We start from the raw sequence: 243,793 nt of genomic DNA on the forward strand, positions 1-243,793 counted from the left end.
ACTGTTGTCACGCTGCGCCTTGGTCCTCCTCTCTTCATTGTTACGACGATCGTGACAAAAATTCCTTTCAATTAAACCGAGAGGATCTTTGTCAGGCCATGGTTACATGTAATTGCGCTCCTCTGAACTTAAATTAACTCAAGCACATTCCAACTCGAAAGTAGCCCTTGCGGCGAACATTTCTAAGGCCCCCGTTAAAAAGCTCCTCACTTTAAGCAAATGAGTCAGGTTTACAACAACAACAAAAAACGGTTACTCATATGGCCTCGAAAAACATGGCCAATGTGGCCAAGTGACGATTTATGTATTCTGTAATTGGCTTCAAATTGTTTCATCATGAAGGTGAATGTTGCCTTCCCACTGTGACTAAAGCCTCTCCGAAATGCATAACGATGTAGTTTAATGCAAAGTTAGCACCCTACAATCTCATGTTCCATTCTAACTGCATTACACCTAGATGTAACCAATTCTGAGGATGTTTTTTCCGATCCACCTATTAGTATAAATCCATTTAAGTTTGTCGGGCTACTATAGTGAGATTTCAGTCTCAACATCATTACATTGGGTGGATTATGAGAGCAGAGAATAGGAGAGGAGAGTGAGACAGTATCATGGCATACAGATCAATGGAAGCGTTTAACGACCACCAAGACAATTACAGAGACAGAATATTTGACGATGACAACAACATCAACAACACCATAATTTGTATCCAGGCAAACTGTCTGACCATGCAAACATAGACCTCAAATACCTCAAAGAGATGCTGGAATAAATGGATTGGAAACATCTGAATGTGAGACATACTTCCTAAGTGTGAGAACTCTGTCCGAAAGAATACACTTTTGAAAGCTTTTGAGAGTTGAGCACCTATTTAAATGAGTGTTTTTCGTTATTATGGTCTAAATTAATTCATTACGAGTTGGGGTAATGAGTATGTTTAGGAATCATTGTCGCAGGCACTCCGGGAGTGAGAGTAAAAGTCCGGGTTGGTTTGATGATGTGAGAAAATCACTTACACAGAAATGGGAGCGAAATGAAACACTGCACTCTAAAAGGAGACAAACAAACATTCTCTAACTTCAGAAGTAGGGGAGGACTACTTTCTTATACGGATATCATGTTTATGTGAGTGCAGAATAACAGCCAAAGGACTATAAAACATTCTGGTCAGTGTCTTGGTCTTCCATCTACTCAAACATCCAGAAAATGTCATAATTCAAAAATCGCAGACAGGGCAAGAACAAGAGTAGGAGTATGTCAGTCCTGGCTTGTTTCAAGCAACAAGGAACTGTTTTGATTAACCCGGCAAGAACAAAGCTAGAAGGTAAAATTTCACGTGGGGAAAAAACTGACTAGTTCAGGTCACGTGACAGCCTTTGCACAGTATTACTTCACTTCTTGTGGTCGGCAATATTTGCGTAGGGGTAATTGAGGAGCGTCCAGCAGAGGGTCTATTACTTTTCTACTTGAAGCAGCCACCCTGAAATAAACAACTGAATAACCCATATACTTCATGCCACGCCTTCTCAAAGACAGTCTCTTGTAATGGCCGGTATATACCCACCCAATATTCCAACAAAGAAAGATGCTTTCAATATCCTTATTTTTTTAAATTGTAGGGGAAACTATTTCACTCATATTCATAGAAATCCGTAAATACTGGGCAGTTACTTTATGAACTAAACAATAATAATACAAATAAAAAAACAAGCACTTGACATGGTTTCAATTCAACAATAAGCAAGGTAAGACACTGATGAATAAAAAAAAAGAAGCAAAGTTGCATATGAGTTGGACATCTTAAGTTCAACAGTGTATGCAGTGTGATGGACTGACTGGTTTAAATGTGTATGATGTGACAATGTATGTGTGTGTGATCCATTTAATGGAAGGTGATGCTCATCTTTCACAACAGATTCCCATTTATACGCCATGTGATGCTGGTGCTTTTTGGCTATTGTCTTGGTGATCGTTTTTACGCTTTGGCTGTGTTTTAAAGAAGTTGTGTTTCGCTTAATAACGCATACACCATGTGTGAAGAATCGGCCCAATATTCCTTATACACCGAGGATAATGTATCAAGAAATTATGTTTAGGCAAAATATTCCTATTAGGAAACAAACTCTTGAAGAGCCTATGATGCTCAGCAATTAAGTATTTCAGATAGATAGTCATACCCTCGGTTAATACTGGAGAAAACACAATATTCACCATCTGTAGTCGTGACAGTGTCATTTGCCAGTATTTATTATCATTCTGAACCAGATCCCCAAATATCAATGGCATATTGCGGAGAAGACAGCAAGATTGGATAACATTTAGGCCAAAAGCATTGCTTTCATCATCCGATTTGACAGCAGGTGGATGATTCCTTCTCTCTTCTCTACCTTTATTTAGTCAGTTAAGTCAGTTAAGAACAAATTCTTATTTTCAATGACGGCCTAGGAACAGTGGGTTAACTGATATGTTCAGGGGCAGAATGACAGATTTTTACCTTGTCAGCTTGCAACCTTTCAGTTACTAATCTAATGCGCTAACCACTAGGCTACCTGCCGCCCAAATGTTGTGCATAATATCAACAAGTTGTCAGCTGTGTGTGAAGTTGTCAGCTGTGTTGAAGTATTTTTGTATTTTTTCCCCACAAATATTTAACCAGGCCAGTTGAGAACAATTTCTCATTTACAACTGCGGCCTGGCCAAGATAAGGCAAAGCAGTGCGACAAAAACAACAAAGAGTTACACATACACAAACGTGCAGTCAATAACACAATAGAAAAATCAATGTACAGTGTGTGCAAATGTAGAAGAGTAGAGAGGTAGGCAATAAATAGGCCATAGAGGCGAAATAATTACAATTTAGCATTAACAGATGATGTGCAAGTAGAGATCCTGTGTGGAATCACCTGCTTTCAGTAGACTTTGTTTACATTATTTTGACAGTTACCTGTATGTTGTAATGACAAAAACTATATATAAAAAATGCCCCTTTAGTGAAAATCACTCTCAAGAGTTTGGAAGTATAACCTGGCATTTCAAGGCCCTCATACTCCGTTTTTGTGCTTCTACCGGGCTTCTACCCAAGATTGTGCTCCGTTACCTTGTAAACAATGACTACAGATGTTAGTAAAACAAAATTAACAAGGCATAGCAGTTTTGGCTAAAAACGATTTATTTTAGTTTTGCTTTGTGTAACATCTGCATTGGTTAAAGTGGAACACTTCAAAGATCCTGTTCTACACAGTGCACAAATTTCCCCAGCCAGAACCAACAGCTCCCTCGGATTACGGCCATATAAAACCGACCCAGCTGCAACTTAGAGGCCAATGAAGTCCTGCTACTCCCACTCCCTCTCTCTCCATCTCTCATTCCCCTTCCATCATCCCAATCAGTGATGTTCTCCCCTCCCTCTCGCCACTCATCCATCTCTCCCCCTCTTCCACCCACTGCTTTCTCTCTCTCTCTCTCTCCTACTCTCTCTCCTAACTCTAGCCTTTCTTTTCTCTTACATTCTTTCTTTTTTCTCATCATCTCTCCATTTCCAATCTCCCACATCCTCTTGGACTCTTTGTGGTCCCAGTCTCAGCGTAACCTATGACTCACCATCCCACATGGAAACAGTTTCACTTCGGATGTGCAGGGGCTTTTTTATGATTAACAAAAAATTCAACAAAACCTTCCACTCAGGCAGATCTGGGGAAAACACAAAACGGTGCTTTCAGAGGCTTGCTCCTCTTACAATGGGGTCCGAAATTATTGACAGCATTGATAAAAGGTGAGCAATAATGAATGTATAAAATAAATCATTCAAATACTGAGCTATATTGTATGCAACAAAAGGGGGAAATTATAGTATTTTATACTAATAAAATTGCTCAGAGAAAGAGATTTGGTTTAACAAGTTACAACAATTACATTGCTCACTTAACCCAGAAGCCAGCTGCACCAATGTGTAGGAGGAAACACTGTACCGGCTGGAGACCGAAGTTTGAACAAGGAATAGCTAGAGCGCGATGGGACAAGGAAATCCCGGCCGGCCTAACCCTCCCCTAACCCGGACGACTCTGGGCCAATTGTGCATCGCCTCATGGGACTACCGGTCACGGCCAGCTGTGACACAGCCTGGGATCGAACCCAGGTCTGTAGTGATGCCTTAAGCACTGCAATGCTTAGACAGCTGCGCCACTCGGGAGGCCCGGGGGTATGATCTTTGACCCTCATCCAGGATTATCCGTAATCATGGTAGCATCCACATTAGTGTAGAAACATATTCTATTCTGTTTTATTTACCCCAAATGAACAGCTATAGTCATTATTTACAGCACAATCTTGGGTAGAATCCCGGTAAAAGCAGAAAAGTGAGTATGAGGGACTTGCTAAAGGCTTGAAAATACCAGGTTTTACTCCCAAACATGAAAGTGTTTAGAAACAGAACGTTTTCCTTAATAGAAGCCTCTCTAATGCAAATTCTAATAAGTGTGTTGTACCGCAGGGTAGCCAGCCGGCTTGGATCATTATTGTTTTTTGTGTTTACTAATGACCTTCCACTGACCTTGAATAAAGCCTGTGTGTCCATGTACGCTGATAACTCAACAGTATACACGTCGGCTGCAACAGTAAAATAAATGACTGACACCCTTAACGTAGAGCAGCAGCACATATTGCACTTAAATGTACACGGAGGGCAAATGTCAATGACATGCATGTCAATCTCTCTTTGCTCCAAGTTGAGGAGGGATTGACTGCCTCGCTATTGGTCTTTGTGCAAGGTGCGGATGTGTTGAAGCTACCGAACTGTCTGTTCAAGCAGCTGGCACACAGTTTGGACACTCATCGGTAACATACAAGACATGCAACCAGAGGTCTCTTCACAGTTCCCAGGTCCAGAACAGAAGCTAGGTAACACACAGTATTAAATAGAGCCATGACTAAATGGAGCCCTCTGCTACCCCAGGTAACTCAAGCTAGCAATGAAAATAGATTAAATAAACAGATAAAAGAACACCTTATGGCACAACAGTGACTGTGAAGAGACACAGACATTTTTATGGTTTTGTATTGTACACTGAACAAAAACATAAACGCAACATGTAAAGTGTTGGTCCCATGTTTCATGAGCTGAAATAAAATAACCCAGAAATGTTTCAGATGCACAAAAAAGTTTATTTCTCTCAAATATGGTGCACAAATTTGTTTACATCCCTGTTAGTGAGCATTTCTCAGTTGCCAAGATAATCCATCCACCCGACAAGTGTGGCATATCAAGAAGCTGATTAAACAGCATGATCATTACACAAATGCACCTTGTGCTGGGGACAATAAAAGACCATTCTAAAATGTGCAGTTTGTCACACAACGCAATGCCACAAATGTCACATGTTTTGAGGGAGCTGTTGCCAGAGAATTTAATGTTAATTTCTCTAACATAAGCCGCCTCCAATGTAATTTTGAAGAATCTGGCGATACGTCCAACCAGACTCACAACCGCAGACCACGTGAATGGGGTCATGTGGGCGAGCGGTTTGCTGATGTCAACGTTGTGAACAGTGCCCCATGGTGGTGGCGGGGTTATGGTATGGGCAGGCATAAGCTACGGACAACAATTTGAATGCACAGAGATTCCGTGATAAGATCCTGAGGCACATTATTGTGCCAGTCATCCACCGCCATCACCTAATGTTTCAGCATAATGCACGGCCCCATGTCATAAGGATCTGTACACAATTCCCGGAAGCTGAAAATGTCCCAGTTCTTCCATGGCCTGCATACTCACCAGACATGTCACCCATTGAACATGTTTGGGATGCTCTGGATCAACGTGTACGACAGTATGTTCCAGTTCCTGCCAATATCCAGCAACTTCAAACAGCCATTGAAGAGGAGTGGGACAACATTCCACAGGCCACAATCAACAGCCTGATTAACTCTATACAAAGGAGATATGTCGCGCTGCATGAGGCAAATGGTGGTCATACCATATTCCGACTGGTTTTCTGATCCACGCCCCTACTTTTCTTTAAGGTATCTGTGACCAACAGATGCATATCTGTATTTCCAGTCATGTGAACTCCATAGATTAGGGCCTAATGAATTTATTTCAATTGACTGATTTCATTTTATGAATTGTAACTCAGTAAAATCTTTGAAATTGTTGCATGTTGCGTATATCTTTGTTCAGTATGTTTTGTATTGTATTATGTATGCGATATATGGTTGTCTTAAAATGAATGCACTAGCCGTGGGTCGCTCAGGATGGGAGCATCTGCTAAATGGCAAAATTGTAATATAAATGTAGTGCTATGTATATTTATGTATATTATGTATTTTATTTGTTATGTTGTTTCCTGTTTGGACCCCAGGAAGAGTAGCCGCTACCTCAGCAGCAGCTTATTGAGGATCTGAATAAATACTAAATCTTAATTTATTTATCCAATTATTCCAAAAATAAATTCTCAACCATGTGGATCGAAATGAAATGTTTATCTTAAGGACATTATCAACATAATAAATAATTTATGCATTGACTGATATCCACATTCTATGGTAGTTGATCTAAGAAAATGTAGCCTATTTCTGAAAAAGTTGTCATTTTCATTCGCTATAGAAATACATGTAAAAACTTAAATATTGAGGATATGGCTTTTCCAAGCGCCGACATCCCCTCTAAAAAGTTTTGCATTCATTAACACACATGTAAAGAACAGAGGCGCAGTTTGGTCAAACTAACAGAAAGCATCTTCCATAATAACGGACAAATCCACTGACACCAATATGTTCTTCATATTTTGTAGTAGAGCTGGGTGAAGACATTCACATTGTTCTGGCTGACGCTGTGTATTTACAGGCAGTGAACATGCAATAGTGTCAGAAAATCATTCTGACTACTGTAAAACTTCAATTATACACAGAGCCGCCTGTCCCTTTTAATAGCCGAGCAATGGCACACATTTCAGCAAATAAATGACAGTTTTAAATAACCGTTGGGTCTAAATTAGTTGTTTATGAGGTTACCATGAATTACCATGAATTGTTTGAGGTTTAATGTTTGATTCGTTACATTAAATAATTCAGCAATTCAGACCCAAATCCCTGACATTCGAAGGAGGACGAGGCAGCATTATAGAGACCGGTGTGCAGGATACCTGACAAGACTACTTTGGCTGAGCCTCTACCCTCTGGCCTATTGGCGAATGTGCAATCACTGCAGAACAAACTGGATGAGCTCCATTAGAGTCTATCCTATCAACAAGATCTTAAGAACTGTAATATTCAATGATTCTCCGAGTTGTGGCTGAACGTATATATAGCTGTTTTTTTTTCTTCTATACATCGGCAAGACAGAACGGCAGCCTGAAGGGGGTGTTGTGTGTCTCTTTGTTAACAACAGCTGGTGCGCAATCTCTAATATCAAGAATGTCTCAAGGTTCTGCTGGCCTGAGTTAGAATACCTCATGATAAGCTGTAGACCGTACTATTTACCAATAGAGTTTTCATCTATATTTTTCGTAGCTGTCTACTGACACCACAAACAGATGCTGGCACTAAGACCGCACTCAACCAGCTGTATAGCGTCGTAAGCAAACAAAAAAACTCTCCCCCAGAGGCGGCGCTCCTAGTGGCCTGTGATTTTAGTGCAGGAAAACTGAAATCATAATTTCTACCAACATGTCACCTGTGCAACTAGAGAAGAAAAAACTCTAGATCATCTTTACTCCACACAGAGAGATGCATACAAAGCTCTCCCTCGTCCTCCATTTGGCAAATCTAACCATAACTCTATCATCCTGATTCCTGCTTACAAGCAAAAACTCAAACAGTAAGTACCAGTGACGCACTCAATACGGAAGTGTTCCGATGAAGTTGATGCTAAGCTACAGGATTGTTTCCCTAGAACAGACTGGAATAGGTTACGGGATTCATCCGATGGCATTGAGGAGTTTACCACATCAGTCACCGGCTTCATTAATAAGTGCATCGATGACGTCCTCCCCACAGTGACCGTACGTACATATCCCAACCAGAAGCCAGAGATTACAAGAAACATCCGCAATGAGCTAAAGGCTAGAGCTGCCACTTTCAAGGAGTGGGACACTAATCCGGACACTTATAATAAATCCTTCTGCGCCCTTCGACGAACCATCAAACAAGCAACAGCTGTGCCGAAAGACTGTGTGATCATGCTCTCCATAGCCGATGTGAGTAACACCTTTAAACATGTTAACATGCACAAGGCTGCAGGGCAATTACCAGGAGGCGTACTCAGAGCATGCACTGATCAGCTGGCAAGTGTCTTCACTGACATTTTAAACCTCTCCCTGACCCAGCTTGTCATACCTATAGTGCCTTCAGAATGTATTCACATCCCTTGAATTTTTCCAAATGTTGTTGTGTTACTGCCTGAATTTTAAATGGAATAAATTGAGATTGTGTCACTGGCCTACACACAATATCCCACAATGCCAAAGTGGAATTCTGTTTTTACAAATATTTACAAATTAATAAACAATTAAAAGCTGAAATGTCGAGTCAATATGTATTCATCCCCTTTGCTATGGCAAGCCTACAAATGTGCTTAACATGTCACATAATAAGTTGCACGGACTCATTCTGTGTTCAATAATAGTGTGTAACATGATTTTTGAATAACTGCCTCATCTCTGTACCACACACATACCATTATCTGTAACGTCCCTCAATCGAGCAGTAAATTTCGAACAGATTCAACGACAAATACCAGGAAGGTTTTCCAATGCCTCGCAAAGAAGGGCACCTATTGGTAGATGGGTAAAAATAACAAAAGCAGACATTGAATATCCCTTTGAGCATGGTTGTTAAGGCGGTGTAAGGGAGGCGAAGTCAGGTGCAGGAGAGCAGAGTAGAGTAAACAGGCGCAATTTTATTCCGTTCAACAATAGGCACAAAAAATGACATAAGTTCCCAAAAACAGGGAACATAAACTATAAAAGTATAGCGCGTCAACATACACCGTTAACAATGAACAATTACACACAGACTTGATGGGGAACAGAGGACTAAATACGTGTAGATTGATTGGGGAATGAAAACCAGGTGTGTATGGAACAAGACAAAACAAATGGACATATGACAAATGGAGCGGCAATGGCTAGAAAGTCGGTGACGTCGATCGCCGAACGCCGCCCGGACAAGGAGAGGAGCCGACTTCGGCGGAAGTCGTGACAATGGTGAAAATATTAATTCAACTTTGGATGGTGTATAATACAACCCAGTACCTACAAAGATACAGGTGTCCTTCCTAACTTATTTGCCCGGAGAGGGAAGAAACCGCTCAGGGATTTCACCATGAAGACGTTAAAAGATACATACGTTAATGGCTGTGATATGAGAAAACTGAGGATGGATCAACAACGTAGTTATTCCATAATACCAACCTAAATGATACAAACCTAAGTTACAGTTTTGACTAAAATCGGCTTGAAAATGTCTGTCTAGCAATGATCAACAACCAACTTGCCAGAGCTCAATTTTTTTTAAAGAATAATGTGTAAATATTGTACAATCCAGGTGTTCCAAACTCTTAGAGATTTACCCAGAAAGACTCACAACTTTAATCGCTGCCAAAGGCGATTCTAACATGAACTGACTCAGGAGTGTGAATACTTATGTAAATGGTATATTCCTGTATTTAATTTTCAATACATTTGCAAAAACTTTTTCATTATGGGGGTAGTGTGTGTAGATGGGTGAGAAAAAATATATATTTAATACATTTTGCATTTAAGCTGTAACATAAACAAATTTGGAATAAGTCAAGGATATATGAATACTTTCTGAAGGCACTGTGCATGTTTCAAGCAGACCACTATGGTGTCTGTGACCAAGAACTCCAAGGTAACCTGTCTAAATGACTATCACCCTGTAGCACTCATGTAATGTATGTAGCCATGAAATGCTTTGAAAAGCTGGTTAGATCAACACCATCATCTCAGACACCCTGCACCCACTCCAATTTGCCCCAATAGATCCACAGATGACTCAACCTCTATTGCACTCCAAATATCCCTTTCCCACTTGGACAAAAGGAACACCTATGTGAGAATGCTGTTCACTGACTACGGCTCAGCATTCAACACCATGGTACCCTCCAAGCTCATCACTAAGCTAAGGACCCTAGGACTGAACACCTCCCTCAACAACTGGATCCTGGACTTCCTGATGGTAGGCAACAACACATCTGTCACGCTGACCCTCAATATGGTGGCCTCTCAGGGGTGCGTGCTTAGTTCCCTCCTGTACACCCATAACTGCGTGGCCACGCACGACTCCAACAACATCATTAAGTTGGCCTGTGGTGGTAGGTGGTAGGCCTGATAACCGTCGATGATGAGACAGCCTATAGGGAGGAGGTCAAAGACATGGCAGTGTGGTGCCAGGACAACATTTCCCTTAGTGTCAGCAAGACAAAGGAGCTGATCGTGGACTAAAATAAACAGAGGGGCAAGCACGCCCCGATTCACATCGACGAGGCTGTAGTGGAGCGGGTTGAGAGCTTCAAGTTCCTCAGTGTCCACATTACTAAGGACCTATCATGGTAGGGCAACTGCTTGGCATCCGATCGTAAGGCACTACAAAGGGAAGTACGTACGGCCCAGTACGTCCCTGGGGCCAAGCTCCCTACCATCCAGGACCTCTATACTAGGCGGTACCAGAGGAAGGCCCTAAAAATTGTCAAAGACTCCAGCCACCCAAGTCATAGACTGTTCTCTCTTTTACTGCATAGAAAGCGGTACCGGAGTGCCAAGTCTGTGACAAAAAAGGCTCCTGAACAGGTTCTACCCCCAAGCCATAAGACTTCTGAACAGTTAATCAAATGTCCTCTCTGACTATTTGCATTTACCATTTCATTTCCACTAACTCTCATACACCAGCTCTCACACACACATAGACACACACTGCTGCTACTCTGTTTATTATCTATCCTGATTGTCTAGTCACTTTTACCCCTACCAATATTACCTCAATTACCTAATTCCCCTGTACGTTGACTCGGTACCAGTACTGCTTGTATATAGTCTCATTGTTATTTTAACAGCTGAGAACTGCTAGCTAACTGGCAAGCATAAAAACAAACAACAACTTCGAGAGTACAGACCCATACATGGAGCACTGCCAATCCAACACGACTGGTCTGCCGAAGTAACCGTCCGAGGGGCTACAAAATACTTCTTCTGTCGTGACGTCCCCCCTAAGGCCCCTCTGCTAGCCTGCCCTCCCCGGCCCGCTAACTGTCTGATTCGCCGTGTCTCCAGCTCGCCTAGCCTCCCACTGGTCCCTATGATCACTCGGCTACGCATGCCTCTCCCTAATGTCAATATGTCTTGTCCATTGCTGTTTTGGTTAGTGATTATTGTCTTATTTCACTGTAGAGCCTCCAGCCCTGCTCACTATGCCTTAGCTAGCCAATTTGTTTCACCACCTACACATGCGGTGACCTCGCCTGTTCTAAATTATGTCTCTAGAGACATAACCTCTCTCATCGTCACTCAATGCCTAGGTTTACCTCCACTGTATTCACATCCTACCATACCCTTGTCTGTACATTATGCCTTGAATCTATTCTTCCGCGCCCAGAAACCTGTTCCTTTTACTGTCTCTTCCGAACGCACTAGACGACCAGTTCCTCTGGTGATGTAGAGGTTAATCCAGGCCCTGCAGCGCCTGCAGTGCCTAGCTCCACTCCCATTCCTCAGGCACTCTCATTTCTTGATTTCTGTAACCGTAAAAGCCTTGGTTTCCTAGCTGTGTCTGAATCCTGGCTTAGGAAGGCCACCAAAAATCCTGACATTTTCATCCCTAACTATAATATTTTCCGACAAGATAGAACTGCCAAAGGGGGCGGAGTTCCAATCTACTGCAGAGACAGCCTGCAGAGTTCTGTCATACTATTCAGGTCTGTGTCCAAACAATTTGAGCTTCTACTTCTAAAAATCCACCTTTCCAGAAACAAGTCTCTCACCGTGGCCGCTTGTTATAGACCACCTTCTGCCCCCAGCTGTGCCCTGGACACCATATGTGAATTGATTGCCCCCCATCTATCCTCAGAGTTCGTATTGTTAGGTGACCTGAACTGGGACATGGTTAACACCCCGGCCGTCCTACAATCTAAGCTAGATTCCCTCAATCTCACACAAGTGATCAAGGAACCTACCAGGTACAACCCTAAATCCGTAACCATGGGCACCCTCTTAAATATCATTCTGACCAACCTGCCCTCTAAATAAACCTCTGCTGTCTTCAACCAGGATCTCAGCGATCACTGCCTCATTGCCTGCGTGCGTAATGGGTCCACGGTCAAACGACCACCTCTCATCACTGTCAAACTCTCACTAAAACACTTCAGCAAGCAGTCCTTTCTAATCAACCTGTCCGGGTATGCTGGAAGGATATTGACCTCATCCCGTCAGTAGAGGATGCCTGGTTATTCTTTAAATGTGCTTTCCTCACCATTTTAAACAAGCATGCCCAATTCAAAAAATTTAGAACCAGTAACAGATATAGCCCTTGGTTCACCCCAGACCTGACTGCCCTTGACCAGCACAACAACATCCTGTGGCGTACTGCATTAGCATCGAATAGCCCCCACGATATGCAACTTTTCAGGGAAGTTAGGAACCAATATACACAGGCAGTTAGGAAAGCAAAGGTTAGCTTTTCAAACAGAAATGTGCATCCTGTAGCACAAACTCCCCAAAATTCTGGGACACTGTAAAGTCTTGGAGAATAAGAGCACCTCCTCCCAGCTGCCCACTGCACTGAGGCTAGGAAACACTGTCACCACCGATAAATCCACGATAGTTGAGAATTTCAATAAGCATTTTTCTATGGCTGGCCATGCTTTCCATCTGGCTACCCCTACCCCGGTCAACAGCCCTGCATCCCCCACAGCAACTTGCCCAAACCTCCCCCATTTCTCCTTCACCCAAATCCAGATAGCTGATGTTCTGAAAGAGTTGAAAAATCTGGACCCCTACACAGGATGCCTGGTTGCTCTTTAAAAGTGCTTTCCTCACAATTTTAAATAAGTATGCCCCATTCCAAAAAAATTGAACTAAGAACAGATATAGCCCTTGGTTCACCCCAGACTTGACTGCCCTTGACCAGCACAAAAACATCCTGTGGCCTTCTGCATTAGCATCGAATTGCCCCTGCAATATGCAACTTTTCAGGGAAGTTAGGAACCAATATACTCAGTCAGCTAAGGCTAGCTTTGTCAAACAGAAATTTGCATCCTGTAGCACTAATTCCAAAAAGTTTTGGGACACTGTAAAGTGTCCCATAATAATAAGAGTCCATAATAAGAGAACCTCATCCCAGCTGCCTACTGCACTGAAGATAGGAAACACTGTCACCACCGATAAATCTACGATAATCGATCATTTCAATAAGCATTTTTCTATGGCTGGCCATGATTTCCACCTGGCTATCCCTACCCCGGCCAACATCTCAGCACACCCTGCAGCAACTTGCCCAAGCCCCCCCATGCTTCTCATTCACCCAAATCCAGAAGACAGCTGATGTTCTGAAAGAGCTGCAAAATCTGGATCCCTACAAATCAGCTGGGCTAGACAATCTGGACCCTCTCTTTCTAAAATTATCCGCCGAAATTGTTGCAACCCCTATTACTAGCCTGTTCAACCTCTCTTTCGTATCGTCTAAGATCCCCAAAGATTGGAAAGCTGCCGCGGTCATTTCCATCTTCAAAGGGGAGACACTCTAGACCCAAACTGTTACAGACCTAAATCTATCCTACCCTGCCTTTCTAAGGTCTTCGATAGCCAAGTTAACAAACACATCACCGACCATTACGAATCCCACCGTACCTTCTCCACTATGCAATCTGGTTTCCGAGCTGGTCATGGGTGCACCTCAGCCACGCTCAAGGTCCTAAACGATATCATAACCGCCATCAATAAAAGACAATACTGTGCAGCCGTATTCATCGACCTGGCCAAGGCCTTCGAATCTGTCAATCACCACATTCTTATCGGCAAACTCAACAGCCTTGGTTTCTCTAATGACTGCCTCGTCTAGTTCACCAACTACTTCTCAGACAGAGTTCAGTGTGTGAAATCGGAGGGCCTGTTCTCCAGACCTCTGGCAGTCTCTATGGGGGTGCCACAGGGTTCAATTCTTGGGCCGACTCTTTTCTCTGTATACCTCAATGATGTCGCTCTTTCTGCTGGTGATTCTCTGATCCACCTCTAAGCAGACGACACCATTCTGTATACTTCTGGCCCTTCTTTGGACACTGTGTTAACTAACCTCCAGACGATCTTCAATGCCATACAACTCTCCTTCCGTGGCCTCCAACTGCTCTTAAATGCAAGTAAAATGAAATGCATGCTCTTCAACTGATCGCTGCCCGCACTTGCACACCCGTCTAGCATCACTACTCTGGATAGTTCTGACTTAGAATATGTGGACAATTATAAATACCTAGGTGTCTGGTTAGACTGTAAACTGTCTTTCCAGACTCACATTAAGCATCTCCAATCCAAAATGAAATCTAGAATCGGCTTCCTATTTCGCAACAAAGCATCCTTCACTCATGCCACCAAACATACCCTCGTAAAACTGGCTATCCTACCGATCCTTGACTTTGGCGTTGTCATTTATAAAAAAGCCTCCGAAACTCTACTCAGCAAATTGAGTAGTCTATCACAGTGCCATCCGTTTTGTCACTAAAGCCCCATATACTACCCACCACTGCGACCTGTATGCTCTCATTTGCTGGCCCCTGCTTCATATTCGTCGCCAAACCCACTGGTTCCAGGTCATCTATACGTTTTTGCTAGGTAAAGCCCCACCTTATCTCAGCTCACTGGTCACAATAGCAGCACCCACCCGTACCACGCACTCCAGCAGGTATATTTCACTGGTCACCCCCAAAGCCTATTCCTCCATTGGCCGCCTTTCCGTCCAGTTCTCTGCTACCAATGACTGGAACGAATTACAAATATCACTGAGCTGGAGACTCATATCTCCCTCACTAACTTTAAGCATCAGCTGTCAGAGAAGCTCACAGATCACTGCACCTGTACATAACCCATCTGTAAATAGCCCATCCAACTACCTCATCCCCATATTAGATTATTTTTATTTTTTGCTCCTTTGCACCCCTATATCTCTACTTGCACATTCATCTTCTGCACATCTATCACTCCAGTGTTCAATTGTTAAATTGTAATTACTTCGCCACTACGGCCTATTTATTGCATTACCTCCCTTATCTTACCTCATTTGCACACACTGTATATAGATGTTTTCCTATTGTACGTTTGTTTATTCCATGTGTAACTCTGTGTTGTTGTTTGTGTCACACTGCTTTGCTTGATCTTGGCCAGGTCGCAGTTGTAAATGAGAACTTGTTCTCAACTTCACCTAAATAAAGGTGAAATAAAAAATAAAATAGAAATTGGCTTATCGCCCCCTAGTGGCAAAAGTAAGAACAGCCAAAAATGCACAGTTCAAAGAGGAGAATAATTATTCTGTCAAGGAAAATATTTGTATATATTTTTTAAAACAAAGTAATTGTGACAGTGTGTAACTAGCTAGGTTTCCATCAAATTGGCTACAGACTTTCATGCAAATATTCTAGAATCTGCTTAAAGAAAATATGCTAATTTCCCACCAGTGGTACGTTTCCACTAAACGTCTAACGGAGACGCTGGGAGTCAGAAGGTGGTGGTGGTGAATTTAATACTACAAGAACCATGGCATGAACCAAAACACGAGTAGCATCTGGACATGAAACCAATACTGCCTGGGGAATGGAACTAAGGGACTGACAGATATAGGGGAGGTAATCAGCGAAGTGAGTCCAGGTGTGCCTCATAATGAGGCGCAGGTGTGCGTAACGATGGTGCCAGGTGTGCGTAATGATAATTGCCAGGACCAGTGGTTAGTAATCCGGAGATGTTAAACACCGGAGAGGGGGAGTGAAGTAGACGTGACAAAACAGACTTGTTGGGATAAAAATCAGCGCGTGATGACGTAGTTTATTTTTTCACCTTTATTTAACCAATGCACACAAAATGTACTTTTTCACCTACGTTTTCATGTACCAAATAAAAATCAAATGTTCAATGTGTTTCCATCGCATTTTCAACTCTACCGATAGTTTTGTCACAAAAACTGTTGGGTTCAATAGCAACTGTGCCTACTATTGTCTTGGCACCTGTTCCTTTGACATGGTGGGATCTTTTTGTCTCTGTAAAATGAATTATGCCGGAAATGGTGGTAGAAAAATCTTTAAATGCAAATGTTAATATAATAACCATCATAACGAAGTAAATTTGGAGTCACACGATGATATGGTGTGTGGTCCTCCCATTATGACTCGGGAAACCATGCAGTCTATTAGGCTACAGATTAAATTAAGTTATGATGATAACAATGAGCTTGCTGCTTTCAAATAAATACCAAGGGTCTTATTCTGGTGAAATGATGATCGATGCTTGACTGCCGTTTGATAAATAAAAATATTCTCACTCTTATCCATAATCTCAGCATGTACTGTATCTGCGGGTTGTTGGCTAGAGTCATTGTTATCATCATAACTTATTTAATCTGTAGCCTAATAGACTGCATGGTTTCCCGAGTCATAATGGGAGGACCACACACCATATCATCAGTGCTTTTACGCGCGATTTGTGGAGGTGGAGAAGCGTACCCAAGTTGTTGGGTTGTTATTTTTATAGTGAATGAAAATATGCTAGCCAGATACATTCTGAAAATAGTATACATTTCCTTCGCTACATTTTCTGATTAAAAATGCCTATAATATTCCTATCATACCCATATGTTAAGAACTTGATTGATATCCTCGAAAACCTTCTACGGTAGAAACATTCTGAGACAGTTTAATGTGTTTTTTATTTATTTCAGATGGCTGTCTATCCTGTCCGTTTATAATCTAATGCTAAATTGCAGGTTTTGCAGAATATATTGTTGACTGCAAAGAGCATACCAGCGAGGAATTAGCACACTCATTTTTCAAGCGATATTCATATTCTGAATTGTTTTTCTTTTTTGGTTGTATTTGTATTTATTAGGGATTACCATAGGCAGCAGCTACTCTTCCTGGGTTCCAAACACATTAAGGCACTTAGATCACACACAAAACAAAAGATGAAACAGTACATCATATAACATTACACCACTACATATCTACAATGCAAAATGTATAATACCACCTTACAACAATATTACAATGTGCGTGTGCTAGCGTTTGTGTGCTTATGCGTTTGTACTAGCTGTGTGCTAGTAGTTTTACACAGACAGCATGGTGCATTCAGCTTGTCAACACTTCTTAAAAAAACAAGTATTGATGAACTCAATCTTTCGTCTACTTTGAGCCAGGAGAGATGGACATGCAAATTATTAATGTTAGCTCTCTGTGTACATTTAAGGGCCAGCTATGCTTCCCTGTTTCCAAGCCAATTGTATCTTTCTTAAGTCCCTCTTTATGGCACCTGAACACAGGAGTGATCAGTAGTCCCGGGGTGCGACAAAACTAGGGCCTGTCGGCCCTGCCTTGTTTATAGTTATTATGGACAGACTTCTCCTCATCTTAGCTACTGTTGTATCAACATGTTTTGACCATAACAGTTTACAATCCAAGGTTACTCCAAGCAGTTTAGTCACCTCAACTTGCTCAATTTCCTCATTAGTTATTACAATATTTAGTTGAGGTTTAGGGTTTAGTGAATGATTTGTCCCAAATACAGTTATTTTAGTGTTTGAAATATTTAGGATTCATAATCTCTCCCCTTTAACTGTCCTAATTGCCCCATTTTTATAGCCTCAGATCAGCTATTGAGTCTGTAGGAGAGGATCAGCTTGGGCAAAGGGAGGTGTAGAATCACTGATATACAAATAATATTCCCTGCCAAATAGTAGGCTTTGTGCAATAAAGAGTTGTATGCTACGCCTCCCCTGGTTTAATCAATCCCCCCACCAAACACTAATGCACAACCAGACATTGAACATTTGATTGGAGACAGCTTGTGGCAATTAAAGAGCATTTGTTATGATTTTCTGCCTGCAGCAAACCCAGTAGATAATGCTGGAAATACCGGTCAAAAAAATGATAAAACATGTAAGAAAAAAAGCACCTGTCCCTAACCCATGGTGAATCAGAATGTTGACAAGATCAGAATAAAGGATGTTAGCGCCATGTGTAAACGGTGCTATATAATATTTCAAAATCACGACAGCTGTGATGGAAACAGGAAGTTTTGGTAAAATGTTATGAACGCTGACAAACAATTTGTTTGTTTGACATGGTGGGTTCTTTTTGTGTCAATAAAATGTGTTAAAATGCGAGAAATGGCGGCGGTAACGAGTCACGCAATGACATGGTATGTGGTCCTCCCACAAGGACTCGGCAAACCATGCGTTTCAAATTAGGCTACAGATGCAATAAATTATGATGAACTTCACAGGGTGGTGAATACACGGTATGAGCTTGATGTTCCTTTCCGATAAATGTTGAGGGTCTTATTCTGGCGATATGATCAATGCTTGACTGCCGTTTTGACAAATGAAAACGTTTTCTTATCCATAATCTCATCATGTAACTAGTTTACATGCAGAGCTACCCGCACTGTACTTACTGGATCTGCGAGCTGTTGGCTAGAGATCACGTGCCAAGACCAGAGTAGGCACATTTGCTATTAAAGGCTACAGTTTTTTGTGAAAAAATATCAGTGGAGTTGAACATGTGATGGAAACACATTGAACATTCCATTTTTATTCAGGACATGAAAATGTCAGCGAAAAATACATTTTGTACACACTGCGTCATCTGCAACATGTCAGTTTGGTGGAAACGCCACTATTGGGCAAATTCGCATATTTTCTTTATGCATATTTTTTTTATATTCAGGAACCCAGCCAAAAATGAACCTTAGCAACATCATCATGTGTCATATCTCATTCAGTTATCTTTTCTGACATCTCATGTCAACCTCATATTATGACATGAGATGTCCAGCGTCTACAGAGGTGAGTACATGGTCACTGCTACATTTGTGCACAGAAAAATAAATCAGACTCCTGAGTCTGCACAATAGCCACGGGAAGTAGGGGTGCTGAGGATGCTGCAGCACCCCCTGATAAATTACAATTACCCCCGGATAAACTACCCAAAAACATATTCCCGCAGCCATGGTCCGTAGGTCTGTGAACTCTTGACCTCTGCGTCCTCACTTCTCTCCCCCAGCAGCTTCACATCTGCATTCTTTTCAGGTTTCAAGTATGTGTTATGGTGCAGTAAACCTGGGTTGGCCCATCCACAATCATCACATATCACAAAGGAGTATCTGACAGGGTTATGATTTCGGAGACGCCCCCAGAATACACTGGGAATAGTGAGTTGAATGGAGGTTAGTATGTGTGGAGGTTAGTGTGTTTTGAGCTTTCTGGTATAAAATGGCTGCCATGGCATCCCCCAGCTGGGTGCTAAGTATTGGTAAGGGATAAGGCGAGTCCCCCCCCCATACAATGTAAAGCCTTTTGAGCACCTGGAAAATGTGTTAAGTATAAATCCAACCCAGTCACATTACAACAAGTCAGTCTAGACTCCTGTTGCTCTATGTCAATCTTTCAGCTGTTACTGTAAACACACCTGAGGTCAATGTAAATAGACTAGGCCATAGATTACATTCACAGGGCATCGGGAATGGTGTGCGCCTGTGTACACAGATCTCCAAATTCATTACTGTATATTTACAGTGTTGAAAGCAACAGCTGTGCCCATTGTAAGCAGCCCAAAAAACAAGTTGGATCTTCAATCGAAAAGAGACTCGGCTTGATTTTGTCCCCACACAGCTGTTAGTCTAACATTGATTCCAAAGTTATAAAAAGGTACAGGTTGCACCTGTTGATATTGAGTTTCAGAAATAATTAATGTTACAAGCCCCACACTATTTTAACTGTTGTGAGTCAAGGTGATAATGCAGAGCTCCATTGCAAATACTTTTCAGCGAGTGTAATGACCATAGGCATAACATTGTCATAGGACTGGGCTTCCCCATGACCACAACTGCTAAACCTCTATATTAGCCTACTAACAAACTAAACAAAAAGGAAGAACATGGATAACAGCAACTCAGAAAATAAGGATCTTTGAATTCAAAGCCAAAAAATGCATGTCCACAAAGAGGTATTATTTGCATTAATTCCATGTGTGAAGAATTAGTAGATTACTGTTGTTGATTATTTTCATTTGATGGTGTCCAAAGGCTTTATGTGTGAAGAGCAACAGTAATTACTTTGTCCATCTCCCCTATTTACATTACAAGCATTAGCAAAATGTTTAGTTCACACATTCATGGTAGTCAACTTTATCTCAAACTGCTCAGAAACTACCCTCACTTTGTCTACCTTCTCTATGTCATCAAGTTCAAATACAGTGATGCGTCCTTGCTCAATATAACTTTACAGCTGGCCCCCATGTGGATGACGAGCGCTGTTGATATGCATATCAGACAAGACAGGGAGTGACGGATTCACTGAATAGTGATAGCTCGGGTCCAGTTACCACCAGCCTGACTGACACCGACACACCATAAACAGGACCATAGAGGTATACTACAACACAGGCTCAATGAGTTAGCCAGCGAACTATGATAAACAACCAGAAAAAGCTATAGATTTTCTGGTTCATTAAGATAGCTAAACTTAGATATGTATTATTGATTGAGACTGGGACGAAGGTTCACCTTCCAGCAGGACAATGACCCTAAGCATACTGCTTAAGCAACGCTCGAGTGGTTCAAGGGGAAACATTTAAATGTCTTGGAATGGCCTAGTCAAAGCCCAGACCTCAATCCAACAGAGAATCTGTTGTATGACTTAAAGATTGCTGTATACCAGCAGAACCCATCCAACTTGAAGGAGCTGAAGCAGTTTTGCCTTGAAGAATGGGAAAAAAATCCCAGTGGCTACATGTGCCAAACTTCTAGAGACATACATAGCCTGCCAGAGAATCTGAGTGTGTGAAACTGTGTTAAAACACACCTTTTTAGCTTCGCTTTTCCTTAGGATTCTGTTTTGTCATTCAGTTATTCTTTTGTTTTTATCCTCTTATGTTTGTTGTGTAGTAAATATTTATTTTATTTGTTGTTATTTTCTTCTGTGAAGCACATTGCATTGCAATGTGGGGAGGGAGGGACGTCTAGGCCACCCTTCTCGTGGAATGTTGCTCTCACAGACAACTTACACTAGAAAGTCACAACTTTTCTTGTTTGCAGGGACTGCCCCCCAAAAACCACCAAGTTCAGAATTAGAAACAAACCATAGCATTTATTCACAAGTCAAAACACAAACCGTAATTGAAAAGCAGTCTATAGATGGAAGGGTGTTGTTGGAGAGAAGGGCCTACATTTTCTAAATAACCTGATGAGTCATCTCTTACCTGAAGAGGTTCACGCCACTCTTTTGAGAAACCATATAAATGCATGTAGCGATAAGGTGCATCCTCAAATACTATACCGAACAAAAATATCAAATGCAACATGCAAACAATTTCAAAGATTATACTGAGATACAGTTCATATAAAGTCAATTGAACTAAATTCATTAGGTCCTAATCTATGGATTTCACGACTGAGCAGGGGCGCAACTATGGGTGGGCCTCGGAGGGAATATAGGTCCACCTACTGGGGAGCCAGGCCCAGCCGTTCAAAATGAGTTTTACCCCACAAAAGACATGACCACAATCATGCACAAGGGGGGTCAGTTTGAGGTCCTGCGTGTGTGTGTGTCCATCTAAGCTTGGGAAAAGGGGCGTTCTGGTGTCCTCCTCATGGCAGACAAACAGGGCTGAAGGAAATGTATCAATTCTCAAGGAACGCCACGTAGTCAGTGAGTCTGGCCAGCTGCTGCTCGTTTGGAACCAGCGATACAGGGGGAGGATCTGTTGAAAGAGAGAGAGTGAGTAAGAGGGATTCCTCACAGAGCCAAGTCTTCTACCATGTAGCATCCTCCATCCGTGTGTGTGTGTGTGTGTGTGTGTGTGTGTGTCTCAGAGTTTCCGTTATGAAAATGTGGTGCAGGACATTTGACCAGCAGCATTTCCATTCACCAGACATTTTAGACATTTACCGGAACCATAGGCCTATGCATTGGGTGCGTAACCTAATTAAAGGCATCCACCAACGGTGATCGGGAATGACAGAAATCACATTCAGATTATAGTGAATTCATCTCAACGGAACGTGCAAGTCGAGGATGCAATGACGTGTCTCTTACTTACCGCGCACTTTGTAGATGACAGAATAACTGTTGACATTTACTTTTCCTCAGCCAACAAGACGAGTAACGAAAATCCACTAGCCTAGGCGGTGCGTGAGTTCGGGGAAGCTAATTTTCACCATAAAAATGCGACCGTTTTTTGCAGACTTATGTAAATTAGCCTACTATTCGGAATCTGATGAGTAGAGTGTATAGTCATAATTTAGGCTAATAATATAACTCCAATCACTGTTCGCAAAAAAGATTGTCCAATGCATGGCTGAGCGCATATAGCAGAGAGGCCTAGGCTATAATCAGATGTTTTTTCTTTCTTTGCGCGGGAAAAACTAAGCTTTTTATTTAGACGTATCATTCAATTCTACTACACTTTATAATACTGCAGACATTGGCAGAATCTTTTTTAATTACAGGGTAGCCCACTCTGCTGACACTGACAAACAGATCAATAGAAAACGATGTTGTCCATATAATAGGTAAGACAAATAGAACATGACACTCATCTAAGCTGGAGGAGGAAATTATTGCCCAAAAACAAACTTAAGTGGCACTGACCCGACAATATGTGCAGTGAGCACTCACCAGGGATATGGTCAATGCTCTCCGCTGGTGCCAAACAACATGAACATGACAGAAATGGGCAACAGGTTTCAATGGCATATGGAAGTCTTTATAAAAATAGGCTAATTGCCTCCACTGATATGGTCGGATTTTGCCTAGGCTACTTTGAAGCAAGGTAAAACATGCCTCATAATATGTAGTAAGACTTTCAGGTTTCAAACAATTAAGAAGCTATGCATACGGCCTCTAGCTCATTGCAAAGTGGTGTGACACACCTGCCTTCATTTGCCTATGCATTTAAAAAGCAAATGGGAAGCGTGCTTCAATTTCCAGTTGAGAAATAAAAATAATATGGCGTGGGACAAAAAATATTTATATATTTTAACACAAGATTGCATCTAGCATTGTTGCGCAATGATTGGGCAAATGAAAGCGCTGTCTGGCAGATTTTCTGCTCAAAGGCTCTGTATGCTGATTCAATGTAAGAAAAATTGAGGTGCGAGAGGATTAATCGAGGGGCTGACGGATCAAGTCAGATGAACATATGTGCCACAGATTCTCAGCATGATGCTCTGCTGATTAGAGAAAGGGGGCTGTTACAAGGTCCCGCAAAAATGTTTCCATAAAGAAATGCGTCTCAAACAAGACTGATCAACAAGCCACCCACTGGGCGTGTCGAGAGTTAGGATTGGAGGGAAAAGGGCGGATGTGGTGATGAGAGTTGAGGGGAGGGGGAAGAGGAGGAAAGGGAGTGAACAACGAGCGAGCACAAGAGAGAACTATGGTTACGAAGTGGATGAAAGAGAGCACAAGTGGGGGGGAAGAAATAAAGCATGATGTGTGAGAAATAAAGGGATATCGGATGTTGCTCATTCCTGAACCTGTATTTTAACAGTTACACAGTGACAGAATGTCTCAGGAGGTAGGCCAGGCAAAGGAAACAGAACAGTCATATGGGGATGAAAATGTGCAAAGAAAAACCTATGAGAGGCCACAAATACACGAGAGGGAGAGAGGAGGGGAAAGTAAGGGCGGTGAGGAGGAGTAGAGTCAGTGTCTAAGCCAGCTATGAATGACCTCATAATTCACAGCTCTGGACCGGGTTCTCTCTCACACACACAACACACACACACGGCATATGGTTAAATGGAGCGTATGGGGGAGTGACAGTCTGGTTGGAAAATGCTATCAGCACCAGAAGAGGGCGTGATTGGGCAAAGTCGGGGGAAAAAGGCTCAGGCATGACAAATAGCATACTGACGGGAGAAAAGAGAAGGGCAACAGCGCCACCTACCTGGCTTCTGGGGCATTACCATCCTGGTGGCAGGGTCTGCCTGCCAACCCTGGCTCACCACCCCTGTGGGAGGGAGAAAGTGATAAGAGAGGGTAGGGTTGGGCGGAGAAAAGGAGGGCAAAATAAGCGAAGAGAGGAAAAGGGAAAAGTTAGACACACACTTTTTTCAGGTCTAAACTTGAAAAGTCACATGAGGAGATTAAGGATATGGTATACGACGGTGTTATTGATCCAGTAGCCAGATGGTAGTGAGTATAGATTAGGTTCTGCACCGCTTCTGCTTACCCTTCACGGCTTCCTCCACAGAGTAGCCCACAAAGGCGGCAAAGTCTTCTGCCATGATGGAGGTGTACGCCTGGGCCACCAGGCCATACGCCCTCCGACGAGTGGTCTCTGTGGGAATAAAGATGGGTACACACGTGAGATGTACGCATTTGAGAGGGACCTTTTGTCATTCAAACATACGAAAAAAATCTAATAACACCTCATGTAAACTGCACAACGTGGAGTCCAGCCCCATGGTCAAAAAGTAATATTATTGTACTACTCATGTAGCAGTGCTTATAACAATTTGTCTATACTTGGACTGAGAAATAGCAAGTCAAATAGGCCTACAGTGGAAGGCGGATGTAAGGAAAAGGAGAGCACAAAACAAGGTCAGAGTATGATTTGGTCCCGAGTCAAGAGTGGGTCAACTGCTCCTTATGACGACATTGCAAAACAATTTAGCCTCACAGCTGACGGCAAACCAGACTTTGGCTTACACCTGTGATGGATTTGTATGTTTATTGATGCCCCGACAGCTTCAATGAACAAGCCCAAAGTTATCGCCTTCGCACTTTATAGCCTAGCAACAGTCTGTGTGTACTAACAACCCCCCATCCGCTACAACAGTGTTACCGGTGGTAACATAACAACTGGGACGAGTGGAGACAGCTGCGAGGACGGGCGCAGTGACTGTCCGGGGTTTTTCCCCATTTCTTCTCCCAAAAGAGCCCCCTGTTATCAATGTTACTTAATTTTCTGAACAAATTTGGTATTAACTACCGGAATTTGCCCAGAAATTCAACCGATATCCTTCCAACCACATTATGTAGCCTACTGTATATGGCACAATTAAGAGCCAGAGCATTATCAACTGGTGTGCCCATGTAATATAAATCAAACTTATTATCTGAAAACGTATCTGGTCCTGCCTTTTTAAGTAGACCTACAAAATGCCCAACCCACATGAGGATGTCTTTCTCAGCCATCTACAGTGCATTCGGAAAGTATTCAGACCCCTTAACTTTTTCCACATTTTGTTACGTTACAGATTTCCCCCTCATCAATCTACACACACACACAAATACCCCATAATGACAAAACAAAAACAAGTTCAGAAATGTTTGGAAATGTATAAAAAAATTCTAAACTGAAATATCACATAAGTATTCAGACCCTTTACTTAGTACTTTGTTGAAGCACCTTTGGCAGCAATTACAGTATCACGTCTTCTTAGGTATGGCGCTACAAGCTTGGCACACCTGTATTTGTGGAGTTTCTCCCATTCTTCTTTGCATATTCTCTCAAGTTCTGTCAGGTTGGATGGGGAGCATAGCTGCACCACTATCGGGTTCAAGTCCAGGCTCTGGCAGGGACACTCAGACTTGTCCTGAAGCCACTACTGCGTTATCTTGGCTGTGTGCTGAGGGTCGTTGTCCATAGGGTCGTTGTCCTATTGGAAGGTGAACCTTCGCCCCAGTCTGAGGTTCTGAGCACTCTGGAGCAGGTTTTCATCAAGGATCTTTCGGTACTGTGTTCTGTTCATCTTTCCCTCTACCCTGACTATTCTCCCAGTCCCTGAAAAACATACCCACTACCATGCTGCACCGTAGGGATGGTGTCAGGTTTCCTCCAGACGTGACGCTTGGCATTCAAGCCAAATAGTTCAATCTTGGTTTCATCAGACCAGAGAATCTTGTTACTTTAGGTGCCTTTTGGCAAACTCCAAGCGGGCTGTCATGTGCCTTTTTCTGAGGAGTGGCTTCCGTCTGGCCACTCTACCATAAAGGCCTGATTGGTAGAGTGCTGCAGAGATGGTTGTCCTTCTGGAAGGTTCTCCCATCTCCACAGAGGAACTCTAAAGCATTGTCAGAGTGACCATCGGGTTCTTGGTCACCTCCATGACCAAGGCCCTTCTCCCCCGATTGCTCACTTTGGCCGGGCAGCCAGTCTTGTCGGTTCCAAACTTCTTCCATTTTAGAATGGATGTAGGCCAATGTGTTTATGGGGACCTTCAATGCTGCAGAAATGTTTTGGTACCCTTCCCCAGATCTGTGCCTCGACACAATCCTGTCTTGGAGCTCTACGGATAATTCCTTCGACCTCACGGCTTGGTTTTTGCTCTGGCATGCACTGTCAACTGTAGGACCTTATATAGAGAGATGTGTGCCTTTCCAAATCATGTCCAATCAATTTAATTTACCATAGGTGGACTCCAATCAAGTTGTATAAACATCTCAAGGATGCTGAATGGAAACAGGATGCACCGGAGCTCAATTTCGAGTCTCATAGCAAAGGGTCTGAATACTTATGTAAATAAGGTATGTTTTTATTTTAAATAATTTTGCAAAAAATTCTAAACCTGTTTTCCCTTTGTCATTATGGGATATTGAGTGTAGATGAAATACATTTTAAAAACTATTTCAATCTATTTTTGAATAAGGCTGTAATGTAACAAAATGTAGAAAAAACTCAAGGGGTCTGAATACTTTCCAAATGCACTGCATTTCCTGTGCTTGAGGGGTATAAAATCAATGTCACTTAAATCTCGCTGGATTGATTGCGTTCATTTTATTCTTGCTTGTGCCGGTCGTTTTTCCCTGTTAATGTTACGACCACGGAAACGTTCGTAATGTTAAACACACCCCGGTAATGGCTGAAATGGCCTCAAAGGAATAGATTGTCTTTCTGTTGAATCTATAAGAACGCTTAAGCTTTGTCAGGGATTTAACGCATACACATACCACAAGAAATAGAAGATCACTTTTTATGGGTGTTAATTTTTTTAATAGAGTTGAAATGTTTAGAAATGAGATGCGCTGAAATGAAAGCTACTTTGGAAAATGAGCACTCGGATTATAGTGAAATGTCTGATCTCACAAACAATGTACATTTTTTTTTTTAGATAGGTGTAGCCTCTGCAGAGTCATCAACAACCAGATTTTTTCAGTTTTCATGGGAAATGAAAAGAGCCTGTGACAAAAACTTCCGCTTTTGGACGTTAACGAGGCGACACTCCATCTTAAATCCTCCACATTTACGGGATTGGTTGAACAGTGCAGAAGTTAACTTTTGCCGACAGTTTTTTCCTTCTCGTCAAGACCAGTAGGTAGGGGATCTAGTTACAGGCATTTCTTTTAAGCCTGCTATGTTATCGTTAAGATACAGTGCCTTCAGAAAATATTCACACCCATAGACTTTTTCCACATTTTGTTGCGTTACAGCCTGGTTTTAAAATGGATTAAATGTAGATTTGTGGGCATCGGCCTACACACAATACCCCATAATGTCAAAGTGGAATTAAGTTTAGAAATTTGTACTAATTAATAAAAAATTTAAAGCTGAATTGTCTTGAGTCAATAAGTATTCAACGCCTTGGTTATGGCAAGCCTAAATACGTTCAGAAGTAAAAACCTGCTTAACAACAAGTCACATAATAAGTTGCATGGACTAATAATAGTGTTTAACATTTTCTTATGACTACCTCATCTCTGTACCTCACACATACAGATAATTGTATGGTCCCTCAGTCAAACACAGATTCAACCACAAAGACCAGGGAGGTTTTCCAATGCCTTGCAAAGGGCACCCATTGACGTGAATATCCCTTTGAGTATGGTGAAGTTATTTGACTTTGGATGGTGTATCAATACACCCAGTCCCTACAAAGGCGTCCTTCCTAAGTTAGTGGCCGGAGAGGAAGGAAATCGCTCAGAGATTTCACAATGAGGCCAATGGTGACTTTAAAACAGTTACAGAGTTTAATGGCTGAGATAGGAGAAAATTGAGGATGGATCAACCTTGTAGTTACTCCACAATACTAACCTAATTGAACAGAGTGAAAAGAAGGAAGCCTGTACAGAATAAAAATATTCTAAAACATGCATCCTGTTTGCAACAAGGCACTAAAAGTAATACCACAAAAAAATGTGGCAAAGCAATTAACTTTTTGTCTTGAATACAAAAAGTGGAATGTTTTGGGGTAAATTCAATACAACACATTACTGAGTACCACTCTCCATATTTTCAAGCACAGTGGTGGCTGCATCATGTCATGGGTATGCTTGTAATCATTAAGGACTGGAGTTTTTCAAGATAAAAATATAAACCAAATGGATCTAAGCACAGGCAAAATCCTAGCTGAGTTAGTTGACTTAAATCTATTTAAAAATCTATGGCAAGACCTGAAAATGGTTGTCTAGCAATGATAAAACAATTTGCCAGAGCTTGAAAAATGTGAAAATAATCAAATGTGCAAATGTTGCACAAGCCAGGTGTCGACAACTCTTAAGAGACATACCCTGAAAGACAGACAGCTGTAATCGCTGCCAAAGGTGCTTCTACAAAGTTGTGACTCAGGGTTGTGAATGAGATTGTGTATTTCTGCATTAAAAAAGATAAATTAGCAAAAAAAATATGTTGCTAATGTTTTCACTTATGGGTATTGTGTGTAGATGGGTGAAAAATATATATATTTATTCAAATTAGGCACATCATTTTCTGTATTTGAACAAAATATTTTTAGATTTTCTGATACCATTAGTATGCATACAAGTGCATTCTAAGAAAAAAGTGAATTTTGACAATAAATGTAAGAATGGAATTCCCACCAAAATCCCTGAACTAATTATTTGTCTGCCCCAGTAAAATGTTTGTGCTCTAATTCAGTTGATATATAAAGTTTGGAGTGTCTTCATCCATTGTCTAACTGTTGCATTTATTAGAATTGTTCTTAAAACCTTTTAACAATGTTGATGACCGTTGCTAGCACCACTGATAAAATATTACAACTCATTCTAAAGGAATTTCGAGACTACAAGAACAGATGGCAGAAGCCATTGAACCAGCTGACTGGCAGGGTACTATCCAAAGATGACTAGTCATGTGGGCCGGCCCCTCCAAATGCCTCCTCTTCAGAAAGGAGTTGGTAGTTGCTGAGCGAGGGGGATGGTACTTAATGGAGGAGAAACAGGACCCCCACCTGACCTTCACTGACACTCTATTCCAGGGCCTCTGTCATTTCTCAACATCTTAACTTTTAAAAATAGCCCCCCCCCCCCCCCCCCAATCTTCACCAGCAAAGGCTTGCCACTGAGGACTTAGCAAGGGCTTTTATTTTTATATGCTGGCACATGCCAAGTGAGAGTAACAACATATTGGGACAACGCCCAAATTATAGTTATCTTGCAAAACCATTATGTTTTGAACTTCAAACTGATTTGCCTGGTATGCATGTGTGTTTCTCTGTACCTTGAATAAAGGAGGAATGAAAAGCAATCTTGAAATAATCGGAATCTGATAAAAACAAAGAAATAACTGCTTGTTTATTTCAGGTTGCGACGAAAACAGATCTGTCGAAATATTCTGTTGCCAGTTGAGGGCACGCAATCAATTCAAGCATTTATCCGTTTGATACAACCACAGGCATTCTAGATGCAGATGAGAAATCACAAATCAAAACTTTATTCCCATCTCAATCTCTACACCTGATAAAGTCTTCAAGTGTAAACAACCAGAGTGTATTCAACCTAAAGTACATAAATAGATCTGAATAAATCTGATATGGAAATACAAAAGTATAAAAAAAAAACTATAGTTTACAAAATGGCAAAGTTTAAGAGTACAAAAACCTAAATATTGCACTCAAACTGGGGTAAGCCATTGTGTATTCAAGTCAATCCACTACTTACGAAAACATTCTGACTCAACCAACTTCTTCCTTCCTTCCTTCCTTCCTTCCTTCCTTCCTTCCTTCCTCCTAAATTATCTTAATATCTCTGAAACTAAAGTCCCTGCCATGAACATTCAGGTTTAAGAACCTTCAAAAGTAGTAAATAGTTAATTTGTTCAGTTCGTATATTTTCAAGTTTCATCACTCCTCCTCCTCTTCGTCCCCTTCCGCATCCTCAAACTCGTCATCGTCAACCATTCCAAAGTCCATCTTGGCCAGGACGACCTCCACATGCTCCGTGGACAGTGTGAAGTGGTCCATCTTCTCGAAGCCTGGCTCGGGCCTCTCCTCGCCCAGGGAGCTCTTGGCGGTGTCCTTAGTCTGTATAATCAGGCCCTTGGAGGCCAGCAGGAACTCGGCAGCACCGCTCTGCTCCAGGGCCTGAACCGCCGTGTCAGTCAGCTCTGAGCCTGCCTGCAGTCGCTCGCCATAGCGCTGGGCCAGCGCCCGCAATGCTGTCACCTTCTCGTCCTGCTCCTTGCCGATCTGTTCCAGCAGCATGCCCTTACGCTCCTCCAGTACAGCGTAGAGCAGGTCGAAGCGCTCACCTAAGCTTTGCTTGGCGCGCTGTGCATTGTCCTGCACCGCCCGGCAGGCGTCCTCCATCTGATTGAGTAGGGCCTGAAGGCGCCCATTGCCCGCCACCAGGGCGTCGATGGCGTTGCTAAGCTCGCCCTTCTGCACCTGGTAGACACTGGCCAGCGGCGACACCTCACAGTCCTTGTGCTGGCCAAACACCTTGCACATGGAGCAGGTGGGCATCTGGCAGGTAACGCAGTAGATGTTGATCTTTTCCTCTTCGTGCTCCTGGCACATGGGTTCCTTAGAGTCCTTGGGCTTCAATGGAGTCTCTGTGCTGTCTCCGCTGCCACTACCCCCGCCGCCCTCCTGCTGTTGCTTGTAGATGTCGATGATGTTCTCCACCAGCAGGTTGCGTTGAAGGCCGTGCACGCCGTGGCGGTCCAGGACCACCTCGAAGCGGCAGGTGGGGCAGCGGAAGACACCGCCCGAGAAGCGGTAGGGATTGCGTGAGTCGTAGAGGTCGCTGGCACAGCCACGGCACAGGTTGTGCTGGCAGGGCAGGATGACCACGGGCTTAGTAAACATCTCCAGGCAGATGGGGCAGCTCAGCTGCTTCTCCAGGCTCTCCATGGGGCTTGGTGGACGCACCACCGAGCCTGTCCTCTGGACGTCCATGCTGAAATAGGCTTCTCCTTAATGTTGGCCTAGAAAAGATGAGTCTCTTTTTGGACACAGCCTTCTCAAACTTCACAGTGGGTCTTGGACGACTGCTTCTTCTCCTATAGGCTTTAACAAGCCAGTAACTATGGAGGCTGGGGGCTGAACCTTTCTCTTTGGTAGCTGCTTCAGTGTCCGCTGAAGTGCTGACATCTGTTCTGACTGGGGAATAGCAGCCCTGTCCTTTATACCAGCCTGCGACACCCGATATCTCCCACCAACCAGGGAACACATTCCTCCCTGCTTGTTTGCCAGACTCTTTTCTGAGAAAATGGCCCCCACCCACTGGCTGCTGCATGTGTCATATGTTACACAAGGAGCGAGATCCCCTCCCGCAGTGACAGAAATCTGACCGGGCCAGGAGTACATTCAGCAGTGATAAAGCCCCCCATGTGACTGTCCCAGAGCAGTCGCACCTGAGGGAGGTTTCCTTAAGGGTAAACAGCATTCCTTGTCACGTCAACACACCCCTGACTTTGTTTACGACAAGCTGGTTTTCCAGGAATATTACGACAAAGCCAACATAGGCTTCATAAAGCTGACCACCTTTCTCGCTGGCGTAGCCTACTTATAGACTCTGGTCATATCAGAGCACTTCAGTAGATTAAATAAATCTCTTAGCGAGCATTCACAACACCACCCTCTGTGGCAGACCCCCTAACCCACTGTTTGATGTTTCATGCTCATGACACGCATTGCACCATCATCCTATAAATATGCAAAAAAATATCTATATTATTTCTCACGACATACTTTTTTTGCCCCTTCTACATATGCCCACTGAATGGTGTTTTGAATCCAACATCTTACGCGATAAACTGCCCCAACAAAACAAGCAGAATAAAATACCTCCCGGTGACATTAATTTTGATTTATTGCCGTTATATTACACAAGCGGTCAGCTATAGGTTAAACCCCAGATCGTGGAAATGAAGATGGTCTTGAGTAACTCTAAATGTGTAGCACATTCTGTGACGTTGAAAACTTATCAAAATAAAGAACAGTGAGCACCAGGCATGAGCTATTCTTAACCTTGCCGCATGAGTGACTTCATGTATGGGTCTACCAGGGTCCAAAAGTTAGAGGTGGTTACACGTGGGGAGTGTGAGCAGTGAAGGTCATAAGTGTTTCCATATGACACTCCTATCTGCAGAGGCAGGAGCTTACTGATGGATATTTTAGTGTCATTTAAGAAGACGCCGTCTCATCTGTCCATTTCATAACCTTGTGACAATACCTTTGTAATAAACTCATCTAGATTGACTACTGTCATTTCGAGAATCAAGAAAAATTATATTTTTTGAACAATTGTGGTAGGCTAAATGGTGTGATGCTGCGTATGGTTTAAAGGGCTAGATTAAACAAGGTGAACTGTATCATATCATGCTGTGCATCAATGGGACAATTTGTTCTTGTTCTTATAGAGCCTATTCATTTTCAATGAGGTATTACAAAAACTTAACTTCTTTCAGCTAGGGGGCAGAATTTTTATGTTTGGAAAAAATAACGTTCCCAAGGTAAACGGACTATTTCTCAGGTCCAGATGCTAGAATATGCATATAATTGACAGATTAGGATAGAAAACACTTCAAAGTTTCCAAAACTGTCAAAATATTGTCTGTGAGTATAACAAAACCTGAGGAAATCCAACCCGGAAGTGCCTTTTATTTGGAAAAATCCCTGTTCCGTTGCCTGCCCCGCCTCAATTTAAAGGGGTATCAACCAGATTCCTTTTCCAATGGCTTCCTCAGGATGTGACCAGGCTTTAGACATAGTTTCAAGCTTTTATTTTGAAAAATGAGCGAGATTTTTCAAAACGCGTCAGGTGTCCTTTGATTAGTTCCTGCGCGCGAGAGATGTAGCTCGACATTTTCTTTCTCTGTAGTATTGAATAGGTTACCGTCCAGTTTAAATATTATCGATTATGTATGTTAAAATCAACCTGAGGATTGATTATAAAAAACGTTTGACATGTTTCTATGAACATTACGGATACTTTTTGGAATTTGTCTGCCTTTCAGGACCGGAACGAGACTGTGGTTTTCTGAACATAAAACTAATCTTTATCGAACAAAAATAACATTTATTGTGTAACTGGGAGTCTCGTGAGTGCAAACATCCGAAGACTATCAAAGGTAAGCGATTAATTTTATTGCTTTTCTGACTTCCGTGACCAAGCTAATTTGAGGCTAGCTGTTCTTACTGTTTTGTCTAGTGATTGACAAACGCTTGGATTGCTTTCGCTGTAAAGCATATTTTCTAAATCTGATATGATAGGTGGATTAACAACAAGCTAAGATGTCTTTTGGTATATTTCACTTGTGATTTCATGATAAATATTTTTTGTATTTTTTTGTGAATTTGGCGCTCTGCAATTCAGCTGTTGTTTACGAAAATGATCCCGCTAAAGAGATCCGTGCGGCAAGAAGTTAAAGATGGAATCCGCAGTATTGGGAAACAGCTCCACTGTCCGCTTGACAAAGAAGAGCTGGGGAGCATTACGCATCGTAAATATACATATGCTGCTGTTCTTTCACGTGTGCAATATTGGGAGAAAAAACTGTTGTTTGCGGTAACTTTTTTGTTATTCTTATAGAGCAAATGGACATGGCAGTTTCACCATTCAGGATTCCAACTTTAAGCTCCCTTATGTTTGCCCCCTATTACCACTTCACAGCTGGGAGACAATGTAGGCCTATGTAGGATGCAAGTGGCACCCTCTTATTTATTTAACTAGGCAAGTGAGTTAAGAACAAATTCTTATTTACAATGACGGCCTGCCTTGTTCAGGTGCAGAATGACAGATTTTTACCTCGTCAGCTCAGGGATTTGATCCGGTGAACATTTCGGTTACTGGCCCAACTCTCTAACCACTAGGCTACCTGCCACCCCTTTTGATCATCAAGAACCCTCAATAGGCAGCAGACTACAATGTAAGATTGTAAAAGGTCCGATCTTTACGAGTCGCACACACATACATACAGTTGAAGTCGGAAGTTTACATACCACTCCACTAATTTCCTGTTAACAAACTATAGTTTTGGCAAGTCGGTTAGGACATCTACTTTGTGCATGACACAAGGAACTTTTCCAACAACTGTATACAGTTTATTTGCGAAAAGTGCAAATCAATCCCAGAACAACAGCAAAGGACCTTGTGAAGATGCTGGAGGAAACAAGTACAAAAGTATCTATATCCACAGTAAAACGAGTCCTATATCGACATAACCTGAAAGGCCGCTCAGCAAGGAAGAAGCCACTGCTCAGAAACCGCCATCGAAAAGCCAGACTACAGTTTGCAACTGCACATGGGGACAAAGATTGTACATTTTGGAGAAAAGTCCTCTGGTCTGAAGACAAAATAGAACTGTTTGGCCATAATGACCATCGTTATGTTTGGAGGAAAAAGGGGGAGGCTTGCAAGCCAAAGAACACCATCCCAACCGTGAAGCACGGGGATGGCAGCATCATGTTGAGGGGATGTTTTGCTGCAGGAGGGACTGGTGCACTTCACAAAATAGATGGCATCGTGAGGGAGGAAAATTATGTGGATATATTGAAGCAACATCAGTCAGGAAGTTAAAGCTTGGTCGCAAATGGGTCTTACAAATGGACAATGACCCCAGCATACTTGCAAAATGGCTTAAGGACAACAAAGTCAAGGTATTGGAGTGGCATCATTCCTATAGAAAATTTGTGGGCAGACCTGAAAAAGCGTGGGTGAGGAAGGAGGCCTACAAACCTGACTCAGTTACACCAGCTCTGTCAGGAGGAATGGGCCAGAATTCACCCAACTTATTGTGGGAAGCTTGTGGAAGGCTACCCAAAACGTTTGACCCAAGTTAAACAATTTAAAGGCAACGCTACCAAATACTAATTGAGTGTATGTAAACTTCTGACACACTGGGAATGTGATGAAATAAAACATTCTCTACTATTATTCTGACATTTCACATTATTAAAATAAAGTGGTGATCCTAACTGACCTAAAACAGGGAATTTTTACTAGGATTAAATGTCAGGAATTGTGAAAAACTGAGTTTAAATGTATTTGGATAAACTTCCGACTTCAACTGTAAACATTGCAAAATGTGCTATATAACAAGTGTGGGGCCACTAGTTTCATAATTTAAGTAAGAATACAAATTCTTACATCAACTACCCAACACATTTAATCCTGCTACAAATTGTCCAAAGCTAATTCTAACATGAAAAACATGGAGCTGCTGATTGTGTGAACATCTAACAAATCTATCCTTATCCAATGTATTTCTTCTTGTCTAGCCTCGGGTTTAGGCTATGAATATAGTAAATTGGTGAGAGACAAAGCCTAAGCAAGAGTTCAGTCTGTCTCAACAGGTCAATACAGTGAGCCTCAAACAAATCTGCAGTCAATCACTCACTGTGTAACATTACTCTGGACTGTATTCAATAACACCCAGTAAAAGTCTATAGAATATGTTTTTCTCACCAGAAGACATACAAAAACAAAACAGCATGCATATTCTAAGATCCCCTGCAGGACTAATGTTATATTTGAAAACCTGGACCACAGATGTGTGTAGGATGTTTTTTAAGTGCAAGCCATCATTCAGGTCAGGTGTGTGCAATTGGTAACAGAAAAGTGCACGGCCGTGACAGTACCTCGCAGGGCCTCCATGACTGGCAGGATGTTCTCAGACCACTGGTGAGCTGCGATGGCCGAGTAGATCCCGGGGAAGTCTCGCTGCCATATACGCTGACCCACGGCCCACACGGCCGTCAGTTCTAGGTTTGCCTGCACACATGTTTCAACCCAATTCACTGACATTACTATACATTGGAGCCTAGACTATAATGAATGACATGCAGGCTAGGAATCTTGTTGCTAGTGACACATTGGATACACTCATTCTCATGTGTTGAATTAATTCAGCGTGCAGGGCAGGTCCCACTTGTCTACCATCATTTTTAACGTGTGAAATTATATGATGAGTACCTTTTCAATAGTTACCGGGTTCCCAGTAGAGCTTTAACATTTTTGTCTAACAACTAGGGATGTTAACGGATAACCGTTTAAATCGGTTAGCCGCTGAAAATACATTTGATTGGTCATGCTCATCAGTCTATAGGTTAAATTGCATAATTTAGTAATTAAATTAGCACATGTGTATATTCATTAGTTGTCATGTAGATTATCCCACCGGCACAGCATAGAGCCCAGTTTTAGGAGTGGAATGGCCTATTACGGGTAGGCAACCCTGTTCCTGGAGTGCCGCAGGATTTTTTAGTTCCAACACTAGGCACCACACCTGACCAACTGAATGAATTGATCAGTACAGCGATTGCCTAAATTCAACACACCTGGTCTTCCTGCAGCACTCTAGGACCAGGGCTGCCTGGCCTATCACCTGTCAGACAGTGTAGCTCTTTAAAAATCTGTAGTGAAGCATGTGCTTTTATAAGCCCAGCCATTGCACAACAAATAACAATTCTAAATGCAATTGCATGTTAACTGTTTTGATGGCCACGATTAAGAGCTACTATTTTAAATTCTCAAACTCAACTCGTAATTTAAAGAGTCCCTCCCATTCGAGTGCATAGGCTAGTCAACAATAGGCAGGCTCTCATCGCGTCACCCACCACTTTTCAATGTGAGCTTGAGGCAGTATAATTGTTTGAAATCTGAAAGTTTTGCTTTGATTAAAATAATGAGGCACGTCTTACCTTGCTTCAAAACTTGGGAGGTAATTATTTAATAAAGACTTAATATCATTAACCAGCATTTTTCTCCTGTTCTATTGGTTTTCATATCAACTTTCCTTCGTTGTCCAGAAGCCAAAGCCACAATCCTAGTCATATTAGCAACCCATCCTAGTTGTTGCTATTAGATTACCCTCTTTCTATGTTTGAGATTCACCTCTGTCACATACGGAACCACTCGCATTTGGTGCCCTGTTTAGGAACGGTGTTTTCACATTAATTGCATTTTGGAAAATGTTTGAAAATGGGGTTTTATTAACTGTTTCATTACAGAAGTTGCATGTTCAATAATAGGCGTTTAGCCTTTTAACTAAGACAATAGGCTTGCTATAGCATCCTTCACTCATGCTGTCAAACATACCGTTGTAAAACTGACCATCCTACCGATCCTCGACTTCGGCGATGTCATTTACAAAATAGCCTCCAATACCCTACTCAATAAATTGGATGCAGTCTATCACAGTGCCATCCGTTTTGTCACCAAAGCCCCATATACTACCCACCGCTGCGACCTGTACGCTCTCGTTGGCTGGCCCTCGCTTCATACTTGTCGCCAAACCCCACTGGCTCCAGGTCATCTACAAGATCCTGCTAGGTAGTCCCCCCTTATCTCAGCTCGCTGGTCACCATAGCAGCACCCACCTGTAGCACGCGCTCCAGCAGGTATATCTCTCTGGTCACCCCCAAAACCAATTCTTCCTTTGGCTGCCTCTCCTTCCAGTTCTCTGCTGCCAATGACTGGAATGAACTACAAAAATCTCTGAAACTGGAAACACTTATCTCCCTCACTAGCTTTAAGCACCAGCTGTCAGAGCAGCTCACAGATTACTGCACCTGTACATAGCCCATCTATAATTTAGCCCAAACAACTACCTCTCCCCCTACTGTATTTATTTAGCTCCTTTGCCCCACATTATTTATATCTTTATTTTGCACATTCTTCCACTGCAAATCTACCATTCCAGTGTTTTACTTGCTATATTTTATTTACTTCGCCACCATGGCCTTTTTTTTGCCTTTACCTCCCTTACCTCATTTGCTCACATTGTATACAGTGATCCCTCGCCACTTCGCGGTTCACTTATCGCGGATTCGCTATTTCGCGGATTTTCATAATGCATTTTTTTTTTTTTTTTGGTGCATTGTGCTCTGCATTCTGATTCGCTAAAAACTCACTCCCGCTTCTTGTATCAAAACATGCTACGAATTGTGCTATCATTTTGTCGTCTCGTGCAGTTATGTGTACGTACATAAAACAGCTTGGCAAATTTACATTAAGTTGGCCAAATTATCTTGTAATTTCGAACATCTCCTAAACCCATAATGTCGACGAAACGGCCTACACGTGAGTCACTGTATTTGTATACATGTAATAGTTGCTAATTGTAAAAAAAAAAAAAAATTCTATTTCGCGGATTTCACTTATCGCGGGTCATTTTCGGAACGTAACCCCCGCGATAAACGAGGGATTACTGTATACTTATTTTTTTCTACTGTATTATTGACTGTATGTTTTACTCCATGTGTAACTCTGTGTTGTATGTGTCAAACTGCTTTGCTTTATCTTGGCCAGGTCACAGTTGTAAATGAGAACTTGTTCTCAACTTGCCTACCTGGTTAAATAAAGGTGAAATAAAATAAATTAAATTGTTGCATGTTTCCATTAAGCTCTTAAAATGTCTTGTGTGCATGCATTATATTTTGTTGGTCAGACATTTGACTGTTTGGAGAGAGAAAATCTATTTGTTGTCCGGTTAATGAGGGTCGGTCAGTCGGCAGCAAAATTGACCCGAAATGTGCATACCTACTAACAAAAAGACACTTTTGACACTAAGACATTTACAGCTATCTAGTATCTAGTATGAGAAATCTATCTAGTATCTAGTATGAGAAATTCTAACCCTTCTCACCGATTTAATGGCTTGAGGAATTCGCTTCCACAAGTACCTTGCATTATTCCTGTAAAAAGAGAAAAAGTCACCTGACAATTAATTACAATCATGTCTCAGTGGGCAGAAAATCTTATCTTTAGAAGGGCTTTTGGAAAGGCATAGCCTGACTTGCATGTCATTGTGCAGTAGATAGAGCACCAACAGCTGGGCATACACTTGAGGGGTAGCAATCCCACCTGGAGCCTGGCAATAAAAAGAGCATGAATTAGTCAATGCCTATAGTCAGACCATTCAAGCCAATTACTCATGAAGTTCCAAATTTGGTAGCACCCTCATGACTTAGGATAGCCCAAAAATGGAGTAAAGGAGCATACGTTAATTCATACAGTCCAAGGACCTTACATGTTCTGTTTAAAGGCGAATTGGCTCGAAGTCAAAACAGCCAAATACTCCATCTAATCCTGAATCGATTCTCAATTGCGGTACGGTTCTAGAATCAAATCCCTCTACTTTTCATATCAAATCAAATGTCACAAATGCAAAATACACACTTACTGTATATTGTTAAAACAGTTGCAGCCGACAATATATTTCAGTGACAACATGTTTGGGGCATCAGTCTTCCATTTACACACAGGTGTTAGGAGACGCAGATGGCTAATTAGCACAAGTAGTCAACTGTCTTCAGTCTGTTTTCCGTAAACACGCACTGTAACATGGAGATATGGCCAAGTTGGAAACATGGAGATATGGCATTACCATGCAGTGGTAAAAAAGATCATAAAAGTTCACATGGGAGGAACCATACAGAGGCCACATTATCACTATTGTGTAGTTAGAGATGAGAAGACACCGGCTGAACGACTGGAAATGTGTCTCAGGTAAGAATGACACTGGGACAATTCATCATTTCTACATTTGGGTATTGCGCCCTAACAGAATGGCTTGCAAAATGAATATGCGCAGAACTGTTCTGTGCATCATTTTGCATGCCATCATGCAGGACCAGCTACTGATTTTAAATCAGTAATCTATATGGGAACAACCAGTTAAGTGTATTGATGATGCTAAAGATGGGAGACAGAACAGGAACAAACTAGATTAATTGTTATAATGCGCCATTGTGTGAGTCAGGCTGCTGGTAGGTCTGCCCACCTATGAAACCAGTAGGTCGATAGGAGAATAACTTTTCTGTTCTAATTATAAGCTTTGGTCGAACAGGGCGAAAATGATCTTCTCCATGCAAACTCCCAAGTGACGCTCCCGAGTTGCGAAGCGGTCTAAGGCAGTGCTTGGGGCGTCACTACAGACCCTGGTTCGATCCCGGGCTGTATCACAATCGGCCGTGATCGAGAGTACCATATTGCGGCGCACAATTGGCCCAGCGTCATCCGGGTTAGGCCGCCATTGTAAAATAAGAATTTGTTCTAAACTGACTTGCCTAGTTAAAGGTAATATATATATATATATATATATATATATATATATATATATATATATATATATATATATATATATATATTCTGCAGCCTTGCGAAGCACATGTATCAAATAAGGAAAATGCGGGCTAGATATATGGCAAAACGCATTTGTATCCGGTGGACATCTGGCATTAATGTTCCAGTGTCAAGCTAAGAATGTAGCCTTTAAAGCCACTAGTCTGAATTAGGTATGTACCAAAGAGTAGCATACATTTAGAAGCTTAGTTTAAAACCTTGTCTGTGCATACCATCAAAGAGTAGGCCACCAACACAAAACGTACGGTTAAACAACGGACCAAATGCAAGCACTAGCCAACTGACGTACGGGTAACAAGGTACTTTACGCACAACTCATTCAATGAACTGCGTTAGTCAGTTTCATGTCATGAGCTAGCTAGTTAGATGTGTTGTTTGCCAACTAACGCTAGTGTGTCTGTGTGTGAACTTAACAGCCAACTACACCAAACGTAAACAACGGAGCAAAAGCACTAACGTTAGCTATACGTTTAGCAACATCATAACTAGCTAAGTTAGCAAACTACGGTCGTGTAGCTAGCTACTTTCACTCACAGCTCCTGCAGCGTTAGCTTTGTTCAACTTAACCGTAACGTTATGATCTAGCTAGCTAGACATGTTGTGTTCGCTGACGTTACCTAGTTAGTGTGTGTGGATGGGTAACTTAGCTAGCTACAACACAAACCAAAGCGATTATCTTCGAACACCGACATTTAAATTATACAAGTTTGAAGAAATACATAACTACCTCAAGCTCCTGTGTTTCGCACTGCTCTAAAAGTTTATCATAATTTTCACCCATTATCACTGCGGCAGGCATTTTGTTGCTGCCCAGATCAGTCATTCGACCAGATACTGGGTTTCCAATTGCACTTGTAGTTACCACAGCCACAAAGTCCAATTGGCTTGGTATTTAAAACATTTATACAAACATTTTCTTCTTGGTATTCATTTAAGGTTAGGGGCACGGTTTGCAGTGTGATTATGGTTAAAATCACATTTTAAGATGAAAAATTGTAGAAATAGGCGGGGTTTGTGACAGTGTGGCTGTGGTAACTAGTGAAGACCCAGATACCGGGTATTTCTTCTTTCAATTTGTATTGGTTGATCGCAACCAAGTGAAAGCTGCATACACCGCAACCTACTGTATTGGAGTGCTAGGCCCCTATTAATCTATTTCTCTTATCTAGCCGTGTTTCCTCCTACTGTTCTAGAAAATAAAAATATATATAAAAAAAGCATACCTTACGATTATTTGAGAACATAGCCCACTAGACAAATCATTACAAACAGTAGCCAGCCAAGTAGAACAGTTACACATGTCAGAAATAGAGATACAATTTATCCCTTACCCTTGATGATCTTCATATGGTTGCACTCAGCAGACATTCATTTACTCAATAAATGTTCCTTTAATACGATAAAGTCTCTTTATATCCAAAAACCTCCGTTTTGTTCACGCGTTTTCTTCAGTAATCCACAGGCTCAAACGCAGTCAAAACAGGAAGACAAAAAAATCCAAATTGTATCCGTAAAGTTCATAGAAACATGTCAAACGATGTTTATATTGTTTTTAGCCTAAATAATCTATAATATTTCAACCGGACAATAACACCGTCAATTTAAAAGGTAAACAAGAAAGGCACTCTCTCGGTCTCGCGCATGAAAAAGCTCTGTGACACTTTAGGGTCCACTCATTCCGACTGCTCTTACTTCTTGATTTTTCAGAATACAAGCCCGAAACAATTTCTAAAGACTGTTGACATCTAGTGGAAGGCATAGAAACTGCAATTTGAGTCCTACGTCAATGGATACTGTAATGGCATTGAATAGAAAACTACAAAACCAACAACAAAAAAATACTTCCTGAAGGGATTTTTCTCAGGTTTTCGCCTGCCAAATCAGTTCTGTTATACTCACAGACACTATTTTAACAGTTTTGAAAACTTTAGAGTGTTTTCTATCCAAATCTACCAGTTATATGCATATCATATCTTCTGGGCCCGAGAAGCAGGCAGTTTAATTTGGGCATGCATTTCATCCAAAATTCCGAATGCTGCCCCCTACCCTAGTGAAGTTAACGGATGATCACCGCACGTGTATTTTCCACCGTAAAGCATGGAGAAAGAGGTGCTTTGCTGATGAATTCAAGGCACACTTAACCAGCTTGGTGACCACAGCATTCTGCAGCGAGACGCCATCCTATCTGGTTTGAGCTTAGTAGGACTATCATTTGTTTTTCAACAGGACAATGACCCAACACACCTCCAGGCTGTGAAAGGGCTATTTTACCAAGAAAAAGAGAGTGATGGAGTGCTGCATCAGATGACCTGGCATCCACAATCCCCCGACCTCAACCCAATTGAGATGGTTTGGGATGAGTTGGACAGCATAGTGAAGGAAAAGCAGCCAATAAGTGCTCAGCATATGTGGGGCTGGTTGAGAGAATGGCAAGAGTGTGCAAAGCTGTCATCAAGACAAAGAGTGGCTATTTGAAGAATCTCAAACATTGTAACGAGTGTGCTGAGAGTCGGGAAGCAAGTTTAGGGAGTGGGTATTTTAATAAATAAACGCAACTAAATACAAAACCAGAAACACAAACATGACACTGGAACAGAAACAATGACGCCTGGGGAAGGAGCCAAAGGGAATGACATATATAGGGGAAATAATCAGGGAGGTGATGGAGTCCAGGTGAGTGATGCGCGAAACGATGGTGACAGGTTTGCACCATAACGAGCACCCTGGTGACCTAGAGGCCGGAGAGCACACGTGACAAATATAAAATATATTTTGATTTGTTTAACACTTTTTTAGTTAGTAAATGATTCCATATGTGTTATTTCATAGTTTTGATGTCTTCACTATTGTTCTACAACGTAGATAATAGTAAAATAAAGAAAAACCCATGAATGAGTGTGTTCTAAAACTTGACCGGCAGTGTATGTTTACATACACTTGAAGTCGGAAGTTTACATACACCTTAGCCAAATACATTTAAACTCAGTTTTTTTTGTACAATTTCTGACAATCCTAGTAAAAATTCCCTGTCTTAGGTCAGTTCGGATCACCACTTTATTTTAAGAATGTGAAATGTCAGAATAATAGTAGAGAGAATTATTTCTTTCATCGCATTCCCAGTGGGTCAGAAGTTTACATACACTCAATTAGTATTTGGTAGCATTGCCTTTAAATTGTTTAACTTGGGTCAAACGTTTCGGATAGCCGTCCACAAGCTTCCCACAATGTTTGGTGAATTTTGGCCCGTTCCTCCTGACAGAGCTGGTGTAACTGAGTCAGGTAACTTCCTGACTGATGTCTTGAGATGTTGCTTCAATATATCTACATAAATTTTCCTCCCTCATAATGCCATCTATTTTGTGAAGTGCACCAGTCCCTCCTGCAGCAAAGCAACCCCACAACATGATGCTGCCACCCCTGTGCTTCACGGTTGGGATGATATTATTCGGCTTGCAAACCTCCCCCTTTTTCCTCCAAACATAATGATGGTCATTATGGCCAAACAGTTCTATTTTTGTTTCGTCAGACCAGAGGACATTTCTCCAAAAAGTACAATCTGTGTCCCCATGTGCAGTTGCAAACCGTAGTCTGGCTTTTTTATGGCGGTTTTGGAGCAGTGGCTTCTTCCTTGCTGAGCGGCCTTTCAGGTTATGTCGATATAGGACTCGTTTTACTGTGGATATAGATACTTTTGTACCTATTTCCTCCAGTATCTTCACAAGGTCCTTTGCTGTTGTTCTGGGATTGATTTGCACTTTTCGCACCAAAGTATGTTCATCTCTAGGAGACAGAACGCGTCTCCTTCCTGAGCTGCATGGTCCCATGGTGTTTATACTTGCGTACTATTGTTTGTACAGATGAACGTGGTACCTTCAGTCGTTTGGAAGTTGCTCCAAAGGATGAATCAGACTTGTGGAGGTCTACAATTCAACCATGAAGGACTGATTTGACGTAGTCCAATGTTACTGTTACCCATCTACCAATCACTGCCCTTCTTGATGAGGATTTAGAAAAGCCCCATTGTGTTTGTAGGAGAATCTGCGCTTGAAATGCAATACTTGACTGAGGGACCTTCAGAAAGTATTCATACCCCTTGACTTATTCCACATTTTGAAGAGTTACAGCCTGAATTCAAAATGGATTTAAAAAAAAAAGGTTAATACTCACCCATCTACACACAATACCCCATAATGACAAAGTGAAAACATGTTTCCAGAGAAAAAAATCAAATTAATTGAAAATGAACCCAAGTCAATACTTGTAGTAGCACCTCAAGCTCTGTCAAGTTGATTGTTGACCATTGCTAGATAGTCATTTTCAAGTTTTGCCATTGATTTTCAAGCCAAATTAAGTAAAAACTATAAATAGGTCACCCATGAACATTCAATGTTGTCTTGGTAAGCACCTCCAGTGTAGATTTGAACTTGTGTTTTAAGTTATTGTCCTGCTGAAAAGTGAATTCATTCCCCAGTGTCTATTGGAAAGCAGACTGAACCAGGTTTTCCTCTGGGCTTTTGCCTGTGTTTGTGATACCTTCAGGCGTTTGGAAAAAATGCTCCCAAGGATGAACCAGACTTGTGGAGGTCTACAATTTTCTTTGAGCTCTTGGCTGATTTCTTTTGATTTTCCCATGATGTCAAGCAAAGAGGCACTGAGTTTGAAGGTAGGCCTTGAAATACATCCACAGGTACACCTCCAATTGACTCAAATGATGTCAATTAGCCTATCAGAAGCTTCTAAAGCCATGACATCATTTACTGGAGTTGTCCAAGCTGTTTTAAAGGCACAGTCAACTTAGTGTATGTAAACTTCTGACCCACTGGAATTGTGATACAGTGAATTATAATTGAAATAATCTGTCTGTAAACAATTGTTAGAAAAATTACTTGTGTCATGCACAAGGTAGAGGTCCTAATTGACTTGCCAAAACTATAGTTAACAAGAAATTTGTGGAGTGGTTGAAAAAACACGTTTTAATGACTCCAACCTTAGTGTATGTAAACTTCCGACTTCAGCTGTATGTATGTGTGTGCGACGCGTAAAGATCGGGCCTTTAAAAAAAAATGTTTTTGTCTAAAATGACATACCCAAATCTAACTGCCTGTAGCTCAGGACCTGAAGCAAGGATATGCATATTCTTGATACCATTTGAAAGGTAACACTTTGAAGTTTGTGGAAATGTGAAATTAATGTTCGAGAATATAACACATTAGATTTGGTAAAAGATAATGATAAAATAATTTATATGTTTAAAGATAATGATTAAATAATTCCAATCTGAAACCATATAATTGTATGAAATTTATTAGAATCATAAAACTATAACCTGATGATGTGTGTAGTTTTAGTCAGAATTAGAACAAGGACCTTTTGTTCCTTTTTAGTATGTAAGCAGGGTGCAAGTGTGAAACAAATGATAAGAGGAGCTATCGACAGACAAGCTGGACTACTGTGTTCCTTACAGGACATTCTGTCTCCACCCGTGGAGGGGAGAAACTGTTAGGCTTGCAGAAAATTATGAAACATGTTGCAGATTAAACAATGTATATGTGTAGTGGAAAAACACAGACTGTCTGAGTAAGGCGTAACTTAAGATTTGAACTTTTTATGTGTGTTAAAAAGACTGGGTTTGCATTTTTGATGTTAGAACGTTCTCATGAATAAACACTTTGATTTTTGTAAATTGGGACTCTTGTCTGTTTCATTCAACCAGAATATTACAAACTCTGGGTTGCAGACTGAGTAGATTAATTGACGTTTATGAACATTGATAACAAAATTCTCATAACATGTCAGATTCTCTGGTGGGTGTGGAGTCAGGCACAGGAGAGTAAGAATTTCAAGAAGGGTGTTTTATTACAAGTCCATCAACAGAACAGGCACAGGACCACAACAGCAGCCACTAAGAAACAGGAACGCAGTCCAGTCGAACACGGAGGAACACACTCCTCTGACTAAACTAACGTGCGGGAAAACAGTCCCGTGAAAACACCTGTTTAACAGAACAAACAAAACGCAACCCAAACCAACGACAGATACACAAACAATCCCGCACAAAACCTAGCGGGTAGGGCTAGATTAAATACCCCACTGATTAGCCTAAACTAGACACAGGTGAACACAAGACAGACAAAACCAAACGAAAAAGAAAAGGGATCGGTGGCAGCTAGTAGACCGGTACCGCCGAGCGCCGCCCGAACAGAGAGAGGAGCCACCTTCGGTGGAAATCGTGACATAACAGATAAGAAAGAAAAAACATGCATCTTTGAAATGCATGAGAAAGGTCACAATGTATTATTTTAGGTTAGGCGCAATCCCAATTTTGGCTGTGTATGTGCAAAGTTTTAGACTGATCAAATGAACCATTGCATTTCTGTTCAAAATGTTGTGTCAAGTCTGCCCAAATGTGCCTAATTGGTTTATTGATACATTTTCAAGTTAATAACTGTGCATTCTCCTCAAACAATAGCATGGTATTATTTCACTGTAATACCTACTGTAAATTGAACAGTGCAGTTAGATTAACAAGAATTTAAACTTTCTGCCCATATCAGCTACAGTATGTCCTGGGAAATTTTCTTTTTACTTACAACCTCATGCTAATCACATTAGCCTATGTTATCTCAAGTGTCCCGCGGGGGGGCACCAATCCTGTAGAGGTTTTAAGGAAATTAGGCATATGTTGCGGTCCAGTGCCTCACAGGAGAAGCATTTTCATGTTATAATTTTTAAAAAATCCATCTGGAACATGCAAACTTTTATGTCCCTTAATAACAAACTGTCCATCTGTAAATACAAATACAATTGTTAAGTTATGAGACAAGACAGGAACCTTACCGCTAGCCATGATTGAGATACTGGATGGGCTGGACATGCTGAGAGATGAGTTTAGATTGGTCTGCCATGTAGCCTGCTTCTGTCTATAACATGAGCTGCTCAGTATGTGTAGGTAATCCTTTCTAATGTGTTTTTTTTTTAAATATCATGAAGAACTGCAAATGTGTTGCTGTTTTGAAATCAGTGGAATGCCCGGTGGATGCAGAGAATGATAGCTAAGGAGATTCTGGCGTTGTATTAAACAGCTCTCTGGATTAGCTACATCTTCAAACAAATGGCAACCATGGCATCCGTGACAGAGAGGGAGAAGCGTTCATCTATGTATCAAGATTTGAGAGTCTCTAGAAAGCTACATTTTCATATATTATACATTTCTAATTTTGTCAGTCGTTTTCATTGCAAGTTAAAGCATACTGTTAGCAAGCTAGCTAATGTTAGCTGGCTGGCTCGCTAGCTAACGTTGATATGTGTAGTAATATTATTCGTATCTCAGAGCCATTTGCATTGCTAGTTATAGCCTAATGTTAGCTAGCTAGCTAGCAAATATTGAACCTATAATGAACAAAACTATAAATGAAACATGAAAAGTGTCCCATGTTTCATGAGATGAAATAAAAGATCTCATAAATGTTCCATACGCACAAATGTGTTTACATCCCTGTTAGTGAGCATTTCTCCTTTGCCAAAATAATCCATCCACCTGACAGGTGTGGCATATCAACAAGCTGAAATTGCATGATCATTACACAAGTGCACCTTGTGTTGGAGACAATAAAAGGCCATTCTAAAATGTTCAGTTTTGTCACACAAGTTTTTAGGAAGCGTACAATTGGCATGCTGACTGCAGGAATGTCCACGAGAGCTGTTACTAGGGAATTTAATGTTAATTTCTCTGACATATGCCACCTCAAACATCGTTTTAGAGAATTTGGAAGTACGTCCAACCGGCCTCACAACCGCAAACCACATGTATGGCATCGTGTGGGCGAGCGGTTTGCTGTTGTCAACTTGGTTAAAACTTCTTATGGCTGCAGGGGCAGTATTGAGTAGCTTGGATGAAAGGTGCCCAGAGTAAACGGCCTGCTCCTCAGTCCCAGTTGCTAATATATGCATAGTATTAGTATGGATAGAAAACACTCTGAAGTTTCTAAATCTGTTTGAATTATGTCTGTGAGTACCAACTCATATGGCAGGCAAAAACCTGAGAAGAAATCCAAACAGGAAGTGGGAAATCTGAGGTTGGTCGATTTTCAACTCATCGCCTATCGAATACACAGTGGGATATTGATCAGTTTGCACTTCCTACGGCTTCCAATAGATGTAAACAGTCTGTAGAACCTTGTCTGATGCCTCTACTGTGAAGTGGGGCCGAAGGAGACTGGAATGAGTCAGGTCTACCATGAGCTGACCATGCTCTGAGCATGCACGTTCACATGAGAGGGAGCTCTGTTCCATCGCACATCTGAAGTCAATGGAATTCTCCGGCTGGAACGTTATTGAAGATTTATGTTAAAAACATCCTAAAGATTGATTCAATACATCGTTTGACATGTTTCTACTGACTGTTACGGAACTTTTTGACATTTCGTCTGCTTTTAGTGAACGCGCTTCCTGACTTTGGATTTGTTTACCAAAAATAGCTATTTGGACATAAATGATGGACATTACCGAACAAAACAAACGTTTCTTGTGGGAGTCCTGGGAGTGCATTCCGACGAAGATCAGCAAAGGTAAGGGAAGATTTAGAATGCTATTTATGAGTTTTGTTGACTGCACAATTTGGCGGGTAACTGTATGGCTTCCTTTTGTGGCTGAACGCTGTTCTCAGATTATTGAATATTGTGCTTTTGCCGTAAAACTTTTTGAAATCTGACACAGCGGTTGCATTAAGAACAAGTGTATCTTTAATTATATGTAAAACATGTATCTTTCATCAAAGTCTATGATGAGTATTTATGTTATTTCACGTGGCTCTGCAATTTCTCAGGATATTTTGGAGGCATTTCTGAACATGGCGCCAATGTAAACTGAGGTTTTTGGATATAAATATGAACTTTATCGAACAAAACATATATGTATTGTGTAACATGAAGTCCTATGAGTGTCATCTGATGAAGATCATCAAAGATTAGTGATTAATTTTATCTCTTTCTACTTTATGTGACTCCTGTCTTTGGCTGGAAAAATGGCTGTTTTTCTGTGATTTTGCGGTGACCTAACATAATTGTTTGTGGTGCTTTCGCTGTAAAGCCTATTTGAAATCAGACACTTTGGTGGGATTAACAACAAGATTACCTTTAAAATGGTATAAGATACATGTATGTTTGAGGAATTTTAATTATGAGATTTCTGTTGTTTGAATTTGGCACCCTGCACTTTCACTGGCTGTTGTCATATCGATCCCGTTTACGGGATTGCAGCCATAAGAAGTTTTAACAGAGTGCCCCATGGTGGAGGTGGGGTTATGGCATGGGCAGGCATGAGCTAGTCCCAACGAACACAACTGCATTTTATCAATGAAAATTGAATGCACAGAGATAGTGGCGACACGGTGGGAAGGTAGTGGCACGATGACCAGGCTGAGGAGTAGAAAAGGAAGGGTCTTAGAGTGGGACCTATCCAGGATATGCTGCAATGTCTCCATTTGCTTACTCTGGACGTCCAGCGCAGACATATATTCCTCAATAAGCTGACAGTTTCCACACGAAGACAGTGTCCACATTGGACATTTGGCTGGCACTGTCCAAAATAGGTGCAGCTCCTTCATGGGATGAAATGTTCACCGTAGTCTCTGAAGGTAGTAGCCGCCAATTTGGAGAAAGTCAGTTTCCCCGTATGGCGGAAAGAGGTAGACGCCATTTGGGAAAAAGTCAGTTAAAATCCACACATATAAAATAGGTTAGTGAGGAATCAGCTAAAAGTCAATCAATCCACACATTTTGATAACTACTTATATTGAATCACACAGTTCGTAGGATCAACACAGTTATAAGCAGCAAGCCAGAACCCAACCACAGATTAGAAAGCAGCCAGCACTAGGACCCACAATAAACAACAAAGGAACAGAACTCACCAGCATAACAACAGCAAGGAGAAAGCGGTGACTTACTCAATGCGATTAAATGCTTGGGCCCCATTTACAACAGAAACGCAATGGTGTTACCAGTATGATAGCGGGAGGCAAGTACTACACTGGTCCGCGGTAGTGTCCAAAAGAGTAAATCCAAGTAGGCTAAACCAATTGGAGTTCAAGATTGGCAGTAGTCCAAAAACATCCAAGGCACAATGTCAAGTGGAAGAATTAAAGCACCAGTAGGCATGTGTCTGCTCAGATAAAGCCCCCGTGCAGGCCCCAGTGCAGAGCAGGAGTCCAGTATATCCACGTTGGCTTCATAAGTTTCAGGAGACCTGTTTTGTATGTCTCCTTAAAAAAATTACTGTATGTATGCAATAGTGCAATACTGACCGACCCTGCAATTACGTCTGTGACCCTGTGCATGTGACTAATAAACTATACAAGGAGTGGTTCATTTACATTTTGGGTGCTGAGACAGTTTTGCCTTCCTAGCATTCTTTAGCTTGACAATTTTCTCATCAATAGTTTTTTCAGTAAGCTTCAAGTTTCTTTTTGTGTCTCTTTTTTCATCCACATTTTCAGATTCAATAATAAAAAATGTCTCATTCACATTTTCAGATTCATTTTCAGATTCAATAATAACTTCACATGAACCTCTCCTCGTGGGACGAGATTTTCCGCTGTTCGCGGTACTGTGGAGGCACGAGCTGAGGAAAAAGGTATGAGCTGGCCGAAGACGAGAGCGAGGACGACCCATCACCTGTGAGGACCGGAAGTATGCAGTTGAGAAACCTGTATCTACGGGTCCGGAGTGGGCGCAGGAACCCGACCCCCCCCCCCGGTGAACAACTGGAGGAGCCCATACTTCCCCTCATCAATTTCGTGGGACCAGCCGAGACAACCACTGGGGGCCAACTGAGGGGACAGTTCGGGACTGTCCAGTGGGAGGATCTGAACTTGAAACCCGCCGCAGCCCAAGTGATAGCGGTGGATGGACAGCTACTTCCATGGGTGAGTGACTGGCAATACCCCTATTTCCAAATCAAGAATTACCTTTTGTATCAGGTGTCACGCCAACAGGGGGAACTTCGAGAGGTACTGTTGCTGCCCCGATGGTACGTGGGAAGCATTCTTCAACTGGCCCACCTGATGGGGACGCACCTGGGAATGGAGAAGACCCAGGAACGGATCGCCGCTCGGTTCCACTGGCCTGGGATGAGGAGGGCCGTGGAAGACTATTGTTGCAGCTGCACGGATGTCAAATCACGGCCCCAAAAGCACACTTCCGAAACCCGCTAGTCCCCCTTACGATCATCGGGGTACCCTTTGAACGCATCGCCATGGACATCGTGGGACTCCTGGTAAAAATGGCACGAGGACACCGATACATCCTGGTAATAGTAGATTATGCCACCTGGTATCCCGAGGCAATTCCTCTACGGGCGGCGGTATCCAAGGGAATCGCCCGAGAGCTGTTCCACCTCTTTAGCCGGTTGGGCATCCCCGAACGATACCCTGACATAACGAGGTACTGAGTTCATGTCCCGCCTAATGAAATATTTGTGTGCTCTCCTGCAGATCAAGCAGATCCAGACCTCCGTCTTTCACCTGCAGACGGATGGGTTGGTCGAGCTGTTCAATAAAACGCTTAAACAAATGTTACGGAAGGTCATCGAGCAGTACGGGAAGAACTGGGACCAGCTACTACCCCACCTAATGTTCTCGATCCGAGAAGTACCCCAGTCTTTCACTGGGTTTTCCCCTTTCGAACTCCTCTACGGGAGGAGGCCACGCAGCCTACTGGACCTTGTCAAGGAGGTGTGGGAAGCCCAGCCGACCCCCTTACTTTCTGCGGTGGGGATTCAGACCAACATCTTGTCTCCGACCTGGTCTTCTCTGGGCTGGTTTCCCCGATTGTAGACCTGGGCTTGGGGGCGCTGGGCCTTCTCCATGTGTTTCCTTACTACTGGCTATATGGGTGTCATCCGCTCCCTCATCGTCTCCACGTGTTCTACCACCCTGTGTAAGTTCCTGGCAACATGGCATGGGCCGGACAAGGTGATAGAGAAGCTGGGACCCAGAACATCAAGCCCCAGGAGAGGAAGGTCCATGTGGTACGTGACTGGCCCGTTCCACGGACCAAGACACAGGTCAAGTCCTTCCTGAGACTGGCAGGATGCTACAGCCGGTTTATGCCCAACGTTGCAGGTATAGCCTCACCCCTTACCGGTCTAACCAGGGCTCACCTCCCGAAAACAGTGAAATGGACGGGCGAGACCGAAGCGGCGATCAGACGCATGAAGGAAGCGCTGTGCTCCCATCCGATTCTCGTAATGCTTGATTTCCAGGTATTGATGTTGGTCCAGATGGACGCATGTGACACGGGACTAGGGGCCGATCTGTCCCAGGTACACAATGGGGAGGAGCACCCCATCATGTACATAAGCCGAAAGCTGATACCCAGAGAAAAAAAGTACTCCGTTGTCGAGAAAGAGTGGGCACTAGACACTCAAGTATTACCTGTTGGGTACCCACTTCACCCTGGTCATAGACCATGCTCCCCTGGTCTGGATGGCCAGGGGAAGGTTCACAAATGATCGGGTCACCAGGTGGTTCTTGTCCCTTCAACACTTTCTCTTTTTCTGTTGTACACTGGTCAGGGGCAAAGCATGGGAACGCGGATGCCCTATCGAGACAGCCCCCTTCCCAACAGAGCTAAAGGTTAGCCACCAGGGGGGGACTCTTCGAGGCCTGGTGACCGAGTCTACATCACGTGGCAAGGGCTCCCTCTGCTGGACAAGCCAGGTCTCGACAGGCTCTCCAGCCAGAACTAATTGGGGCTGATTGTGGTTGGTAAGTAATCAAGGGGCTGATTGCTCACCAGCAGGACGAGTCCCATACAGCTGCCAGAAGGGCAGCACACAGGGTTGGAGACTGGGGGAAGAGAGGTTATTCCTGTATAGTCGTGCTCATTACCAGAGATAATGGAGGGAGCTCGGTTTTGTTCCCGACAGGATACAGCAAGACTCCGGAGCCCAGAAGACAGTATACCGGAGGAGGTATATTGCCAAATTTCAAATATACCCGTTTTTATTTTAATAAGGCTGTATCGTAACAAAGTGGAGGGGTCTGAATACTTTCCGAATGCACTGTATACCGCAAAAATGTGTTCGAATTCTTTTTTTCTCCGTCAACCAGATGAGGTTCGTCCATGGACGAAGAGGATGGTCCATCTCATTTTTGGGGGGGTAAAATATATTAAAATGGATGTAGAATTTTGATCTGTTGAAGTCCACAAAACTGTTGTTATTAACAAGCTTTTACAACACAGCAGAAGGCCCTTCTACTTTTTGATTAAAGTATACAGCAATGGAGGCTGCTGAGGGGAGGACGGCTCATAATAATAGCTGTAATAGAGTCAATGGAATGGTATTGAGCAAATGGTTTCCATGTGGTTGATACCATTCCATTGACTCTATTACAGCAATTACTATGAGCCGTCCTCCCCTCATCTGCCTCTGGTATACAGTGAATAATCTATTCCTTTAAATAAATAAATACTGCAATGTATTACTGAAGCAATTCAAAGCGATAATCCAACACTACACCACCACTGAAATGCTGCCAGTGAAGCATTTAGCATCCTAATTAGAAATTACACTAATAAATGTCATTCTTTTTCACACTCCATGCACCATCTGTTGTACCCCTGTAGAATCTCACCCCACTGTTCTTACAGAGCACTTGACCCCTTCCAAAACAAGACAAAACCACCTTGGCCTTTACACTGACGTGCCAGGTTGCAACGTGTTCGATCTTATCCTGTAAACCCTGCCCTGACATCTAGTGCAGCTCCGGGGTGCCACTTTCTTAATTACATTAGTTAGACATTACAGCGAGGCAGGCTACTTTACAGGCTGCACTGAATGTATGATTTCCTATAGGTTCTGAGGGTTGCTGTTTTCCAAGATTGTCACGCCCTGGCCTTAGTATTCTTTGTTTTCTTTATGTTTTTTAGTTAGGTCAGGGTGTGACATGGGGAATGTATGTGTTTTTGTAGTGTCTAGGGGTGTTGTATGTGTATGGGGCAGTGTCTAGTGTAGTTGTCTAGTTATGTCTATGGCTGCCTAGATTGGTTCTCAATTAGAGGCAGCTGTGGTTCATTGTCTCTGATTGAGAGCCATATTTAAGGCAGTCATAGGCATTGGGGTTTTGTGGGTAATTGTCTATGTTGAACGGTTGTTGCTTGTCATTGCACTTACGTCATTTAGCTTCACGGTTGTTTTGTTTAGTTTGTATTCAGTGTTCGTTTTGTGTTTTTCCTTTCTCTAAATAAAAGAGAATGTATTTTGCACACGCTGCGCCTTGGTCCTCTCTCTCACCCATAGACGATCGTGACAAAGATGGTGTTAGTGAGGTTCAGGTATTGATTTATTCCTACACCCTTCCCAAATATACCACCAAATCTATAGGTAACATTTATACCAGTTAATGGACAGACATTAATCTCTGAAGGCAAAATCATTGCTTTGAATGGGAAGATGGGGGCTGGTTGAGATAGATTTGTAAATTTTAGTGATAATAAACCGTACCAATGAATAATCTCGATTAATATGCATTGCCCATTCTTTCAGATCTGCATACGCTATCCCTGAGGCTGCAATTAAAATCAGATAAAATATACATTAAACCTTTGTTTGGTTGGTGCTGATGCTCTTTCATCAGAATAATAGCCTAAAATACTCCCTGTGTTTGGAATCCAAAATTTCTATTCATGTGAAATTGGAGTTAACTTTGCAGCAACACCACCGTAATCAAGTCGGTGAAAAAAAACACATAGAAGGGAGTACAAAACCCTAAAAAATCGAAGGGAAAGATGACCTAAAATATTGACTCTGCATTACAGATGCCACTGAAGTTCAGTTGATTGATGAAGTCTAAATTTACGGACGCTGTCAATGTTTGAAGCCCTCCCTCCTCTAAATGTGATTAATGGGAAACCTCAGCGCTGCTTTCTGAGGCCGAACACATTTCAGAAGTGGTTTATGGGCATCCAGTAACTGGCAGATGCAGAGGACTAAGATGAAGAGGAGGAGTGGAAGAGGAGGAAGAGATGGAGGAGAGAAAGAGGTTAAAGAGAGGAAGAGGAGGAGCAGAGGAAGAGAGGGAAAAGAAGAGAGGAGGAGGACAAGGAAGATGGGGTGGAATATTGCAGATTAATGTTAACAGTTAAAGTTAGGAATAATACACATCTAATGCAATTTTCATACTATTGTGTCAACCCAAACCATACCGTACTGGCTCTGATATTTTCTTGAAATAAAGATAGATACCACATAATGTTGAATGCCCCCACTGTTTTATTGAGTGCAATGTTTTTATCCGGAAGCCTCTCAGCCTGACAAAGGCGTTTGCAGAACACATTCATCTCGAACCAGGTCTTACATCTACCATTCCAGTGTTTAATTGCTATATTGTAATTTCTTCATCACCATGGCCTATTTATTGCCTTATCTCCCTTATCTTACCTCATTTGCACTCACTGTATATAGACTTTTTGTTTTCTTTTGTTCTACTGTATTATTGACTGTATGTTTTGTTCATTCCATGTGTAACTCTGTGTTGTTGTATGTGTCGAATTGCTATGCTTTATCTTGGCCAGGTCGCAGTTGCAAATGAGAACTTGTTCTCAACTAGCCTACCTGGTTAAATAAAGGTGAAATAAAAAAAATACTCCACACATAAGAACCCACTACCCAGAACAGTGCCAGTCACTGGACGGTGGGCAATGTGGCTGAGAGTCAACAGTATGCAACAATACACACTTGCTCTCCGGACCTCTTAATGCTATTTGAGAGCCACATTGATCTGATATCATGAGGTCATTCAGCACCCAGTCCTTTGAAAGTAATGAATTGCCTGTATGAATTACCGTTCATTTAATAATGCAGACTCTATGGTACACACATGATCTACCTCAAATCACAATGTCTAAGAATAATGCAACAGGAAGGAAGGAGTCTTTTGGCTCATGTTTGAAGTAATGAGGACAGAGGGATGCATTCATGTCTCTCTCACTGTTCCTTAACCACAATGCATTTTCCTAACAGATTTTTATCTCTAGGTTCAGTAATTCTGTTGCATACATAATAAACATCATACCACAAAAAAAAAAGATTTTGACAACAGAATCAAATACTGGTGACCACTCAATACATTTGTAACCCAACTTTGCCTAGTTGAGCGTGCCAAACAGTTGCTGATACTTACATCTTAATTTGTATCCTTTCAGCAAATGCTGCCAAATTAGTTGTGAATCAGCAGCCAGCTGATAACTAATGTATCATGCTCATTTCCTTTCATGAATAGAGATGGAGAATAATGTGTTGTTGATGATAGTCATGTGTACAGGATATGAAGTCGCTACTTATTGAGCTACAGAAGACATTGAAGTTCCCAATTGTATGAACTTTGTATCATGTTATAGAGCATAATTTTCTGTGTGCAAAACCGCACTGAACTAACTAACTTATTACTTGCAAAATTGTTATCATGATGTTGTACGCTTTCTATAAAGATGTATGTGAAGGGCGAAATTTTGAATAAAAAGTGCAACAATGTGTTGCATGCAGCTACAGTGTACGCTAAGAAAGTGTGGCCCTAGGGAGACATTCATTTAAATGCAACCTATATTTTTGACTATATATATTATCATTACAGGTGTGGGAGAGGAAGAGCGGGATATGTATATGTTCCCTGAGTGTATTGAGACAAGGAGTCTCGCGGTCTTGAGACCACTGCAGCACAGAAATGCGCTCTTTGTCTCATCACAGTCTCAATCCACAGGGTCTGGTCTTGGTCTCGTCATGGCCTTGATACACTGGGTCTTGGTCTCAAGAGGTTGGCTCTAGATCTGGGTTTTAAGGGTTCTGGCCTGGGTTGCAAGTTCTGGTCTTGACCACAATGTCTGTCTTACCACATCTCACTAGCTACCAACCTAAATGTCACATTATAAGAAAAGGTAGTGGAGCATTAACTCTCAAAGTTCGATACATCACATGAATCACTGGAGCATACTTTTCCTTTCGAAGCCAACTAACTGTTCTCATGAAAACTATCAGATCGGCTTATCACTTCTCTTGGATCTACTTCCCTTGGAGTAATAATGGTTAATAGAATTTTAACATTGGTTTGAGCCATTTATCAAAATGTGTAGGTTTTTGTTGATTACTTATTATTTGGGAAGGCGGACAAAATGTGAGTAAGGACCATTTGATGAGTCATTGCCAGATGAGTCTAGTCAAAAGGGCTGTTACCTCTAAAATCAAATTTCTTTCAATATCACTTTACGTTTCCAGGACAAGTATTTTATGTTGAAAGGAACGTATCTATTTTGAAAAGTTTACGTGGCTCAAGTCCCATCAGTGGATTAGACTAAGTCGGGCGTAAGCAAAATTAGTGAATCCGTAGTGCAGTTGTTCTGGCAATGGATTGAATTCAGGCTTAAAACCTCTACAGGATCGGTATCCCCCCGCGGGACGATTGAACTAACTTGCGCAAATGTGATTAGCATGAGGTTGTAAGTAACAAGAACATTTGCCAGGACATAGACATATCTGATATGGGCAGAAAGCTTCAATTCTTGTTAATCTAACTGCACTGTCCAATTTACAGTAGCTATTACAGTGAAAGAATACCATGCTATTGTTTGATGAGAGTGCACAGTTATGAACTTGAAAATGTATTAATAAACCAATTAGGCACATTTGGGGAGACTTGATACACCATTTTAAACAGAAATACAATGGTTGATTGGATCAGTCTAAAACTTTGCACATACACAATCTAAATTTCACCGAACTTGGTATAATACATTGTGCCTTTCTCTTGCATTTCAAAAAAATGCATGTAAAAAAATGCAGTGCTTTGAAAGGTTGGTAATGGCTCACATCAACACCATTATCCCAGAAACCCCATACCCAATCGAATTTGCATACCTCCCAAACAGATCCACAGATGATGCAATCTCTATTGCACTCCACACTGCCCTTTCCCACCTGGACAAAAGGAACACTTATGTGAGAATGCTATTCATTGACTACAGCTCAGCGTTCAACACCATAGTACCCTCAAAGCTCATCACTAAGCTAAGGATCCTGGGACTAAACACCTCCCTCTGCAACTGGATCCTAGACTTCCTGACGGGCCAACCCCAGGTGGTGAGGGTAGGTAGCAACACATCTGCCACGCTGATCCTCATCACTGGAGCTCCCCAGGGGTGCGTGCTCAGTCTCCTCCTGTACTCCCTGTTCACCCACGGCTGCATGGCCAGGCACAACTCCAACACCATCATTAAGTTTGCCGACGACACAACAGTGGTAGGCCTGATCACCGACAACGACGAGACAGCCTATAGGGAGGAGGTCAGAGACCTGGCCGGGTGGTGCCAGAATAACAACCGTAATCAAGTCGGTGGAAAAAAACACATAGAAGGGAGTACAAAACCCTACAAAGTCTAGGTGAAAGATGACCTAAAATATTGACTCTGCATTACAGATGCCACTGAAGTTCAGTTGATTGATGAAGTCTAAATTTACGGACGCTGTCAATGTTTGAAGCCCTCCCTCCTCGAAATGTGATTAATGGGAAACCTCAGCGCTGCTTTCTGAGGCAGAACACATTTCAGAAGTGGTATATGGGCATCCAGTAACTGGCAGATGCAGAGGACTAAGATGAAGAAGAGGTGTGGAAGAGGAGGAAGAGATGGAGGAGAGAAAGAGGTTAAAGAGAGGAAGAGGAGGAGCAGAGGAAGAGAGGGAAAAGAAGAGAGGAGGAGGACAAGGAAGATGGGGTGGAATATTGCAGATTAATGTTAACAGTTAAAGTTAGGAATAATACACATCTAATGCAATTTTCATACTATTGTGTCAACCCAAACCATACCGTACTGGCTCTGATATTTTCTTGAAATAAAGATAGATACCACATAATGTTGAATGCCCCCACTGTTTTATTGAGTGCAATGTTTTTATCCGGAAGCCTCTCAGCCTGACAAAGGCGTTTGCAGAACACATTCATCTCGATCCAGGTCTTACATCTACCATTCCAGTGTTTAATTGCTATATTGTAATTTCTTCATCACCATGGCCTATTTATTGCCTTATCTCCCTTATCTTACCTCATTTGCACTCACTGTATATAGACTTTTTGTTTTCTTTTGTTCTACTGTATTATTGACTGTATGTTTTGTTCATTCCATGTGTAACTCTGTGTTGTTGTATGTGTCGAATTGCTATGCTTTATCATGGCCAGGTCGCAGTTGCAAATGAGAACTTGTTCTCAACTAGCCTACCTGGTTAAATAAAGGTGAAATAAAAAAAATACTCCACACATAAGAACCCACTACCCAGAACAGTGCCAGTCACTGGACGGTGGGCAATGTGGCTGAGAGTCAACAGTATGCAACAATACACACTTGCTCTCCGGACCTCTTAATGCTATTTGAGAGCCACATTGATCTGATATCATGAGGTCATTCAGCACCCAGTCCTTTGAAAGTAATGAATTGCCTGTATGAATTACCGTTCATTTAATAATGCAGACTCTATGGTACACACATGATCTACCTCAAATCACAATGTCTAAGAATAATGCAACAGGAAGGAAGGAGTCTTTTGGCTCATGTTTGAAGTAATGAGGACAGAGGGATGCATTCATGTCTCTCTCACTGTTCCTTAACCACAATGCATTTTCCTAACAGATTTTTATCTCTAGGTTCAGTAATTCTGTTGCATACATAATAAACATCATACCACAAAAAAAAAAGATTTTGACAACAGAATCAAATACTGGTGACCACTCAATACATTTGTAACCCAACTTTGCCTAGTTGAGCGTGCCAAACAGTTGCTGATACTTACATCTTAATTTGTATCCTTTCAGCAAATGCTGCCAAATTAGTTGTGAATCAGCAGCCAGCTGATAACTAATGTATCATGCTCATTTCCTTTCATGAATAGAGATGGAGAATAATGTGTTGTTGATGATAGTCATGTGTACAGGATATGAAGTCGCTACTTATTGAGCTACAGAAGACATTGAAGTTCCCAATTGTATGAACTTTGTATCATGTTATAGAGCATAATTTTCTGTGTGCAAAACCGCACTGAACTAACTAACTTATTACTTGCAAAATTGTTATCATGATGTTGTACGCTTTCTATAAAGATGTATGTGAAGGGCGAAATTTTGAATAAAAAGTGCAACAATGTGTTGCATGCAGCTACAGTGTACGCTAAGAAAGTGTGGCACTAGGGAGACATTCATTTAAATGCAACCTATATTTTTGACTATACATATTATCATTACAGGTGTGGGAGAGGAGGAGCGGGATATGTATATGTTCCCTGAGTGTATTGAGACAAGGAGTCTCGCGGTCTTGAGACCACTGCAGCACAGAAATGCGCTCTTTGTCTCATCACAGTCTCAATCCACAGGGTCTGGTCTTGGTCTCGTCATGGCCTTGATACACTGGGTCTTGGTCTCAAGAGGTTGGCTCTAGATCTGGGTTTTAAGGGTTCTGGCCTGGGTTGCAAGTTCTGGTCTTGACCACAATGTCTGTCTTACCACATCTCACTAGCTACCAACCTAAATGTCACATTATAAGAAAAGGTAGTGGAGCATTAACTCTCAAAGTTCGATACATCACATGAATCACTGGAGCATACTTTTCCTTTCGAAGCCAACTAACTGTTCTCATGAAAACTATCAGATCGGCTTATCACTTCTCTTGGATCTACTTCCCTTGGAGTAATAATGGTTAATAGAATTTTAACATTGGTTTGAGCCATTTATCAAAATGTGTAGGTTTTTGTTGATTACTTATTATTTGGGAAGGCGGACAAAATGTGAGTAAGGACCATTTGATGAGTCATTGCCAGATGAGTCTAGTCAAAAGGGCTGTTACCTCTAAAATCAAATTTCTTTCAATATCACTTTACGTTTCCAGGACAAGTATTTTATGTTGAAAGGAACGTATCTATTTTGAAAAGTTTACGTGGCTCAAGTCCCATCAGTGGATTAGACTAAGTCGGGCGTAAGCAAAATTAGTGAATCCGTAGTGCAGTTGTTCTGGCAATGGATTGAATTCAGGCTTAAAACCTCTACAGGATCGGTATCCCCCCCGCGGGACGATTGAACTAACTTGCGCAAATGTGATTAGCATGAGGTTGTAAGTAACAAGAACATTTGCCAGGACATAGACATATCTGATATGGGCAGAAAGCTTCAATTCTTGTTAATCTAACTGCACTGTCCAATTTACAGTAGCTATTACAGTGAAAGAATACCATGCTATTGTTTGATGAGAGTGCACAGTTATGAACTTGAAAATGTATTAATAAACCAATTAGGCACATTTGGGGAGACTTGATACACCATTTTAAACAGAAATACAATGGTTGATTGGATCAGTCTAAAACTTTGCACATACACAATCTAAATTTCACCGAACTTGGTATAATACATTGTGCCTTTCTCTTGCATTTCAAAAAAATGCATGTAAAAAAATGCAGTGCTTTGAAAGGTTGGTAATGGCTCACATCAACACCATTATCCCAGAAACCCCAGACCCAATCGAATTTGCATACCTCCCAAACAGATCCACAGATGATGCAATCTCTATTGCACTCCACACTGCCCTTTCCCACCTGGACAAAAGGAACACTTATGTGAGAATGCTATTCATTGACTACAGCTCAGCGTTCAACACCATAGTACCCTCAAAGCTCATCACTAAGCTAAGGATCCTGGGACTAAACACCTCCCTCTGCAACTGGATCCTAGACTTCCTGACGGGCCAACCCCAGGTGGTGAGGGTAGGTAGCAACACATCTGCCACGCTGATCCTCATCACTGGAGCTCCCCAGGGGTGCGTGCTCAGTCTCCTCCTGTACTCCCTGTTCACCCACGGCTGCATGGCCAGGCACAACTCCAACACCATCATTAAGTTTGCCGACGACACAACAGTGGTAGGCCTGATCACCGACAACGACGAGACAGCCTATAGGGAGGAGGTCAGAGACCTGGCCGGGTGGTGCCAGAATAACAACCGTAATCAAGTCGGTGGAAAAAAACACATAGAAGGGAGTACAAAACCCTACAAAGTCTAGGTGAAAGATGACCTAAAATATTGACTCTGCATTACAGATGCCACTGAAGTTCAGTTGATTGATGAAGTCTAAATTTACGGACGCTGTCAATGTTTGAAGCCCTCCCTCCTCGAAATGTGATTAATGGGAAACCTCAGCGCTGCTTTCTGAGGCAGAACACATTTCAGAAGTGGTATATGGGCATCCAGTAACTGGCAGATGCAGAGGACTAAGATGAAGAAGAGGTGTGGAAGAGGAGGAAGAGATGGAGGAGAGAAAGAGGTTAAAGAGAGGAAGAGGAGGAGCAGAGGAAGAGAGGGAAAAGAAGAGAGGAGGAGGACAAGGAAGATGGGGTGGAATATTGCAGATTAATGTTAACAGTTAAAGTTAGGAATAATACACATCTAATGCAATTTTCATACTATTGTGTCAACCCAAACCATACCGTACTGGCTCTGATATTTTCTTGAAATAAAGATAGATACCACATAATGTTGAATGCCCCCACTGTTTTATTGAGTGCAATGTTTTTATCCGGAAGCCTCTCAGCCTGACAAAGGCGTTTGCAGAACACATTCATCTCGATCCAGGTCTTACATCTACCATTCCAGTGTTTAATTGCTATATTGTAATTTCTTCATCACCATGGCCTATTTATTGCCTTATCTCCCTTATCTTACCTCATTTGCACTCACTGTATATAGACTTTTTGTTTTCTTTTGTTCTACTGTATTATTGACTGTATGTTTTGTTCATTCCATGTGTAACTCTGTGTTGTTGTATGTGTCGAATTGCTATGCTTTATCTTGGCCAGGTCGCAGTTGCAAATGAGAACTTGTTCTCAACTAGCCTACCTGGTTAAATAAAGGTAAAATAAAAAAATAAATAAAAAATACTCCACACATAAGAACCCACTACCCAGAACAATGCCAGTCACTAGACGGTAGGCAATGTCGCTGAGAGTCAACAGTATGCAACAATACACACTTGCTCTCCGGACCTCTTAATGCTATTTGAGAGCCACATTGATCTGATATCATGAGGTCATTCAGCACCCAGTCCTTTGAAAGTAATGAATTGCCTGTATGAATTACCGTTCGTTTAATAATGCAGACTCTATGGTACACACATGATCTACCTCAAATCACAATGTCTAAGAATAATGCAACAGGAAGGAAGGAGTCTTTTGGCTCATGTTTGAAGTAATGAGGACAGAGGGATGCATTCATGTCTCTCTCACTGTTCCTTAACCACAATGCATTTTCCTAACAGATTTTTATCTCTAGGTTCAGTAATTCTGTTGCATACATAATAAACATCATACCACAAAAAAAAGATTTTGACAACAGATTCAAATACTGGTGACCACTCAATACATTTGTAACCCAACTTTGCCTAGTTGAGCGTGCCAAACAGTTGCTGATACTTACATCTTAATTTGTATCCTTTCAGCAAATGCTGCCAAATTAGTTGTGAATCAGCAGCCAGCTGATAACTAATGTATCATGCTCATTTCCTTTCATGAATAGAGATGGAGAATAATGTGTTGTTGATGATAGTCATGTGTACAGGATATGAAGTCGCTACTTATTGAGCTACAGAAGACATTGAAGTTCCCAATTGTATGAACTTTGTATCATGTTATAGAGCATAATTTTCTGTGTGCAAAACCGCACTGAACTAACTAACTTATTACTTGCAAAATTGTTATCATGATGTTGTACGCTTTCTATAAAGATGTATGTGAAGGGCGAAATTTTGAATAAAAAGTGCAACAATGTGTTGCATGCAGCTACAGTGTACGCTAAGAAAGTGTGGCACTAGGGAGACATTCATTTAAATGCAACCTATATTTTTGACTATACATATTATCATTACAGGTGTGGGAGAGGAGGAGCGGGATATGTATATGTTCCCTGAGTGTATTGAGACAAGGAGTCTCGCGGTCTTGAGACCACTGCAGCACAGAAATGCGCTCTTTGTCTCATCACAGTCTCAATCCACAGGGTCTGGTCTTGGTCTCGTCATGGCCTTGATACACTGGGTCTTGGTCTCAAGAGGTTGGCTCTAGATCTGGGTTTTAAGGGTTCTGGCCTGGGTTGCAAGTTCTGGTCTTGACCACAATGTCTGTTTTACCACATCTCACTAGCTACCAACCTAAATGTCACATTATAAGAAAAGGTAGTGGAGCATTAACTCTCAAAGTTCGATACATCACATGAATCACTGGAGCATACTTTTCCTTTCGAAGCCAACTAACTGTTCTCATGAAAACTATCAGATCGGCTTATCACTTCTCTTGGATCTACTTCCCTTGGAGTAATAATGGTTAATAGAATTTTAACATTGGTTTGAGCCATTTATCAAAATGTGTAGGTTTTTGTTGATTACTTATTATTTGGGAAGGCGGACAAAATGTGAGTAAGGACCATTTGATGAGTCATTGCCAGATGAGTCTAGTCAAAAGGGCTGTTACCTCTAAAATCAAATTTCTTTCAATATCACTTTACGTTTCCAGGACAAGTATTTTATGTTGAAAGGAACGTATCTATTTTGAAAAGTTTACGTGGCTCAAGTCCCATCAGTGGATTAGACTAAGTCGGGCGTAAGCAAAATTAGTGAATCCGTAGTGCAGTTGTTCTGGCAATGGATTGAATTCAGGCTTAAAACCTCTACAGGATCGGTATCCCCCCGCGGGACGATTGAACTAACTTGCGCAAATGTGATTAGCATGAGGTTGTAAGTAACAAGAACATTTGCCAGGACATAGACATATCTGATATGGGCAGAAAGCTTCAATTCTTGTTAATCTAACTGCACTGTCCAATTTACAGTAGCTATTACACTGAAAGAATACCATGCTATTGTTTGATGAGAGTGCACAGTTATGAACTTGAAAATGTATTAATAAACCAATTAGGCACATTTGGGGAGACTTGATACAACATTTTAAACATAAATACAATGGTTAATTGGATCAGTCTAAAACTTTGCACATACACAATCTAAATTTCACCTAACTTGGTATAATACATTGTGCCTTTCTCTTGCATTTCAAAAAAATGCATGTAAAAAAATGCAGTGCTTTGAAAGGTTGGTAATCGCTCACATCAACACCATTATCCCAGAAACCCTAGACCCACTCGAATTTGCATACCACCCAAACAGATCCACAGATGATGCAATCTCTATTGCACTCCACACTGCCCTTTCCCACCTGGACAAAAGGAACACTTATGTGAGAATGCTATTCATTGACTACAGCTCAGCGTTCAACACCATAGTACCCTCAAAGCTCATCACTAAGCTAAGGATCCTGGGACTAAACACCTCCCTCTGCAACTGGATCCTAGACTTCCTGACGGGCCAACCCCAGGTGGTGAGGGTAGGTAGCAACACATCTGCCACGCTGATCCTCATCACTGGAGCTCCCCAGGGGTGTGTGCTCAGTCTCCTCCTGTACTCCCTGTTCACCCACGACTGCATGGCCAGGCACGACTCCAACACCATCATTAAGTTTGCCGACGACACAACAGTGGTAGGCCTGATCACCGACAACGACGAGACAGCCTATAGGGAGGAGGTCAGAGACCTGGCCGGGTGGTGCCAGAATAACAACCTATCCCTCAACGTAACCAGGACTAAGGTCATGATAGTGGACTACAGGAAAAGGAGGACCGAGTATGCCCCCATTCTCATCGACGGGGCTGTATCGGAGCAGGTTGAGAGCTTCAAGTTCCTTGGTGTCCACATCAACAACAAACTAGAATGGTCCATACACACCAAGACAGTCGTGAAGAGGGCACAACAAATCCTATTCCACCTCAGGAAACTAAAAAGATTTGGCATGGGTCCTGAGATCCTCAAAAGGTTCTACAGCTGCAACATCGAGAGCATCCTGACTGGTTGCATCACTGCCTGATACGGCAATTGCTCGGCCTCTGACCACAAGGCACTACAGAGGGTAGTGCGTACGGCCCAGTGCATCACTGGGCCAAGCTGCCTACCATCCAGGACCTCTACACCAGGCGGTGTCAGAGGAAGGCCCTAAAAATTGTCAAAGACCCCAGCCACCCCAGTCATAGACTGTTCTCTCTACTACCGCATGGCAAGCGGTACCGGAGAGCCAAGTCTAGGACAAAAAGGCTTCTCAACAGTTTTTACCCCCAAGCCATAAGACTCCTGAACAGGTAATCAAATGGCTACGCGGACTTTTTGCATTGTGTGCCCCCCCAACCCCTCTTTTTACGCTGCTGCTACTCTCTGTTTATCATATATTCATAGTCACTTTAACTATACATTCATGTACATACTACCTCAATTGGGCCGACCAACCAGTGCTCCCGCACATTGGCAAACCGGGCTATCTGCATTGTGTCCCACCACCCACCACCCGCCAACCCCTCTTTTACACTACTGCTACTCTCTGTTCATTATATATGCATAGTCACTTTAACCATATCTGTCACGTCCTGACCATAGTTCTTGTGTCACGTTCCTGACCTGTTTTCCTTTTTCTTGTATTTATTTAGTTGGTCATATGTCACGTTCCTGACCTGTTTTCCTTTTTCTTGTATTTATTTAGTTGGTCAGGGCGTGAGTTGGGTGGGTTTGTCTATGTTTGATTTTCTATGTTGGGATGTTTGTGTTCGGCCTGGTATGATTCTCAATCAGAGACAGCTGTCAATCGTTGTCCCTGATTGAGAATCATACTTAGGCAGCCTGGGTTTCACGTACCACTCCGCGTATTGGTCCGATCCTTCTCGCCTCTCCTCGTCCGAGGAGGAGGAATATGAAAGCCGTAACAGAAACACCCACCACCAAAGGACCAAGCGGAGTGGAGAAGGGCGGCAACAGCAGCGGAAAAAACCCCAGGACTCCTGGACTTGGGAAGAGATTCTGGACGGCAAAGGACCCTGGGCTCAGCCAGGGGAATATCGCCGTCCCAAGGCGGAGTTGGAGGCAGCGAAGGCAGAGAGGCGCTGGTATGAGGAGGCAGCGCGGCGACGCGGTTGGGAGCCCGAGAGTCAGACCCAAAAATTTCTTGGGGGGGGGGGGGGGCACACGCGGAGTGTGGCAAAGCCGGGTAGGATACCTGAGCCAACTCCCCGTGCTTACCGTGGAGTGAGAGGGCGTCGTACTGGTCAGACACCGTGTTATGCGGTAAAGCGCACGGTGTCCCCAGTACGCGTGCTTAGCCCAGTGCGGGCTATTCCACCTCGCCGCACTGGTAGGGCTAGGTTGGGCATCGAGCCGGGTGCCATGAAGCCGGCCCAACATATCTGGCCTCCAGTACGCCTCCTCGGGCCGGCGTACATGGCACCAGCCTTACAGATGGTGTCCCCGGTTCGCCAGCATAGCCCAGTGCGGGCTATTCCACCTCGCCGCACTGGCAGGGCTACGGGGACCATTCAACCTGGTAGGGTTGGGGAGGCTCGGTGCTCAAGAGCGCGTGTCCTCCTTCACGGTCCGGTATACCCGGTGCCACCTCCACGTACCAGTCCTCCGGTGGCAGCCCCCCGCACCAGGCTGTCTCTCCGGGTTCTCTCTCCAGCTGCTCCCACCTGTCCAGCGCTGTCAGAGCCTTCCTCCTCTCCAGCGCAGCCTGAGTCTGAACTGCCTGCCTTCCCAGCGCTGTCTGAACTGCCTGCCTTCCCAGCGCTGTCTGAACTGCCTGCCTTCCCAGCGCTGTCTGAACTGCCTGCCTTCCCAGCGCTGTCTGAACTGCCTGCCTTCCCAGCGCTGTCTGAACTGTCTGCCTGCCCAGCGCTGTCTGAACTGTCTGCCTGCCCAGCGCTGTCTGAACTGTCTGCCTGCCCAGCGCTGTCTGAACTGTCTGCCTGCCCAGCGCTGTCCGTCTGTCCCGAGCAGTCAGAGCTGCCCGTCTGTCCCGAGCAGTCAGAGCTGCCCGTCTGTCCTGAGCCTTCAGAGCCGTCTGCCAGACAGGAGCCGCTAGAGCCGTCCGCCAGACAGGAGCCGCTAGAGCCTTCCGCCAGACAGGATCCGCCAGAGCCGTCCAGCCAGGACCAGCCAGAGCCGTCCAGCCAGGACCAGCCAGAGCCGTCCAGCCAGGATCCGCCAGAGCCGTCCAGCCAGGATCCGCCAGAGCCGTCCAGCCAGGACCAGCCAGAGCCGTCCAGCCAGGACCAGCCAGAGCCGTCCAGCCAGGACCAGCCAGAGCCGTCCAGCCAGGACCAGCCAGAGCCGTCCAGCCAGGACCAGCCAGAGCCGTCCAGCCAGGACCCGCCAGAGCCGTCCAGCCAGGACCAGCCAGAGCCGTCCAGCCAGGACCAGCCAGAGCCGTCCAGCCAGGATCCGCCAGAGCCGTCCAGCCAGGATCCGCCAGAGCCGTCCAGCCAGGATCCGCCCGAGCCGTCCAGCCAGGATCCGCCAGAGCCGTCCAGCCAGGATCCGCCAGAGCCAGCCAGCCAGGATCCGCCAGAGCCAGCCAGCCAGGATTCGCCCCTCAGTCCGGTGCTGCCCCTCAGTCCGGAGCTGCCCCTCAGTCCGGAGCTGCCCCTCAGTCCGGTGCTGCCCTTTGGTATAGTGGGATTGACATGGAGGGTGGCCATTGGGAGGAGGCCACGGAAGCGGGGTTTGACTATGGTGGGGTGGGGACCACGACCAGCGCCAGAGCCGCCACCGTGGACAGACGCCCACCCAGACCCTCCCCTAGAGTTTATGCTGGTGCGCCCGGAGACCGAAGACCCCAGCCACCCCAGTCATAGACTGTTCTCTCTACTACCGCATGGCAAGCGGTACCGGAGAGCCATGTCTAGGACAAAAAGGCTTCTCAACAGTTTTTACCCCCAAGCCATAAGACTCCTGAACAGGTAATCAAATGGCTACGCGGATTTTTTGCATTGTGTGCCCCCCCCAACCCCTCTTTTTACGCTGCTGCTACTCTCTGTTTATCATATATTCATAGTCACTTTAACTATACATTCATGTACATACTACCTCAATTGGGCCGACCAACCAGTGCTCCCGCACATTGGCAAACCGGGCTATCTGCATTGTGTCCCACCACCCACCACCCGCCAACCCCTCTTTTACACTACTGCTACTCTCTGTTCATCATATATGCATAGTCACTTTAACCATATCTGTCACGTCCTGACCATAGTTCTTGTGTCACGTTCCTGACCTGTTTTCCTTTTTCTTGTATTTATTTAGTTGGTCATATGTCACGTTCCTGACCTGTTTTCCTTTTTCTTGTATTTATTTAGTTGGTCAGGGCGTGAGTTGGGTGGGTTTGTCTATGTTTGATTTTCTATGTTGGGATGTTTGTGTTCGGCCTGGTATGATTCTCAATCAGAGACAGCTGTCAATCGTTGTCCCTGATTGAGAATCATACTTAGGCAGCCTGGGTTTCACGTGTGTTTTGTGGGTGTTTGTCTTCCGTGTAGTCGTTGTGCCACACGGGACTGTTTGTCGGTTTGATTTTCTATTTGTTATCTTGCTTCATATAGTGTTCAGTTCGATGCTAATAAATTATGGACACTAACCACTCCGCGTATTGGTCCGATCCTTCTCGCCTCTCCTCGTCCGAGGAGGAGGAATATGAAAGCCGTAACATCTTGTGTGTTTTGCTTGTTTAGTGTTGGTCAGGACGTGAGCTGGGTGGGCATTCTCTGTTGTGTGTCTAGTTTGTCTGTTTCTGTGTTCAGCCTAATATGGTTCTCAATCAGAGGCAGCTGTCAATCGTTGTCCCTGATTGAGAATCATATATAGGTGGCTTGTTTTGTGTTGGGGATTGTGGGTGGTTGTCTTCTGTCTTTGTGTTCTGCACCAGATAGGACTGTATCGGTTTTCACATTTGTTATTTTGTATAGTGTTCACGTTATTGTCTCTTCTTTATTAAATCATGTTGAACACTAGCCGCGCTGCATTTTGGTCCTCTCCTTCATCCCAGGAAGAAAGCCGTTACAATATCTACATGTACATACTACCTCAATCAGCCTGACTAACCAGTGTCTGTATGTAGCCTCGCTACTGTATATAGCCTGTCTTTTTACTGTTGTTTTATTTCTTTACCTACCTCTTGTTCATCTAATACCTTTTTTGCACTATTGGTTAGAGCTTGTAAGTAATCATTTCACTGTAAGGTTGTATTCGGCGCACCTGACATATAAACTTTGATTTGATTTTATATATTTTTCTTTGTATTATTTTTTACCAGATCTAATGTGTTATATTCTACTACATTAATTTCACATTTCCACAAACTTCAAAGTGTTTACTTTGAAATTGTAACGGTTTTCCTCCTCCTCTTCGTCCGAAGGGGAGGAGTAGGGATTTGACCAAAACGCAGCGTTGTGATACGACATGAATATTTATTTAAACAAGACGAAAACTAAACAAACTTGAGAATTTACAAAATAACAAAACCGATGTAGACAGACCTGAACATGGAACTTACATAAATACACGAAGAACTCACGAACAGGAACAGACTACATCAAACGAACAAACCGAAACAGTCCCGTGTGGTACACAGACACGGAAGACAATCACCCACCAACAAACAGTGTGAACAGCCAACCTATATATGGTTCTCAATCAGAGGAAACGTCAAACACCTGTCCCTGATTGAGAACCATATAAGGCTAATTACAAGTGACCTAAACATAGAAACACAAAACATAGAATGCCCACCCCAACTCACGCCCTGACCAACTAAACACATACAAAAATAACATAAAACAGGTCAGGAACGTGACAGAAATGGTATCAAGAATATGCATATCCTTGCTTCAGGTCCTGAGCTACAGGCAGTTATATTTGGGTATGTCATTTTAGGAGAAAATTTAAAAAAAGGGTCCAATCCTTAAGAGTATGTTTACACAGGCAGCCCAATTCTGAAATGTATTTTGACCAATCAGATCAGCTCTGAAAAAGATCTGATGTGAACAGATCTGATGTGATTGGTCACAATACCAATTGGCGGAAAAAATATCTGAATTAACACACCACCTGCAGTTTGGAGGAGTTGTTGCCAAAGGAATTTCATGATAACATTCATGTTCAGGTGTAATTACAAGGACATATTAGTATATCACAGAAACCAACTGGATAGAAGGGAACCCTAAAATCCACTCTCAAATAAATGGGATTCTGTGGACACTCAATCAGAATAGCAAACACATTCTCTGCAAGGAACAGAACACTCGTTCGATTAGAAATCCATTATTAACGTGACGTCAACTTTCCCTGCGCCATCATGAAATCTCATCACTACAAAGCAATAAGTCAGAGTTCTACTTCTGCAGGTCAAGCTCGGTAAAACAAATTAGATCAATTTTTTTGTGTGCCCTTCTGTTCGAGAGGCATTGGTTTTATGCACTTTCAGACAGCAATATCATAGTTCTTTCATACATCAAACACTGTCCTTGCAGCCACAGTGCCAAAATACAAGCAGAATAAACAGTTAAGTAAGCTGAAGAAAGTTATGTATAACAACCTTAATTTTCAAATGCTGCTATGGTGTCCATTTTGAATTCCACAGATTATAAATCTAAGTAACAATTCTACATTGACACATAGAAACAACAGAAATTGCACAATGGTAATTACAAGAAATGACTGAAGACCTTTCAATTCTATAACAATGTGCAAATATATATGACCTAATGACAATAACACTTTAGACCGGGCCCAGTCCCAGAAAAACGGACACTTGGCCCATTCATTGAACATTATGACAACATTGATAAAACATTTTGATCTATTTTAGCATGTGGGATACATCGGTGGTCTTAAGGTGTAGAAGTCAAAGTCAATATCCCATACAAGCACAGATTGTATAAACCATACAAGATGTTGACTCACATTTGACCACTAAAACACCAAACAAAATGAGGAGAAAGTCTAACTACACAGATAAAAACTTCCTACCCAGCAGGCAAAAATTGACACAACGTCTTAAGAACAATTTTCTGGTTGTAAACTGATTTTCTGATTGAGAAGACGTCATATCAGATGTCATATTTTGGTTGTTATCTGGTCAAATAACCAGATAAAGATGTATTTATATTGATTGCTAAAAATACATTCATGAAACCTCCTTATGTAACCGGTATACAACCTGACAATGACACCATAATTACTTCACTGCAACCAACTTTCCCCCCTGAGTAGCAACTAACTAGATTAAAAGACAGCATTAACGGGAATTGTACATGGCAGAAGGACAGGGAGGGAACATGATCTAGTACAGCCCAATACACAGTGTTAAGGTGTAGAAGTCAAAGGGGATAGGCACTTCGGCATACATGTCTCATAACCACATAGCTACAGAAAGACCAATACAAAAATGAGTATGGCTTATGTTAATGGTTGTGCTAAAGCGACAGAAATGTAACAGTCTAGCTATCAATCGACTTTTATTCCACTTGTCTAATGAATTCCATTGAATTTGCATGTAAACAGATGTTGCGTAAACAGACAATGGTGCGCATTTACCACATGTACATGGGGATTCTGTGGTGGTTTGCAGAGTATAATGAGTTGTAGCTAGGAACCAATCTGTGTGCCACAAGGAAATATAACAAGTTCTGAACAGCATAACTCTCCCACTTAAATGCAGTAGAGATGTCAAGTGAAAATAGTGTTCTAAAAGAATTAGCCTTCACCTGAATATAAATGAAATGATAGTCTAGATGATAAAATGCCAGATTAGTCCATGTATGTCCTTTTTCGTAATTTGATCACTCTGTTGTCACAGAAAATGTTCCTGTGCCACAGGAAATGCAACTTTTAGTGTATTTGAGATTTAAAAAGGCCTCTAAAGTTTGGAATTTCCACTTTAAAATGTCAGACTTGATTTGCCCCGACGAAAAACGTATCAACCCCTACACAAATGCTAATTATAATCCACATAATAATTCACATTTCCTGTTGCGGAAGGATTATTTTCCTGCTGTGAGAAACTGGTCAAATTAAGATAGTATATCTGTGTACATACAGAAAGACAGAGAGCGATTATAAATACTAAAGGTCCAGATGAAGTCCAGATCTATCGTCTCCTAAGGCCACCTAAAATAAATCCCAGTTTAAAAATCAAGAACACCATTCCCCCTATCACTCACTCACTCACTCACTCACTCACTCACTCACTCACTCACTCACTCACTCACTCACTCACTCACTCACTCACTCACTCACTCACTCACTCACTCACTCACTCACTCACTCACTCACTCACTCACTCACTCACTCACTCACTCACTCACTCACTCACTCACTCACTCACACTTTCTCAAATGTGTGCCACAGCGGGCCTGCTAGAGAACCGTGCTGATCGTGTCAAAGTCTTTGCTGATCTGCGAGCTGCTGGGCAGGGACTTGAGGTACTCCATGTGCCTCCTGGCATCCTCCTGGTTCTGCCGCACGTAGTAGATCACGTAGGCTATCACCATGGTGAACCAGCCAAACACAGTGACGAACATGGCCACATCGGTGGTCTTGTGGTGGAAGTTGCAGAAGTTGATGCCTGAGTCCAGGACCTGGATAACGGGTTTGCCGGCGTACTCCTCAGCCACAGCCGTGTGACAGCTCACCTCGTTGACCGTCTCTGGGTCCAGTCTCAGCTCCCTCAGGACCTCCTGCAAGCTGCACTCGCAGTGCCAGGGGTTGTTGGAGAGGCTGATTTTGGCCCGAAGTTTGGCAAATGCCTCTTTGGGCACGCTGCTTATGCGGTTGTTGGACAGGTCCAGGATCCGAAGGACGTCGGAGACCCCCTGGAAGGCCCCAGCGTCCACCGTCTCAATGGCGTTGTTGGACAGATCCAGTTCCTGTAATCTGTTGAGGTCCTTAAAGGCCTGTTTGGGGATCTTGGTAATCCTGTTTGAGGCCAGCAGCAGGACTACAGTGTCACGGGGCAGGTCAGCCGGGATGTTCTCCAGGTTGCGCGACATGCACTGCAGCACGGCAAGGTTGTTCTTCTCCATGCAGTGGCAGCTCTTGGGACAAGCGGTCACCAGTGCACTTCCGAACAATATTCCAAAGTGCAAGGCCCACAAGAGAGCCGAGACAGCTGAGAGCAAGGGATTTCTGGGCCGATCATGACCCATACGGTTGGACATATTCAGCTGTGTGCTCCTGCTGGTCCTGTCATGAAAGAGCAGTCATGGTTAATTTAAACCTTGTGCCATGTTGTTCTATCGTTATGGCTTGCAAACCACAAGACAAGACAGTTTTAACTTCCTTACAAGCTGTCAAGGTTTTAGCTGTAGTTAATCCATCAGATCCATCGGTGAAGTATCATTTTCATGTCCTGCTGTTTCCAAAGGGTTTCAGCAGAGCACAGTTTCACATGAGCTGCATTGAGAGTATTCCAGACAGAATCCAAGAGGCTGCTTTCTGATTGGAAAGACAAGAGAGTTACTCAAGAGGGAAAGGTATCTTAGAGGGAGATGAAGGCAACTATGAGGTGGAGGTAGGCTGAATGTGAAAGAACAAAAACAGAATAGCGACAGTCCTAGTGAAAAAGGGAATTACTAGACATAGCTTCTTCTTAGAAGCAGTGACACAGAAAAACATGAAGGCCATACTGTAAGAGTTTTAGGGTAGGTCTAAGTATTTTAGGGATAATGTTTTATATCAAGATTACTTTCCTAAAATATTCGTACAATTGTCCTGAGTGCATCAGCCAAATTGGTTTTGCTTGCAAATTGGGCATGGTCAACTCAAGCGTCACACTGTTTACACATTTGTAAAACGATAATCAAGGACAATCCATTTCACTTAAAGGAAATCTCATAAAGCAGAGAGACAAATAGATTGATCATCACTTACATTATCGGATCATATTAGGATAGCCTAATTCATTTATATGGACTTAAAACATTTAAATGAAATTAATTTCTCCTCCTTCTGCAGGATATTGCCAGTTTAATAATGATTACACTCTCATGAACTGTCCTTCTCTTCTCATAACGTAACATATCAATGCTTCAGCTGCTCAATCATATTTCCACATAAAGGAAAACTGATGTCATACGTTTACACAACTAGAATGGATCCACTGTGCCGATGTATTATATAATTTTCACTATAGGTGCACCCTCTTGTGGATTATGCTGACCATACAGCTTATTGTTGTACTTGATGTCAACCTGTGATGGGACTGGGGGCACCAATGTGACATTTAGACATTTTATCAACCATCTCAATGTCTTCATCCCATGAGCACGCACACACACAAAATGCAGACAATATTTCTTAAACAAGCCCCTCAAGTTCACATTTGAGCTGGAGATCACATGGAGGTGTCGACAGGATTTTACACGCTAAAATGCACAAGGGCACACTGGGACAGCCTGTAGTGACATTATGAAAGCACTGCCTTTGTTCTTTTACAAAACAGGCCATATTAATAGACCATGGCAGCCCTGCAGTTGAATTGAGTTTAATTGAATGTATAAGATCATATGAGATTCATTTGGAGACAGAGCCAAAATATAACAACATGTTAACAATTAGAGGAACTAATTGGTCCTGTATTTTGTTAGGTAACCATTTTTATTCCAAGTCAAATAAGTTAATTACTGTAAATGCAGTAAAATGTTGAACACACATAATGTCATGCAGCAAATTCCTACATCCCTTTTTGGACTTTTAAATGAATGATATATACCCATTGATTCTTGAAGGATATTATTTGTGAGCTTAGTTCAACTGCCGTACCCCATCAGAACCCAAAATATAAGCTTGTTTACTCCACTGTTTGTAAATAATTACTGTATTGCCTCAAAACATAGTTTAAACTATAATTTTGATATCATGGATGGTCAGTTCTTGCATCCACAGCTCTTGGAATTTGAGAGTATTTACATTTCTTCAATCCCATCTCTAAGCTTTTTTACCAAAACAGTGGTGGGTAAATTTGAAATAGTTTGAACTGCAGATGGCCCATGTAGATAATGTAGCGCTGAATATATCACAGATCAAATTAGGAGAGTTACAATCCGCAATATGATCACAATCCTGGTTTGCTATAAAGTTGAGGGGTGGGGCTAGATAAATGTAACCACTGTCAAATTCATAGGTGGAGCTATGGGTGCAAGGACTGAAAGGCAAGGAGATCATCATGAGTTGCAAACATATTTTGAAGCTATAAAAACCATCAAAACCATAAATAATGTAATAAAACAACCTTATATAATGGGGGAATACAGTTCTAAGCTTATAATGCATTTTACATTACATTCTTTACATTTAGAAGTTATATAAAACCATGCTATTTAATTGCAGTAGTAGCCTAACAAATTGTACCTCTAAATAATTGTACTGATTTATCTTAATTTAAATTGTTCTATACTGAATTATTTGCTCTTACCCAGCCAGAATCAAAAAGAGTAATCCTATAGGCATTGGACATTAAATGTAGACAACTATGGCCTTTCAAAGTTTTTCGCTCCAAAAAATACAGACACTTTTACAGTAGGCAGGATACAGATACAATTTACTGGAATCGTGGCCAATAATTTTGTCCGGAGTGTTACCGTTACCATTACATTAAAAATTATTCCGCGTTATATCACCGTTATAAAAAGGAGCACACAGGTGTTTATCCAGCAGTCCATTTGCTCCAGAAGGCGTGCGTAAAACCTGGTGGACTCGTTTCCATTTTGAGAATATATGCTTCTATATTTCAAATTTCCACCAAGATCAATACTTCTTCTTCAAGGAGAATTACTGCAGACATTTCTTATGAATATATAAAAAAAACATAATTCAGACAGCTGTGGTCTGTACAACCCGTCTTGCTTTCAGCACAAGGCATTCTTTTCATAGTCTAAAATGTCAGCGGTCAGAATAAAACCGAAGTTCCCGCATGGTCTCTACATGGTATTCCATGTAACATCATCTCCAAAACAGGTACCCTACACCATAGATTACAGTTATAATAGCTAATAGCCTACCGTGTTTTAAAAGAGATGACAGCAGCCACACTTGTTGATGTTCCTGTTCAGTCGCAGGCCACATTCATCAGTGCGTCCTGCGCCCATCAGTGGAGAGCATAGAAGAAGGTCGGTCGGGCTGTGTGTCGATTGGACTACTGTTCGTTTGGCAAGCCTCCACGTATTCCCTCGCTTGAAAAAAAAAAAAACGAGTCGATCCTGTATAGTCAAACAATGAATTTAGGGCCTGGTGGTTGAATAAATTAGGCAACAAACCTGGAAAGAATTACAGGTTAATAATCTGTAACATAAATGTAAGGTGGATATATTAGGTGTTGTAAAACCTTGACTATAACCTGGTGAGTCGGTGAAGTCAATACAAATGTATTGTTTATTGTCATCAGTAACATGCTGACTGGACAGGCAACGTTGCGTGCACGAATATTGCTAAATAAATACATACATGTAGTTCAATCGTTTCATTCAAACTGCGCTTCAACGGGTGTCGGCGTAGCCAGACGCATAGAACTTGGTAAATTAAAAAAAGCATAGAACTTGGTTCTATTTGAGACACTTGACGCACTGTAAATTCCTCCTATCCCATCTACTGATTTGTTTTCACAAGTCTACTAACCCAAGTGGGTGATTAAAAGATGAACAAGGAGAGATTTTAATATAAAACGAACTAGGTTCCCACTTGTATCTGTGGATTAATTGTCAGAGTAGAGAACACACAATTTTGTATGACTCAAAATGTGTCAAAATGAAATACTACAAAAAAAGGACAATATGCATTTCAGGGAAAATAACCAACACACTATGACAGTTTATTGTGAAATAGACACAAATTACTTAAAAAGTCCCCTTTTTGGTGTGTATCACACGATTTTCATCACAATGAATTTCATGTGTATTACACGATTTTCTTTCTTCATAATGCATTAGTATACATTACACGAATTCCAATTTGTGGTGGCTAATGTTAGCTAGGCTAGCTAGGTGGCTAATGTTAGCTAGTCTTTGAGGTTAGGGTTAGGTGTTAAGGTTAGGGTTTGGTTTAGGGGTTACGGTTAGGGCTAGTTAACATGCTAGCTAAGTAGTTAAAGGGTTAGGTTTAGGAGTTAGGTTAAAGGGATAGGGGAAGGGTTAGCTAATTTAATAAGTAGTTAAAACGTTGCTCAAAAGTAGTAAGAAGTTGCAAAGTAGCTAATTAGCGAAAATGCTAAAGTTATCCATGATGAGATTCAAACACACATCCTTTGGGTAGGTAGATGTTTGTGTTATAGTGATTCAATAGATTGGAATAATCTATCACGGTATAACAACTCGTACTCTCAGTGATAGACCGGCCAAACCCTTGACCTCCCGGGTGGCGCAGTGGTCTAGGGCACTGCATCGCAGTGCTAGCTGCGCCACCAGAGTCTCTGGGTTCGCGCCCAGGCTGGGCTGGGTTCGCGCCCAGGCTCTATCGCAGCCGGCCGCAACCGGGAGGTCCGTGGGGCGACGCACAATTGGCATAGCGTCGTCCGGGTTAGGGAGGGTTTGGCCGGTAGGGATATCCTTGTCTCAGTATGTAAAATGTAATGAAATGTAAAAAAAAAAAAAGAAATGTAATAAAATGTATGCATTTTCGCTCTGGATAAGAGCGTCTGCTAAATGACTAAAATGTAAATGTAATAGATTGTTCCAATATATTGACTCACTGTGCCAGCTAAAAAATAATTTACAACCTGTGTATGACATGTTAATTAACTTGCAGGTGATTATGAAATTATGTAAACATAATTGTGTTATTTTCAATCCAGTATCACATATTATTGTTTTTGTGTGCAATATAACATTTTGCATACAGTGCATTTTAACTTATACCTTGTACATTTATGCTACAAACATTCATTTACAAGGGCACAGTTATCAAAGTACCTCAATGCATCCACATATCAGGCAGCAGCCCTGTGTTTAAAATTAAAATTGAGGATATAACTGTAATTAACGCTATACTGTAGGTCAGAGCACATTTTTATATTCTTTCTTCCATGGGTGAATTGTTTTTAACATCAACCCCAAACAATATGACCAAAATATCCCTCAAATGAAACTATGTACTAGCAGATGTTTACACATCCTCTGAGGATTGTGGTGGAGTCTTGTGCCTTTTAATGTAACTAAGCCCAAGTACAGTTATAAAGTTAAGGAAAACTATTTAAGAGAAGATGACATTACGGTGACATTTGCTTCTAATAAAATCCTAGGTCAGGAGTTTTGAGGATATAGCTACTGGTGTGAGGCATACAAATCCTAACACTGCTGTCAATGAGCAGCAGGCTTTCCACATCTTCACCTTATGATCACATCCTTCAATCTTTGTCAATTGAATTCACGTCACCAGACAGAGGAGCTGAGGGATATAGAAAACATCAGATCAGCCTGGATGTGTGGTAGCAGTTTCGTCTTCATTTTGATGTTCCGTAATTTCTTTTGCTGCTGTGGGTTTCTTTTTCAATGGCATGTTTTTAAAAAGCAGCTGAGGTAATTGAGATATATATATATTTTTTTAATGCTTTTCCACAAAAAACATTGCTTATTTGACTGAGAGCAAATACCTACAGCATGTGGGTGGCAAAGGTGTAGTAAGTACGCAGCCCAGTCTCCCTCAATAAGATGCTGCTACCTTAAGCCCACTATACCAATGATGAGCTTTGGAGTGAAGTGCACTTAATGGTCTTAATTGATTCACATTAAGTAGTTTGGCCCATAATTGCCATGTAGACCACCAACAGCAACGTTAACTGCAAAACACATTAATCTTAAACTGTGCTAAGCACCACATGCGGTGGTCCTCTGATACAATTAGCGGATTAATGTCCGAAAATGTGTGTTTGGGTGGGTAGTATCAGGCATGGAAGAGATCACAGCGGTCATTAACAATAGAACAGGCAGACTGCAACTGTTTATTTACCAAGGTTGCTCATTCACTTCTCTGTACACCTGTGTCTTAATGAATTCCCAGTGCTCCAAAGTCCTTAATAGACAAATTACATGTGTCAAGTGCCAAGGGTGAATTCCGCTTCTATAGCCAACTTACTCATTCAAGCTCAACGGTGTGGTGTTATAGCAGATCCATCTTTTTTGATGGGCGAGATCCTGCCTTTTGTCCCAAATTAATCACAATTACCAGTCCTCTTACCGCCGCTCTGACCAAGGAATGGAGTTGGAGGCCGCAAATCATATCAGTAGCTGGGTGATCGGGGTGTATCTCCTATTAGCAGCCACAATGCACTCTTGTGTTCTAAGTGCGACTCCAGAACAACTGAGAGGCAACATTGGACAAACAGGGCAGACATGTACAGGAGCTATTAAGTTAAGGAGCCATTACGGCACCATGCATGTGGATATGTATTTATTATGCATAAGATACAAAACTAACGCCACATGGGCTCCTAAAACTTCCACTGACTGTCACAGATCCCCCCAGTACTGCTGCTCATACCATTCACCAGCTCCGGGGGTCTACGTCACCGGCCTTCTAGGTGTCACTGAACTGGATTCATCACCACCGACCCCGGACTATCTTGTCTTATTACTCACACCTGGTTCCCATTCCCCCTGATTAGCATGTGTATATGTGCCCTCTGTTCCCCATTGTCCTTGTCGGTTATTGTTACCATGTCCGTTGGTCTTGTGAGCACCTGTGCTGTTGTATCGGCCATGCTACGTGTTATTGTACACATGTTTGCTTTACACCTCACTCTTTTGTTTGGATGGAGAAAATAAAAACCCCTATTGCGTATTCCTGCGCTTGTCCCCTATCATTATACAGCGTGACACAGACACATTTGGCCCTCCATTTAATTTCTACTCAGAGGCAATCAAATTCAAGCGTTGAAAGCCAGATGCAAAAACAAAATACTGAAGGTCTCCAGACATCCAAAAGTTTAGTCAATGAGATGAGGGCTCGATTCAATCAGATCCGATTTAGCTAACTTCCGCAGAGCGGTTGTTTTGGCAGTGTCGGAGTTGGAACTGCATTAGAGCTGTCAAATTCAGAAGCTACTCCAAGCATTATACCTGTAGAAGGCATTGCTATTGGCTGCACGGAGTCGCATTATGAGAAATCCAATGAAGCGTTGTTTACCAGTTTGAACACTGGAATGTGAGATGTAATCAACACCGCGATGAGACTGATATAACTCCTCATTATTAAGTTTCATTATTTTCAATTTAAGCTTCACTATCTCTATATAGCCTGCACTTTCTCGTTCTGTACTTTTAACATGAGTGGGACTGGTGTGGCTTCGTGACAATGATCACAAGAGCAGCTGCTTACTGATTTCACAGCTCTAACACAGTTACACCTAAGACACCGGCAAAACATGAACTATGCGGGTGTCAGCTATTGCCGATAAACACTTGATCTGATTGAATCTAGGCCTAATACACAGTATATACACTCAAATAATATTTGTGATCCCGCTTTACAATAACTGTACCGAAGATATATTTACATGTTACATAAGCAGGTGCAGTGCACAGTAGGTACACGTGGGTTCTGGGAACACATATGTGGTTCTGGATTTCACTCCAGCTGAGTGTCAGTTAAATTGTATCAGTACATAATATTTGTTTTAAGCATGAAAAACTGAAATAGTTTAAACAGTTGATCACCGTATGGGATAGTACTGAAAGTAGGTCTGCTGTTGAGAAATCGTTTCAGAAGGACTTTGCTCAGATAAGCACTGTGAAGAGTGAGCGCCAAACAAGTGAATCTCTGTCCACAATGATTAAAAATATATAAAAATATTTTACCTTTATTTAACTAGGCAAGTCAGAACAAATTCTTATTTACAATGACGACCTACCAAAAGGCAAAAGGCCTCCTGCGGGGACGGGGGCTGGGTAAAAAAATATATATATATAAATATAGGACAAAACACACATCACGACAAGAGAGACAACAAAACACTACATACAGATAGACCTAAGACAACAACATAGCAAGGCAGCACACACATGACAACACAGCATGGTAGCAACACAACATGACAACAACATGGTAGCAACCCAACATGGTAGCAGCACAAAACATGGTACAAACGTTATTGGGCACAGATAACAGCACAAAGGGCAAGAAGGTAGAGACAACAATACATCACACAAAGCAGCCACAATGTCAGTAAGAGTGTCCTTGATTGAGTCTTTGAATTAAGAGATTGAGATAAAACTGTCCAGTTTGAGTGTTTGTTGCAGCTCGTTCCAGTCGCTAGCTGCAGTGAATTGAAAAGAGGAGCAACCCAGGGATGTGTGTGCTTTGGGGACCTTTAACAGAATGTGACTGGCAGAACGGGTGTTGTATGTGGAGGATGAGGGCTGCAGTAGATATCTCAGATAGGGGGGAGTGAGGCATAAGAGGGTTTTATAAATAAGCATCAACCAGTGGGTCTTGCGACGGGTATAAAGAGATGACCAGTTTACAGAGGAGTATAGAGTGCAGTGATGTGTCCTATAAGGAACATTGGTGGCAAATCTGATGGCGGAATGGTAAAGTACATCTAGCGGCTCGAGAGCACCCTTACCTGCCGATCTATAAATTATGTATCCGTAATCTAGCATGGTTCAGCGTTAGTTTGGCAGCTGGGGTGAAAGAGGAGCGATTACGATAGAGGAAACCAAGTCTAGATTTAACTTTAGCCTGCAGCTTTGATACGTGCTGAGAGAAGGACAGTGTACCATCTAGCCATACTCCCAAGTATTTGTATGAGGTGACTACCTCAAGCTCTAAACCCTCAGAGATAGTAATCACACCTGTGGGGAGAGGTGTATTCTTCTTACCAAACCACATGGCCTTTGTTTTGGAGGTGTTCAGAACAAGGTTAAGGGTAGAGAACACTTGTTGGACACTAAGAAAGCTATGTTGTAGAGCATTTAACACAACATCCCAGTTTAAGACTGTATCATCTGCATATAAATGGATGAGAGAACTTCCTATTGCATGAGCTATGGTGTTGATGTAAATTAAGATGAGCGTGGGGCCTAGGATTGAGCCTTGGGGTACGCTCTTGGTGACAGGCACTGGGTGAGACACCAGATTTTCTGACTTTATACACTGCACTCTTTGAGAGAGGTAGTTAGCAAACCAGGCCAAAGACCCCTCAGAGACACCAATACTCCTTAGCCAGCCCACAAGAATGGAATGGTCTACCGTATCAAAAGCTTTGGCCAAGTCAATAAAAATAGCAGCACAACATTGCATAGAATCAAGGGCAATGGTGACATCATTGAGGACCTGGTTGCAGTGACACATCCATAACCTGAGCGGAAACCAGATTCCATACCAGAGAGAATACTATAGACATTAAGAAAGCCAGTCAGTTGATTATTGACACGTTTTTCCAACACTTTTGATAAACAGGGCAAAATAGAAATAGGCCATTAGGATCAGCTTGATCTCCCCCTTTAAATAAAGTATGAACAGTGGCTGCCTTCCAAGCAATGGGAACCTCCCCAGAAAGGAGACAGGTTAAAAAGGTTGGAGAAAGGCTTGGCGATAATAAGGGCAGCAACCTTAAAGAAGAAAGGGTCTAAACCATCTGAGCCAGATACTTTTTTGAGGTCAAGTTTTAGGAGCTCCTTTAGCACCTCAGACTCAATGACTACCAAAATTATGATACCTGCTCATCGAACATCTCATTCCAAAATCATGGGCATTAATATGGAGTTGGTCCCCCCCCTTTGCTGCTATAACAGCCCCCACTCTTCTAGGAAAGCGTTCAACTAGATGTTGAAACATTGCTGCAGGGACTTGCTTCCGTTTAGCCACAAGAGCATTAGTGAGGTCGGGCACTGATGTTGTGATTTTAGGTCTGGCTCGCAGTCGCTGTTCCAATTCATCCCAAAGGTATTCGATGGGGTTGAGGTAAGGGATATGTGGAGGCCAGTTAAGTTCTCCCACACCGATCTCGAATTTTTTTTTATGTATGGACCTAGCTTTGTGCACATGTGCATTGTCATGCTGAAACAGGAAAGGGCCTTCCCCAAACTGTTGCCACAAAGTTGGAAGCACAGAATCGTTTAGAATGAATAAAATAATAAAAATAATTGTTTAGAATGTCATTATATGCTGTAGCGTTAAGATTTCCCTTCACTGGAACGAAGGGGTCTAGCCCGAACCATGAAAAACTGCCCCAGACCATTATTCCTCCTCCTCCTTGGCACTATGCATTGGGGCAGGTAGCGTTCTCCTGGCATCCGCCAAACCCAGATTTGTCAGTCGGATTACCAGATGGTGAAGCTGATTCATCACTCCAAAGAACGTGTTTCCACTGCTCCAGAGTCCAATGGCGGCGAGCTTTACACCACTACAGTCGATGCTTGCCATTGCGCATGGTGATCTTAGGCTTGTGTGTGGCTGCTCAGCCAAGGAAACCCATTTCATGAAGCTCCCAACAAACTGTTATTGTGCTGAAGTTGCTTCCAGGGGCAGTTTGGTACTTGTTAGTGAGTGTTGCAACCCGAAAACAGACACATTTTACGCGCTACGCGCTTCAGCACTCGGTGGTCCCGTTATGTGAGCTTGTGTGGCCTAACACTTCACTTCTGAGCTGTTGTTGCTCCTAGACGTTTCCATTTCACAATAACATCACTTACAGTGGACCAGAGCAGCTCACAGGGCAGAAACTTGAAGAACAAACTTGTTGGAAATGGTGTCATCCTATGACGGTACCACGTTGAAAGTCACTGAGCTCTTCAGTAGGGGCCATTCTACTGCCAATGTTTGTCTATGGATATTTTATGGCTGTGTGCTCAATTGTATACACCTATTAGCAATGGGTGTGGCTGAAATAGCTGAAACCACTCATTTGAAGAGGTGTCTATGTACTTTTGTCCAGTGTAAGTTATTTATTTTTGTATAGTTTAAGATCAATGAATCAATCAATGTGCATGCAGAAACATAGATATTAAAACAAACTATTTTGAAAATCTACCTTCAACCAAGCAGTCTGGGAAGAATGATAATGATTTTTCACTCAGAGAGTTAACGGAAATGTACTCAACAGAGTCGAGCAACAACACCACAACACAGTGTTGATTCTACTGTGATTCAAAAAACACTTGATTTATTCACGGCATGTGGTGTCAATTTAAATCCCACTGGTGTTAACCCCACAAGAACCAACACTCCGATATAACATTCGCAATACTTTCTACCTGACCACCGAGATTTTAACACTTTCAAATTTGCTGTGTAGTTAGGAGTGGTAACAGAGTAGAGGAGAAAGGGAGAATGTGACTTCTGTTGCCCCTAGAGTAATGGTGCTAATTTGGAAACATGCCTGTGGACCCCGGTGCCTCCTCATGCTCCCTGCGCTAGTAGTCTCCAAAACGAAATATTCCAATTAACCACACACAAGACATTTTTTTCAGATGGACGCATCACATTAAGGGCCTTATGGTTCTGAGGGTGTAGAAGACTATGGTTTTAGCTGTGTCTTTGGGAAACAGAGATTAACAAAGCTGATTCCGAGCAGTGAATAATGTTATAAAGTCTGTTTTGGTCAGACAGGATTTTAGTTGTTTTGAATTGTCGACTTAGCCTAAATAGTATTTACCGTAAATCTTAGCTTAGTTTTAGTTTTCGGAACTGGATTCTTTTGAGTGTATATTTCAGTAATCATCTTGCTTTTTTCATCGATTCGTTTCAGTCTTTAGTTGTTGGTTTAGTTAACGATTCTTGGATGACCACTCAATAAAATAACAGCATGTTAAATGGCATTGGCATGACTTATTGTTTCCCTTTTACAGCAATGTGCATCACTGGTCCAAAGTACGTGTCTTATGGCATTAGTTGCCCATGTCCCCAATGCTGGACTGGCACCCCTGATGGTTCATGGGGAAACCTTGACTTCTCCAGCCTCAGATGCTGGCTCTGTCAAAATATCCGGGATAGAGATTAGGCCCTCAGAGGGGTAACACCTCCTCATTACAGCCAATCACCAGCTAGAATTTAAGTTTACATCATTCAAGGGAAATGTCGCCTTCAGCCTATAACGATCCATTATCTTGTCATAACCTCGTCATACAGTGTTGAGTACTACATTACAATTGTCCCAACCAGCACTGTCTTCATTAGAAATTATAAACACTATCTAGGTTGACAGCCAATTCCATTTAAACTCAAACCAGGAAACAAATTGGAATGCAATGCAGTAAATGACAAGCGCCCACACTGTAGCTCACAAAGACCCCCCCCCCCCCCCTCCCCACACGCACAATTTTAATTAGAATGGAATTTACCCTCAACCTTGAAAACATTGGTCCTTTATCGAAATGTGTGCCCTCTACTGGCACACATTTCGTTGTGTGCCAGTAGATTAAAGTAATAGGTTAAAGTAGGTTAAAGTAATAGCCAGATTGAATTCCAAATCGACAGATAGTCTCTTCTCCATAGCCACTACTGTAGATCTGACTATGGGAGGATTGGATAGGTGAAAGCAATATGGCAACATTTCCATCCAGCCAGTCAGAAGGCAAGATTAAGCTATTATGATAATGCTACAGCGACCCAATCCTCTCAGAGCTACTGGAGTTCTTAGGCACAAATAAGCCTTTGGATGTAGGCTAGGAGTCCATTTGGAATTGTGCTTATGTCACTGTAACACAGGTTATGGAGAGCTTAGAATAACTTATAACACATATAACATGCAACTTACATTTTTTCGAACAATAAATATTTGAAGAAAGACCCTCAGCAAAAATATGTTTATGATTGGATGTTAAGCATTATGATAATAACATTATACTTTATTATTAAAAAAAACACTCACATAATAACAACCACCGATCAAAATGGAAAAAAGTAATTGTATTTATGTTCATGTTTAAACTGATCTCAATAAATGTATATAATATTGATCTGCAAGAAGCGAATTATCAACCATAAATATAACCCCTCTTACATTTTCCTCTCTTACATTTTCAAACAGCATATTTTACATCAGCTTTAAGAGATAAAAGGGCCCTTGCATTTTTTTGCTGCTCTAGTACAAAGAAAATAAAGGTGATTGAGCATGTATGATCAAAATGACAGCCTGTAATGGAATTTGTTTCTTTTTTTTAAGCAGTAAATGAGGCTGAATTAACTGTTTCGCTGCCAGACAAGGCTCCTCTGATAACCAGGTGTAGCGGTGGTAAGGATTCACTCCATGGTGCTGAAAAGAAAGCTCTGCTGTTGAGACAGCTTTATGTAGGCCCTGACAGTTTGTGGGCACAGTTTGTCACCCTATAGTGCAAGTAATGTTTTGTTTAGTGTTATGTTGTGTAGTGGCTTTGCTGACATGCATCTGAATAAAAAATTGTAGTTTGCCCCAGCAAGATTTACTGTGCACATATCACCCAAAACATTGCTATGTAAAAGCATTGTGAATTACCTTGGTCCTAGACCCATGTTAGCAAATCAAAACATTAAAAACAAACACGTGTTTTAATTTGGGACAGTTTATTTTATTTTTGGGGCGTTTGAAATTGCACTTCGGGACAATTCTGGGATGGTTAGTCTCTCTCGAACCCTGCATATATCATGAGCATAGACACGATAGCTGTGTTTTAAAATGATTAAATAAACTGAATTCACAGTAAAACACATGATAATGCCAAAAAATAAAGTGTCCTTTGAATAGTCGGTTGAGGGCAGGTGAGGAGAATCATGTTAACAGTGTGGGTATCATGTTTACTTTACATATAATAAATTAGTTAGGATCACTTAAAGGCGCAGGACAGATAAATACAGAGAACAAAAATAAACGTGCAATGCCATTGGCACAAGGGTCGTGTGATGCAGTGAAGAATGATGGGTAGAAATTAGTGTTCACATTCCAGTGACCTCAGACGTCAGCCTAGAATAGTTACGGAAGAGGGGAGAAGGGAAGGGTGAAGGAAAAAGAGAGAAAAAAACTATTCTGAGATTGGACACTTTCGCACAACAGTGAAACTCTGCAGAATTCTGGCTTTTAGTTACCCAAAAATGTAAATGTTACATTTACTATTGTTTTTTGGTCATGCATATGGATTTTATGATGCACTTTGATAAAAACCAATCCAAATTTTCCAGCTAATTCTGGATTTTCCCTAATTGAAAAACCTGCACCTAAGTGTCTTGAACTACGAATAGTGTGAGTTCAAACGTAGTCCTCTATCACAATGAAAGTTGTTGACTTAATAATTTAAGTCTCCCTGCAAAAAGGAGAACCTCCGAAACCTCCTTACTATTTACATAAAAAGCACTTCCTTTTCATTCCAAATTTGATGCAACAATACCTCTTCACAAACGCATCACATCACTCGAGACTCATGGCCAATAGCATTGCTCAGTAGCAATCTGAATAGCAATATTTTTTTGTTTTTCACTTTTTATCTGTTTTTACTTGCCTGACAATTAACTACAAGATTGAATCTGCAAACTTATCTCTGACCTAGCAAACAGAAAAAGAATGTAACAATTATCCTAAGCATTCGGCATGCTGAAACACTATACGTAACTCTTTACATTACATGAACAGAATTCAAGTCAAATTTTTTCACTTTGCTTTACAAATAGCCTCTTTAGCCTCTTCAAAGCTGCTAAAGCTTAAGTGTCAAGTGCTAAAGGAATCAGGTAGCCATTAAGTTCTGTGGGAGTATACATGGGGTTATTGGGGAGACAGTTGCTGCTGTTAGCTTCTTCATAGTGGAACCAGATTTGGGCCTCAGGATGTTGTCATGGATGACGGGTCATTCCACATGGCAGCCACGTCCCTGAACCTGTCAGTGGAATTGTGGGAAAGCAATAGCCATTAGTCTCTTTCCAACCGCTTCTCTGCAAACCAAACCCTAAAAGAAAGAAGTCACAGAAAACAAAGCCCCCATGTTGTAAATTGTGTGTATCAGTCAGGATTGAAGCATATGGATTGGGACTGTACCCCTGACACTGTCTCGTTTCAGGGTTGTGTTCATTAGGTTCCAAGGGAAGAAAACGGACTAAAACAGGGACAGACTACCTGGCCTTTGTTCTCCGGGCTCTAATGACCATGACCCAACTTTGAAGATAAGTTATATGAACATTTCTGAAACTTTATGGGAAAAAGCTTTTTATTTTGTTTTGTGATAATGAGAGAGTGGTTTTAGAGGACATTGAGAAGAAGGAGAGAGGGGAGAGCATAAGGGAACTTAAAAATACAAATTTGATCTTCAATATTGTATAATACACTGCTCAGCTCCTGGCTATACTGCCTCTGGAAAATACAGGAGTAGATGCTACCAACCACCACCAGGGTCAGATTCCCTTCTATTTAAAAGGTTAATGGACTTTGTGCTGAGACAAAGTCTCTGTCCCAAATGGCACCCTATTCCCTAAATATATAGGAAGCAGACTGCCATTTGGGACGCACACCGGCTGAATCCTCTGTATTAGCCTACTTGATGTATCTATAAATAAAGAGCTTGGTACAGAGAAGGAAGGGGGATACCTAGTCAGTTGTACAGCTGAATGCCCTCAACTGAAATGTGTCTCCTGCATTTTACCCAACCCCTCTGAATCAGAGAGGTGCGGGGGGCTGCCATAATCAACATCCACAGCACCCGGGGAACAGTAAGTTAACTGCCTTGCTCAGGGGCAGAACTACATATTTTTACTTTGTCAGCTCAGGGATTCGATCCAGCAACCTTTGCGGTTACTGGCCCAATGCCCTAACCACTAGACTACCTAAGTTATGTGTTACTTACCTGTGTTATGGTGGATGTGTTTTCTACTGGGCTCAGTCATTAGCCAGAGCAGTGACACTTAACCTAAAGCAGCCTGCCATGAAAGATCTATCATAATAATGATATAATCCTCATCAATAATGACACAACATTTTCAAAATGTAATCAATTGCTGACTAATCTCAATAAAACATGTCATTGGGTTAGGTCTGTTGCCACCTAACTGCCATCACACAATATGACTCATATTGATGCCAGAAATAGCCGTGGAGGCGTTTGACAAAAGACTTCTTTGTACAAAGGGACTCCTCCACAGACAACCATTTCCCACGGAAATGTACTGGAGGTCACTGATTCGGCCTCATGCTAACAATGCACACTGCTTGCATTAGCATTATTAGTGTCAGCGCTCTGATGTTGGCGGTGGGTAAGAGGTTACCTTGCGTTGATGAGGTACTGGGCAAGGCTGATGTTGGCGGGGGTTCCCGTGATGGTGATCTGGCGCTCCGACGAGCCCTCCATGGCGTTAGCGATTTTGATCTGCGCCCCAGACATCTGGCGGATCTCGTTGATTTTGGTTCCCTGGCGCCCGATTATGCAGCCTATTAGCTGGGAAGAAATGGCAGCGGTTCTTAACTGGGAAACCTGGAACAGAAGCCTTGGGCTGGCTTTCATTGATTTGAGCTTTAAAAAGCTCAATCATGAAAGCAGTGCGACATCATTGGCTCATTGCAGGGTCAGTTCCATTGAAACACAGTAACTACAAGAAAATCATTTAAAGTAATTTGAGAAATTGTATTTTTCATGTCATTGAAAGTTGATGGTGTTACAAGGCAGCATTTTTAAGTCTGTGTATGTATGTGTTAACTAATATTTTATCTTCACAGTAAAAGTTATCTTGTGGGGAAGTTCTTTGAATTACTGTTAATCTACTGAGCGGAGAGTTAAAATGACTTGACCCTGATACCGGTTCATTAGTAGTTTATCCTACTGTTGTCCTTTACTCACATCATTTGGAATTGTGAGTTCATGAGTACTGGCCGGGGGGCTGGTATCCAAACCTGTGTTGGGAAACAGGGAAGGAGAGAACATGGCATGAATAGCATTTTTTATCAATTGGAGGATGTCTTTGCTGTGAGTCAGGACCTTGGTCTCAGGATTGCAGTCCTAAGGCATCAATGAACCAAGGACCTTGGTTTGTTACCATAGTAGTCAACATGAGAGCCGTGCCCTTGGGGTGAGATCCAACATAATAGAGATCCCATTAACTCTAATGTACAGTGGGATCCAAATTTATTGCCACCCTTGATAGAGATGAGCAAAAAAGACTGTATAAAATAAATAATAAAAATACTGAGCTATATTGTATTCTCAAATAAACAGGAAATGTTTATTTTATTTTATACTAATACAATTGCTAACAGGATTTTTTTTTGTTTAAAGCCCCTATGCTGCCTTTTTAATTTAAATGTTTAAATCATCACTTTGTTCACATATTATTATTATTTTTTTATAACTTGTTATAATCTATTTCCCTGGGCCTCCTTTAGCCACTGAAATGCTCAGTCAGACTGTGTGGGCATGGGGATACAAATTTAAACATACACTACATGACCAAAAGTATGTGGACACCTGCTCGTTGAACATCTCATTCCAAAATCATGGGCATTAATTTGGAGTTGGTCGCCCCTTTGCTGCTGTAACAACCTCCACTCTTCTGGGAAGGCTTTCCACTAGATGTTGGAACATTGCTGTGATCTTGCTTCCATTCAGCCACCAGAGCATTAGTGAGGTCTGTCACTGATGTTGGGCGATTAGGCCTGGGTCGGTGTTCCAATTCATCACAAAGGTATTCGATGGGGTTCAGGTCAGGGCTCTGTGCAGGCCAGTCACGTTCTTCCACACCGATCTCGACAAACCATTTCTGTATGGACCTCACTTTGTGCACGGGGGCAATGTCATGCCCCGTGAAACAGGAAAGGGCCTTCCCCAAGCTGTTGCCACAAAGTTGGAAGCACAGAATCGTTTATAATGTCATTGTATGCTGTGGCATTAAAATGTCCCTTCCATGGAACTAAAGGGCCAAGCCCGAACCATGAAAAACAGCTCCCGACCATTTTTCCTCCTACACCAAACTTTACAGTTGGTACCATGCATTGCGGCAGGTAGCGTTCTCCTGGCATCCACCAAACCCAAATTCGTCCGTTGGACTACCAGATGGAGAAGCATGATTCATCACTCCAGAGAATGCGTTTCCACAGCTCCTGAGTCCAATGGCGGCAAGCTTTACACCACACCAGCCGAAGTCTTGGCATTGCACATTGTGATCTTAGGCTTGTGTTCGGCTTCTCGGCCATGGAAACCCATTTCATGAAGCTCCCGACGAACAGTTCTTGTGCTGCCATTGCTTCCAGAGCAGTTTGGAACTCGGTAGTGAGTGTTGCAATCGAGTAGAGGCGATTTTTATGTGCTATGCGCTTCAACACTCGCCAGTCCTGTTCTGTGAGCTTGTATTTGTATTTATTAAGGATCCACATTAGCTGCTGCCAAGGCAGCAAATCAAGTCAAACTTTATTTGTCACATGCTCCGAATACAACAAGTGTAGACCTTACCGTGAAATGCTTACTTACAAGCACTTAACCAAGAGTGCAGATCAAGAAGAGTTAAGAAAATATTTACCAAAAAAACGAAAGTAAAAAATAATAAAAAGTAACATAATAAAATGACAATTACGAGGCTATATACCGAGTCAATGTGCGGGGGTTCAGGTTTGTCGAGGAAATTTGTACACGTAGTTAGGGTGAAGTGATAATAAACAGCAAGTAGCAGCAGCGTACACAACAAATGGAGGGGGGTGTCAATTGATTAATTGTTCAGCAGTCTTATGGCTTGGGGGTAGATGCTGTTAAGGAGCCTTTTGGTCCTACACTTGGCGCTCTGGTACTGCTTGCCGCGTGGTAGCAGAGATAACAGTCTATGACTTGGGTGACTGGAGTCTTTGACAATTTTTAGGGCCTTCCTCTGACACGCCTGGTATAGAGGTCATGGATGGCAGGAAGCTTGGCCCCAGTGATGTACTGGGCCATTCGCACTACCCTCTGTAGTGCCTTGCGGTCGGAGGCCGAGCAGTTGCCATACCAGGCAGTGATGCAACCGGTCAGGATGCTCTTGATGGTGCAGCTGTAGAACTTTTGAGGATGTGTGGACCCATGCCAAATCTTTTCAGTCTCCTGAGGTGGAAAAGGTGTTGTCGTGCCCTCTTCACGACTGTCTTGGTGTGTTTGGACCATGATAGTTTGTTGGTGATGTGGACACCAAGGAACTTGAAAGTCTCGACCCACTCCACTACAGCTCCAGAGATGTTAATTAATAGGGGCCTATTCAGCCAGCCTTTTCCTGTAGTCCACGATCAGCTCCTTTGTCTTGGCACCACACTGCCAGATCTCTGATCACCTCGCTATAGGTTGTCTCATTGTTGTCGGTGATCAGGCCTACCACTGTTGTGTCGTCAGCAAACTAAATGATGGTGTTGGAGTTGTGTTTGGCCACGCAGTTGTGAGTGAACAGGGAGTACAGTAGGGGACTGAGTACACACCCCTGAGCGGGCCCAGTGTTGAGGATCAGCGGGACAGACATTTTGTTGCCTACCCTTACCACATGGGGGCAGCCCGTCAGGAAGTACAGGATCCAGTTGCAGAAGCAAGTCTTTAGTCCCAGGGTCCTTAGCTTAGTGATGAGCTTCGTGGGCACTGTAGCCAATGAACAGCATCCTCACATAGGTGTTCCTTTTGTCAAGGGAGGAAAGGGCAGTGTGGAGTGGGATTGAGATTGCTTCATCTGTGAATCGGTTGGGGCAGTATGCGAATTGGAGTGGGTCTACGGTATCCGGGAGGATGCTGTTTATGTGAGCTATGACCAGCATTTCAAAGAACTTCATGTCTACAGACGTGAGTGCTACGGGACAGTAATCATTTAGGCAGGTTACCTTCGCTTCCTTGGGAACAGGGACTATGGTGGTCTGCTTGAAACATGTCGGTATTACAGACTCAGGGAGAGGTTGAAAATGTCAGTGAAGACCCTTGCCAGTTGGTCTGTGCATGCTTTGAGTACACATCCTGGTAATCCGTCTGGCCCCACGGCTTTGTGAATGTTGACCTGTTTAAAGGTCTTGCTCACATCGGCTACCGAGAGCGTAATCACACAGTCATCCAGAACAGCTGGTGCTCTCATGCATGCCTCAGTGTTGCTTGCCTCAAAGCGAGCATAAAATGCATTTAGCTTGTCTGGCAGGCTCGCGTCACTGGGCAGCTTGCTTCTGGTTTTCCCTTTGTAGTCCGTAATAGTTTTCAAGCCCTGCCACATCCGATGAGCGTTAGAGCCGGTGTGTAGGATTCAATCTTAATCCTGTATTGACGCTTTGCTTGTTTAATGGTTCGTCTGAGGGCATAGCGGGATTTCTTATAAGCGTCCGGATTAGTGTCCCGCTCTTTGAAAGCGGCAGCTCTAGCCTTTAGCTCGATGCGGATGTTGCCTGTAATCCATGGCTTCTGGTTGGGATATATACGTACGGGAACTGTGGGGACGATGTCATCGATGCACTTATTGATGAAGCCAATGACTGAGGGGGTATACTCCTCAATACCATTGGATGAATCCCAGAACATATTCCAGTCTGTGCTAGCAAAACAGTCCTGTAGCATAGCATCCATGAATCTAAAATGGTGTTTTACGTTTTACGTGCCCCCAACCGATTGTGTTTTTTTGTATGTTTGTTTGTAACTTATTTATGTACTATTTTTGTACATAATGTTGCCACTACCGTCTCTTATGACCGAAAATACACTTCTAGACATCAGGACTGCGATTATTCGCCACAGACTAGCAGAATCCTTTTTCTTCTTTCATGACTCTGACAAGCCCGAGGCAGAGGAAATACGGCTCCCTCGGGAACAGGCCCCGACCCCAGTGATCTGCGTGAAGAGGAGACGGAGAAAGAAAGGCTGGAGGGCGGGCTGCCTTCTGAGGAGTAGGAAGCGATCAAATAAATCCCCACTCCTCTCAATTCTGCTCGCAAACATGCAACCTTTGGACAATAAAATGGAAGAGTTATTGGGAAGATTAACTACCAATGGGACATTTAAAACTGTAACATCTTATGCTTCACGGAGTCATGGCTGAACGACGACAATATCAACATACAGCTGGCTGGTTAGACGATGTACCGGCAGGATAGAACAGTGGCGTCTGGTAAGACAAGGGGCGGTGGTCTATGTATTTTTGTAAACAACAGATGGTACACGATATCTAAGGAAGTCTCGAGCTATTGCTCACCTGAGGTAGAGTTTCTCGTGATATGCTGCAGACCACATAACCTACCGAGAGAGTTTTCATCTATATTCCTTGTAGCTGTTTTACATACCACCACAGTCAGAGGCTGGCACTAAGACAGCATTGAATGAGCTGTATTCCGCCATAAGCACACAAGAAAACGCTCACCCAGAGGCGGCGCTGCTAGTAGCGGGGGAACTTTAATGCAGGGAAAATTAAATCAGTTTTATCTATTTTCTATCCACATGTTAAATGTGCAAACAGAGGGAAAAGAACTCTGGACCACCTATACTCCACACACAGAGATACATACAAAGCTCTCTCTCGCCCTCCATTTGGCAAATCTGACCATAATTCTATCTCCTGATTCCTGCTTACAAGCAAAAATTAAAGCAGGAAGCACCAGACACTTGATCATTAAAAAGTGGTCAGATGAAGCAGATGCTAAGCTACAGGACTGTTTTGCTAGCACAGACTGGAATATGTTCCGGGATTCCTCCAATGGCATTGAGGCATTGAGGAGTAAACCACATCTGTCATTGGCTTCATCAATAACTGCATCGATGACGTTGTCCCCACAGTGACCGTACGTACATACCCCAACCAGAAACCATGGATTACAGGCAGCATCCGCATTGAGCTAAAGGCTAGAGCTGCTGCTTTTAAGGAGCGGGACTCTAACCCGGAAGCTAATAAAAAATACCACTATGTCCTCCGACGAACCATCAAACAGGCAAAGCTTCAATACAGGACTAAGATCGAGTCAAACTACACCTGCTCTGACGCTCGTCAGATGTGGAAGAGCCTGCAAACCATTACAGACTACAAAAGGAAGCACAGCCGGGAGCTGCCCAGTGACACGAGCCTACCGGACAAGCTAAACTACTTCCATGCTCGTTTCGAGGCAAATAACACTGAAACATGCATGAGAGCATCAGCTGTACCGGAAGACTGTGTGTCACGCTCTCTGCAGCCGATGTGAGTAAGACCTTTAAACAGGTCAACATTCTGTCCGCAGGGACAGACGGATTACCAGGATGTGTACTGCGAGCATGCGCTGACCAACTAGCAAGTTTCTTCACTGACATTTTCAACCTCTCCCTTACTGAGTCTGTAATACCAACATGTTTCAAGCAGACCTGTGCCCAAGAACACTAAGGTAACGGGCCTAAATGACTACCAACCCATAGCACTCACGTCTGCAGCCATGAAGTGCTTTGAACGGCTGGTCATGGCTCACATCAACACCATCATCCCAGAAACCCTAGACCAATTCCAATTTGCATACCGCCCCAACAGAGCCACAGATGATGCAGTCTCTATTGCACTCCACACTGCCCTTTCCAACCGGGACAAAAGGAGCACCTGAGAGAATGTGAGAATGCTGTTCATTGACTACAGCTCAGCGTTCAACGCCATAGTGCCCTCAAAGCTCATAAATAAGCTATGGACCCTGGGATTAAACACCTCCCTCTGCAACTGGATCCTGGACTTCCTGACGGGCGCCCCAGGTGGTAAGGGTAGGTCATAGAGGTCGACCGATTACTCGGAATGGCCGATTAATTAGGGCCGATTTCAAGTTTTCATAACAATCGGATATCGGTATTTTTGGACACCGGTTTGGCCGAATTTTTACACCTTTATTTAACTAGGCAAGTCAGTTAAGAACACGTTCTTATTTTCAATGACGGCCTAGGAACGGTGGGTTAACTGCCTTGTTCAGGGGCAGAACGAAATATTTTTACCTTGTCAGCTCGGGGATTCAATCTTGCAACCTTACAGTTAACTAGTCCAACGCTCTAACCACCTGCCTCTCATTGCACTCCACGAGGAGCCTGCCTGTTACGCGAATGTAGTAAGAAGCCAAGGTAAGTTGCTAGCTAGCATTAAACTTATCTTAGAAAAAACAATCAGTCAATCAATCATAATCACAAGTTAACTACACATGGTTGATGATATTACTAGTTTATCTAGCGTGTCCTGCGTTGCATATAATCGATGCGGTGCGCATTCGCGGAAAAAGGACTGTCGTTACTCCAACGTGTACCTAACCATAAACATCAATGCCTTTCTTAAAATCAATACACAGAAGTATATATATTTTAAACCTGCATATTTAGCTAAAAGAAAGCCAGGTTAGCAGACAATATTAACCAGGTGAAATTGTGTCACTTCTCTTGCGTTCATTGCACGCAGAGTCAGGGTATATGCGATAATAATAAACATTTTGTTTTCGAAATGATCGTTTCCGGATTCGACCATATTAATGACCAAAGGCTCGTATTTCTGTGTGTTATTATGTTATAATTAAGTCTATGATTTGATATTTGATAGAGCAGTCTGACTGAGCGATGGTAGGCAGCAGCAGGCTCGTAAGCATTCATTCAAACAGCACTTTCGTGCGTTTTGCCAGCAGCTCTTCACTGTGCTTCAAGCATTGCGCTGTTTATGACTTCAAGCCTATCAACTCCCGAGATTAGGCTGGTGTAACCGATGTGAAATGGCTAGCTAGTTAGCGGGGTGCTCGCTAATAGCGTTTCAAACGTCACTCACTCTGAGACTTGGAGTAGTTGTTCCCCTTGCTCTGCATGGGTAACGCTGCTTCGAGGGTGGCTGTTGTGGATGTGTTCCTCGTTCGAGCCCAGGTAGGAGCAAGGAGAGGGACGGAAGCTATACTGTTACACTGGCAATACTAAAGTGCCTATAAGAACATCCAATAGTCAAAGGTATATGGAATACAAATGATATAGAGAGAAATAGTCCTATAAATACTATATTAACTACAACCTAAAACCTCTTACTGTCATGCCCTGACCTTAGATATCTGTTTTTCTATATATTTTGGTTAGGTCAGGGTGTGACTAGGGTGGGTACTCTAGTTTTTCTATGTCTAGGGTTTTGTATGTCTAGGGGTTTTTGTATGTCTATGTTGGCCTGATATGGTTCCCAATCAGAGACAGCTGTTTATCGTTGTCTCTGATTGGGGATCATATTTAGGTAGCCATTTTTCCTCATTTGTGTGGTGGGATCTTGTCTATGTATAGTTGCCTTAGTGCACGTCAGTAGCTTCACGTTTTGTTTGGTTGTTTGTTAGGTGAGTTTCAGTTGATTAAAATTATGTGGAACTCTACTCACGCTGCGCCTTGGTCTCATCATTATGACGAACGTGACACTTACCTTGGAATATTGAAGTCTCATGTTAAAAGGAATCACCAGCTTTCATATGTTCTCATGTTCTGAGCAAGGAACTTAAACGTTAGCTTTTTTACATGGCACATATTGCACTTTTACTTTCTTCTCCAACACTTTGTTTTTGCATTATTTGAGGCTAAATATATTTTTATTGATGTATTATATTAAGTTAAAATAAGTGTTTATTCAGTATTGTTGTAATTGTCATTACTACAAATAAATAAATAAAAATTGGCCGAATAATCGGTATCGGCTTTTTTTGGTCCTCCAATAATCGATATCGGTATTGGCATTGAAAAATCAACACAGGTGCCCCGCAAGGGTGCGTGCTCAGCCTCCTCCTGTACTCCCTGTTCACTCATGACTGCACAGCCAGGCACGACTCCAACACCATCATTAAATTTGCTGATGACTTAACAGTGGTAGGCCTGATCACCGACAACAACAAGACAGCCTATAGGGAGGAGGTCAGAGACCTGGCCGTGTGGTGCCAGGACAACAACCTCTCACTGAACGTGATCAAGACAAAGGAGATGATTGTGGACTACAGGAAAAAGAGGACCGAGCAGGCCCCCATTCTCATCGAAGGGGCTACAGTGGAGCAGGTTGCAGGCTTCAAGTTCCTTGGTGTCCACATCACCAACAAGCCAACATGGTCCAAGCACACCATGACAGTTGAGAAGCGGGCACGACAAAACATATTCCCTCTCAGGAGACTGAAAAGATTTGGCATGGGTCCTGAGATCCTCAAACGGTTCTACAGCTGCACAATCGAGAGAAACCTGACTGGTTGCATCACTGCCTGTTATGGCAACTGCTCGGCCTCCGACCACAAGGCACTACAAGGGTCGTGCGAATGGCCCAGTATATCACTCGGGCCAAGCTTCCTGCCATCCAGGACCTCTATACCAGTCGGTGTCAGAGGAAGGCCCTAAAAATTGTCAAAGACTCCAGCCACCCTAGTCATAGACTGTTCTCTCTGCTACCACATGGCAAGCGGTGCCAGGGCGCCAAGTATATCTCCAAGAGGCTTCTAAACAGCTTCTACCCCCAAGCCATAAGACTCCTGAACATCTAGTCAAATGGCTACCCAGACTATTCACATTGCCCTCCCCTCTCCACACCACTGCCACTATCTGTTGTCATCTATGCATAGTCACTTTAATTAACTCTACTTACATGTACATACTACCTCAACAATCCGGTGCCCCCGCACATTGGCTCTGTACCGGCACCCGCCTGTATATATTCTTATTTTTTACTGCTCCTCTTTAATTACTTACTTTTATCTCTTATTCTTATTCATATTTTTTTAAACTGCACTGTCGGTTAGGGGCTCGTAAGTAAGCATTTCACTGTAAGGTTGTTTTCGGCGCATGTGATTAATACAATTTTATTTTATCTGATCTGATCTGACCACTTCCGTATAGAGCGAGTCACTGGTACTTCCTACTTTAGTTTTTTCTTGTATGCAGGAATCATGAGGATATAATTATGGTCAGATTTGCCAAATGGAGGGCGGGGGAGAGCTTTGTATGCATCTCTGTTTGTGGAGAAAAGGTTGTCGAGAGTTATTTTCCCTCTGGTTGCACATTTGACATACTGGTAGAAATGAGGAAAAATGGATTTAAGTTTGCCTGCATTAATGTCCCTAGCCTTATAGAGTTGGTTGAGTGCAGTCTTAGTGCCAGCATCAGTTTGTGGTGGTAAATAGACGGCTACGAATAATATAGTTGAGAACTCTCTTGGTAGACAGCTTGGTCTACAGCTTATCATAAGATACTCAACCTCAGGCGAGCAATACCTCGAGACTTCTTTAATATTAAACATCGCACACCAGCTGTTATTGACAAATAGACATACACCCCCATCCCTCGTCTTACCAGACGTAGCTTCTCTGTTTGGCAGGTGCATAGAAAATCCCGCCAGCTCTATTTAATCGATGTCGTCGTTCAGCCACGACTCGGTGAAACATAAGATATTACAGTTTTTAATGTCCTGTTGGTAGGATAATCTTGATTTTCCAATGATTGCACGTTGGCCAATATAACAGATAGCAGTGGGAGTTTACTCCCTCACCCACAAATTCTCAGAAAGCAGCCCGAATGACGGGGATTTGGGCCTGTTCCCGGAAAAACAGTATATCCTTCTCGTCAGACTCGTTAAAGGAAAAAGCTTCTTCCAGTTCGAGATGAGTAATCGCTGTTCTGATGTCGAGAAGTTATTTTCGGTCACAAGAGACGGTAGCAGCCACATTATGTACATAATTAGTTAAAAAATTTGTTGCAAACAACAACAAAAAACTAACAACATAGCACAGTTGGTTAGGAGCATGTAAAACGTCAGCCATCCTCTCCGGCTACTCTTCCTGTGGTCTAGAAACATTAAGGCAGTTAAATACAGTTTAGAATATTACATGACAATACATTTCATAACACTTTTCACAACACAAAGTTTGTGACCTCAGGCCACTACTCTACTACCACATATCTACAATACAAAATCCATGTGTACGTGTGTGTAGAGTGCGTGTCTTATCACACTCCCTGCTATTCCATAAGGTATATTTTTTATCTTTTTTTTATCTGATTCTACTGCTTGCATCAGTTACTTGATGTGTAATAGAGTTCCATGTAGCCATGGCTCTATGTATTATTGTGCGTCTCCCATAGTCTGTTCTTGACTTGGGGATTGTGAAGAGACCTTTGGTGGCACGTGTTGTTGGGTAATGATGAAGTCAATATCTCCATGCTGCCTTGTTTTGAGCCAATTGTAATTTTCCGAGGTTCCTCTTTGTGGCACCTGACCACCAGAGTGAACAGTAGTCCAGGTGAGACAAACTAGGGCCTATAGGACCTGTCTTGTTGATAGTGTTGTTAAAAAGGCAGAGCAGTGCTGGCTTTACTCAAAGCCAGTGGCATGTTATTATTAAAGATTGAGAAAAGTAAGGGGCCTAGACAGCTGCCCTGGGGACTTCTACCTGGACTATGTTGGAGAGGCTTCCATTAAAGAACACACTCTGTCTTCTGTTAGACAGGTAACTCTTTACACACAATATAGCAGGCATTACCTACAAGTGTTCTGTTAGTATGTTGTCAATTTGCTTACAGTAAAATAGCATTGTATCTGGTCAAACAGTATTTTTTCAAAAGTTTACTAAGGGTTGGTAACAGGCTGAGCCAGTAAAGGGGGTTTTACTATTCTTGGGTAGCGGAATTACTTTTTCTTCACTCCAGGCCTGAGTGCACACACTATCTAGTAGGCTTAGACTGAAGATATGGCAAAAAGGAAAGGCAATATCATCCGCTATTATCCTCAGGAATTTTCCATCCAAGTTATCAGACCCCAGGGGCTTGTCATTGTTGTAGACACAGTCTTTTTTTCACCTTTTCCAGACACACTTTACGGAATTTAAAATTATAATGCTTGTCTTTCATAATTTGATGAGTTATACTTGGATGTGCAGTGTCAGCATTTGTTGCTGGCATGTCATGCCTAAATTTGCTAATCTTGCCAATGAAAAAATCATTGAAGTACTTGGCGTAATCTCCGGGTTTTGTGATGAATGAGCCATCTGATTCAATGAATGATGGAGCTGAGTTGACCTTTTTGCCCAAAATTTCATTTAAGGTGCCCCAAAGCTTTTTACTATCATTCTTTAAATCATTTATAAAGTTTCATAGTATAGTTTCTTCTTCTTTTTATTCAGTTTAATCACATGATTTGTCAATTTGCAGTACACACTTATTTGCTCTTCTTTTTGCCTCATCCCTCCTGCTCTAGTTTTGTCTTATCTTGATTATTGTTCAGATGTGTGGTCGAGTGCTGCAAGGAAAGACGTAGTTAAGCTGCAGCTGGCCCTGAACAGAGTGGCACGTCTTGCTTTTCATTGTAATCAGAGGGCTGATATAAATACTATGCATGCCAGTCTCTCTTGGCTAAGAGATGAGGAGAGACTGACTGCATCACTTCTCTTTATAAGAAACATTAATGTGTTGAAAGTCACAAATTATTTGCATCATCAACTTACACACAGCTCTGACACACACACTTTCCACACCACACATGCCACCAGGGGTCTTTTCACAGTCCCCAAATCCAGAACAAATTCAAGAAAGCGCACAGTATTATATAGAGCTATTATTGCATGGAACTCCGTTCCATCTCATATTGCTCAAATGAACAGCAGTCCTGGTTTCAAAAAACAGATAAAGCAACACCTCACGGCACAACGCTTCTCCCCTATTTGACCTAGACAGTTTGTGTGTATGTATTGGTATTGATATGTAGGCAACGTGTGCCTTTTTTAAATGTATTTTTTAATTGATGTAGTTCTGTCCTTGAGCTGTTCTTTTCTATTAAATGTTCTGTATTATGTCATGTTACAAGTTTTGTGTGGACCCCAGGAAGAGTAGCTGCTGCTTTTGCAACAGCTAATGGGGATCCATAATAAAATACCAATGCCAACCATACATGTTTTTAATTCCTCATCAATCCACAGGGATTTAACAGTTTTTACAGTCATTTTCTAAATGGGTGCATGCGAATTAGTAACTGGAATAAGCAATTTTATAAATGTGCCAAGTGCAGCGTCTGCTTGCACCTCATTACTGTTGTTGTCTTAGCTGATTAGCTGTTGTTGTCTCACCCGTTGTTGTCTTAGCTAGCTCTCCAAATCAACACCTGTGATTACTTTATGCCTTGTGGTATGTCTCTCTCATATGTCAATATGCCTTGTATACTGTTGTTTAGGTTAGTTATCATTGTTTTAGTTTACAATGGAGCCCCTAGTTCCACTCATTATACCTCTGATACCTCCTTTGTCCCACCTCCCACTCATGCGGTGACCTCACCCATTATAACCAACTTATCCAGAGATACAACCTCTCTTATCATCACTCAGTGCCTGGGCTTACCTCAGCTGTACCCACACCCCACCATACGCACCCCACCATACCCCTGTCTGCACATTATGCCCTGAATCTATTCTACCACGCCCAGCAATCTGCTCCTTTTATTCTTTGTCCCCAATGCTCTAGGCGACCAGTTTTGATAGCCTTCAACCGTACCCTCATCCTACTCCTCCTCTGTTCCTCGGGTGATGTGGAGGTAAACCCAGGCCCTGCGTGTCCCCAGGCACCCTCATTTGTTGACTTCTGTGATAGAAAAAACATTGGTTTCATGCATGTCAACATCAGAAGCCTCCTCCCTAAGTTTGTTTTACTCACTGCTTTAGCACACTCCGCCATCCCTGATGTCCTTGCCATGTCTGAATCCTGGCTAAGGAAGGCCGCCAACAATTCTGAGATTTCCATACCCAGCTAGAACATTTTCCGTCAAGATAGAACTGCCAAAGTGGGAGGAGTTGCAAACTACTGCAGAGATAGCTTGCACAGTTCTGTCATACTTTCCAGGTCTTTACCCAAACAGTTTGAACTTCTACTTTTAAAAATGAACCTCTCCAGAAATAAGTCTCTCGCTGCTGCCGCCTGCTATCGACCCCCCTCCGCTCCCAGCTGTGCCCTGGACACCATTTGTGAATTGATCGCCCCCCATCTAGCTTCAGAGTTTGTTCTGTTAGGTGACCTAAACTGGGATATGATTAACACCCCGGCAGTCCTACAATCTAAGCTAGATGCCCTCAATCTCACACAAATCATCAAGGAACCCACCAGGTACAACCCTAAATCTGTAAACATGGGTACCATCATAGACATTATCCTGACCAACTTGCCCTCCAAATACACCTCCGCTGTTTTCAATCAGGATCTCAGCGATCACTGCCTCATTGCCTGTATCCGCTATGGGTCCGCGGTCAAACGACCACCCCTCATCACTGTCAAACGCTCTCTAAAACAATTCTGCGAGCAGGCCTTTCTAATCAACCTGGCCCGGGTATCCTGGAAGGATATCGACCTCATCCCGTCAGTCGAGGATGCCTGGTCATTCTTTAAAAGTAATTTCCTCACCATCTTAGATAAGCATGCCCCGTTCATAAAATGCAGAACAAAGAACAGATATAGCCCTTGGTTCACTCCAGACCTGACTGCCCTTGACCAGCACAAAAACATCCTGTGGCGGACGGCAATAGCATCGAATAGTCCCCACGATATGCAACTGTTCAGGGAAGTCAGGAACCAATACACGCAGTCAGTCAGGAAAGCAAAGGCTAGCTTTTTCAAGCAGAAATTCGCATCCTGTAGCTCTAGCTCCAAAACGTTTTGGGACACTGTAAAGTCCATGGAGAACAAGAGCACCTCCTCCCAGCTGCCCACTGCACTGAGGCTAGGTAATACGGTCACCACTGATAAATCCATGATAATCGAAAATTTCAATAAGCATTTTTCAAACGGCTGGCCATGCCTTCCATCTGGCTACTCCAACCCCGGCCAACAGCTCCGCCTCCCCCGCAGCTACTCGCCCAAGCCTCCCCAGCTTCTCCTTCACCCAAATCCAGACAGGAGATGTTCTGAAAGAGCTGCAAAACCTGGACCTGTACAAATCAGCTGGGCTAGACAATCTGGACCCTCTCTTTCTAAAACTATGCGCCGCCATTGTTGCAACCCCTATTACCAGCCTGTTCAACCTCTCTTTCGTATCGTCCGAGATCCCTAAAGATTGGAAAGCTGCCGCGGTCATCCCCCTCTTCAAAGGGGGTGACACCCTAGACCCAAAGTGTTACAGACCTATATCCATCCTGCCCTGCTTATCTAAAGTATTCGAAAGCCAAGTTAATAAACAGATCACTGACCATTTCGAATCCCACCGTACCTTCTCCGCTGTGCAATCCGGCTTCCGAGGCGGTCACGGGTGCACCTCAGCCATGCTCAAGGTACTAAACGATATCATGACTGCCATCGATAAAAGACAGTACTGTGCAGCCGTCTTCATCGACCTGGCCAAGGCTTTCGACTCTGTCAATCACCATATTCTTATCGGCAGACTCAATAGCCTTGGTTTTTCTAATGACTGCCTCGCCTGGTTCACCAACTACTTTGCAGACAGAGTTCAGTGTGTCAAATCGGAGGGCATGTTGTCCGGACCTCTGGCAGTCTCTATGGGGGTACCACAGGGTTCAATTCTCGGGCTGACTCTTTTCTATGTATATATCAATGAAGTCATTCTTGCTGCGGGCGATTCCCTGATCCACCTCTACGCAGACAACACCATTCTGTATACTTCTGGCCCTTCCTTGGACACTGTGCTAACTAACCTCCAAACGAGCTTCAATGCCATACAACACTCCTTCCGTGGCCTCCAACTGCTCTTAACTTCTTGCGAATATAGGGGGTGCTGTTTCGACTTAGCATAAATCGGGCTCCAGATTAAACGGCTTCCTACTCAATTCTTGCTCGTACAATATGCATATTATTATTATTATTGGATAGAAAACACTCTCTAGTTTCTATAGCCGTTGGAATTTTGTCTCTGAGTGAAACAGAACTCCTTCTACAGCACTTTTCATGACAGGGAGTGAGATTTCAGACATCTTGGCCCCTGTTCCCAGGTTGGTTGTAATGTCCCTGTAAATGCTATGGAGAAACAGACACTGCCTACGTCTTCCTCTGGATGTCAGTACGTGGTGACGCTTTGAATGGAGTCGATTGCGCAATCAGGGCCTGTATAAAACACCAAATACCGGAAGTAGCTTTCGCTTTTGCTGCCTGCGCCTGACGCACGAAGGACGTCGGACTTGCCTCCTTCCAAGCTGTTGTTTAGCCAGTAATATTTCTCCGGTCATGTTTTTACTCGTTATAGGTGTTAAAAACATCATAAGGTAGTTAATTTGAACCGTTTTATAGCAATTTATATCCGTTTAGGGCGATTTTATGGCATTTCTGTGTAATACACTTTGAAGCGCTGGGCACTTTTCGAGTGCATGGTGAACGTTAGTGACCATTTCGACCGGACAAGAGGAGATCTTTCGACCAAAAGACGATTAGACCGGAGAAAGGATTCATTGCCCAAGATTCTGATGGAAGAACAGCTCATAGTAAGAACAATTTATGATGATAAATCGTGTTTCTGTCGAAAAATGTTAAACGCTTATGCCGCCATTTTGTTTGGTATAGCTTCGCTTGGCGCAACCTGTATTGAAAAGTAAGGATAATTTAAAAAATGTAATTCAGCGATTGCATTAAGAATTAAATTGTCTATCAATCGCTGTCCACCCTGTATTTTTTAGTCAAGTTTATGAGTATTTATGTATAAGACTAGATCACTGTCTAATATGGCGCCCGACATTTTCTGACCAGCTTGCCTACTTTTCTCATTGTCTAACCATGATTTTGGTGGCTAAATATGCACATTTTCGAACAAACTCTATATGTATGTTGTAATATGATGTTACAGGAGTGTCATCTGAAGAATTCTGAGAAGGTTAGTGAAAAAATTAATATATTTTGGCGATGATAACGTTATCGCTCTCTTTGCCGTGAATCAATGCTGGGGTAATGTTTGCACATGTGCTATGGTAATATAACGATTTATTGTGTTTTCGCTGTAAGACACTTAGAAAATCTGAAATATTGTCTGGATTCACAGGATCTGTGTCTTTCAATTAGTGTACGCTGTGTATTTTTAAGAAATGTTTTATGATTAGTAATTAGGGAATACACGTTGCTCTCTGTATTTTTTCTAGTCGAGTTGTGATGGTGGGTGCAATTGTAAACTATGATTTATACCTGAAATATGCACATTTTTCTAACAAAACCTATCCTATACAATAAATATGTTATCAGACTGTCATCTGATGAGGTTTTTTCTTGGTTAGTGGCTATCAATATCTTTATTTGGCCGAATTGGTGATAGCTACTGATGCAGTAAGAAAATGGTGGAGTAAGAAAATGGTTGTCTTTTGCTAACAGTGGTTAGCTAATAGATTTACATATTGTGTCTTCCCTGTAAAACATTTTACAAATCAGAGATGATGGCTTGAATCACAAGATCTGTATCTTTCATTTGGTGTCTTGGACTTGTGATTTCATGAACATTTTTTTTTATGATATCCCTGTAACTTTAGGCTAGGCTATGCTAGTCAGCTTTTGTGTTGGGGGGGATCCCGGATCCGGGTTTGGTAGGCGTTAGAGGTTAAACGCTAGTAAAACCAAATGCATGCTTCTCAACCATTCGCTGCCCGCACCCGCCCGCCCGGCTAGCATCACCACCCTGGACGGTTCTGACCTAGAATAAGTGGACAACTATAAATACCTAGGTGTCTGGCTAGACTGTAAACTCTCCTTCCAGACTCATATTAAACATCTCCAATCCAAAATCAAATCTAGAATCGGCTTTCTATTTCGCAACAAAGCCTCCTTCACTCATGCCGCCAAACTTACCCTAGTAAAACTGACTATCCTACCGATCCTCGACTTCAGCGATGTCATTTACAAAATAGCTTCCAACACTCTACTCAGCAAACTGGATGCAGTCTACCACCCACCACTGCGACCTGTATGCCCTAGTCGGCTGGCCCTCGCTACATATTTGTCGCCAGACCCACTGGATCCAGGTCATCTATAAGTCTATGCTAGGTAAAGCTCCGCTTTATCTCAGTTCACTGGTCACGATAACAACACCCACACGTTCCAGCAGGTATATCTCACTGATCATCCCCAAAGCCAACATCTCATTTGGCCGCCTTTCCTTCCAGTTCTCTGCTGCCAGTGACTGGAACGAATTGCAAAAATCGCTGAAGTTGGAGACTTTTATTTCCCTCACCAACTTTAAACATCAACTATCTGAGCAGCTAACCGAACGCTGCAGCTGTACATAGTCCATCTGTAAATAGCCCACCCAATCTACCTACCTCATCCCCATATTGTTTTTATTTTATTTACTTTTCTGCTCTTTTGCACACCAGTATCTCTACTTGCACATCATCATCTGCTCATGTATCACTCCAGTGTTAATCTGCTAAATTGTAATTATTCGCTCCTATGGCCTATTTATTGCCTACCTCCTCATGCCTTTTGCACACACTGTATATAGACTTTATTTTTTCTACTGTGTCATTGACTTGTTAATTGTGTTATTGGCTTGTTTATTGTTTACTCCATGTGTAACTCTGTGTTGTTGTAACGGCTTTCTTCCTGGGGTGAAGGAGAGGACCAAAATGCAGCGTGGCTAGTGTTCAACATGATTTAATAAAGAAGAGACAATAACGTGAACACTATACAAAATAACAAATGTGAAAACCGAGACAGTCCTATCTGGTGCAGAACACAAAGACAGAAGACAACCACCCACAACTCCCAACACAAAACAAGCCAACTATATATGATTCTCAATCAGGGACAACGATTGACAGCTGCCTCTGATTGAGAACCATATTAGGCTGAACACAGAAACAGACAAACTAGACACACAACATAGAATGCCCACCCAGCTCACGTCCTGACCAACACTAAACAAGCAAAACACACAAGAACTATGGTCAGGACGTGACAGTTGTTGTCTGTGTCACACTGCTTTGCTTTATCTTGGCCAGGTCGCAGTTGCAAATGAGAATTTGTTCTCAACTAGCCTACCTGGTTAAATAAAGGTGAAATAAAAAATAAAAAAATTAAATAAAAATTACACACCAGAGACCAGCAAATATTCTTTACATCAACAACATAGGAATCACTACAAAACGTATTGTATGACCTCTTATACACTATATTAGGCCCAGCCTTTGGAACTTTGGTTTTCCTAGATAGGGCTACTATGTTGTGATCACTACATCCGATGGATTGGGATACTGCTTTCGACTGAACCTGGTCGACTGGTCGACTGAACCTGAAGCAGGTTGCAGGCACTGGTTACAGTTTGAAGCTTTTTCTTGATTGGGCGGCTTGATGAAAGCCAGTCAATATTTAAATCACCCAGAAAAAATACCTCTCTGTTGATATCACATACAATATCAAGCATTTCACACGTTATACAGATACTGACTGTTAGCACTTGGTGGTCTATAGCAGCTTCCCACAAGAATGGGCTTTAGGCGAGGCAGATGAACCTGTAGCCATATTACTTCAACAGTATTTGACATTAGATCGTCTCTAAGCTTTACAGGAATGTGGTTCCGAATATAACCATGTATTGCGACCACTGTATCATCAAAGGTATTATCTAAGTGAGTTTCAGAGATAGTCAGAATATGAATGTCATCTGTTACTAGGAAATTATTGATTTCCTGAACCTTGTTTATTAAGCTACATATGTTAACGTGGGCAATTTTTAGCACTTTTCTGGGATGCTTGATTGTTTTCATTGCTTTACTGGGAAGCTTAGCAGAAGTAAACATGCTCATGTTATTTGTGTTAGTGTAGGGTGAGCTGCACAGTGGACTTCCTACTAGGGCACACCGCCTCAGTGGTAACAGTATAACTCTGGTTCAAAAGCACATGATTACTGCATACAATAGCTCTCGGAACAGCAGAGGCATTCAGGGCAGTTAGAGGGACATAAATTAGGTAATATCCATTGTGCCTACCAACGCCCCTGGGATAATGTATATTTGCTGAAGCATTATGACAACTCAGCGACACAATGGTACCTGAGCTGGGCTTGGGTCATTGATAAGTCATTGTCTCATCGCAGCCTTATTTTCCTGTGAAAGGATCCAGGAACTAAAATGATTTTGGTGGATCCCATACTCCTTATAAAACAAGCTTTGTTTCCAGAAGATATCAAAATTGTCAATAAATGTTACACCCACCGAGCTGCAATTGTCAAGTAGACAGTTATGGAGGGCTAAAGGTCTGCTGAAACATTCAATGCCACAATTTAGGGAAGGCACAGGGCCAGATATTATGGGGTGTTTGTTGGTGTCAAGCAGAGACCCAGTCAGTTCTTTAAAATCGATATTCAGCTGTTCTGAGCTGCCCTTTATAATGTAATTGAATCCCACATGAACTATGATAGACTCAATTATCCTGATGCAGGTTTAAAATGTTTGTGAGGTGTTTATTGATGAATTCATGCTCCTGGACAGCATAATGGTTTTGCTCCAGGGACTAAGACAGTTCTCACCATTGAACTGCCCAATACCATTCCTACCCCTCACACAACTCTTGGAACATTTCACGGGCCCACGAGAAGTAGAATAGCGTACACCCGCAGCTCCCGGCGATAGGTCCAGACCTTCCACAGCATGCAGAGCCCTGTCAGATCCAGAGAGAGGGAAAGGAGCCGAACTCGACGGCGAAGCCGCTATTGGAGTCAGTGTAGTTGGAATCAGCACAGCTTTTGCAGACACAGGCAGTCCCAGCGATGAAGGCGCAGGTAGATCAGGCAGCAGGACGGCAAAGCTATTCTTCATGTCGATCTGCTCCGGACCTCTCGCAAACACTCTAGTCCATTTAACATGCCGCTGACTTTGGTTTTCACAACTTTTGACATGGGACCAGCTCTGTTTGGAACAATCCTCTTGCTGTTCAAAGTCTATTCCACTACATTATTGAGGAGAAGCAGATGGAGACGACATCCTTAGCAGGCAAGTTCCAGGTAGCATAGGCCATTCGAATAGGGACAGATGGCGGGGATACATCTATCAAACCCGAGGGTTGTCCAGCCACAGGAGTTGAGAATGAGAAATTTCCAATTTGTATTTTCCCCATAAGTTCGCGCAGAATTGAAATTTGGTTGCTAAGGATATCCACCTCATTCCTGAAATCCTCCGCAAGCAAACACTTGCCACATTGGTACTCCGGATTGTCAATATTGTCCCGGACAAGAGCATAATAACCACAGCTTCTACAGCGGTGGAAACGTTCATAAGCTATTCAGGGTGAAGGGGGCTCCATTGCAACCTAGCTAGCTGTCTAGTTGGTAAACATCTAGTCCAAACCAGCAGGTTTTGACACAAATATTTATGAACAAAATAAAACTTCGGAAACAACAGGCCGAAAGAGCAGGTCGAGGAGCAGAAGGTATCTGAGTTCATGACAGTCATATTGTTTGGCCTACCACTTCGCAGCTGAGCCGTTGTTGCTCCTAGACGTTTCCACTTCACAATAATATCTCTTACAGTTGACCGGAGCAACTCTAGTAGGGCCAATACTTGAAGAACTGACTTGTTGGAAAGGTGGCATCCTATGACGGTGCCACGTTGAAAGTCACTGAGCTCTTTAGTTAGGCCATTCTACTGCCAATATTTGTCTTTGGAGATAACATGGCTTTGTGGTCGATTTTATACACCTGTCAACAATGGTTGTGGCTGAAATAGCCAAATCCACTCATTTGAAGGGGGTGTCCACACACTTTTGTATAGATAGTGTATTTATATACAGCCCTGATTGGCTGATAGAATTGTCTAGAGCCCACCCCTTACCCCTTTAAAAAAATAACAAAGGCTCATGGTATTCAACCTGTCATTTGGGGCTGGAGTTGGACCCTGAAAGTGACAAACTTCCACAGGTGTGTAGGCTACATTATTATTACAAAAGGCATGTACATCACACATCTTCATTTGCTATATCATTGTGGTACTGTTTTAAATAGGTCACCAGAAGATGCAGGACCAAAACGGCCTGTTTGCATTGTGTTTTACTCTTCATTGCAGAAAGCCATGATTATCTACAGGGCAGACTCTAGGCCTCTGTGTCTCAGAGGTCAAACACAGTAAGTTATACTTAGAACGGAGACACAGAGGCCCATAGTATAATCTTCAATATCATCACAAAGCCTAATTAATCATTTGAAATAGACATTCTGATGATACTATTTCAATTTGTCTATTGAATAAATACTCTTGAGTTACACATTTTGGAATGTTTCTGTGTTGAAAGAAAACAAAGAAACCAGACTGCAATAAAAGGTTGTTGTCATTCTTCATACATTTTTCTTATTTATTTACATAACATAATAAACAGATCTTCAACAAGGTTATAATGAAAGTCAAAACCATGGTATGTAAGTATAAGTAAGTTATTGTTTTACAACTCAAGCTCTCCAAAGTTTAACTCATAGTAAATGTATTTAGATTATGATCCATACAAAATAAGGAACACCTGTTTGTGACTGATGGTACTTTTTAAAAAATGTATTGAATTTTCCATCATCTGTTTCTTACCCGTATAGTAAATTAAACACACATCTGCACCAAAGCTTAATTACAGAATGCATTAAGTCTTACATATGATAAGGAACGACATACACAAGTAATTTAATATTAATAAAACAATTACTTTATTGAAAGAATACGGTTAGGGGAATATATTGTCTCATTCAAACCAAGAAACAAAGTGCAAGTTGCATCACTATTATAACCATAAAATAATACACAACTACCTGCCCTCGCATTGGGATACCACACAAGCAATCCACGTCATATTCTCCTTTCTATCTTTCCTGTAACAAAGACAACCATTTCTAGAGTAGTCCTCAAGTACATTTAAGCTTCACTCTTTCTTTTCTGACAATCAGCCAAATGTTAGCTTGATCTTCGATCTGTTTGTGCTATATGTATAGCCAACTGCTGGGGTAACATGGCATGCCAACTGTCATGCATTAGAAGTTAGCACGACAGCAGAAACAGATCTGGGACCAGGCTAGAGCATTTTTACGACCTGCACTACCAGCTTGGTATGTACAGCAGCCACCTCCACCAGCAACAACCTAGGAGGATTGGGGGGAACCAGTTCAGCTGCTTCTCTGCCAGTCAATGTTGATCTGTCTGTCCTTTGTGTGTGTCATACTCTTCATCATCATCTTCACCAAGTAGCTTCTCATCAAAAGCATCTTCCTCCAAGACGTCCATGACCTCATAGTCCTCCCTCAGTGATGACCCTTTAGCACATAAAAAGGGGATTATCAATGGAAGGCAATTGTGTCACAAGTTATCAACCTGTTTGCAAGGTGACAAAGTTAAATGATATAATCCTAAAGTTTTCTCTTGAACATTTGAGAAAACATGTAACATAATTTAATATCTGATAGTCCATATCTGAAATATGATCATGTATGCCTGTAGCAAACCAGCTAGACCTCCAGCCCAAGTTTTCATAAGTTATATGATCTATCTATCTATACATTCATTCTTGCATTCAACAGCCAGAAGGCTTATTATTTTTTAGGAATCACATCACAAATAAACATCAACCTTATGAGATATCTAGCTAGCTAATAATAATAATAATATAACCTCTCTCTTTCTTCTGTCCTGCAGGCTAGTAGCTACAGTACTAATCCAATCACAAGCCAGTTCGTTTTAGCTCTAATGACAAATACTTTTCAAATTGTCAATTTTAGCAATTTACTTTGTATAGTCAAGGAAAACATTAACATAAAAATACAAGACACAAGCTAAATCAAGTAGGCTACCTTGGTCTGTTGTGGGTGACTGACTGACTGCAGCTTGAACAACAGTCAAAATGCTATCTAGCTAGCTAAAGTTAATCAAAAATAGCTAGCAATGCTAACTTTAGCTAGCTAAGATCCGGTCTGACTCCTGTTCCTCAATCTTAGCTAGATAGCTAGCTAAAGTTATACTCCATCTAAAGTAAAACTGGCAACATCACAGTGATGACAAAATGTTTTCCTACAAATTATTTGCCTCCTTTAGAAATGTCATCTGTTTTCTAAGTCACAATATTGTGAAGAAGCATGCAACCTACGAATGGCATATAATTTACTTACTAAATACTTACTTCAGGAACGGTTGCTACTGCTGTTGGTTTGAAGATCCATGTGACAAAGATGGAGCTGCTGGAAAATCCAGATGTGTACCTAGCCTGATTTGGAATGCAAGCTGATGTGTGTGTGCAGATGTGGAGGTTCAGACTGAACTTCTCTGACACTTGATTATAAAAAAATAAATTAACGCCAAATAAGACAAATTGATTGTTCGGATGGAAGACTTTGCAGTATGCCTATCTTTGCACTGTCTCTCTTGCTTTTGGGCGGGACCAGCACCAGAACTAGGAGGATACAGTATATGCAAATGAACGATGAATGTTCATTAGTCTATTATAATCAGATCGCCTTATGATGTTACGTAGCGGGCCAAAAATTCAGCTTACACAGAAAGGGCATTATCAGTGTTATTTCGACTTCATGCAGATGTAGAATCTTAATTTGATCACCCTGCTGCAGGAAAACTTGTAGTGTATTTGAGGATTAAAAAGGCTTCTGAAGTTTGTAATTTCCACTTTGAAATTTCAGACTTGATTTTCCAATAGACAAAATGTATCAACCCTTACAAAAATGTCCATTAGTTATAATCGACATAATAATTAAAATGTCATGTTGCTGCAGGATTATTGTCCTGCTGTAGCAAACTGGCCCAAATTAAGATCCGTATTGTGGAAATATTTAATATAAAAAACAAGGAAATCACAATTTTGGCTGCACTGGGCCTTTAACAAGTAATGTTATTTTTTTCTCAAAAAGATAAGGATCAACATTATTGGCACCTGTTTTCAATGCCTCACCTTGCAAGGATAAGCCTTTTTCTAAAATGCTTTATGAGATTAGATGAGATGCATAAATCTTGACCATTCCTCCATACATAATCTTTCCAGATCCTTGCTATCCTTTGCTTGCTGCTAATGGACTGCTCGCTTCAATTCAAACCACAGCATTGGGCAAAAACTGTAAATATTAGGGGATATCTTTATATATTTCCGGATATCTGGCATTTTATTAGATATAAGGTGTGGACATGCTCCAGATACACATGTCCTTAAAACCCCTAGTCTAAGCCGGGGGTCATACCAAGATGGACATACCAAGGATCATTTAGCTATTTCATTTAGGACCTCTTTAGATATACATAAAAAATAACATCGAATTTGGCCTTACCGCTATTAGCCCATAGAAACACATTGAATAACAGATTCATACATGGAACCACAGATAGTCAAAGAATAAAATTAAAAGGAAGTTTGTTTTGAAGTGTCTGTCCTATATCTGAGAGATATAAGAAAGATCAGGAAATAATAAAACAAAAATATTTGACACATATTTAACAAATTGTTTTAGGAACTAAACTACTCCCATAGTGTATACTTCGATACTTTAAAAAAAACTGGTACCTTTCCATAGAGGGGTCATAATACTGTAGTTTGTAGGCCAAACCATTCAGACACTACTGATGTTATCATGAGAAGACCGATTTTTCAGGATGTCTCATGGTCTGACAAACACAGCTGCAGCTCAGCTGCCTTTCACCACATATGCGGATGTGGTGTATTGAGACACAGCACATGCAAAAAAAAACATACCTGTGGCTTAAACAGAATGATTTTTATGGGGATTTTTTTATTATGCTAATTCGATTTTCATGGAGGCGCGAACATTGAATCTAGGGAGCTTAATTCCATATACGGAGCTAGGGTATTCTCCGTAATGGGACAGTTTATACTACATGCATTCAATCCGGACCTCCGAAATCTCCCTGCTGCCATTTGAGTCCAGGGAGATATCTGGGTTGAGATACGTTCAAGACACGCACCTGATGCGCAGGCACCCGTTTACATATTTGTTGAATATTCTAACTCCGGAAAGGGTGTCAACATACTGACAAATCTAAGCCTTTATACACAGGCATGAACGAATCCACGTTTTCAGAAATGTATCATGTCTGTAGTCATTACCTGATCATTTATGTATCTGTATTTCACAAAGAATTCACAATTTCAATAGATATCATTAAAATATATATGATTTACAAATCATGCAATGTTTCATCCTTGTATGTCTCTGCTATTTCTGTTTCAGAAATGCAGCATAGCAAAACCACAGCTCCAATCATAAGTTTTTCTGGAAATATGCAAACGTAGGCCAATCTTTGCGGAAAATGATTTATTTAACAAAAATGTTAAGTTGGACGATGCGATGGGTGCTGATTGGGTCGTCAGTGGCAGTCTCTTGGTAATCCAGACCCAACGTGGGGGTAGAGTGTTGGTCTGTGTCCACTCCAAACTGTCAATGCATAAATCTAAATTGTGTCGATATTGCAAGAAAATATTGTTACTATATCTACTTCATTCATGATGAGAAAACTGACTGGAACTAGCTAGGTAAAAAAAGGGAAGTCAATTGTATTATTTGTTAGCTAGACTACCAGTTAGCTTTTACATCCCTATTATTTTTGTATATATAGAAAATAAAGTAGCTGCGTAAAGGGCAAGATTGTGAAAACAGAAGGAAAATGACACTTTTAATATTTCTCTATTATACTTAAGAAAGAGCTCAACCAAAACGAAACAAATCTCTATGGAAAACGTGCAGGAAATCTAAAATGTGCGGCAGGTCAATTTGCTGGCTAAACACAGAACACAAAAATCGTATTGACTGCCCACCCTCGAAAGACAATCAGCCACCAAGTTGTCCTTGCCGCAGACATGTTGAATTTCAAGGGGAAACTTCTGCAAATATCAGATTCCAGTGAAAGAGCCGGTAATTTGTGGAACTAGTCCTTTGCAGGGAAACGAGAGGGGTTATGATCGGTATAGACCACTAGAGGGGTAGCTAGAGGGGTAGAGGCCGACACATACAGTGACTTCAAAAACGATTCATACCCCTTGATTTATTCCACATTTTGTTGTTTTACAGCCTGAATTCAAAAAGGATTACATTTGTTTTCTTAACCATCTACACACAACACCACATAATGAAAAAGTGAAAGCATGTTTTTGTAAATGTTTGCAAATGTATTGAAAATGAAAAGTGTACACAGCCCTGAGCCAATACATGTTATAAATCACCTTTGTCAGCAATTAAAGCTGTGAATCTTTCTGGGTAAGTCTCTAAGAGCTGTGCACATCTGGATTATACAATATTTACACATTGTTATTTACAAAATTATTCAAGCTCTGTCAAGTTGGTTGTTGATCATTGCTAGACAACCATTTTCAAGTCTTGCCATAGATTAACAATCCGATTTAAGTCAAAACTGTAACTAGGCCACACAGGAACATTCAATGTTGCCATGGTAAGCAAATCTAGTGTATATTTGGGGTTGTGGTTTAGGTCATTGTTCTGCTGAAGGTGAATTCATTTCCCCGTGTCTGGTGGAAAGCAGATTGAACCAGGTTTTCCTCTAGGATTTTGCATGTGCTTAGCTCCATTCCCTTTCTTTTTTATCCTGAAAAACTCCCCAGACCTTAACGATTACAAGTACACCCATAACATGATGCAGCCACTAGTATGCTGGAAAATATGGAGAGTGTTACTCAGCAATGTGTTCCTTGCCAACAGGATGCATGTTTTGGAATGTTTTTATTATGTACAGGCTTCCTGCTCTTCACTGTCAATTAGGTTAGTATTGTGGAGTAACTACAATGTTGATGATCCATCCTCATTTTTCTCATATCACAGCCATTAAACTCTGTAACTGTTTTAAAGTCACCATTGGCCTCATGGTGAAATCCCTGAGTGGTTTTCTTCTTCTCCAGCAACTGAATTAGGAAGGATGCCTGTATCTTTGTAGTGACTGGGTTTATTGATACACCATCCAAAGTGTAATCAAACACTATTTTGGCACACAGAGTGAGTCCATGCAACTTATTATGTTATTATTCACATTTTTACACCTGGACTTATTTAGGTTTGCCATAACAAATTGGTTGAATACTTATTGACTAAAGACATTTCAGATTTTCATTTTTTATTAATTTGTAAGAATTCAGGCTGTAACACAACACAATGTGGAAACATTCAAGGGGTGTGACTACTTTCTAAGGCACTGAAAACATTTGAAGTGCTGAAATCAAATCAAATGTTATTTGTCACATGCGCCGAATATAACAGGTGTAGACCTTACTGTGAAATGCTTACTTACAAGCCCTTAACCAACAATGCAGTAAAAATCTAATCAATCAAAAAGTAACAAGAATTGACATAACAATAACGAGGCTAAATACAGGGGATACCGGTACCGAGTCAATGTGCGGGCGTACAGGTTAGTCAAGCTAATTTGTAAAGTAACTATGCATAGATAATAAACAGAGAGTAGCAGCAGAGTAAAAACAAAGGGATAGTCCGGGTGGCCATTTGATTAGTTGTTCAGCAATCTTATGGCTTGGGGGTAGAAGCTGTTAAGAAGCCTTTTGGTCCTAGACTTGGCGCTCTGGTACCGCTTGCTGTGCAGTAGCAGAGAGAACAGTCTGTGACTTGGGTGATTGGAGTCTTTGACAATTTTTTGGCCCTTCCTCTGACACCGCCTAGTATATAGTGGTCCTGGATGGTAGGAAGCTTGGCCTCAGTGATGTACTACCCTCTGTAGCGCCTTACAGTCAAATGCCGAGCAGTTGCCATACCAGGTGAAGCAACAACCTGGGCAAAGTTCGGTGCAATTCCTGGCGAGAAGACCGGTCTGACTTTTCCTTGGCCCTTCCCGAGATACACTGTTGTGCGATGTGCATGACACACTCAAACGTGGCTCGGGCATTTCTTAAACCGAACAGAAGACAAAGGTAAGAAAACAACCCATCAGGAGTGACAAAAACAGACAGCTCTTTGGCGCCATAAGATAGAGGGACTGTCAATATCCCTTCAGCAGATCAAACTTGCTAATGTACTTGGCAGCACCAACACAGTCTACACAATTGTTGACCCTGGGCAAAGGGTATGAGTCTGGCTTAGTAATGGCATTGTGTTTACGAAAAATCTGGGGGAAAAATGCAGAGACCCACCCGGCTGAGGTACTATTATACAGGGCTAATTCCACGGACTGTTGCCATGTTGTGCAATGCCGTGTGCAAGCATGAACTCCATCTCGCTGCAGAGTTTCTCTCTCTTTTCAGGATTCACTTGATAGACGCGCTGTTTATTTGGGGCAGAGTCCCCAACGTCATTGTCATGCTCTAGTAAATTTGTCTGAGTCAGCACATCTGAGAATATACCCTGGTATTCTAAAAGTAGTGCAGCAATGTCGCCTGTATCCCCTTTAGATAAGTGTACCAAAAAGCCATTATGGTTTTCCAGAGTTACTCAACCATACCACAGGCACAGGGAGAATCTGGCTTTCCTCATGCTCTCGATGAAGATGAGCGTCAACTGTGACGGCAGTGGCCACAGGCAGAGAATCACTACCAGTTCCCATCGACTTCTCCACCCATCCACAACAGGTGAAGTATGTCTTCAACATGTTAACATGACACAGCCTATTTTTCTTCTGCGCTCTGGTGTGGCGATGAGGTAATATCCAGATTGCAAACAACTTTGTTCTCTATGAGGTAAGGGCCATAAAAGCGAGCTTGCAACGGTGACACCAGGACGGTCAACAAAACCAGGACTTGGTCACCCACATCAAAAGTGCGACTTCGGGTCTTTTCGATCGTACCTTTCATTTTCATTTGCGCCTTCTCCAAATTCTCAATGGCAAACTCACAGGTGCAGCGCAATCTGTATCGAAAAGCGATACATTCTCCAACAGATTTGTTTTGGAGTATGAGGTGTTGTCCTGCATCAACCTTTCTCTCAGAAAGCTCAATAAAACTCTGACATAATGTCAAAAAATGCTTATTCTGACTGAAACCAAGAGACTCCTGGAACAACCTCTCATGGTGCAAATAGCACTAGGGGCACCCCTTCACACAGTCTTTCTTGAACTCAAAGCAGTAAGCACTCAACATAGGCTTTAAAGTCTGATGATATCTCTCAAGAGCACCTTGAGACTGGGTGATATGCACTAGAGGGGGAATGGAAAACACCCAACTGCTGAAGCACTTACTTGAAAATTGGACATGATATTTGAACCTTGGTCAGATTGCACTATCTGCAGAGCCTGAACATTGAAAATAATTTCACAGGTGCCTTAACAATTTGTTTTGCTAGCACAGACTGTAATATGTTCTTCAAATGGCATTGAGGAGTACACCACATCAATCATTGGCTTCATCAATAATTGCATCGATGAAGTCGTCCCCACTGTGACCGTACATACCCCAACCAGAAGCTATGGATTACAGGCAACATCTGCACTGAGTTAAAGGCTAGAGCTGCCCGGAAGCTTATAAGAAATTCCACTATGTCCTCTGACGAACCATCAAACAGGCAAAGCATCAATACAAGACTATGATTGAATCGTAATACACCGGCTCCGACGTTCGTCGGATGTGGCAGGGCTTGCAAACCATAACAGACTATAAAGGGAAGCACAGCCAATAGCTGCCCAGTGACACGAGCCTACCAGACGAGCTAAACTACTTCTATACTCGTTTCGAGGCAAATAACACTGAAACATATATGAGAGCACCAGCTGTTAAGGAAAAATGTGTGACCACGCTCTCCGCAGCAGATGAGTAAGACCTTTAAACAGGTCAACATTCACAAGGCCGCTGGGCCAGACGGATTACCAGGACGTGTTTTGCGAGCATGCCGCTGACCAACTGGCAAGTGTCTTCACTGACGTTTTCAACCTCTCCCTGTCCGAGTCTGTAATACCAACATGTTTCAACCAGACCACTATAGTGCCTGTGTCCAAGAACACTAAGGTAACCTGCTTAAATGACTACCAAACCGTAGCACTCAAGTCTGTAGCCATGAAGTGCTTTGAAAGGCAGGTCATGGCTCACATCAACACCATTATCCCAGAAACCCTAGACCCACTCCAATTTTCCTACCGCCCCAACAGATCCACAGACGATGCAATCTCTATTGCACTCCACACTGCCCTTTTCCATCTGGACAAATGCAACACCTATGTGAGAATGCTATTCATTGACTACAGCTCAGCGTTCAACACCATAGTGCACTCAAAGCTCATCAATAAGCTAAGGACCCTAGGACTAAACACCTCCCTCTGTAAATGGATCCTGGACTTCCTGACGGGCCGCCCCCCCAGGTGGTAAGGTTAGGTAACAACACATCCGCCACGCTGATCCTCAACACAGGGGCCCGTCAGGGGTGCGTGCTCAGTCCCGTCCTGTACTCCCTGTTCACTCATGACTGCACGGCCAGGCACGACTCCAACACCATCATTAAATTTGCAGAAGACACAACAGTGGTAGGCCTAATCACCGACAACGACGAGACAGCCTATAGGGAGGAGGTCAGAGACCTCGCCGTATGGTGCCAAGAAAAAAACCTCTCCCTCAACGTGATCAAGACAAAGGAGATGTTTGTGGACGACAGGAAAAAGAGGACCGAGCACGCCCCCATTCTCATCGACGGGGCTGCAGCGGAGCAGGTTGAGAGCTTCAAGTTCCTTGGTGTCCACATCACCGACAAACTGACATGGTGCAAGCGCACCAAGACAGTCGTGAAGAGGGCAGGACAAAACCTATTCCCCCTCAGGAGCCTGAAAAGATTTGGCATGGGTCCTCAGATCCTCAAAAGGTCTCCGACAGAGGACCCATGCCAAATCTTTTCAGTCGTAGCCATGATTTTCCTCAGAATGGTCAAGAGAATTTGGCTAAAGGACCAACACAGTCCACCAGAACCATGTTGGAAAGGTTTGTCAAAAGCATGTATAGGCTGCAAAGATGCAACAGTATGATTGGGTTTACCCGTCAGCTGGCAAACGTGACAGGATGTACAGTAAGCTACAACATAATTTTTCAGACCAGGCCATAAGAAGTTATGCGTCTTGTTAACCCCAATAGGGCCTACCATACTACCATTGTGAGCCAACCTCAGTATCTCTTGTCAGAGTGTAACTCCACCAATTGGCTTGCCCAGAAGTGACATGAGAATGCCATTTCCTCATCAGAACATCATCTCTGTCAAAGTACCCCACAAACTTCATCAAATTCCTCTTCTGGACGTATTGCACCAAAAAGATGGGAGAGAGAAGCATCTTTTCTCTATTTTGAAATCAGCTGCTTCCTAGACATCGAAGTGTCAACTGTAGGGACCCTCTCTTCTTTCAGATGTCCTACTAACTCGCTCACCTTTGGGACTTTTCAAAAGGAGAGGTCAACTCTGGAGGGATTACCGAAGTCCGGACCACACCTAAACATCACAGACAGGACAAATGTGGTGGGATCGATGACATCCTCCTCAACAATAGACTTCCTTTCAGCAATCTTCTTAGTCACGGCACATGCAACAGCACATGCTGGGAACACTGTAGGGTATTTATTTGATAACCCGTCAGGTTCCTCTACTCTGGGCACCTTACAAAACGAGAAGATTTGGCGCAACCTTCCCACCAGCCAAATCGTTGCCCAAAATGAATGAGGCCTCCTTTACATGTAGGCTAGCTTCACTCCAACGACCACAGGACCAGAAACAAGATCAGACTCGAGTTTCACTGCATGGATGGTTCACTACATGGATGGACTGCATGGAACTACCATGCAGCCCACCTCCACGCCTTGAACTAACACATTGTAACGAGTTGCAAAAGTTTCAAAGGCAAAACACCCTCCACAATGAAGGACTCGGCTGACCCAGTGTCCCGCAGTATCTTTCAAGACTGCTTGACAGTATCACCACTCTACAGAGACACAAACCCGTCTGAAACAAAGGGTTCATACAAGTCTGACCAAAAAGCTTGTTTAGGAGATAAACCAGTCCCAACCAGAGACTTAATGGGCGGGAGGGCTCCCACAAGAAGAAACTGCTTTTTCTCTATCTCATGTTCTGTTTTAATTTAGGACAGTGTGGCCTTTCTCATGGCAGTAATGACAAATTGGTGGATACAAGAAACCAGTTTTCTGCCCACCCCTGTCTTTGGGCACTGGAGAAAAAGACTGAAGCTTTGTAGTGAGAGTTGACTTCTCTGGATTTTTTTTTGTGTAGGGATAGGTACTTGGTGCCTTGCTTGTGACAGTAGTTTTATATGTCAACACAAATGTATCTGCAAGGACCGCAACTTTCTCGAGTGTGAGATCCTTGTGCTCATTAGTGAAAGACACTCTTGAATTGCCCGAGAAGCACCCCAATGATGAAAAAAAACTTGTTCCCTTGAGAATTCAACATGACTTTGCTATTCTGTCTTTTGAAATGTACGGAACTGTTGTCTGTATGCCTCTGGGACCAACTCGTAAGCCTGAAGGATAGCAACTTTAACAGAGCCAGAATCTTATCTCAAGAGATAAAGCGGCGTACACTTTCTGAGCTTTTCCCACAAGACTACTTTGTAGGAGCATGACCAGATATTGCGTGGCTACTTGAAGGACGTGGCAATTGACTCAAACGGTGTAAAATATACGTCCACCTCCTTTTTGTTGAAAGGTGGGACAAGCTGGCTGTTCCGACTAAGATCAAACTGCTGAGGGGGCAGGACGGCTTGTCTGGATTCGGAGTACTTCCAGATTACCTCTTTAAATCGGATGGCATGCACACGTTCTTCATCTTCTCCGTACTATGGTGGGGAAAGTTACAAACTCTGTTATGCACATGCACTGTATAAGCCTTAAACCTGTACATTTCCACTGTCTGTTTCTGTCATGTACGAAGAAGCTAGTGTTTTTCCTCACTTGTTTTTGAGTAACTTAGTCATGTGGCCAAAGACAAAGGGTCGTCTGAGAGTGTGTGGAGATATGAAGAGAACAGAGGCTAGCTTAAGCAGCAGCGATAATTCTATCAGCAGAAAAGAGCAACAAAACTGCCGTTATCACTTGGTTGTACTCCATGTTCCCATCATGATCTCACATATCTGCTAAACTTCCACGTAGACAAAGGTTATAAAAGCTGAGACACAACTATGGTTCGCTGGGCCCTTAACTCCGCACTGTTGATTGGATTGTTAACTGCTCCAGATATGATGATAAAAGTTGTTGTTTGAAGAATCTACAGTCTCTTCCTTTCTGGATAGAATTTCCACGACATTACATTCTGGCTGCACATTCTTTTTCTTTTTCTACTCGCACTAACTCGAGTTCCTTTTTCTTGCACTCAAACTCCAACTTCCGTTGCTCCAATTTTGCCTGTAGTTCAACTCCCGCAGCTGCACGTCTAAAGGGATTTCTCTACTCCCCGTAAGACCCTTTTCATCATCATCACCCTCTCTCTCTGGGAGGATTTCCATCTCCACCAAAGCAGCATCAAGTAACTCTTTGGCTACTGCTTTTGAATTGGCAGATGTCATACTGATGTCATAATGCTTTGCAATGTTGAGTAGATTCACCTTCGCCCAATTATCTAGTATCTCCCAAGTAGGTGTTTCCACAAATGCTCACAAATTAAAGCCCTTGTTTTTCCCCCCTGTGTGCTTATGAAACTTTCACCAACCCTATAACCCTATGTTGGTTGGTAGTGACAGAAACTCTACAACAATAGTATTGTTTGAACACTCAAATATTTGAGCACAGTAGAGCTTCAGACTAGGTGATTAGAGCGAACACCATAATAATGTGACTACTAGGATAGGAAACAGGATCCTTGACGAGCCCCCATTTTGTTACGTTCCCTAAAAAATAACACAAAGTATTGTTGCTCAACAGAAAAGGGGAAATAACAACCAGTCACTTACAACCAAACGAAACAGGTGTGGTTTTAGAAGTGGTTCCGAAAGGAATCCATAGGTTTTTTTGATGGGGTGCTGGCCAAGTAAATCGAGTAGGGTCTTTAAAAGACACCAACCATGGACACCCACTGGATTTGCCTGAGAACAGAATAACCCATACCAACTTAGGAAATCGAGTACAAATGGATATGAAGAAAAACTGAATAGGGGAGGATGAAGGCTTTGTTCGGCTCTCTAAGGTGGAAGAGATAACATGACATGTAGCTTTTCCAACATCTCTCCCCACCTGATGGACAGGGCTAGCAGGTCTTAAATACCAGCTCGGCAAGTACAGTTAAAACAGATACTGGCTAACGAGGTGACTCCAATCAGTACACGCCACAACGTGTTCAGTGTCGACCCATCATTTTGGGCTTGCCTGTTTTGTATGTTAATTAATACTTGTCCCATATCATTTTACAAACAATGTAAAACATATATATATCATTGACTTAATAAAGCCGCATACAAACATGGTCTCTTTTTTGTTTTCTTGAGTAAGGCAGCTCCAAAATGCTGATGTTTCAGCCTAGCTCAGTGTTTTCTGTGGTGGTGGAGCAAGCCAGCAGAAAATACAGAGCGTTCGCCGTGATTGTCTCAGTGTTCTGTCTCTCATGGGGACACTACGTAACCGCCAAGTCCAAGGGTAGAGTTAGAAAATTCTAGCCACTTGGGTGGTGCCATAGACTTACATTAGACGTGCCCATCCAAGAAGGATCAAGGTAATTGGCCACAGATAGAATTACTTCAAATCACGTTATATGTATAGTAGCTTTGATTGGATTGATCATGTCAACATCATACTTTCACAATCTTAGCTAGCAGTCATCATCATGAATCAAGTAGACCATCTACTGGCAAATCCTTTTAAATCCTTGTCACATGAAGAGAATTAATGAAGAGAAATTACAGATAAAATGTATCGGGTGCTCATCAGTCATTGGACATAAACATTACATAACAAGTTGGAAATCGCAAATTCAACAATGAGTGGTTTGGAAGGAATCAGTGACAGTGGCTAACTGCAAGCATTGCAAAGCAATCACTCGCTTGCTATTCAGTGGAGTGGCTGTGTGTGTCACGTTCCTGACCTGTTTTCTGTTGTTTGGTATGTGTTTATTGGTCAGGGCGTGAGTTTTGGGTGGGCAGTCTATGTTTTCTGTTTCTATGTTGGTTTTGGGTTGCCTGGTATGGCTCTCAATTAGAGGCAGGTGTTTGACGTTTCCTCTGATTGAGAGTCATATTAAGGTAGGTTGTTCTCACTGTTTGTTTGTGGGTGATTGTTCCTGTGTCTGTGTAATCCACATGGGACTGTTTCGTTTGTTCGTTCGTTTTAGGTAGTCTGTTCCTGTTGTTGCGTCCTTCGTCTATATGTAAGTTCGTTTGTTTCAGGTCTGTTGCCTTCGTTTATTGTTTTGTAGTTTGTTCTAGTGTTTTGTCAGTGTTTCGTCTGTTTGAAATAAATAGTTATGTATTCATCACCCGCTGCGCCTTGGTCCATTCATACACCACCAGACGAACGGTACAGAATCACCCACCAAACCCAGATCAAGCAGCGGGTTAACGGACAGCAACGACAGCAGCAGTGGGTCAAGGAGGATTGGACATGGGAAGAGATCCTGGACGGAGAAGGACCCTGGGCAGAGCCAGAGGAGTGTCGCCGTCCCAAGGCGGAGCTGGAGGCATCTAAAGCGGAGAGGCGACGATATGAGGAGGCAGCACGGAAGCAAGGCTGGAAGCCCGCAAGTACAACCCAAAAATTTCTTGGGGGGGGGGGGGGCTAAAGTTTAGTGTGGCGAAGTCAGGTAGGAGACCTGCGCCAACTTCCCGGGCTTACCGTGGAGAGCGAGATTACGGGCAGACACCGTGTTACGCAGTAGAGCGCACGGTGTCTCCTGTACGTGTGCATAGCCCGGTGCGGGTTATTCCACCTCCCCGCACTGGTAGGGCTAGATTGAGCATTGAGCCAAGTGCCATGAAGCCGGCTCTACATATCTGGCCACCAGTACGTCTCCTTGGGCCGGCTTACATGGCACCAGCCTTACGCATGGTGTCCCCGGTTCGCCTACATAGCCCGGTGCGGGTTATTCCACCTCCCCGCACTGGTCAGGCGACAGGGAGCATACAACCAGGTAAGGTTGGGCAGGTTCAGTGCTCAAGGGAGCCAGTACGCCTACACGGTCCGGTATATCCGGCGCCACCTTCCCGCCCCAGCTCAGTACCACCAGTGCCTACACCACGCACCAGGCTTCCAGTGCGTCTCCAGAGCCCTGTTCCTCCTCCACGCACTCTCCCTGTGGTGCGTGTCTCAAGCTCAGTGCCTCCAGTTTCGGCACCACGCATCAAGCCTCCTGTGCGTCTCCAGAGCCCTGTACGCACTGTTCCTTCTCCCCGCACTCGCCCTGAGGTGCGTGCCCTCAGCCCGGTACCTCCAGTTCCGGTACCACGCACCAGTCCTATAGTGCGCATCGAGAGTCCAGTGTGCCCTGTTCCTGCTCCCCGCACTAGCCTTGAGGTGCGTGTCTCCAGTCCGGTACCACCAGTTCCGGCACCACGCACCAGGCCTACTGTGCGCCTCAGCAGGTCAGAGTCGGCTGTCTGCCCAACGCCGCCTGCACTGCTCGTCTGCCCAGCACCGTCTGAGCCATCTGTCTGCCCAGCGCCGTCTGAGCCATCTGTCTGCCCAGCGCCTTCTGAGCCATCCGTCTGCCCAGCGCCTTCTGAGCCATCCGTCTGCCCAGCGCCTTCTGAGCCATCCGTCTGCCCAGCGCCTTCTGAGCCATCCGTCTGCCCAGCGCCTTCTGAGCCATCCGTCTGCCCAGCGCCTTCTGAGCCATCCGTCTGCCACGAGCCATTAGAGCCGCCCGTCTGTCCCGAGCCATTAGAGCCGTCCGTCAGTCAGGAGCCGCTAGAGCCGTCCGTCAGTCAGGAGCTGCCAGAGCCGCCAGCCAGTCAGGAGCTGCCAGAGCCGCCAGCCAGTCAGGAGCTGCCAGAGCCGCCATCCAGTCAGGAGCTGCCAGAGCCGCCAGCCAGTCAGGAGCTGCCAGAGCCGCCAGCCAGTCAGGAGCTGCCAGAGCCGCCAGCCAGTCAGGAGCTGCCAGAGCCGCCAGCCAGTCAGGAGCTGCCAGAGCTGCCCTACAGTCATGAGTTGCCCTACAGTCATGAGTTGCCCTACAGTCATGAGTTGCCCTACAGTCATGAGTTGCCCTACAGTCATGAGCTGCCCTACAGTCATGAGCTGCCCTACAGTCATGAGCTGCCCTACAGTCATGAGCTGCCCTTCAGTCATGAGCTGCCCTCCAGTCATGAGCTGCCCTCCAGTCATGAGCTGCCCTCCAGTCATGAGCTGCCCTCCAGTCATGAGCTGCCCTCCAGTCATGAGCTGCCCCTCAGTCCGGAGCTGCCACCCAGTCCGGAGCTGCCACCCAGTCCGGAGCTGCCACCCAGTCCGGAGCTGCCACCCAGTCCGGAGCTGCCACCCAGTCCGGAGCTGCCACTCAGTCCGGAGCTGCCATTAGTACAGAGTTGTCCCTCTGTCCTAAGCTACCTCTCTGTCCGGAGCTACCTCTCTGTCCGGAGCTACCTCTCTGTCCTGAGCTACCTCTCTGTCCTGAGCTGTCTCCTCTATGTAGGAGGGGCCTTAGTGAAGGTTCCTGGACCATGGTCGGGGGCGAGGGTCGCCACTCAAAGGACGCTAAGGAGGGGGACAAAGACAGTGGTGGAGTGGTGTCCTCGTCCACCGCCGGAGCCGCCACCGCGGACAGATGCCCACCCAGACCCTCCCCTTGAGTTGTAGGGGTGCGCCCGGAGTTCGCACCTTGAGGGGGGGGTTCTGTCACGTTCCTGACCTGTTTTCTGTTGTTTGGTATGTGTTTATTGGTCAGGGCGTGAGTTTTGGGTGGGCAGTCTATGTTTTCTGTTTCTATGTTGGTTTTGGGTTGCCTGGTATGGCTCTCAATTAGAGGCAGGTGTTTGACGTTTCCTCTGATTGAGAGTCATATTAAGGTAGGTTGTTCTCACTGTTTGTTTGTGGGTGATTGTTCCTGTGTCTGTGTAATCCACATGGGACTGTTTCGTTTGTTCGTTCGTTTTAGGTAGTCTGTTCCTGTTGTTGCGTCCTTCGTCTATATGTAAGTTCGTTTGTTTCAGGTCTGTTGCCTTCGTTTATTGTTTTGTAGTTTGTTCTAGTGTTTTGTCAGTGTTTCGTCTGTTTGAAATAAATAGTTATGTATTCATCACCCGCTGCGCCTTGGTCCATTCATACACCACCAGACGAACGTTACAGTGTGGTCCCAAATCTGGATTAAGGGTTTCTTTTCCAAGTTTAAAAAAATAAACATTCAACATTGGCCATGCTGTCAATGAAGCATGATTTGTGCAGCACTCAAAAAAACAACTGCTAAGGCCTCCCGAGTGGCACTGTGGTCTAAAGCACTGCATCACAGTGCTAGCTGTGCCATTAGAGATCCTGCTTTGAGTCCAGGCTCTGTCGCAGCCGGCCACGACTGGGAGACCCATGGGGCGGGGCACAATTGGCCCAGTGTCATCCGGATTAGGAGAGGGTTTGGTTGGCAAGGATGTTCTTGTCCCATCGCGCTCTAGCAACTCCTGTGGCGGGCCAGGCGCAATGCACACTGACACGGCTGCCAAGTGTACGGTGTTTCCTCCGTCACGTTGGTGTGGCTGGCTTCCAGGTTAAGCAGGCATTGTGTCAAGAAGCAGTGCCGCTTGGCTGGGTTGTGTTTCGGAGGACGCACGGCTCTCGACCTTCGCCTCTCCTAAGTCCGTACTGGAGACAAGACTGTAACTACCAATTGGAAAAAGGGGTCATCCAACTGGGAATTGTAAATCCGGCCCCTTTCTAGAGTTACAACCTGAAGATCTATGACGTCATCCTGATTCGACCTTGTTTTTTTCCAGAGTTCCCAGTTGTTTTGAAAGCACCATAAATCCAGAGAATGCCATACTTTGATGACAGGCCCTAACAGTTTGTGGGCACCGCTATAGTGCAATTAATGTATTTTTTTGTGTTGTGAAGTGGCTTTGCTGGCATGCATCCCACTTATTTTTTGTTGCCCCACCAAGATTTAAATGGTAAAATTGGCCCTGAACGTGTTAAGGTACTAGGTACACAAGCTAAAATGGAGAGAAAAACCAAAGCCTGTAACAATGTGTGTGGCCGAAGAGTTGTATTTTCATGTCATTTTACCATAGCACTGATTCTAATCTAAGTGCCAAAGCCGTTTATCAAACTTCAGGTGTTTACAATTGTTGGATGACATGAAAATAGAGCTCTTTGGCCACGCACACAAGTGGTGGGTTTGGCGTCGAAATAAGGTTGCATAAGCAGAAAAGAACCCCATACCTACTGTAAAATATGATGCTGTACCTTTGATGTTATGGTGCTATTTTGCTTTCACTTGTCCTTGGACCCGTGTTAAGGTGAATGACATCATGAACTTTACCCAGAACCAGGACATTTTAGCCAAAAACCTGGTTGCCTCTGCCAGGAGGCTGAAACTTGGCACCAAGTGGATTTACCAGGGAGACAATAACCCCAAGCACAAATAATCCACACATAAATGGTTAATTGACAACAAATTCAACATTTTCCAATGGTCAGTCCCCTGAACTTGAACACCATTGAAAACCTGTGGTTTGAATTGAAGAGGGCAGTCCATAAGCGCAGGTGAAGGATATCAACGATCTGGAAGGATTCTGTATGTAGGAATGGTCCCAATGTGTTCTCCAATCTCATAAAACATTTTAGAAAAAGGCTCAGTGCCATTATCCTCGCAAGGTGAGTTATTGAAAAGTATTGAAAACTGGGGTGGCAATAATTTTGACCACTTTTTCGAGAAAAAATATAGCACTTGTTAAACAAAACCTCTTTCTCTGAGTAATTGTAACAGTATAAAATACCATAATTTCCCATACAAATATTCTTTATTTTTACAGTATTTTTTGCTCATCTTTATCAAGGGTGTAATTTAATAAGTTACAATAATAATTACAATAATTTTGGACCCCACTGTACAGTCAGTCAGGTGTTTGTGAAAGAGAGTACGAGGTTATGTAGGCCTATTGTTTGGTGCATTGCCTGCTCTGAAAGAAAAGTACAAAATAGGGATTTCACCGTCAAATAAAGTGCAACCGACTTGCTTTTTTCAAATTCGAAGAACATTGACAGCTGGATGTTTTTGATGGTGTTCCTCCTCGTGATTCTCAGGATCTGTTTTGAAAGGCATTTAGGAATCAGGAACTCTGAAATGTAGACCCTTTGAAGGGCCTGAAAAGCTGGTTGTTGTTTTAAACAATCCTGTCCTGTATAAAATGGTAATCGTCAAGTCCTTGTAGATGACACTGGTGGAAAGAGGAATCAAACGGCGCCATCTTTATTCATGAGACCTTGTTTGTGTCTTTTACAAATACCGGAGTTTTACATTATATGAGGACAATAATCTTAGTACTGAAGTCCAAGCCATATAATACAGATGCAGGAGACTTGAGTTGTCCTCTGTCCATGTGTCTGTCCTTTTCATATTAACTGGGAACTAACTAAATCTCAAAAGAGACCATAGCTGGGATGTAGCATATAGTTGTTGCCAGATGGTATTTCAAAATAAGAGTCCTCATGCGTGACAAAATATCAACCAAAGACCCTCTCTGGTTAACCAAATGAAGGCAGGGCCAAACAAAAAGCCAAGCTTGGGAGAAAAGCCACCACCAGAGACATGGGGAAAGAGAGGAAAGAGAGAAGAAGAAGAAAGAGACGACAGTGTCTACAGATACAAAAAGAAGGAAGTGTTGAGAGAGGGCTTGTGGGTACGTACCAGGGAAAGCAGGGGTGGTCTGTCCGAGGGGGGTAAAGGGGGTTTGCTGCATAGCCAACTGGTGGAGCTTGGTCAACTGCTGAGGGGGGTAGGAGCGACAGTAGAACTAAGAGGTTATTGTAAGGTCACACAAGGTCACACCGACGAGAAATCAAGAACTTAAAACTAGAACAGTGAGGAGAAACAGTGAGGAGAGGAGGCATGACACATGGTGGTGGGAGTTGAGAGAGCAAAAGAGAGAGAGAGACAGACACAGACAGACAGACAGACAGCGAGAGCGAGAGCGAGAGAGAAAGAGAACTTGAGAAGGACTTAGCCCAATGTGGTTGAGATGGGGTGTTATATTTGCTGCTGTATCCAGTTTGTAATAGCAGATGGATTGCATAATCAACAGAGATGCAGCTTTTTCACAGGAAAGATCAACACAGACAACTTGTTGCATTATAATATTTTCCATTGATTGGTAATGAAGACATCAACTAACTTCTTAACATTCTGATTTAATGCATTTATCTGTGATGCAATGTATGTGTGAACACTTCAATCTGGTTGGTTTTCTGGTTAAAGGTCCAGTAATTTGAGTTTTTTTGCAACATTTATCAAAACGTCTGACTCACTTCCCGAAATTGTCTGATTAAATAAATATACCCCAATACATGGTTGTAGCCTCAATTGTTATGGTGCCTAGGGTTGGAGTCTAATGGTTAACATACAGTAAATACTGCAATTGCAATCACAAACCTTATGAGCTAGACTTAAGTTTATGCAATTAGACAAAGCTAAGGAAAGAATGTTTCAATGTTTTATTTAAGAATAGCCATGACCGGTTTGGGGCTGAAACTGTGTGTTTAAATTTAGAACACAGAGAACACAGAACAATGTGATCTGACATGCATTGGCCAGTAACTTAAATCTATGTGAGATCCTTGTTTGTCATTTATTGCTGTTGCATCTAAAACTTCAAAAAATGTAACAACTCCTTGATTCAAAACTGTATTCACCTAACTTTGGGGAAAATCGATGGTGCGTAACCATGATGGAACAATATGCTCGTCTTCCAACGTGGATGACACATCAGTCCGAAATTCACAAATACTGTATTTATTCTTTACAATTAATAATCTAGTAACATACAGTATAACTCAAGATTGACCACTCAAACCATTTCTTACAGTAAACCAGAGATGGGCAACCTTGCAAAGACCAACAAGACAACCTTCATGGGCCTGGCTGTCAGTCCAACAACACTTGGCCCATATAAAACTTTGCAATTGACAATTTTCCCTCACTGTCTATCATTGCCATCAATAATGAGCGAGACGGATGCTTGAGAATCCCTCACCCTTTAAAGAGTAGCTTAAAGAGGGTGGGGAGGATGTCAAGGCCCTATTTGAGTGATTGTAATGTCAACCAATGGTTCCCCTGCCATCAATCACTGCCTTCTCCGAATTAAAGGATCTGACACGCGATAGCTCTCGAGATGCTCTCGAGACAGAGACAGATGAAGTTAAATTATTCATGGACCCTATGTAGAATATGATTTATCCTCCAGAAAAGATAGAACAAATATTATAATAAATATTAGGGTTAAACTCAAATATATTGATGAATAAAAAAACATTCTTTATTGATTTTCATTAAAAGTGGTATTATATTTCTTAATAATATTAGATATAGAAAATATTTGCTGGAGCTAAGTCACATATGCATCTTTCAAAAATATATGTGAATGTCTGCTCAATCCCAATTTATAACCGACTGAGTGCAGCATTACCACAAAAATGGAGGAGCCAAGTAGAAGAGGGAGAAGTTAGGGAACTTGTTTGTCTGCCATATATTAAAGATACAAACTGTCTGAAAATAATTGCCATAAATAGAAAAATATACCAGTTTCATTTGAGGACCAAAATGTTGACAGCTGCGCCATACAGGCTGCAAAATAAATGGGAAGAGATTTTCGATGGTTTATGAACTGATACAAAAAACACTTGATTCAACACAAGTTTGTCCATTTAAATTATTATACAAAATTCCTGCCACCAACGTAAATGGTATATACAGTTTCAAGAAAATATATGTGAACCCTTTGGAAATACCTGGATTTTTGCAGAAATTGGTCATAAAATTTGATCTGAACTTCATCTAGGTCACAACAATAGACAAAACACAGTCTGCTTAAACTAATAACACACAAACAATTATACGTTCTCATGTCTTTATTGAACACACCGTGTAAACATTCACAGTGCAGGGTGGGAAAAGTATGTGATAACTGGTTGACCCTCCTTTGAAAGCAATAACCTCGACCAAACGTTTTCTGTAGTTGCGGATCAGACCTGCACAACGGTCAGGAGGAATTTTGGACCATTTTTGGACTCTTTCAGTTTAGCAATATTCTTGGGATGTCTGGTGTGAATTGCTTTCTTGAGGTCATGTGACAGCATCTCGATCGGGTTTGAGGTCAGGACTGACTGGGCCACTATTTTCTTCTGCTGAAGCCGTTCTGTTGTTGGTTTACTTCTGTGTTTAGTGTCGTTGTCCTGTTGCATCACCCAACTTCTCTTGAGCTTCAATTGGCGGACAGACATTCTCGTGCAAAATGTCTTGATAAACTTGGGAATTCATTTTTCTGTTGATGATAGCAAGCTGTCCAGGCCCTGAGGCAGCCAAGCAGCTCCAAACCATGATGCTCCCCCCACCATACTATACAGTTTGGGATGAGGTTTTGATATTGGTGTGCTGTGCCTTTTTTTCTCCACACATAGTGTTGTGTGTTCCTTCCAAACAACTGAACTGTAGTTTCATCTGTCCACAGAATATTTTGTAAGTAGCGCTGTGGAACATCCAGATGAACTTTTGCAAACTTCAGATGTGCAGCAATGTTGTTTTGGACAGTAGTGGATTCTTCCGTGGTGTCCTCCCATGAACACTATTCTTATTTAGTGTTTTACGTATCGTAGACTCGTCAACTGAGATGTTAGTATGTTCCAGAGATTTATGTAAATCTTTAGCTGACACTCTAGGATTCTTCTTAACCTCACTGAGCATTCTGCGCTGGGCTCTTGCAATCATCTTTGCAGGACGGCCACTCCTAAGGAGAGTAGCAACAGTGCTGAACTTTCTCCATTTATAGACAGTTTGTCTTACCGTGGACTGATGAACATCAAGGCTTTTAGAGATACTTTTGTAACCCTTTCCAGCTTTATGCAAGTGAACAATTTTTAATCTTAGGTCTTCTGAGATCTCTTTTGTTCGAGGCATGGTTCACATCAGGCAATGCTTCTTGTGAATAGCAAACTCAAATTTTGTGAGTGTTTTTTATAGGGCAAGGCAGCTCTAACCAACATCTCCAATCTCGTCTCATTGATTGGACTCCAGGTTAGCTGACTCCTGACTCCAATTAGCTTTTGGGGTTAACATACTTTTTCTAACCTACACTGTGAATTTTTAAACAATGTATTCAATATAGACAATAATTTGTGTGTTATTGGTTTAAGCACAGTATGTTTTTCTATTGTTGTGACTTAAATGAAGATCAGCTCAAATTTGATGACCAATTTATGCGTAAATCCAGGTAATTCCAAAGGTTCACATACTTTTTCTTGCCACTGTATATGGGGCATACAACAATCTCAGCTCTGTAGATTTTGCTGCGAAGAGACATAATCACTTGATAATTTATTCTGGTATTGCCCCTATGTAGCTTGTTTCTGGTCAGGAATGGTTAAAAAATCACAACATTCACTTGAAATTAACCTTACAAATAGCAGTGTTGGGCGATTTGGAAAGGCATAGTCAGTCAATAAATAATATTATAATACTTGTAAGAAAGGTTTTCATCTTTAGCTCACAATCTGTGTATACTATGCAATTAGAAAGGTTAAAAATGTATGTAAAACATCACAGCACATCACATGGTGATACAGTAGGTGGGATGGGCTGAGAGTGGCTGAGGGGTGGGATTAAAGAGCTTATGTTCGGTAATGTATTATCGTTATGTGATTGCTGTATGTAAAAGTATCATTCATGTATGTAACATGTATATGTAATATATGTATATATTACAATATATGTATGTATATGTAGCATAAAAGTTGTAAAAAAACTAAAAGATATGTGTCCTCCGAAGACGGACTGTGGTGGAAGGGCTAATTTAAAAAGAACACACCAAAAAACATTGGAGACTTTGTATGGCCTTGTGGAATTTAGGAGGTGTCCACACCCAGACAACCAGTTCTATCACGTTCTACTTAGTCATAAGTACTGCAACAGAGCACGGCATCAGTCAAAAGCAATTTCCTGGGTGTGGAGACTGTTGGGTGTATGCGATTCTAAATCGGGAAAAAAATCACTCCAAACCAAAAACGTGTTCCTCATTTTAAAATTGCAACAGCCCCAAGACCTGAGATTGGAGGTTTCGGAAGGCTTACACTGAGAACAATGTTGTATTAATATCACTGCTTAATATTAATAGGTGTAAGTCTAAGAAATGTGCAGACTTTTAACAGTAATAAGATCTGACAGCAGAGACTTGGAACTCACATCTGGGTGTGGGATGGCATATTGTCCCTGAATTGTGTAGGCCTGTATGGAGGAAGAAGAAACACAAAAACGGAAATATTATCATCTATCTTCAAAGGGAATAGGGCTTACATGTAACCTCAGAGACTACTCTGAAGTTCAATCATTATCTCAGACTTAAGTACTGTCTCATTCAATTGCCTAAATAGTCTTTGTTTCCCTCAAAGGCATTTTATACTAGACAATGTTGCATAAATGTCATCCACCAAGTTTATATAAAATATGAACACTGAACAATTTCAAACCACTGTGAATGAACTAACATGACTTTTGAAAAACTTGCCTTATATGATATCCCTTTAATAGGTGATAGTCAACCACATGTTTGTACTGTGATGCCTTGACTATAACTACTATTCATTACATGTAATATCTTTGACTAATTTACAGTAGTGGTAGTGGATGAGTAATTGTATTAGTAGCAGATGCAGATGCAGTAATCAAAAATGTTAAAGGTAGAATCAGCGAATAGACGTTGCTACAAGCAGCACCGCAGATATTGAGGTTAGCAAAATGTAAGACTTCGCTCTCACACAGTATCTGCACATGGGCACAGTTAAGCTTCATGCTATCCACAGCGTGGTAGCCAGGGCACCAAAACAGAGGAGTTGAGCCTCTCGCTTCCACACTCTTAGTTGTTGCTGAAAATGACTCACTATGCTGTTTACTTTCTGCATGTAGACTATATGTACAAAAGTATGTGGACACCGCTTCAAATGATTGGATTCAGCTATTTCAGCCACACCCGTTGCTGACAGGTGTATAACATCGATCACACGGCCATGCAATCTCCATAGACCAATATTGCCAGTAGAATGGCCTTACTGAAGAGCTCAGTGACTTTCAACGTGGCACCGTCATAGGATACCACCATTCCAACAAGTTAGTCCGTCAAATATCTGCCCTGCTCGAGCTGCTCCGGTCAACTGTAAGTGCTGTTATTGTGAAGTGAAAACATCTAGGAGCAACAACGTCAGTCCTCAGTTGCAACACTCACCTCCGAGTTCCAAACTGCCTCTGGAAGCAACTTCAGCGCGAAAACTGTTAGTCGGGAGCTTCATGAATGGGTTTCCATGCCCAAGCATCCGCACACAAGCCTAAGCACACCATGCACAATGCCAATCGTCAGCTGGAGTGGTGTAAAGCTCGCCGCCATTGGATTCTGGAGCAGTGGAAACGTGTTCTCTGGAGTGATGAATCACACCCATCTGGCAGTCCAACGGACAAATCTGAATTTGGCGGATGCTAGGAGAACGCTACCTGTCCCAATGCATAGTGCAGACTGCAAAGTTTGGTGTAGGTGTTATAATGGTCTGGGGATATTTTCCATGGTTTGGGCTAGGCCCCTTAGTTCCAGTGAAGGGAAATCTTAACGCTACAGCATACAGTCGTGGCCAAAAGTTTTGAGAATGACACAAATATTAATTTTCACAAAGTCTGCTGCCTCAGTTTGTATGATGGCAATTTGCATATACTCCAGAATGTTACGAATTAATTGCAAAGTCCCTCTTTGCCATGCAAATGAACTGAATCCCCCCAAAATATTTCCACTGCATTTCAGCCCTGCCACAAAAGGACCAGCTGACATCATGTCAGTGACTATCGTTAACACAGGTGTTAGTGTTGACGAGGACAAGGCTGGAGATCACCCTGTCATGCTGATTGAGTTTGAAAAACAGACTGGAAGCTTCAAAAGGAGGGTGGTGCATGGAATCATTGTTCTTCCTCTGTCAATCGTGGTTACCTGCAAAGAAACACGTGCCGTCGTCATTGCTTTGCACAAAAGGGCTTCACAGGCAAGGATATTGCTGCCAGTAAGATTTCACCTAAATCAACCATTTATCGGATCATCAAGAACGTCAAGGAGAGCGGTTCAATTGTTGTGAAGAAGGCTTCAGTGCGCCCAAGAAAGTCCAGCAATCGCCAGGACTGTCTCCTAAAGTTGATTTAGCTGTGGGATCGGGGCACCACCAGTACAGAGCCTGCTCAGGAATGGCAGGAGGCCGGTGTGAGTGCATCTGCACGCACAGTGGGGCGAAGACTTTTGGAGGATGGCCTGGTGTCAAGAAGGGCAGCAAAGAAGCCACTTCTCTCCAGGAAAAACATCAGGGACAGACTGATATTCTGCAAAAGGTACAGGGATTGTACTGCTGAGAACTGGGGTAAAGTCAATTTTCTGATGAATCCCCTTTCCGATTGTTTGGGGCATCCGGAAAAAAGCTTGTCCGGAGAAGACAAGGTGAGCGCTACCATCAGTCCTATGTCATGCCAACAGTAGAGACCATTCATGTGTGGGGTTTCTTCTCAGCCAAGGGAGTGGGCTCACTCACAATTTTGCCTAAGAACACAGCCATGAATAAAGAATGGTACCAACACATCCTCCGAGAGCAACTTCTCCCAACCATTCAGGAACAGTTTGGTGACAAACAATGCCTTTTCCAACATGATGGAGCAGCTTGCATAAGGCAAAAGTGATAACTAAGTGCCTCGGGGAACAAAACATTGATATTTTGGGTCCATGGCCAGGAAACAGACAATTACTGTATGTCCAACATCAGTGCCCGACCTCACTAATGCTCTTGTGGTTGAACGGAAGCAAGTTCCCGCAGCAATGTTCTGACATCTAGTGGAAAGCCTTCCCAGAAGAGTGGGGGCTGTTATAGCAGCAAAGGGAAGACCAACTCCATATTAATGCCCATGATTTTGGAATGAGATATTCACCGAGCAGGTGTCCACATATTTTGGTCCTGTAGTGTATGCCAGTTGCTACATTGTATTGACTTCAGCTTGGACACTTTTTTCTGTGCTTTGTTCTTGGTACTTGAATGAGGTAGTCAACATTGGAAGCCCCAAAATGTCCACATACTTTTGGCCATGTAGTTTATCTACCTCAATTACCCCGTACCCCTGGACATCGACGTGGTACTGGTACCCCGTGTATATACCCAAGTTATCGTTGCTCATTGTGTATTTATTCCTTGTTATTATTTTAGAATTGTTTATATTTTTCTATCATTTAAAAAAAAAATCTCTGCATTGTTGGGAAGCATGTGACTTCTTCATGAAGCATGTGACAAATACAATTTGATTTGATTTATTGTTAAGGATTCCCCCCGGACGAGAAAGTTTTTTACATTGCACCGTCGTAAATGTCACCAAGTATATTCTTTGATGTTGCCCATGTACATATGTGGTTAAGGGAGCATCTTACTTTGACATTTTCAAGCAGATTTTGAACTTGATAATCTACAGAAAGGGTCGCTCCTGTTCTTGATGCCACATGACCTGTTACAGTTTGTGCATATATATTGTTGTGTTGGATTACCCTGTTTCTGACTCCCTATATATATTCACAAAAAGTGCACAGAAAATGTAGTTCTGATCTACTACTTAAAATGCTTGAAGGCCTTACTAAACAAATAGTTAGTAGCTGGCAGCGTAGTTGCACAGAATATGTCAATGATTCATTTTTGCTCTGTCCAAGCAACTTTGGTCAAGGCTGTTATAGCAGCAAAGGGGACACCAACTCCATGTTAATGCCAATCATTTTTGAATGAGATGTTCTACGAGCAGGTGTCCACATACTTTTGGCAATGTAGTGTACGTCATATCGCTGAGTCTACCTTTAAAAAGATGTTAACAAGTCATCAGGAATGTTAAAAGGATATTATATATTTTTGAAAGAGGAGGGGTGCAACGTAACAATTAGAGCTTGCATGCAAGTCATTAGTTAGGAGTGTTTTGAAACACAATCTGAACTTAAATTCTCTCTTTCGATGGTTAACCCACAAAGGTGTTTTAAAAAGTCCAATAGCCATGCTGTTCATTTCGGCCCTGACATCCTAAAGGACCCCTCGTCGTGTTAATAGTCCAATAGCCATGCTGTCCAATAGCCATGCTGTTCATTTCGGTCTTGACATCCCAAAGGACCCCTCGTCGTGTTAATAGTCCAATAGCCATGCTGTCCAATAGCCATGCTGTTCATTTCGGTCTTGACATCCCAAAGGACCCCTCATTTTGCAGGTAATTCTTCCAACCCCCCATCCCAACAGAATTAACTTAACAGAATTAAGTGAAAGTCGGAACGAAAACCTCTGTGAACAGGGGTCCTAAAGCACCACCGTTGCAAACTATAATGGCCCTCTATTGAGTAGTAATCTGCGACAAGGTCCTTCACTATATCCCTCCCTCCCTCTTGGCCTAGCTTTACCCTGCCTTACATTTAGGTTGCGGCAAAGTTCACAGCCACAGGCCATGATAGTCTATACGTCATATAGACGTCCACGACTAGATAAGAGCCAATCAAACAAGGTTTGTTAGAATGTAATAAAGGGCCATGCTGACTATCGTGGCTGCTCTGAACGTTGTACATTGGGGCTTTACAAGAAGGGGGGCCGGAATGCGAGTGAGTGTGAAGGTCAGAAAACCTGAGTGCACTAACAGGCAGTGGCTGGTGCTGGAATAAAAGGCTGATGTTGGCTGCGGATGCCACCAGCAGCTCGGCTCTTACCTGGCCACCTGAAAAAATGACGGGGGTGGAGGCGGGCTTTGGGCGGTAGGGAATGGTGGCACCTTTCGGTGGGGACTAGGAGAAGAGGAAGAGGGAAGACACAGAAAGAGCGTTAGACCAGGACTGAGTGTGTGGCCGTGGGTTTGACAAGAGAGACGAGGGAGACAAAGATTACATGTCACCTAAATTGTGCATTATAGAGGGAATAGGGTGCTGCTTCAGACAGGTGTGTTTTCCCAGCCCGGTGTTTTTGTGAGGAGTTTGTCTGTCCCTTACTAGCATTCTATTCGCCATACCTTGAAAAAAAATATTGAAAGACGGCTGGGTGCTTCAATAATGTAAAGTATAGGGGCAGCTGCAGCTGAATGTGCTAACAGCAAAAACCACATGGAATCTGATCTTTTGAGTTTTGACTTATTCCACATTTTCGTATGTAGTTCTCAATCCTGATACAATTCCGATGTTCCATTAGCAACCTCAGATCAGATGTTTTTTTTTTTTGCGTGACCTGCCGTTACCACAACAACCCCCCAAAACATTAAAGGAACACTGACAGGAAATGAGCATTGCATCTGTGTGATATTTCAGCGGCTACATCAGTGTGAATGTGCAAATCTGATATGGGTCACATAAAACTGAGTGTGGAAAGTCAGAAAAAAATATTGGATATGAAAAAATATTGGGCTCTTAGAATGGATGTATAAACACAGCCTTAGAGAGCTGCTTGTGTAAGACACACTATATATTAATGTGGCAGTACACACACACACTTTGGGTGATGATTAACTCCATCAGATTGTATCACTAGCCTTTGTAAGACAAAATAATAATCTGTACATTAGTAAGTAGACTATCAACCAGCAGTGCTTGACTTGGGCAGGAGCTCACCGGAGTTGAATACTGGTACCTCAAATGTTCTACTGCTTGAACTCCTGTTTATAGAATATGCTCCTGCACCTAAATATAAACACATCGGCATCCAAAATGAGTAACGAAACCTATTTCAGTCCAACCAGGAACAAGAAATTGTTGACTTCGATGGGGAAAATTGGGGCAATAATAACTAGTTGACTGATTCGAACAAAAGCTGTGTCTAGACCACATTTCTGAGTTAAAGGCAAAATAACACTCTTCCCATGTTGTGAGGTAGGATATTTGAATTAAGTTTTTTTTTCTAAATGTGATGTTCATTTAAAATTATTGAATTGATTCATCCAGGTCTCTCTGTCAGAGCACACACGTTGGTTTTTTCTTACCCCTGAAACTTCTGGAACTACAAAGTTGTTACTGGGGAATTACTATATTATGTTCAGTCCATTATGTCAGATTTTTTTTAACCATCACAGCAGGAGTATTTTGGAAGACAGAGACCATTCAGAGTGCCAGCAGTAGCATGGCTCTCTCTGTATCTTTGTTCTGGCTATGTGGGTTTTGCTGGCTAGATTCCCATTTTATTGCACTGAAAATGTTCTTTCCCTCCAACATACTTTACCTCCAGCATGACCACACAGATTTGTTTGACACACTGGATTATGGCTTCAGGGGTCCCAGAGATTGTCACGGCACGCTCTGTGGAGTTAGGCAGCATGTCCCCTGCCACCTGAACCTGTGCCCCTGTGGACTGGGGAGAGATGGCACAGTGAGACATAGTTCCAGTTCAATTCACTTACTGTAAATTGACCTTATCTATCTTGCATCTTGAGCTCCTGAGTAAAGACAATCAACATGTACAGATCACATTGATATTGGAAATAACAACATAAGGTCGCACTCACAAAGACACAGAGCCATTGACAACTCAAGTCACACGGTGAGGGGCATTGACTAGTATGACACGTTTGTTGGGTTTATTTAGTATAGGCAGGTTTATTTAGTATAAGACAGAAGTGAAGTATAGTAAATTGAGGACTGAGCAAGTGCACACTTCTGGTAGAAGGGTAATGAATCAGAATGCAAACAATCTTGGCATCATCTTGATTCCATGATCCATGTCTGATGTTCATGGTATAGCCTGCTACTGTACCTGTACTGTACCGTACCTCTCTCATCTCCTTTATCTTGGAACCTCCCTTCCCAATGAGAGATCCACACTGGCTGGCTGGCACCACCAGACGCAGAGTGACAGGGGGCTTGCTGGTGGCTGGACTGTTGCTCATGGAATTGATTATATCCTGGAATGGGATATAATCTGGTCAAGCATAAGAAACAGTTGCCTGTGTAAGACATGTTTTACTTTGATGTTTACAACACCTTCTTTCCACGGCCATTTATGTTTCTCCCTTTTGTCGGACCACGGTTAAAGAAAGTTAAGGAGGTTATTCTTCATAATAATATATATTTTTGTTGCCTAAATGTTAAATGCTTTTATTAAATTGGCATACCCACAGGGATTAAAAATAGAAAAACGTGGCAAACTTTTTGGCTTCACATACTGGCTTCACAAACAAATTGTTGCATGTTTTTATTAACCCCTGTTACTATGCCAAACTAATTAAGACATTTTATATTATTTCAAGGTTGAAGAGTGCCTTGAATTTGTCTGAATATGAAGGCAAAATCAGCAACCCTCCCAAGGAGAGCACCATCTGAAGCTGTTCTCTATTTGTCCTCACCCAAGCAGTGGTAGCACTCCTGCCTCTGCGTATAGCAGTTACTTAGGACAAGATAAATGATGATACCTCCTCAAACTTATAGGCAATCATGGCAAAGGCCTTAAAGATGGCGTCTGTTGGGCCGGTGATGGTGACGATCCTCTCGGGGCAGTTGCCCTCAGAGATGTTGATTCGTGCTCCGCTCTGTGAATAATAACAGACGTCATTATGAGCAGCCCTTGGATTCATTGTAACTCTCATGATAAAAGTGTATAATGGAAGATAAGAGGGATTGACAACGCACCTCCTCGCGCATTTTCTTCACTGTTTCCCCTTTCTGGTATAAAAACATTAAATGTTTACAGTAATCTCAAGTAATTATATTTTTTTCTGAAACAGTGCGTCAGGTAACTATTATTCTTGTGATTGTGTTATGTACAAGTGCGTGATAAATACGAACTCTTGCATACCTTGCCAATAATACTTCCAACCTCCTAATACAAATAAGGGAACATAAACATAAAATAGTAGTTGTTATTAACATTTTAGGGTAATCTCAATGCTAACAATAAGGTTATTGATACTGCTGTGGTAACACTTCATATTAAGGTCCCTTAATAAATAATTTATAAACACTTTATAAAGAGTTTACTTAACATTTATTTATAATTAGTAAATTATTTATTTAATAAGGTATTTGATCATAGTATGTTCACAATTTGTAAAGGATTTATAATGAACTACTAATGTACTTAACCAGCTACAGCTGGAGTCAGAAGTTTACATACACTTAGGTTGGAGTCATTAAACCTCGTTTTTCAACCACTCCACAAATTTCTTGTTTACAAACTATAGTTTTGGCAAGTTGGTTAGGACATCTACTTTGTGCATGACACAAGTAAGTTTTTCAACAATTGTTTACAGATTATTTCACTTATAATTCACTGTATCACAATTTCAGTGGGTAAGAAATGTACATACACGAAGTTGACTGGGCCTTTAACAGCTTGGAAAATTCCAGAAAATGATGTCATGGCTTTAGAAGCTTCTGATAGGTTAATTGACATCATTTGAGTCAACTGGAGGTGTACCTGTGGATGTCTTTCAAGGCCTACCTTCATACTCAGTGCCGCTTTGCTTGACATCATGGGGAAATCAAAAGAAATCAGTCAAGACCTCAGAAGAAAATGTGTAGACCTCCACAAGTCTGGTTCATCCTTGGGATACATTTCCAAACGCCTAAAGGTACCACGTTCATCTGTACAAACAATAGTACGCAAGTATAAACACCATGGGACCACACAGCCGTCATACCGCTCAGGAAGGAGACGCGTTCTGTCTCCTAGAAATGAACGTACTTTGGTGCGAAAAGTGCAAATCAATCCCACAACAACAGCAAAAGACCTTGTGAGATGCTGGAGGAAACAGGTGTAAGTATCTATATCCACAGTAAAACGAGTCCTATATCGACAAAAAAAGCCAGACTACGGTTTGCAACTGAACACGGTGACAAAGATCGTACATTTTGGAGAAATATCCTCTGGTCTGATGAAACAAAAATAGAACTGTTTGGCCATAATGACCATCATTATGTTTGGAGGAAAAAGCCTGCAAGCCGAAGAACACCATCCCTACTGTGAAGCACGGGGGTGGCAGCATCATTTTGTGGGGGTGCTTTGCTGCAGGAGGGACTGGTGCACTTCACAAAATAGATGCCATCATGAGGCAGGGAAATTTATGATATTGAATATAATATATAATATATATATATAGATATATTGAAGCAACATCTCAAGACATCAGTCAGGAAGTTAAAGCTTGGTTGTAAATGGGTCTTCCAAATGGACAATGACCCCAAGCATACTTCCAAAGTTGTGGAAAAATAGCTTAAGGACAACAAAGTCAAGGTATTGGAGTGGCCATCACAAATCCCTGACCTCAATCCTGTAGAAAATTTGTGGGCAGAACTGAAAAAGTGTGTGCGAGCAAGAAGGCCTACAAACCTAATCAGCTCTGTCAGGAAAAATGGGCCAAAATTAACCCAACTTATTGTGGGAATCATGTGGAAGGCTAACCAAAATGTTTGACCCAAGTTAAACAATTTAAAGGCAATGCTACCAAATACTAATTGAGTGTATGTAAACTTCTGACCCACTGGGAATGTGATGAAAGAAATAAAAGCTTAAATAAATAATTCTCTACTATTGTTCTGACATTTCACATTCTTAAAATAAAGTGGTGATCCTAACTGACCTAAGACAGTGAATTTTAAAAATACATTTTTATTTGTCACATGCTTCGTAAACAACAGGTCAAGACTAACAGGGAAATATTTTCTTTTGGGCCCTTCCCAACAATGCATAGAGAATAACACAATGAACAAATACATAATGAGTAAGGATAACTGGGCTATATACACGGGCTAGCAGGACCAAGTCGATAGTGCAGGGTTAAGACCTAATTGAGGTAGAAATGTAGACATAGGTAGGGGTAAAGTGACGAGGCAACAGGATAGATAATAATGATTCAAAGGAGTTAGTCCAAAGACTAAGTCCAAAGAGAGTCAATGCAGATAGTCCGGGTAGCTTTTTGGTTAACTATTTAGTAGTCTTATGGCTTGGGGGTAGAAGCTGTTCAAGGTCCTGTTAGTTACAGAATTTTTAGGGCCTTCCTCTGACACCGCCTGAAATAGAAGTCCTGAATGGCAGGGAGCTCTGCCCCAGTTATGTACTGGTACCCTCTGTAGCGCCTTGGGGTCGGATGCCAAGCAGTTGCCATACCAAGCTGTGATGCAGCCAGTCATGATGCTCTTAACGGTGCAGCTGTAGGGCCTATGCAAAAATATTTTCAGTCTCCTGGGGGGGGAAGAGGCGTTGTCGTGCCTTCTTCATGACTATGTTGGTGTGTGTGGACCATGTTAATTCCTTAGTGATGTACACACTGAGGAACTTGAAGCTCTCTACTATCTCCTCTACAGCCCTGTCGATGTGGATGGGGGCATGCTCGGCTCCCGTTTCCTGTAGTCCACGATCAGCTCCTTTCTCTTGCTGACGTTTGAGGGAGAGGTTGTTGTTCTGGCACCACACTGCCAGGTCACTGACCTCCTCTCTATAGGCAGTCTCATCGTCATCTGTGATCAGGCCTACCACCGTCATGTCATCAGCAAACGTAATGATGATGTTGGAGTCGTGCGCGGCCACAAAGTCGTGGGTGAACAGGGAGTATAGAAGGGGCATAAGCACGCACCCCTGAGGGGCCCCTGTGTTGAGGGTCAGCGTGGTGGATGTATTGTTGCCTTCCCTCACCACCTGGGGGTGGGCCATCAGGAAGTCCAGGATCCAGTTGCAGAGGGAGGTGTTCAGTCCCAGGGTCCTGAGCTTAGTGATAAGCTTGGAGGGCACTATGGTGTTAAACGCTGGGCTGTAGTCAATGAACAGCATTGTCACATAGGTGTTCCTCTTCTCAAGGTGTGAGGTGGCATTGTGGAGTACAACAGAGATTGTGTCATCTGTGGACCTGTTGGGGCAGTATGCAAATTACAGTTGGACCAGAGTGTATTGGATGATGGTGTTGATGTGAGCCATGACCAGCCTTTCAAAGCACTTCATGGCTGCAAATGTGAGTGCTACGGGCGATAGTCATTTAGACAGGTTACCATGCCGTTCTTGAGCACAGGGACTATGGTGGTCTGCTTGAAAAATATACTGTAGGTATTACAGACTGGGTCAGGGAGAGGTTGAAAATGTGAAAAAATGAAGGGCACCCGCCAGCTGGTCAGAGCATGCTCCGAGTACGCGTCCTGGTAATTCCTAGTAATGCGCCCTGGTAATGCGGCCTTCTGAATGTTAACCTGTTTAAAGGTTTTACTCACATCGGCTATGGGGAGCGAGTTTACAGAGTCGTCTGGAACTGCTGGTGCTCTCATGCATGGTTCAATGTTGCTTGCTTCGAAGCAAGCATAGAAGGCTTTTATACCGAACAAAAATATAAACATAACATGTAAAATGTTAGTCCCATTTTTCATGAGCTGAAATAAAATAACCCAGAAATTTTCCATACGCACAAATAGCTTATTTATCTCAAATGTTGCGCACAAATTAGTTTACATCCTTGTTAGTGAACATTTCTCCTTTGCCATGATAATCCATAAACTTGACAGCTGTGGCATTTCAAGAAGCTGATTAAACAGCATGACGATTATAAAGGGACAATAAAAGGCCACACTAAAATGTGCAGTTTTGTCATACAACACAATGCCACAGATGTCTTATGTTTTGAGGGAACATGCAATTGTCATGCTGACTGCAGGAATGTCCACCAGAGCTGTTGCCAGAGAATTGAATGTTCAACGTCCAATGTTCAATGAGCCAACTTCGTCTGAGTCCAGCCACCCGGACAGCTGATGAAACTGCGGGTTTGCACAACCGACACATTTCTGCAAAAACTGTCAGAAACGATCTCAGGGAAGCTCATCTGCATGCTCGATGTCCTCACCAGGGTCTTGACCTGACTGCTGTTCGTCATCGTAACCAACTTCTGTGAGCAAATGCTGACCGTCAATGGCCACTGGCACACTGGAGAAGTGTGCTTTTCACGAATTAATCCCGGTTTCAACTGTACCGGGCAGATGGCCAACAGCATGTATGGCGTCGTGTGGGCGAGTGGTTTGCTGATGTCAACTTTGTGAACAGAGTGCCCCATGATGGCGGTGGGGTTATGGTATGGGCAGGCATAAGCTATGGACAACAAACAACATTGCATTTTATCAATGGCAATTTGAATGCACAGCAATACCGTGACAAGATTCTTAGGCCCATTGTTGTGCCATTCATCCGCTAGCATCACCTCATGTCGCAAGGATCTGTACACAATTCCTGAAAGTGCGTTCCAGTTCCCGCTAGTATCCAGCAACTTTGCACAGCCATTGAAGAAGACCGGGACAAAATTCCACAGGCCACAATCAACAGCCTGATCAACTCTATGAGAAGAAGATGTGTCGGACTAGATGAGGCAAATGGTGGTCACACCAGATACTAACTGGTTATCTGATCCATGCCCCTACCTTATTTTTAAGGTTACTGTGACCAACAGATGCATGTCTGTAATCCCAGTTATGTGAAATCCATAGATTAGAGCCTAATACATTTATTTCAATTTAATTATTTCCTTATTTTAACTGTAACTCAGTAACGTCTTTGAAATTGTTGCATGTTGCATTCATATTTTTGTTTAGTGCAGCTCATCTGACTCACTGGGCAGCTCGCGACTGGGTTCCCCTCTGTAATCTGTGATAGTTTGCCAGCCTTGCCACATCCAATGAGGTCATAGCGGGATTTCTTATAAGCATCCAGATTAGTGGCCCACTCCTTGAAAGCAACAGCTCTAGGCTTTAGCTCAGTGCGGATGTTGTCTGTAATCCATAGCTTCTCGCTGGAATATGCTGGAATATGTATGTACAGTCATTGTGGGGACGAAATCGTCGATGCACTTATTAATGAAGCCGGTGGCTGAGGTGGTAAACTACTCAATGTTATTGGATGAATCCTGCAACATATTCCGGTCTGTACAAGTGAAACGGTCCTGTAGTTTAGCATCCGCTTCATAAGACCACTTTCGTATTGAGCTCGTCACTGGTACTTCCTGTTTGAGTTTTTACTCGTAAGTTGGAATGACATGCTGGTAAAAATAAGCAGGTAAAAAGTTGGTAAAACTGATTTCAATTGCCCTGCAATAAAATCAGTGGCCACGGGAAGTGCCACCTAATGGATTTGCATTTTCTTGTTTGCATCTGTGCATTTATAAATGTGAATACATGCACTTACTAATACCTCAGTTGATGATTAATGTAGATCCTTATAAACCACTTATAAACCATTTAATTTTAAAGTGTGCACTATATATATACTTTCTGAGCATTTATAAATGACTTGCTCCTTCCCAAAAGCTGGCCACATTAGTAGACATTACCTAATGCTCCACGCTAGCCTAGCATGCTTAAAAACTTCTCTAGGATAGGGGGCAGCAAATTCACTATTGGATAAATAGCGTGCCCAATTTCAACTTCCTTGTACTCATCCCCAGAATATAAGATATGCATATTATTAGTAGATTTGGTAGAAAACACTCTGAAGTTTCTAAAACTGTTTGGATCATATCTGTAAGTATAACAGAACTTATGTAGCAGGCAAAACACCGAGGACTAACCATTCATTTTTTTATTTTTTTAAGTCACTGTCTGTTCAATGAGTTTTCATTGGGAAGCCAGATTTCTGATCACTCTTTTCTCAGTTCCTACTGCTTCCACTGGATGTCACCAGTCTTAGGAAATCGGTTGAGGTTATTCATTTGTGCAATGAAGAAGAAGGCCATCAGGAAGCAGTGTAACATCATGTGTACTGTTCGAGAGTTGCGCAAGACTAAAAAAAGTAGCGTTAGTTTGTTGATCTCCTGTATTGAAAACAGATAGACCCGTCTTCAATTTGATCTATTATTAACGTTTCCAAATACCTTAAGTTGTATTACAAAAGTACTTTGAAATGTTTTGGCAAAGTTTAGAGGTGTCACGATCGTCTTCGGGTGAAAGAGAGGACCAAGGCGCAGCGTGATATAAATACATTCTTCTCTTTATTAGAAGAAGACAAACGAAACGAACACTATACAAACTAAAACAAAAACCGACGACCGTGAAGCTATACAAAACAAATAAGTGCAGACACTGGCAATTTACACATAGACAATCACCCACAACCTACCTAATGACTATGGCTGCCTACATATGGCTCCCAATCAGAGACAACGATAGACAGCTGTCTCTAATTGAGAACCAATCTAGGCCACCATAGACTTACATAAACACCTACACTGAACACAACCCCATGAACTCTACAAACACCCCCTAGACAATACAAACACCCTAGACGAGACAAAAACACACAAACATCCCCCATGTCACACCCTGACCTAACTAAAATAATAAAGAAAACAAAGATAACTAAGGCCAGGGCGTGACAAGAGGTAATTTTTTAGATATTTTGTATTGACTTGAGCAAATTGGAAGCTATTTTTTTCTGGATCAACCGCGCCAAATAAATGGACAATTTGGATATATATGGACGGAATTAATCGAACAAAAGGACCATTTGTGATGTTTATGAGACATATTGGATTGCCAACAAAAGAATCTCGTCAAAGGTAATGCATGTTTTATATTTTATATCTGCGTTTTGAGTAGCGCCGGCAGGGTTGAAATATGCTACTCTCTCTTTGTTGACATTGTGCTATCATCAGATAATAGCATCTTATGCTTTCGCCGAAAAGCCTTTTTGAAATCTGACATGGTGGCTGGATTCACAACGAGTGTAGCTTTAATTTGGTATCTTACATGTGTGATTTAATAAAGTTTGATTTTATATATTTTTTTGAATTTGGCACTCTACATTTTCCCTGGCTATTGGCCAAGTGGGACGGTAGCGTCCCACATATCCTAGAGAAGTTAAAAAAAAAGGTTGTTTAATAAAAAAATTGCAGTATTTCAAATTTCTCGATTTTGCAGCTTGGATAATGGGGAAGTTAGGAGTACAGCGACACCTTCCATCCCTGGATTGGGGTACATTGTCAAGCAATATCCCTTGTCTGTCACCGCGGTGAAAACATATTGGCATAGGACTGAACTTCAAGTGAGTATACAAAACATTAAGAACACCTGCTCTTTCCATGACACAGACTGACCAGGTGAATCCAGGTGAAAGCTATTTTCCCTCAATGATGTCACTTGTTAAATCCACTTCAATCAGTGTAGATGAAGGGGAGGAGACAGGTTACACAAGGATGTTTAAGCCTTGAGACAATTGAGACATGGAAAAAATATTAAAGTGCCTTCGAACAGGGTATGGTAGTAGGTGCCAGATGCACCAGTTTGTGTCAAGAACTGCAACGCCCCTGGGTTTTTCACGCTCAACAGTTGCCCGTGTGTATCAAGAACGGCCCACCAGGCTATTCTGAGGGGGGGTTCTAATCACGCCTGCTCCCGCTCTCCCTCGTGCGCCAGGCTCCCAGCATTACGTACTCCTGCCACCATCAGTACGCAAACCTGCCTTTCCCCGTCACATGCATCAGCGTATTATTGGACTCACCTGGACTCAATCACCTGTTTTTTACCTCCCCTATATTTGTCAGTTTCCCACCTCTGTTCCCCGCTGCTGCATTAATTGTCAATTGTCGATGTATACCCGTTTGCTGACGCTGCTCCTGTCTTCTCTATCTATTCCTAATTAAATGTCAACTCCCCGTACCTGCTTCTCCACTCCAGCGTCGGTCGTTACGGGTTCCTAATGTTTGTTTGGCATAATCAGTGTGTATAGTGCAGATTAGGGGCTGCAAAGTAGTTGATTAATAATTAGTCAAGGGTTTATAAGGATTTACGTTAATCATCAACTGAGGTATTAGTAAGTGCATGCACTCACATTTACAAATGCACCCATTACCAATTCATAAATATCCCATTCATGAAATATTATAAATACATTTAAAAATATGTAAATAAATGCTCAGTCAAAATATGAATCAACCAATTAACAAATGCCTTATAAATAATCAAAAGAGTTGACAATAACTCCTTTATAGCTGGTTTATAAGTACATTATTAATAATTTACACATTGTGAACATACTATGATCAAACACCTTATTATTTATCTTATAAATCAATAATACATAGTTTAAAATAGCGTTGATAAATGCGTAAATGACTTAAAATATTGCTTATTGACTTTTACAAATGAAGAACAATGATTAATATATGGTAAGTACACTTTATAAACTGCTTATAAATGGTTTAATAAGGAGCCTTAATATAAAGTGTTACCACAGCTTTTCGAGGCATCACTTCATATTCACTAGCAAAGAGCCCAAGTGGCAATTGCAATGCCCTTGCAAAGGTCAAACAGCTACCCAATCTAACTGTTGCCAAACTAAAATATGCATGCAATCACTCTCTGTCATCTTGGTCTGGTGCAGTACGACTAGGGAAGCTGGGCAGTGATGGCTTTGAGCGCTAACACTCACCTCTCCTCCATGGTCACATGCACTCAGCATCACCCAGAAGGACAGCAGCTGAGTCACCGGCAGCCAGCTGGCCAATTAACAACAACAATCATTCCAACCACATTTCCATCTAGCTTCTGTTTGGTTGTGAGATAACATTATAGTGTAGGAGATAACTATTTTTTATTTTAATTTATGTTTTATAAACGATACAAAACATACACATCCAAATGAAAAGGTCGTACAAACATCAACTACATCACACCTGCCCAGATCCACAAGCACACACCCCCATATCCAACGCCCGCATGATGTTTGAGGTTAAATTATTTAATTTTGTCAATGTTTGGTTTTGCAGAAATGGTCTAACAAGATGAAAAGGAAAACGTTCTCTTTATTTCATGATTCCATGTTCTGCGTGAGCTACTGTAATTCAGACATATATCAACTATTATCTAGGTTTCTCTTCCTTAACCAGAGATGTGTGAAGACTAGAGATTGCTTACTTTGCCGTGCATGAGGAGGCGGATGGTGAGGGTGACATTGAGGCCGCCCTCTGGCTGGACTTTGTTGGGTTCCATAATGGGAGTGGAGGTGAAGAGAGGAGGAGTGTGGTCGTGAAGAGGGTTTCCTCAGGAATGGGAGGAGTGTGATGGTACAGAAGCCAGCCAGTCACCTGGAACACAACAAGGAGATACCAACATACCCAGAAAGGTTAGGTCATTCAATCAGCTAATCAAAGTTTAGATCGAGTGACTGATTTTAGACATGAGTACCCAATTCTTCCATACAGAACACGACAATAATAACCATTCATGTTGGATTCCAGATAATTTAGTACATAAATGTAATTTCAGTTTACATGAAGGAGATTGTCTATAATAACATTTCAAAAAGTCAATTTAAAATCTAATTGGGTTTCATTCCAGCCATGTACTGAAATAGCTGGAATTGACTTTGATGCTGGTCTAATCTGCTTGAATAGATATGACGGATCATCTTCATGAGAGTTTATAACACAAGAGGGAGCACCTCTCAAACTGTATTCAGGACAGGCTTCTCAGATGTTGTTACAAGTAGGATCAAATGAATCAATAAGAAAAGTTTTACAACGAACACATGAAATTAGTGACCATCCCAAGTAGATCTCAACTCAATCGTACACTTGCCACTGTACTTTTTTCAAACACCTTTAACATCCGGTATGGCAGACAGACTTCTCAGCAAGAGGGGGTTTTCAGTGCACCAGTGCTGGAAAGTGATTTAAAGCCACAGTCTAAAAATGATTTCAGCAGCCTTGCTAAGATCCTATAATCATATTTCACAGGACTGCGCTGAAGCTCAAATTGCATAGTGACTGCAAATCCATCACCTCCACACTTGGCTATGAATTTCGGGAAGGGTTGGGGAGTAACTGATTACATGTAATCACTAACATGTAATCTGATTACGGAAAACAATCGCTGTAACATTAGTTATGTTAACAGTTAAAATATTGTAATCAGATTACAGATACTTTAAAAAAAAACTAGATGATTACTTATTGGACTACTTTTACATTCAGAAGGGATGTTTGTGAAGGGTACTGAGTTTGCATAATCCAAAAGTTATGTTACTGTTTAAAATGTTGGTCAGGTAACTAGTTACTGTAACAGAGAAAGTAGCCTACCCAACCCTGATTAGAAAGTAGCCTACCCAACCCTGATTTCGGGGCTTCCAATTTTGACTTCCTCATTTAAGTACCTGGATCAAAGTACAGAAAAAGTGTCCAAGCTCACCTGAAGTCAATACAATGTAGCAGCTTACATACACTACATGACCAGAAGTATCTGTACACCTGCTCATCAAAAATCTCATTCCAAAATGATGGACATTTATATTTAGTTGGTCCCCCCTTTGCTGCTATAACAGTCTCCACTCTTCTAGAAAGGCTTCAACTAGATGTTGGAACATTGCTGCGGAACCTGCTTCCATTCAGCCACAAGATTATTAGTGAGGTCGGGCAGTGATGTTGGGCGATTAGGCCTGGATAGCAGTCGGTGTTCCAATTCATTCCAAAGGTGTTTGATGGGGTTGAAGTCAGGGCTCTGTGCAGGCCAGCGAAGTTCTTCCACACTAATCTCGACAAACCGTTTCTGTATGGACCTCGCTTTGTGCACGGGGGGCATTGTCACGCTGAAACAGGAAAGAGCCTTCCCCAAACTGTTGCCACAAAGTTAGAAGCACAGAATCATCTAGAATGTAATTGTATGCTGTAGGGTTTAGATTTTCTTTCACTGGAACTAAGGGGCCTAGCCCGAACCATGAAAAACAGCCCCAGACAACTATTCCTCCTCCACCAAACTTTATAGTTCACACTATGCATTCGGGCAGGTAGTGTTCTCCTGGCATCCGCCAAACCCAGATTCGTCCGTCAGACTGCCAGATGATGAAGCTGATTCACTGCTCCAGAGTCCAATGCCGACTCTGTGGCTTTACACCACTCCAGCCAACGCTTGGCATTGCGCATGGTGATCTTAGGGTTGTGTGCGGCTGCTCTGCCATGGAAACCCATTTCATGAAACTGACGACGAACAGTTCTTGTGCTGACGTTGCTTCAAGAGGCAGTTTGGAACTCGGTAGTGAGTGTTGCAACCGAGGACAGACAATTTTCACGCACTTCGTGCTTCAGCACCCGGCAGTCCCATTCTGTGAGCTTGTGTGGCCTACCACTTCGCGGCTGAGCCGTTGTTGCTCCTAGACGTTTCCACTTCACAATAACAGCATTTACAGTTGACCGGGGCAACTTTAGCAGAGCAGAAATTTGATGAACTGTCTTGGTGGAAAGGTGGCATCCTACGACGGTGCCACATTGAAAGTCACTGAGCTCTCCAGTTTGGGTCATTATACTGCCAATGTTTGTCTATGTAGATTGTATGGCTGTGTGCTCGATTTTATACACCTCTCAGCAACGGTTGTGGCTTAAATAGCCAAATCCACAAATGTGAAGGTGTGTCCACATACTATTGGTGTAAATACAGTGGTTCTTAATTTTGACCTATAGTCTCGTAAGGAAATGGCCCCTTCGGAAATGTTGTGAATTCATAGGCAGGTCTTTTTTTAGGTTTTGTTCATTTGTAGAATGAAAAAGTGTGCCAAAACATTCTAACTGAACATTTAAGAAAGGATGATTGATATTTAAAATGTGTCTTTGAAAGCATAATGGTGCAGCATTACTTCCTGCTCATTATTCCTGAAGAACATCCATTATCCATTTCTGCCTCCCAGACACAGTGACACACACACCTCTACTCTAGGCCATACAGCTCTCTTTGATACAGCGGCGGAGCACAATTGTGTTCCGTTTTAATGGGTCATGTGGGTCTTTGATCAAGGGATTGAGAGACTGGAATGCGCCATCCCCCTCGATAACTTGCGGCTGTTGAGGTCCACCCAGAGTTAGCAAGGGGCAGGGCATCATGCTTTGACACAGATGTGTGGACATGAGTCATTGATGCAAAGATATATCAAGTTCACACACACATTTTTGTGTGATTGAGTTTAAGTGTGTCTGATAGCGCGTGAGTGTATGTGTGCATGCGTGTGTGTGTCGCATGTCTATGCCTGTGTGGGTATTTGTGAGCATAAGAGATAGAGATAAAAATATGAATAGATAGGAAGAGGGTACATGGATGAGTGCTATGATAACAGCCAACCAGTCGTGCTCCCAATCTTCCAGCCCAGTTTATATTGCATAAGACACTATTCCAGGTTAAAATTAACTGGCAAGTAGACAGACATAAACCCACTCTGATGTCTTGGTGAGAGGCATGCCACTGTGGCATCAACGAACCTGTGCAAGGTGCACACTGACCAGACAGGACACATTATACACCAAAACATCCCTCTCTCTCTCTACCCAAAGTCCCTACAAGGCCCGTTTTGAGACCCAAGGGACACTATGCAAAAGAATGGGGCATTGCTGTACAAACATGAAATAGACTATTTGTTGGTTTTCTTCATCAGTGGATATACAGGAAACATGCTGGATAAGGTCATTGAAATTGGTCATCGAGGGAACAAAATACACAATGTTTTCCTAAATAAAAATATTTTTTCCCAGCTTCCTGCTCCACAGACAGTGGAGCATGTTACAGTCAGTGGAAGTCACCCCTTACTACTCCCTCCCGGCCGTTACCACTGCTTTCGGCCATCTGTGTTTGCCTAGCTTTCTGGTCCGTAACCACTGCAGTTCCTTGTGTGGAATTCACACATTCATATATCAGAGTAACACTTAATTTGCAAGTGCTGGTCATTTTTCTATTCAACCCCATATCACTCTCTACCACCCATCACCACTGCCCTTTAGAAACCTTTTATGTGGCAGCCACTCTCTCTGGTTGTCTTGACATGCTGACCAGCATAGTCTTCGATATCAAACACAATCACGCTTCATAGCTGGGGCCAGATTTGAACCTCCGACCTCTGCCTAAAAAGCAAGTCGCAGGGTTGGGGTAGGGGCTAGGGGTCGTTTCTGCTGGACGGGCCATACATTTGAATACGCTTCTAATTTAGAATGATAATCCAGTCCCATTGCAGTATATGATACATAAAAATGACATCTATTGTTATAATGTTATTTGTATTGTGTGTAATTTCATGTAATTTGCGTATTTTCCTTGTTGTTATCAGGAGCATTATCTCTCGTGACGTGTGATGTAGAAAGCGGGTCAGGCTTTCCGCTCAAGGGCTTTCGGCCCCTTCTTTGTTGCTAACTGTTAAATCTAATCATGCTTAATGCCTGGTCAAACTGCTACCCAAATTGTATTTTTTCCGTTTACTCTCATTTGTGTTGAAACTGAAATTCTGTTGACAGTATACATGTAACCACACCAATCTACACCAAATCCCAATTACATGAAATCACCTGGGACTGGGAGTCAAGTAATGTAACAATTTAATCTGCAAAGATCACTATTGTTGTAAAATAGTCGCTTCTTTTCTAGTGAGGGGTTGTTACAATCACCCTCAAAGCATATAAACAGCAAAGTGTCTTTGATTCATAACTAGTTCTCGTTTTTACTGCTGTTTTCATGGACATAGCGAGTCGGGACTGTGTTAACAACACATTTCCAGCGATGCAGACTTAACCTAGGGCTATCATCTCTTTTCTCCATACCAAAGAACCCAAACATGACCCTTCTCACTAAACTGTCTCGATAAAATTTTATTTTTCAAATTGAGATCATGAATCGAAATCTAACTGAGACCACAGGCTCTTTTATTAATTTGTTTGAAACTGGGAAATGTTTTTTCTATCCTCACCTGATAGGAAAAATATTGTATTTGAATGAGCTTACTATTGCAAGAAAGTAATCTATCCACTATCAAACTATTCAGTGGATCAGGCAACGTAATGAAAATAATTCAGGCTCCCTCCTCAAAAATAAATTATGAATAAAGTAATGAGACAAGCAAAACAGGGAGATGACCGTCAGTAGGCTTGATTATCTCTGAATGCTTTATTATCTCTGTAGCATAACTCAAGAGGTGGATTTTGACAGTGTATTCTATTGGTGGTCTGTTCTGCACCATTCGATGTAAGCCAATGAGAAGGCTGTTTCCTGACAATTTTGGTGAGATTTTGTAATTGTTGGAGTCGAGGTAGATCAATTGACCATGCTTTAAAAAACATTGAATGCCACGCAGTATTTCACAAAATAGTAAAAATGATCTCCTTTATTTCCAAAAATCATGGAAATCAAATAGCCACCGTATTGCATTCGATCTTAAAACCTGGCTGACAATTAGGATAGTCTACGTCCACAGATCAAGTTCTTCTAGGCTGAACTCAAGGGAACTTGACAGAGAGACCTGGCTAGATCGAGAACCATGATTTATCGTATTAGCCACATCACTACTCCTGTCAGGGGATAAAAGACTGCAGTGTAACAGGAAGTGACAGTGTTAATTAGCGACACTGTTGCTCATGTGAGATTTCAGGGTAAATTACCGACAGGGGGCATGGGGCCTTTTCTCCCCTCCTCTCAAAAACCCTCCTCAGCCATAACCCACAATGCACTGCATACAAGAAGAGACAAAATAGGATCAAAAAAGGAGGTGATGATGAAAAAGTAACAGAAAGAGGAAAGGAGGAATGTGGGGAAAAGGGTGCTCGGGGCTACCATCCTGCTTTCTCTCCACTCCAAATGGTGGTTTCTCTGAAAGGACAACACAGATATTAGCAGAAACGAATTGCTTTCCCCCCACACACTCAGTGTAGACAGTCCATTCAGACAGAATATGAAAAGAGCGGAACTACTTTTTTCGTGCAGACAACTCATACATGTACCAAACAAAGCACTTCTATTAAGGAACGCGTAAACTGAGCTTGTTATACACTGGAGGTGGCAAATACCTTCCTCTCCTTGAGCAATGAACTACAGATAACTGCCGAAATAAAGGAAACTCGTAAAGTGTCTTAATAAGGCGTTGGGCCACCACGAGCCAGCACAGCTTCAATGCACCTTGGCATACTCTATTGGAGTGATGTGAAACCATTCTTCCACGAGAAATTCCATAATTTGGTGTTTTGTTGATGGTGGTGGAAAACGCTGTCTCAGGCGCCGCTCCAGAATCTCCCATAAGTTTTCATATGTGTTGAAATCTGGTGGCTGACGGCCATGGCATATGGTTTCATAATTTTCATGCTCATCAAACCATTCAGAGACCACTTGTGGATGGGGACATTGTCATGCTATGGAGACATAGCCATAGTAGCCAAAATAATGGCTTGCCCAGCATTTTGTACATGACCCTAAGCATGATGGGATGTTAATAGGTTAATTAACTCAGGAACCACAACTGTATCACTCATTTACTCAAGCTTTTCCATTATTTTGTCAGTTAACTGTACATTATATGGCCCACATAAAAATGCTATACCATCAGGCTATATTTTCTGGGACTCATGCCACTCTTTCATAAATATCAGATGTGAAATGGCGATGAAAATTCAGTATATGAATGGTATGTCACATGCGCCGAATACAACATGTGTAGACCTTAGAGTGAAATGCTAACTTACAAGCCCTTTTCCTGTAGTCCGCAATCATCTCCTTTGTCTTGATCACATTGAGGGAGAGGTTGTTATCATGGCACCACATGGACAGGTCTCTGACCTCTTCCATATAGGCTGTCTCATCATTGTCTGTGATCAGGCCTACCACTGTTGTCTCGTCGGCAAACTTAATGGTGGTGTTGTAGTCGTGCCTGGCCATGCAGTCATGGGTAAACAGGGAGTACAGGAGGGGACTGAGCACACATCCCTGAGGGGCCCCCGTGTTGAGGATCAGTGTGGCAGATGGGTTGTTACCTACCCTTACCACCTGGGGGAGGCCCATCAGGAAGTCCAGATTCCAGTTGCAAAGGGAAGTGTTTACTCCCAGGGTCCTTAGCTGAGTGATGAGCTTTGAGAGCACTATGGTGTTGAAATCTGAGCTGTAGTCAAAGAATAGCATTCTCACACAGGTGTTCATTTTGTCCAGGTGGGAAAGGGCAGTGTGGAGTGCAATAGAGATTTCATCATCTGTGGATTTGTTGGGGCAGTATGCAAATTGGAGTTGGTCTAGGGTTTCTGGGATAATGGTGTTGATTTGGGCCATGACAGCCTTTCAAAGCAGTTCATGGCTACAGACGTGAGTGCTACGGGCCGGTAGAAAATTACGCAGGTTACCTTAGTGTTCTTGGGCACAAGGACTTTGGTGGTCTGGTTGAAACATTTTGGTATTACAGACTCAGTCAGGGACAGGTTGAAAATGTCAGTGAAGACACTTGCCAGTTGGTCAGCTCATGCACGGAGTACACGTCCTGGTAATCCGTCTGATTCCGCGGCCTTGTGAATGTTGACCTATTTAACGGTCTTACTCACGTCGGCTACGGGGAGTGTGATGACACAGTCGTCCGGAACCGCTGATGCTCTCATGCATGTTTCAGTGTTGTTTGCCTCGAAGCGAGCATAGAAGTAATTTAGCTTGTCTGGTAGGCTCGTGTCTTATACTCGTAGCTGTGCTTCCCTTTGTAGTCTGTAATAGTTTGCAAGCCCTGCCACATCTGACGAGCATCGGAGCCGGTGTAGTATGATTAAATTTTAGTCCTGTATTGACGCTTTGCCTGTTTAATGGTTCGTCGGAGGGCATAGCAGGATTTCTTATACGCGTCCGGGTTAGAGTCCCGCTCCTTGAAAGCGACAGCTCTAGCCTTTAGCTTAGTGTGGATGGTGCCTGTAATCCATGGCTTCTGGTTGGGGTACGTAAATACGGTCACTGTGGGGACGACGTCATCAATCAACTTATTGAAGAAGCCAGTGACTGATGTGGTGTACTCCTCAATGCCATCGGAAGAATCCCAGAACATATTCCAGTGTATGCTAGCAAAACAGTCCTGTAGCTTAGCATGTGCGTCATCTGACCACTTCTTTATTGACCGAGTCACTGGTGCTTCCTGCTTTAGTTTTTTCTTGTAAGCAGGAATCAGGAGGATAGAATTATGGTCAGATTTGCAAAATGGAGGGTGAGAGAGAGGTTTGTACACAGACTTGGTGCCAGCAGCGGTTTGTGGTGGTAAATAGACAGCTACAGAAAATATAGATGAAAACTCTCTGGGTAAATAGTGTGGTCACAGCTTATCATGAGATACTCTACCTCAGGCGAGCAAAACCTCAAGACTTCCTTAACATTAGATTTTGTGCACCAGCTGTTGTTTACAAATATACACAGACTGACACCCCTTGTCTTACGGAAGGCAGCTGTTCTATCTTAGCAATGCAGCGTAAACCCCTCCAGCTGTATTTTATCCATATTGCGTTCAGCCACGACTCAGTGAAATATAAGATATTACAGTTTTTCCTGTTGGTAGGATATTCGTGATCGTAGCACGTCTAGTTCATTATCCAATGATTGTACGTTGGCTAATAGGACTGATGGTAGAAGGCACCCCGACCTACGTCCCCGATATCTCCGTCTCTTTCTCCTGTGAATGACGGGGATGAGGGCCTTGTCCGTTGTCTGAAGTAAAGCCTTCGCTTCCGACTCGTTAAAGAAAAATATTCGTCCAGTACGAGATGAGTAATCACTGTCCTAATATCCACAAGCTATTTTCGTTCATAAGAGATGGTGGCAGAAGCATTATGTACAAAACAAGTTACAAATAATGCGAAAAAACACACACAATAGCACAATTGGTTATGAGCCCGTAAAATGGCATCCACATCCACTGCTAGTGTATAGCCTGACTGCTCCAGTGCTCAAATACAGTGCATTCGGGAAAGTATTCAGACCCCTTGACAATTTACACATTTTGTTACGTTACAGCCTTGTTCTAAAATGGATTAAATAAAACATTTTCCTCAGCAATCTACACACAATACCCCATCACGACTAAGTGAAAACAGGTTGTATGACATTTTTACAAATGTATTAAAAAAACTGAAATTACTTATTTACATAAGTATTCAGACGCTTTGCTATGATACTCGAAGTTGGCCAAACTGATCAATCGGGGGAGAAGGGCCTTGGTCAGGGAGGTGACCAAGAACTCGATGGTCACTCTGACAGAGGTCCAGAGTTCCTCTGTGGAGATGGGAGAACCTTCCAGAAGGACAACCATTACTGCAGCACTTCACCAATCAAATCAAATCAAATCAAATCAAATTTTATTTGTCACATACACATGGTTAGCAGATGTTAATGCGAGTGTAGTGAAATGCTTGTGCTTCTAGTTCCGACAATGCAGTAATAACCAACAAGTAATCTAACCTAACAATTCCACAACTACTACCTTATACACACAAGTGTAAAGGGATAAAGAATATGTACATGAAGATATATGAATGAGTGATGGTACAGAACGGCATAGGCAAGATGCAGTAGATGGTATAGAGTACAGTATATACATATGAGATAAGTAATGTAGGGTTTGTAAACATAAAGTGGCATAGTTTAAAGTGGCTAGTGATACATGTATTACATAAAGATGGCAAGATGCAGTAGATGATATAGATTACAGTATATACATATACATATGAGATGAGTAATGTAGGGTATGTAAACATTATATTAAGTGGCATTGTTTAAAGTGGCTAGTGGTACATTTTTACATAATTTCCATCAATTCCCATTATTAAAGTGGCTGGAGTTGAGTCAGTATGTTGGCAGCGGCCACTAAATGTTAGTGGTGGCTGTTTAACAGTCTGATGGCCTTGAGATAGAAGCTGTTTTTCAGTCTCTCGGTCCCTGCTGTGATGCACCTGTACTGACCTCGCCTTCTGGATGATAGCGGGGTGAACAGGCAGTGGCTTGGGTGGTTGTTGTCCTAGATGATCTTTATGGCCTTCCTGTGACATCGGGTGGTGTAGGTGTCCTGGAGGGCAGGTAGTTTGCCCCCGGTGATGCGTTGTGCAGACCTCACTACCCTCTGGAAAGCCTTACGGTTGTGGGCGGAGCAGTTGCCGTACCAGGCGGTGATACAGCCCGACAGGATGCTCTCGATTGTGCATCTGTAGAAGTTTGTGAGTGCTTTTGGTGACAAGCCGAATTTCTTCAGCCTCCTGAGGTTGAAGAGGCGCTGCTGCGCCTTCTTCACAACGCTGTCTGTGTGGGTGGACCAATTCAGTTTGTCCGTGATGTGTACACCGAGGAACTTAAAACTTTCCACCTTCTCCACTACTGTCCCATCGATGTGGATAGGGGGGTGCTCCCTCTGCTGTTTCCTGAAGTCCACAATCATCTCCTTTGTTTTGTTGACGTTGAGTGTGAGGTTATTTTCCTGACACCACACTCCGAGGGCCCTCACCTCCTCCCTGTAGGCCGTCTCGTCGTTGTTGGTAATCAAGCCTACCACTGTAGTGTCGTCCGCAAACTTGATGATTGAGTTGGAGGCGTGCATGGCCACGCAGTCGTGGGTGAACAGGGAGTACAGGAGAGGGCTCAGAACGCACACCCTTGTGGGGCCCCAGTGTTGAGGATCAGCGGGGTGGAGATGTTGTTACCTACCCTCACCACCTGGGGGCGGCCCGTCAGGAAGTCCAGGACCCAGTTGCACAGGGCGGGGTCGAGACCCAGGGTCTCGAGCTTGATGATGAGTTTGGAGGGTACTATGGTGTTAAATGCTGAGCTGTAGTCGATGAACAGCATTCTCACATAGGTATTCCTCTTGTCCAGATGGGTTAGGGCAGTGTGCAGTGTGGTTGCGATTGCGTCGTCTGTGGACCTATTGGGGCGGTAAGCAAATTGGAGTGGGTCTAGGGTGTCAGGTAGGGTGGAGGTGATATGGTCCTTGACTAGTCTCTCAAAGCACTTCATGATGACGGAAGTGAGTGCTACAGGGCGGTAGTCGTTTAGCTCAGTTACCTTAGCTTTCTTGGGAACAGGAACAATGGTGGCCCTCTTGAAGCATGTGGGAACAGCAGACTGGGATAAGGATTGATTGAATATGTCCTTAAACACACCAGCCAGCTGGTCTGCGCATGCTCTGAGGATGCAGCTGGGAATGCCGTCTGGGCATGCAGCCTTGCGAGGGTTAACACGTTTAAATGTTTTACTCACCTCGGCTGCAGTGAAGGAGAGGCCGCAGGTTTTGGTAGCGGGCCGTGTCAGTGGCACTGTATTGTCCTCAAAGCGAGCAAAAAAGTTATTTAGCCTGTCTGGGAGCAAGACATCCTGGTCCGCGACGGGGCTGGTTTTCTTTTTGTAATCCGTGATTGACTGTAGACCCTGCCACAAACCTCTTGTGTCTGAGCTGTTGAATTGCGACTCTACTTTGTCTCTATACTGGGACTTAGCTTGTTTGATTGCCTTGCGGAGGGAATAGCTACACTGTTTGTATTCGGTCATGTTTCCGGTCACCTTGCCCTGGTTAAAAGCAGTGGTTCGCTCTTTCAGTTTCACGCGAATGCTGCCATCAATCCACGGTTTCTGGTTTGGGAATGTTTTAATCGTTGCTGTGGGTACGACATCGTCAATGCACTTTCTAATGAACTCGCTCTGTTGTTGGACGCAATGTGGAACATATCCCAATCCACGTGATCGAAGCAGTCTTGAAGCGTGGAATCAGATTGGTTGGACCAGCGTTGAACAGACCTGAGCGTGGGAGCTTGCTGTTTTAGTTTCTGTTTGTAGGCTGGAAGCAACAAAATGGAGTCGTGGTCAACTTTTCCGAAAGGAGGGTGGGGGAGGGCCTTATATGCGTCGCGGAAGTTAGTATAACAATGATCCAAGGTTTTACCAGCCCTGGTAGCACAATCGATATGCTGATAGAATTTAGGGAGTTTTGTTTTCAGATTAGCCTTGTTAATATCCCCAGCTACGATGAATGCAGCCTCAGGGTGTGTGGTTTCCAGTTTACAAAGAGTCAGATAAAGTTCGTTCAGGGCCATCGATGTGTCTGCTTGGGGGGGAATATATACGGCTGTGATTATAATCGAAGAGAATTCCCTTGGTAGATAATGCGGTCGACATTTGATTGTGAGGAATTCTAGATCAGGTGAACAGAATGACTTGAGTTCCTGTATGTTGTTATGATCACACCACGTCTCGTTAATCATAAGGCATACACCCCCGCCCCTCTCCTTACCAGAAAGATGTTTGTTTCTGTCGGCGCGATGCGTGAAGAAACCAGCTGGCTGCACCGACTCCGTTAGCGTCTCTTGAGTGAGCCATGTTTCCGTGAAGCAGAGAACGTTACAATCTCTGATGTCTCTCTGGAATGTTACCCTTGCTCGGATTTCATCAACCTTATTGTCAAGAGACTGGAATTTGGCGAGTAGTATGCTAGGGAGTGGAGCGCGATGTGCCCGTCTCCGAAGCCTGACCAGGAGACCGCTTTGTTTGCCCCTTTTACGCCCCTTTTGCCCCTTTTAGGGTCGCCGCCTGGGATCAGATCCATTGTATTGGGTGGAAGGCAAAACACTGGATCCGCTTCGGGAAAGTCATATTCCTGGTTGTAACGATGGTGAGTTGACGTTGCTCTTATATTCAGTAGTTCCTCCCGACTGTATGTAATGAAACCTAAGATTACCCGGGGTACCAATGTAAGGAATAATACATAAAAAAACAAAATACTGCATATTTTCCTAGGAACGCGAAGCGAGGCGGCCATCTCGGTCGGCGCCGGAAGTAACACAATCAGGCCTTTATGGTAGAGTGACCAGACGGAAGCCACTCCTGAGTAAAAGGCACATGATATAGAGTTTGCCAAAAGGCACCTAAAGGACTCTCAGACCATGATAAACAAGTTTCTCTGGTCTGATAAAACCAAGATTGAACTCTTTGGCCTGAATGCCAATGTTCACGTCTGGAGGAAACCTGGCAAAGACGTACAGAGAGATCTGTGATGAAAACCTACTCGAGAGAGCTCAGGACCTCAGACTGGGGCGAAGGTTCACCTTCCAACTGGACAACGACCCTAAGCACACAGCAAAGACAACACAGGAGTGGCTTTGGGACACGCTTCTGAATGTCCTTGAGTGGCCTAGCCAGAGCCCGGACTTGAATCCGATCTAACATCTCTGGAGAGACTTCAAAATAGCTGTGCAGCGATGCTCCCCATCCAAACTGACAGAGCTTGAGAGGATCTGCAGAGAAGATTGGGAAAACTCCCCAAATATAGGTGTGCCAAGCTTGTAGCATCATACCCAAGAAGACTCAAGGCTGTAATCGCTGCCAAAGGTGCTTCAACAAAGTACTGAGTAAAGGGTCTGAAAGCTTATGTAAATGTGATATTTCAGTAAAAATGTGTAAAAACCTATTTTGCTTCGTCATTAAGGGATATTGTGTGTAGATCGATAAGGGGGGAAAACAATTTCATTAATTTTAGAATAAGACTGTAACGTAACAAAATGTGGAAAAGTCAAGGGGTCTGAATACTTTCCGAATGCACTGTATTTGGTAGCCTAGAGACAGATTAGTCTTCTCTTTTTAGCAGAAGCCATTTGCTTTCCAGCCTGTGTTTTCCAACGATTATATTTGAAATATTGCGAAAGGCCTGTTTTGGCTGCATGCTGTTCACGTTCACTGACAGATTTGCCGCATATTCCAGACTGGAGGCATGCCTTGTGATTGGGCTACACACAATCCACAACTAGGCAACTTTTTATAAATAAGCTATTGATCCTCTGTGGCTAAATTATAGGCCTACTCCTGATGTAGTATTCTGAATTATACAATTATTTTCTGAACAGACAGCAGTAATAACTTTGGCAAATGTATCAGGGGTGCTGCAGCATCTCCAGTACCCTTCCCATGGCTATGATTCTAAAAGGAAATGAATGATGAAGCACAACGCTGGAGAGATGAGAGTTGCAGGGTCATGTCTATCAGAGCAGAAAGAGGTAGATAGATCAGAGAAAGTGAATCTCATTCTAGTTCTGTGAGAGATACAGGCACGTTTCTCTTTCTCACCAGAACAATGGCCACACAATGGTCTATAGCAGGGGTGGGCAAACATTTTGGCTCGAGGGCCACATCGGGATTTTGAAATTCAATGGAAGGGGACCAATTGTTTGTTGAAATCAATTTGCGGGGGCCTCCCGAGTGGCACAGAGGTCTAAGGCAGTGCATCGCAGTGCTTGAGGCATCACTACAGACCCGGCTTCGATCCAAGCCTGTGTCACAGCTGGCCATGACTGGGAGACCCATGAGGCGGCGTACAATTGACCCAGCGTTGTCCGGGTTAGGCGAGGGTTTGGCAGGCCGAGATTTCCTTGTCCCATCGTGCTCTAGCGACTCCTGTGGCGGGCCGGGCGCATGCATGCCGAAACAGTCGCCAGGTGTACGGTGTTTCCTCCGACACATTGGTGCGGCTGGCTTCCGGGTTAAGTGGGCATTGTGTCAAGAAGCATTGCGGCTTGGCTGGATCGTGTTTCGGAGGATGCATGGCTCTCGACCTTCGCCTCTCCCAAGTCCGTACGGGAGTTGCAGCGGTGGGACAAGACTGTAACTACCAATTGGATACCATGAAATTGGGGAGAAATAAGGGCAAATAAATTGTAATTTAGGAAAAAATAATATATATCTACGTGTTGTTTTTTTTATGTCTCGCGGGCCGGATTGAAGTGCGTACTTTGCCCCCCCTTGGTCTAAAATGTTGTGCAAACCATGAACCCGGGCCAACACAAATCGATTCTTTAGAGTATCAGGCACGTTTTCACATTACGTTTTTTAAAGGGCAGGAGAACTTACATGATTGCTTTTATTATCATTTTTACATTACAAACAGTGAAAATAATTGTTCATGCCAGGAGAGGTACCAGATCCTGGCAAATTAGTTCTGGAACCTAACAGTCCAAAACTGAGAGGTGCTGGATCCGGCTCAAAATAAGCACTGGTGATTACCCCAGCTCCATCCCTCAGCTTTATAGCAGATTAAGTGGGGTTGCTGATGTTGACTTAAAAAAAACAAATTAAGGAGAGTGCCTTTAATGGAACCACTTTGATGTGGAAAGAACCTCCTTTGTGTTACATTGAGTCTATTGACAGCCCTTCCTAATCACTAGTATGGGACTCAAGAGGCTTCATCTCTCTCATTGCGTGTGCTTGGCTTTCTCAGTGAGCACCGCTTTCTCTATCTCACATGAACACACCTCCTTTAATTAAAGGCACTGGATCCCTCTGAATGATTGTGTATAACATATTGACAGCATGTGAATAACATTGTTTCTATAAAGGTCTCAAGCCAGGATTTTGTTTTAAATAAAAATAAAAAAGGAGTACCAGTACCGCTTTGTTCTAGAATTATGTAATTTAAACGCGATGACTACATTGTTCCTTGTGGCTAAATAAATTCGATTTTACTCTATTTATTTATTGCATTTCAGATGATAATACATGACATAGATAATACCCAGTCATCATACTAATGGTGGCTTTTTGCAGTTAACTGGATTTGCCTTTTTAGCAGAACATTCACCACTCTCTTAAATGGGTAACTCCGCCCTCTTGCAGCACAGGCCGAGGTCCTGAGACATGAAACACACTACCTCAGCTCGGAGTCGGCTCAAATAGGCAATTATAAACGCTTCTGATGGTGTGTTTGTGTGATGCCGGACAAAGGCCGTTTTCAAACAATCCCACGACTACTGCTGTGTCTACAGACCACAAACAAACAAAAACCGAATCTTAGAGAATGAGTGCACAACTGGTAAATAATCACTTTTACTGTCGATATGTCAGTCAGTCAGGTGGCCTGCTGCCTGCAGAGACCTTTATTGCATTAATGTTGAAGGGCTCTGGCTAGTAGTACTTAGCCAGCTAGATGGATGAAGGTAGAAGCTAACGTTCAACAGAGCCTTCCTCAGTAGGAGCAAAAAGTAGGCTACTTAAGTTCTCATAATAACTCTTTGCTCGTACACGCTTTTTCAGTTCTGCCCACAAATTTTCTATAGGATTGAGGTCAGGGTTTTGTGATGGCCACTCCAATACCTTGATTTTGTTGTCCTTAAGCCATTTTGCCACAACTTTGGAAGTATGCTTGAGGTCATTGTCCAGTTGGAAGACCCATTTGCGACCAAGCTTTAACTTCCTGACTGATGTCTTGAGATGTTGTTTCAATATATCCACGTAATTTTCCTTTCTCATGATGCCATCTATTTTGTGAAGTGCACCAGTCCCTCCTGCAGCAAAGCACCCCCACAACATGATGTTGCCACCCGCATCGTTCACGGTTGGGATGGTGTTCTTCGGCTTGCAAGACTGCCCCTTTTGCCTCCAAACATAACAATGGTCATTATGGCCAAACAGTTCTATTTTTGTTTCATCAGACCAGAGGATATTCCTCCAAAAAGTACGATGTTTGTCCCCATGTGCAGTTGCAAACCGTAGTCTGGCTTTTTTTATGGCGGTTTTGGAGCAGCGGCTTCTTCCTTGCTGAGCGGACTTTCAGGTTATGTAAATATAGCGCTCGTTTTACTGTGGATATAGATACTTTTGTGCCTGTTTCCTCCAGCATCTTCACAAGGTGCTTTGCTATTGTTCTGGGATTGATTTGCACTTTTCGCACCAAAGTACGTTCATCTCTAGGAGACAGAATGCATCTCCTTCCTGAGTGGTATGACGGCTGCGTGATCCCATGGTGTTTATACTGGCATATTATTGTTTGTACAGATGAACGTGGTACCTTCAGGCGTTTGGAAATTGTTCCCGAAGATGAACCAGACTTGCGGAAGTCTACTTTTTTTTTTCTGAGGTCTTGGCGGATTTATTTTGATTTTCCCATGATGTCAAGCAAAGAGGCACTGACTTTGAAGGTAGGCCTTGAAGGACATCCACAGGTACACCTCCAATTGACTCAAATTATGTCAATTAGCCTATCATAAGCTTCTGAAGCCATGACATAATTTTCTGGAATTTTCCAAGCTGTTTAAAGACACCTTCAACTTAGTGTATGTAAACTTCTGACCCACTGGAATTGTGATACAGTGAATTATAAGTGAAATAATCTGTATGTAAACAATTGTTGGAAAAATGACTTTTGTCATGCACAAAGTAGATGTCCTCACCGACTTGCCAAAACTATAGTTTGTTAACAAGAAATTTGTGGAGTGTTTTAATAATGACTCTATCCTAAGTGTTTGTAAACTTCCGACTTCAACTGTATAGCCAGGAAGAACTTTTGAGCGGTGGTAACTCACCAGCATTGCCAGCATTACGACTAGTAATACGACTTTCTCGAATCGGATCCTTTGTTCGTACCCCCAGGGCAATTGAATTGATTCCAGAGGCTGATCCAAAACACCTCTGGCAGAGAAGAGGTGCTAGGAATGGACATCTAGTCCGACTCAGGAGGCGCGCACACCACCCACCACTACCGAGTATATTACTTGCTAATGTTCAGTCTCTGAATAATAAAGTTGACGAGCTCAGGGCTAGGATTTCCTTCCATAGAATCATCAGGGATTGTAACATACTCTGTTTCACGGAAACATGGCTCTCTTGGGATATACTGTCTGAGCCCGTACAGCCAGTTGGGTTCTCAGTTCATCGCGTAGACAGGAATACCTATCTCTCAGGGAAGAAGAAGGGTGGGGGTGTATGTTTTATGATTAACTACTCGTAGTGCGATTGTGATAACATACAGTAACTCAAGTCCTTTTGTTCACCTGAACTAGAATACCTCACAATCAAATGACGACCATATTACCTTATAGTCACAACCTTGTATATTCCCCCTCAAGCAAAACAACGGGTGTGTCTGAAAAGTAAAGTACTGCAGTGCATCTCCTCCGCATGGACTGGACCAGATTTGCCAGTTCTTGCTGTGAGGTGTTACCCCACTCTTCCACCAAGGCACCTGCAAGTTCCCAGACATTTCTGGGGGGAATGGCCCTAGCCCTCACCCTCAGATCCAACAGGTCCCAGACGTGCCCAATGGGATTGAGATCTGGGCTCTTTGCTGGCCATGGCAGAACACTGTCTGTCTTGCAGGAAATGAAAAACACAAGGGTACCACATGAGGGAGGAGGATGTCTTCCCTGTAACGCACAGCGTTGAGATTGACAACAAGCTCAGTCCGATGATGCTGTGACACACCGCCCCAGACCATGACGGACCCTCCACCTCCAAATCGATCACGCTCCAGAGTACAGGCCTCGGTGTAACGCTAATTCCTTCGACGATAAACGCGAATCCGACCATCACCCATGGTGAGACAAAACCGTGACATGTCAGTGTAGAGCACTTTTTGCCAGTCCTGTCTGGTCCAGCGACGGTGGGTTTGTGCCCATAGGCGATGTTGTTGCCGGTGATGTCTGGTGAGGACCTGCCTTACAACAGGCCTACAAGCCCTCAGTCCAGCCTCTCTCAGCCTATTGCGGACAGTCTGATCACTGATGGAGGGATTGTGCGTTCCTGGTGTACCTCGGGCAGTTGTTGTTGCCATCCTGTACCTGTCCCGTGGGTATGATGTTCGAATGTACCGGTCCTGTGCAGGTGTTGTTACACGTGGTCTGCCACTGCGAGGACGATCAGCTGTTCGTCCTGTCTCCCTTTAGCGCTGTCTTAGGCGTCTCACAGTACGGACATTGCAATTTATTGCCCTGGCCACATCTGCAGTCCTCATGCCTCCTTGCAGCATGCCTAAGGCACGTTCATGTAGATGAGCAGGGACCCTGGGCATATTTCTTTTGGTCTTTTTCAGTCAGTAGAACTTTCATAACTGTGACCTTAATTGCCTACCGTCTGTAAGCTGTTTGTGTCTTAACGACCGTTCCACAGGTGCATGTTCATTAATGGTTTATGGTTCATTGAGCAAGCATGGGAAACAGTGGTTAAACCCTTTACAATGAAGATCTGTGAAGTTATTTGGATTATCTTTAAAAGACAGGGTCCTGAAAAAGGGACGTTTCTTTTTTGCTGAGTTTATATTGTATGTACCCAGTATGTCCCTCAGGTTCTCTGGCACTGGCCTTTTAACTATTCCAAAGCCTAGGACCAAGAGGCATGGAGAGGCAGCCTTTAGTTACTATGCCCCCAGCTTCTAGAATTGCCTGTCAGAGAACATGAGTGGGGCTGAAACGGTGGACATATTTAACAGAGATCTTGAACATATTTTTCACTTTGCTTTTCCTCATTGTGATATTTAGTTGTTCAGCTTTTGTCATTCTTTTGTTTTTTTATCTTATGTTTGTTGTGTGGTCAATATTTCAGCTTTTATTTTCATAGTTTTTCATTCATATTTTTTCCAGTAAAGCACATTGCATTGAATATCTGAAATGTGCTATGTAAACGAAGCTTCACTTGATTTGATTTGATATAATATTCATATCTAGGAAAACCAAAGTTCCAAAGCCTGGGCCTAATAGTAGTAGTAATAGTGTATATGTGTTCATACAATAAGTTTTGTAGTGATTCCGATGTTGATGATGTAAAGAATATTTTCTGGTCTGTGGCGTGTAATGAGGAGTAACCAGACGCTGCCCTTGACACGTTTAGGAAATTGCTTATTCCAGTTACTAATAAGTATGCACCCATGAAGAAAATTACTGTAAAAACTGATAACTCCCTGTGGATTGATGAGGAATTGAGAAATTGTATGGTTGAGAAGGCTGATGCAAAATTAATGGCAAATAAGTCTGGCTGCACAACCGATTGGCAAAAGCACAGCAAATTGAGAAATCATGTGACTAAACTGAATAAAAATAAGAAACTATGTTATCAAACAAAGATAAATTATGTAAAGAATGATAGTAAAAAGCTTTGCAGCACCTTAAATTAAATTAAATTTGGGGCAAAAAGGCAAACCCAGCTCCACCAGTCATTGAATCAGATGGCTCATTCTTCACAAAACCCAATAATATTGCCAACCATTGAAATTATTTTTTTAATTGGCAAGATTAACAAACTTAGGCATGACATGCCAGCAACAAACACAAACCTACACATCCAAGTAGAACTGACCAAATTATGAAAGACATGCATTGTAATTTTGAATTCCGTAAAGTAAGTGTGTAAGGTGAAAAATATATTTTTGTCTATCAACAATGAAAAGCCAACTGGGTCTGACAACTTGGATAGAATATTACTGAGGATAATAGCGGACAATATTGCCACTTCTATTCGCCATATCTTCAATCTAAACCGACAAGAAAGTTTGTGCCCTCAGGCCTGGAGGAAACCAAATGTCATTCCGCTACCCAAGAACAGTAAAGCCCCCTTTACTGGCTCAAATAGACGACCAATCAGCCTGTTACCAACCCTTAGTAAACTTTTGGGAAAAATTTGTTTGACCAGATACAATGCTATTTTACAGTAAACAAATTGACAACAGGTATGCTTATAGGGAAGGGCATTCAACATGCACAGCACTTACACAAATGACTGATGAAATCTGTGTAAGACAAATTGATGATAAAAAGATTGTGGGAGCTGTTTTGTTAGAATTCAGTGTGGCTTGACATTATCGATCATAGTCTGTTGCTGGAAAAACGTATGTGTTATGGCTTTACACCCCCTGCTATACTGTGGATAAAGAGTTACCTGTCTAACAGAACACAGAGCGTGTTCTTTATTAGAAGCCTCTCCAAAAGTAATCCAGGTAGAATCCGGAATTCGCCAGGGCAGCTGTTGAGGCCCCTTACTGTTTTCAATCTTTACTAATGACATGCCACTGGTTGACTCAACACTATAAATGTCAGCTACTAAAGAGAGTGAAATCACTGCAGCAGATAACAAAGAACTGCAGTCAGTTTCAGAATGGGTAGCGAGATATATGTTAGTCATAAATATTTCAAAAACTAAAAGCATTGTATATGGGGCAAATCATTCATTAAACCCAAAACCTCAACTAAACTAATGAATACTGTGGAAATTGAGCAAGTTGAGGTGACTAAACTCCTTGGAGTAACCCTGGATTGGAAACTGTCATGGTCAAAACATGTTGATGCAACAGTAGCTAAGATGGGGAGAAGTCTGTCCATAATAAAGCACTGCTCTGCCTTCTTAACAACACTATGAACAAGGCAGGTCCTACAGGCCCTAGTTTTGTCACACCTGGACTACTGTCCAGTATCACAACCGGCCGTGATCGGGAGTCCCATAGGGCGGTGCACAATTGGCCAGTGTCGTCCGGGTTAGGGTTTGGCCGGGTAGGCTGTCATTATATATAATAATTTGTTTTCAACTGACTTGCCTAGATAAATAAAGGATCTCATTAGAACCCTACCATGGGCTCCTCAGTGTCTCATTAGAACCCTCCCATGGGCTCCTCAGTGTCTCATTAGAACCCTCCCATGGGCTACTCAGTGTCTCATTAGAACCCTCCCATGGGCTCCTCAGTGTCTCATTAGAACCATCATTGGCTCCTCGGTGGATTGCCTGACATATACAGCCAGGGCATTCTGCTCATGGACAGAGAGGGACGACTAAGAGTGAGACAGACTATTGTTCACATAATCACTCTTTCCTTATCAGTGAGACTGGATCACTGAGGAGACTGGAGACGTGAGGAACCCTGGGTTTTCATTATCATATCTATAGACCCTGAACCCAGCCACACCTCCCACTCCCAATTACATACAATAGTAATTTCCAGTTCCACACCCGGAACCAAATCTTGTCTGTATAGGGACCCCAACGCGCCACAGCAGGAGGAGTGCATGTGAATAGCATCCACACCTGGTTTGTAGTCTGGTATATTCAGGACTAGGATTTAGGGGGAAAACAGGTCATCTAGACAGAGTTTAGCCACAAATACACCAGGCTGACGTTCAAATCAAAGTTTTTACCACCACAGAAATATACTGAAGCAGGCCCAAGTTTGGGCTCAGACAAGCATGGTTATTGTATTCAAATTTGTTCTCCTACTGACTGCTCCCCTTGGTGGCTGTGAGAGATAGGAGCAAGGTGTCCTTGAACAGATCCCTCTACAGCGGGGAGAAACATGAGGAATAAAACAGATACTGCACAATGCAAATGCCTTTATCATTACACAAAATTGTTGCCATTCAAGGGTTATGTCTCAAAATACATCACAGCATCTGCTGACTACCAGACTGACTCCCTCATCAGTTAACATTTCTGTCTTGAACCTGAAGACAGGAACCTGTGTATTCTGTATTTCCCCTGTTATTTCCACCTGTTATAGAAAACCCTGCATGAACTAGTACAACCTCAAAGACCAAGGGTTGTGTTTCATTTGCTGATACCAGAAATGCGAGAGCAGGAATATCAGATGTATATCCAAATACATGTTAATGTTCACCTTCCCACTTGACTGTGAGAGGTAATAATACCACATTTTCCTCCATATTTAAAAAGTACCTGTTCCATATTAATCCAAATATGTCTGCTGTTACACAAGACGTAACAATCTATAGGCATTATTCTAATTTGGTAAGGAGTGTTGAACTAAATCTAATGCTTGTCTTCAAGTAGACTGAAGCTTTAGAAGGCAATTATCTTTTGACAAAATAATGAAGCTCACATGGCCACAGTGTGAACTGTAATCAAAATGATGGTACAGACAAGATTGAAGACAAAGTGATGTCCTGTTCCAACAGATACAGTGTCATTTAATTGACTCCTGTAGAGACTACTTGTTGTTGCTGACGTCATTGATATTGCAATATGTCCTTCTATTGCCTGTGTAACGGATGTGAAATGGCTAGCTAGTTAGCGGGTACGCGCTACTAGCGTTTCAATCAGTTACGTCACTTGCTTTGAAACCTAGAAGTAGTGTTGCACCTTGCTCTGCAAGGGCCGCGGCCTTTGTGGAGCGATGGGTAACGATGCTTCGTGGGCGACCGTTGTTGATGTGTGCAGAGGGTCCCTGGTTCGCGCCCGTGTCGGGGCGAGGGGACGTACTAAAGTTAAACTGTTACATTGATGCTGTTGACCCGGATCACTGGTTGCTGCCGAAAAGGAGGAGGTTGAAAGGGGGGTGAGTGTAACGGATGTGAAATGGCTAGCTAGTTAGCGGGTACGCGCTACTAGCGTTTCAATCAGTTACGTCACTTGCTTTGAAACCTAGAAGTAGTGTTGCACCTTGCTCTGCAAGGGCCGTGGCCTTTGTGGAGCGATGGGTAACGATGCTTCGTGGGCGACCGTTGTTGATGTGTGCAGAGGGTCCCTGGTTCGCGCCCGGGTCGGGGCGAGGGGACGTACTAAAGTTATACTGTTACACCTGTTTTACTGAGACACACTTTTTGAGGATGAAAACAATACATTTCAAACCAAAGCAGATAGCAACATGCCCATAAGGCTCTGCTCAAAAGTAGTGCACTATGTAGGGAATAGGGTGCAATTTGGGATGCAAACTTGGTCTATGCTTTGAGGAGATTGCTGCTAGGGGCATCAGAGAAATGACAATAAAAGGTGCAGACTGGGCTCGCGGAAGCTTCAGTGATTATCCCATACAGAGCATAACTAAAATGTTGACAGCCTTATCAGCAGCACCCTCTGGCACATATTTAACAGCATTACAGTGAATATGGAAATGGTCCATCTACAAATGTCTGAGAAATATGTCCTGACAGAAACAAGAGGTCAGACATTCATTGCACTTTTACAGACGGTAGATAAGTACTTTTGGAAATGCTACAAGGCTGTCACAATATACAGAAAATTGGCAGAGATAGAAAGCACTACTTTTACCTTTACCCTATTCACAGGTGAGATTTGCACCATCAATATATGTACAGTAGGTGAAATTTAAAAAATCCATACGCACAAAAAGCATTTTTCTCAAAAATGTTGTGCACAAATTTATTTACATCCTTGTTAGTGAGCATTTCTCCTTTGCCAAGATAATCCATCCACCTGAAAGGTGTGGCATATCAAGAAGCGGATTAAAGGGAATGATCATTACACAGGTGCACCTTGTGCTGGGGACAATGAAAGGCCACTCTAAAATGTGCAGTTTTGTCAACCAACACAATGCCACAGATGTCTCAAGTTTTGAGGGAGTTTGCGTGCTGACTGCAGGAATGTCCACCAGAGCTGTTGCCAGATCATTGAATGTTAATTTATCTGCCATATGCTGCCTCCAACGTCGTTTTAGAGATTTTGTCAGTACGTCCAACCGGCCTCAAAACCGCAGAACACGTGTATGCCTTCGTGTGGGCGAGCGGTTTGCTGATGTCAACGTTATGAACAGACTGCCCCATGGTGGCGGTGGGGTTATGGTATGGGCTGGCATAAGCTACGGACAACAAACACAATTGCATTTTATAGATGGCAATTTGAATGCACAGGAAAACAGAGACGAGTACCTGAGGCCCATTGTTAGGCCCATTTCTTTTCAGGTATCTGTGACCAACAGATACATATCTGTATTCCCAGTCATGTGAAATCCATAGATTAGGGCCTAATTTATTTATTTCAACTGACTGATTTCATCATATGAATTATAACTCAGTAAAATCTTTGAAATTGTTGCATGTTGCGTTTATATTTTTGTTCAGTATAGACTGATAAAGCACACTTTCTTTAACCTCAATATCAACTTTTTTAAACATCACATTGCTGTTTTTAACTGTATAGATGATCTATTTTGAATGGTTCCAATGTATTTTGAAAGTATTCAGAAAATGTGATCAATCGCGATAAAAATGAAATTGGTACAAAAAGTGGCAGCCCAAATTATTATAACGCCTTTTTATTGGATAGAAGCTTCTTTTAACTATCTAACTAGCTCTCCTGAACTATGTCGTGACCGAGTTAGCTGTCCGCATTCATGGCTCCTTATAGTATATGTTGTTCTGTCACTCTTATGATATAATAACGGCATCTTTATGACAGTGGACTCCTCTGGTTTATTGTCAAACTCATCATAATTAATATACTTAATTTTGAGTTGAGGGACAGTGTGGTTGCCAGGCATGTCACTTCAATGCATTGTTCATGTCATCCAAAGCATTTCCTCACAGATAGCTTTCATCACTGCTTGGCTTTGACTCAAAGGGTGTGTCGTCAAAGGATACTGTCACTTTCATTATTGACATATATTTTCTGTATGAGCATTTGGGGCAATGCCACAGCATTTCACTCCATTTTCCTTCCAATGGAGAAGCATCCATCTGCAGATTATGTGTGGTGATGCCGCCTGGTCTGCGAACCTCCAAGCACGTGTGTTTATCGCAGATGCTTATTTTTGCATCTCAGATGGTATATTATAATAATGAATTGGATTTATATAGTCCCTTTCTAACAACTGAGGATTTCAAAGCGGTTTACATAGTAAGGGGGAAACTCACCTCATCCACCACCAATGTGTGGATCCCACCTGGGTGATGCACGGCAACCATTTTGTGCCAGAATGCTCATCACCCATCAGCTAGCATGGTGGAGAGGTGAGCTGTGATATGCCAGTTAGGAATGAGGGCGATGATTAGGTGGTGGCCATGATGGAAATGGGGCCAGGTTGGGAATTTAGCCAGGTCACCGGTGTTAACACCCCTACTCTTCTCTCCCATCCAGGGACCGACCAGGGCCGACCCTGCTTAGCTTCAGAGGTAAGCAAGCAGTGGGATGCAGGCTGGTATGCTGATATGCAGGCGCAATCTGTAGATGTTTGTTTATCGCGTGAGTCAGTAGCTTTGTTCCAGGGCGTCAGTGTGCTATGCACATACTGTACCAATCGGCCTATTAGCTCTGGTCCATGGTGTTATGTTAACCACTGTTGCTTGTGCAGCTAGCTAGTACACACTAGCTACACACTACCTAGCTAGTACACACTAGCTAGCTAGTATAGAGTGGCTAGCATACAGTAGATAGCTAGTTAGTACATACACTCTGGCTAGCTTGCTAGTACTCACTTGCAAGCTAGCAATAGTACACATTAGCTAGTACCTAGCTTCTAATTCTAAATGTCATTTCACCACTTGTGTTGTTGGTGGCAGTAACGCACCATCCTCTCAGGCACTATTCGACCTGTCTGAGCTCGTATGTCTCACAGCGTCGGTATCCTAAGAAGGGATCTGCTGGATCCAGATCCTATTTGGTTCCCAATGGGCACTGACTCTTTAAGCCAATACTCTTTGCTTGCACACGGCATGCATGAGCCAATCCCAGTATCATTAGAACAGAGGGCTGGCAGAAATCTAGTAGAAGAGGGAAGGATGTGCTTACTCCTACATGTGTGCTGCTCCTGAGGACCGTTTTGGTACAGCACATGTTTTTACAAGGTAGTACCCCCCACCCCTCCCACTTGCCCCAATTGCTGTCTGTAAAACTGTCAACTCAGATCAGTTGTCCTCACTGAGATCTCAGTCTAAATTATAACAAAGAGCCAAGGGACCTTTGCATTGTGGCTTCTCCACCAAGCTCAGGCAAGGGGATCGCTAGGAAGGCTAGCCCTGGTGCCCTGAACTAGCCTGGCTAGCACTAGCCTGTCTTCTCTCCTCCGATCAACCCTGGGAGCAAAACAATGTGAATCATGGGCATCGAGCAACGACACGTGTGGCGATTTTGGATGTGCACATGGCTACGGTGTTCAGGAGGACAATGCAGTTGTGACATGCAGAAAGAACACATTGCTCATCAATTTGGTGTTTCCAGACCACAATACATTGTCTGATCGCGCTCCAATAACTCTGTCGTAACATGGCTCAAATGTGAATGTATTCTTATGTTGATCATGTTCAATGTATCATGGAAGATTCCATACATTTTATGAAAAAAGCACTTGGTATTTTCTTTTACAGAAGTAGATTTCACTAGGACAACATCACAGCTGTGAATACGTTGGACGTAGCTCTGCCTGAAACCATCTAGTTAGTAAAAGGGAGGAAAATCTAACTGCATGGCCTCAATCCCCTTATCATGAACAGCAAGACATTCTCATTTCCACTTTAAAGATGATGGAATCAGACAAATTTCAATACTGAATAAAAAAATGCTGTTGCCTGATAAATTATTAATATACATTTATGAAACTAGTCATTTTGTATTAATATATCTATTGGGTAATTTCTGTTTCCAATACAACTACAAACTCTACACAGTGAAACTCATCTCATCAGAAAAAGGGCTATCATTTCTTAGAATTAACACTCACCTTGTTTCCCCCCGATACAATTATTTTGAATACTTTGTGACAGATTATGAATTTGTGAGAAATAATTGGAATAATGATGATTAGGACAATTTCACAATTTCATACTACATCTCTCAAGTTAACATGGACATCATATTGGTAGACATTTTTATCAAGGTCAGAATCAATTGGATATCCCACAGCGAGTGTGGAGTCTCCAGATCTAATGTCCATATTTAATATGATTCAAAATATCAAGTAGACACCAACGATCATCAAGCGCTAAGAATGTTTGGTATACATCATCAAAATACTAGGAATTGACCATAGAAACAAACACCCTAGCATATCTATTCTAGTAATACATTTGTAAACTTATTTCAATAATTGATTTCAAATAGATTTTACCTTTGTCCAGGTCCAAACAGATTCCCACCACTTTCAATGTTGAAACAAAAGATTAGAAAAAATAGAAACATCTTTCTCGACTTCTCACTCACCCCGACACCTGATTGGGCCTGAGATGTGATCATGTGGGCGAGCCATCGTAACACGTGACATCTGGTGACATAAAACGCACAAAAAATCCCCCAAATCCGAGAATTCACAACTACGGGTCAGATGTGTACACGATATGACCACTGTTTAGGAAGACAGTTGCCTTTCTGACGGGTCAAAAAGGTCCCAGAGTTGCCCCAGATCGAGCTCCCCCCTGGGGCTAGAAGAGGCACCAGCCGCCCCTTGGGAATGGGCGGCTGGGCTCCACACTTGGTGACATGTCACCTCAGCAGAGCTGTCTCCAGATGCCGCACATGCCCACTGGACCCCAGTCTGGTTCACCACAACTGACTAGATCCCATCCTAATCAAATATCCACCCTTATCATCCAAATTGTGTAATTTTTGTCAATGGCACCTTAATATCTTTATATGACATGTAACCCCCCCCCCCCTCCATCTCTTCTGTGATATGATATAATGACGGTCTAATCCTCATTGTGCTGTGTGGCCTCTTTCATCTGGCTGTGCTGGGAATCGTATGAGCGAGGATTATAAGCCCTCAGGCTGATTCCATTTCAGATGGAAAGTGAAATGAGAAGTTATCAAGAGCTATTGCGGTGGACACACTGAGCTGAACGAACACTCGCACTTGGCTTTTTTCCACCCTTACTAGCTCTGACTTTGATGATAGCTACTTTGAGGACAAAATTATTTACTATGACTATGATATGTGGGTCCCACCTATCTACTGTATCTTTAGATGAATGCACTAACTGTAAGTCACTCTGGATAAGACTAAAATGTAAATGTAAATTAGGCTCATAAAAAATGTCTGACTATGCTGTGCTCATTGATTTCAGTATAGATTCAATGGTTGTAAAGATGGGGAGAAGTCTGTCCATAATAAAAAGATGCTCTGCTTTTATGACACTGCACTCCAAAAAGCAAGTTCTGCAGGCTCTAGTTTAGTCTTATCTTGATCATTGTCCAGTCGTGTGGTCAAGTGCTGCAAGGAAAGACCTAGTTAAGCTGCAGCTGGCCCAGAACAGAGCAATATGTCTTGCTCTTCATTGTAATAAGAGGGCTAATATAAATACAATGCACACCAATTCTCTCTTGGCTAAGAGTTGAGGAGAGACTGACGTATCACTTTATTTTTAATAGAAACATTGTTTTGAAAATTCCTAATATGTTTGCATAGTCAACTTAACCCCTTGATATTATTGTTGGATCTAATTTTAAAAGCTAACATTTCGATGGCAATAATAAATAGATATGCCGATAGTGGACAAGCTTAAATGAATTAGGCCCTAATCTATGGATTTCACATGACTGTGAATACAGATATGCATCTGTTGGTCACAGATACCTTAAAACAATGGGTCTCAGGATCTCGGCACGGTATTTTTCTGCATTCAAATTAGCATAGCTATAATGTAATTGTGTTCCTTGTCAGTAGCTTATGCCAGCCCATACCATAACCCCACCGCCACAATGTGGCACCTGTTCACAACGTTAACTTCAGCAAACCGCTCGCCCACACGACCCCATACAAGTTGTCTGAGGTTGTGAGGCCGGTCTGCCAAATTCTCTAAAATGACATTGAAGGCGGCTTATGGTAGAGAAATTAACATTCAATTCTCTGGCAACAGCTCTAGTAGACATTCCTGCAGTCAGCATGTCAATGGCACGCTCTCTCAAAACTTGAGGAATCTGTGGCATTGTGTTTGATAAAACTGCACATTTTTGAGTGGCCTTTTATTGTCCCCAGCACTTGTGTAATGATCATGCTGTTGAATCAGATTCTAACTCTAACTGATTCAATTTTCACCTAAAATGACATACCCTAATCTAACTGCCTGTAGCTCAGGACCTGAAGCAAGGATATGCATATGCTTGATACCATTTGAAAGGAAACCCTTTGGAGTTCGTGGAAATGTGAAATCATTGTAGGGAAATATAACACATTAGCTCTTGTAAAAGGTAATACAAAACAAAAAAAAACATGCGTTTTCTATTGTTTTTTTAATCACCTTTGAAATGCAAGAGAAAGGCCAGTTTAGGTGCAATTTAGATTTTGGCCGCTAGATGGCAGCAGTGTGTGTGCAAAGTTTCAGATTCATCCAGTGATGCATTGCAATACTGGACAATATTTTGTATCAAGTATGCCCAAATGTGCCAAATTGGTGAATTGATACATTTTTAAGTACATAACTATAGAGAACATACAAAAATTATATGGTATTCCAAATTTAAGTTTATACACTCCCAGGAATGTCATACATGATGGATCATTAGCTTATACACTAACTTTCACACATCTAGATGGCCGGGCAGGGTGGGTGTGGAGCCAGAGACAGCAGGGTGTCAAACTGTAGAACCCAGTTTCTACATTTGAATATAAACATTTATTTTATCAAACAAAATTATTCAAGGTTTTAATATGCTACACCTGACAAGTGGATGGATTATCTTGGCAAAAGAGAAATGCTCACTAACAGGGATGTAAACACATTTGTGCACAACCTTTGGGAGAAATAAGCTTTTTGTGTGTATGGAACATTTCTGGCATTTTTATATTTTAGTTCATGAAATATGGGACTAACACTTTACATGTTGTGTTTACATTTTTGTTCAGTGTACTTTGTGAAAATTATCATATGTAAATCTGAAATGTCATAGACTACAAATTGCAAGAGGGCATTTCCATCTAATGCCCCGTTTCCACTGGCACTTAAAATTAGACCCAAATTCGAGCTGGCTCAAATGGAATTCTCAAATTCAAGCTGGGTCGAGGGAAACCCAGGTCATAACTGGTGACAGCTCGATTTGAATTCGGGCTGGTGATGCCCTTTCTATGCAACCCCCAAGCTGATCACTGCTGGATGCTGACACCACGTTTAGCTAGCTCATCTGGGCTTGTTGCTGTTTGCTAGCACATGGACAAGCAGTACTGCAGTAGTCAGATGTGACATGGATTACCAACATAGCTGGATCCTTCATTCATTTTTGCAACACAAACTTTGAGAACAGTCAGCCTACCTAACAGTAGCTAGCAAATCAGAGTTGAAACTAGCTAGCTAGCTAGCGTGAGCTACCAGGAATTTTAGCTGGCCAGGTTGATTTGAAAGCTAACTAGCTAGCTACATCATATCAAACCTGTCATCTGGTTAGCTAGCTAGCTAAAAGCCAATGCCATGGCAAGCAAGGAATTAAGCTAGCTAGCCTGTTATGCTAGTGACAGCGCTAACCGTTTAGCTAACTAGCTAACGTAATCAAGCTAAATACATTCATCTGAGTCTGGCTGACACTGACAAGAGTATGGGGTAACGTTAGTTACATTATGGTGAGGGTGAATTCAGTTCTTCAACATCTTGCTAGCTAGCAACATTAGCAAAGCCAGCTGCAGTCACATATTGACTACCTAGCAACATGACATAATTTCTAATTTCTGGAGGCAATGAAAACGCAATTTGAGCTAGCCCACCAAGGCCAACCTAACCTGGGTTGACTTCAAAGTGCCAATGGAAACGGGGCATAACATGACCCATAGCACCAACGTGAAGTTCATTGGAGCATGTCAAATTGGGTTCCAAACTAAAGTTAAAAGTCTATATTTTTGAGATATTAAGGGATATAGTCATTTTTCAACCATTTTCCCTGCTGGAAATACCAGCTTGCCATGGTAGCTAGTAACTGGTTGACCAGTTAAAACAGCTAGACCATCTACCAGCTTGAACTGGTGACCGTCTAAAACACCTAGAAGTGGTTGACCAGTTAAAACCAGACCATCTACCAGCTTTAGCTCATTTACCTGATCAGTGTCAGCTTTAGCTGGTTTGACTACCCAGTACCAGCTTCAGTGCAAAACTAGGTGGTATTCTGGGCCAATAGCAGTCAGTCAGAGCGCAACAACCAATGGATGCTTTCCATGTCTTTACCTGCTCATTGGATGATGCTGCAGTCATTGTCATGGTGTGTAACCATTGGTCGCTGCAAACATTTTGCACATTTACTGAAAATGAAGTACAGAAATAAGTATTCACACTCCTTAGTCAATGCAGGTTAGAATCACCTTTGGCAGTGATTACAGTTATGTCTTTCTGGGTAAGTCTCTAAGAGTTTTACACACCTAAATTGTACAATATTTGCACACTATTTTTTTCAAAATTCTTCAAGCTCTGTCAAGTTGGTTGTTGATCATTGCTAGACAGGCATTTTCAAGTCTTGCCATAGATTTTCAAGCATATTTAAGTCAAAACTGTAACTAGGCCACTCAGGAACATTCAATGTTGTCTTGGTAAGCAACTCCAGGGTAGATTTGGCCTTGTGTTTTAGGTTATTGTCCTGCTGAAAGGTGAATTTGTCCCCCAGTGTCTGTTGGAAGCAGACTGATCTGGAGGAGAAAGAAATGCACACCTGTTTAGGCGAGTTGCTGGCTAGTGTAGTAGAGCACTTGAAAAAGGAAAAGGAGCACTGCACACTCCAGAAACTCAGACGCAATAATTTAATAACCTCATAACCAGCGTTTCGACAGACAAGCTGTCTTAATCAGGGTATAAATGACAAACACTGCGGGTCACTAGTTTATAGTGTCAAAGGACTATAAAAAAAGAAACATGAATGGATAGCATACGATCATAGATACAATTTGGTCACATAGGCCTACAAACATTTGTAATGAAGAGCAAAAATCACAATAATCACAAGAATGGCTTCAGATCAAAGACTACGTTGAGACCAAATGGCGCAAGGGTCTTGAAATTAAAGATCAATCAGCCTCTCGTTTTAACAATAAATTGTCGAGGTCACCCCCTCTCCTAGGGAGAGTGCCGTGTTCGATGCCGATATAAAGTAGGGACGAAAGGGTGGTTCGCATCCAAAAAGTTGGACGCAACTGGGTACGTTGAGTTTTTGCACCTACTGTATTGTTGCTACGATGCTCCGAGATTCGTGCTTTTAATTAGAGTTTCGTTTTACCCACATCATTTTTACCACGAGGACAAGTTATAAGATAAATAACTGCCTTAGTGGAGCATGCGCTAACACCTTTGATTGGGATCTGTTTCCCTGTTTGGGGATGTTTGAAAGATATACATTTGTAAGTGCCATTGCATTGAGCACAGCCATTACACTTGTAGTTTCCATCTGGTAGAGGTGCAAATAGATGTGCAGGGGTGTTTTGGGTTGGTAAATTAGAGTTTACCAATTGATCTCTGAAATTTCTGCCCCGCGAGAATACGACCAAGGGAGGGTCCAAAAACACATTTCCGATACTGTCATCGGATCTTAGGATGTGCCAATGTTTAATTTGTTCAGAGCACTTCGAGTAACAGGTAGTAAGATCGCAAGAATGCGTATTTTTGCCAGACTGTCCTTGAAAGAGATTGTCTCGATTTCTGGCAGTTTTAATCTGGCAGTGTTAATCTGATTGTTTTTGTACCCCCTCTCCTTGAATTTCTTTGCGTCTCAGCCATATTTCTGTGGAAATCTGCTAGTTTTTTTGCAAATTATTTTGATTTGACAGAATTGGCTGTAGGGCAAACAGTTTTTCAAGGGAAAGGGGTGACAGCTATCAGTCCTCAACAAAATGTTACTATCAGTAGGTTTCCTGTAAAGATCAGTGTATAGAACGTTATCCTCACACAAAATCAGAAGATCAAGGAACTGATTTGACGTGTGTCAGATGGCATAGTAAATCTCAGGTGCTCAGAACAAGAATTAAGAAAAGCATGGAATGTCTGGAGTTGTTTCGCATCACACCTCCATAGAACAAAAATATCATCAATGTACCGTTTCCACATAATAATGTTAGGCAAGAAAACATTTTTGAGAGGATTGAGAATTGACTGTTTATCCATGTAACCCACATACAAATTAGCATAGTTAGGAGCCATACGGGATCTCATAGCAGTACCCTTTGTCTGAATAAATAAAGCATTTAGAAACATGAAATAGTTGTGTGTGAGTACAATTTCAAGAAAATGTTCCATGGCTTCAATACCGACCACGTGTGGAATATTTGTGTTTAATGACTCAATGTCAGAAGTAACTAACAGAGTAGTCTCAGGGAGAGGATCAAGAGATTCAATAATAGACATCATACTGCTGGTGTCCTTTACAAAGGAGGGGAGCTGTTCTGCGAGTGGTCTAATAAAAGAGTCAACAAAAGTAGTTAAAGTGGCCGTTACTCCATCAATGCCCGCTACAATAGGGCGCCCTGGAGGTTTTGTAACATTCTTGTGTAATTTCGGCAAAGTATAGAAAGTGGCAATTTTAGGGTGATGAATAGCCAAAAAGTTGTTCTTTTTTGGTGATTTGACCAGAACTGAAATACCCATCTAGGACAGTAAAGCTAGTGTTCTGAAATTGGGCTGTGGGGTCACATCTGAGTTTCTTGTAAAAGGTGTTGTCAAGCAGTTGTCTATGACACTCATTTACATAAACTGAAGCCTGAACCAGGTTTTCCTCTAGCATTTTGTCTGTGCTTAGCTCTATTCCATTACTTTTATCCTAAAAAAAACTCCCTAGTCCTTGCCGATGACAAGCATACCCATAACATGATGCAACCACCATGCTTGAATATATGAATAGTGGTACTCAGTGATGTGTTGGGTTTTCCCCAAACATAACAGTTTGTATTCAGGACATGAAATTTAATTCTTTGCCCAATTTTTTGCAGTTTTACTTTAGTTCCTTATTGCAAACAGGATGCATGTAAATGGCGGGGTGTGAGTTGCGCCGGAAGGGATGGCTGCCTTTTTACGGGCTCCTAACCGATTGTGCTATTTTGTGTTTTTTCGCATTGTTTGTAACTTATTTTGAACATAATGTTGATGCGACCGTCGCTTATGACCGAAAGTAACTTCTGGATTCAGAACAGCGATTACTCACCTCGAACTGGACAAAGATTTTTTCTTTAATGAGTCTGATGCAAAGGATAATGTTGCTCCTGACAAGGCCCAAATCCTTGTAATTCGCATGAAGATAAGGAGATACAGGGGGCGCAGATCAGGGTGCCTTGTGAGAATTTGTCGGCGAGTGGGTAAACCGCTTCTACCATCTGTTCTATTGGCCAACGTGCAATCACTGGAGAATAAACTGGATTAGCTCCGTTCGAGACTATCCTACCAACTGGACATTAAAAACTGGAACATCTTATGTTTCACTGAGTCGTAGCTGAACGATGACACGAATAATATACAGTTGGCTGGATTTTCCGTGCATCGGCAAGACAGAACAGTGTGTGTCTAATTGTCAATAACAGCTGGTGTGCGATGTCTAATATTAAGGTAGTCTCGAGGTATTGCTCACCTGAGGTATAGTACCTCATGATAAGCTGTAGACCACACTATCTACCAAGAGTTTATATCTATATTTTTAGTAGGCATCTGTTTACCTCCACAAACCATAAGCAAACAAGAAAATAATCATCCAGAAGCGGCACTCCTAGTGGACATTAATGCAGGCAAATTTATATCAGTTTTACCTCATTTATACCAGAATGTCACATGTGCAACCAGAGGAAGAAAAAAAACTATACACCATCTTTACTCAACACACAGAGACGCGTACAAATCTCTCCCTCGCCCTCCATTTGGCAAATTTGACCATCATTCTATCCTCCTGATTCCTGCTTACAAACAGAAACTAAAGCAGGAAGTACCAGTGACTCGCTCTATACGGAAGTGGTCAGATGATGCGGATGCTACGCTACAGGACTGTTTTGCTATCACACACTGGAATATGTTCCGGGATTCATCCAATGGCATTGAGGAGTATACCACCTCATTCACTGGCTTCATCAATAAGTGCATTGATGACTTCGTCCCCACAGTTACCGTACGTACATATCCCAACCAGAAGCCATGGATTACAGGCAACATCCGCGTCGAGCTAAAGGCTAGAGCTGCCGCTTTCAAGGAGCGGTACACTAATCCGGACACTGATAAGAAATCCCCCTATGCCCACAGATGAACCATCAAACAGGAAAAGCATCAATACAGGACTAAGATTGAATCCTACTACTCCGGTTCTGACGCTCCGGTTCTGGCAGGGCTTGAAAACTATTAAGGACTACTAAGGGAAACCCAGCCGAGAGCTGCCCAGTGACGTGAGTCTACCAGATGGGTTAAATGCCTTTTATGCTCGCTTCGAGGCAAGCAACACTGAAGCATGCATGAGAGCACCAGCTGTTCCAGATGACTGTGTGATCACTCTCAGTAGCCCATGTGAGCAAAGACCTTTAAACACGTCAACAATCACAAGGCCGCAAGGACAGACGGATTACCAGGACGTGTCCTCAGAGCACACACGGACCAACTAGCAAATAGTCATTTAGGCGGGTTACCTTCACTTTCTTGGGCACAGGGACTATGGTCTGCTTGAAACATGTACAGTACCAGTCAAAAGTTTGGACACACCTACTAATTCAAGGGTTTTTCTTTATTTTTACTATTTTCTATATTGTACAATAGTAGTGAAAACATCAAAACTATAATAACACATATGGAATCATGTTGTAACTAAAAAAGTGTTAAACAAATCTAAATCTAGTTTATATTACAGATTCTTCAAAGTAGCCACCCTTTGCCTTGATGAACGCTTTGCACACTCTTGGCATTTTACCCCTACCTACATGTACAAATTATCTCGACTAACATGTACCCCCGCACATTGACTCGGTACTGGTACCCCTTGTATATAGCCTCGTTATTATTTTATTGTTACTATATAAACTAAATTAAAAGTAAATATTTTCTGATTTGTTATGGAATATTTGTATTCTGTACAGGCTTCCTTCTTTTCACTCAGTCATTTAGGTTAGTATTGTGGAGTAACTACAATGTTGTTGATCCATCCTGAGTTGTTGATCCATCCTGAGTTTTCTCCTATCGTAGTTACAACCATTAAACTATGTAACTGTTTTAAAATCACAATTGCAACTTCTTATATTACTTGTTAAGCATATTTTTACACTTCTTTCAGCTTTTAATATTTAAAAAAAAAAAAATCTAAAAAGATACGGACACTTTGACATTATGGGGTATTGTGTGTAGGCCAGTGACACAATCTCAATTTAATCAATTTTAAATTCAGGCTGTAACAAAACAAAAATTAGGAAAAAGCCAAGGGGTGTGAATATTTTCTGAAGGCACTCTATATGAAGTAACTACAAACACTGCCTGAAATGTAATTCATTTTATTTTTAAAGGTCAGCTGGCAGCACCCATCTTAATCACATGCTTTAAACTCGTTGAGAACACAGATTGGGTAATGGCAAACAAGTTGCATCAACCATAAACTAAAGGCTGTGGCTGTGGTGTTCAATAAACATTATCAGCCGCCCTTATAAGACCTCCCCAAATCTATTCATCCCCACCCAGCCTTCTCAATCTGCTTTCCATTTTTTTTGTTAAGGTCCATCATTTTTTCAGTTAAATACTTCCACATTTTCCCCTGATTTTTAGCTCCTTCTCCACACTCTTGCTTTTGAGCCAGGTTTGGAAAATAAGCAAGCCGGGGGGTGGAGATGTTTTTAGTGTGGGGGAGGCTTTTCCCTCCAGGCTCCTGGTGCTGAGGGTTGCTGAACCCCAGATGGACACGATTCATTCTTTCACAAACATGAAATCTCTCTGTTTGCTGAATTGTTTCCCCAATGGTCCAGTCGGATGAAAACCCCCTCTCCAATATGGACCTGTAAAACAATCATAGGTTTAAACTACTTCGGTGAACATAATTTCATCAGGAGTATATTGAATCGAGAAGAAACTACTGTCACCCCTATTATTCAACATTAACTGAACATTGTGCACCGGACAAGTATTTGTGTACCCCTGTCCCTAGCTTCAGATAACCCTAAAATCCTATCCTGGACACACCTTTAGAATGCCAACTCAGAATAGCCCTGCCCTTCCTCTCCTAGACTCACCTGTACTGTATGCCAAGTAACCCTGCCATCCTCTCCAACACTGTTTGCCAAGCGTGTAAAAAAGCAGTCAACATTCACTCAAGTATCAAGTGGCTAATTTTACATCTAAGATTAATAACCATAACAATCAGACTTTATAAATATTTTTGTAAACAATAGAATACCTATAATAGAATACCTTTTCAGCCAGGTGGTCTCCTCCGGGTGGGCCAGGTGGTCTCTTCTGGGTGTGGCAAGGGGCTAAGAGCTACTATTGATAGAGAAGTAACAGTGAAGTTATTTTTACTGAACGGAAATATAAATACAACATGTAAAGCGTTAGTGCCATGTTTCATGAGCTGAAATAAAAGATCCCAGCAATTTTCCATATGTACAAAAAGCTTATTTCGATCAAATTGTATGTACAAATGTGTTTACATCCCTGTTAGTGAGCATTTCTCCTTTGCCAAGATAATCCATCCACCTGACAGGTGGGGCATATCAAGAAGCTGATTAAACAGCATGATCATTACACTTTACCTTGTGCTGGGGACAATAAAGGCCACTCTAAATGTGCAGTTTGGTCACACAACACAATGCCACAGAGCGTGCAATTGGCATGCTGTCTCCAAGAATGTCCACCAGAGCTGTTGCCAGATAAATGTTAATTTCTCTACCATAAGCCGCCTCCAACATTGTTTTAGAATTTGGCAGTACATCCAACCGTCCTCACAACTGCAGACTAAGTGTAACCACGCCAGCCCAGGAACTCCACATCCAGCCTTTTTACCTGCGGGATTATCTGAGACTGGCCACACGGACAGCTGATGAAACTGTGGGTTTGCAGAAACGAAGAATTTCTGCACAAACTGTGAGAAGCTCATCTGCATGCTCGTCGTCCTCACCAGGGCAGATGGCAGTGTATGGCATTGTGTGGGCGAGCTGTTTGCTGATGTCAACGTTGTGAATAGAGTGCCCCGTGGTGGCGGTGGGATTATGGTATGGGCAGGCATAAGCTACTGTATGGAAAACAAACACAATTGCACGTTATCAATGGCAATTTGAATGCACAGAGAGACCTTGAGTCCCATTGTCGTGCCGTTCATTCACCAGCATGATAATGCACAGCCCCATTGATCTGTACACATCTTCCTGGAAGATGAAAATGTCCCAGTTCTTCCATGGACTGCATACTCACCATTGAGCTTGTTTGGGATGCTCTGGATCGATGTGTACGACAGCGTGTTCCAGTTCCCACCAATATCCAGCAACTTTGCACAGCCACAATCAACAGCCTGATCAACTCTATGCGAAGGAGATGTGTTGCGCTGCATGAGGCAAATGGTGGTCACACCAGATACTGATTGGTTTTCTGATCAACACCCTTATCTTTTTTAAGGTATGTGACCAACAGATGCATATCTGTATTCCCAGACATGTGAAATCCATAGATTAGGGCCTAATGAATTTATTTCAATTGATGGATTTCCTTATGAACTGTAACTCTAACGTTTCTTTTCTTGTTCAGTGTAGTATATTTGACATTCATCTAAATGAAAACATTCATGAACACATTTATGTTAAAGTGCATTGTGCCAAAAAATTACGGATGAGTTTAAGTTTGGCGATCAGGCATTCCTGTAGGTCCACGTTGAGTTCTCTGTATTTTGCCACCTCTGCCTCCATTGTCTTACATCTGTCTGTGGTCTCATTCAACTACTTGGTCAGCGTCTTAATTTTTTTTAAACTGTCACTGAGTTGTATTTTTGACACCACCTCGTCATCTCTTCCATCAGTGGTGCTCTCTGTCTGCCCTGTACTCATTGGGTGGCTCCTTTTAAATGAAGTGCCTGACACACTTTCAGTACGCTCATCAAGTTTGCCTGCTTGGCTTCTGCAGCACAAGACTTCTGAGTGGCCTATAACCAATAATGGCATGTAGCACAGCATTCACTCGTTGTTCTTTAACCAAAGTATATGTTCAGAAAGTGTTACCGTATCACATAACGGAATTTGTGTGCATTTACCTATAAAATGAACACCTGCAGTAGTGGATGTGTTGGAGACAAAATTATTTCATTACCCCTCTTTACGGTTTTTGTAAATGCCTTTTGGTATTGGTCCCATAACTCTCACAACTCTTTCTAGGGTGTTCTGACTTGCCCATGTGAGGGAGCCAAACCACTAAATGTTAAGTATTCATAGTTTGCTATAGCCTAAGTTATGAATGATTGAATAACTGGTCTATGATAATGTAAATATGTGACTTGCTCCACCATAATGATGATCATTATCAGTCGCATAGACCCAGACGTATCTACATTTTGAGCTTTATTGTTGACAAGAGGAGATTCTAACCTTCGCACAGATTTGAACTCTTGAACGCAGCAGAGTTAGTTAATAGACAATCAACCCTGATATTTGTTAGCTAGCTAGTTTTCAGCACAGTGCCATTTTGTATTCTGCCGGTTGCAACTGCAAGACATGTCTGTTATTTGGCATAACTTGTAGCTTACTTGCAAGCTACTATTTATACTAGCTAACGTTAGCTGATAAGTAATCCCGACAATCGATTTAGCTATCTAAAATGAAAGACAAGGTCACATACATCACAGGTTAGCTATCTAGCTAATGTTAATCACTTGCTCCATTCACACTCATAAATATTGCTGGCTTCTAGCTAGCTAGCTAGCCAGCTTATATTTTCAGTGTGGATCGATAGCTAATGCTAGCTAGCTATTTAGCATGAAAGTTACTCACCTTTCATGAATATGATTTGTCCTTTGTAGTAATTGTCATGTCCAAATGGCATCAGGTAGAACTGGCAAGGATCGAAGTTTTCTACATATTTAGGGTTTAAACGATTTAATATTGCATATTTCTATGGTGGTCTTGAACCTTTCTTCATAATAATTGGCGTAAGCATACCAGGCTAGCTAGCAAAATAATCAAATAGATACTTTATTTGAGGACTTTAGTCTATAGTGAAGTGACAGTTGTGGGCAAAAAGCAGTACGTTAAGTGCACTGCTCCAAATGTCAAAGCGCATGAAGGAATATTTGAATTCAAAAAAAGTGTGCACATAACCTCTACAACCATCTGGAAGTTTCGCGAGACTACATTCTCTTTGATAGCGCAGAGGCTAGCGCCCACATTCTGCCAGAAGATGTATTTTTATTTTATAAGAGACTGCGTTCACACCCGGTTGTGACCCCCACGACCCGGGTATGACCCCCACGAAAGGAGGCGTCATCACATCAGACCACTTTGGATCAAAAAATACCTAGCTTCTTTATTTTCGGCCTGGCATCAATGGAGGTAAGTTGCCTTCCACCCTGTCTTCTTTTATCTGTTTAGTTCTGTACGCAACCACAACTAAGAGGATATAGGAGGCTAAATGTTTATTAGTAAAACTTGGATAACGTTTTTTGTACTTTTTTACTGATCTAAAAGCGATTGTGCACGCCCCATTAGATAACATTAGACAAAATGACGCCTTTTAAAGTCAATGTTGAGCATTGCTATTATTAGCCGGTTAGCTAGCCTAGCATTAACATGTGTCTTTAATGAGTTATGGTTAACTTTGTTTAAACTTGAACCAGATCTGAGGTTATTGTGGAAGTATATTTTAAATACAAAAGAATCAGAATTTTAATACGGAATTTTAATACGGATGTATCACAGTATTTAAAGAAGTAGTCACCAACTTTTCTGGGTCGAGATCACTTTGAGTCAAAATGCAGGCTGAGATCTAACCTACTGCTCTGAATGGCGAACGTGCATGAAGATGGAATTCAGATATGACGTCATCGTTTAAGCACTATCCAAAATAGTTTTTAAACTACAGCGCACAACATGATTCAATGGGACTGTAAATCAGCAACAATCGACTTTCAGTTTTTCAAACTGCCGGCGTCTTTGAGCTAAAATTGTGATCACGTATACTGTGATAATGCCGAAACATAAAAAGAGTAACGATGTACAATAAGGCAAACTTAGCAAATATGGAATTTGTGGTAAGTGCATGAGGCCCAACATCTTTATGCACATCCGCTATTGTTTTTGAACATTACTTAAATGTAAGCCTATGCAAAATTCAACTATTAAACTGTTCCATAGCAATACATTATCACTGCATATTGGCTATGCTTGAATTGCCCTGTCAATGTTGTTCTTCTCAGACCATTTTAAAATTATATTTCTAAACTTTAGGTAGCCTACAGTGCCTTCAGAAAGTATTCATACCCCTTGACGTATTCCACATTTTGTTGTGTTACAGCCTGAATTTAAAATGGATTAAATACATTTTTCTATCTCACCCATCTATACACAATACCCCATAATGACAAAGTGAAAACATGTTTTAGAAATTTTGGCAAATGAAATACAGAAATATCTCATAAGTATTCACACCCGAGTCAATACTTCGTAGAAGCACCTTTGGCGGTGATTACAGCTTTGAGTCATCTTGGGTATGTCTGTATCAGCTTTGAGTCATCTTGGGTATGTCTGTATCAGTTTGGCACATCTGGTTTTGGGTATTTTCTCCCATTCTTCCTTGCAGAACTTTTTTAAAGTTCTTAAATTAGATGGGGAGCAGCGGTGAACAGCAATCTTCAACGGATTAAAGTCTGGGCTTTGGCTGGGCCACTCAAGGACTTTCACATTCTTGTTCTGAAGCCATTACAGCGTTTTTTTGGCTGTATGCTTGGGGTCACCTCTGTCTAAGGTCCTTTGCACTATGAAGCAGATTCTCACCAACGATTTGCCTGTATTTGACTCCATTCATTGTTCTCTCTATGCTTACCAGTCTCCCAGTCCCTGCCATTGAAAAGCATCTTAATAGCATGATTCTGCCACCACCATGCTTCACAGTAGGGGTGATGAGCTGTGCCTGGTTTTCTTCAGACATGCAGCCGGATTGTGACCGGGAGACCCATGAGGTGGCGCACAATTGGCCCAGCGTCGTCCGGGGTTAGGGAGGGTTTGGCTGCCCGGGATGTCCTTGTCCCATCGCGGTCTAGTGACTCCTGTGGCGGCCCGGGCACATGCATGCTGACACGTCGCTAGTTGGTCGCCTGTTGTACAGGGTTTTTCATAGGACACATTGGAGCGGCTGGCACAAAATTGGGGAGAAAAAAATGAAAAATAAAATGACAACAAAAACTAAAGATTTTTTTTTTTGAATCTGGCCAAATAGTTCTATTTTTTTCTCATCAGATCATAAAATATTTTGCCTTATGCTCTGTCTTTCACGTGGCTTTTTGAAAACTCCAGGTGCACTGCCATGTGCCTTTTTCTCAGGAGTGGCTTCCATCTGGCCACTCTCCCATGAAGCCCAGATTGGTGAAGTGCTGTAGAGACAGTTGTCCTTCTGGCAGGTTCTCCCATCTCAGCCAAGGAACTCTGTAGTTCTGGTCATTGGGTTCTTGGTCACCTCCCTGACCAAGGTCCTGTTGCTCAGTTTGCTCATTCGGCCAGCTCTAAGCAGTCTGGGTAGTTCCATATTTTTTCTATTTCCAAATGATGGAGACCAATGTGCTCTAGGAATCTTTCAACACTCTAGATATTGTTTTATACCCTTGCCCAAATATACTATATGCCTCATCACAATTCTATCTCAGAGATCTACGGACAGTTCCTTGGACTTCATGGTATATTTTCTGCTCTGGCATGCACTGTCAATTGTGGGACCAAAGATATTTCTTTCTAAATCATATCCAAACAATTTTAATAAAGATGTAATTTATTTGCACCAAAGAAAATAAGTGATAAACAACAATACAGATTTTTAAAAAATATATTAAACGGTGTGTGGTTGGAAGCCCAAAGGCTTATATAAAAACCACAACACAAAAAACAATATATAAAAACGTTTTTTAAAATATAACAAAATCCACTAATCAAAAATGTACAAATGAACCGAACAGCAATCACCAAACAAAAACAGTATGTTTTGTTTAAATGTGTGTGTGTGTGTGAGAGTTGGGCTATATGGAGGAGATTACCGAGTAGTTTGGTTCAACAGGCTGAACCCCAGTCTTCGCTTGAAGTTATTGAGGGATGAGGTTTTGGTAATGTGAAGATTAGCATTCCAGAGTATGGAACATCTGTATCTGATAGAAAATTGACTACGTGAGGTGGGGAGGGTGAAGATTATCGCAGTATCTTTGCAGTGGTATATACACTACCGGTCAAAAGTTTTTAGAACCTACTCATTCAAGGGTTTTTCTTTATTTTACTATTTCCTACATTATAATATATCAGTGAAGACATCAAAACTGTGAAATAAGACATATGAAATCATGTAATAACCAAAAAAGTGTTAAACAAATAAAAAAATATATTTTATATATTTGAGAATCTTCAAATTGCCACCCTTTGCCTTGATGACAGCTTTGCACACTCTTGGCATTCCCTCAACCAGCTTCATGAGGTAGTCACCTGCAATAAATTTCAGTTAACAGGTGTGCCTTAAGTTCATTTGTGGAATTTCTTAACTATTTAATGCGTTTGAGCCAATCAGTTGTGCTGTGACAAGGTAGAGGGGTTATCCAGAAAATAGCCCTTTTTGGTAAAATATCAAGTCCATATTATGGCAAGAACAGCTCAAATAAGCAAAGGTGAAACGACAGTTCATCATTAATTTAAGACATGAAGGTCAGTCAATGAGTGCTATGATGAAATGAGTGCTATGATGAAACTGGCTCTCATGACTGCCACAGGAATGGAAGACACAGAGTTTACCTAGAGGATAAGTTCATTAGTAGAGAAAGTAGAGAATAAGTTTATTAGAGTTACCAGCCTCAGAAATTGCAGCCCAAATAAATGCTTCAGAGTTCAAGTAACAGACACATCTCAACATCAACTGTTCAGAGGATACTGTTTGAATCAGGCCTTCATGGTTGAAATTGCTGCAAATAAAACACTACTAAAGGACACCAATAATAAGAAGAGACCTGCTTGGGCCAAGAAACACGAGCAATGAACATTAGACCGGTGGAAATTTGTCCTTTGGTCTGGAGTCCAAATTGGAATTTTGGTTCCAACCGCCATATCTTTGTGAGACTCAGTGTGGGTGAACGGATGATCTCCGCATCTGTATTTCCCACCGTAAAGCATGGAGGAGGAGGTGTTATGGTGTGCGGGTGCTTTGCTGGTGACACTATCTGTGATTTATTTAGAATTCAAGGCACTCTTAACCAGCTTGGCTACCACGGCATTCTGCAGCGATACGCCATCCCATCTGGTTTGGGCTTAGTGGTATTATCATGTGTTTTTCAACAGGACAATGACCCAACACACCTTCAGGCTGTGTAAGGGCTATTTTACCAAGGAGAGTGATGGCATGCTGCATCAGATGACCTGGCCTCCACAATCACCCGACCTCAACCCAATTGAGATGGTTTGGATGAGTTGGACTGCAGAGTGAAGGAAAAGCAGCAAACAAGTGCTCAGCATATGTGGGAACTCCTTCAAGAGGATTGGAAAAGCATTCCAGGTGAAGCTGTTTGAGCGAATGCCAAGAGTGCGCAAAGCTTTCATCAAGGCAAAGGTTGGCAATATGAAGAATCTCAAATATATTTTGAATTGTTGAACACTTGATTGGTTACTACATGATTCCATATGGGTTATTTCATAGTTTTGATGTCTTCACTATTATTATACAATGTAGAAAATCCCTTGAATGAGTAGGTGTTCTAAAACTTTGGACCGGTAGTGTAGATGGATCTCAGAATTAACCTGGAAGAATCCATTGAAGGGTTTAAGCACGTTACCACTCGCAAAGCTGCCAGCCCAGATGGCATCCCAATCCGCATCCTCAGAGCATGAGCCCAGCTGGCTTGAGTGTTTAGGGAAATATTCAATCTCTCCCTATCCCAGTCTGTTGTCCCCACTTGCTTCAAGATGTCCACCATTGTTCCTGTACCAAAGAAAGTGAAGGTAACTGAACTAAATGACTATCACTTGTATCACTCACTTCTGTCATAATGATATGCTTTGAGAGGCTAGTTAAGGATCATATCAACTCCACCTTACCCGACAACCTAGACCCACTACAATTTGCATACCGCCCCAACAGATCCACAAATAATGCAATCGCACTGCACACTGCCGTATCCCATCTGGACAAGTGGAATACCTACATAAGAATGCTGTTCATCGACTACAGCTCAGCCTTCAACACCATAGTGCCCTCCAAGCTCATCACTAAGCTCGGGGCCCTGGGTCTTAACCCTGTCAAGTGCAACTGGGTCTTGGACTTCCTGACGGGCCAACCCCAAATGGTGAAGGTAGGCAACATCACCTCCGCAACGCTGATCCTCAACACGGGGGCCCCACAAGCGTGCTTACTCAGCCCCCTCCTGTACTCTCTGTTCACTCAAGACTGCGTGGCCATGCACGTCTCCAACTCAATTATCAAGTTTGCTGAAAATACAACAGTGCTAAGCCTGATTACCAACAACGACGAGACAGCCTACAGGGAGAAGGTGAGGGCACTGGCAGAGTGATTCCAGGGAAATATCCTCTCCCTTAACGTCAACAAAATGAAAGGAGCTGATCGTGGACTTCAGGAGACAGCAGAGAGCGCACGTCGCCATCCACATCGACGGTGCCGCAGTGGAGAGGGTGAAAAGCTTCAAGTTCCTCGGCATACACATCAATGACAACCTGAAATGGTCCATCCACGCAAACAGTGTGGAGAAGAAGGCGCAACATTACCTCAGCAGGCTGAAGAAATTTGTCTTGGCCCCTAAGATCCTCACAAACTTCTACAGATGTACCATTGAGAGCATCCTGTGGGGCTGTATCACCCACTGGTACGGCAATTGCACCATCTGCATGGCTCTCCAGAGGATGGTGTGGTCAACCCAACGCATCACCAGGGGCATACTGCCTGGCCTACAGGACATCTACAGCACCCAGTGTCACAGGAAGGCCAAGAAGATCATCAATGAACTCAGCCATCCGGGCCCCGGCCTGTTCACTCCTTTACCATCTAGAAAGCAGAGACCGTACAGGTGATTCAAAGCTGGGACCTCCAGGCCATCAGACTAGTCACCACTAGACAGCCCCTGAACTTAGTCACTGTTACTAGCTGGCTACCACCTGGTACACTATCCTGCCACCCTATGAACGTAGTCATTGAACACAGGTCACTTTAATGATGTATACATACTGCTTTACCCACTTCATACAGCGCCTTCAGAAAGTATTCATACCCCTTGACTTATTCCACATTGTTTGTTACAGCCTGAATTTAAAATGGATTAAATATATTTTTTCTCACCAATCTACACACAATAGCCCATAATGACAAAGTGAAAATGTTTTTAGAAATTTTAGGAAATTTATTTCAAATGAAATACAGACCCTTGAGTCAATACTTTGTAGAAGCACCTTTTGGTGGCGATTTACAGCTTTCAGTCTTTTTTGGTACGTCTCTTAGAGTTTTGCACAACTGGATTGTACAATATTTGCACATTATTCTTTTTTTAGATCTTCAAGCTCTGTCAAGTTGATTGTTGATCATTGCTAGACAGCCATTTTCAAGTCTTGCCATAATTACATTTCTTCCTAGGTTTTGGCCTTTCCTAGGTTTTGGCCTTTCTAGGGAGTTTTTCCTAGCCACCGTGCTTCTACACCTGCATTGCTTGCTGTTTGGGGTTTTAGGCTGGGTTTCTGTACAGCACTTTGAGATATCAGCTGATGTAAGAAGGGCTATATAAATACATTTGATTTGAATTTGATTTGATTAAATTGGCTTGAAAATCTAAGTCAAAACTGTAACTAGGCCACTCAGGAACATTCAATGACATCTTGGTAAGAAACTCCAGTGTAGATTTGGCCTTGTGTTTTAGGTGATTGTCCTGTTAAAAGGTGAATTTGTGGGCCTCCCGGGTGGCGCAGTGGTCTAGGGCACTGCATCGCAGTGCTAACTGCGCCACCAGAGTCTCTGGGTTCGCGCCCAGGCTCTGTCGCAGCCGGCCGCGACCGGGAGGTCCGTGGGGCAACGCACAATTGGCATAGCGTCGTCCGGGTTAGGGAGGGTTTGGCCGGTAGGGATATCCTTGTCTCATCGCGCTCCAGCGACTCCTGTGGCGGGCCGGGCGCAGTGCGCGCTAACCAAGGGGGCCAGGTACACGGTGTTTCCTCCGACACATTGGTGCGGCTGGCTTCCGGGTTGGAGGCGCGCTGTGTTAAGAAGCAGTGCGGCTTGGTTGGGTTGTGCTTCGGAGGACGCATGGCTTTCGACCTTCGTCTCTCCCGAGCCCGTACGGGAGTTGTAGCGATGAGACAAGATAGTAATTACTAGCGATTGGATACCACGAAAATTGGGGAGAAAATGGGATAAAACATTTAAAAAAATATATAAAAAAAATAAAAAAATTGTGAATTTGTCTCCCAGTGTCTGTTGGAAAGTAGACTGAAGCAGTTTATGCTCTAGGATTTTGCCTGTGCTTATAGCTGTATTTGTCATGGCTCCATCTGTCAGCAGAGGGCGGCAGAGACCATCCTAGAGACAATTATGACACTTGGGTGTGTTCTATTACTCATTATGATTTCCCCTTTAAAAGAGGAGTGTTTTCTGTTTCTCTTTTGCAGAAGCTTGAATTGTTTACCATGTGCATTTGTGTCCCGAGTGAGTTTGAGACTTTGTTTGTTGTTTTTTCAAGTGTACGGTGATCCTGTGGCTACCGTGTCTTAGTATACATAAGTATTATGTATACGTATTATTTATCCTTAACCACTGATTTATGGTCTCTTTTCTGCACCTGGGTCCAACCTCACCATGTCACAGTATTCAGTTTCTTTATTTCCTAAAAGATTCCCTAGTCCTTACCGATGACAAGCATACCCATAACATGATGCAGCCACCACCATGCTTGAAATATTACGTTATACTCAGTGATGTGTTGTGTTGGATTTGACCCAAACATAATGTTTTGTATTCAGGACAGAATTACTTTAGCGCCTTGTTGCAAACAGGATGCATGTTTTGGAATATTTGTATTCTGTACAGGCTTCCTTCTTTTCACTCTGTCAATTAGGTTAGTATTGTGGAGTAACTACAATGTTGATCTTCAGTAGTTTTCTCATATCACAACCATTAAACTCTATCTATTAAACTCTATCTATCTAAAAAATAAGTGAAAAAAAAAAGGTGGAATCCCTGAGCAGTTTCCTTTCTCTTCGGCAACTGAGTTAGGAAGGAAGCCTGTGTCTTTGTAGTGACTGGGTGTATTGATACACCATCCAAAGCCTAATTAATAACTTCACCATGCTTAAAGGGATATTCAGCAACAACAAAAAAATTACACATCTACCAATCGCTGTCCTTCTTTGCAAGGAATTGAAAAACCTCCCTGGTCTTTGTGGTTAAATCTGTGCTGGAAATTCACTGATCGATTGAGGGACATTACAGATAATCGTATGTGTGGGGTACAGAGATGGGGTAATCATTCAAATAATCATGATAAACACTTATTGAACACAGAATGAGTCCACACAACTTATTATGCAATTTGTTAAGCACATTTTTCCTCCTGAACTTATTTAGTCTTACCATAACAAATGTGAATACTTATTGACTCAAGACATTGACGAAGGACATTTTGTATTAATTTCAACAACAACAAAAAATAATCTTCTTTGACATTATGGAGTATTGTGTCACTAATCACAATTTAATAAATGTTATATTTAGGCTGTAATATAACAAAATGTGGAAAATTAAAGGGGTGTGAATACTTTCTGAAGGCACTGTACATACTGTATACTAGCCAAGGCTAATCCTATATAAATACCACTGTATACACCTTTTCTATTCATATACTGTCCATACATTCTATACACACCCTTATACACTGTACAAAACATTGGCTAGCCAGTTAGTGGTGCTGACAGATTGAAACTGTTACAGCACCAAAATGTGTTTCACTCTATCCCATAAAACATGTAAGTTAGGCACTCACCAGACAGCTTCAGTAGCTTGGTTTCCATTTTTCAACAGATTTTTCTTCTCCCCCTGACTGGTCGTCAACAGTTACTGGTCTTGGAACTCATTTGTTCAACAGAAACAACTTCTGGTAAACTGTTTGCCACTAGTGGCAATAAATATTGTTGCCAAAGGTTCCAATAGAATCTTGAGAGAATTGTTTGTCATTGTTGCTAAAGGTTTGCTGCAGATTCACCACTAGTGGCAAACATTTGCAAACTTCTGGCAACATTTTGTGGAACACTATTTAGTTTGCAGCAAATTTGCCCCAAACTTGCAGGAAGTTTGCTGCAACAAATTGTTTTTGTAAGGTTTGCCTACTTCACCCATATTTTAGTTGAGCAAAAAAAGTAGTGTGTAGTTCCATGCTACATGGCAAAAAAGTAATTCACTACTGAAAACATTACCTGGATTTGAATTTAGTTCAACCACCACCAAGCTACTGCAAAATCAAATGTTATTAGTCACATGTGCCGAATACAACAGGTGTATTACAGTGAAATGCTTACTTACAAGCCCCTAACCAACAATGCAGTTTAAAAATATGAATAATAAGAAATAAAAGTAGAAACAGCAGTAAAATGACAATAGCTAGACTATATACAGGGGGTACTGGTACAGAGTCAATGTGCGGGGGCAACAGTTAGTCGAGGTAATTGAGGTAATATGTACATGTAGGTAGAGTTATTAAAGTGACTATGCATAGATAATAACAGAAAGTAGCAGTGGCATAAAAGAGGGTGGGCGGCAATGCAAATAGGTGGGTAGCCACTGTTCAGGAGTCTTATGGCTTGGGGGTAGAAGCTGTTAAGAAGCCTCTTGCGGTACCAGAGAGAACAATCTATGACTAGGGTGGCTGGAGTCTTTGACAATTTTTAGGGCCTTCCTCTGAACTACTAAGCTATTTGGAATTGTTTTAATACAGGCATACTAAGGATTATTTTTCTATTTTATTTTGAATGTGCGCAACAAAAATAAACAGCCTCTTGCTAGGTGTGCACTTGAATTAAAGGGTAACTACACCCAAAACTCAATTTCTCTGATTTTTACCAGACCTCAAAACTGGTATCTTGATGTGGTTTTCAGCATTGTTGTGGACAAATGTAGTTGTTTTTCTATTAAGTGATTTTGAGAGCAAAAACCTGAAAAAAACAGAAACCTGGAAAAACTAAATAGAGAAAACGCAATTTGGCAAAGAACAAAATGGAACCAGGCAAAAAATGTAACAGATTTCATAGGCCCTAACTAATGATCATTTTTTTAATTTGGAGGGGGTGTGTGCAGAATGTAGTGCTATGCACTGTGGTCAACATTACATTACCCCTTTCAATACAAAGTATATATCAAACGTGATTATGTCTGTTGGGAAATGTCACACTCCTCAAGAATCAATGTAAGGTTTCTAGATTTGATCAAATGTATTTATTTTTTTTGCTTAATTTGATCAAACATAGCATCTAATAGTCCAGCTTCCAGTTCGTTATTGATGGCGAGTATGATGCTTTCCAATTGATAGCTATTCATTTTTATGGTCACCAATATTTACATTTCCCTACAGACATAATCATGAAGATGGATGGATATAAATTCCTAGACAAAATTATATGATAGCACAGACATCCAAAAATAGTGTCAGTTTGTCACAGGAACACAGCATATGCAATAGGGTTCCTGATTCGTTTTTTTCATCTCCAACAGAGATTAAACATACAGTACATATTGTACATTCTGGCAGGAGGGTAGTAAATCCTATGGATTCTTTTGAATTGCAATAATTGATGTCTAAGGTTGTAGGAGCAAATATGAACATTTTCACATATCGGTGACCAGTGGTTGCAAACATTTCTAATAACATGTTTTACCGTTGTCATTATGGGGTATTGTGTGTAGATGGGTTAGAGAAAAAATTTGCTAAGCAAACAATACACAACTTCACATTTGTGTTTCCCCAGAGGATTTTAGCTGCACAAATACATTATTAGACTGTATTAGTGATTTTATATACTTGGATGGCTCACAACTTCCTGCAGCTAAATCAAGACAACACAGAGGTAATTATTATTGGAGCCAAAGCACAGAGAGAGAATTTGGCCGCACATTTTAATTAATGGGCAATAAAGATAAAACACCAGGTAAAAAAACCTAGGTATCATTTTAGATTCTGAACTCGATTTCGAATCACACATTAGGAATGTGACTAAAATAGCTTTTTACCACCTGAGGAACATTGCCAAGGTGTGGCCGTTTCTATCTCCGGCTGATACAGAGAGACGAATCCATACTTTTATTACAAGCAGGCTTGATTACTGTAATGCTCTCCTGTCTGGTCTACCCAAGAAGGTCATTTGGTCAACTGCAAAACTTACAGAATGCCTGCAGCACAGGTACTGACCAGACAGAGAGCACACATTACACCGGTTTTAAGGTCTCTACACTGACTGCCTGTGAGTTTTAGAATTAATTCTAAGATTCTTCTATTTGTTTTTAAATCAATCCACGATTGTACACCCCAATACATGTCAGACATGCTTTTGAGTCATGTACCCAGTAGGTCCCTCAGGTCCTCTGGTACTGGCCTTTTAACTATCCCAAAGCCTAGGACCAAGAGGCATGGAGAGGCAGCCTTTAGTTACTATGCCCCCTGCCTCTGGAATAGCCTGCCAGAGAACCTGAGGGGGGTTGAAACTGTGGACATTCTGTATTTAAAAGAGATCTTAAAAACACACCTTTTTAGCTTTGCTTTTACTTATGGTGCTTTTTATGTCTTTCAATTTTTGGCAGTCTTTTTTTCTTCATCCTCTTATGTTTGTTGTGTAGTAAACATTTATGTTTTTACTGTGAAGCGCATTGCGTTGCATTCAGAGGGCTCCCGAGTGGCGTAGCGGTCTAAGGCACTGCATCTCAGTGCTAAAAACGTCACTACAGGACCTGGTTTGATTCCAGGCTGTATCACAACCGGCCGTGATTGGGAGTTCCAAAGGTCGGTGCACAATTGGCCCAGCGTCTTCAGGGTTAGGGTTTGGCCATGGTAGGCCGTCATTGGAAATAAGAATTTGTTCGTAACTGACTTGCCTGGTTAAATAAAGGTTAAATAAAAAAAAATGTCTGAAGCGCACTGCGTTGCATTCATGTCTGAAATGTACTATATAAATAAAGGTTGATTTGAATAAGTCAAGGGTATGAATACATTCTGAAGGCACTGTAACTAGTTTCATTACACTTAATCCCTTTTTACTGTTGCCAAGCCCATCAAGGTCCTGATTGATGAGTCACTAATTTTTTGATGAGTCACAGCTTTTTGTCTTTTGGCAATGCTAGGGACCCCCCCACACACGCACACAGTGCTTTTAACATTGTGTGTCAAATATGTAATTAGAAAACACTATGTAATCATGTATGTCAAAGTGTATGTTTGTTCATACAGTCATTTTTGTTCACCTGGGATTTGAACATGACGATCTTCCTGCTACGCCACTGTCTATCAATGACTGATTTCACCTGTAAGCCTATTCCTACACTTTGCACTTCAAAGTACATCTCAGCTCTGTTAAAAATACAATGAAGAAAACTACTATATTTTTAATTATCGTAGTGATTCAGGAGTAACAGAATAATAGTCCCCACCAACATTAGACAACTATACCGAAAACCCAATGAGAGAATTGTCAGATTAACTGAAAACTAAGTCAAGTACTAAGTGATCATGTCAAATGTAATCATACTGTCATAGATTTTTTTTTTTTTTTACTATTTTAGCTGAACAGCATTTCATTACTTTACTTACAATAGTTTGGAACACCTGGGACCATCACGTGACAAAAACCTCCAGGGGACCATGACACAACGTCCCAAGAAAGTCCTAAAAACGCCCCCGGGTCAAACCGGGAACTATAGAAAGGTCCCCCAGAGAACATTCCCTTGGGACCATCATGCGACGTCCTAAGGACTAGTAAAATGAAAGTCCTGAGAACATCCTAAAAAAGGTCCTTGACATGGTCCTCAGTGATGTCCTGGGAACTTACAGAGAACTGCACAAAGGTCCCCCAGAGAAGGTTCCCTTGGGACCATCGCGCAACGTTCTTAAAATGTTCTCAGAACGTCAGCCTTAAGGAACCTAATGGGAATATTGCCGAATGTCCTCAGACATTTCCTGTTTGCTGGGTAGGCTACACAACTGTCATTCCAATTAAATGTCTCAACTACAGTTGTTGCGTGTGAACTGAAAGGAGGAAGACATCGAGCAAAGAGACCTTCGGTCAGACGATGAGAATAAAAGGAAGGATCACGTAGACGACACTCTTAGTAAAGCAAATCAACTATTAATCATTAAAGCTGTGGGTTTCAGATAAATAGATGCTTAATTACCTTCGTAAAACATTCAGTGTAAATTAAGTTTGCTTTTGTTGAATGATGATGTAATGATCAAACAGTACAGAGTATTGTAGGAAACTCACAGGTCTGCTGTTCATTCAGAAACTCAAATGTAATTATATTGGACACCTTGTCTTGTTGTCAGATGCCCTGTCGATTTCCCTGCTGCAGATCCATTCACTCATTCAAGCTTTGCTGACATGCTGTTTCTGGTTGTTGTGGTCCATCAAAAAATGCAGTATGTGTTGAAACGAGAGAAAATGTATTATGGTTCTGCAACTTTTTCTTTTTTTGCTTTCTGATTTGGAATACCTGCTGTTGTGGTGGAAGGAACTCATAAGAAATTAGAAAGTTTCAGGCTATTATTTGGGGAGAGAAATATGGTCTGTCTAGTGATGACAGCTTTTACGAAAAAAAAAGTTCAAATGTATGCACGCTCTGGATAAGAGCGTTTCCTAAATGACTAAAATGTTTTTAAAAATGTAACACTAGAACTGCTGGGCTTCTCAACCTGCAAGTACCCACTAGAGAACTCGATGTCGGGTGTCCCTTTTAGCCTTCGTATCATATTGACAGATTCATCTACTGTGTTAACCTGGCTACACTCAATCATAATCATATTCGTATATTGAAAGGTGACACTCGTGGTGGGAAAAAAAACGGAAGAGTTTTATTTTAAGTAGATAAGGAGCAGCACACTGAGGTGTGTGTGTGTGTGTGACTGTGTCTGAGGAATAGTGAACTACATTTAGTTGACATTTTAGTCATTTAGCAGACGCTCTTATCCAGAGTGAGTTACAGTTAGTGCATTCATCTAAAGATAGCTAGGTGGGAAAACCATATATACCACGTAATAATACGTTTAAAAAACATCCTAAATAAGTAGCTATCAGCAAAGTCAGAGCTAGTAAGGGGGAAAAAAGTAAAGTGTGAGTGTTCATTCACAAAAGGCCTTTTCCCCCCCAACTAGTAATGTAACCACATTTTGCAGTAGCGTGGTGGTAGTTCAACTAAATTGTAATCTTGGTCATGTTTTCAGTAGTTAATTCCTTTTTTTCCATGTAGCATTGTAGGTAACTACTGGAATTACACAACTTTTTTTGCAAAAATAAAATATTGGTGAAGTAGGCAATACTTTATTTAGTTATTTTGCACCAGAACTGCCTCATTCTCACTTGAAACATTGTTTTTGTGTTTAATAGGCTACATTACATATTCTGTTAACATCTGACTCCAGAGTGATCTCTTTTTGGAATTTTGTATTTTATGACAGATTTGGATATGATCATTTTTCACTAAGTAGTTTGGATGTTTTTATTTTTTATTTCACCTTTATTTAACCAAGTAGGCCAGTTGAGAACAAGTTCTAATCTACAACTGCGATCTGTTGTAGTTAACTAAAGTTACAGTCACGTCCTGACCATAGTTCTTGTGTGTTTTGCTTGTTTAGTGTTGGTCAGGACGTGAGCTGGGTGGGAATTCTATGTTGTGTGTCTAGTTTGTCTGTTTCTATGTTCAGCCTAATATGGTTCTCAATCAGAGGCAGCTGTCTATCGTTGTCCCTATTTGAGAATCATATATAGGTGGCTTGTTTTGTGTTAGGGATTTGTGGGTAATTGTCTATGTCTAACGTTAGTAGCTTGTGTGTGCACTTTCGTTTGTAGCTTCACGTTCGTGGTTTATTGTTTTTGTATTAGTTTGTATAGTGTTCGTTTCGTCTTCGTCTCTAATAAAAGAAGATGTATTCATATCACTCTGCGTTTTGGTCCGATCCATGCTCCTCCTCAGACGAGGAGGAGAACGAACGTGACAGTTACTTTGGTCAGGGTTGTGACCAAGAACCCATTGGTCACTCTAACAGAGCTCCAGGGTGCCTCTGTGAGATGGGAGAACCTTCCAAAAGGACAACCATCTCTGCAGCACTCCACCAATCAGGCCTTTATGGTACAGTATCCAGATGGAAGCCACTCCTCAGTAAAAGGCAAATGACACCCCTCTTTGAGTTTGCCAAAAGGCACCTAAAAGACTCTCAGACCATGAGAAACAAGATTCTCTGGTCTGATGAAACCAAGATTGAACTCTTTGGCCTGAATGCCAAGCGTCACGTCTGGAGGAAATCTGGCACCATCCCTTTCAGTGAAGCATGGTGGTGGCAGCATTATGCTCTGGGGATGATTTTCAGCGGCAGGAACTGGGAGACTAGTCAGGATTGAGGCAAAGATGAACAGAGCAAAGTACAGAGAGATCCTTGATGAAAACCTGCTCCAGAGCGCTCAGGACCTCAGACTGGGGCGAAAGTTCACCTTCCAACAGGACAACGATCCTAAGCACACAGCCAAAATAACGCAGGAGTGTATTGGGGACAAGTCTCTGAATGTCCTTGAGTGGGCCAGCCAGAGCCCAGACTTGAACCCGATCGAACATCTCTGGAGAGTCCTGAAAATAGCTGTGCAGCAACTTTCCCCATCCAGCCTGACAGAGCTTGAGAGAATCTGCAAATAAGAATGGGAGAAATTCCCCAAATACAGGTGTGCCAAGCTTGTAGCATCATTCCCAAGAAGACTCAAGGCTGTAATCGCTGACAAAAGTGCTTCAACAAAGTACTGAGTAGAGGGTCTGAATACTTATTTATGTAAATGTGATATTTCAGGTTTTTATTTAATACATTTGCAAAAATCTCTAAAACCTGTTTTTGCTTCGTCATTATGGGGTATTGTGTGTAGATTAAGGGGGGGAAATTATTTAATTAATTTTAGAATAAGGGGCGGCAGCTAGCCTAGTGGTTAGAGCGTTGGACTAGTAACCGAAAGGTTGCAAGATCGAATCCTCGAGCTGACAAGGTAAAAATCTGTCTTTCTGCCCCTGAACAAGGAATTATACCCACTGTTCCTAGGCCGTCATTGAAAATAGGAATGTGTTTTTAACTGACTTGCCTAGTTAAAAAAAAAAATTTTTAAAAATAAGGCTGCAACCTAACAAAATGTGGAAAAATTCAAGGGGTCTGAATACTTTTACATTTTTACATTTTAGTCATTTAGCAGACGCTCTTATCCAGAGCGACTTACAGTAGAGTGCATACATTTTTATTACATTTTACATACTGAGACAAGGATATCCCTACCGGCCAAACCCTCCCTAACCCGGACGACGCTATGCCAATTGTGCGTCGCCCCACGGACCTCCCGGTTGCGGCCGGCTGCGACAGAGCCTGGGCGCGAACCCAGAGACTCTGGTGGCGCAGAGACCACTGCGCCACCCGGGAGGCCAATACTTTCTGAATGCACTGTATGCCATGATGGAGGCACCAGCAAAGAGCAATCTTTACGAAGTTCACTTGGCACAAACACAAAACTCTAAATATACCAGAGTGTGTACTGTGTACTGGCAACTGTCCTTTATTGTTCGGCATGATGGGAAATGACAGATGCAGACCTGATAAAACTATTTGCCTTCCACAGAAATTGTCTCCGGAGAATCATGCACATCTTCTGCACAAACACAATATCAAACACCAAGCTCCTTAGACAAATGAAGCAGGAAGCCATGGATGCCATACATAAGAGACGCCGCTGGAGCTGGATTGGACACGCCCTGAGAAAGAGTACAGACTCCATCCCAAGAATAGGTGTCCATTGGACTCCAGAGGGTGGGTGTAAAAGCGGGAGGCCCAAGACAAAGGGGCGGTAAACAATCAACCAAATCAGCAGAGCTGGGGCACGGTGGAGAATATGGCCAGAGTCAGACAGAAAAGGTGTGCCTTTGTTATTGCCCTATGCGCCAGTGGACGCGATGTGGATGAGTGAGTGAGTGAGATGAAGATTTAGAATGGAATGTTTGCTTCGCAAGTCTCATTAATTAAATCAATCAAAATGGATTTGTATGCTTACAGATACATAGACGCACAATATACTTTTGTAAAACTCAAGTGTAAATCAAGTTTGATTTCAAAAGTTTTAAGCTATTATTTGGGGATGGAAATATGATGGTGCATCAACTGATGACAGCCCTTTTTAAAAGTATTTTTGTGGTAGTTGTAGAACTATGTAGAATAGGTTCGTATATAGACCTGCTGATAGTTAGCTGTAGTTCTAGTGTCACGTTCTGACAATTGTTTCCTTTGTTTTGTCTTTATTTAGTATGGTCAGGGCGTGAGTTGGGGTGGGCTGTCTATGTGTGTTTTTCTATGTTGGGGTTTTGTGTTCGGCCTGGTATGATTCTCAATCAGAGGCAGCTGTCAATCGTTGTCCCTGATTGAGAATCATACTTAGGCAGCCTGGGTTTCACTTTTGGTTTGTGGGTGTTTGTTGCCGTGTCAGTGTTTGTTCGCCACACGGTACTGTTTCGTTCGTTATTCTTCGTTTATTGATTTGTTCCAGTGTTCCGTGTTGCTTATTAAAAAGACATGAACACTTACCACGCTGCGCTTTGGTCCTCCTCTCTTCCACCTAACGACGAGCGTTACATCTAGCTAATAAATAAACTCTTTAGGCTAACAGTGATCATTGAAAAGTACATTTCCGGAGGAAATTGTGATGTGCTTGTTTGAAAGGATTAGGGTTTTGAAATAAGTTATAGTACGATAGTGTCTGCGATAGTAATGGTGGTGACCGGTTATATTTTAAAAAGTAGGTAGATGAAAAACATTGGCTGGTTGGTTGATAGGATAGGATAAACTGAATGTTGATTTGGTGTCTCTTGCTTGAATGGTTCAAGAGTTACAATTATTGTTGTTGGGTATTATATGCAAATGTATGCATATTTAAGTAGTGATCATTTATCATGCATACCACAGCTACACCAGAGCTAGTGGGAACCAGACCTAGCTTGCTACACCAAGGACCTGAGTGTGGGTCAGTAGTTTTGTGGTAAGTAGGTGTGTGTTTGTGGTAAGTAGGTGTGTGGTTGTGGTCAGTAGCTGTGGTCAGCAGTTGTGGTCAGCAGTTTTGGTCAGTAGTGGTGTGGCTGTGGTCATTAGTTGTGTGGTCAGTAGTTTTGGTCAGCAGTTTTGTGGTTGTGGTCAGTAGTTGTGGTCAGTCGTTTTGGTCAGTAGTGGTGTGGCTGTGGTCATTAGTTGTGTGGTTCAGTAGTTGTGTGGTCATTAGTTGTGGTCAGTAGTTTTGTGGTTGTGGTCAGTAGTTTTGTGGTTGTGGTCAGTAGTTGTGGTTGTGGGCAGCTAGAAATCTTATCTGTATCATTCCAGGGTGTCCAGACCGGGGAAGCATTAGAAATCTTCTCTGTAGTGTTCCAGGTCATGCCATAATGTAGTTATTTTGGAAGATAGTGTACTGTTAGCTGAAATCATATTTTTTCAAAGCCATTTTAGCTATCGCACTAGGTGTTTGGTCAGAACAGATTCACAAATCATGGGAATTTGTTGCCCTATGAAGACGTTGTCTCCCTCTGAGGCAACCCCCCATGCAGTTGCCTTGGCAGGCCTGATCCCTCCATAGCTAAAGCCAGTGTGAGAAACATGCTAACAAATGTTTGTGCTATGAAACTAAATAAATACTGCATTCTGACCCATAAAACTTTGTTGCTCGATTCATGATAGTGTTAGACAAACCAATGAAAGTGAACTTCAAAACGTGATGTACTGTAGTTTATTGGAATTTGCAGCTGTTGTTGGCAAGTAATGAATCTGCCAGCTTCTGACATGACTATGTCCTTACATCTGCGAAAGTTTAACAGACACCCTCTCCATTAAACTGCTCATGACATTTAATGCCTTCATTTCCTCTCCTGGTGTTTTAATTATTACGTCAATTGAGCGTTCCCTATACAAGCTCATTATGCGATTAATTTGATTTGTGCTAGTAAAAGCTCAATGGCAAAATAAAATAATGTTGCTAGTAGAGGCTGTACTACTGTCTGACAAATTCTACGTAGTGTTAGAGCATGACTCAGAGATAAGGTAGTGATGTGTGTGCGCACGTACATGCTTGTGTGTGCCTGTGTGCATCTGTGTTTGTGTGAGAGAGAATATGTATTTTTGTTTGTACTCTGTACTAAGGAGAGCAAGATAAATGCCAGTGCCTGCACACTATTTCAAAGTTGTTGAAGGAGTACGGCAGAGGAAATTAGACTGCCTCCCTGTGTACTGGTCTGACAGATTAGTTTATGAGTTATGAACACATTAATAAATGCTGCATTTATAAAAGTTGCAACATATCCAGAAGAAAAACAAAAAAACGACCCCCTCCTTCCCCCCTTTCGTCCAAGCAGTGATGATGACGGTGGCTGTTAAAAACTCAAACAGATATTAAAAAGACTAATCTTTGGCCCATCTTGATCATTCACTCTCACGCAGATGGGCCCCTATGTAATGTGCCCATCTGACACGAGCGTCACTCAGCTCAAAGTGCAGACTCAGAAGAAACCCTAGACAACCACATCTGCCTGCCTGCACATAGTCCTAGCAGTATAACTATCTGCCACAGTTATATGAACCAATATATATTTGTATACGTTGCAATGTCTGCACTTCTGACAAACTGAGAACGGTAAAATAGCTCCTATTCTCTCACATCCTTGAGAATGAGAAAATACTATGAAAGCCATGATCTCTCGAAGAGTGACCTAACTGTTTACCACCCTCCCTTTGTGTAGACCTACCTTGCATTGCAGACTGGTCCCATAGACTGGATGTCACATTGTATACGTTAACCTGGGACACTTAAATGAGTTTGGTATTGTAACATAAGACAGATGGTTACTTAATAAGGTAAAAACCAAAGTAGGGTGGTTGGTCGGGATTGGTGGGCTGTAACACTAACGTCTAGCAATCCCAACTACTTATCAAGTTAGCTAACCCTTCCACTAACCTTAACCATTTTAGCTAACCCTCCCTTTAACCCTAACATTAACCCTTAGCTAACCCTTCCCCTAACCCTTTAACCTAACTCCGAAACTTAGCCTTAACCCCTAGCCTAGCTAACGTTAGCCAGCTAGCTAACATTAGCCAACTAGCTAGAAATTGTAACATATATGTTTTACAAATTCATAACATATAGTAACTAGTAACTGTAACCCATTGATTCGAGTTGAAAAATAAATGCTGCGCTCTTGGAATGGCATGCTTTAAGCACTACTAAAAAGTGCTATTTACATGTGAAAATGAATGCCATATGCTGCATTTGCTATAAGCCTATTTTGTCGCCTGCCTCTGTTTTGGTAAAAAGCTGAGGGATGGGCCTGGAGAAATGTAACCACTCTCAGATTAATAGACAGAGCTATGGATGCAAGGACTGACCATCCATGTTATGAGGTTATACAGTGTTTGTTTACATTTCCAATGTTTACAAACATTGGAGAAAAACAAACTTATATTTTATAAGTCCAAAAACGGATGTAGCAACTACAGATTCCCCCTTTTTAAGTCTATCAAAAGTGTGCGAGTTTGAGAATGTGTCAATTAGGCCTATGGATTTTTTTTATCAGCATGAATTAGATTGAGCAATAAAAGCCTCACTTTTATTCTATAGGCTGGGATCCGCACTATGCAGCTGTTGCAAGAGCGCATTTTTCACAGTCTGTGAACTGGTTTGAAAACAATGATTGATAGGCAGTTTAAACTTCTTTCAACCATTATTCGGTTCAAATACACATTTAGATTTGTGAACAGCCATCCACAACAACCACAATCCGTAAGGCGCAAATAGTTAAATGAGAGAGCAGCAATGTAATTTACATCAATGCGCTATATAGATATCAATAATAAGTGATATCCGTATCGCCGTAGGCTACACCACTGCTGTCATCCTTACCTCCAAGCGTTTATTCAAGTTGGATAAACTTTGGATGCCGACAGCAGTTGCATCATTGGAAGACATATCTTGGACTGTAGCCTACAAAAGCCTATTCCTGTTCTTGAATGTCATTTGAGAAACATCCTTTCTGAATTTAAAAGTAATCCTTGAAGTAATCATCTAGTTTTTCAAAATTATCTGAAATCTGATTACAATATTTTTGCTGGCTACGTAACGGATGACAGTTACAGGTTTTTTGTAAACCCTTACATGTAACGGATTACATGGAATCTGTTACTCCCCAACCCTGCATATAGTACGTTTTGCTAATTCGTAACATACTGTACATTTTGCTAATTTGTAACATATAATATGTTTGCAAATTCGTAAATATAGTACGTTTCCAAACCATAACATATAGTATGTTTTGAAAATTCGTAACATATTGTACGTTTGCAAATTCGTAACATATAATACAAATTGTAATCCGTAACATATTATACAAAATGGGTGATGGACATCCACTAATTAATACATACCATAGGACACGTAAGGTATCATACTAAATGGAGTGTCCCGGATATACATACAGAATAATACAAAATGCTCAGAGACCAGGTTGTGCTTTTGCCAAAGATACAGTCAACTTTTGGTGCTTCGCTCTCACCATTTTATCTCTTTATGATCTAACATGTACATAAGTAACGGCTGAACTCTGGGCGTGAGTCTGTCTCAGTTATTTTTACTCATGACTCGGCAGCTCCTGAACTGGTCACCCTTGAGCAAAAGCTGCCAATGTGGCGAAACTAGTTAGGATGACAAAAGGACAACATCTTCCTGGGGAGTAACATCCCTGGTGGAAAGGAAGCAATGTGTGATGCAACGACTTTGTGGATGATACAACACAGGGATTATAACGACGACTGACATTTTGTATGTCACTCGTCCACACGTAAGGGCAGGCGACATTGGGGACAATTTTTCTTCGAAATGACTTGCCAGTAATTTATCTGATCAAAAATGATGTTATAGTGAAACAAAACATCAGCAAAATGGTTTATAAACCATTTTCAATCCTGTGTACAACTTAGTATTTTACAAAGAAGGAGATGCAACCAAAATCCTGAATCAAAAAGTATGAATCATCCCATCCTAAATCACCCATCTCGACGCCTATCAGCACTACCGTTAGAGAAAACTTAACAGAAAACCTCTGTCTCTGTCAGGAATAAAGCTTTCCTAGACGGACACAACAAAAGAGGAAAACTAACATCGTGGTATAGAATGGAGACGGGGTCAATACCCAATTTTAAACTCAGCCAACTCAGGGAAACCCTTGCAGGCCAATTTCCAATTCCTCAATTCCAATTAGTAGTATTAGTACAGAGCTTCTTCGGAGCCCCATGTAGAAAAAGAAAAGAGATGAGGTAGCCTTACTCACCAGAGTTGCGCTAGGCCGTGGGTTCTCAGGGCATTAATGGAGCCGTTTGGCAGAGAGCAGAGGGGACGACCGAGCACAGCTGCGTCTCCGTGCAGATCAGTTCATCAGTCTTTAGACTTGTTTCCAGGTTGATAACCGGCCCATTCTACACAGCCAGAGCACCAAACATTGAAAGTCAACATCTAGATGGGGCTAATTGACATGACAAACACAAAGCATGCGTCTTGTCATCTCTTCTGGTTCATACGCTCTACGGCAGTAGACCAGACCTTGTTCAGGCAAGGCCTTCATGTACTGTTAGCTAAAGAGGAAAAGGGCCACCGAGCAAAAAGGCAAGCACATGTGCATGTGGACTGGGTTACTTCATCTTCATGCGTTTTGCTAAGTTCTCTCATTAGGGAAAAATTACAGTAAACTACACCATTATGTATTTCCCATCATTTCCTCTTTCAATTATAGTGGGGCATCATTTATAATGAATTCAGAGATGCAAAGCTATAATGTCAATCTGTCTCTCTGTGTATTTATGTGGATGTTGTGGGCATGTGCATGCATTTCTAAATGCATGTGTGATTAGGTTTTTGTTTGTGTATATGTGGGAATGCATGTGTGATTGATTGAATGGTTGACTGATGGTGTGTGTAAGCATGTGTGCATGTACATATCTGTGCTGCATTGCCGTATCTACTCAGATAGATATTCTTGTTACAGTTTCGACGGGCTAACCTAGCTTCTATTTGCTACAGATATCAATCATAGCTTTGTTCATATTCATGGGTTTTGGCTGAGAGGTGGATTTTTCTTGATTTTATACTTATTTAATGTTAATTTACACCAGGAAGTCCCATTGAAGTCAAATACCTTTTTTCAAGGGAGACCTGGGTCATGTTCATTAGGCACTAAAATGATGAAAACGGACTGAAAATGGGAGGGAAAACCTGAACTTGTCCAATAAGAAAGGCTTATTTTTGGTTCCCATTGCAAAATGTTTTATAACACTTACAATTGCGTGGACCTAATGAACATGACCCAGGCCGAGAAAGGCAGATCATTGATTGTTCTCTCACCAAAAAGGGATCCCAAAAGTCTCCTGGGTTTTCTCTTCCAGGTCATGTGACCTTGTGCTGTCAACCTTCCAGAGGACTGGGGAGACTTCTGTCTGTCCAGTGCCGTTCCACCTGGAACAGGAGAGATGGACAGACGGTCATGAGGTAATGGTGGAATACAGTAAAATGTCATGTACATGGTATACTAGAATATATCATCACAATAATGGGTTACAGTGGTGAATGTCTCTGCTGTGCTGTTATACAGTATATTGTTTGCTCTGACATTGTAATTGTAATTTCCAGTTATACATTTGAGGTAATTTGGTTTTAGGGGGCAGTTATTAAATAATTTGAAAAACTCTGTGGCAGTTACATTAATTTGTCAAGACCTACCCCCATATTTTATGGACAAGTGCAGGCAAGGGCATCAATGTTGACAAGAAATTAAATGTGAAGTAAAAGCTAAGAAACTTAAGGTACACAGCATTAACCCAGCTATATTAGTACTTACCTGAGCAATGCTTCCTTGGTGACCACTTCGAATGGTTTAACAGTGTCCAATAATATGTTCCTCTTCAGGTTTATATTGGATTCGTTGGAAAAACTGGAAGAAAGAAATCACAGCTAAAGATAATACCTCAGTAATAAAGTAGTGCCCTATGCATTTGACTTTCATACTCTCCGTGAATATCAATTCATTAATAGAGAAAGAATAAATGCTGTACTGTGTTTTTACCTACATTCTACCAGTATGTCTCAAATCAATAAAATGAATGCGTTTCATATAACAATGTGGTGTTTTACAGCCTGTAAAACACGTAGTCCATGTGTTAAGTTAAGCCATTTCAAGACAACCTCCCAGGCAGGGCCGGCCCTAGCCTTTTGGGGGCCCTAAGCAAGATTTGGTTGCCCCCCCACTTCAGGGGCAAAACATTTTAGTAGCCCCCCTCTTGACGGCAGAGAAACATTTAAGTTTTAAAGTACATTTCCTGCAATTCTACACATTTTTCCATGGGTAGTAGAGACAATGTTGCAGTTTTGAAGCAACATTTCTGACATTCTTCACATTTTGCCATAGGGCAGAGAGCAGTTTAGAAATGTTATGACAAATTTCATGCATTTCTACTATTTTTGCCAAGACTTAACTTATTTTGCATATTATTAGTCGATTTGGATAGAAAACACTCTGAAGTTTCTAAAACTGTTTGAATCATGTCTGTGAGTATAACATAACTTATTTAGCAGGCGAAACCGCGAGGACAAACCATTCAGAATTTTTTGGTTTTGAGATCACTCTCTTTTCAATGAGTTTTCATTGGGAAACCAGTTTTCTAAGGGACCTTCTTGCAGTTCCTACCGCTTCCACTGGATGTCAACAGTCTTTAGAAATTGGCTGAGGTTATTCCTTTGTGTAATGAAGAAGTACAGCCATCTTGAAGGAGGGTCACTCGAAGTGTCCTGTTTGTTAGAAGCGCATGACCAGAAAGCTAGCTACAGTTGGTTTTAATCCTGTATTGAACACAGATCAATCCGTCTTCAATTTGGTCAATTTATTTACGTAAAAAAATACCTAAAGTTGTATTACAAAAGTAGTTTGAAATTTTTTGGCAAAGTTTACAGGTAACCTTTGAGATATTTTGTAGTCACGTTTCACAATTTGGAACCAGTGTTTTTTCTGGATCAAACGCGCCAAATAAATTGACATTTTGGATATATATCGACGGAATTAATCGAACAAAAGGACCATTTGTGATGTTTACGGGACATATTGGAGTGCCAACAACAGAAGCTCATCAAAAGTAAGGCATGAATTATATTTTTATTTCTGCGATTTGTGTCGCGCCTGCAGGGTTGAAAAATGCTTCTCTCTCTTTGTTTACAATGATGCTATCCTCAGATAATAACATTGTTTGCTTTTGCCGAAAAGCCTATTTGAATTCTGACATGTTGGCTGGATTCACAACCAGTGTAGCTTCAATTTGCTATCTTTCATGTGTGATTTAATGAAAGTTTGATTTTTATAGTAGTTTTTATAGTAATTAATTTGAATTTGGCGCTCTGCATTTTCTCTGTCTTTTGCCAAGTGAGGCAGTAGCGTCCCGCCTAAACTCAGATATGTGGATATAAATATGAACTTTACCGAACAAAACATACATGTATTGTGTAACTTGAAGTCCTATGAGTGTCATCTGATGAAGATCATCAAAGGTTAGGGATTAATTTTATCTCTATTTCTGCTTTTTGTTACTCCTCTCAGTTTCACTGGCACTGCAGTTTCACTGGCTGTTGACCAGGTGGGACGCTACCGTCCCACGTACCCTAGCCATGTTTTAATGACATCTGAGTGAGAGTGACAAACAAAATCAATGGTGGCCCCCTGGAGGTCAGGGCCCTTGGGCAAATACCCTGCGTGCCCGGTCGGTATTCGACCATGATTATTACAAGTTTAGACAGCTGGCTAGACTACTTGCTTATGTCGCTTATGCCTGGAGCCGGCCACTACTCCAGGGGAAAAGAGGGGAATCATTATGAATTGTATCCTTACAAAAGTGATGTGGATCAAGGCACATGTTGGTAGCTTTTATTGTGTCCACAGCTCCCTCTGCTGGCTTGTACCATGCATTCAGCAGCATGGGATGGGGAGCTATGTGATTGTGAATAGAATAAATGCAAGCATGCATGCACACAGACAGGCATGCATACACACACACACACACACACACACACACACACACACACACACACACACACACACACAATGATATCCAATACTTTTTGGCCTACAATAACAACAATGGTAAAGTCACATTAATGATGTGTTGAGGGAAGGTGGGGGAGTGAGGATGTTACATGGTGCCTTCAGGGCCCGTATTTAAAAAGTGTTTCAGAGTTGAAGTGCTGATCTAGGATCAGGTCCCTCCCTGTCCGTATATTCTTATTCAGCATGATCTAAAAGGCAAACCTGATCCCATATCAGCACTCCTACTCTGAGACTCTTGTGAATACTGGCTCTGACTTGCTCCAGTGTGAAGATTCCCCTAGATACAGATCTAGGATCAGCTTCTCCAGTCCTAGTCCTAACCTTAACTATTAGTGGGGGAAATGCAAAACGGACCCAAGATCAGCCCTACACCACTTTGCCACTGAGATTGATTTACTAGGGGAGGACACTGCCCTCTGCTGGATTATCACATTCCCTTTCACACAATAATACACTACAAAATCTTAACCTGGCCTAACCCTTAGCCACACCATGCCAGACGCAGAATGTACACAAAATTCCATGGTTGCTAGATATTGTATGCATCATGTTCTAGGTATAGAGAATGATATATTCTGTTAAATATTTGTCTATTTATCTTCAATGGAAATTGCGGCGGAATTTAGAAAGTTTAACAAGCCTCCCTGGATCAGAACATTTGTCTGATGTATTCAACCCCCATCCCCAAGACATCCCTCTACTAGTCTACAGGAAATGATAAAAGACAGGGACAGATAGGCGCACACAGAGAACGGGAGCTTATCTTCCTCCTCGGAACTAGGGTGGCGTATGGTGATTGGATCTCTCCTCTGACAGAGAGCCAATGGCGAGAATCGCAGAGGTGAAACTCTATTACAACGCAGCATTGAAGTCAGCAAAGGGCTTCGGCACATGAATCCGATATTAATGTGTAATGATATCTAAAAAGCCTAATACTTTATCCTCGCTTATTCCTCCTTTAATTTCCTCTTTAAATATCCTCACTTTTAGAGATTAGCGTTTGACCCCTGTTCAGGACTATAGGCTGTTCTGATAGTAATAGCACATGCACATCCGTCTGTCTGAGCAGATTTGTTGAGATGGAGGCGGAGAGGCAGGGAGAATAAAATAACTTAGGTATATAGATCTACAGAGTAGTTAACCTTTATAAGACTGTGGGGCAAGTACATTTTTCCAGGTCTATACTGTATGGCCCTTATAAGAATGCCTCTCTGACATGCCTCTCTGACATGTACCATAAGGATTCAAGTCAGTTCTGTTCATATTTCTATCTGAAACATTCCACACTGTTTGCCTACTGAATGAGGCCAAGGCATTGGATTGACGTGTGACCACCTGACATTGATAATGCACTGATCGTCCATGTGATTGGAGCAAAACTACTACTCAGAAGCTTGAGGGCTGCATTTAAATGCAACTTCATTCGTAAGCATCAATAATGTCTCTTTCCACATTGAATTGAATACTGGTGTATCTATAAAGTAGGAGTAAACAAAATACAAGCAAATGCCAAATGATTACATCATAAAGAACATACATCCTATAATCGCAAATCGTTATTCCCTGAGGTTAGCACAGTTTTCAATTTAAGACCACCATTTTATGTTCCCAAATAAGTCACTCATATCTTTTTGCCTTACAGAACATATCATACAATATTAATCCAACCTAAACAATTTATATGATGAGTATTAATAATGAATCGCAGGCCTCTACGAAAGCTTGCTACAAAACACAAGCCGTCAGGGGGAGGCAAACCGATAAATCTCTATATCCATATTATCTCCGGAGGAGTAAAAGGAGCTGTGCTCTTTGCGAGATACAGAATGGGCAATTTATATATTTACCAACAGGGGATCCATATTGTATCTGTAGAGTAACAATGATTCAAAAGGAGAAAGATTTCAAAATGAAATATACATACTTCTTAAGTGAACCAATTTGGACTGCTGAAAACACGACACTTTGGACTGCCGAAATCATAAAGTGCATCATGTCTGTATTCATTAAACCAAAAGCGGTCCCACATTTTTTTTAAACGGGCAAATGAAGTTGTCTCTTGAGAGGGTATTTGGTGCAAACTCATGGACTACTCATTGAGGAAAATATATGAATTCTCATTGGTTAGTTTCATTACAATGATTAGATTGAAGTGGTGATTTATTCATGTAGAGGAAATAAATACTTGATCCTCTGGATCTTTCCACAGATTTGGTTTAAAAAACCCATTAACAATATAACGATGGAAAAAATAACTGAATAATATACATTTTGACTAACCAACTGAATAGAGCAGGCTCATTTTAGAGTACAGGAATGGATCTGCCATCAATTTGATAATACATTTTATGAGTACTACATCAATGCACAGACCATAGGGAAACAGCGCACCTCTGTCTCTGTATGTTTAGCCCATGGATCTGATGCTGTCTGGAGCAAAAGAGTATAGCATGTTGCCGCCGTAGCATTTGATTGATTGATGCCAGCAAGCATTTGGCCTCCCTTGATAAAAAATGATAAAATAATTAGCCAATCAGCATTGAGCTGAACTCAACTGTGGGTTGTCCTGGTGCAGCAAAACCAACCCAAACGAGGCCAGTTTGGATTTGGCTTCAGACCAATCAAATCACTTCCTAAGCAAAACATCATCTTCAGAAAAACTTATCTGCTTGTGTTGCAGTAGCTAGCTTGCTAAATTGGCCCATTCCTAAGCCATGGATGGAGACAGGGATTTAGACTTGTGGTTTTGACTAAAATCTCTGTACAGAGAGATCTAACCACTGGCCTGATACGATTGAAGTTCAATATGTAGCCTAGATCCCAGCAAGCACAGTGGATCTGGGCCGATTCCGGCTGAGAGTCGGGGCACTCGGCTGAGAGTCAGACTCGGCCAATGTCATGTCGGCCGAGTTTGGGCCGCCTTCCGAGTCTGGGCCGCCTTCGGCCCAGTCTTACTTACGGCTAGGATGTGGGGATTGAGCTCGGGCTGATTCCGGTGTGAGTTATGTGGCCCAAATGTATTACTTGGGGCTTGGGCCGATTTGATCTACTCTCTGACAGATGATTACATGGGCTGCTTTATATAATTAACATTTCATTATTTATTTTTCCATATTTTGTTCATTATTTCTGTAATCAAAAAATTCTTTACGTGAAATTCTTTAAGAGTCCTGTTTAAGTAATATTTTAGTATTTTGATACTTTGTGCAAGGCAATTGATAAGCAATAGAAACTTTGTGGATGGAGCCTCCCGAGTGGTCTAAGACACTGCAAACTTCGTTCCTACAGATGCTGGTTCAAGACCCGTGCCGGCCGCGACCGGGAGACCCATGAGGCGACGCACAATTGTCCCAGCGTTGTCTGAGTTAGAGGAGGGTTTGGCCGGCCGGGATGTCCTTGTCCCATCCCACGATTCAATGAGGGGAGCTAGTAGGCTCACATTAACTAGCTAGCTAGCTAACTTTCCTGGTACATTGCTGCCCATGCGAGGAAGTCAGCCAGCATCTTAGCCTGGTAGCCCATGACATCAAAAACTTAAAGTGTACTGTATAACAGAGCCATAGACCGAAAGAGAGGAAGATCACATTGGCGTTCAACTAGTCTACAAGTAGGGTGATTCCCAATTTGTTTTGTTTACTTATGCACACACATGCGTACACACACAGAGAAACCAGTACCATGGACAGCCACATGATATTTAGAGACATTGATTGGCCTAAATTGTTATTGGTATCTTTAAGTTTGTTTTCAGTGTATTAAACTAAGCATATATAGTATTGTTGATTTGATGATGTTTAAGTTGAAATCGCGGAGGCAGCTGGAATAGCAGAGGCAGTTCTCCTGTTGTCTTTGTGCTGACTTGCGATAACTCTGTGGTTTTAAATCAGTAGTTGTTTAGTAAATTGTCAAAAACATGAACTTGCTTGACCATTCTGCAGGTGATATAACTGTTTGTTACATGCAGTATTTGCTTTGTAGACTTCACTGGACACATGTTGCTCTCCGGTTTTGTGATGAAACAAACGTAAGTGTAGAATTTATTCCACCAGTGTGTGACTGCTGTCTTTTTGTTGTCATGGCCTTATTGTATGTCTCCGTGGCGTATGAACGAATGGGTTATAGAGCAAACTAGGCAATTAACTAAAGCCATGACATCATTTTCTGAAATTTTCCAAGCTGTTTAAAGGCACAGTCAACTTAGTGTATGCAAACTTCTGACCCACTGGAATTGTGATACAGTGAATTTTAAGTGAAATAATCTGTAAACAATTGTTGGAAAAATGACTTGTCATTCACAAAGTAGATGTAGTTGCTAACAAGAAATGTGTGGAGTGGTTGAAAAACAAGTTTTAATGACTCCAATCTAAGTGCATGTAAACTTCCGACTTCAACTGTACATATATCAGTAATGTAAGTACAACAGCATCATTGATATACACCGAGTGTACAAAACATGCTCTTTCCATGACATAGAATGACGAGGGGGGGGGTGATGATCCAGGTGAAAGCTATGATCCCTTATTGATGTCACTTGCTAAATCCACTTCAATCAGTGTAGATGAAGTTGAGGAGGACATAGTTAAAGAAGGATTTGTGAGACAATTGAGACATGGATTGTGTATGCGTGTGCCATTGAGGGTGAATGGGCAAGACACAAGATTTAAGTGCCTTTGGTAGTAGGTGCTAGGCACACCGGTTTGTGTAAAAAAACTGCAACACTGCTGGGTTTTTTTCATGCTCAATCGTTTCCCGTGTGTATCAAGAATGGTCCACCACATTGGAGTCAACATGGGAACACTGTGGAACACTTTCAAAACCTTGTAGAGTCCATGCCCAGACAAATTGAGGCTGATCTGAAAGCAAAAGGGGGTCAACTCAATATTAGGAAGGTGTTCGTAATGTTTTGTACTGTTTCACAATCTGTGCTGGCAAGGAAGTTTTAAGGTACAGTACTTTTGACATACAGTCTTTAAAAAATCCTGACTGAAACGTTTGGGAGCTTCAACATCCAAGGTTCCAGACAGAACATTTAGGGGAGGGGATCTCGTTCTCTCTCTCTCTCTCACGCACGCACCCACCCACCCACCCACACAAATAAACACACACAAACAGGGAAATTGTAAAACTGCTCATACGTAGAAACCCATCAGGAGCTGTAGGATTTAAAATCTCTTTTATACAAAAGATTCAGCAGAGGGGCTTAGCTAGCCATAAGAAGTTTTTTAGCAAACACTACATAATGTATGAATTGCTTAATTGCACTATGGGCCACCAGAACTACTTGCATCACATAAGTTTGACTGTGCGTATCATTCCTTGGAGCGCTTTGATGTAGGTTGGGGAGAGCCCATTCACTGTGCAGTAAGATGACTTGCTTTCATGTCATTTTGTGCCACTGTAAAGGGAGGATTAGTAGAGCTATGGGTGTGTCCCAAATTGCATCCTATTCCCTATATAGTGCACTGTTTTACCCTATTGGTCAAAAGTAGTGCACTAAATAGGGAATAGGGTGCCATTTTGGGCGTAGCCTATTTTTATACCCAGGTTTACTAAAGTTAATGTGTCAGCTCTTCAGAAAGCAGAAATGCACAGTTTGTGAGGTGACATACCGCATGATATGACATTCTGTGGAAAAAATTGTTCCCTCAAAAATCAAGACTCTACAAAATAAATATTTGGAAAATATAATCTAGACCAGGAATCACCATTTACGGTCCCGGAGGCTTGAAACAGCCTCAGAAATCACATTTAAAATTAAATTCCCAGTGCACAGGTCATTTGGAATACTTATTTTAAGAGAAAGTAATGCTATTTTAAGAATTTAGAACATTATAAGTCAATGTTCAGCCTCATTAGTTATTGTTATTATGCAGAGAAAAATAAACATGTTATGCCTATTCATTAATATCATAAGATGGCGCTGACGGAGATGGCAGCATCGCGACTAGCTCTTAGAAAACTTTGCCGTATTTCGTTTTTTATGTATACGACTTCCCTGGAGCAGATCCTTTGTTCACTCTCCCCAGAGCAATTGAACTTATTCCAGAGGCCGACCCAAAACATCGCCGGCGAGATGCACCTGCTAGTTCGACTTAGGAGTCGTGCACACCATCCACTGCTTCTGAGTATACTCGCTAATGTTCAGTCTTTGGATAACAAAGTTGATGAGCTTAGAGCAAGGATTTCTTTCCAGAGAGACATCGGGCCTGTAACATACTTTGTTTCACGGAAACATGGCTCTCTCGCGATACTCTGTCGGAGTCAGTAAAGCCAGCAGGATTCTCAGTACATCGCGCAGACAGGAATAAATATCTCTCCGGGAAGCAGGAGGGTGGAGGGGTGTGTTTCATGATTAATGACTCATGGTGTAATTCTAGGAACATACAGGAACTCAAGTCTTTTTGTTCACCCGACCTGGAATACCTCACAATTAAATGCCGACCATATTATCTCCCAAGAGAATTTTCCTCTGTCATCAACACGGCCGTTTACATCCCACCTGCATTTATTGTAGCTTGGGATTTTAACAAAGCAAATCTGAGGACTAGGCTGCTGAAGTTCTATCAACATATTGACTGTATTGCTCGCGCTGCTAAGACTCTCGACCATTGCTATTCAAACTTCCGGGATGCTTACAACGCCCTCCCCCGCCCTCCTTTCAACAAATCTGACCACGACTCCATCTTGCTCCTCCCGTCCTATAGGCAGAAACTCAAACAAAGTAACCGTGCATCGTACTATTCAACGCTGGTCGGAGCAATCGGAATCCACGCCTCAGGATTGTTTTGATCACGTGCACTGGGATATGTTTCAGGTAGCTTGCGAAAATAATCTAGACGCATACACTGATACGGTGACTGAGTTTATAAGGAAGTGTATAGGAGATGTAGTACCCACTGTGACTATTAAAACCTACCCTAACCAGAAACCATGGATAGATGGTAACATTCGCGCGAAACTGAAAGCGTGAACCATCGCATTTAACAATGGTAAGGTGACTGGTAATATGGCAGAATATAAACAGTGTAGTTATTCACTGCGCAAGGAAATCAAACAAGCTAAACGTCAGTATAAAGATAAAGTGGAGTCGCAATTCAACGGACACGAGACGTATGTGGCAGGGACTACAGACAATCAGACTACAAAAAGAAAACCAGCTATGTCGCCGAGGCGAAGTCTTGCTTCCGGACAGGCTAAACACATTCTTTGCATGTTTTGAGGATAACACAGTGCCACCGATGCAGACTGCTACCAAGAACTTTGGGCTCTTCCTCTCCGTGGCCGACGTGAGTAAAACATTTAAGTGTTAACCCTCGCATGGCTTCTGGCCCAGCCGCATCCTCAGAGCATAAGCAGACCAGCTGTCTAGTGTGTTTACGGGCATATTCAATCAATCACTACCCCAGTCTGCTCTCCCCACATGCTTCAAGATGGCCACCATTGTACCTGTACCCAAGAAGGCAAAGGTAACTGAACTTAATGACTATCGCCCAGTAGCACCCACCTCACTCACCACTCCTGTCATCATGAAGTGCTTTGAGAGACTAGTCAAGGATCACACACCTCCACCTTACCTGCCACCCTAGACCCACTTCAAATTGCTTACCACCCCAATAAATACACAGATGATGCAATCGCCATCACTCTGCACACTGCCGTATCCCATCTGGACAAGAGGAATACCCATGTAAGAATGCTGTTTATTGACTATAGCTCAGTATTCAACACCATAGTAGCCTCCAAGCTCATCATTAAGCTCGAGGCCCTGGATCTGAACCCCGCCCTGTGCCACAGGGTCCTGGACTTCCTGACGGGCCGCCCCCAGGTGGTGAATGTAGGAAACATCACCTCCACTCCACTGATTCTCAACACTGGGGCCCCACAAGGGTGTATGCTCAGCCCCCTCCTGTGCTCCCTGTTCACCCACGACTGCGTGGCCAAGCATGCCTCCAACTCAATTATCAAGTTTGCAGACACAATTAGTAGTAGGCGTGATTACCAATGATGATGAGACAGCCTACAGGGCTCTGGGAGTGTTGTGCCTGGAATACAACATCTCACTCAATGTCAACAAAACAAAGGAGATGATCGTGAATTTCAGGAAACAGCAGAGGGTGCACATCTACATAGACAGGACCGCAGTGGAGAAAGTGGAAAGCTTCAAGTTCCTTGGCGTACACATCATTGACAAACTGCAATGGACCACCCACACAGACTGTATGGTGAAGAAGGCGCAACAGAGCCTCTTCAACCTCAGGAGGCTAAATAAATGTGTCTTGTCACTAAAAACCCTCACAAACTTTTACAGATGCACAATTGAAAGCATCCTGTCGGGCTGTATCACCGCCTGGTACAGTAACTGCACAGCCTGCAACCGCAAGGTTCTCCAGAGGGTGGTGTGGTCTGCCCAACCATTGCCGGGGGCAAACTACCCGCCCTCCAGGACACCTACAGCACCCAATGTCACAGGAAGGCAACAAAGATCATCAAGAACATCAACCACACCGAGCCACTGCCTGTTCACCCCGCTATCTTCCAGAAAGCGAGGTCAGTACAGGTACATCAAAGCTGGGACTGAGAGACTGAAAAACGATCTCAAGGCCATCAGAATGTTAAACAGCCATCACTAGCACATTGGAGGCTGCTGTATATAGGCATAGCCAAGAAATCACTGGCCACTTTAAGAAATGGAACACTAGTCACTTTAATGTTTACATATCTGGCATTACTCATCTCATGTACTGTTTTCTATACTATTCTACGGCGTCTTATGTAAACATTATTAAGTGAATATCTTGCATTACTCATCTCATATGTATATACTGTATTCTATACTATTCTGCTGTATCTTAGTCCATTCCGCTCTGACATCGCTCGTCCATATGTATATAGTCTTAATTCATTCCTACTTAGATTTGTGTGTATTGGGTATATGTTGTGTAATTTGTTAGATATTGCTTGTAATAGGAGCACAAGCATTTCACCACACCCGCAATAACATCTGCTAATCACGTGTATGTGACCAATAAAATTTGATTTGATATTGTCAGTAATCTAAAGAGCAGGTCTTATGTTATTTCCCACTCAGGACGAAGAGGAGTAAGCAAACGTTCACAGCATCATATCACTCCCCGCTATGTCTGTTAAATAGAGTAGCCCAGTTACAGCAATGTATGCGATCTGGCTTATCAAATAGCACTTCCAAACAGGCTCTAGCATTCCTTGTTATCAGTAATGAACTACCATAAAACCGGTGCCGCTTCAAATTTGGTTGTTGTCAGCCCTTGGTGAAACTTATCTAGAGGCGATTGATATGGATGTGTTTTGCATAATTCTAAAGAGGTAATTTTCTCTCTTCTTAGATGCCCTTCGTTTGACCCCGTTAGGTTTTCTACTTTTGTGCAGTACCACAGAGAAGGATGAGAAGCTACACACACACACACACACACACACACACACACACACAAATACAGCTACACACACACACACACACACACACACACACACACACACACACACACACACACACACACACACACACACACACACACACACACACACACACACACACACAAATACAGCTAAGGTATTAGACTGATCCACTCAGATGTATATCTTGAACCTGGACATGTTTATGCCCGAGGAGCCAGGCTTTCTGCCTGGTCATCGCAGTCCTGTTTGTGTGTGTGTGTGTGTGTGAGTTACTGACCCATGATATTATTTACAAGTACCATCACTAACCACGTGAGAAAATCTATTTTTAAAGCCACAATCTGGAGTCTGTGTTCAAGCCCAACGGCAGCCCCGCCACTATCTGACGATATCCCAGATTGTCTATGATGTTGCACAGATCATATTCCAAAAATTGCAGAATCATTTTATTTTGTCCAAAACAAGACAAAGTCCACCCACCGCCAGTGCTCCAAACTCGAACACCGTAATTCAATCAGTTGTTTATGAAGGATAACTGCCCCACAGGTTTAAGCATAATGTTTATGCTGTATTAGGTGAGGTTTTGTGTCCATATGACAACATCTCAAATACAGTGCTGTGAGAAAGTATTTTCCCCCTTCCTGATTTCAATTTTCTTTGCACATTTGTGACACTTAAATGTTTCAGATCACCAAACATATTTAAATATTACACAAAGATAACCCAAATAAACACAAAATGCAGTTTTTAAGTGATGATTTTATTTATTAAGAGAAAAAAGCTATCCGAACCTTCATGGCCCTATGTGAAAAAGTAATTGCCCCCTAAACCTAATAACTGGTTGTACCACCCTCAGCAGCAACAACTGCAATCAAGCGTTTGCGATAACTGGCAATGAGTCTTTCACATCGCTGTGGAGGAATTTTGGCCCACTCTTCTTTGCAGAATTGTTTTAATTCAGCCACATTGGAGGGTTTTCAAGCATGAACCGCCTTTTTAAGGTCACGCCACAGCATCTCAATCGGATTCAAGTCCGGACTTTCACTAGGCCACTCCAAAACATTCATTTAGTTTTTTCTAAGCCATTCAGAGGTGGACTTTCTGGTGTGTTTTGGATCATTGTCCTGCCGCAGAACCAAAGTGCGCCTCAGCTTGAGTTCATGAACTGATGGCCGGACATACTCGGCCATGCTCTCTATTTTTTGGTAGAGAGCAGAATTCATGGTTCCATCAATCACAGCAAGTCGTCCAGGTCCTGAAGCAGCAAAGTAGCCCCAGACATCACACTAGCACCGCCATCACTACCACCACCACTACCACCACCATATTTGACTGTTGGTATGATGTTCTTTTTCTGAAATGCTGTGTTACTTTTACGCCAGATGTAACGGGACGCACACCTTCCAAAAAGTTCAACTTTGTCTTGTCAGTCCACAGAATATTTCCCCAAAAGTCTTGGGGGTCATCAAGATGTTTTTTGCCAAAAGTGAGACGAGCCTTTGTTATTTTTGGTCAGCAGTGGTTTTCGCCTTGGAACTCTGCCATGGATGCCATTTTTGCCCAGTCTCTTTCTTATGGTTGAGTCATGAACACTGACCTTAACTGAGGCAAGTGATGCCTGCTAGTTCTTTAGATGCTGTTGTGGGTTCTTTTTTGACCTCTTGGATGAGTCGTCGCTGCGCTCTTGGGGTAATTTTGGTAGGCCGGCCACTCCTGGGAAGGTTCACCACTGTTCCAAATGTTCTCCATTTGTAGATAATGGCTCTCACCGTGGTTCGCTGGAGTTCCAAAGCTATTGAAATGGCTTTGTAACCCTTTCCAGACTGATAGATGTAAATTACTTTGTTTCTCATCTGTTCCTGAATGTCGTTGGATCGCGGCATGATGCCTTGCTTTTTGAGATATTTTGGCCTACTTCACTTTGTCAGACAGGTTCTATTTAAGTGATTTCTTGATTCAACAGGTCTGGCAGTAATCAGGACTGGTTGTGGCTAGTGAAATTGAACTCAGCTTTCCAAAAAATTTGATTAACCACAGTAAATTCATGATTTAACAAGGGGGGGGGGGCAATTACTTTGTCACATAGGGCTATGAAGGTTCGGATAGCCTTTTTCCCTTAATAAATAAAATGATCACTTAACTGCATGTTGTGTTTACTTGGGTTATCTTTGTGTAATATTAAAATAATTTTGATCTGAAACATTTAAGTGTGACAAATATGCAAAAAAATAAGAAATCAGAAAGGGGGCAAACACTTTTTCACAGCACTGTACATCTTAAACATTCAGGGTGAAATGGCAGTGTGGTTTCCAATTGATTAAGACCCTTAACACATTGGTTCAACATCAGTGAAGAGCTGTTTTATTTTTAATTCTATATAAAGTCCCGTAGAATATGTATTTATTGGTCTATTGTAACGGACACTTTATTGGTCCACTTGTAACGGACACGGGCTTTTCGCTGTCACAGTACCAACCCCTAACACACCACACACACTAACTGTCTGGGAGCAACACAGGGTCAGCCAGATAGCATTGCCCTTGTAGCAGTTTAGGGACTCAAGGCCGCAATGGCATTAGGTGATGGCCCCTGAGAAATTGATTCCAGTGTAATGTGTTTGTAAACTTGAAGATCTGCATCAGTTACCCAACTAATGCCAAGGCCAGAGTTATTCAAATATTACCCTATGAGGTCCGGAGCCGGGTGGTTTTTCATTCTACCTAAAAATTAAATGCACCACCTGGTCTAAATCAGTCCCTGATTAGAGTGGAAGAATGAAAAAAAGCAGTGGAACTGGCTTTGAGGTCCAGATTTGAATATGAGGGGCCTAGGCTTCAGCTCAGCAGGCTAGGTCAATGGGACTACTCATGAAGGTGTCCTGACTGGTTATAAAAAATTGCTATGAATACCTAATGTATATCCCCTTCATGTAAAATGTATTACATGTACAGTTGAAGTCGGAAGTTCGCATACACCTTAGAAAAATACATTTAAACTCAGTTTTTCACAACTGACATTTAATCCTAGACAAAAATTCCCTGTCTTAGGTCAGTTAGGATCACCACTTTATTTTAAGAATGTGAAATGTCAGAATAATAGTAGAGAGCTTTTATTTCTTTCATCACATTCCCAGTGGGTCAGACGTTTACATACACTCAATTAGTATTTGGTAGCATTGCCTTTAAATTGTTTAACATGGGTCAAACATTTCGGTTAGCCTTCCACAAGCTTCCCACAATAAGTTGGGTGAATTTTGGCCCATTCCTCCTGACAGAGCTGGTGTAACTGAGTCAGGTTTGTAGGCCTCCTTGCTCACACACGCTTTTTCAGTTCTGCCCACAATAGGATTGAGGTCAGGGCTTTGTGATGGCCACTCCAATACCTTGACTTTGTTGTCCTTGAGCCATTTTGCCACAACTTTGGAAGCATGCTTGGGGTCATTGCCCATTTGGAAGACCCATTTGCGACAAAGCTTTAACTTCCTGACTGATGTCTTGAGATGTTGCTTCAATATATCCACATAATTTTCCGACCTCATGATGCCATCTATTTTGTGAAGGGCATCAGTCCCTCCTGCAGCAAAGCACCCCACAACATGATGCTGCCACCCCCGTGCTTCACGGTTGGGATGGTGTTCTTTGGCCATTATGGCCAAAAAGTTATATTTTTGTTTCATCAGACCAGAGGACATTTCTCCAAAAAGTACGCTCTTTGTCCCCATGTGCAGTTGCAAACCATAGTCGGGCTTTTTTATGGCGGTTTTGGAGCAGTGGCTTCTTCCTTGCTGAGCGGCCTTTCAGGTTATGTCGATATAGGACTCATTTTGCTGTGGATATAGATACTTTTGTACTTGTTTCCTCCAGAATCTTCACAAGGTCCTTTGCTGTTGTTCTGGGATTGATATGCACTTTTCGCACCAAAGTACGCTCATCTCTAGGAGACAGAGCGCGTCTCCTTCCTGAGCGGTATGGCGGCTGCATGGTCCCATGGTGTTTATACTTGCATATTATTGTTTGTACAGATGAACGTGGTACCTTCAGGCGTTTGGAAATTGCTCCCAAGGATGAACCAGACTTGAGGTCTACAATTTTTTTTCAGAGGTTTTGGCTGATTGATTGCCCCTCAAAGTGGAGGGAATATCCCTCCCTCTCGGTCTCTATCTCTCTTTCACTCACTCACGCTCTTTCCCTTTCTAAATCTCTCATAATCACACGTGCATACAGAAGCATAAATATTTCCTCACTAATTAGGGTGTCAAGGTGGACCTGACAATATGACAGATATAAAATGGTGTAAATCGGTGAACTGATAAATTCTAACAAACATTAACAAGGCCTTTCTCTCACTGACCATTTTACATAATTTTTTAACATAACCATGAAAATACTGTTGAAGTCTAAGCACGATCAACTCAACAACAAAAGCGGTATTAGTCATTTGAATATGCAGGTAAAATAAAATAAGATTGGTGGGGGAGAGGAAGGGTAATATTCTGAATCGTTTAGCAGCGTTTGACATGCTCACACCTTCAAGAGGCAACGCAGATCCCCTCCTCATGAAGCAGTGACATTAAAGCACTTTGATGATTTGGAGACTTTAATGTCTTAATCCCACAGAAAAAAAAACCTATTTCAGAAAATTCAAAGGCATTTCCCCAGACTTGAATATCACCCAAACCACCCCCTCTTCCTCCCCCACACACATTCTTGTCCCCCTCCAGAGAAGAATAGATAGTGCTTCGTTTCTGCTTTACCTAGGCTGCTAAGCTTTTCAAGAAATAAGGGGAGGGGGAGGGCATCATGATGTCACAGGCTGCGGTACTCTCTGAGAGATTGTGAAAGCGAATTAGCCGATGGATCAAACTCCAAACTTGGAGGGAGAAATCGTACCACGCTAAGTAATATGCTACTTAGATTTGCCTGCGGGAAACAGATTGCGACTCAACTTGGTGATGAGCTCTTTAAAATGTCAAAATAGAGGAGCAGTTCTTAATTGCGCACCACTTGATGCCTCGAGGAGTTCTGCCGTTGTAAGGAGGCCAATGTGTCAGTCTCGAAAAGCCAGAAAAAAATAACAAAAACATCCTGGTATCTGTCAACCAATAACAGAAGCAGGATTTTGGTCCAGGCCTGCACTTCATCTCAATGGTCTAAGGTAGCTTCCTTTCCTTGTTTCCTTTCCTTCTTCCTCTCATTAAACAACTGATGAGGTGACAGCAGACACCCCTGTTGGCTCTCAGCATATTACCCTATTTTACCCTCACCGGTCCATGTGTCTGATCAGTTCAGATGAAGGAAAGGAGACGAGGAGAGGAGGTAGCATTAGTGGAGATACCCACATGATCTGCTAAGTATTAGCACAGACACAGTTTCAGCATTGCATTATATGAATAATAGATAGTAAGAAGAGGGTAATAGCATTTCATTCATAATGTGAAGTGGGTGGGGGGGTAGAGAAAGGGATGAAACGAAGGGCTAGTTTTAAGGTGGAGAATGTTTTCCTAGTATTGCAAAGTAGCGTGTTATACCTAGAATACAGTGAAGTTGTTTTGGTTCACATTGAAATAATTTTGTTGACTACATTTATCTGAAACATAAATTATTGCAGAGCTAGAGGGTATTCTATTTTGTTCTTACCTAAAAACCTGGTTACCAGTTTTGATTAAATCGGGCCAAGGGGTCTTTAACTTTTAGTGATTCATGAATTAGCGCAGAGACTAGGGAAGGTGGGATAATGTGAATAATGGGATTTGAAGCTCATTTAGGTTTCTGCGGGCGACACAATAGACACAGAGTCCCTGTACACTGCAAAGAGCAGAGAGGGAAGTGTTTCTCAGTCTTCCTACAGCCGTCCGCTCTTTTCTACATCTGCTTATGCACACTCGGCAGCGTGTTTGCTGACTTAGCGGGCTCTGCGGATGCCTTGGGAGCTGAAAAACCAACAGCTCAGGGAAAGTATGTCAGGCAAGCCGAAGGGGCACATCCTCCATCCTCTCTCAAAGGGGTGAGAAGGATCCAAACCCAGCTCTAAGAGTACTACACCTGGTATTTCAAGTTCAAACTTGGTTAGGCAGTGGGTACCCTAAGGCAGTAGTGCTTTAGCCCCAAAAAATGTAATAATGATGCCCCAGTGGCAGCCTACACCTTTTTCCTTCCCACCCTACGTCCCCCCCCCAACTGTGGCCAATCTGTCCGGCAGGCATGTCACTGTGCTGTCGTCTGTGGCTGTGCCAACAAGTCGAAGGGGTAATCCAACACAGCCCAACTACCATGGAGAAGAGCTTACGTTATGATTCAATAACTCTTACACAAGCTGAAGATCATCCCCAGTCCAAACAGTATCAAACAAATGGTGTACCATGTATGTCGAACGTGTGGCAATGTTCTCATGATGTTATGATTTAATGCTAGAGTGTGCAGGCTTTCTAGAGATGCTTTGAAGGGAATTCAACACAGACCAAACAGCAGACCAAAACTGTGATCACATTGTTTTTGCCACACACTTCTTACAGTCATATCATGGCAGGCATATCATGGCAGGCATATCATGGGGAATGCTCTTTAAAGTAGTTCAAGAAAACTGGACAAAGTAAGATTCAGAGAATAATCCATAGCCTTCCCCATTTCGGGAACATTATTTAACCCTAGAAATATCTGCTGTGTTGCTGAGCCACTGGCACCCTGCAGAAGTGGAGATGACATGACCCCGCAGGGAGAGGCGTGAGTTGTGTGTCAGGCTCTGCTGCGTCACACATACTGTCGGGGGGGGTTAATGACCTGTATCACCGAGTCATAACCACGTGACCTGGTGACACACTCTCACACCCCTGTGGCAGGAGGAGGAGGCGCAATAGGAGAGTCCGACCGATGTGCTTGCCTCACACAGTCAACCATTGCTGCTACGCTACTGGGGTGGATTATGTCTATATAAAGCCTCTGCACCACATGAATCACTGTGCTATGCACTGATCCCCCCACAAGCTATGAGACAACAGGTCTGCCTTCTGCGGCCTGTCTCCATCTTTTCCCATTTCCTAAACTCCGCTCCCCTCAATGAAGACAGAATGAAAGAGCGAGATTGAGACAGAGAGGGGGGGAAAAGAGTCGATGTTAATCATCCGAGTGCCGTGGCTTAGCCTAAGAGGCTTGAATAATCAGCGGTTAAGCTGTCAGCCCTTGCGCTCGCACCTATCGTGCTCTACAAACTCCTGGGTTGCTTTTAATCAAGCAAAAACGCTGAGAGTGTGTGGGCTAAGTGCGGGCTAAGAGACAGGGCTCAAGCATATCCCTTACATTTTTCTTGACATTACCAGATAGCATTTCTGTATAAGCTGCAGACATGTCTCTTTGCAAGAGCACACAGTGTTACAGTACAGTAGGTATTTGGCTTTTGAGGGCAGTATTGAAAGCAGAACCACAAAGTGTGACCAGCTTAGGTCAATGACCACTTTAAACTCCAGTTTGCTCTGGCTTTTGGGACCTAGGGTCCTACTGAATTAAAACCAGCATCCGTGGGTGTCAGGGATATGGTGAAACAATATTGTTCTCACCGTGCAAGGAAATGTGTTCTCCTTTTATTCTCAACATTAATCTGTAGAATCATTGGGTTAAAAAAGCACAAGCAGAGTGTTGAACTCCTGCATACCAGTTTTGATTGAACAGCGCTCCTGGTTGTAATGGAATCACAGCATCCCTCCCATGCCACCAACCATACTTTGATCAACAAAGCCAGGCCTGTTCCTAGCTAACAATAATATTTCCACGTTACATCCCACTAGGGTATTGCTCCGAACCACCTATGTATTAACGGGTATAAAAATAGCTTTTTGACATTGTGGGAGCGTGCCTATTCACGACCTAACTGCACCACCCAGAGCGACGTTAACACAGGCAGCGGGAGGCAAAGCGCCAAGCTCCACCCATATCTCGCTCTCTCTCCGGGCTCTTCAGCCTCTCATTGATCTCACGGCCCATTGCCGGCTTAAATTACATTGCCGAGACAAAAGGCCCCTGATTTCACAGGTCATAATTCTCTCCTATAGCCTCAACTTTGAAAAGGTACAGTGTTCAGTTTCAGCCCCCTCCAACATTGCATTTGCTTATGAGTTATGACACGGGCTGAACGTCTTTAAGTTACAACCCAGCGCAGTGGGGGAGGCCTGTTTACCAATCAGGGCTGAGATGAAGGAGAGAGGGAGAGAAACAAGGGACACAAAGCAGTGTCCCGCCATAGCTGTGGCGTAGTGCATCTATGTCCATAGGACATCAAAAGGGCGTTAAGGCGTTAGAATTCTAGGATTCTAATCTACAATATGTTGTTCGGGAATAATGTATTGACCACGGACATGCTCTGAACAATGCACCTATACCGCAGCAATATCATAGCCTACAGCTCATAGGCCTATAAAGGTTCAAACGAGGTGTGATTATTGCAGAAAAAAAGGTGTACGCTAAATCCTCAAATTATATTTAAGAGAAAGATCAAATCAGAAAATGTCAACATAGCTCAAATCATTCGGAACATGGAACTGATGAATGCCTAAAACAATCCTTTTTTGTCAGACGGCACTGTTTTAAAGACAACAACAAAGAGTGTTCATGACAACAGAACCCAGATCTGACCAGAGTAGATGCTACCGGTACCGTATGTGTCTGCTTTGTGCTCTCCCCATCCCTTCTGACATACATGGGGACACTGGCCAGTGAATGTCGGTGCCCTTTTCACGCTGTGCCACTGCTGCCGAGGCAACTCCCAAGCCAGGACAGTGTGAGATCCGGAACAGGCAGAAGGAGCCAAAGCACAAAGGGACCAGCTGCTTTGAGAGCACGGCTCAAGACAAGAAGAGGGCTCTTCAAAGAGAATAGACTCAATGTTATTATTGTACTGTATTATTGCTTCATTTCTGACAATGCAACTGTTTGGTAGTGGTGGAACTACTTTAGAGATACTACAGTATATGTAACACATTATTTTCAAGTGGTGTTATATTTGAGTCCCCAAAATGTTGATAACACTACATAAGCTATCATTTATTATGGTGTGGCACAACAAGAAGGGAGGGATCATACCTGCTTATAAAGAATAATAGTGCATTACTATGGGTTTAAGTAAAGTGTTAGCAACATTTCCACTTCACTTTTGATACCGTGAAATAGTACCTATGATGTATATAAACCCTGGATTGCTGATGCTATGAAGCCACCGGTCGGCCATATTGGCACTCCCCAGTAGGAGCAGTCCTGCCTAGGAATGCATTGAATTATACAGTGTTTGAATTAAATGTTTCAAGGACAAAAGTATATTCATCTCTAAAAATGATACTTCAAAGAACATTTTTAAATCTTTTTATTTATTTAAAATGTTTATGTTCATCTCACACATAATTTAAAGTTTGCATTAAGGTGTCTGAAATAGAGTAAATATGGCAAAAACGAATGTATATATTATTAAATGCCTTTATATGCATAAAAAATATATACTGTATATGATGGTGAGGGACTGCCAAGATTGAGGCACGGTGTGTGCATGGCTTCAACATAGCGCCCCCTATTAGTCATCTAGTGTATATATAAATTATTGAATAGTACCCACTAGCATGGTGATGAAAGAACATAAAACTGATGTGGAACACTAGTCACTTTAATAACGTTTACATACTGCTTTACTCATCTCATATGCACAGTTGAAGTCGGAAGTTTACACACGCTTAGTTTGGAGTCATTAAAACTCGTTTTTCAACCACTCCACAAATTTCTTGTTAACAAACTATAGTTTTGGCAAGTCGGTTAGGACATCTACGTTGTACATGACACAAGTAATTTTTCCAACAATTGTTTACAGAAAGATTATTTCACTTATAATTCACTGCATCACAATTCCAGTGGGTCAGAAGATTACATACACTAAGCTGACTGTGACTTTAAACAGCTTGGAAAATTCCAGAAAATGATGTCATGGCTTTAGAAGCTTCTGATAGGCTAATTGACATCATTTGAGTCAATTGGAGGTGTACCTGTGGATGTATTTCAAGGCCTACTCAGTGCCTCTTTGCTTGACATCATGGGAAAATCAAAATAAATCAGCCAAGACCTCAGAAAAACAATTGTAGACCTCCATAAGTCTGGTTCATCCTTGGGAGCAATTTCCAAACGCCTGAAGGTACCACGTTCATCTGTACAAACAATAGTACGCAAGTATAAACACCATGGGACCAGGCAGCCATCATAACGCTCAGGAAGGAGACGCGTTCTGTCGCCTAGAGAGGAACGTACGATGGTGCGAAAAGTGCAAATCAATCCCAGAACAACAGCAAAAGACCTTGTGAAGATGCTGGAGGAAACAGGTACAAAAGTATCTATATCTACAGTAAAACGAGTCCTATATCGACATAGCCTGAAAGGCCGCTCATCAAGGAAGAAGTCACTGCTCCAAAACCGCCATAAAAAAAGCCAGACTACGGTTTGGAACTACACATGGGGACAAAGATCTTACTTTTTGAAGAAATGTCCTCTGGTCTGATGAAACAAAAATAGAACTGTTTGGCCATAATGACCATCGTTATGTTTGGAGGAAAAAGGGGGAGGCTTGCAAGCCGAGGAACACCATCCCAACCGTGAAGCACGGGGGTGGCAGCATCATGTTGTGGGGGTGCTTTGCTGCAGGAGGGACTGGTGCACTTCACAAAACAGATGGCATCATGAGGCAGGGAAATTATGTGGATATGTTGAAGCAACATCTCAAGACATCAGTCAGGAAGTTAAAGCTTGGATGCACATGGGCCTTCCAAATGGATAATGACCCCAAGCATACTTCCAAAGTTTTGGCAAAATGGCTTAAGGACAACAAAGTCAAGGTATTGGAGTGGCCATCACAAAGCCCTGACCTCAATCCCATAGAAAATGTGCGGGCAGAACTGAAAAAGCGTGTGCGAGCAAGGAGGCCGACAAACCTGATTCAGTTACACCAGCTCTGTCAGGAGGAATGGCCCAAAATTCACCCAACTTATTGTGGGAAGCTTGTGGAAGGCTACACAAAACGTTTGACCCAAGTTAAACAATTTAAAGGAAATGCTACCAAATACTAATTAAGTGTATGTAAACTTCTGACCCACTGGGAATGTGATGAAAGAAATAAAAGCTGAAATTATCATTATTATTCTGACATTTCACATTCTTAAAATAAAGTGGTGATCGTAACTGACCTAAGACAGGGAATTTTTACTAGGATTAAATGTCAGGAATTGTGAAAAACTGAGTTTAAATATATTTGGCTAAGGTGTATGTAAACTTCCGACATCAACTCTATATACTGTATTCTCTTCTGCTGTATTTTATTCAATGCCTCTCTGACATTGCGCAATCTAATATTTATATATTTCTTAATTACATTCTTTAACTTTTAGATTTGTTTGTATTGTTGTGAATTATTAGATACTACTGCACTGTTGGAACTAGGAACAAAAGCATTTCACTACACCTGCAATAACATCTGCTAAATATGTGTATGTGACCAATAAAATGTGATATATATTTAACCTTTATTTAACTAGGCAAGTCATTTAAGAACAAATTCTTATTTGCAAAGATGGCCTCCACGGCCAAACCCAGACGACGCTGGGCCAATTGTGGGACTCCCAATCACGGCCGGTTGTGATACAGCCTAGATTTTAACCAGGGTGTCTGTCGTGATGCCTCTAGCACTGAGATGCAGTGCCTTAGATCGCTGCGCCACACAAAAGGCCCCAAAGCCTCTTTTAAGTTTCAAATTTTGACTATTGTTCCCCTTAAATTAATGATAGATGCCCATTGGTTCTTGAATAATATAACGTAGAAGTGCCTTATAATCTGATCTTGGGTGTTTCTGATTGGATAAGACAGTTGAACTAAGATTATGGCGGCTTGGATTGCAATTGGCATGATAGTTTTAAGCATTTTGATTAGAGTTTGCTTACAATACTAACAGCCTTTGATCGTGGGTGTTTCTGATTGGATAAGACAATTGTACTAAAAGGCTGTTAGTATTGTAAACAAACTCTATTCAAAATGCTTAAACATATCATGCCAATTGCAATCCTAACCTCCATAACTCTGTCAAGGAATATGACACTAGTTACAAAATTAATATGGTCTTATTTGAACTTTAAACTCTGACATGACATACTAGTGTTGTGTCTCAGAGAGTCCAACACACCACCACTCCTTATAAAGAGAAGAGAAGAGAAGAGAAGAGAGAGAGAGAGAGAGAGAGAGAGAGAAAGAGGAGAAGCCAGGCACCCGTGAAACAAGTCAGTAATCAACGTCCATCCATGTCTGAGGAAATCGGGCCACTTATTCCTAACCTTAAACATTTGACATTTCTGCCATATTGCGGACACCTATTCAAGTGGGAAAGAAAAAAAATCAAAAGCTTAGCAGAAATTTTGAGAGCCACTTTCACTTGATCCTGCCTTCGGCACAGAGCCAGCTCGGCTTCATAGGGATATCGGTGTAAAGGAAGACACCTGTTCTTCTCTCTGAAAAATCCACACAGCTAATCTGCGCCTCATCACTTCTCACTGACACTCAACTTCAAAAACAGCTATATGCAACTGCAATCATTTGACACAGAGTTAACTGCATGTTTCTCTCAGGCGAAATGAACAAATGTTGTTTGAAGTAGAAAGGACAAAAGTCATTGTTGTCTCAAGGGGCCCTCACAGTACTTTCACAGTCCATTGTAATTGTACAGAACACACCAGAACAATCTCAGCAAGGGCTGTTACCTCCCAAGAGGGTTGCTCTCTCTTGAAGGTCCCATACTCCCAGCCGGCTTTAGCACAGATGCATTTTTCAGAGCAAATTAAAAAATCATTATCACAAACATAAAGGTCACCCTTCACACAGGGGAAGCCCCTTTGAAATAGCCGAGCATCAGAAGCTAGAGTTAAATTTGTTGAAACCCTCCGGGGGCCCAGTTGTATTGACATCTAAAAATCACTTTAGTATCGCACGACATCCCCTTCCTGGCAAACCACAGGATGTGTGGAGTCTGTGTGGAGGACAAAGAAGCTTTTTTCTTTCGTTCTTCTTCTGCTGTTGCCAGAAATGCTTTACGGAGCATGCTAACGTCGGAACTGCTTGCTGGAGAAAGATAGATTGCTCGATTCAATCAAGAGAGTAGCGAAACGTTGTAAAGTCATTACCGTTTGTGCAATGTCATGTGTTCTGGTTTCTGGTGGACCTGCGTATTCTCCATTTGGGGAAGTAGCTAGCGCATGCTGACACTGACATCTATAAATAGTTATTGCAAACAACAGTAAATAGTGTAAATCAATTAAGGATGCAACCAAAATATGGTGCGCTGTTACAGACCGGAACAGCTTGAGTTATACCCAGAACAGTTTGAGTAGGAGAGCTAATTTCCTTCTCTCTGTGTTAGTTTCCGCTCGAACCCTGAGGGCCCGAGATTGTAAAGGCAGATGGGAAAGATGAAGATATATGACTGTGGAGAAAAGGTAAGATCTCTGTGTGATATCAGTTGGAGGGAGAAAAGACTGTGACCTCCCAGGTTTAATCTCCCTTTACCTTCCACTTTCAAAACATGCCTAATTCTGAGGGGAACTGCTGGAGGGAGAACTTGAAACCTAGAAAGACAGTGAAAGAGAGAGAGAGAGGGGGAAAGAGAGAGGGAGTAAGGAAGAGAGAGAGAGAGAGATCCAAAGGGGGAAGGAAAAAGGGGGAGATAAGGAGAGTCGCAGCAGTATGAGCATCTTACCTGCTCAGTTGACAAAGCGGGTCGGAGAAGTGAGGAGAGTCAAAGGGGTGATGGGAGAAGGGTCCTGGGGAGGTCCAGGGTCTATCCGACTGGAGGCAGGGTGGTCCGGGAGGGAGGAAGAACGGAGTGACAGGGATCAGGGAGACGGGGAGGCTAGAGGGGGAAAAGAAACACTGCTCGCCTCACTCTCTCTTTTTATCTCTTTCCCTCTCCAACACACACACTCCCAGACACACACACACGCGCGCACGTTCAGAGGCAGACACCAATACCTGCAGTCACTCAAACAATGAGAGAAAGGAGTACTCGCATTCACACGCTCTACCACAGAAGAAGGAAAGGGAGAGCTACCCTCCCACTCTCTCCTAGGAGCCAATAGCGAGCAGCCAATAGACACCCCTGGCAGCAAATCAGAAACCAGGCAGCCAGTGCCGTGCCCCAGCCAATAAGTGCAATTGCTCATATCCAATTGGAATTATTACTAAGGGAGCAGTGTGAAGGAAGCTTCCCTCTGAAGGACAGACAAACCAGTGCACTTAGCCATTAAGTGTGATTTAAGACGGCAACAGACATTAGAGTAATTAGATTTTGAGGCACTTAACCCAGCACAATAACACTGCATGCTCCACTGCAG

The 243,793-nt window shown here is 42.3% G+C and overlaps 4 protein-coding genes and 1 long non-coding RNA gene across 12 annotated transcripts; 1 reads left to right on the plus strand and 4 right to left on the minus strand.

Moving 5' to 3' along the window:
* Positions 1–21,328: 21,328 nt before the first annotated feature.
* On the minus strand, positions 21,329–41,377 carry LOC120064489 (COP9 signalosome complex subunit 8). Of its 3 annotated transcripts, XM_039015102.1 has the most exons (8): positions 41,264–41,344; positions 39,575–39,728; positions 39,188–39,262; positions 39,038–39,086; positions 36,030–36,162; positions 24,437–24,544; positions 24,152–24,214; positions 21,329–21,961 (listed from the first exon to the last, which is right to left on the minus strand). In XM_039015102.1, the coding sequence occupies exons 2-8, from the start codon at positions 39,622–39,624 to the stop codon at positions 21,882–21,884; spliced, it is 558 nt and encodes a 185-aa protein (XP_038871030.1). In that variant the 5' UTR covers positions 39,625–39,728; positions 41,264–41,344; the 3' UTR covers positions 21,329–21,881. The 3 variants fall into 3 exon arrangements, with proteins under 3 accessions (XP_038871030.1, XP_038871029.1, XP_038871031.1); XM_039015101.1 differs by lacking the exon at positions 39,575–39,728 and having other exon boundaries at positions 39,192–39,262; positions 41,264–41,377; XM_039015103.1 differs by lacking the exon at positions 41,264–41,344 and having other exon boundaries at positions 39,192–39,262; positions 39,575–39,578.
* LOC120064488 (E3 ubiquitin-protein ligase TRIM63-like) lies at positions 30,180–32,222 on the minus strand. The gene has a single exon (XM_039015100.1). The coding sequence runs from the start codon at positions 31,341–31,343 to the stop codon at positions 30,288–30,290; it is 1,056 nt and encodes a 351-aa protein (XP_038871028.1). The 5' UTR covers positions 31,344–32,222; the 3' UTR covers positions 30,180–30,287.
* A 32,506-nt stretch (positions 41,378–73,883) lies between the features above and the next one.
* LOC120064046 (leucine-rich repeat-containing protein 3-like) lies at positions 73,884–74,684 on the minus strand. The gene has a single exon (XM_039014357.1). The coding sequence runs from the start codon at positions 74,682–74,684 to the stop codon at positions 73,884–73,886; it is 801 nt and encodes a 266-aa protein (XP_038870285.1).
* Positions 74,685–87,979: 13,295 nt separating this feature from the next.
* Positions 87,980–243,478, minus strand: pcbp3 (poly(rC) binding protein 3). Of its 5 annotated transcripts, none has more exons than XM_039015108.1 (16): positions 243,160–243,478; positions 217,726–217,818; positions 217,233–217,343; positions 216,166–216,310; positions 153,203–153,372; positions 144,126–144,149; positions 143,960–143,992; positions 143,743–143,859; positions 143,104–143,235; positions 142,557–142,685; positions 141,065–141,139; positions 136,516–136,557; positions 131,974–132,049; positions 91,245–91,297; positions 90,676–90,845; positions 87,980–89,297 (listed from the first exon to the last, which is right to left on the minus strand). In XM_039015108.1, the coding sequence occupies exons 5-16, from the start codon at positions 153,275–153,277 to the stop codon at positions 89,243–89,245; spliced, it is 981 nt and encodes a 326-aa protein (XP_038871036.1). In that variant the 5' UTR covers positions 153,278–153,372; positions 216,166–216,310; positions 217,233–217,343; positions 217,726–217,818; positions 243,160–243,478; the 3' UTR covers positions 87,980–89,242. The 5 variants fall into 5 exon arrangements, with proteins under 5 accessions (XP_038871036.1, XP_038871034.1, XP_038871037.1 ...); XM_039015106.1 differs by having other exon boundaries at positions 131,974–132,052; XM_039015109.1 differs by lacking the exons at positions 143,960–143,992; positions 144,126–144,149 and having other exon boundaries at positions 131,974–132,052.
* Positions 193,699–217,991, plus strand: LOC120064492. 2 transcript variants are annotated; one of them, XR_005478604.1, is made up of 4 exons: positions 193,699–193,925; positions 210,438–210,730; positions 217,274–217,376; positions 217,794–217,991. It is a non-coding gene; the product is annotated as an uncharacterized LOC120064492 (long non-coding RNA). The 2 variants fall into 2 exon arrangements; XR_005478605.1 differs by lacking the exon at positions 210,438–210,730.
* Positions 243,479–243,793: the final 315 nt, after the last annotated feature.

This window comes from Salvelinus namaycush, chromosome 19 (assembly GCF_016432855.1).
Source record: "Salvelinus namaycush isolate Seneca chromosome 19, SaNama_1.0, whole genome shotgun sequence".
Classification (NCBI taxonomy): domain Eukaryota; kingdom Metazoa; phylum Chordata; class Actinopteri; order Salmoniformes; family Salmonidae; genus Salvelinus; species Salvelinus namaycush.

Excerpts from the sequence above, each read along its gene's own strand:
- LOC120064488 (XM_039015100.1), bottom strand. The coding sequence starts at position 31,343 with ATGGACGTCCAGAGGACAGGCTCGGTGGTGCGTCCACCAAGCCCCATG.
- LOC120064489 (XM_039015101.1), bottom strand. The coding sequence starts at position 41,359 with ATGACTGATCTGGGCAGCAACAAAATGCCTGCCGCAGTGATAATGGGT. Across the intron at positions 39,087-39,191 it reads TATCTACTGCACAATGACAT|GAATAATGCAAGGTACTTGT; the intron begins GCAAGTCAGGCT and ends CTCTTTTTACAG. Across the intron at positions 24,215-24,436 it reads TGTGGAGGAAGCCGTGAAGG|GGGTGGTGAGCCAGGGTTGG; the intron begins GTAAGCAGAAGC and ends TCCCTCCCACAG.
- LOC120064046 (XM_039014357.1), bottom strand. The coding sequence starts at position 74,684 with ATGTCCAACCGTATGGGTCATGATCGGCCCAGAAATCCCTTGCTCTCA.
- pcbp3 (XM_039015104.1), bottom strand. The coding sequence starts at position 153,240 with ATGTCACCCTCACCATCCGCCTCCTCATGCACGGCAAA. Across the intron at positions 141,140-142,556 it reads TCTGTGTGGTCATGCTGGAG|TCCCCACCGAAAGGTGCCAC; the intron begins GTAAAGTATGTT and ends CTCTTCTCCTAG. Across the intron at positions 136,558-141,064 it reads TCATTTTTTCAGGTGGCCAG|GCCTACACAATTCAGGGACA; the intron begins GTAAGAGCCGAG and ends TCCTCCATACAG.